A 286,338-nucleotide genomic window follows, 5' to 3' on the forward strand; every position below is an offset into this window, starting at 1 on the left:
CTTGCAACTTACTCTCAAAGGGCTCCCCAGAAAAATAAAGCAAATACATCAAAATATTAACAAGTGGCTATATTGATGAACATATCAACCTTCTTTCAACCTTTCCTTAGACCTGAGTATTTCATAAGTCTACCTCTTGCCAAAGGCCAATTCCTCCATGAACTCTTTTCCAGGATACATTTTTTAATCCAAACAGCACTTCATACTGGTCTACAGCATCTTATGTATACTCCGATAATTACACAGCAGTTACAGCTACTACAATACGTTGTCTCTTGTCCTCCTCCCTACCCACTAAGGAAGAGGGTTCCGTGTTACTCACTTTGTATCCTCTTTAGTAGTCATGTCATATTAAACACGTGAAGTAAGCACTACGTAAGATAAGCCTATTTTAATATTCTTACACAGATTATAGAGCTGAGACATTGGAGGCCTTCTCCAGAGCTGGACTTCATAACCATCAAATGGATTTCAAAATACTTATCTGAAAGCTGTAAAACCTCCAATTTCAAAGGTCAAGTGCCTTTCTCAGATAAGTTGTGCAAAAACACATTTTCAACAGCCTTTCGGCTGCCCCACAGCAGGGCCATTGGGCAGAGTTCTCACCCATCTGGTGAGAACAGCTGAGTGCCTTGCGAGGTCTCCCAACTTGCTAGTCTCTGAGTAATAAAAAATAAGATTTGAGGGGCACCCAGGTGGCTCAGTGGGTTGGGTCTCTGCCTTCAGCTTGGGTCATGACTTCGGGGTCCTGGGATCGAGCCCCACGTTGCTCTCTGCTTGGCAGGAAGCCTGCTTCTCTCTCTGTGTGCCTACTTGTGATCTCTGTCAAATAGATAGATAAAATCTAAGAAAAAAAAAATTCAATTTCAATGTTTCTCCTGGTTCACCGTTGTAATGACTATTTTGGGCTCCAGCTCAGCAAAACTGTTGGGGGCGCGGGGCTTTACTGATTTAGGGAAACTCGACATCTTTTAGCATGTTCCCCCCCCCCCCAAAAAAAACCACTGCCTCTTAATTTTTAATCTCTAAACCTAACATGCGCCTCAGACTCAAGACCCAAATATCAAATTGTATGTTCCACTGACTCACCCAGCCAGGCGCCTCTTCTACAATTCTTAATCTTGATGAATAAATGACTTCAAGGACTTAACAAATTACTACAGCTAATAAACAGTAGAAACTAAAATCCAGAGGACCATTCACAAAAATTCTTCTAGAGTATATTTGCTCTTAGACATTGTTTGTCCTGCTTTTATTAGACCAAATAAACCAGACCTACTTTAAAATATTTGATACAAAGACTCGACCAAGGCTCAGACAGGTGAAAATGAGCATTTCAGCTTCATCAGATCATAAAGAAGTCATACGAGCAGAATTTATCCCAAATCGTCATCTTCTCATATTGTGATGATATAGTTAAGAGAATTGTGGAATGTGTAGTATAGGTGCACACATGCAAAGTTCTTATCCGTTGGGTGAAATCAACAAATTACACATATAACATAAAAGGAAGTGGCGTAATTGCAATATGGAGCTGACGAAATAACTGAATAGAAATAAGCTGTTTTTGGAAGTAGGAAGAGTCTGGGGGTTAGGAAAGCAAAAGGGATTTCCATTTTTCGTACAGTCCTGTCTTGACTTTTTCTTTCTTTAAATTATATGCCTACTTAACAATTTAAAAAGGAAGAGCCCAGAAAGACCCAGGCACGTGACTTAAATGCCACACAGGTGTCATGGCAGGTTACATGGAGTTGTTTGATAAATGGAGTTAAAAAACCAGATATGAATACATAAAAGATTCCTAACCTCTACACAAAAAACGTTAACTCCAGATGGATTGGGACAATCTTGTTTTAAGCAAGCTCTACACCCAGTGCGGGGCTCAAACTCCCAACCCAAGATTAAATCTCTACAGACTGAGCCAGTCAGGGGCCCCAGTGACAGTCAATCTTCTAAACTATGGTATCCAGTTTTTGGTCAACCACCAGTCTAATTGCTGTGAAAGTATGTTTAGACATGACTAACACTTAAAATACTATGCATAAACTATTACTTTCCATAACATGGGTGGGTCTCATCCAGCTGTAGGCCTTTAGAGAACCTGAGGTCCACCAAGGAAGGAATTCCGCCTCCAGACACAACTCTTCACCCTGGTCTCCAGCCTGTCCACCTGCCTTTTGAAACTTGCCAGCCCTTACCATCTCTCTGTACACATCCTATTTGTTTTTTTTCTCTCAGAAACTCTAATACCTGGATTAAGCTCTTAGGTAACAAGAGCAAACCTTTAAAACTCTTAGTAGAAAATAGAGTTATCTTTGTATATTGTAAGGTGAAGGTTTCCCAAATAAGACCAAAAATACTAATCATAAAAACTGACCAGTTTGATTATAAACTGCTGCTTATAAAAGATATGTTAAAGAATACTGCACAGGGACGCCTGGGTGGCTCAGTTGGTTAAGCGGCTGCCTTTGGCTCAGGTCATGATCCTAGCGTCCTGGGATGGAGTCCCACACATCAGGCTCCTTGCTCGGCGGGGAGCCTGCTTCTCCCTCTGCCTCTGCCTACCACTCTGTCTTCCTGTGCTTGTGCTCTAACAAATAAATAAATAAATAAAATCTTTAAAAAAAAAAAAAAAAAGAATACTGAACAAGAGAAGATACTGATAAATATATTTCTATTATGTCCTTTCTCAATCTGTACCTTTCAGACTTCACTTAGCATTTTTTTTCATTTCCTTGATAATTTTAGTTGTCTTATTCTTTTCTTGCCTGCAGTACTTCTTTATATAGATCAGCCTTGGCAGAGAAGCCAGTGGGTCTCTTCAACATTACCAGGTGTAAACTCTTGCTACATATCCAGTTACCTAGTTCATGAATTCTTCTTCAGTCAATCACAAGGCATTCTAGAATCTTACGAAGAGCTCAGCCTTGAATCATCTAAAAAGCATGCTTATTAATTCCTCAAATTAATTTTAGCTCTTTTAAAAGAATTACTCAGACTACAGAAAACCACCAACTGATATGGAACCTTTATTTTTTTTAAGGTAATTTCTGTACACGTGAAGTATGGGAGTAATCCTTTTACAAATGGAACTGATTACCAGAATAAACAACAACAAAACCGAACTGGTATTTCACGTGAATCCACAGGAGTTTAAGCTTCAAATCCAGCCAAGAAGTTTGTTACGATTTCTTTCAGCTTAGCATCTGACTGCTCTGAGATCTTTCCATCAGTCCTATTTGAAATAAAAAGCAGTTCATCAGTACTGACCTAATCAAAAATTCAATGACTAGCTACAAAATTCAAAAGAACTAACAGGACTTTGTATCTTAAAATTTACAGAAAAGAGGCCATGAATTGTGTTCATACCTAATATTGCCCAACAGGGCCTGGTGCTGGCTGATAACATGAGCCAGGAAAGCGTGCTCAAACTTTGTGATCTTGCTGGGCTCCAATTTATCAAGATACCCTCTTACACCAGCATAAATAACAGCTACTTGTTCTTCAATTGCCATGGGAGCTGAAAACAAAAGAACGCCAAGTTGCTCAAATAAACGCCACGTTAACAAAGTCAGAAAAACTTACCTTTTCTTCTAATTATATCATGTCTCTACATATTACCTACTCTCACTTTCTCTGTGACAACTCCACATTAATATCTTTCCCACTTCTCTCCCCCAGGAAAGTGTTTTTTCCTTGTTAACTGCAAGCCTGAAAGCGTAATCTTCGGGGATATTCCATAACCACTATTTATCATCTGGCAGCATTTAAACTGTTTAAGATATAAATAATTTGCTGAGGGGCACCTGGGTGGCTCAGTCATTAAGCATCTACCTTCGGCTCAGATCACGATTCCAGGGTCCTGGGATCAAGCCCTGCATCTGTCTCCCTGCTCAGCGGGAAGCCTGCTTCTCCCTCTCCTACTCCCACTCCCCCTGCTTGTGTTCCCTCTCTTGCTCTGTCAAATAAATCTTTAAAATAAATAAATAAATAAATAAATTGCTGAAACTACAGCAAGAATAAATGTATACTAACATACTTTTTAAATCTGCCCAATGCCATTCTCTCAAGGCCAAGGTGGAAAGGGTAGGAGGAAGAGATCTAATAGGTTTTAAATCTCAAAAGAAAAGTAAAGTATATAGTAAGTTTTCCTGGTTATTCAAATGACTGCACTGGAAGTACAATTGGCATTAATCACATTCAAAACACTGTATCTTTAATGAAAGAACACCAGGTATTCTAGCTTGTAAGGAGCTATGGGATTCCCAGGCCCTTACACACAGTACACAGGCTGATGAAATGAGAGAACTCACAATACTGTCCTTGCTTCAGCAACTCAGTCAATCGCACACCGCGACTCAAGAGCTGCTGAGTGGCAGCATCAAGGTCAGAACCGAACTGGGCAAAAGCAGCAACCTCACGATACTGAGCCAATTCCAGCTTCATGGTACCTGCCACCTGAAATACAGAAACGGTCAGCTCATGAAACACAGAAATACTTAACCCACTCACTGACAAAGAGCACTATCCAAGTACACTATGATTTTAACCTAATGATACCCCTTCTCCTTGACAAAGTGATGCAAATTACCTGCTTCATGGCCCTGGTTTGGGCAGCAGATCCAACACGGGACACAGACAAACCAACGTTAATGGCAGGGCGGATACCTTTGTAGAACAATTCTGTTTCCAAGAAGATCTACAACATACAGAGAACACACACGTTAACAAGCTTTAAAAGAGAAAAAAAAAACTATTTTCAAAATTAAGTAAAAAACCTGAAGCCCAACATCTCCAAGGAAAAATGTTAAGTATCTTCTCATCATAAAGAGCCCCTCCAATCTTCCCCAGCACCTATCAACTTACATATTCTATTGCTAAGATTAAGAGAGGAGAAGAGAAAAAACAGGTGATGAGGGGCACCTGGGTGGCTCAGTGGGTTAAAGCCTCTGTCTTTGGCTCAGGTCATGATCCCAAGGTCCTAGGATCGAGCCCCGCATCGGGCTCTCTGCTTGGCAGGGAGCCTGCTTCCCTTCCTCTCTCTGCCTGCCTCTCTGCCTACTTGTAATCTCTGTCAAATAAAATAAATAAATAAATAAATAAATAAATCTTTTTTTAAAAAACGCAGAGGAAGTGATCTGACCTCTGAGATTTGCTTCAAAATAATCAGGGGTAGAGAACAGCAATGGCTATAAATGAAGCAAAAATGAAGTTCACTATACCACGAACTGAAATGGATGAGAGACATGTGGGGTTCGTTACACTGTTCTCCTTTTCTAAACATTTTAAATTCACTGCAATAAAGAGTGAAAGGCATTTAATGAATCAGTTCATCAACATTAGTTTCAACCAATGCCTTGGAATCATCCAAAGCTTTTATATTTATTTTAATCATAAAATAATACCTGTCCGTCAGTGATGGAAATGACATTTGTTGGAATGTAAGCAGACACATCACCAGCTTGTGTTTCTATGACTGGTAAAGCAGTCAAGGAGCCACCACCAAAAGAATCATTCATTTTGGCTGCTCTCTCTAGGAGACGGGAGTGTAGGTAGAACACATCACCAGGATAGGCCTCACGACCAGGAGGCCGGCGGAGCAGCAGAGACATCTGACGATAGGCAACAGCCTACAGTACAGAGAGAGGGTTATAAAGTTCAGTTACTAGAAGCTAAATTTGTCACCTTCAATTGTGGTGCAAACACAGAAACAGATTCTAAAAATATATTATCCTTTGACCTGTTTGGATAAGTCATCGTAGATGATCAAAGCATGTTTGCCGTTATCTCGAAAATATTCTCCCATAGAACAGCCAGAATAAGGAGCCAGGTACTGAAGTGGAGCAGCATCAGAAGCAGTAGCCGAAACCACAATGGTGTACCTCATGGCATCTGAGAAGAAAATAAGTTTTTTAAGTTTCACAAGGTTATCAACATTTTGGTTTTAAAGACTACTGTAATTTAAAAACTAAGTGCTTTAGTACATAATTTACCAAAGTCAGATTAACCAGAGTCAAACAGCACAGATTTTAAAGAAACTGACAAAAACCTTAACATTGTTTTATACTACTTTTACTTTTACTTATTCAATTGTATTAGAAGAAATTTCAGTTCATTAGGGAATAATTAAAACCAGCCTTCATTAAGTAGAAGCTATCCTAAGATTAGCAATATTAGGACTCCCAGAGAACAATGATAGTAAAGTTCTTTCCTTTCCTTTCAAGTAAACCCTACCCTCAAGGCGGGGCTTGAACTCGTGACTCGCAACACCAAGAGCTGCATGCTCTATCAATTGAGCCAGCCAGGCATCCCTGGACTGAAGCTCTTTAATACCTGCATCTGTGAGTCTCTTCACCAACTGGGCAACAGTGGATCTCTTCTGACCAATAGCAACGTAGATACAGTATAGCTTCTTCTTTTCATCAGTTCCATCATTGAAACGTTTCTGGTTAATGATGGTATCAATAGCAATTGATGTTTTACTTTAAAAAGAGAATGTAAATTTAAATTTTAGTAAATACTTCAAAGGATTTCTCAAATTTCAGTCTTCTAATTCTCATCAGATTCCACTCTCCCCATTATATCCAAAACATTTACCATTCCAACCCTAATAAGTAATCTTTCCACAATTAAATTTTAGTTAAAATGTTTAACAAGCTTTACCCAGTCTGTCGGTCACCAATAATCAGCTCACGCTGACCACGACCAATTGGCACCAAGCTATCCACAGCCTTAATGCCAGTCTGCATGGGTTCACGCACAGAGATTCGAGGAATGATCCCAGGGGCTTTCAGGCCAACTCGCCTACGGGTCTTGGAACCAATTGGACCCTGTTAAACAATAAAAAGGAGCCCCAGAACAATCAGTTTTGATGTCTATTAGAAGCTACAAACACATCTAATAACCGTTAAACGTACCTTTCCATCAATGGCATTACCAAGGGCATCCACAACACGGCCCAATAGCTCCTCGCCAACTGGAACGTCCACGATGGCTCCTGTTCTCTTCACAATATCTCCTTCCTTAATTAGTTTATCATTTCCAAACACGACAACACCAACGTTGTCAGGTTCCAAGTTCAGAGACATACCCTACAAAACACACAATTGAACCCCCATGAAGCCTGAGTAGTACTTCTTCCCAAATGTCAACACTACATGAAATGAAAATAGCTAGTTAAAAAAAAAAAGGCAGTATTTGGACTTTTGATCTGATTTACTCAAGTATTTTTATGACAAAAAACCTTCTTTTATCAAGACTTAAAACAGCAACACGTTCCCTTGAATCCTCTTAGGATAGCATTATAAGCCTAACATGCTCATTTATTTACTATATCGTCAAAGAACTAGAAGAAACAAAGAAACTAGGTCAAGCTTTTTTCAATGTACTTCTTTTGTCTATGGATTTTGAACCAGGTGATCAGTATGAAATAAAGTGATCAACTGGAAATTTTAAGACACAGTTGATTTACATCTTTTTATCTGTGAGTAGTGTCATAAACAGCTAAAAAAAATTACAGTGAGAACTCATCAGGTTAGTAGAAAAGCAAATTAAAACCTACCCAAACAAGGACAAAATGCTATAATGTAACAGTGCTGGGTCATCTCTCATCATTACAACTTTAATTCAAAATATAAGATTTTTAGGTCCCTATTCATTACTAAAGATAAAGGCTATTCATGAACTGAGTCTGGTCAGTTATTGAAGCTCTGCAGAAATACTCAGAACAAATAGAGTATCACTGCAGTTAATGTTCAATACAGTTGTCACTAACCACATGTGGCTATTTAAAATTAGAATAACACCATCTTACCCAAGTCAGAGAAACTCAATTTTCTCTCCAATTAACAAATCTCTACACATCACCCACTATCTCTGTGAGAAACTCCACATTGTACATTCTCAATAGCCTCACATGTAAAATAGTTACTATACTTAAACAGCGCAGACATAAAGTATTTCCATCATTGCAGGAAGTTCTATTAGACTATACTAGACTTTTACATCTTAAAAGCTAAAAAAGAAACTCAGAATTTATTTATATCAGCCTCACCTTTCTAAGTTATGTAATGGTATACGCTGAAGATATGAGAGGCTAAATTTTTAGCCAAGGTCTAACAGCTATGGAGAAAACTTTTGGCTGTGTAATTATTCTTCCATATCAAGGTTTTTTACCATACTGGTCAGTAGCCAGAGGACCAAGTCTGTCTTTACCCACACTGAGTGGGTAATCCTACTCCCCCTGGTCTACCCAGATATCATGCTCTGCTTTCCTCAGAAAACCCATAACTGCTACCATTTGTTTTCATCCCACTGGCCAACTAGGCTCAACCTAATAGAAAGAAGTAGACTTCTATCATCAGAGAGCTTCTGATAACTATACCGCTAGCTTAACAATAATAGGTCTACTCTTAGAAGATATACAAAGTCAATGACTTCCAACTTTCCACCAGAAATGAATTTAGTTGGAAGTTATCTAAGGCTCTTATATAAGACAATCTTAATAGGTATAAAGCAGACTTCTTAGAATTTGGCTGAAGGTTTTAGTCAATTTTTTATTTCAGCACTAGTGCCCACAATTTATATATTATCAGTCCCTAGAATAAAAACTTTGGTAACCAAAACCCTAAAGTTTACTTTTTTTCACAATCAATGATAATGATTAAATACTGAAAAAGTTGAGACTGAAAGTTAAAATAAAAAAAACACTAGCACAATCTCTAAACTATTAAGTGAGTAATTCAGAGACCAATCCTAAAACACCAAAATCTCATTTTTTGTAATTTACCTTTAAACCTGAAGAAAACTCTACCATTTCTTCTGCTTGAACATTTCTTAGCCCATGTACACGGGCAATACCATCACCAATGCTCAGGACACGTCCAGTCTCTTCAAGGTCAACAGAGGTATCGGCTCCAAGAATACGTTCTTCAAGGATAGAAGACACTTCAGCGGTACCTATTGAGAGAAAAAATCCATTGCAAAAATAGCCTAGTCTCAAGGTCTTTTTAAAACCCACTTCCCTAACAACATAAAAACTATAATTTTGTAATCACAATAACCAAATTATTTTTTTTAACATTTTATTTATTTGCTTGACAGAGATCACAAGGAGGCAGAGAGGCAGGCAGAGCAGAGACAGAGGAGGAAGCAGGCTCCCTACTGAGCAGAGCCCAATGCGGGGCTTGATCCCAGGACCCTGGGATCATGACCTAAGCCAAAGGCAGAGGCTTTAACCCACTAAGCCACCCAGGTGCCCCTAACCAAATTATTCTAAAATGTAATATGCATGGTTCTATTCAAAAAAGCTTGATATCCACCACTGCTATAAAAAAACAAATCCAAGGGGCTCCTGGGTGGCTCAGTTGTTAGGCATCTGCCTTCGGCTCAGGTCATGCTCCCAGGGTCCTTGGATTGAGCCCTACACTGGGCTCCCGCTCAGTGGGTAGCCTGCTTCTCCCTCCCCCACTCCCCCTGTTTGTTTCCCTATCTAGCTGTGTCTCTGTCAATAAAATAAAATCTTAAAAAAAAAAAAAAAAAACAAACAAAAACTACACAAATCCAAGTGATGGAGAGAAAATTTCACAAGACAAATGTAAACCAGATAAGCAGCTAATAAAATTAAGCAACATCATTATAATAAGAATTTTCATCTTTTACTCCTTTTATTTAATTTCTCAGGAATTTCTATGTTGAAACCTGACTTTTTTGCTAAACTTTGCAGGAAGCTTAAAAATGCAATCTAATTTTTTTTTTTTTTTTTTAAAGTAGGCTTTATGCCCAGCATGGAGCCCAATGCAGGGCTTAAACTCATGACTCTGACATGGAGACCGAGCTGAAATCAAGAGTGGGACACTTGGGCGACTGGGTGACTCAGTCGTTAAGTGTCTGCCTTCGGTTCAGGTCATGATCTCAGGGTCCTTTGATGGAGCACCACATCAGACTCCCTGCTTGGTGGAAAGCCTGCTTCTCCCTCTGCTTGTGTTCCCTCTCTCTCTCAAAGAAATAAATCAAATATTTAAAACAAAAACAAAACAAAACAAAACAAAACAAAAAAAAAACGAGTGGGACACTTAACCAACTTAGCCATCCAGGCACCCCAAAAATGCAATCCATTTTTAAAAGCAACTGTTAACAAAGTATAAATATCTTTCCCCTTAAAGACATGCAAATACTTAATATTCTTCATCTTAGCATGTGTTCACTTGTTTAATCTTTAGTTCAAAAGCCCCACTCACATATCCCCAAAAGAATTCCCTAACCTACGCATCTTCCCTGCTCACCTCCACCATTCTCTATTTGCAATGTGCAAATCTGTAGGTTGCCAAGTACAGATTAGCAGCTATTACCACCTAAAATCATAAAGGTAAAAGTTGTTTACTTTTTTCTAATTTGTTTTTGAAGATTTTTTACTTATTTTGACAGAGACACACAGCGAGAGAAGGAACACAAGCAAGAGGAATGGGAGATGGAGAACAGGCTTCCCGTGGGGCAGGGAGCCCCATGCAGGGATTGGGATCCATCCCAGGACCCTGGCATCATGACCAGACCACAAGGTAAACACTTAACAACTGAGCCACCCAGGCACCCCTCTAATTAAATGAAATCTTTTACAGTTCAGAAAGGATACCCACCACCTGATATGTGTACTTCCTATTTCCACCCAAAGATACTGTATCAGGGGGCGCCTGGGTGGCTCAGTGGATTAAGCCGCTGCCTTCGACTCAGGTCATGATCTCAGTGTCCTAGGATGGAGCCCCGCATCGGGCTCTCTGCTCAGCGGGGAGCCTGCTTCCCCTTCTCTCTCTGCCTGCCTCTCTGCCTACTTGTGATCTCTCTGTCAAATAAATAAAATCTTTAAAAAAAAAAAAGAAAAAAAGAAAAAGAAAGCTGCAGTATCATGAAAAAATATGTATTTCACTAGAACAAGAGAACCTACCAAGACAGGGCTAAATGGCACATTACAGGCAAAGAATCTGAGATTTGTAGTAACTAAAATTAAGAGGGAAAAACAATTAACAAATGAAAATTAAAAAGTTATGCAACCAATGTAACTTATTTTTTCCCTTACTGACAAGGCAGTAAGTGTGGTGTATATAGACTTAGAAATAATGACTTACCAGTCTTCTGAAGACGAGTGTTAGAGGCATGGAGGTTCCTTGCAGCAATGAAGGAGGATCCCAAAGCATTTTTGGAGACCTAGTGCATAAACATTTTTAAAAAGTTTGTTTAAAAAAAAAGACCTTATAGGGCGCCTGGGTGGCTCAGTGGGTTAAGCCTCTGCCTTCCGCTCAGGTCATGATCTCAGGGTTCTGGGATAGAGTCCCACATCGGGCTCTCTGCTCCACAGGGAGCCTGCTTCCTCCTCTCTCTCTCTGCCTACTTGTGATCTCTGTCAAATAAATAAATAAAATCTTTAAAAAAAAAAAGACCTTATAAAACTGGCAAGCTTGAACAAATGCAGGCTTAGTTTGATCAAATTGGTTTGATCAGTCTGACCAAGTTATCAGTAAAAATATTATTTATATTCAAAATATTCTGCTTAAAATTGGAAGGCTATTAATCACATGACAAAGCAGATTTTGATATATGCAAAAATGTATTAAGCAGCTCCTGGGAACATGGTTAAGTATTTTATAAAAAGCCTATTTTAGGGGTGCCTGGGTGGCTCAGTGGGTTAGGCCTCTGCCTTCAGCTCTGGTCATGATCTCAGGGTCCTGGGATCAAGCCCCGCATTGGACTGTCTCCCCAGCAGGCAGCCCGCTTCCCCCTTTCTCTCTCTGCCTGCTGCTCTGCTTACTTGTGACCTGTCAAATAAATAAAATCTTAAAAAAAAATAAATAATTTTTAAAGTGATTTTTAAAAACCAAGAGTTACCAAATTATCCTTTCCTTTAAGGGGATCAGGTACTATTATTTCATCTTCAAATACATTTGAGTTGAACTGTGGAAATTCTCAGTAAGGTAACTTCCTAAGAAGGGGAAATATCCATATATATCCTATTTTACTTAAAAAAAAAAACAAAACAAACCCAACAAAAAAAAAAACACATAAAAAATTCCTGGGCGCCTGGGTGGTTCAGTGGGTTGGGGGCTCAGGTTATGGTCTTAGGGTCCTGGGAATCTCTGCTCAGCGGGGAGCCTGCTCCCCCATCTCCCTTTTCTCTGCCTACTTGTGATCTGTCAAATAAATAAATAAAATCTTTTTTAAAAAATTAAATTCCTAAATGTTAAAGAGAGTTTGATTAGAAATAAAGAATGGCTGTGGTTCTTTCCTCCCCCCCCCCCCCCCCCGGCCATGGACAAAGCCTACAACAATCTGGACCGCCTCCTTCAAGTTGTAACGATGCTATTAGTCACTGTCAATTCTGAACCTATCTTCTACAGAACCGGTTGAAAACCACTAAAAATGTTTTTCTTGCAACTTAGTTGTATTAGAACAGTAAATTAGCCAGTGTTTATTTTACCTCTGAAACTGATACTACGTTTAACAAGAGTAAGTAAATGTAAGCCTTAAAGGGCGGTAAGTTACGAAGGGCATTGACCTTTACAGGCATTTTCCAACCTATGCTCTATCTTGAGCTCTCAATCACTGTCTAACTTTTCCTCAAGGACGAAATCTTAAAACACGTCAAAGTACCACGACACAAAGCAAACCCTTCTTTCTGCCTGAGACAATTTAGGTTTCACTGCTCTCACGGTATCGGCCGCAGGAAATGCACATTTACACTGTATGGCGTTTCACAGACACCTCAGTATTCAGCACTGAGATCGTCTACTTAAGTATTCAGAAAAGCACCTTCATTTATTGCTTTCCCCCGAACCGACCTCCGAGCACAGGTGAAATGCCGGGGCGTACTGACCTTCATACAATGTCAGGCTTACCCAGGTCGCTTCAACTAGAGCTACCAATAGTCCTCGGACCTTCGGCGGGGCAATCCCGGAGAACTGGCGGGCGACAAGCCTCGCCGTTTCAGAGCAGGTGTCGGAGAGCTAGCGACCCAGCCCTGACCTTCACCCAAAGCCCCCTCTCGGACAGCTCTCAATTGAAGTCCTGGACACCCCCTGAGGTCCCTCTCTAGACAACATCGAAGTCGCCACCTCCCCTGCAGCGCTTAACACCGTCCCGCACCGATGGCGAGCATCTGGGCCCTTGCGCCGTCGCCCAGCCCAAGGCCGAGCAGCCAGCGATGCAAGATGGCGGCGCCCGCCAGCCCCTCGCCCTCCAAGCAGCAAGAGCTCGCGAATCAGCACAGCACCAGCCACCCGCTGGGCCACCTCCCTCCCGCCGGTACCCCGCACTCACCAGCCCGGCCCGTCGAGGAAGGGCGCGGGCCACGGCCGCGGCGACGCGCACGGACAGCATCTTTGCAGGTTCTCCTCGGGTGGCTCCTCCGCAGCCGCAGCCTCCGGACTGACTGGGACAAAATGGCAGAGCGACGAGGAAGGTCAAGGCAGCCGACCCACCTGACCCGGAAGTACCGCCCCTCGTGCTCACCCCCGGACGCAAATCTGCCTTTTGCGGGAGGGTTGGGGGTGGAGTTACTTTTTTAAAGTATTGTTTTTAGAGTTAAACATAAAAATTAGCGATTATATCTTTGTTAACTTCGGCCCAGGCTTTCGTTACACATTTGTTTTGACCTACTGAGTTGACCTTGTGGTTGCCCCTGGCGACCATGTGGGTAGCGGAACCCCTTACGTTGCGGCTTTCAGGCCCAGTCCGGGCTGGGGACGTGTAGGCGTCACCCGGCGGTGGGACGCAGCTGGTTTGAAGGTGACGGGAGGTTGATGTTGTGGGGTCCGAGACTACAGCTTTAAAAGCGTAGTAGCAAAATAAACAGTTATCGCCAGGGGCGTGCGGAACTAAACTGTAGATCGCTGGCCCCACCCCCCAGACCTTCTTAAAGTTGAAAATTTGGAGTAATCTGAATTTTTGAGAGGCGCCCACACCATTCTAGGTGATCCGTTACGCACTCAAGTTCGAAAATCGCAGTTCTTTTATATTCTATCTAAATGAAATCTGTATATTAGAACAAATTGTTTAAAAATGGTAACAAGCGCAAGTTCAAAATGAGTGGTTGCCAATTCACTGAGGGTGGTGCGGAATCAGAAGTCTCATCCCAGACTGGACTAGGAGTCAAGGTTTCCTCTACCAACTAGTTTCAGGACAACAGGGACTATACTTTTACATTTGGAATAAAATTAGGGCGTCTGAGTGTCTCAGTCAGAGACAAGCCTCCGCCTTGGGCTCAGGTCATGATGGGGAGGTCCTGGGGTAGAGTCCCCGATTGGGCTCCCTGATCAGTGGGGAGTCTGCTTCTCCCTCTACCCTATGCCCCTGCTGGCCTGCTCTTGATTTCTCTCTCTCTCACTCTCTCTCAAATAAATAAATGAGACCTTTAAAAAAAAATAAATTTGGAATAAGATGGAAATGATAGGGATGCCTCGGTGGCTTAGTCGGTTAAGTATTTGCCTTCCGCTGAGGTCATGATCCCAGATTCCTAGAATCTAGTCCTGTGTCCCGCTCCGTGTTCAGCGGGAGCCTGCTTCTCCCTCTCCCTCTGCTGCTCCTCCTGCTTATGTTCTCTCTTCGTACCCACGCGCACGCTCTCTCTCTCTCTGCCAGTAAATAAAATCTTTAAAAAACAAAATAAAACGGAAAGGATGAAATAAAAAACACCTTCTATACCGACACACTAACATTGGAACAGAACTTCCCCACCCATACACACACAGACTTTTTGCCATACTGAGATTTTTATGATATGCACAGAATTGTTGTCAGGGGAGGGAATATTGGGTGTCTTATCTAGTTTACAGACAAAACCTTAATTTGGGTGGAGCATATGAATATCAGGATTAAAAGGATCATGTCCTAAAATACAGCTTGTGAATGTATGGTCAGCAATCCCTTTTCTAATATTCTATTCCATTTTTAAGGTGACTATCCTTCTCCTTATGGGTAAGAGGAGGCTAACAGAAAAAAATATTGGCTTCTAAAAACAGAAAGGTTGGAAGGGTATTTTGTGAAATTAGTAGTGATGAAAGTGGACAAAGGACATAAAGATAACTTTTCCCCCCATACTCAGAGGCTGTACCAACTTAATTGAAATTTGGTTACTGAGCAGAGACACATTTGACTAAAAAAAATAAGGAAGCCGTACAATATGGTATTGGCTAGTTAGTAAAATTCTTTTTTTTTTTTTTAGTAAAATTATTTTGAAAAAAAGTTTCATCATAAAGAAATTTCTGACTTAGAAGAAAGATATTTAGTGCTAAGAGTGATCCACAATTTGATATTAAACCACATATATCACACCATTGAGTACATGGGCTACCTTTCCTGATGTTTCACAGTATACTACAGGAGGCTGCAGGCAGCAGTGTGGTCTAACTGGCCTTCAAAGATAAAACAATCAGAGCCAGAACATTATGATCAGACTCTAGCTCTACTACTTAGTCTTGGTCAAGTCATTTAATCCGTGTGTGCATGGTTTTTAATGTGAAAATAGGTAGACTAATGTGTTCATCTATTTTTCTAGGGTACTTGTAAGAATGAAACTAAAACAGGAAAACAAAGAGAACTATACATTGCAGTCTACAGAGAACCTCTTGTAGTTAACACTACAGTGATGGAGGGAGAACTTTAGGGAAGGCAATGAATGAATGAAGAATGGTTGAGTGTCAGTGACAGGGCCAGCAGCTGGATGCCATCAACTGTTTTTTTTTTTTTCTTTAAGTTTTATTTATTTAAGTAATCTCTACACCCCAAGAGGGACTTGAACTCACAACCCAGATCATAAGTCCCACTCTTCTGATTGAGCTAGTCAGGCACGCCAACTGTCAACTATTTTAAAACAATCTCCAGCACATGTAGCTCTTTCATAGTGGAAACTAAAGGATAAGGTAAGACTGCTGCAGCTCATATTGCTAGGGTAAAATAAAAATTTTAAGTCAATGCACTCCTTGTGGAAGAAACAAATATCTGCTATCCAAAAAACAAGTTTTAGGTATTTTTTTAAGACAAGTGGTTCAAGTCAGAAATAAAAATATAAGAAAGAAAAAAAAAAACAGCCTGGTTCTGGACGGTTGTCCTTCTCATCTAGGAAAAGATACCAAGGAGAGCAGAGAGACCCGCGAGGCGGCAAGCTCGCGGTCTTGGAGCCTTGGACCAGCCTTGCCCAAGGACTCAGAGACCCACGGTCCTAGTAAAAACTACAACTCCCAGAAATCCCGGGCCCAGAAGGGGGAGGAACCAACGGTGTGTGGGCGGGGCCTTCAGGGCGAGCTGTGAATTTCTCCCGCGAGGAACTCCTCGAGAAGTGGCGGGAGCGGCGGCTATGGAAGCACAGGAAGAGAAAGAGGCGCAGGTGATGGGGTGGGATCGGGGATTTGTGGCCTTCTGGAGACGGCATCTTTAACACACTCTCCCCGTCCGCGGATTTCCTAGGCGCACCTTGTTTACTTTTTTCCTTCCCCTACTCTGCCGGTCTATCTTTTAGACCCAAGTTCACGATCTGCGAGCCCTACAATGCTTAGACCCACGGGAAAGGGCGTTTCTCTTCCTTTCCCGGGCTCTCCTTCCTTGGACTCAGACTTGGAGAGCGGTTGAGGAGCCCCTGGGTACGAGATGCCTCTCAGCAGACTGGAGTGGGACTTGCGAATCCAAACCCACTTTCCAGCCAAGCTTCACCGTTCACCGCTGCTTCCTAGCAGGATTTTCACACCTGACCTGCTTCCTTATTCTGCATCCCTACTCTCGGTGCCTCTGGATACCGCGGGGCTTTTGGCGTGTTGAGAGCAGCTCTTTTTTCAAACTTTGAGCGTATAATAGTGCTTTGGCACCTTCATACTGAGCTTAAAATCATCCGAGTGATGCAAATTAGTATCCTTATATTGCTTTGTAGCTTTAGGAAAGGGTGGATCGTTTTCTGATTTTGTTCATTGGGCTTGCTCACTTGTTTCCTGACATCTGGTATCTATCTCCGTAGAGACAATTATAATGCGAAGTCAATGCGTTGCCAGAATATTTCCAGAGAACGTTTTGTTTGCTACTCATCACTTCTTTCTCATACGTGCTTCATGCTAGTACAACAAACGAGGCTTATGATATTTATTTTTATTTTAATGGTTAGGTTGCTGCATGGTTGAAAAAAATATTTGGAGACCACCCCATTCCACAGTATGAGGTGAATGCTCGGACCACGGAGATTTTACATCACCTTTCAGAGCGCAACAGGGTTCGGGACAGGGATGTCTCTTTGGTAATAGAGGACTTGAAACAGAAAGCAAGTGAATATGAATCCGAAGGTGAGATTAATTACAGAATTTTGAATGAGATAACTCGAGGTAACTACATTTTATAACACTCAAGACTACAAAATTAATTTAGTGTAGACTGTTTTTTGTTTTGCTTTGGCTCCCACTCCGTTATTATAGCAACTTAATAAGCCATTATTTCATTATAATGTAAATTTTACTTGTACTCTGATACCAAATAGTAACCCCCAGAACATGTGTCTAAACTTAGGCTGACATACAGGCTTTTGGATTTTCACTTACATATCTTCTTGATCTGTTTCCCGTCTCCATGCTTTAGTTTAATTGAGCCATCAGGACATGCGAGGTGGCAGCCATGAACTCCGTGAACAAATCATGTCATCACTATGTGTTCATGGGATTGCACTAGAATTTTTTGCTGTGCATATGTGTCTTGAGAAAGTGCATTCAAGACACCTGTTCTTTTTGTAATGCAAACTACACACAAAAGAATTGACAAAAACCTTTCTATGTGTTGGAATATACAAAAGAGGAAAAAAGTGAGACCTACAGTTGCCCTGTATTAAATGTGTGTGGCCTGGGCTACATGCAATGTTTTGAATATAGTACAGTTTGTATTGTAATTCTACTGCATATGGGCTTTTTTTCCAATTTTCTTTTAAAAATTAATATACAGCAAAATTGACTTTTTGTTTTGGTTCACTACTTTTAGCATATAATATTTCTACGATGCAGCAATATTTTATTTACATGTTATTTTATGCAATTGCTTTTTTTTTTAAGTTTTGTTTATTTATTTGACAGAGATCACAAGTGGGCAGAGAGGCAGGCAGGGGGCGGGGGAAGCAGGCTCCCCGCTGAGCAGAGAGCCCGATGGATCCCAGGACCTGAGATCATGACCTGAGCCGAAGGCAGAGGCTTAACCCACTGAGCCACCCAGGCACCCCGTAATTGCTTTTTAAATCAGGAGAAAAAATATGCATGTATGCTCTTTACAATTCTGTAGCCACCTTTCTTGGTAGTCATTGTTTTTTGTGTGTACATTTGAATTATTGAATTATCACTTGCTTTTAGCCCACAGAACTCCTTTAGAATTTCTTCTAAGTCAGGACTGCTAACAACAAATTCTCTGCTTTTGTCTATCTGGGAGTCTTTCCTTTGCATTCACTTTTGAAAGATAGTTTTGCTAAATGTAGGATTCTTCATTGATAGTTTTTCTCTTGAACACTTTGAATATATTACCCGATTGCTTTCTGGCCTCCATTGTTTCTGCCGAGAAGTCAACTATTAATCTTATTGGGATTTTCTTGCAAATAACAAATCCTTTCTCTTTTGCTGTTCTCAAGATTGTCTCCTTATCTTTTCCTTCAACATTTTTATTTTGATATGTGTGTTTGTGGATCTCTTTGCATTTATTTCACTTGGGTTTGTTGAGTTGTTGAGTTTTTTTGTTGAGTTATTTCTTGGATGTATAGATTATTGTTTTTCAACAAATATGGTAAGTTTTCAGGCATTATTTCTTTGACTGTTCTTTTTCTGTTTCTTTCTTCTGGACTCCCATTGTACATATGCTGGTGTGCCTAATGGTGTTCCTCATTTTTCTGAGGTGCTCTCTCTCTCTCTTTTTTTTTTTTTTACTTTTTTCCTCTCTGTTCTTCAGCTTCCATAGTTTCTGTTGCTTTAATTTTTTTTTTATTTATTTGACAGACAGAGATCACAAGTAGGCAGAGAGGCAGACAGAGAGAGAGGGGGAAGCGGGCTCCCCACTGAGCAGAGAGCCCAATGCGGGGCTCAATCCCAGGACCCTGGGATCATGACCTGAGCCGAAGGCAGAGGCTATAACCCACTGAGCCACCCAGGTGCCCCTCTATTGCTTTAATTTTAAGTTCACTTATGTATTCTGCTACTTCAAATCTATTGTTCATTTTCTTTAGTCAACTTCTCAGTTTAGTCATTGTACTCTTCAACTCTAGAATTTCCTTTTAATTTTTTTTTTTTTAGAAATTTCTGTTTCTTCTTGATATTCTCTATTTGATGCAACATTGTCCTCATACCTTTTGTTACTTCTTTCCTCATGGTTTCCTTTGGTACTGTGAACTTGTTTGCATGGCTATTTTGAAGTCTTTTCTGATAAATCCAACATATGATCATTCTGACAGGCAATTTCTTTTGCTTGCTTTTTACCATGGGTCATGCTTTCTTGTTTTGCATTCCTATGTATTTTTTATGGAAACAGGACATTTCAGATAATGTATTGTAGCAACTCTGAGTACAAGTCTCCCAACACCCCAGCCCCTCAAAACTTGTTGTCGGTGTTTTCTTGTTTGCTTAATGACTGGCTAATTGTTTTTAATGAAGTTTGTTTACCCTTGATGGTGTTAAGCCTGTGGTGTTGGTCCTCAGGAAGGCACAGACTTAAGTACCCCACAGTCACTGTGGGGTGTCAGTGATTTTGGAAGGACTGTCTTCCTCTCTTTCATGGACCACGTCTAACTGCGAAGTTCTGCTAATTGACAGCTCATTATTGTGTCCAATAATGCTGTGGGACATAAGCCTCAAGCTATTCCAATCAAATTCTGGCACCCTTAAAGGTATCAGAAGGCAGTGTTTGATATTTGTTGTGACCTAGGGCCGGTTCCTCGAAAATGTCTTATTCTCTGCTTTTCCTGCGCAAACTAACTAGGCTACAGTTTAACCTGTGTCTTGACTCTTCTCCCATTGCTTTTTACTATAACTTCCACAGTTCCTGAAAGTCTCTTTAGGCTTGGACTTCTCCAGGCTCTGTTGCAAATGAATTCAGCTCCTTCGGGAAGATACTGGGAATTATGTCTTCTATGTTTTGCTTCTTCCTCTGCCCAAAAATCTCTGAGCCATGATCTGGAGTTGGAGGTAGAGACAATAGCAAGCTTTTCTCTGAGTGGCCCTGCCAGGGTAGATGCTGAGTGCTTGGTGGACAGGGAGTACAGCAGCCTTAGGTCCTCCTGACTTTCCTTTCCTGGTGTGGAATCACTACCTCATGAGCTGGTAAAAGGGCTTGTAGGGTAGGGGAAGATCACCCAAGGCAGAGCTTCCATTCCAAAAACAGTGGCTGGGTGGAGGAAGAGAGCCCACACCTTTGAGCCATATTCACCTAGGACTCAGTCTCAGCAAATAGCTGATGGCAGGATGAGGAACACTGAAAATCAGTTCCTCCTGGACAGAAAGCCCTCTGGCTGGGAGTAGGGGGCATGGAGATTCCTGTGTTCTTAACTACAATAGTCTGGAGTGGAGTCTCCACCTCACTGAACTGGGAGGGAGAAAGAGGGGGTGGTCTTGGTTTAAATACCACAACTCTCACCTTCCTCACGGAATTTTCACGGATTTTCTAGAATAGATGTTTCTTTATTTGCTGTTTGTCCTTAGAACCAGTTTCCCAGGCTTTAAATCATTGTGTTTTGCTTCTGGTTTTTGTTGTTGTTGTTGTTTTTACGTGGTTGGGTTTCTTATTTTGTTTTTTACAATTTTCACCTGTTTCACAGTGGGGGCTGGTATGTAGCTCTCATTGCCCTGTTAGGCTAGAAGTCTTAATCCTGGTCTCCTGATTTTTGACAAGGGTAACAAGAAAATAGGCTTTTCAATGACTAGTGCTGGGATAACTGGATAGTCACATGTATAAGAATGAAATTGGACCCTGCTTAATTAATTAATTAATTCTATGCAAGAATTAATTCCAAATGAATTAAAAATCTAAGGATGGGAGCTGAACCTAAAACTCAGAAGACAACATCAGTGTATATCTTTATGACCTTGAATTTAGCAATGGTTTCTTAACTATCATTCCCCTAAATAAAAGCAACAAAAGAAAAAGTAAATAAATTGGACATCATCAAAGTTAAAAACTTTTGTTCTCAAAGGACACCATCAAGTAAATGAAAAGACAGCCCACAGAATGGGAGAAAACATTTTCAAGTCATATCTGATAAGGGTTTGTGTTTATAACATATAAAGAACTCCTACAACTCAATAATAAAGAGATCAATAACCCAATAAAAAAATAGGAATGTGAATATACATTTCTCCCAAACAGTTATAAAAATGGCCAAGAAGCCAGCATTATTAGACATCAGGGAAATGCAAATGAAAACCACAATTCCATTTCACACCTACAAGGAGGTCTATAGTCAAAAAGATCTTGGGTTATCATTTTATTGATCATTACTAAGTTCTGCGAGTGACCTTGATACAAAATAATAATAATAAAAATAATCTTAATAATAACTGTTGGTGAAAATATGGAGAAATTGAAAGTGGGATTATAAAATCATATGGTTGCTTTGGAAAACAGTCTGGTAATTCCTCAAATAGTTAAACATAGTTACCATATGACTAGCAGTTCTAGTTCCAAACATTAAATGAGTAAAGACAGAATGTAAGTTAGTGGTTGCTAGGGCTTCATGGGTTAGGGAATTGGAATACGATGATTAAGAAATGTGGGGTATGTTTGGGGGTGATGAAAATGCTCTAAAATTGTATTGGTGGGTGTACAACACTGTGAATGTACTAAAAATCATCAATTGTATACTTTAGGTGGGTGGATTATATGATATGTGAAAAGATTTCAATAAAGCTATTAAAAATTAAAATAAAAGAAACATCTTAGTCACCATAGAACTCTCCTATCTTTTCAGCCAAGCATCTTCAGAGCCTTCTCATGGAGAGTGTGAATTTTTCCCCTGCCAATCTGTCTAGCACTGGTTCTAGGTACCTGAATGCTGTGGCTGACAGTGCAGTGGCCCTTGAAATAAAGGATACCTCACTAGCTAGGTAATTCTCATGACAATTTTAATTTCTGTAATCATATACTTTAATGTCTTGACCTAAGGATTTTTTCTGTTTCTCTGGGTAATTCTGTAGAGGAAATTAACAATAAATGCAAAAACATTGAATTTACTTAATACCTCCTTATCATTGCCAGTGAACATGTTTAATTAATTCAGATAAACTTGGTGTTGTTTAAATTTTCTTCTTCTAAGATTAAGTTTGTGAAGGTTGGTACACATATATATTTGGAAGAGGATTAGGTATCACTTACATTGCTCCCTGTGAAATAAGAAAAGCAATAGGCTAAATTATCTGATTGAGCATAGTGAATTTTGGTCATGTCCCCTATACTGGGTAGAGTAGGTTAAGGACCTTTATTCTTTGTGATAGGCATCCCACCTATATAATGATATTCTTTCCAACAACCCTAGTAGGAAGCTAAAGCCCAGGAGAGGTGTGTTAAATAACTTGTCCAAGCTGGTAAATGGCAGAACTGGGATTCCAACCCAGCTTGACACCAAAGTCTGTATGATTACCATTGGTGGCCATGTCTTAGCTAGGATGACCACTCAGTTGTAATCAGAGAGCTGTTTAGCTCTTCTACTTAATTGCCCATATGAGGACTTGGAATTAATATATATGCTCAGAGAGTAGTGTTTCAAGTATAAGAATATAAGACTGTATTACAGCAGAAATTTAAACTTGAATTGAGTCAATTCAGCAGACACCAAATACCAGTTATATGCTAGGCATATAAATATAGCGATACACACACACTCATATAGACAGATGGATAGATATAGATAGATGTGTATACACACACACACAGAGGCACTGGGGAAGCATAGGCTAATAACTGTCAGCAAGGACAGCCTCTGCTCATGGTCAAATAAGGGAGATGGGTATGTAAAACTATAGCATAGTTTGACATCTGTAACAATACAAGAATGTACCAGCTGTAGCTAAGTAGCACAGAGAAAGGAGTACTGAGTTCCAGAATGGGAGTAAATCTTGTTTGAGTTTTGAAAGACAAACGGAAATTCGCCTGAAGAAAGGCTTTTCAGGCAGTGGGAACAGCATGTTAAAAAAAATGCATAGAGAAAAAAAAATGCATGGAGGTATGAAAAAGTGTGATGACAGAAAAATCCACATAGAGATAAAGTCATCGTTAGAAATGAGGAATAATTGTCATCATTGTCCTTAATGTCCATTTATGTGATCAGATTCTTTTTTTTAGTTTTATCCCTGCAGTGAACGACTTGACCTCTGATCTTTTCCGTACCAAATCCAAAAATGAAGAAATCAAGCTTGAACTGGCAAAACTTGAAAAAAATCTAACTGCAACTTTAGTGTTAGAAAAATGTCTACGAGAGTAAGTAATTGGGTTGGAAGCTGTGACAATGTTTATTATAAAAGCCGTGACAGGGTATTATCAGATATAGTTTGGGCGGCAGATATGTTTTAAAACAACACATTAGGAACTGGGGTCCATAAATGGTTTTCTAAGTAAAAAATGACTTGGATGTAGATAGGAGTTGGTTGGATACAGACTTTGACCTTTTACTTCATACAATTTTTTACCTCTTTTACAAATGGCCTTGTTTTTGTTTGTTTGTTTTGAGATTTATTTACTTGAGAGTGAGAGAGTGTCTGCAAGAGTGGGACAGAGGGAGAGGGAGAAAGAATCTTAAGCAGACACCCCACTGAGCACGGAGCCCCATGCAGGACTCGAACCATCCATCCAGAGATCATGACCTGAGCGGAAGTGAAAAGTCGGATGCCTAACTGACTACACCCCCCAGATGCCCCAACAAATAGCCTAGTTTTTATAATTTGGGGAATTTTACATGAAATTTTTTTTTTTTTTTTTTTTTTTTTACTTATAAGCTATGGTGCAACGTAAAGTCACATTATAATTTGTTGCCCATTCTTATTAGACCTCTGGTATCCCTCCTTTTTTTTTTTTTTTAATATTTATTTATTTATTTATTTTAGAGAGAGAGAAAATGTGTGTGTGTGTGTGTGTGTGTGTGCAAGTAGGGGGTGGGGGCAGGGAGAGTTACAGAGAGAATCTCAAGCAGACTCCCCACTGAGCACAGAGCCTGTCTCAGGGCTTGATCTCAGAACCCTAAGATCATGACCCCAGCCAAAATCAAGAGTCAGACACCCCTAGAGCTCTGATATCCCTTTTGATGCTCTGGACCTTCTTTAGATCCCTGTTGCCCCAGAGATTACATGCTCTAGATCAGGAATGTGGATATGCACAAGTAATTTGGTGGTGTGTAAATTTCCTTAACAAATATTGAGTATGTAGGTGCAAGGCACTCTATCATGTCACATCTAGGAAAGAGGACTTTGGGACCTCCATAATTCAAGTTGGCTTGGATATATTAAATCATTTCTTCAAACAGCAGGTTTACTTTCTCCAAGAATAATTGGCCAGATTAATCTTTTTTTTTTTTTTTTTTGGCCAGATTAATCTTAAAATTACTTAGTATTCCTTGAGAAAAATTCCAGGTGGCAGCATGGCGGAGATGACCTGGAAGAAAAAATGGTAGCTAGTCTGCAATATAAAGTATATGGTAGAGGGGTGCCTGGGTGGTTCAGTATTAAGCGCCTGCATTCGGCTCAGGTTGTGATCCCAGAGTCCTTGGATCGAGCCCCACATCGGGCTCCGTGCTCAGCGGGAAGCCTACTTCTCCCTCTCTCATTCCGCCACTCCTCCTACTTGTGTTCCTTCTCTTACTCTCTCTCTGTCAAGTAAATAAATAAAATCTTTAAAAATAAAGTAAATAAAAATAAAGTATATAGTAGAAAATCTAGCAAGTGTATTACCAACTTTTGGCTAATCCAGAGTCAAATCCCAAAAGTAGTAGCTTCTTTTTTATAATTCCACTGAAGAGAAGAGAATGTTTTCAACCTTACTTTTTAAAGGGATCTAAAGAAGGCTGAGTTTCATCTGTCTACAGAAAGGGCCAAAGTTGACAATCGTCTTCAGAACATGGACTTCCTCAAAGCAAAGTCAGAGGAGTTCAGATTTGGAATCAGAACTGCAGAGGTTTGTACAAAGGACTAAATATATTTAGTTCTTTTTTTTTTTTTTTTTTTTTTTTTTAATTTTACTTAACCATTTGAGAGAGAGAGAGCATGAGAAGGGGGAAGGTCAGAGGGAGAAGCAGACTTCCTGCTGAGTTCGGAGCCCAATGGGAGGCTCAATCCTGGGACCCTGGGATCATGACCTGAGCTGAAGGCAGATGCTTAACCAACTGAGCCACCCAGGTGCCCCTATTTAATTCTTTTCAAACTTCTTGTTGACCTTCACCCTCACATCTAGGCAATATTATTCCTACCTTTTCCAGATAAGGGAACTATGGAGAAGATGGGTAACTTGCCCAAAGTCACGTAGCTGCTTAGCCGCGGATCCAGATTCAAGTGCAGGCAGCCAGGCCCCGGAGCCCAGACTCTTAGCAGTGCACCCATCTTGTGACAGCTCTGTGACTGTTTGAAAGGATCCACATGCTGCATAAAAGTGCTTAGATGCATGTGTGGTTTTCCATCTATGACTTGTAGCTTCTTGTTACTGTGTTGTATGTTGAAAGTATGTTCATGATGGTCACTTTCAAAATACTGTTTTTTTGGTTTGTTTGTTTGTTTTAAAGATTTTATTTATTTATTTGACAGACAGAGATCACAAGTAGGCAGAGAGAGAGGAAGGGAAGCAGGCTCCCTGCTCAGCAGAGAGCCCATTGTGGGGCTCGATCCCAGGACCCTGAGATCATGACCCGAGCCGAATGCAGAGGCCTAACCCACTGAGCCACCCAGTCACCCCTCAAAATACTGTTTTTAACCGAACTCCCTTTTTTGGAATTATAGGAGCAACTTTCATCCAGAGGCATGGATGCTTCTCTGTCTCATCAGTCCCTAGTAGCACTTTCAGAGGTGAGCTCATTGTAACCCAATTTAGCTCTCTTTAAAATCTTAGTGCACAGTCTGCTTTTTCATTTGTTTCTTGGTACAGAGCTTTGTTCACTATTGACCTGTTTTTCTTCACTTCTGTAGTTTACGTTCACCAGCATTTATACCTTTATTCCTTGGTTAGCTGTAACTATCCTCACATTTGTTTGGTTTCCTTTATATATTACTATATGCTAGAAACTCTTTGCTAGAGTTGGTTATATGTTATTGATTTGTTTATAAAATATATTTATTGAGGGATTATATACTAACCATCTAGGTCCTCTTCTTCTCTTTCCATTTACAGTAAAAGTAAAAATGCAGGCCTGAAAACTCCTATTGGATGCAATCCTAGGTTTTTAGGTTGTATAAGTGTCTCATTTATTTTTGTGGGAAGAGGGAGAAAGAGGAGGTTTTATTTTGTTATTATTCTTTTATTCTTTTTTTTAAGATTTATTTATTTATTTGTCAGGGGAGGGGGAAAGAGAGAGCATGAACAGAGGGAGTAGCAGGCAGAGGGAGAAGCAGCTTCCCTCTGAGCAAGGAGCCTGATGTGGGACTCGATCCCAGGACCCTGGGATCACGACCTGAGCCAAAGGCAGACGATTAACAGACTGAGCCACCCACGCATCCCAATTATTATTTTATTCTTATGATTTTTTACTCTTTGATTTTTGGAATCTAAGGTTGACAGTTCATCAGTTTAAGATCCTAACGGCTCCCTTACATTATGATTCCTGTTCTCCTAGACAGTATACTTAGATCCTATTCTCTTTTTTTAAAGATTGTATTTATTTATTTGAGGGAGAGAGAGGAGAGAGAGCGGGACCAGTACAGAGAGAGAAACAGAGAGAGAGAAGGACAAGCAGAGTGCACTGAGTGTGGAGCCTGGTGTGGGCTCCATCCCAGGACCCTGAGATCATGACCTGAGCCAAAACTAAGAGTTTACGCTTATCCAATTGAGCCACCCAGGTGCCCCTGTTCTCTTATTTTTTTTTTCCTATTCTCTCTCTCTCTCTCTTTTTTTTTTTAAGATTATTTATTTATTTATTTGGCAGACAGAGATCGCAGGCAGGCAGAGAGGCAGGCAGAGAGAGAGGAAGGGAAGCAGGCACCCCGCTGAGCAGAGAGCCCGACTCGGGGTTCTATCCCAGGACCCCGGGACCATGACCCAAGCCAAAGGCAGAGGCTTTAACCCACTGAGCCACCCAGGCACCCCTTCTATTCTCTTTTTTAAAAGATTCTATTTTTAAGTAGTCCCTACATCCAATGTAGGACTTGAACTTACAACCCTGAAATAAAGAGTCACGTGCTCCATGGACCAAGCCAGCCAGACACCCCACTTAAATCCTATTTTTAGTAAATGGGAGTATAACTTTTCTCTTTTAAGCATCTTATAAGGATTGATTCCATTGGAAGTAAGTTCGTTATTCATGTATCTTTGAACCTCATTTGGCCTATAGGTACAATTTGATACATTATTTAAAATAACTTAATGTTAATGCTTTATTATGTTTTATTTCAGAAATGAGTGGTGTTTAGTTGCATTATGAATATCTCTATCACTCTGTGACTCTTGTGTTTTTTCCACCCCCAGAAATTGGCAGAACTAAAACGACAGACTATACCTTTGAAGAAAAAATTAGAGTCCTATTTGGATTTAATGCCGGTAATTATTTTTATGAATTAAAAAAAAAGTAATCTCCAACTTTCCCCAAAGGTACTAAATGATCATGAAAATACTAGGTCCATGTTTAAGGATTTAAAGTCTGCTAAATTTCAATATCATATGTAAACTGGATACACTTCTGTAAGGTTTTTGCCTTTTGAAAAAGACTGTTGCACTTTTTCTCCTTGAGTTCTGGGTGATGCAATATAACGTCTTCTTGTTTTATTTTTCTTTAAAAGAACCCGTCCCTTGCTCAGGTGAAAATTGAAGAAGCAAAGCGGGAATTAGTAAGTAGTTCCATTTTTCTTCTTCTGATTTTTTAAAAAGAAAGAAAAAACTGCTGATAGAACTAAAGCTCCCTTCATCCTTCTTTTTTCCTTCCCACTCGTGGTAAACGACAGTTCCAAAGTTGCTATGTGTCATTACCATGCTTTTTTAATTTATTTTTTTAAAAGATTTTCTTAATTTATTTGATAGAGAAAGAGATCACAGTAGGCAGAGAGGCAGGCAGAGAGAGAGGGGGAAGTGGCTCCCCGCCGAGCAGAGAGCCCAATGCGGAACTCAATCCCAGGACCCTGAGATCATGACCTGAGCTGAAGGCAGAAGCTTAAACCACTGAGCCACCCAGGTGCCCCATTACCATGCTTTTTTAAAAAAAATTTTTTTGTTTTTTTTTTTTTTTGAGTCAGCTCAGCACCCAATATGGGCCTTGAACTCATGACCCCGAGATCAATAGTCACATACTCCCAAATGCGCCAGCCACATGGTCCATCATGTATTTTTTAAATACTTTTTTGGATATGTATATATATTTCTTTCCATAAAAAATACATAGTGATTTTTTATCTCTTTTAAATTTTTGCATAGATTTTCCTGGCTGGAAAAGGGGATGTCGAGAGACATAGAATATTCTAGGCAAAAGAATTAACAAAGGTATAAGAGCTAAAAAAAAAAAAATGGAGGACTTGTCTAAGCTTTGGCAAGTGATGCAGTCCAGATGCTTAGGGGTATACAAGGATGGTAGGGCTAAAGAAGATCAATTGGTTTATGATGTAAAAGATCATAAATATAAAGAGGATGAACTTGGAGGCTCTAGAGGACCACTGAACATTGCTATGTATTTCTTTATTTTCTAAGCTAAAGAGAAATGTGATCAAAGCTATGTGGGTTTTTTTTTTTTTTAAGATTTATTTATTTATTTATTTATTTGTCAGGGAGAGAGAGATAACAGTAAGAGAGGAAACACAAGCAGGGGGAGTTGGAGAGGGAGAAGGAGGCTTCTTGCTAAGCAGGGAGCCCGATGCAGGGCTTGATCCCAGGACCCTATGATTATGACTTGAGCGGAAGGCAGACGCTTAATGACTGAGCCATCCAGGTGCCCAAAGCCATGCTTTTTGATTAGGACAGTTCTTTAGAAAGATTATTCTGGGGAAAAAAAGAAAAATTATTCTGTAATCAGTGTATAAGTGTAGATTAGAGGAGAGAGAGAGAAAATTGCAGAAACTGGTTGGCCTATTTTGACTGGGGAGAAGTAATGAGAAAGTGGCAATGAGAGTAGGAAAGAGGTGATGTGAGAGAAGTTGTGGAAGTACTTTGTTCAAACAGTAGATGTCAGAAAAATGGGTCCATATATCTTTACACTGAGACAGCAACTCATCTCTCTCAAGAGTTTTTCCCCTCAAGATGTTTATTAGAATCAGGAGTCTGAAAACTTTCAGGGGTATGGAGGAGAAGACGAAGATATAAAAGCAAAAAATGTCTAAAAGCATATTTAATATTTATAATGGTATTTAAAAAAAAATTTTTTTTAAGATTTACTTATTTATGGGACGCCTGGGTGGCTCAGTTGGTTAAGCAGCTGCCTTCGGCTCAGGTCATGATCCCAGCGTCCTGGGATCGAGTCCCAAATCGGGCTCCTTGCTCAGCAGGGAGCCTGCTTCTCCCTCTGCCTCTGCCTGCCATTCTGTCTGCCTGTGCTTGCTCTCTCTCCCTCTCTCTCTCTCTCTGACAAATAAATAAATAAAATCTTTAAAAAAAAAAAAAAAGATTTACTTATTTATTTTAGAGAGAGAGCATGCCAGTTGGGAGAGGGAGAGGGAGTCTTATACAGACTCCATGCTGATCATGGAACCCAATGTGGGGCTTGATCCCACAAGCCTGATATCATGACCTGAGTCAAAATCAAGTGTCAGACAACATAACTGACTGTGCCACCCAGGCACCCTTGAAATTCTGTTTTAATGTTTTTCTTTTTTGCTTCCTTACTTTAAATTACACTAGGAATTCGAGCACCTGTTTTATGTTCTTATTTATAGAATTTATGGTGTTTCTTTCTTCCTGTAGGATACCATTGAAGCTGAACTTACAAAGAAAGTAGACATGATGGAACTGTGACTAGAGTCAAGTAAGCTTCGTCTTCCCTCACAGAATACATTGACTAGGACTTGAAAAAATGTTTTCTCTTGGCCTTCCTTAATAAGTCAACTCTTGTGTTCTTAGATGAGATAATAACGTCACTGTTGATGAACAGTGGTTTCTGGTTATATATTGCATTTCTGTACCCAAATACATAGTTTTCATATTAAAAAGCATTGTGGGTTCTCTATGTTGCTGGCAGTTAAGTGTCCCTCGCTGGGTCTCTTTGGTGAACATTACCACATTTGTCATGTCGTCACTCATGAGGTTAGTTAGTGAAGAGAAAAGTTCTGCAACTCAGTTATGTTTCTCCCACTCCTCCCTCCAGGGTTCTGCTGTCATTTCCTTCTGATCAGCTCACCTGCCTACCTCCAAATGTTAATATATGCAGGAATTTAGTTTATGAAAATGATGACCTTTTAAATCAATAGCGGAGAGATGGATAATTCAACACATGGTGCTAGATCCTTACTTCACACCTTATGTCAGGATAATCCCAAAGATCAAAGATTTAAATGTTAAAAAAAAAAAAAAAAAAGATAGTGAGAGGAACCATGAAGAAGCTTTAATGTTTTGACTCTTAAATAATCATAGAGTCAGTAAAATGGGTCCCCAACCCAGGAGCCATAAATGAAATGATAGAAATATTTGAAAATTTGGAAATATCTAAAATTCCTGTGTGGTAAAATCTTTAAGAAGTAAAAATCAAAGGACTTCACAAATGTGGTGTAGGGAAAATTCACTATCTTCACTGTGTTTCACCATGTTCACTATGTTCCTTTTTGTACTTTTTTTTCCTTTTTGTACTTTTAAAAATTTTGAACCATGTGATTAAGGAGCAATCAGTTAAAAAAAAGAAAAAAGAAGCTATTAGTTTTGCTTCGTTTTATTTTTTTTGCCATCCGTTTTTTAAAGATTATCTAAATGGCCTTAAAAATTTCCCTCTCCTTTCCCACAAATATATGGAGATACAAAATACAAGAGACATTTGTATTTCCCTTTTTGGAAATTGTCCATACCATTTAGCCATTTAGGTATTACAATTTGGTCTTTAGCTTAACAATATATAGAAGCTCCTTGTGTATTAGCTAAATTAATCTTTTGTGATTTGCACTGTAAATATTTTTTCAAGCTTGTCATTTGTCTTTGGACGTAATTCCAGTGTTTTTGGTAAGGAAGCTTCTTAGGCTGATTGTGGAAATGACCACAGTAATTCCTCTTGTCCCTGTATACTCATCCTTTATATTGTGATTTTGCCATTTCTCCTATCAAGAGACAAAGTCTGGGGGTGCCTGGGTGGCTCAGTGGGTTAAGCCTCTGCCTTCAGCTCAAGTCATGATCCCAGAGTCCTGGGATCGAGCCCCAAATTGGGCTCTCTGCTCAGCAGGGAGCCTTCTTCCCCCCTCTCTCTGCCTGCTTCTGCCTACTTGTGATCTCCCTCTCTGTCAAATAAATAAATAAAATCTTAAAAAAAGAGAGAGAGAGAGAGAGAGACGAAGTCTGTATCTCGATCTCTTCTTTCTGACTTGGCCTTATGATTTGTTTTGGCCAATGAGACAATAGCAAATGTAACAAAAGCAGAGGATTAAAAGCTGTGCATCAGAGCTTGCCCTGTCTTATTGCTCTGGAATTCTGAAACGTCTATGTATAGAAACTTGGACTGTTGAGGATGAGAAACTACATGGAGCAGAAACAAATAATTCCAGCTGAGCCCTGCCTCCAGCCAAGACCAAGAAGGCTGCCAATTGCCAGCAATGTGAACAAAGCCTTCTTAGATGATCCGGTCCTGGCCAAGCCACCAGCAACTGCAGAGATCAAACAAGCTGGCCGAGGCCAGAAGCCCACAAAGTCAACGCATAGTATCATGAGAAATAAGTGATTGTTTGAAGCTCATTTTAAGTTTAGGACTGGTTGTTAGCTGCAGTAGCTGATTGATAAAAGTAGCTTGTGAAATTAATGTCCAAAATAAGAGAGAGCAAAAAATGTGCACTGTAAGAACCAAAGAAACTTGGTACCAGCATAATTTTATAGAAAGTAATTATATTAAATGTAAGTGAGAAAATGTTTTAGTTAAAAGGTAAAGATAGAAAAAATAGGTTTTTTTAAAAAAAAAACCTCTAAGTGTATGCCATACATGGGAGAAATATCTTAAAAGTAAGGATAGATGGATCCACAAATATGATACATTACATACTTCTGTTAGTAATTGGTAGAACAGGCAGGAAAAAATTAGCAAGGATACGGAATATTGAAACAGCACAATTAGCAAACTTGATCCAATGGACATATAAAGAAGCTTATACCCAGCTGCCCCTGGATACATGTTCTTTTTAGGTGCATCCAGAACATTTACAAAAATTGCCCAGGGGTGCCTGGTTGACTCAGTCAGTAGAGCATGTGACTCCTTATCTCAGGGTGATGAGTTCAAGCCCCACACTGGGCATCGAGCTTACCTAGGGAAAAAAAAAATGTCCAAATAGTGGGCAGGAAAAGAAATCTGAACTACTACAAGAGCTCTCAAATCATATACAGCATATTCTCTCATCACAATGCAATTAGATAAAAATAAATAACTAAAAAGTTTTATGTTTGGTATTTAAGAAATATACTCTACATAGCCTATAAATCAAATAATAATATAAATTAGAAAATATTAGAAGCAGGCAGGGGCGCCTGGGTGGCTCAGTGGGTTGAAGCCTCTGCCTTCATCTCATGTCATGATCTCCAGGTCCTGGGATCAAGCCCCACATCTGGCTCCCAACTCAGTGGGGAGCCTGCTTCTCCCTTTCCCTCTGCCTCTCCCCCTGCTTGTGGTCTCTCTCTCTCTCAAATGAATTAAAAAAAAAAAAAAAACTTAAAGAAAAAGGAATCTATAGTCTTCAGACATTGAATAACAAAGAAGCACAGACATTAATTCATAAGAGAAAAAAACAAGGTGAGCCCTCTGTCTGCCCCAGCTTACTGCATGAAGACAGATAAACGGGACTTTATGAAAATGAAAAACTTGTGTTTCCAAAGACACCATTAAGGAAATGAATTAGGGGGTTCCCAGCTGGCTCAGTAGATGGAGCATGCAACTCTTGATCTCACAATTGTAGGTTCGAGCCCCACCTTGGGTGTAGAGATTACTTTAAAATAAAATCTTTAAAAAAAAATGAACAGACAATCCGCAGAATGGGGGGAAATACTTAAATCACATATCTGATAAGGGACTTATACCCAGAATCTGTAAAAATTCTTCCAACTTAATAAAAGGCAAACAACCCAATTAACAAATGAGTAAGTGATTTGAATAGACATTTCTCCAGTGAAAATGTACAGATGTCCAAATAAGCAATGAAAAGATGCTTGACATCATCAGTTATCAGGGAAATGAAAATCGAAACCACAATGAGATGCTGTCTCATCCTCACTAAGGTGGCTAAAATAAAAAAGAAATAGTAACAAGTGCTGGTGAAGATGTGGACAAATTGGAATCCTCATACACTAACGGTAGGAATACAATGGTACAGTTGTTTGAAAAACCAGTTTGTCAAGATCTCAAATAATTAATAGAAAGTTACTTTATGACCCAATAGTTCAACTCCCAGGTATGTACCCAAGAGAAATGAAAACACGCATCCACACAAGAACTTGCATGTGACTGTTTACATTAGGATTATTCAGATGCCCACCACCAGATGAGTAGACAAACAAAATGGGGTATATCCCTACAATGGAGTAGTACTCATCCATAAAAAGGAGGGAACTACTGATCCATGCTACACCATGGATGAACCCTGTAATCATTATGCTAAGTGAAAGAAGCCAGTGGAAAAGACCATATGTTATAGGATTCCATTCACATGAACTTCCAGAAATATACAGAGACAGAAAGCAAATTGATGTTGTTTAGGGCTGGGAGGTTGAGAGATATGGAGTGATAGCTAAATGGTACAGAGCTCCTCTTAAGGTAATGGTTGCACGTGTCTGAATATATCAAAAGCCAGTGAATTATATATATTTTTTTAAGTGGGCTCCACGCCCAGTGTGGAGGCATTCAGTGTGGGGCTTGAACTCATGACCCTGAGATCAAGACTGAGCTGTTATCAAAAAAAAAAAAAAAAAAAAAAAGACTGAGCTGTTATCAAGAGTAGGACGCTTAACCAACTGAGCCACCCAAGCACCCCAAATTATATACTTGAAATGGGTGAACTGTATGGTAAATAAAGCTGTTGGAAGGAAAGGTATGCAGATTAAAAAAGACATACAGCTGTTTCTATTTGCAGATGAAGTTAGTGACGTGAGCATCCATCCCTGGAAGTGGATGTGGGATGTGGGCAAGCAAATACAGAATTAAACCTTTTGTTCTAATTCTATTTCTAGGTCTCTAACCTGCATATTTTCTGGAAACATCAAATATACCCATATGGATGGGGCTTGGGGGGTAGTGTGTGAGAAGGAGCCTCTGGGTTTTTTTGTGTGTCTAATTCTGACTCCTGGACTGCATGTTTATCTGTAGAGAACCACTGCTTTACCCCAAAATTGTAGTGCATTGATTTCTTAAGTACGGAGACATTCTTAGGTAATCACAGCAAAATGGTCAAATTCAGGAAATTTAACATTGATAATATATTACTACCTAATATATAGTCCCTACTCAAATTTCTCCAGTTGTCTGAATAATGTGCTTCATGGGTGGGGGGATGGGTGAAGTAGATACAGGGAATTAAAGAGATACAAATTTCCAGTTATGAAATAAGTAAGCCGCAGAGGTGGAAAGTGCAGCATAAGGAATATAGTCAATAAGATTGTAAAAATGTTGGGATGCCTGGGTGGCTCAGTCGGTTAAATGTCTGCCTTCGGCTCAGGTCTTGCATGATTCCAGGGTCTCGGGATCAAGTCCCACATCAGGCTCCTTGCTCAGTGGGGAGTCTGCTTGTCCCTCTCCCTCTGCCTCTACCCTCTGCTCGCGCTCTCTCTCTTTCTCTCTCTCTCACTCTGTGCATCTCAAATAAATAAATAAAATCTTCTTAACAAAAAAAAAAAAAAAGATTGTAAAAATGTTGTTTGGTGACAAATGACTGACTGCACTTACCGTGGTGAGCACTGAGTAACGTATAGAATTGTTGAATCATTATGTTGTGCACCTGAAATTAATAGAACACCATATGTTTTTTTTTCTTTTTTAAAAATTATTTATTTTTTTAATTTCTTTTCAGTGTTCCAGAATTCATTGTTTATGCACCACACCCAGTGCTCCACGCAATACGTGCCCTCCATAACACCTACCACTAGGCTCCCCCAACCCTCCAAAACCCTCAGATTGTTTTTCAGAGTCCACAGTCTCTCGTGGTTCGTCTCCCCCTCTAATTTCCCCCAACTCCCTTCTCCACTATATGTTAACTATGCTTCAGTTTTTAAAAATGTGGGCTGCTCAGGGGCACCTGGCTGGCTCAGTTCATGGAGTATATGATTCTTGATCTCGGGGTTGTAAGTTTAAGCCCCATACTGGGTGTAAAAATGTGGGATGCCCAGGTGGATAAAAGGTTTATATATAAAAAAATAATAATGTTCTTCCTAACAATTGTTTTTCCAATCCAGGACCATATTGTGCATCGTTGTTTCTATCTGAAGTCAGCTTTTAATAACTGCTTTTGACCATTTTGCTTTTACTGTTTCATTAGACCCCCATTTCTAGACCAATGAAACATTGCCCCTCCACATCCAGCTGTCTGAGCGAGTCCAGCCAGGATGGCACAATCCCAGGGACCCTGCATGTTGAGATCCAAGCCCTGAAGAATCCCTGTGCTTTGCCCCATGTTCTGTCCTGTGGGAAGGGCAGATTTGCCTTGGCCTCTACTAAATTAAGAATTGTGACCTAGGCAGGGGCTTGAGTTTCCAGCAGAATGGGATTAGCTATTACAGCTTCCGCTACTTGGGAGACTTGCGAAGCTCGATATTGAGTGAGAAGTGTAGCATGAATGAAAAGATGTTCATCAAAATGTGTCTGAAGCTATTTTGGGAGTAGACTGAGGACTGTCTGTGTGCATGTCCTTGGAGCCTGTTTGGTTGCCAGGGGATCTTTTCCTTGTGATTGATCACGGGAACACGTGACAGCTGGCGCGCCACAGTCTGGCTAGGACCCCGTGCCTACATGTCCCAGCTTTGATGAGACACCACCCAAGGAGGCCACTCTGCCAGCTATATTTAGTACCATGATGCACGCATGTCCTTCTGACCTTAGCTTCCTCTCACATCGTACAGATGTATATTTTTAGGTTTATCTTACAGCACCCAGCTCTCACATTTACAGTTTTCTTTGGATTCTGCAGCAGCGGTCGTGGGCTGACAGCCTGCCTCCACTGCGTGGGGAAAAAGAATTGCTCTCTCTGCCTTCTCAGGATCCGGATTTCTACAGCATGTTCAGACGCTGAGCATGAAATCTCGTTCTTACGTGTCCTGGAAATGTGACCTTAAAGACGTCACGTAAACTCTCAGGTGTCCTAAGGGTATAATAGGTGCCTCCCTCACTCATTACTCATTCCATTCATTCACCTGTTCAGCAACTAGCTTTATTAAATACTGTGTGTTAGGTTTTGGGGCCTCAAAGATCAATAAGAACTTCCCCCCTCAGAGAGGCAGTTTATAAATTTCACAGATCATCAGACTGGAAGGGACGGGCCAGTCTAAATTTTAGTCTTATGGACCAGGAAACGGAGGCCCAAAGAAGTATAATAACCGCCCGGATGTCACACCCAATCACTGACCAAATTGGGATTAGAACCCAGATTGCTTAAAAAGAACAAAAAGAATGCAAATCACCTTATTCCCCAGCCCAAGGATCTTTGCTCTGTATCACCTACTTTTAGCTAAACTGTAGTGAGCTTCAATTTTCGTAACATTATAAAATTAATATCCAGTGATTGAGAAAATATACAGTAACTAAGACCTAACATGAAATCAGAAATCAGTACCATTTTGAGGGTGCCTGTGTGGCGCAGTCTGTTAAGCGTTCAACCCTTTGTTTCAGCTCAGGTCGTGATCTCAGGGCTGTGCAATAGAACCCCATGCGGGCTCCACACTCAGCATGGAATTTGCTTGAATTCTCTCTCCATCTCCCTGTGATCCTCCCCCCTTCTCTCACTCTCTCTCTAAAATAGATAAATGGTTTTTTTTAAAGAAACTAAAACCATTTATAAATCAATTGGAGTTTATTCATCAAATAAGCATGAACAGATATTTGAAAAATAGTTGTCATGTATGTGTGAGACGTGGTATATGTTCAGCCTACAGGTTTTCCTGTAAATTGTATTTAACTGCATATAACAGAAAACACAAAACCATGGCTCAAACAAAAGAGTGGTTTATCTTTCGTATGTAGCATACCAGAAGCAGGTAGTTCAGGGTGGAGATGGGGCTCTCTGGGGCCATCAGGGACGTCAGTTCCTCTGTGTGATTAACTATCTTTTAGCACCGGTTTCCATCCTTATGTCATAAAATGTCTGCTGCATTATGTCACCTCACAGTCATATAATGGCAGCTGCAGCATCAGCTTTCGTGTCCATGTCACTTTGGAAAACCCCAGCTGCAAGGGGGGCTAGAAAATGTAGTATGTTCATGGGCACATTGTTACATAGAATAAATTTGGGCTTCTTCACTTAAAGAAGAGTGAGAAGAATTAACAAGGGGTTGACTAGAAGTCCCTGCCACAGAAGAAACTATTTTACCTTCTCTTGTACCTTCACTCTGTGGAAATCAGATTTGCAGAGATTAGATTTCCTTTCTTTTTATTCAGTTTTGCCACTTCTCTTTCTGCCACTTTTTGTTCTAACAAAGTTTAGTTTTCTCTTCCAATTTGAGGTGTCAGACTCCCTCTGTTTGGATTTTAAAGCAGCTCTACTTAACATTTGCCTCATATTCTAGAGTTATGTCTCTGTCTCTAGGTTTATAAGTGTATATGGTTTTTTAAAAAGATTTATTTATTAGAGAGGGAGAGCACACACACAAGTAAGCATGAGTGGGGAGAAGGGGAGAAGGAGAGGATCTTCAAGCAGACTCTGCTGATCACAGAGCCCACCACCATCCCATGACCCATGAGACGGGACCTGAGCCAAAACCAACAGTCAGATGCTCAACCGACTGAGTCACCCAGGTTCCCCCCACAAATGTATAGTCTTAAGTAACTTTCTTTTTGAGGCAGAACATGTATGGCAAAATCATAAGTGTATAGTTTGATGAATTTTCACGAAGTCAATATACCCATGTGCACATCGCTCAGATTAGGCTCCATAGACTATCACCTAGAGACCACCTTCCATATGCACCTCCCAGTTTTCACTCTCACAAAAGTAATAAAAATCCCCATTTCTCCCACGTACGTTACTTTACTCTGTTTTAGAACTTTCTTTAAGTGAAATCATACAGCAGTTACCTATTTTGTGTCTAGCTGTTTTCATGCATTATATATTTGACAAATGTTGCATATAGCACAAAGGTGTTTATTTTGACTGCCTTAAAAGCAGTGATTCTCAATGGGTGGGGAGCAGGTGACATTTGGCAGTATCCGGAGACATTTTCGGTTGTCACAACCAAGGAGGTGCTACTGTCACCTGGGGGAAAGGCCTGGGGTGCTGTTAAATGGCTACAATGCACAGATCGGCCCCTCATGCTTGATTAGCATCTGGGTACCCTCTTTTGTGAGTTGCTTGTTGAGTCTTTTGCCCACTTTTCTACTAGGCTGTTTGCCTTTTTCTTATTGATTTGTAAGAGTTCTTTATATATTCTGGTTATGAGGTCTTTATCAGCTGTTAAGTATTGCAAATACCTCCTCTCATTTTGTGGCTTGCCATTTTACCTTTTTATTCTTTTTAATTTTTTAAAATTTTTTCTAAACCATAATATTTATTCTGCTACCAATTGTCGAAATCCTTAAGGTAAACTAATGCTGCCACGCTGCCCTCTAGGGTTTAGGTGTTGTGTCTCCATGGACTCATGCCTGCATCTGCCATATGCAATTTTCAGGTGCCTCATTTGACCCCACCCAGTGGTATTTCATCTTTTAGCCTCAGCACTCCAGTTACGCTCTTCAGCTTGGCAGGGCAGCCACATCTGCCACAGGTCGACTTCTCTACGTGGCAGTCCTGACAGCCACAGTGGCGGCACAAAATGTGCCTCTTCTTAAGACGTCACCTCGTCTCTGTAGCCAAGACTGGAGGAGAGGACCGCCATTTTGTTTGTTTAATGGCATCTTTTTGACAAACAGAATTAATGTTGATACCCACCTTATCAATCTTTTCCTCTTTCATGTGTGCACTTTGCCTTCATTTTTAAAGCTGTTTTCACTGGGTTTACACCCATAGGTTGTCAGTTTTTTTCTTTTAGCACTTTGAATATATAATTCAAATATTTTCTTCCTTCCCTATGGCTTAGTTATCTGGGGCCATTCAGTATTACCACAACTTAACATCTTAAAACAAAATACATTTATCATCTCACAGTTTCTGTGGGTCAGATGTCTGGACACAACTTATGTGGGTCCTGGACAAGGCTGCAGTGAAGGTGTTGGTCAGTCCTGGGTTCTCCTCTGGGGCTTGACTGGAAAAGACTCTCCTTCCATGTTCACTCAGTTTGTTGGCTGAATTCATTTCCTTGAAGTTGCAGGCATAAGGGCTTCAATTTCTTGCTAGCTATCAGCTGAGGTTGCTCTGAGTAGCTAGCTCCCCAAAATCCCTTGCCAAGCGAGATCCTCCAATACGGCCACTCACTTCTGGAAGCCAGCAAGGGAGGTGGGACTCCAGTGGACAGCAGCAGACAGGCTCCATGATGTGATCTTTTTTTTTTTCTTTTTAAGATTTATCAATTTGTTTATATGAGAGAGAGAGAGAAAGTGAGAAAGTGCAGCAGGAGGGGGCAGAGGGAGAGGGAGAGAGAATCTCAAGCAGACTCCTTACGGAGCAAGGAGCCCAATGCAGGGCTCAGTCCCACCACCTGAGATCATGACCTGAGCCAAAATCAACAGTTGGATGCTCAACCAACGCTCAACCAACTGAGTCACCCAGGTGCCCCACCATGATCTTATATAACATTGTCGTGTAATCTCATCATTCACATATTCACGTAATCATGTACTTCTCATTACCTTTGCTTATTCCCTTGATTAGAAGGAAGCCACAGGCCCTGTCCGTCCTCAAGGGCGATCATACAGGTCACGAGCACCGGGAGGCAGGAATCACAGGGTCCACCGCAAGAGTCTATCCACACAGCATTAGAAGCGGCTTATTCATCGTAACATTGTAAATGTGAAAGTAATGTATATTTTCTTCTGTGGCTGCTTTTAAAATTTTCTCTTTGGTTTTCAACAACCCCATGATACTCTAGGTGTGTTTTTCTTTGAATTTCTCTTAAGTTTCATAGAACTTCTTGTATTAGCGGCTTGATAGTTTTCATCTATTTGAGAAAATTCAGCCATCATGTCTTCAAATATTGCTTCTGCTTTATTCTCTCTTCCCTTCTGGTATTCCCAATTACCCACACATTAGACTTTGTCAGTGTATCTCATATGTTTCTTATACTCTTTGCTGTATTTTCCAACCTTTTTTTCTTTCAAAATTTTCTGTCTTTTTTCCTTTCTTGAGTCTGGATACTTGTACCCACCTATCTTCTAGATTACTAATCTTGTTAATCTGCTGCTGGTAGGCACTTCCTCCTCCCATCACCTCAAATCAAGACACAGGTTTTATCGTATCTTTAAAATATCACAGATAAGTCTGAGGAAGCATCTAGCACCTTGCTGTTTCCATAGCTGGGCAACTTAGCTCTTTATTCTCAGCCTGCTGAACTGCATTCCTTTCTCAGAAACATAGATACAATCCAAAAATTCTCTGATATCCTTGTTTGGAACTTTTGTGGCTTACTGAATCAAAGCAGCTGAATTCAGTACAAGTTCAATGTCGTTTCCTTCAAGAATTAACTCACCTTTCTGGGCTCAAGATACTGAATAAGCAAATGCTAGACCTCATCTGAGCCCCATGGGTGTATTTTTCGCCCCAGAAATTTTGGATTTCGATAAGAGAACCATTCTCCTGAATAACAACATTGACGGGGAGGTGAGCATACGCAGACCGCATCTTGTAACAGAAGCCCAGGGTAACACCCTTGATCATGTTCTCTAAGTGACTACACATAGTGAGAATGGTAGCCAATTCCTTTCTGTTTCTCTGCCATTTGTCAACTTGGAGCCTCTTCTTTTTCTTTCCAAGGAGACAGATCCACACTGGTGCATTTGAAAGTCCTCCACAGGGTTCCTCTAGGGCCCTTCACAGCAACAGTGCATCCCTTCAAAGTGATGTTCGCATTTTCTGGAATGTCAGCCATCCGATTGCGGAAAACAGTCCTCACTGTCACAGTAGATGCGGCAAAAAGAGAACCTTGTGGGACACATCTGTCGTATCACTGCCCAGCTTTTCGGCATTTCTCTCCCATGCCATTTATGATACAGCACATTTCTCAAAGGGGGAAAGATATGATCAGGTAGCAAGAATTTCCTGTCCCCTTGGAAAAGGAAGAATCAGCCAGACTAAGAGTCCAATTGATATGAGACAGATTAACGGGAGAAAATACAATTATCCTGCATCCGTGGAATCCACACAGGCATGGAAATTCCAAAGACAGGCAAAATGGGGTACATATGTCAATTTGAACCAAGGAAAAGGGGGGTTGGGGCCTGGGACTTCAAAGGGAAGGAATGCAATTTACAGGACAATGAAGAAAAGTAAATGTTTGGTGAATGTTTGCTGGGTCACTAGAAAACAAAGGCACATAGAGAGGAGTTAGATCAAACAGGCCTTGCTATGTTCCTCCCTGTTCTCCATAACTAGTTCATATCATAATGTAGTTACGGGGATAGCTTTTTTCCTGGAGAAGGTCCTCTATGAATTCTTTTTTTTTTTTTTCTTTAAGGTTTTATTTATTTATTTGACAGACAGAGATCACAAGTAGGCAGAGAGGCAGGGCAAAGAGAGAGAGAGGGGGAAGCGGGCTCCAGGACTCCGGGATCATGACCTGAGCCAAAGGCAGAGGCCTTAACCCACTGAACCACCCAGGCGCCCCTCCTCTATGAATTCTTTTAGGCAGTTGTGGGGGAGGTAAAGAGCTTTCCCTGATTTTTTTGGGTTTTGATTGCTTTTTAACTCAATAATTTTCATGCCAAAATGACCCATTTTGGTGGGGGGGGGGCTGCTCTTGGACCCTAAAACACTACATTCTTAGAATTTTCCTTCTCTCTGGAATCTTGGCTCCTTGAGTGCTGGCTGTCTGGGCAGCTCTCCGATGTCTTCAAACAGAATTTTCCTTTTCCATTTGTCTAGGCTTTCCAGTTGTTCTCAGCAAAAGGATTAATGTACCCACTTAGACCCACTTTTATACTTTAATGCAGATTTCTCTATACCACACCATCTGGTCTGAAATGTATACTTCAGTTCACATCTTTTTATAGGAAGCAACTATCTCACCAACCTGCTCTCAGTCAGACATAGGTTTATAACTGGCTTACAGACCTCTGAAACACTGTGGACATATGAAGTGTGAACATTATAGGGGTGCCTGGCTAGAGCATCATAGAGCAATGCAACTCTTGGTTTTGGGGTTGTGAGTTCAAGTCCCACCCTGGGTGTAGAGCTTACTTAAAATAAATAAATAAAATTTTTTTGAAAGTGCAAACATTATAATTCATGTTTCTTCTCTCCGTTTATTTATTTACATGGGACAGAAGTACCAACACACCCATTCAGTTCAACACCAGGTAGATGCAAATGTTGAGGGAAAAACTCTGAGCCCTTGGTTCATCTAATTAAGTCATTGACCAAGGAATAAATTTCAGAAGGAAGGTGTCTAGGCTTGCTCGTGGAGCAACACTATCTGCTCGGAATAAAATGGATTTCTTAGAAAAATGTATAAAGCCGATATGGTTTTCTTTGCTGTTTATCAGAAATTCAGACTTAACTGGGACTTGCATTTTTATTTGCTAAACTGGCCACCAGTGTGCATTCTTCCCTGATGGTGTCTCTAAAACAGAATTGATTCCAGTGTTATAGGAATCTCGACAATGGGAATCATAACTTTCATTGGTCATTAATGCAAGTAAAAAATGGAAATAAATTTCGTTTTGAACCCAGCTCCTGACCAAATTAGCTTATCGTTCTAATACTTTTTCTGTTGGTTTTCTTGGCCTTTCCAGTTGTGTAATTATTTCACAGCAAATAATGGTAAATTAACTTCCTCAACAATTTTGATTCTTCTCATTTTATCTCAGGAGGTACTCTCATGTATGGTAATACCAAAGTGGTGTTTGTGGTAATAGTGTTTTAGTCATTATTGCTGTGTAACAAATGATCCCACACTGACATAAAACAACCACGGATTCTGTAGATGGGGAATCTGGACAGGGCACTTTTTTTGAAAATTTTATTTGTTTATTTGACAGAGATCACAAGTAGGCAGAGAGGCAGGCAGAGAGAGAGAGGGGAAGGCAGGCTCCCTGCTAAGCAGAGAGCCTGGTGTGGGGCTCGATCCCAGGACCCCGGGATCATCACCTGAGCAGAAGGCAGAGGCTTTAACCCACTGAGCCACCCAGGCACCCCTAGACAGGGCATTTTTTAAGAGTGAACATCTTGAGACACCTAGATGGCTCAGTGTGTTAAGTATCTGCCTCTGGCTCAGGTCATGATTCCAGAATCCTGGGATCAAATCCCACATCGGGCTCCCTGCTCCGTGGGGAGCCTGCTTCTCCCTCTGCCTCTGCCTCTCCCCCTGCTTGTGTGCTCTGTCGCTCTCTCTTGCTCTCTCTGACAAATAAATAAATAAAATCTTAAAAAGAAAAAAGAGTGGGGGTGCCTATGTGGCCCAGTTGTTGGGCATCTGCCTTCAGCTCAGGTCATGATCCCAGAGTCCTGAGATCAAGCCCCACATTGGGCTCTTCTGCTCAGTGGAAAGCTGGCTTCTCCCTTCTCACTCCCCCTGCTCATGTTTCCTCTCTCACTGTGTCTCTGTCAAATAAATAAATAAAATCTTAAAAAAAAAAAAAAAGTGACTATCTCAACCGAGCAAGGCAGAAGTGTACTGCATTGTTATGATCTAACCTTAAAAGTCACAAAGCACTGGGAAGACTGGGTAGTTCAGTCAGTTAAACGGCAGTCTTCGACTCAGGTCACATCCCACCGCATGGAGCCCCACATCCAGCTCCTTTCTATTCGGGGAGTCTGCTTCTCCCTCTGCCTGCTGCTCCCCCTGCTTGTGCTTGCTCTCTGTCTCTCTCTTTCTCTCTGACAAATAAATAAATACAATCTTTAAAACAAAACAAACAAAGTCACAAAGCATCACTTACACTGTACTATATCCACTGAAGAAGATTCACAAAAGACTACCACAGAGTCAAGGACAAGGAGGAAACACAGACTCCCACCCAGTGGTTGGTTTGTTGGTCTTGCACTCTAAGAAAAGTATGGGATAAGATATCCTTGAGGCCAGCTTTGCAACATATAATCTACCAAAAGGAATGGCCTTACTGTGTTCCGGAGTTGAATAGCAATTCTTCTACTAAAGGTATTTCACCTTTAAGCCTCAGTTCCAATTTATTTATTTATCATGGCAAGGAAGTTTCCCTATTCTGATTTTATTAAGTTTTTAAAGAATAAATAATAGGGGCACCTGTTGGTAGAGTGTCTGACTCTTGATCCCAGGGTTGTGAGTCCAAACCCTGAGTTGGATGTGGCGTCTACTTTAAAAAATATATAAATTTAAAAGTAAAATAAATAAGTAAAAAGAGATGGTGAATTTTCTCAAATGCCTTTCTGCACCTATGAAGCATCTATCGAAGAGGCATTTAATAAGACAAGAATGAATGAGGTTGTTTTTGCCCTCTTTGAGCCAAGTCTGCAGCTGATCCCGTCATTCAGTGAGCATTTCTGAGCACTCGTGTGCCAGACCTCTGCTGGGTACTCAGACACAACACTGAACCAAAACAGAAGGGGTTCTAGCCCTCAGGAAGCTTACAGCCAAAATGATCCAGATCCAGTTCAGTGCCTGAAATCTGGCTTTTGTGCCCCCAAAAATGCAGGAAGGGGAGTAATTCCCACCCTCCCACCTAAATCCCAAACTCAGTAACTTGGTCCTGCAAAGTCTCTCCATTTCGGTGACATCCAATCACTAGTCTGGATGTCGTTTGAAGGCGAGGGGCATTTACATGTATAATTTTAGCCACCAGAGGGCAGTCACATTTAAAAAACATGTTCAAAGGGGAAGAAATGACAAACCCAATTCCTTGAAAGGCTATCCCCCCAGGTTCCTGGACTAGAGTCAATCCCCACGGTGGGATTCTCTCCAGTGGAGAAATGGCCCAGCACCCAAACCACTCTCCCACTTCAGGCCTGGGGATCTCACCAATTTATCACAAGGCTCTGGTCCCCTGACTGGAGGATGATATCATGGAAACTGACATGGACCATAATGAAGTAGATCAGAGGGTCTCCCAAACCAAACACTTTAGAAGAAGTTAACTGCATAAGAACCACCACAGGGAGGGGCCAGGGCACCCACACACCCACCTCCCTTCAAGTCCTCACTTAGGAGAGTCGGTCAGTGAGCATTTATTGAGCCGTATCTCCTCAACAACCAGCCCTGTATGGGCAGGGGTAAAATAGATTTGTTCTGGCTACGGAGAGGGGCCTTGCTTGCACAACCTTATGAGAAAGCAGTAAGGACAGCTCCAAGGCAAAAGAGCGTCCAGTTAAGGCGTCCCTTCCCTCTGTTCCAGGGGAAGCGCACAGGAGGCCACCCAAGACGACAGCTTCTTCAGATGCAGCTTGAAGCCCTGACCTTGGTACTGTCAGGGAAGGTGGTGCTTCCAGAAAGCTCAGTCCTTCTCTTTCTTAGCCTAGAATGAAGGATCTATTTCCAGTTTGGTTTGTTTTGCTTTCTGCTTGTCCAATGTGTTTTATCAGAGCCCCACATCCCCTTCCCCATCTGGGGCTTGAGTAGCACTGGGAACACATAAGCAACAGAGAATTTCAGGCTCTTTCTTACCCAGACTCCTTCCCCCTCTACATCAACAACTCCAGAACTCACCTGAATGAGAAGAGGGAAAGGGAAAAAAATGGTTCATATCCCAAAAATATTCTTCCACGGGGTTGTGACTGCATAAGACCTAGCCCAAGAGTGGCATAGGACAAGAACCGGATGAGTGTTAGTTATTCTATGTCCACAATCCCTTTCTGGAATTTCCCAAGCTCTCAAAACCCAAGGGTCTTTCAGAATTCATTTGGCAAAAGTAATCTGACCTGAATTCATCTGGCAGCAAAACCTCACCTGAACCGTGATGATGCTGATTTTGGTCCATGTGTACCCCTTGGTGAGAGTACTCATGGATTCCATCACAGAAATCCACAATGCTCCATCACAGGGCGTAGTGCCAGACTCCACTGCGTGCATCACGGAGTCTATGGTGTAAGCACCTGATTGTCTTTCTCAAACTGAATATTCTGAATTCTGAACCGTAACTGGCCTCTAGGACCTGTTTCCATATGAAATCTAGGTTCTATAGCTTATCTCTCCTATTATCTAGCTATGTGACTTTCAATAGGGTGGATAGACCCCAGGGTGGCCCTAAGATTCATGTTTCCTGCATTATGCAGGCCCCATATAATCCCTTTAAGTGTGGGCAGAACCTGTGACTTGCTTCTAAGTAATAAAATATGGCAAAGGTGAAGAAATTTTGAAGATATAATTAAAATCTCAAATCAATTGATTTTTATTTAGTCAAAGGGAAAATTATCCTGAGGGAGCCTGAGTTAATCAGGTAAAAACCTTTATTTTTTTTATTTTTATTTTTTTAAAGATTTTATTTATTTATTTGACAGACAGAGATCACAAGGAGGCAGAGAGGCAGGCAGAGAGAGAGGAGGAAGCAGGCTCCCTGCAGAGCAGAGAGGCTAATGCAGGGCTCGATCCCAGGACCCTGGGACCATGACCTGAACCCAAGGCAGAGGCATTAACCCACTGAGCCCTCCAGGCACCCCAGGTAAAAACCTTTAAAAGAGGGACTAAGTTAGGACATCTGGATGGCTCAGTGGGTTAAGTGTCTGGTTTGATTTTGGCCTCCGTCATAATCTCAGGGTCATGAGATCGAGCCCCAGTTTGAGCTCCCGGTTCAGTGCGGGGGGGGGGGGTGTGTGTCTGCTTGAGATTCTCTCCCTCTGTCCTGCCCTCTACACTCTCTCTAAAGTAAATAAATAAATAAATAATTTTTAAAGAAAGGGACTAGGCCCTCCCTGAGGTCAGACGGTCTCAGATGTTTGCTTTGAAGAAGCTGTCAAGCTCTAAGTGGGTCTCTGGAGAGGGCCATGGGGCAAGGAACTGCGGGCAGCCTTTAGTCATGGAAAGCATCCAGCTGACCACCAGCAAGAAACCAGGGACCTCAGTCCTGCAAACGTGAGAAGATGAATTCTGCCCTTGAGGAAATTCTGCCCACAGCCTGAGGGGGCCTGGAAACAGATCTCTCCCCACTTGAGACTCTGATGAGACAGCAACCCCAAACTGATACCTGGATTCCTGGATAGCAAAACTGGGAAGTGGTGGACCCAGCTAAGCCAAACCCAGAACCCTGATCCATGAAAACCGAGCTTATAAGTGTGTGTTGTTTTAGTCCACTCGGTTGTGGTCATTGGTTATGCAACACAGAGAACTAACACAATGGAGACATCCTTAACGTCCTTGGGCTGCGGTTGTTTATCTGCAAACTGGGGAAGTGTTTTGTCACACCCGGCAGCATTTCCAGCTCTAGCTTTGGAGACTTGATGTATGGGGTAGATGCTGGGGGCTTTAGTGTTGGGGGGAGGAAGAATGGTTTTCTTCGTGGGTGAGCAGATGTGGGGAAGGGGCTGTGGATGCCAAGGCAGTGTGCTGTTGAGGCTTCTGATGCACAAGCAGAGAAAAATACAGGCAGCTGAGGACTCAGCGAGTCCCCAGTGACCCGGCTGCCAGGCTGGACACTGACCACAGCTGGCATCGCTCCGGGCTGCAGGAGCGATCATCTTTCTGAAGCAAGAAAAACAAGCATCCTCTTTCCCCTGCTCTATAAGGAAAGCTTCACCACACTGGGCACCCGCCCCCATCTCTCTCAGTTTAAGAAGGGGCAGAAGATTCCCTCTCACCCTCTTCATCTCCAGGCACCTAAAGTTCTTGGGCTGGCAGCCTCAGGAGCTGACCTGGGGAGCTTATGGGGAGCTGAGTCAGGGAGGGCATCGGGTTTCCTGTGAGCTCTTGGCAAAGCCCAGATGGAGGTGAGGTTGTGCTTCTGAGCTCTCCCACCAGACCAGTCCATCATGTCTCCTTGCCTTCTATACTCCTGCTGCCTGTCACAGGGGCCCCAGACCACTAACAAGCCCCAGAGGTGGTGCATGAACCGTCTGTCTTGCCTCCCCCAAATCCTCCCTCAGACACAGCTGACAGGCTCCTTTGACTGGCTGAAGCAATTGTCCCTTATTAAATTCTTTAGGGGATGATCTCATTAAGCCTTGTTATGGGTCACTTCTATTTCAGGGAGAATAAATTTGCTGGACTCTTTCTGTGTGCAGCTAGTTAATTGAAACCTGAAGTAGGGGGTGAGGGGAGGGGGAGGGACAGGCAAGGTGGTGAGCTGACAGGGGGCGGCGGGGGGGTGGAGGGGAGCAGTGCGACTGTCTGGGTGAGGAGCTAGGAGCTGGTGGAAGGAAGAGGCAGGGGGTCCATGTGAGGGGGACCGATAAGACAGAAGACACAGGCCCTGGAGGGGGAGGGGAGATAAAAACAAGCGTGCTCTGCAGCCTGATCTGCAAGATAGCCTCCTAACTGCCTCCCAGGCCTCTGTGCTCAACCCTGCCTGACACAGGAGTCCAGACCAGCATGAAGCGATAAGGGTCTAGGCCAAGATGTGACAACAGAGATGGAAAAGAAGGAGATGTGAGAGGACTTGGAAACCAATTTAATATGAGGACAGAGGAGAGGAAAGTGCCCAAGATGACCTTGAAAGATCTCTGGAGAATGGGGAGGAGTGCCAGCAAACAAGACCAGCGGAGTCCTCAGATCAATACCATGCTCACGGCTCTATCGCGTGAAGAATCCCTCTTCACCCAGTCTGAAAAAATGACTGTGTCCAGTCTTCTGGCTCTTCTGCCATGATGCACGTGGGCAGGAAACATGAACTGAGTACCCACCGTGGACAGGACCCCTGCCGAGCACTGGGGAGGCAAATACAAACAAGCACACTGCCCAGGCCAAGAGACTCCAGCCCTTTCCAAGCAATTGGCCCTTCTCAGAGTGTTTTACTTCAATTCCCTTTTCAAACAGTTGTGCTGATCCTCAGCCTGGGCTCTTGGCAGGAGAGGGCATAAAGACAGAGGAGAGTTTTGTGTTGGGGACCTTAACATCAAGTGAACTTGGTATGGCTGAAAGATAGGTGGCTGCTGAAAGACAAGTGGCCCCAAGCTGGTGCCTTGAACTTGTGGACCTGGCTTCCTTCACCGGTAAAGGAGGGAGGGGGGTTAGGTGATTCCTGGAAACTCTCCTATCTTTCTTTCTTTTGCTTTGTTTCATGGATGGGCAAGTGCTGTGACTAGTCTGATTTCTACAGAAGTGTAGGGTCGTCCTTTATTCCAGAAAACAATAGTAATTTGAGCACCCACAGAGTGGGTGTGGGGTGTGACATGGAACCTCTATTCCCTACTCCTTGTGTTTCCATGTAGAGGTGGCTGCATTGAGTGTGTTCTTGGAGTCTCCCTGGTCTCTCTCTCTCTCTCTGGAAGAAAGACATCTGACTGGAAAACTCGAGGGAAGGAGCTGAGCATGCTGCACTAAGACCAGCTTCCCAAGTTCACATGTTGAAGCCCTAATCCCCCAGTACCTCAGAACGTGGCTGTATTTGGAGATCGGGCCCTTAAAGAGGGGATTAAGTTAAAATGGAGTCATTAGGGTGCATCCGGGTCCTCAACCGCCCGGGTCCTTAGGAGCTTAGGACACAGACCACACATACTGACGAGAGGCCATGTGAAGATACAGTAGGAGGGAGGTCATCTGCAAACCAAGGAGACCTTAGAAGAAACTAACCTTGCTGACGCCTTGATCTTGGCCTTCCAGCCTCTGGCACGTAAGGAAATAACTCCCCACTGGTTAAGCCCCCCGTGTGTGATACTCTACCATGGTAGCCCTTGTGAACTAATACAATATTCTCTTTAGGACTTGCCTGCCTACAGGGATGTATACTCAGAGCTGTTCATGACCAAACCTGCCTTCTGGGGGAGGGCTGAGTCTGTCCAGATCTGTCTGCTGCCAGGTGAATGTCTGCCTGCAGTGCCTGGGGCATATCAGAAAGCCCTTAGGGATGGCACGTGTGTACCGCGTCCTCCAATCTAGTTTGTATCTACCATAAAGTTTACCATAAAGTTGACATTTAAATGTTCCTCTGCTTCCCGTGTCTTATTTCCCAGTTGATCCCAAACTAGAGGAGAAGGGGCAAGGTTATTCATTGTGCCTACAGCCCCACCCCAGAAGGAGAAGGCAAAAGCACCATAGCCCATGTTACACATTAAAGTCCTCTCTCACTGGTGCCCTCACCACTCCCACATGGGCACTCTATATCCAGGCCCACTCGTTCCCAGCATGGCCTGGCTCTTAGATTCCATTAGGACACCCACCTATTACACCTTTCCTCTTCTCTGTGCTGCAGAATTCTCTTCATTCTTCCAGTCTTGGCTCAGAGGTCTCCTCCTAGCTGAGTCTTCCTTGGGGCCCAGGTCATGCCTTCATCTTTCTCATGTCAGTGCCTATGACCTGGTACATATTTCTATTATTTTGTCATACTGTCCTAATGTTAGGTGGCCACATGTCTGTGTTCTCCACTAGAACAGACTAGGCTGAGCACTGCACCTGGAAGGACTTCCTGGTCACACTTGTGTCCCCAGTGCTAGCTTGGTGCTTGGCTCCAGAGCAGGTGTCCATAAAGTGCTGGAGTATGAGTGAGTGGCAGGATGACATTTTGACATATTAGTCTGTATGTTTCTCATAGTTTTCCACCCCCCCTTCCATTTCAAGTGGACTGGCCTGTTGGTAATTCCTCCATTTGGGCTTGGTGTAAAGCAGAAGAGCCTGAGCTCAATAACTTCCTGTCCTTTGAAAAAAATCTAAACTCATTGGATTTCGTGTGTGTGTGTGTGTGTGTGTGTGTGTGCGCACGCATGCGCGCGTGCTGTGGGGGAAGTGTGAGGGGTAAAGTGGGGAGATGGCTTTTGAGAGAGAAGAAATCATGTAGGCCTAGAAGGGGAGAGAGGTGTGGGTGCCCTCACCCTTGCACAGCCCTCCATGATGGAGGCGGCCAGTCCTCCTTTAATGGCATGGGAGCAAAGATTTCTGCTCCCTGAAAGGACGTGAAAACAAAGCCAGCTGCCACCCATCACCAGGCTTTGGCAAATCCTGTATTTGCATGGGTGGACAACAAGACCTCACCCCACCTTGAGATCTAGAGTCCTAAGTGGGGAAGGGAAATGAAAATTCAGCAATGACTTGGGGCACCTGGGTGGTTCAGTCCATTATGCATCTGCCTTGGCTTGGGTCATGATCCTAGGGTCCTGAGATTGAGCCCCATGTTGGGCTCTCTGTTCAGTGGGGAGTCTGTTTCTCCCACTCATTCTCCGTCTGTGCTCTCCCTCTCTCAAATAAAGAAATAAAAGCTTAAGGAAAAAAAATTCAGCTATGACTGACATGGTCTTTCCTGCCATGTAGGGACCTTGGAGTAGAAATTAAATTGATCTCTAAGACATAAAGAAAGTGATGTTTCTTGCATATTTGAGTTGGGAGGACTAGATTATCATCCACCAGAAATGAATTCTGGATCCTCTAAGTCCTGAAATGCTTCTCCCTTTCCCCCTCTTCTGACCAAGAAATTTGCCAAGGCCTGAACTGGTCCAGAATTTAGCCCCTCGTTCCCTCAACTATTGTTTGGAGTGTGGTAATTTGGGAAGAGTTTTATCATTCTCAAGATTGTATGGTGATTCATCCTCTCAGCAGCCTGGGGAAGCCCCAGAAGGCGAATCCTTCAGCCATTGGATGTTCCCTTCCGGAGACTAAAGGTCCCAGTAAGGAAAATTGTATCCTTCCTTCAGTGAGGTTGGAGAGAAGAAGTGCTGCTCAAGGTCAAGTCCCATGCTTGGGAGGAAGAGGCACCTAGGGAGGCCAAGAAGAAACTCCACTGGGAAATGACCCCAAGTGGGTAGGGGCTGGGGGTGAGGCTGTATGGGACAGGAAGGATCCCTCTAGCCAGCACTGGGCCACTGGGAGCAAGGTGCCCAAGAATGCCATGAGATCAATAGAACTGTCTCTCTTGGGCCCAGCTAGTCACCTCTATTGCAGTTAAGACCTCTTAGAAACCACAAACATCTCTCTCCCATCTTTACCCCCTCTCTCGTCCCTGTTGCCCGCCCCCTACCTTGGTGCAGAGCCAAAGCTTCCATGGGATGGTGTGGGAAAGAACGTCTGACTTCCTCACCCACACTCGGTCCAAAGACATAGCATCTGTCTCTGAGGTGGACTGGGGAGGAGAATGTATGTTGAGAGGAGGAGAGCAGACCAGCAAAGAGAAGAGCGGAGGCCGAGTGGGAACTGAGTTGGACGGACAGAAGAGAGGAAGGAGAGCTTGGGTTTGGCTTTGGGATCCCCCCCAAAACAGAGTCTGAGACAAGAGCTGACATAGAGGTAGTTGATTGGGGAAGCTGCTTGGGAACAGAAAGAAGGGACTAGGAAGATTGGCATGAGGAAGAAGGGAGAGCCATTCTGGTGAATGCTCCCACACCCGTCTCGCTGGAGACTGAGTGTCTCCATGGTCCGGCTGGCTGTCTCGGAGGGGCACTGCAGAATGGACCACAGAATTGTCCACCTGAGGGAAGGAAGATGCGACATTTATCCATCAGCTCTGGCCTCTGCTGGCTGAGTGTCCCCCTCTGGGCTGCTGATTCCTTCTTCCAGATTCCTCTAGTGTCGACTATCTGCCCCAGGAGGGAAGGCCCAGGGCAGGAGACATTAGCACACAGGGAATGGGGGGCACAATGCAAGAGCAGAGGGTGAAAGCAGAAGATGCAGCCAAAGAATGGAGAGAGAGGAAGGGAAAGAGGGCTGGTGATGGGGACGGGAGGACAAGATGAACACAGACAGTCCCTGTTTCGGGGAGAGCTACATGCCCAACAGAGGCATCATGGGAGCAGCTGTGGACCCTCTGCAGAGCTCTGGAACTGGCTGGAGTGAGCCCTCATTGTCATCTCCTTATCTGCTATGGGACTTCAGCAGGTACAGGGGAGCCTTGGCAATGACTGGACATCCCCACCCCTGGCAGCCAGGAGCAACCTCTTTTGGGCCTTCCAGGAAGACAAACTGTCTCCTTAGTGTTTCTGGCTCTTCTGGTTCAACAACATCGACTCAGGTGTTCTGGCTGAAAACATACCTCTCCCAAGAGGCAGATTGATGGCATATGATTATATAAAAGGATCGTGACTTGCCAGAATGGAGCAAGCCTCCTGCAGTCCTTGTGGCAATGGGAAATCCAGTTTGGGGCATGGTGGTCACCCCTACTCCAAACCTTCAGTGTTGAGCAGATCTGAGAGAGGCTCTTGAAACTTCTGAAGTTTAGAAAGGCCTGGGACATTTCATATCTGTATTCTACCTACACTGTAGACCCAGGCTCTTCCCACCATACAGTAGGACTCTTTCTACACAGCACTGACCTTTCCTTCTCTGATGTATTATCATTCTACTAATAATCAATAGCCCAGATTGATCTCTTGCCTGTCTTTTTTTTCTTAAAGATTTTATTTATTAATTTATTTGACAGAGTGGGAGCACGAGAGTACAAGCAGGGGGAGCAGCAGAGGGAGAGGGAGAAGCAGGCTCCCTAAGCAGGGAGCCCGATGCAGGGCTCCATCCCAGGACCCCGGGATCATGACCTGAGCTGAAGGCAGACGCTTAACCAGCTGAGCCACCCAGGCACCCCTCTCAACTGTCTTCTTAATATTCTTTTCCTTTGAGTTATTCTTGTCTTCTTTACTTGTAAATTCTAGAGCTTCTTGGTTCCCAGTACCCTAGAACTACAAAACAGCTGGGGTTGGGGCCCAGTAAGAATGTATAGATGAATGAGTGTCAGACTGGTCCTCCTAGGCTGTCAGATTGCTATGATTTGAGAATTCTGAAAAAACTGACTAACCAAAAATATCTCCCTCCTCCCAGCTGACTTGTCTTGTTGTCTGAAATTCCTATCTTTTATGTCATTCCTTGATGGCTTCTAGAGAAGCACTTATGTTAGTTGGACAAAATGCCATCACCTGGGAGAGGTCATGAGTTAGTCAGCTATCACTCTAGTAAGAATTGGGTTCCTTAATTAATTGTTATTAAGACATGGAGATGAGAAGCCTTTGAGATCGAGTCCTAGGGCAGGATGTTTTGGTTGTCAAAGGTGGGGAAGACAGGCAAAGAAGGCTAAAGTCCTGGGGCCTTGAGTGGTGACGGCAACAACGCTGACTGGGTCAAGGAGGGTCCTAGCTGTAGTGAGCACAGACACACCAAAGAGATACTGATTTTATGGCTTGCCTTAGGTAAGGTCAACGTGTACAACCCACGAACAAGATCTTAGTTCTCTGCAGGCAGGGCCTGCCTAGACACCTCATACATCCACCAGACTGACCCACAGTACACACGTGTACTGAACAGAGCCAGCTTTGCACACACACATCACTCCGTGAGGCCTCCCCACCCACTGCTCTTTTGCCCTTCTGGTAACTTGAAGGACTTACAGCAAAAACCACAAGCAGGATGAAAATGCCAGAGCAGCTCTACTGAGTGCTTTAAGGGACACATTTCTCCAAACAAACAAAATTAGCCGAACAAAATCACATTTTTCTGCAAACTAAAAGGGTGATCTCTAAGGCCTCCCTCCCAGACCTGCTGGTTACTCATGGTTTTCAGTAAATGACAGTAACTCTAGAGGAGGGAGGCCTTTGGAAGTCGCCTAGTCCTTGCTGGCCTGGCTGGGGAGGGCCCTCCCAGTCTACTGCCCCCACACAGGTTCTGGAAATCTCTGCTTTGTCTTTTTCCCAGGGTCGGGGGGGGGGGGGGCATCCTGTTTCCCAAAGCCTGGTGCCTTTGCACTGATTCCTCAAGAGAGGGGTCACATGAGATACTCTGCTTCATTTCATTTTAGGTTATTGTTGCTGCTGTCAGTCTATTGAAGGACTTTAATGAAAGCTTGTATTGTTCTCGGGCTGGAGGCTTTTTCAAATGATCAGCACATTATAAAACACAATAATGAGTCTAATTCCCACCCCCCAGCACACACACGCACGCACCCGCAATGGCATTGCTAAGTCCCCCAGATATGTACGGTAGTAAGAGTCTGGGATTTAAGTGCCGCAGAGCTGGGTTTGGCTCTGACTTTCCTGTTCAGTGCTGGTGAGCTTGGGCAAATCCATTCATTCATTCATTTGTTTATCCAGTAAGCATTTATTCAGTACCTCCTTGTGTCAGTCATATAATCTCTGTAAAATGCTATTTTTTAAAAAAAGATTTTATTTATTTATTTGAGAAAGAAAGAGAGAGAGCACGTGAGCATGAACAGGGGGAGGGGCAGAGGGAGAAGCAGGCTCCTTGCTGGATCGCAGGACCCCAGGATCATGACCTGAGCCAAAGGCAGGTGCTTAACCAACTGAGCCACCCAGGCGTCCCCTCTCTGCAAAATGGTACCAATGCCTGCTCTTACTATCTTTCCCAGCTGTTTAGAAGAGCTAATGAAATCATACTTATGAAAGGTTCTTGGTAAGCTCTGAACACACTTGTGTTGTTGACATTCATCAGCAAAAAGTTTAAAACAAAACTGGAGGGGTGGGGTAGGAGGGCCCAAACCACAACACTCCATACATCACTTGTGCCAGAAATCCACCTGTTCCACGTTGTCTGGCGTGCCCTGTATGTTGGGAGCCTAGACTTTCCTCAAGCCAGACTTTGCCTGGCATACCTTTCTCTCCATCTCTGTCCTTGGAAACCCTGCTTTCTCCAAGGCTCTGGCTGAAAGCTTCCTCTTGGCACAAAGTCCTTCTTGCTCTTGTGAATTCATTTCTTCCTCCCACATGTCCGTCCTCTGCTTTGGGCATGTTGTGTCCCATCTGTGAACTACTGTAATTTGTTTCTAGATGGAGCCCTGTTACTGGACGGACAGCCGTGCTCTGGAAGGAGGTGAGAGGTTCTTTTCCAGGAATCCTGGCTCTGCCCTTTCAGCTCCTGTGAACTTGGTCAGGCACACTGTCTTCTCTGGGCCTCAGTTTCCTCTTCTGTAAAACCTACCTGTCCCTGCTGACGGGGGAGGATGAACAAGATACCACGTGTCAAGGTCCCAACACAGTGTGCCTTGCTTTCAGTGGGTGGGCTTTCAATGGATGACTTTTAAGTAAAACTGAAGGGCATTTGTACAGACTTCGGTGAGCTCTCCTGAGATACACATAGAAGAGGCATCCACTTAGTGCAAATGAAGAACATTGGGACCATCTCTACACAGGATTTGGTACCTGAAATATCCCCAGGAAAGGTGAATTCCTCCTCAGAGGCACTCCTTTATGTTTCAGTACCACTGGGAGAGGCAAACATCAAAGCGCTCTACTTCCATGGGTGCTGGGTGCTGGCAGCACTGACCGCCAGCGAAAGCATGGAGACTCTGCAGGGAAGGGAGGTGAGGAGTCTGAGGAGAGATTTGTTAGGACTGGTCTTTCTTAACATAACATGTATTTAAAACCAAGTATGTTAATTTTCAGTCAAAGATTTTTGGGGGTCTTAACAATTCACCTCAATTCTGACACGAACTTCCCTGAGTTCATAAAGACCCCACAAGCGCCCCCACCTCAGATGCCAGGAGCAACAGGAGTTCCCAGGCTACCCACACTTAAGCCTGGCAGACCCAGGATTTGGGGTTCCTGTGACTCTCCCAGTAGTTCACTAGAACACCTCACAGAACTCAGGAGAGTGCTTTACCTGTGATTACTGGCTTACTTCAAAGGCTACAACTCAGGAATAGCCAATGGAAAAGAAACATGGTGGAAGGGGGGATGGGGGTTGCGCACAGCTTCCATGCCCTCCCCGGGAGCGCCACCTTCCCAACATCTCAGTGTGCTCGCCTGCGTGCGCTCTCTGTGAACCCTACCATTCAGGGGTTTTTTTGGGTTTCATGAAGTAGGCACAATTAATTAAATCAGTGACCATGGGTGACTGAACTCAATCTCCCACCTTTCTCCCCAGCCCAGAGTGGGGGTAGGGCCGAACTTTCCAACACTCTCCTCAGGAGGGGAGGTTGGCCCACATCCTGAAGCTGCCTGCGGGCCCACCTGGAGAACCCTCATTAGCATAAACTCAGGTGAGGTTGAAAGGACTTTCCTAAGAATGACAAAAGGCACTCTTATCACTTAGGAAATTCCAAGGCTTTTAGGAGCTCTGTGCCAGGAACTGAGGACAAAGACCACACAGTTTTAATCATGCCACAGGTCCCCTGATGTTGTTCTTGCTTAAATAGCATAGTTTTCAGAGCTGGAAAGAGGAGGGTGAGGGACTCGGGACATTGTCCAGAAGGCTGGTGTTTCCACGGCCTCCCTGTGAGCTTCGACGTTGTCTCCAGTTTCCATCCCGAGGGTCGTTGTCCTCCCAACATCCCAGGGGCTTTTCCGCCTCTTACCGCTTTCCCCCCCAAGAGTCTTTTCTTTCCAATCCCAGTATGTCTTCGGAACTGTCCTACCCGCTCCCAACAAGGAAGATCCCTAGGGCTGTGGGCCCTTACCTTCTTTCTTAATGTTTTCCTTCCTTCTACTTCAACAGGAACCAGACTGAGTCTTTCTGGCTCTCGCTGCCCCGGGGCGCGGTCAGTGTGGGGTCGATTCCTTGCCAGGTTGTTCTTGGGCAGGGAGGATCTGCTGTCTGAGGTCTTGATAGTAACACTCAGCAGAGGGGGAGACACCTACTTCCCTGTTAGCACTGAAGGAATGCAACCCAGACTCAACTGCAGCCCCCCACCTCCCCTCTGACCATCCCTCTCCTCACTCCTCTGCTGTCCAGTCACTGGCAGCGTGGCGCTAGGGTCGTTGTCCTCCCAACATCCCAGGGGCTTTTCCACCTCTTACCCCTTTCCCCACCAAGATCAGCTTCTCCGCATATTTTCTCTCAGTCACAATTATTGGCTTGCTCTTTCTGCCATTCTCTGTGCTGGACACCAAGGGAGCTCAGAATAAGGAGGCCTGAGCTTTGCCCTCAAGGTACTGGTTCTCTTCTTCCTTTGTAGCAGTGGTCAGGCCTTCCCTCAGGCATCCCTCACCACCCTCAACTGCAGGCCTACCTCCTCCCAGCCTCTCACGCACTTGGCATCTGGCACCACTTCCTTGTCTTGACATCCCTTCAGGCTTTCATGTCTCCCTGGCTAGATGCTCCGTGGACTTCCTCCATTCACACCCACGGACTTGCATCTGCCACAGAAGAGGGCCCTGAGGCTCTCCCTGGTGAGTCAGGTGGGTGAGGAGGAAGAATGCGTACAACAGGTACACAGGAGGGCAGATGTTACGAAGGGAACAAACAGTTCCTGAGGTGGGCAGCGGTGTGCTGGTCTGATGGTGTGTCTGAGGAACCTCTTGCTCCTTGAACCCTGGAGGTTGCACAAGGTCAGGTCCTGAGTCATACAGAGCTCCTTACATTGAAAAATGAGAGGACAACACACACTAATTGAGAAATTTTAAACTGCCTGTTGCATTTATTTCCACTTTTTTTTTCCCCCTAAGGATTTTATTTATTTATTTGACAGAGGGAGAGAGATCACAAGTAGGCAAAGAGGCAGGGAGGGGGTGGGGAGGAAGCAGGCTCCCTGCTGAGCAGAGAGCCTGATGTGGGGCTTGATCCCAGCACCCTGAGATCATGACCTGAGCCGAAGGAGGAGGCTTAACCCACTGAGCCACCCAGGTGCCCTTATTTCCACATTTTAATACAAGCTATAGACTTTCCATATAGAAGGGGGTATCGCTGGTTGGAAAGAGGGTTGGGGAGCCCAAGACAGAGAAGCCTCACTCAGCCACCCTAGGGAGCGGGGGAGCTGAGGGAAGGCATCCCCTCCCAGCGACCCTTGGCCATGAATGGCTCCACTCTCATGGCCTCTTCTGCCCTGGTCCGTTCTGGTTCCACGTGAACTTGGGAGCTGAGTTGGCAGCATCACTGTACTTAACCAGTGAGTCTGGGTGCCTCTGGGAGGTGCCTGTCCGGAGCATTACCAGCAGAACAAGGGCCCCGTTTGTGGAGTGTTCTCTCTGAGTCAAGAATCCTGCTGACAGCTTTACTACAAAAGTCACCTCACTCTTAGCCCTGACAAAAGGCTGCAAGGTGGTGTCAGGAGTGTGATGCAGTAAACTGGTGAGGACCCTTGTGCTTGGCAGGGTTACTGAACTGCCCAGGGGGTCACTGCTAGAGGGAGGCAGAACTGTATCCAAATTCAGCTCTGTCATATTCCAGAGCCCCTAGGGCTGATAACCATGTGACCCTCTGCTACCTGGAATCCTTAGAATGTTCTGGATGGCCTTCCGCGTGGAGGACATAAGTTAATTCCGTGGAATAATGCTCTGAGGCCAAGCAGGTAGTGTTAATTCTGGAGGCAGTGACTTGTCTGAGGTTATGTGGACAGCTCAGGGCAGACTTTCAACAGTTCCCCTTACAGTGTATACTGGGAGATTGTAGTGAATGCTGGTCATGCTGGGGTTGGAGGGTAGAGGGCTGGGTGGTTACCCTGAGGGAGGGGTAGCCTGGCTCTTAGCGATCTAGAAGAAAGAGTGGAGCCCAGACCCACAGATAAGGGTTCTGTCTCTCCAATCTCCCATTTTCCTCATCTAAAGAATGGCTCTAATAGTAACGTCCACCTTACAGGAAGAAATGGCAGAAGTAACCAGCTTGGTCAGGAGGGAAGGGGCTATAGTCAAAGCAAGTCACAGGCCAGCCACACTCTGATGCTACTGTTCAGGTCACCATTTCTAACAGGCACCTGCTGCAGGCCCAGCCTCAGTGCTGGTGGTGCACCAGGTATAAGCAATGATCCCAGAAGAGTGATTCAGACAGGCCTGGCCTTGGCCTCCAAGACTTAGGACGGAAGTTGGGAGGAGAACTACAGCTCTGATTCAGTCATAACACTGCAGGTAGGCTAAAGGATGGAAATGTTTGTGGGACGGTGTCTCCGAACATAAGGATCAAGTTCAATTTCTGGTGGTGACAATGGGGCGGAGGGGGTTGCTAGTGATGTAGATGGAGGGGGAAGGGAGGCTGGGCCAGGCTTGTTGCATGGAGGTGGGATTTCAGGAGCTTAGAGAGCTGAGCACGCCCTGCATTTGAGATTCTGGGAGACCATTCCTATCTCTACAGCACTGATGAGATAATATTGTCAAGGAGTAGTTTTAAAACCCAAGGTATTAATCCACATTTACTCTTTCACTTCAAGACTGACAGGTGTGATCTTCACAGTGAAATTTTCTCTTTTTGTACTGAAAGAGCCTGGGCTCTTATCACTACCCAACTTCTCAAATTCCTTGAGGACTACAGTAGCACGGAAAAAAGTGAACAAAGGGATGAACAAGTGGGTGAAATATACATAGACAAAATGTGTATCCTGCACATGGTGTAATTTCAGTGAATTTCAAAGAGATGGGTGGTGGTAGAGGTTGGGAGAGCAAGGCTTAGAGATGAACTGTTTGTGCTGGAGTCCCATCCTGCCACTCCTGATGTGTGACCTTGGGTGGGTCACTTTAACCATTCCGGGCCTCAGTTTCCATTTTTGTCACCTGGGGCTGGTAATGGTACTGAGCTTATAGGGTTGTTGTGGCAATTAAATGAATAAATCCATTTAAACCCATGCTACAGTGCCTGGCACACAGTGGGCATTCAAAAAAAGTTGGCCAGTAATATAAAATTATTTTATCAATGTATTCGTTTAATCGTGGATGGAAAACTCCTATGCTTGTGGGCAGTTAGCATAAATGAGTGAACTGGGGGTTCACTGGAGTATGAAGGGGAGACTGACGTGAAGGTGGACATGGGGCCAGTGCTGTGACTTCCATAACCTCCTCTTGGGTAGTGTTACCACAGGTGCCAGCACGGCTCCTGAAAAAGTAAAGACCTCTTACATTTTCTCCTCAAGCTCTTATTTATTTATTCATTTACTTCTCAAAACCCTGACTTTGGGAGCTCCAGCTAGACCTCAAGTTGCATTTTTGTTCTCCGTGCCCTCTGAGCCCTGTACGGGCCAGGTGACCGGCGCCCACTTCACCTTTCCTCCAGGTCCCGCGTGCAGCACGTTCCTTTCCATCACAGACCTGAAGGAAGGGCCTCGCGAACTCAGAGCACCCGGGCGCGTCCCGCTTCTCACGGTGAAGTGCAAAAGAGAGGAGTGACTCTGCAGAGGTGGAATTTGGGGTGTCTGCAACGCGCGGAGGGGCGGAGCGGGCTCTCCCGGCGGACCCTGTCTCACCAGCAGGTGGCGGTCTATCGGCCAGGCCTGCAAGGTAACCGACCAGAAACTTGAACGGGATGCTGATGCCGCCGCAAGACAAGCACAGCGGAGTCTCCTCGAGCCGAGCTGTCGACATCCGCGAAAAAGTGGGGAGAGAAGAGAGCGGACTCCTTGCTGGAGTCACTCAAGGATTCGGACACTACGAGCTTCGTTCGGGAAGGGTTCAGAAGGGGTGAGTACTGAGAAGCGCGCGGAAAAGGAAGTATTGTCCTTCTCTTAGGCCATTGTCCTTGGCTTGCACTGACTGATTTCCAGTCCTCTGGGAAGGGTGTTTCTGGAAGGGAACTCCCTGATCAGATGGATGAGCGCGGGAAAGAAGCCCGGGAAGCTGGTGCCCGCGCGCCAGGCGCTCTGCAGCGGGAGGAGCGCGGATTCCTTTACGCTAGATGGCGCTCTCTGGCTTTCCCTTGGCTTCCCGCTCCAGTCCCTGGAGGCTGCCGCCGCAGCGGCCGCTCTAGCCGACCCGTGCGGGCTCTGTGGTTCCGGGCGGAAGTGAGGCCCCGAGCGGAACGGCCTCTGGTGACATTTTCTCCGGGCGGCGCGGACGAGTGAAGGGACTTGGTGGTGAAGGCTGTGGAGGTGGCGAAATTCGCTTTAGCTTCGGCGGGGCTTTGACCGCGACCCTCTGCTCGCCGCTGGGGCTTTTGCTGAAGAGGAGAAGGCGGCGGTGGCCGTCGCGTCCCGAGTCACCGCGGCCGGGGGAGTCCCGGCCGGGGGGTCGGTCCGTGCCCCGACGGGGCGCGCGGAGCGGGCGAGGAGGTGCAGAGCTGCCGCGGAGCTCAGGTTAGCCGGGAAGGTGCGCAGGGCTGGGGTCCGGCTGCGTCCTCGGGAGGGGTCGGGTTGGGTCGGAGGGGTACGGGCCGCGGGTGTAGGCTCTGCGGCCCCGGGGCTGCGGGGTCGTGACGGGCCCGGCCGGCGGGCGCAGAGTGTTCGCGCCCGGACTTGGCGGGAGGCACGGCCCGGGTGGGGGCCCCCGACAAGAGCGGAATCGCTGGACGCCTTGTTCGTCCGCCCGCCGGTGACCCTTAGGTCTTCCCGGCCCGGGCGAACTGGCGGGCCGAGCTCCCTCTCCCCTTCCCCGGGCCGCGGGTCCCTCTCTCTGGGGGCTGAGAGGAGGCTGGTGGTGCCGCTCCCCGCGGGCCGCGCGGGAGAGCGGCTTTTCGGCCCTGGAGTTGTCTTCATGCAACTTTCCGGCGCTCCAGCCCGCGGGAGAAGCGGCGGCAGCAGCCCTGCCAACTCTGCCAGCTCCGCGAGCCGGGATCTGGCGCCGACACCTGCCACTGCTCCCGGGAGCCCGGGCGGCCGCCCCAGTGCCGCGGTTGCCGGGGCCTAGGAGGAGGGAGAAAAGGCTTCCTTTGGCTGGCGCCGCCTGCCTCTCGGTGCTTCCACCACCTTCGGTCGGCAGACGCCGCCGGTCGATGGGAGGGATGTGTCAGCCTCCAAAATTGACCTCTTCTGGGAGAGTTTGTCAACTTTATGTAGAAAATAGGCGCAGATGTAAACTGACGGGACCCACGTTAAAGATCATTGTCTTCTTTGACTCTTCCCGGGGAGTTTTCACTTCTCCCCAGTAGCACTCCATGCTTTGTAACTTATTTCTTACAGCACCGACCTCAGCTTATTGTTGGGGCCGCAGCTCCCACGAGAAACCGCAGGTCATTCATTCTCTCTTTTAAGTCCTCCTCTCCACTGTCGCAGAATAGAGGCTCGCAGGTTGAACGAATGAGCCTCTCTCTCTACTTGTTCTTCCAGATCCAACCGCCTGAGCAGTTTATGCTTAGATGTGCTTTTCATTTCTTGACTGAGCTTTTGCTTTCTGAATCCATCCACCCAGTAGGATGAAAATCCCACTAATGATGCTTTGTCAAGGTTGGACCTCTTAATTACAAATACATCTGGCTAGTTTTGCTTAGGCTATTATTGTGTAGTGTCGTTGGGCACATGCTAACAGTTTGAATCACTTCCTTTCTTCTCCTGGGATATTTTAAGGATGGAGGCTATTAACTTTCTAATGTAGTTTTGCTGATGCAGGCAATCTGGATTCCTCCAGTAAGAGCATTGCCTTTTGGTTTAACAAGCATTTTTAGAGGCTTACAATTGATAGTTATTACCTGATGTCCTGAGGAGTCACAACGCTAACCGTTTGTTAGTGGGAAGTGTAATATTTTGGCTGTCTAATCTGGCCAATACGATGCTTCATTTAGTGCTTTATGCACAGTAGGTGCTCAGTAAATATAAAATTGAGTTAAGTTTTAATTTAGGAAACTAAGATGGAATTTACTGCAATGACCTAAGCTGCTTTAAAAAGAATCTTATTGAAATTTCATGCAGTTCCATTGAGAAATAAAAATATTTTTAGCCATTTTTTTTAAAAGATTTTATTTATTTGACAGAGATCACAAGTAGGCAGAGAGGCAGGCAGAGAGAGAGGAGGAAGCAGGCTCCCTGCTGAGCAGAGAGACCGATGCGGGGCTTGATCCCAGAACCCTGGGATCATGACCTGAGCTGAAGGCAGAGGCTTTAACTCACCGAGCCACCCAGGCACCCCATTTTTAGCCATTTTTAAATCAGAGTGCTTTTCAGTATCACTGTACTCTTAAAACTTCAAACCATGTTTATTTTTCATAATAACATTTTGTAGATACAAACTTCAAAATAAGTGAGGTGCCTGGGTGGCTCAGTTGTTAAGCGTCTGCCTTTGGCTCAGGTCCTGATGGATCGAGCCCCATATTGGGCTCCCTCTTCTGCGGGAAGCTTGCTTCTCCTTCTCCCACTCCCCCTGGTTGTGTTCCCTCTCTCGTGTCTTTCCCTGTCAAATGAATAAATTAAATCTTTAAAAAAAAGCTTCAGTATAGGTGTGTGCAATATGAAAGGCAGAGAGAAACTTCAAGGTAATTATACCTAAAGCGTCAGCTAAGTGATTTCTTTCTTTTTGTTTTTTTTTTTTAAATTTCTTTAAAGATTTTATTTATTTATTTGAGAGAGAGAGAGAGAGAGATCACAAGTAGGCAGAGAGGCAGGCAGAGAGAGAGGGGGAAGGAGGGTCCCCGCCGAGCAGAGAGCCTGATGTGGGGCTTGATCCCAGGATGCTGGGATCATGACCTGAGCCGAAGGCAGAGGCTTTAACCCACTGAGCCCACCCGGGCGCCCCCAGCTAAATGATTTCTTAACGAAAAAAATTTTTCTGACATTGTTTTGTGAAAAAGGAGTGGAGCTGGAGACTTTCCTCAGTGCTAGCTTCATATTAAGTTCACAGTGTAGTTGTTATATTACTCACTAATTTAGTTTATATTTACTCTTAAGTGCATTTATGAAAGTGTCCTAATACTCTTTGTCTTGTACTCTTTGTGATTAATCCAAGATCTGTATATTAAAAATAAATTCAGCTTAAATTTTAATTTAATGCAGTTCTTTTGGAACTGAGTGCTTAGTATATGTCCTTCAAAGATTTTATTTTGTAAGTGACATTGATTGGTACCTTAAGTCTCGTTACTATAGGACTAGTAACTTCTCCAGGCTTGTGTAACTTGTAAACTCATTATTCAAGGAGTTGTTTTACTGGGATCTTCAATCTTAAGAGTTTTGTACTGACATCTACATGAGTAAACTCGATGTATATGCAGTTAGAATGGTTTTGTTTTTGTTTTAAAGTTTGGTACTGGTATATATTAGAGACTCAAACCCTGTGTAATTTTGGTGAATCATCTTAGACCTTCCTGTAAAACATTAAAAATGTTCTACCTTTTAAAATTTATTTATTTGACAGAGAGAGGGAGAGAGAGAACGCGAGTGTGTGTGTGCCCACACTGCGAGCAGCAGGAGGGGCAGAGGGAGAAGCTGACTCCCAGCTGGGCAGGAAGCCCATGTCAGGCTGGATCCTAGGACCTGAGCTAAAGGCAGACACTTAACTGATTGAGCCACCCAGGCATCCCAAAAATGTGCTACTTAAATTTTTTTTTTTTTTTTTTTAAATTTGAGAGAAAGAGAGAGTGAGAGAGAGAATGAGAGGAGAGAAGGTCAGAGGGAGAAGCAGGCTCCCCATGGAGCTGGGAGCCCAGTGTGGGACTCGATCCCGGGACTCTGGGATCATGATCTGAACCGAAGGCAGTTGCTTAACCAACTGAGCCACCCAGGCAGCCCGCTACTTTTACAAAATTTTTTATTTTTTAAGTAAATACTACACCTAATGAGGGGTTCAGACGCACAATCCTGAGATCAAGAGTCGTATGCGCTATAGATTGAGCCAGCCAGATGCCCCTCAAAATGTGCTATTAATGTGTTTTCTTTTGAACCATACTGATTATGGTATTCTGTATTATTTTAGGAAAGAATCTGGGGCCAAATAAATTTTCTTAGCTGTAGTAAAAATGAAATAAACATATTAATGATTGGGGAAGAGCTACTGAAAACTTTGAGCAAACAGAGGACAACACATTCAGGTAGAACCTCTTTATTCTTACAACACTAATTTATTGATTGCCTACTGTGTGTCGCTAATGCTCTAGTTACTAGAGATATACTGGTGAAAGGACTGACAAGGTCCTGATGCTAAAAGAACTTAAACATTTAAACCTGAGTTTAAGATGAGTTTCCAGGTGGGCATTCCAGCCTAGGTAACTGCTTACCCAGAGTCACGAGTATCAGTCTTGACTGGTTAAGTATGGCCAGTGCCTTGAGTTCACAAAGGGATAGGTTGTGAAGGTACCTTAGTTTGCTAAAGTGTTTTTTTTCCTTTTAGGGGAAAAAAAGCTCAGGTGGAATATGAAGGATATGATAGGCATTCCTGTTGAAAAATTTTCTTCATCCTTATGTTCAATGAGTAGAAATGTTACTGGTTTAATTTTATTATTATTATTATTTAAAGATTTTATTCATTTATTTTGACACACAGAGAGAGAAATCACAAGTAGGCAGAGAGGCAGGCAGAGAGAGGGGGAAGCAGGCTCTCCGCCAAGCAGAGAGCCCGATTCAGGACTCGATCCCAGGACCCTGTGATCGTGACCTAAGCCGAAGGCGGAGGCCTAACCCACTGAGCCACCCAGGTGCCCCTATTATTATTCTTTTAGAGTGAGCAAGCGAGTGAGTGAGTGGAGAGGAGCAGAGGGAGAAGAGGAGAGAGAATTTTAAGCAGGTTCTATACTCAGTGTGGAGCCTTATGCTGAGCTCAGTCCCAGGACCCAGGACCCTGAGATCATGACCTGGGCTGAAATCAAGAGTTAGACACTCAGTCAACTGAGTCATCCAGGTGCTCCACTGGTTTTCTTTTTTATTTTGGGTTTGATTCTTATTTGTCAGACTAATTTGATAGTTTTCTTTAGGTTTTAAATTCCAGTTTTAAATATAAATTTGTTGTCATGAAACTTTTCTAAATCCTTTTAGGGTTTATCTTTTTTTTAGGGTTTATCTTTAAATTGTACCTACCTTTCTTACTCTTTCCGGGCTCATGGTAGGGGAAATAAACAGTGTTTTCTGCTTCTGTGTGGGCAGCCTCTCAGCACAAGTGGGATTGATGTTCAGTCAGTTTTCACACTCAGCCTACAAGTCCTTGTGGTAAAAGGAAGGAGCAGGGTGAAACTAAAAAGTATTTTATATTCCATCTGTATTTCTGGGCTAAGGAAGGAAATGTGTGTTGTATATATTAAACATACTTTTCATAACACATTAGTAACAGATGATAATACTAAACGTGGTTTAAAAATAACAGAAAACCAGTATGACTCAGATTTGATGATTGTCTTGTTTAGGATTTGTGGCTTTATAGTGTTCATTTTAAGTTTTGTTTCTGTTCTCTCTCATGTCTTCATTCAAAACAGGGACCTCCGATTCTGTCACTTAATAGCCAAAAGATAGATGGTATAAACCCTAAGTTACTAATTTGACTTGATTCAACTTTGAAACAACCTGGATGGGTATTTTCTAGTTAAGATTAGTTAAAAGTAGATACCTACCACATAACTGCCGTGTTTGTTTGTGTGGGTGTTTATACCTTTTTAAATCAGAAGCCCATTTACTGAGTACTTAGGTGCCAGTTGGGGATGGGTAGAAAGACGAAAGAAAATTTCTGCATAAGGTACTCAAATCTAGTGAGCCAGATGACCTTTAAGTTTCTTTCCTGTCCTAAAATGTGAAGAAAAGTAGGCTATAGCAGAAAAACGTATAGCGAAGTGTAGGATGGAGTTAGTCTTTTCTTTTATAAAATCATTTTAAATATGGTATTGGAGAATGACGTTTTTCCTAAATAGGTCTCTAAATGTGAAAGAAAATGACTGGAGACTTGAGTGTTCTTTTTTGTACTGCCAGTTCATTTACAAAATACTTTTTCCTCTGCCTGGAATTCAAGTCCATGTATTAGTAAATTAGTTTTGATTGTTCCAAGAGCAGCAAAATTAAATCTTTAAAAATTTATAGCATTCATTCCTAAGAATTCGGATAAACTAGGTTTGAGCTTAGATAATCTAGAATTTTAAGTTTTCATTAGCATGATAAACATTTGGGAAACAGGATACTGACTGAAGTGTCCAGAAGTTATTTTATACTGAGTTGTCTGGTTTAAAGAAAGAAACAAACAAACAAACAACTTTTATGATGTTCTGAGTCAGCATTTTGCTAGGTGCCTTATAATTAGAGAAAGGTATTGTTGGGGATAGGGAAATTGGGTGTGGACTAAAACTCTGGGAAAACAGGACTGTTTTCCTTTCTGTATTAAGAACAAAAACCTCATGTGGTTAAGATTTTAAGTGGTATTCTGTCTGCCCTAGTTTTAACCTAGCAGAAGCATCATTTATTCTTACATCAGCGCTTTATCAAGGGTTTCCCATTACTTTATTCCACTACAGTCCATCAAATAATTGCTATGTTAAGTTTTTGGCACCATTTATCTAGGGGACCTCAGGTCCTGGCATATGATGACCCATCTTTATCCCATCTTTATGTGTACTGTATTTTGAGGGAGATAGAAATTGCCAGAGCAGAGATCTTGGAGGAAATCTGGAACGTGTGTTTTAAAGTATTCTTGATTTACACTGATAGTGCTTTTGAGTACTTAGAGGGTCTCCTGTTAGCCATGGTGCATTCTTTGCATGTGGTAACTTCCTTGGCTCTTGATGCTGGTTTATTCACAGCCTGGGGCTGGGCCATTTGCATGTCAGTAGTGGTGGTATCTGCAACATGAAGTGATTTGAGCAGCCATTATCACTCTTGGCCTATTTATAGAGGTTGTATCAGTGGAGGAAGGTTGGCTGGCAAGCAAGCAGAGCTCCTTTCTTCCCATGGTTGCAGGCTCACAGTTTATATTTCAGTCTAGGTGGGCCAAATCCATTCAGCTGCATTAATTTCTAATGTTTCTTTTCTGTACTCCAGTTTTTTAGCACTTCACTTTCTTAGTCAACTTCACTCATGAAGGAAAAAACCCAAATAACTATTAGCACACTGAAGATAATTAGCAATAATTTCTTACTATCATATGATATTTAGTGTTCACATTGCTCCATTGTTTCATAAATGTATTTTTATACTTATTCAGACTGAGTAAAAAAGGTCTGTGTATTGTTTGGTAATCTAAAGGTTCTCCCTACATTTTTTCCCCTGGCAAATAACTTGAAGAAACAGTTTTCCCCATTTGAATTTGTCAGTTACATTCCTATGGTGGTTTTAAACATGTTCCTCTGTCCCTCGGTCTCTTGTTATTTGGTATTAGGTTTAGAGGCTTGATCAGATTCAGTTTTTATACTGTGTGTGTGTGTGTGTGTGTGTGTGTGTGTGTGTGTGTGTATTTTAAGATTTTATTTATTTGACAGAGAGTGCAAGAGCAGGAGCGTGCACACAAGCAGGGGGAGTGGGAGAGGGAGAAGCAGACTCCTCACTGAGCAGGGAAGCCAACGTGGGGCTCCATCACAGGACCTTGGGATCATGACCCAGCCCCAAGGCAGACACTTAACCAACTGAGCCACCCAAGCACCCCTGTAATGTATATTGTTTCTTTTCTTTTTCTTTGAAGGGTCAAAAATATACCTTGTTAGATCACGTTGAGTAGTTGTATCAGGAGGCACATAATGTTTGGTTCTCTGTGGTGTTAGCAGCTGTTGGCACTCATTGCTGAGCTGCACTTAATTACTCCTAAATCCTCACTCTGAATGCCTTTCATCATTCTCATTTCTGAGGCTTTTATACTGTACCTTGTTTATAGCCTCTTCAGCCTCTTCCTTTTGAGAGCTAAGGGAAGGGATGAGTTGCTGTGGAGAAGAGGGCTGTTTCTGTTACATCATTATATTGTGGTGGTTTTATTTCAGTCCTGATCTTTGGTTCCTGGACTGTACATATTATCCATGCTACCTACAACTTCTTAGTGAAAAAAACTAACCCCAGATACAACAAGTAATCAAAAGAAGTCCTTTGGGAGCAAAATTTGTTTTGAGATATTGAGATTTGAGATATTTGAGAGATTTGAGATATTGCTTACTAAGGTAAGAGTACTGTTATTAAAATAAAGTAGGTTATTGGGCGCCTGGGTGGCTCAGTCAGTTAAGCATCTGCAGTTGGCTCAGGTCATGATTCCAGGGTCCTGGGATGGAGTCCTGCATCGGGCTCCCTGCTCAGTGGGGAAGTCTGTTTCTCCCTCTGTCCCTCACTCCCAGTTGTGCTCATGTGCCCTATCTCAAAAGAAATAAAATCTTAAAAAAATTAAAAAAAAAATGAAGTGTGCGTATATAAAAATTAGAAAAAAGGTTGATTTTTCTATTTGAAAAGATTTGGCAACATCACTGTTAAAGACATAGTGGATTCTCTTCCTAGAACTGGGGGCTTTGTTTTGATTTTTAGTAAGATAATTCTACTTTTACCTTATTTGTGTTATGTTGCCTAAGAAATTTAGTTTAGTTGTATCTAGTTTTTGCATCTTTATGCATAAGTTCATAAACATTTATATATAGTATTCTAATTAAGGAAGAATACCAGGTTATTAGCAGTGGTGTCCGTTTTTGTGTTAGTTTTTTTTTTTTTTTTTAAGATTTTATTTATTTATTTGACAGAGACAGCAAGAGAGGGAACACAACCAGAGGAAATGGGAGAGGGAGAAACAGGTCTCCTGCTGAGTGGGGAGCCCGATGAGGGGCTGGATCCCAGGACTCTGGGATCGTCCCCTGAGCTGGAGGCAGACGCTTAATGACTGAGCCACCCAGGTGCCCTCTCTTAGGTTTTAGGTGGAAAGGAGAGTTACATTGTCAGAAGTCATGTTGACTTTATGTAATGGAAAATATTTTTATATACAAATTGATAGTTCTATTAAGCAAACAAGGGGTTTCATTAGTGGTCTTGGTGATTTTTAAAAATGATTCAGTTCAGTTTAACAAAGATTTAAATATTGTGTATAGGGGAAAAGACCATTAAGTATTAGGAACTATGAATGAACTGAAAACAACGTAATCCCTGTTTTCAGAGGAGATTGCAATATAATGGGGCTGGAGGGGTGAGTAAAAACATTTGCATAAGTGACTGGTTTCTTTTTATTACTTTCTTCATATTGTGCTGTTTCTCTCCTCCCCCATGTTTAAGGTTAACTCTTAATTTCTTGGGCTTAAATTTTCTGTCATTGCTGTGTGTGTGTTTGTTTGCTTTAAATAAATCACCCTCATAGCAGTGTATGTGTTGTGTGCTACAGTCAGAAAAATCAGGTAATTTATTAGGTGCTAATTTTTTTTTGGATGATTATTTATACTGTGATTCTCTCCCACCCTTAGCTTGTCATATTATCTGTATCCAACTTGTCTGACACTGTAGAGTCACTTCATAATCTTTGACAGTTGCCCACACCAGCAGGAAGTAGGCTTACAAAACTGTTGGAAAGCCCTGCTTCATTCTAGTTTTATCTTCTTGGGTTGCAATTTGTCTCTTGGTCTCTGTCTTCGGTTCGTGTTTGTATTTTAAAAAGTAAAACCATGCAAAACTTCAAAACACCTTAACTTGGGCCTTTTCTTTTAAGTTTTTGGGTATAGGGTAGGCAAAGTTAGGTAAAGAACTTAGAAAGTGGTTTTAAAGACCCATAATTGTCATGGAATTTTTTTTTTTTTAACCTTGGTCCCAATTATTAGGAAAGTTATTACTACTGCAAGCGAGTCAGTAGAAGATGCTAGCTATGCAAGAATTGCAAGCATATGCAAGAACATATGCAAATAACTCTTGGAGGCAGAAATTTCTACTCTCTCAGAGTTAAGCTACATTGTTGGCGGTGGTCTCATGATTTCTTTTGTTTTTAAGGTCCATTCATATAAGAAGTGTTTTTATAGTAGTGTAGAAGCAGTCCAGTTGCTTTTAATTTTATTGCTAGGAGAGTTCATCATTTTTGAATCATAGATTCAGTAATAAATGCATAGTTGAGAGGTGCCTGGCTGGCTCAGTCAGTAGAGCATGTGACTTGATCTCAGAACTCTGTAAGTTAGAGCCCCATGTTGGGTATAGAGATTATACTTGAAAAATTTTTTTTTAATAGAACAGCTTTTTTTTTTTTTTTTTTTAAAGGGGAGAAGGGACAGAGGGAGAGGGAGAGAGAAAACCTTAAGCAGGCTCCTTGCATGGTGTGGAACCCCATGTGGGTCTTGATCTCACAACCCTGAGATCATGACCTGAGCTGAAATCAAGAGTTTGATGCTTAACCAACTGAGCCACTTGTTTGTCCCCAAAAATAAAAAGTCCTAAAAAACCCTCAAACAAACAAAAACCTGAACAAACACATGTAACTGAATATTTAAACTATAAGCCAGCTAACAATTTTTGGATTTCAAAGCTAAACCAATTAAAAAAATAACTTAAAAAAATTTGCTTAGACTGCTGTGAGGCTATTTGGACTGCACTTCCCTTGCTTAATAACTCCTTCCCTCCTTTATATGGCATAGTTTTTACTTTTTGTTTTTTTTAAAGATTTTATTTTTATTTAATAGAGAGAGAGGGAGACCACAGAGGGAGAAGCAGACTCCCTGCTGAGCAAAGAGCTTGATGCAGGGCTTGATCCCAGGACCCTGAGATCATGACCTGAGCTGAAGGCAAAGGCTTAATCCACTGAGCCACTCAAGTACCCTGGCATAGTTTTTCCTTTTATTGATTAAATTGTATGGTATGCCTTGGGCATGGTTTTAAGTAAGTGCAGTATGGAAAAGTACACTGCTTTTTTCAGATATAAAGATATCAAAGAGGTGGTGGTTGTGTGGTTTCTATAAAGTGAATAAAAACAATGGATATTTGTTTTTAGGGAAAGTTATCAAAGGAGTATCCTTGTTTACCTTCTTAAGTGTAAAATGCAGATATATTTTGATTTATACAAAAGATTTTTTTTTTGGTTCAAGTTTTTTTTTTTTTTTTTTTTTTTTTTTTTTTTTTAAAGTAATCTCCACTGCCAATGTGGGACTTGAACCCATGATCCCAAGATCAAGAGTTGAACACTCGGGGCACCTGGGTGGCTCAGTTGGTTAAGCATCTGCCTTTGGCTCAGATCATGATCCAGGGATCTGGGATCGAGTGCTGCATTGGGTTCCTTGCTTAGTGGGGAGCCTGCTTCTCCTCCCTCTGCTTGCCGCTCCCCCTTTTTGAGTGCCCCCCTCTCTGTCAAAAAGTAATATCTTGAAAAGAAAGAAAAAAAGAGTTGCCCATTTTTCCAGCTGAACCAGCCAGGTGCCCCACAAAACATGTATTCTTGTACAATTGTGGGTGAAACTGAATAATGAAGTAGCTTAGAATTTAAACATTAATAGCTTATATTAATTGAGCCATAGATTGAAGCAAGGAAAAAATCTCATGTCATGGGCGCCTGGGTGGCTCAGTTGGTTGAGCGACTGCCTTCAGCTCAGATCGTGACCCTGGAGTCCCAGGATCGAGTCCCACATCGGGCTCCCAGCTCACGGGGAGTCTGCTTCTCCTTCTGACCTTCTCCTTGCTCATGCTCTCTCTCACTGTCTCTCTCTCAAATAAATAAATAAAAATATTAAAAAAAAATCGCATGTCATTTGTATTTCCTATAGCTACTATTGAAAAAAAATTGCCTTTTTCATTATTGTATATATCTGAAAGGCATGTGTTAAGCTAATATGTAGCTTATTTATAGATAAAGTTAGTGCTGAAGTAAAGGGTAACTGCACTTGTAGCAGAGTTTGTCCTTAAAATTTTTAAATGGTTGGGAAATTATTAAAAAAATAAGAGATTTTAAAAGCCAGTGTTTGAAATAGCAAAATGTCCTTAAGATTCTATTTAAATGAAACTTATTTTTAAAAAATGATATCCACAGGCCCTAGCAAAACATCTTTTGCTTCATAAATACTGTATAAATATGTGTTGTTCAACAAATATTAAGTGTCTGGCAGGTTTGGGTATTTTTCTAAATGCTGCAGATACAGTAATCAATGCGACAAATTCCCTGCCCTCTTATATCTTATATCCAATGAAGCAGACAGATAATAAACTGTAAACACAAATGAGCAAGGTAATTTTAGTCTCCTTTTAAAAAATAGAGAATAATGGGGATATGGGTGAGAGAGGAGGTGTTTTAGAGTATTTAAGGAAGGCCTTTTAAAGGTGGGTTTCAATTGAGATCTTAAATACAAGAGCAAGCCAGATTTCAAAATAGCGACTACCTTTCCTCGTAGTGGGAACAGCAAGGGCAAAATCTCCTGAATCAGAAAAGATCTTAGCATGTTGAAGAATTTGGAGCCTAATGAAGCAAAATGATGCTGAAGTGAGACTTGAGCAGTACATGCCTTGTAGCCTTTCTGAAGAAACTGTAGGTCTAAGCAAGGAGCAGTCTTGTTTACCTTTTTTGGTGTACAGTGTAGATGTGCCTTGATTCACACAGAGGAGTTATTCTTGTATATTCATGGGCAAAGCCTGAATTTTAAATCTCAAACCTCAAATACATTAGGAAAACTTATTTTAAAGGAGTCTGATGAAAGCCGTATCTTTAAAATGTATAACCTAAATGATCTTTTGTAAAGATCCAGATGTTCACAATTTTCATTTTGGTTAAAGGAGGCTACTTGTGTGTCTTAGGTTAAGAAACAGGTTGGAAATTCAGAAAGTGTTCTAAATATATCTATCTAAGTCTATCTAAATATATTTTGGCCATTGACCTACATATTCTTTTCTTAGAAATGAGGATTATATATTTCAGGTTAACTATGAGCAATAATTAATAAAAATAATTAAAATGTTCTGGAAACCTAAATGGAATTGTTTAGATAGTTGTCAGTGTGGACAGACCACTTACTGTGTGTATCTTTTTAAATTGTAGCTTTGTAAAAAGCCTGCAAATACGCAATAAAACAGTCATCAGTTTGTTTTTAAAAATAGCAACAGAAGCATTCTTTTAGTAGGCTTTTCAGTTGAAATCGCCTATATCTTTTTTTGCTTTTTAAAATATTCCTTGAGGGGTGCGTGGGAGGCTCTGTCAGTTGGGCATCCAACTCCTATAATTTCAGCTCAGGTCATGATCAAATCTCATTGGGTGGAGAGATCGCACATTGAGTTGGGCTTTCCGTTCAGCAGGAAGTCTGCTTGGGATTCTCTCCCTCTGTTCCTCCCCCACGTATGCATGTACTCTCACAAATTAATAAATCTTTATTTACTCATTTTAAATATTAAAATTTAATATTTAATTTAATTTAAAATTTAATATTAAAATTTAATTTAAAATTTAATATTAAAATTTAATATTTAAAATATTTGTATTAAATATTTAAATATTTTTTTTATTTGAGAAAGCCAGAGAGGGAGAGAGCACGAGTAGCGTGAGGGCAGGGGGAGAAGCTGATTCCCCACTGAGCAGGGAGCCCAATCAAGCAGGGAGTCCCAGGCTTGATCCTGGGACTCAGGGATCATGACCTGAGCTGAAGTAGACCTTTAACTAACTGAGCCACCCAGTTGCCCCAATAAATAAATTTTTGAAAATAAAATAACCCTTGAACGTTTTTAAAACATTGAGATCTTGGCTGATTCATGGTTGAGTTTTATGCTGTATCTAATAGTCCTCAGCAGTAGTGCTTACAGGCACTAGTTTTCTGATGCTGAGAAGCAAAGGCCAAGGCAATGCACATTGCTCTCATGTCAACTTTTCAGTGAAGTCTACAAGTAAATCCGTTAACTTTGATGGTTTTCTGTGAGCAGTGACTCTAGCTCTTATAAAAATGGTATGCAAAAGATGACTAACATGTATATTGTAGCATCATATGCACTTTTTAAAAAGCAAAAATGAGATTTAATAGGTTCCTTTAATTTTGATAAGTCCTGTGTGCAGCTGGCCTCTAACCTAGTTGGAGCTAGGAACTCACTCGACATCTGGGCACTATTTTTCCTGTTTGTTTACTGGCTCTCTACTGCTTTTCTTTGTGGGCTTCATTTTCAGTCAGGCTTTATTCTCATGAGGGCAAAGTTGGCTTCCCAGTAGCTCCAAGCTTACAATTTCCTCAGCATTTAAAAAAAAAATTAATAGACTTTATATTTTAGAGCAGTTTTAGGTTTGCTGAAAAATTGAGAGAAAGTACAGAGAGTTCCTCCTCTTCAGTTTCCCTGTTGTTGGTGCATTTGTTAACACTATGAGCTAATACTGATACGTTACAAAAGTCCAAGTTTATATTAGGTCTCACTTTTTGTGTTGAAGAATAGAGATACCATAACACGGAATAACAGTTCTGTGGATTTTGACAAATGCTGTCCGTCATTATGGTATCCAGCAGAATGGTTTCACTGCCCTGGAGATCTCCTTTGCTTCACCTGTTACTCCTCTCCCTTCTCCATTTCTCCTTGGCAACCATGGGGTTTTTTTTTTGATGGTGTATTTGTCTTAATAGGCTTTATTTTTCTTTTTTGGTAGTTTGTTTACAGCCAAATCGAGTGGAAGATACAGAGATTTTTCCATATACCTCTTGCTCCCACACATTATCAACGTGCCCCATCAGAGTGGTACATTTCTAACAACTGAGGGACCTGCATTGACACATCATCACCCAGAGTCCGTAGTTAACATTAGAGCTCATTCTTGGTGTTGTACAGTTTTTGGGTTTGGACAAATTTATAATGTATATCCACCACTGTAATACTATACAGAGTAGTTTCATGCCGTAAAAATCCTGTGTGCTCCACCTTCTCATTTTTCCCTCCTCCAAGCTTCTGGCAACCACTGAGCTTTTTAGTGTCTCTTCTCCATAGTCTTGCCTTTTCAAGAATGTCATATAGTTTGAATTATAGAGTATGTAGCCTTTCACATTGGCTTCTTTTACTTAGTAATATGCATTTAAGTTTTTTTTCCATGTCTTTTTATGGCTTAATGGCTCATTTTTTTTTTTAAAGATTTATTTATTTTAGAGCAGGAGAAAGCATGCACAGGCAGGGGGAGGGGCAGAGAGAAAGGGAGAGAATCTCAAGTAGATGCTCCGCTGAGCTGGGAGCTTGATAAGGCGCTCCATCTCACTATCCTGAGGTCACGATCTGAGCCAAAATCAAAAGTCAGACTGGACCCTTAACCGCCTGGGCCACATGGGTGCCCCATAGTTCATTTCTTTATAGCATTGAATAATATTCCATTGTCTGGATGTACCACAGTTTACTTGAATGGTCACCTGCTATAGGACATCTTGGTGGCTTCTAATTTTTGGCTGTATATCCTTTAGCACTTTTGACTGAAAATCACGATATTGAAGGCACTTTTTTTCTTGACTTTATTACTATTATCAATAGCAAATATTTATGTCCCCCCTGCCCCCCACACTGGTATAAGAATTATTAGTTTTTCAAAAGATGCCAAGTGATAGAAATTTTTCTCTTAGGCTAAGACAAGAGCAGGTCTGTTTTAAAAACTATAAAATGCAAATTAAATGTTTCTCCATGGTTAATCTAGCATTCAATGGTTTAAGAAATATTTTCTCACACACTAGTGAAATTAATACTCATAGTAACATTTTGCGGGGGGTGCCTGGGTGGCTCAGTCTGTTAAAAGTGTCTGACTCTTGGTTTTGGCTTAGGTCATGATCCTGGGTGGTGAGAATGAGCCCCATGCCTGGCTCTGTGCTCAGCAGGGGGTCTGCTTGAGACTCTCCCTTTCCCACTGAATAAATCTTAAAAAAAAAAAAAAAAGTTCTGAGGTTAGTACTGTAGTGTCATTTTGTAACTGAAAAATAGGCTCAGAGAAGTTACATAACTTGTCCAAAGTCATATATGTGCCAGATAAAAAATAGTCACTTTACTATAAGTCTTGTGGGTTTTGCTCTCCCTTTACTTTATCCTAACATTTTTTGTGGGGAGGAAGCACCAGGTACGGGTTGTATTTAAGTTTTTCAAAATCTGCAAATTTTCTATATAAACCCCTCCCTGTAATCTCGATTTCTCTTAACTCCAAAAGCCCTGTACATTGGCTTAACAAAACTACCACATAATTATGAAAAAATAGGATTGAGGATTATTAATAGCAGATATTTATTGAGCAGCTCCTTATTTTAAGGAATGGTGCTAGGTGGGATATACTGTGCAGTGATGAGTGATAAAGAACTTGGACTCTGGAATTGCTTATGTGAAAATCCTGACTCCAGTATTGACTTTGTGCAAATTCTTTTAACTTTGCCCCTATCTGTAAAATAGGGTGATGGTATTTGCCTTACAGAATTCGCCTTGTTGGGGGTGAGTTATACTTTTAAATGCTTAGCTGATTTTCTGGAGGTTAAAGATTGCTTTGTTTTATTTTTTGTTTTAAAGATTTTTACTTATTTATTTGACAAAGTGAGAGCACAAGCAGGGGGAGCAGCAGAGGGAGAAGGAGAAGCAGGCTCGCTGGTGAGCAGGGAGCCTGATGTGGGACTCCATCCCAGGACCCCAGGATCATGGCTTGAGCCACCCAGGCTACTCTATTTTATTTTACTTTTTAAAAAATACTATTTATTTGCCAGAGAGTAGGAGTGTGTGCATACAAGCAGGGGGAGGGGCAGAGAGATAAGCAGACTCCCGGCTGAGTCTGGGGCTTAACCCTAGGCCCCTGAGATCACGACCTGAGCTGGAGCCAGAAGCTTAACCAACTGAGACACTCAGACACCTTACGAGCACTTGATTTTAGTAACGTTATTATTTATATGTATATATACAGATGTAGTATATCCTTGGGCATCAAACAGTTCTATGCAGTCATCCCAAAGGGTGGATTATTTACAGTTATTTTTACTAAAATGAAAAATTAGCACTTTCATTAAAATAAAAGATTAGCACTAAAATACTACTGAAACAACTGCTTGTCTTTCCTACATACATGCTATATATTGAAATAGTGTCTTGAGCAATATGTGTTTATGATGCTTTTGACTTTTTAAAGTATTCTTACATTGTTCCATATATACACACGTTTTGTTTCTCTTAACTTGAAAAATCTGTATTTCCATTCCCTACTCAACTTTTTTTTTTAAAGATTTAAAAAAAAAATTATTCATTAGAGAGAGAGAAACAAGCAAGGGGAGAGGAGGGAGGGGGAGAAGCAGACTCCCCACTGAGCTGGGAGCCCGACACGGGGCTCAGTCCCAGGACCTGGAGATCATGACCTGAGCTGAAGGCAGAGGTTTAACCATCTGAGCCACCCAGGTGCCCCCTCTACTCAACTTTTTAAGTTTTACAGATAAGGAACTGAAGAAATAAGTTAGAGCCTCATGTTAGGTTACACAGTTAGCGGCAGAGCTAAGGTTAGAACCCAGGTTTCTGACTCCTACCTAAATTACTTTTTTCTTTCTCTATTTGTTGCTTTTCTTTTTCATGTTGTTACTTTTATAGAAAGTGAGAGTCAGGTGCAGACAAATAGAGACAATAGTAACTGATTCTCAAAGATTTAAATTTTTCTTTTTTTAAAAAAATATTTAGTTATCAGAGAGAATGAACAAGCAGGGAGAGTGGCAGGAAGAGGGAAAAGCAGGCATGGGGCTTTATCCCAGGACCCTGGGATCATGACCTGAGTCGAAGGCAGACGCTTAATCGACTGAGCCACGAGGTGCCCCCAAGATTTGAATTATCTTTCTGATTCATTGTTTTATTTGGTCTTAGGAATGCCAAGAATACTTTAATGTTATTGGCAGGAAAACCCAACCCCAGTCTCTGCTGAGTTTTAGACCTGAATATTAAATACTTAGTGCTTCTCTAACATTTCTTTGAATGTCTCAAAGGCACTTTAAAATCCCTAAGCCTAAAACCAAACTCTTGATGTCCTTTTCCCCTCCATTCACTACACAAATCCTTTCATGTTCCCTTAGTGATTGGTTCTACTGTCAGACTAGTTGCAGAATCCAGAAACCAAAGCCTTGTCCTCGACGCCTTTCTCACTCTACATATATACTCTGTAACCTCCTATCCATCCACATCTCTCTGTTGCCAGTACCATCAGTCTAGAGCTACTGTAATTTTTTGCCTTGCTTTAGAATTGTTCTGTTGACATTTATTTGTCTTCTTTTCCATCCCGTCTCTGCTGTGCTGCCAGAGTGCTCTTTTTGAAGTACAAACCCACTTAAATCTATGTCTCCTTCCCCTCTTTAAAACAATGGGTTCCTATTTACTTTTCAGGGAAGCCTTCCTATATCTTTTAGGCTATGTTACATTTCTCTTCCTTTTCTCTCTTTGTGGTGCCAATATATCTTCTCTCTGTAATACTTACCACGGTAGTAAATTTTGTATTTGTTTGTGTGATTATTCAATCATGTGATTATTCAGTTGTCTTCCCTTTTTTTTTTTTAAAGATTTTATTTATTTATTTGAGAGAGAGAATGAGAGAACATGAGAGGGGAGAGGTCAGAGGGAGAAGCAGACTCCCCGCTGAGCAGGGAGCCCGATATGGGCCTTGATCCCGGGACTCCAGGATCATGACCTGAGCCCAAGGCAGGTTGCTCAACCAACTGAGCCACCCAGGCGCCCACAGTTGTCTCTTCTTTAGACTGCAAGTACTGTTAGGAAGGTACTGTTTATTTCTTAGTGCCTGGCACAGTAGCTGACGCTGGGTACTCAGTAAATATGTGCTGAATGCATGAATTCTGCATACATGAATGAATGGAGAAGTGACGTGTTAGCTCTGTGAGGGGTTTGAAGTGAAGAGGAAGAAGAGAATAGAACGGCTAAAAAAATACAGTTTCTTGAAATTTGACTTTGTGGTTTTTACATATTAGGTACTTTGAATGTGTAACTCATTTCATCTTACTAGGGACTGAAGTTTTACAAACAAGGTAAGTAGGCTTAGAGAACATGAATAATTTGTCAGTGGACACCTAGCACTTCAAATTCCCTTTCTTTTCTAGTGTCAGGACTGATGTTTTTATGAACTTTTGTTTTCTTGTTTGAAATGTGTTAGGTCACCATATCTTATTGCTACCACTGTCTAGTGTTAGTGCTACTACATTTTTGTATGAGTGCTGAGAGTAACATTGATGAAAAGAGACTGAGAGCAGTTTTGGTTATGCAGGATTATTGTCTTTGCTAAAGTAGACCCCTCATCTTAATCTAATCAGTTCCAAGTTACCTCTTGTGAAACTTTGAAATCCCATCGTGGGGTTTTTTTTTGTTTTGTTTTGTTTTGTTTTTTTAAAAGATTTTATTTATTTGACAGACAGAAATCACAAGTAGGCAGAGAGAAGGGGAAGCAGGCTCCCCGCTGAGCAGAGAGCCCGATGCGGGGCTCCATCCCAGAACCCTGGGATCATGACCTGAGCCGAAGGCAAAGGCTTTAACCCACTGAGCACCCAGGCGCCCCTCATCGTGGGTTTTGAGTCCAGTGCCTCTGACCTTTCTTGTTGCTTTTGATTTTTCTTATGTCTCTTTTGTTACAGAGTTTTAAGATTCTATAGTAGCCCTTTTAACTCTTGCTTTTGTTTATTAAAATCATTCTTACCTTTCCAAGTGCAGTTAAATTAACCCCTTCGTGGATACTTTTTCTAGTTCTGAGCTTGTGAAGGTCTGGAGTTCCTTGTACTTCTTTTGTAGTACTTAGCTAATTTTGCCCTACTTGAATGGACTCACTCAGTTCATTTGTGCGAACTTCTTACTGTCTTTATCTGCTCTGAAACAAATATTAGATTTTCAACCTACAAATTTGTATTTGATCACACCTCAGTGTGAGTACTGGGATTTATTCATGTTTTTGTAATCCCAAACCTAGCATGTTACTTGACATAATAGGCATTTGATACATATTAGTTGAATTAAATATCTTCTGTCCTAGTTTTTCTTTTAAAAGTAGTTTTAGTATTATGAAGAATTTGACCAGAGGTATAATAAGATCAGATTTAAAATTTTTTTAAGAACAGATTTTACTTTTTTTTTGATATATATATATATATATATATTTTAAAGATTTTATTTACTTATTTGACAGAGATCGCAAGTAGGCAGAGAGGCAGGCAGAGGGAGAGGGAGAAGCAGGCTCCCCGCTGAGCGGAGAGCCTGATGCGGGGCTCAATCCCAGGACCCTGGGATCATGACCAGAGCCGAAGGCAGAGGCTTTAACCCACTGAGCCACCCAGGCGCCCCAGATTTTAATTTTTTGATGATTTATTTATTTGAGAGAGGACATGCTGGGGGGTGGGGGGGAGGGGAGGATTGAGGGAGAGGGAGAGAATTTGAAGCAGATGCCCTGCTGTGCTTGGAGCCCCACACAGGGCTCTATCTCACAACCCTGAGATCATGACCTGAACTGAAACCAGGAGTCAGATGCTTAACCAACTATGCCCCCCAGGTACCCCAGTTTTTAATTTTTAAACAAAAACAATTCTGACTGTACTTGTAATCAGGAGTGGGTGTGGGAAAACCACTATGATTATTATAATAGATCAGGCAGTGGGTCACGATAGCTTCAACGAGGCAGTAGAGATGTGAAAATGTTTGTGAAGATTGTATTGGATGGCTAAGTTGATAGGACTTGGTGATGGAATGAGATTTGGGGGTATGTTTTTGGGTTTGGTAATGAGACAGAGTTAATTGTACATTAGTTGCTTGCTAAAGGAGAGGCAAGTTTGGATATATTTTTCAACATTAAATTTGCAGTATCTTTGAGATTATTTTATTTTTTAAAAGATTTTATTTATTTATTTGACAGAGAGAAAGAGACATCGAGAGGGGAGATCAGGCAGGGGGGAGTGGGAGTGGGGAGAAGCAGGCTTCCTGCAGAGCAGCGACCCCATTGCAGGGCTTGATCTCAGGACACTGGGATCATGACCTAAGCTGAAGGCAGATGCTTAACAACTGAGCCACCCAGGTGCCTCTCTTTGAGATAATTTAAATTGAATGTCAAGGATGCAGTTAGTCATCAGGATTTGGGGTCTTTGGAAAAACCCTGCAGGCTAAAGGTGAGAATTTGGGAGTTAAGGGTGTGGATGATACCACCTAGAAGTGCAATAAGAGAAGGGCCTAAGATTGGGCCATGAAGAACTAAATTTGGACCTTCTGGGTTGTTGAACACTAGGAAGTTGGGGAAAGTGGTATGCCTGGGGAGGGTATGGAAGTTCTACATACTTTCCCTCTGTGTCTCTTCATCTGGTTGTTGATTCATATCCTTTAAAAACTGGAAAATGTCTGTTAGTCCATCAAGATGACCTGGTGGAAACACCTCAGACAGGGATTATTAAAGCAGCAACTTTGGACATGACATACTCAGGGCCCCTTCCAATAGATAATCCGTTGTTGAAGTTGAAGAACATTGCTCTGACACCTCACATTGGAAGTGTGCCTCATCAAGCCAGATGACAGATGATGGAATATTTGGTTGAACGCATCCTGGCTTCTCTCCATGGCCTTCCCATTTCTAATGAAGTGGTACTTAAATGATCTTACGTGGGCTGAGAATTCAGTGGGATGAAACATGGCAGATTAAATGGGGACAAAAATTCTTTAAAAACATAACTAAATTTAGAGAGATGAGAATAAGTCAATAAAGGATATATAAGTTGGTTGAGTTGGAGAGGAAGAAGGAAAAACCAGAGTAGTGTGATGGATAGAAGTCCATGGAAAGGGATTTTCAAGGAGGGAGTGGTTAACAGTGTCAGATACTGCTGAGAGGTAAGGAATGAAGACTAAAAATGTCTCCTGGATTAAAAAAAAAAAAGATTTAATTAATTAATTATATATATTTTTACATTTTTAAAAATTTTTTATTTTACTTTTATTTATGTATTTTTACGGATTTTATTTATTTATTTGACAGAGAGGCAGCAAGAAAGGGAACACAACCAAGGGGGAGTGGGAGAGGGAGAATCAGGCTTCCTGCTGAGCAGGGAGCCCCAATGCAGGGCTCAATTCTGGGACTGTGGGATCATGACCTGAGCCGAAGGTAGATGCTTAAAGACTGAACCACCCAGGTGCCCCAAAATGTCTCCTGGATTTAGTGACTTGAAATAAAGGTAGTTTTAGCAAGCTTTAAGTGGAATGATGGGAACAGAGATTAGATTACATTGGCTTAAACAGTAGAAGGTAAGGAATTAGAGACGCTGGTAGATCTTAAAGTTTGATAGCTGATGTGAAAGAATAAGAAAGACGTGTGCTTTTTGGAGTGCTTGGGTGGCTCAGTAAGTTAAGCATCCCTCTCTTGGTTTTGGCTCAGGTCATGATCTCATGGTTGTGAGATTGAGCCTTACATTGGGCTCCATGCTCAGTGAGGTGTCTACTTTAGGTTCTCTCTCTCTGTGCCTCACCATGCTCATTCTCTCTTTCAAAAATAAATAAAATCTTTAAAAAGAGAAGTTTTGTGTTTTTTTTTTAAAAGAGGTTCTCAACTAGGTTTTTTGTTTTTTTGTTTTTTTGTTTTTTTAAATACAGAGAGAGAGATCACAAGTAGGCAGAGAGGCAGGCAGAGAGAGAGGGAGAAGCAGGTTCCCTGCTGAGCAGAGAGCCCGATGCGGGGCTTGATCCCAGGACCCTGAGACCACGACCTGAGCCGAAGGCAGAGGCTCAACCCACTGAGCCACCCAGGCACCCCTGTTTTTGTTTTTTTTAAAGGTGAGACTTGGACATACGTTTTAAACTTCTTGTTTTGTTTTTTTTTCTTTTTTTTTACATTTTATTTGTTTATTTGACAGAGAGAGAGAGAGAGAGAGAGAGATTATAATCAGACAGAGAGGCAGGCAGAGAGAGAGGGAAAAGGAGGCTCCCTGCTGAGCAGAGAGCCCAATGCAGGGCTCGTTCCCAGGACCCCGAGATCACGAAATGAGCTGAAAGCAAAGGCTTAACGCACTGAGCCACACAGGCACCCCTCAAACTTTTTGTTTTCTTGGCAGTGTCTTTGCAGAGCAGAAATTTTTAATTATAATAAAGTCTTTTTTATGGGTTGTGTTTTTGGTATTATGTTTAACAATTCATTGCCCAACCTAAGTTCACCTTAATTTTCTCCAGGTTCCCACTATAAGTTTTTTAGTTTTGCATTTTACGTTTATGTCTCTCATCCATTTTGAGTTAATTTTTGTGAAAGGTGTAAGGTCTGTGTCTAGACAGTTGTTTTCCCTGAGAATGCCCAGTTGTTCCATTTGTTTAATAGACTTTATCCACTGAATTGTTTTTCTTGTTCTTTTGTCAGTGGTCAGTTAAATGTGTTTGCATGCATCTACATCTGGGCTCACTATATTCTGTTCCATTGATCTCTGTTACCCATTCTTTGGCTAATATTACACTGTCTTGATTACTTTAGCTTTTATAGTAAGTCTTGAAGTTGGGTAATGTCAGTCCTTCAATCTTTAGTATTGTGTTGACTATTCTGGATCTTCTGCCTTTCCATATAAACTTTAGGATCTATGTGTCAGTATAAGGTAGCTTGGGGTTTTGATTGGGAATACACTGAATCATTGGATCAGGTTGGGAAAAATTGACGTCTCAACAATAATGAGTCTTCCAATCCATGAATATAGACTATTTCCCCATTTGTTTATAACATCTTGAAGGTTAAGAATAGACAACGTTGATCTGTGGTGATAAAGTTTGAGAAATGGTTACTCTTGGGAGAGGGCAGGTAATGACTAGAGATGGCATGGGAGAGGTTTCTGGGATTTGGAAAATGTTCTGTATCTGTGTGGTTGTTACATGGGTATGTTCATTTTGTAAAAATAATGAACGATATGTGTACCTCTCTTTGGTAATATTTTCAATATTTCTTTAAAACAACAACAACAACAACAACAACAACAACAGAATCTATTTTGATTAAAGAGCAGAAAACATGGGGCACCTGAGTGGCTCAGTGGGTTAAGCCTCTGCCTTTGGCTCAAGTCATGATCCCAGGGTCCTGGGATAGAGCCCTGCATTGGGCTCTCTGCTCAGTAGGGAACCTGCTTCCCCCTCTCTCTCTGCCTGCCTCTCTGCCTACTTATGATCTCTGTCAAATAAATAAAATCTTCAAAAGAAAAAATTAAAAAGCAGAAAACTTGTATCCAAATTTGTGTTTTAGTGGCCTCTGATACCTACGTAGTATCTTTGAAATTTTGTGGGTATAGATTTTTTTGGGGAGGGAAGTAGGTAAGGAATTTAAGTATTGAGGATAAGAGCAAACTCACATTAAAGGTTTTAATGTTGCTTGTAGTTGTTTTTATATTAGGTAGTTTTTGGTCACAGATACAGGCAGAATTTTTTTTTTTAAAGTATCAATTTTAGACAAAATGAAAAACCAAGGTAGACTAAATCTTGAGAAAAAAACTATGTTATAAATTCTGTTTGAAACAGTGTTCTCCTGGGGTGGTTTGTGTAAGCCCTATCACTTGGTATTTGACACTAGATTAGATAAAACAGTAGAAGGTTTCCTGTTTGGAACAATCCCACTTTATTGCAAGGAAATAGGGTCACTTGTATGGATTTTTTTTTAACTTAAAGTTTTGTGACAGAGGAAATATATCTTCTGCTTTAGTGGTCGGAAGCCTTGTTATTTTGTTAAAACACTGGCCCTCTTTAAAGCTGCTTTTTTGTCTAAATAGAAAGCCATATTTAGTGCATTGTTTTGTATAAGAGCAATGTTGGAATTCATGAATAACTGTACATGTGGAGAAGCAGTGTAAGTTAATGGGTTCATATAGATTGTTTGAAGCATTAGCTGCTTATATTTCTTATACATCTAGGGTGGTGATACGAACTAAACAGATGTAGGAGTGCTATTAATTAGAACGCCCCATTTTACATGACTGTAGAGCAAGATCTTTCCTAGAAGCAGTTTCACTTAATGGGCTGTGCTTGTGTCAACTTGTGGTTTCAACGGAACAGTGCCTGTAGCAACAGTAAACTTGTAACAGTAAATGACTTGAGTTTGCATTTGTCACATTAGGAAGGACAATACAGTTTCAGTTTATTCATTCATTTTGTGTCATTATAATGGTGTTTAAAGCATGCTTAGTTGCTCATTAGGAGTAAAATTGAACAGTATAAAATAAGGCAAACCTTTCTTATGTTGAGTGCTTAATGATTTTATATACAGTGCTATGTCAAAACTCTCAGTAGGGTTTCCTATAGTGGTTGGCCTTAGATAAGACCCCATCATTCAGGGCACTTGGGTGGCTCAGTGGATTAAACCTCTTCTTCCAGCTCAGGTCATGATCTTGGGGTCCTGGGATTGAGCCCCGCATCGGGCTCTCTGCTCAGCAGGGAGCTTGCTTACCCCCTCTCTCTCTGCCTGCCTCTCTGCCTACTTGTGATCTCTCTCTCCCTGTCAAATAAATAAATAAAATCTTTAAAAAAAAGAAAAAAGGACCCCATCAATCATGGTCCATTCTCACAATTCTAAGTTCATAAGAAGTTGTTAATCATCTAAGAATATGTTGTGAGAAGGAAGACTTTCTTCTGTGTGTTTATTGATACTTTCATTTTTTTTCCTCCAAGGATAATTGTTTTACCTATTAGTTTATACACTAAAGCAACAGATACACATTTATTCATTTATTTATTATTATTATTTTTTTAAAGATTTTATTTATTTATTTGACACAGAGAAAGATCACAGAATCCTGGGATCATGACCTGAGCGGAAGGCAGACAGTGACTGAGCCACCCAGGCGCCCCTGTTATTTTATTTTTTATAATGTCTCATTTGTTGTTGTACCTCTGTACCTTCTTTAACGTCTTTTTTGCAGGGGTTAGTTTTTTAACTGTATTTTTCTATTTTTTTTTTAATTGTTGCTCTAGGGATTATACCTATATCTTCATTTATCACAATCTTCAAATTAATGTTTACTTAATTCCAGTAAAATATAGAAACATTGCACCAGTAGGGAAGAGCTCCATCTCCTCTCTCCTTTTTTTTTTTTTTTTAAAGATTTTTGTTTATTTATTTGACAGAGATCACAAGTAGGCAAAGAGGCAGGCAAAGAGAGAGCGCGCGCGAGAGAGAGAGGAGGAAGCAGGCTCCCCGCTGAGCAGAGAGCCCGATGTGGGGCTCGATCCTAGGACTCTGGGATCATGACCCGAGCCAAAGGCAGAGGCTTTAGCCCACTGAGCCACCCAGGCGCCCCACTCCTCTCTCCTTTTTAAAGTATTACTTTTACATATATGACATCTGTGTGTATTATAAATCTCACATTACAGTGTTATAATTACTGCTTTTTACAGCCACTTATTTTTTAAAAGAAGGTGAGAGAAGAAATAAGAATCATTTATAGGATCTTCTATGTTAACATACATATTTACCACTTTTTGTCTGCATTTCATTTTGTGGATTTGAGTCACAGATTCTTTCAGCCTAAGAATTTCCTTTATTATTTCTTTTAAAGCAGGTCTGCTACCAATGAAATTTCTTAGTCTGCTTATCTAGGAATTCTTTTCCTTTATATTTTCTTTATTTTTAGTATTTTTATTTTATTTTACTTTATTTTAATATGTCATATTATATTATATTATATTATATTATATTATATTATATTATTTTTTACAATCCCTCCACCCAGTGTTGGGCTCGGACCCATGACCCTGAGATCAAGAGGCACATGGTCTTCCCATTGAGCCAGCCAGGCACCCCCCAGTAAAAAAAAAAAAGTAATATCTGTGCCCAACATGGGGCTCAAACTTGCCACCTCAAGGTCAAGAGTCACATGCTCTTCTGACTAAGCCAATAAGGTTCCCCTTTTGTTTTTGTTTTGAAAGAATATTTTTGTTGGATATAGAATTCTTATTTTTTCCCCTCAGTACTTTGAATGTCATTCTCCCTTTGGGTCTCTAGTGTTTCAAAATGAGAAATCAACTGCTAATCTAATGTGGTTTTCTTGTATATGATGAATTTTCTTTTACTGCTTTCAGGATTTTTCTAATTGTCTTTCACTTGTTTGACTATGATGTATCTATGTGGCTTTTATTGAGGTCTCGTTTGAGATTTGTTGAACTTCTTGGATATGTGTGGATTGATGTTTTTCATCAGTTTAGAGGATGTTTGGGGCCATTATTTTTTCAAGTATTTGTTCTACCTCATTTTTTTCTAGGATTCATATTATATACATGTTGGTATTCTTGATAATTGTCCCTCGTGTGTCAGAGGCCCTATTCATGTTTCTTTAATCTTTTTCTCTCTATCCTTCAGATTGCACAGTTTTTGTTGACTTATTTTGTTCGCTGATTTCTTTATTTGCCATCTTGAATCTGTTGAGCCATTTTTGTGAAATTTCTTTTCAATTTTTATACTTTCTAACTGCAGAATGTCCGTTTGTTCCTCTGTTAAGAATTTGTTTCCTTATTGAGATTCTCTTCTTGTTGATTCATTTTATCATACTTTAATTTTTAAAATGTATTTGCCTTTAGTATTTGGAACATATTTAAAATAGCTCCTTTGGGACGCCTGGGTGGCTCGGTGGGTTAAGTCTCTGCCTTCAGCTCAGGTCATGATCTCAGGGTCCTGGGAACAAGCCCCATATTTGGCTCTTTGCTCAGCAGGGAGCCTCCTTCTCCCTCTGCCCCTCCCTCTGCCAGTGCTCGCGCATGCACGCCCTCTCTCTCTCTCTTTCTCTCTGACAAATAAATAAATAAATAAAATATTAAAAAAATAGCTCTTTTGATGTCTTTGTGAAGTCCATCATCTGAGGACATTGTTTTTCTAGTGACTGCTTTTTATCTCCTGTGTATGAGTCACGTTTCCTATTTCTTCAAAGGTCTCTTAATTTTTTATTGAAAACTGGACACTTTAGATAATATATTGCAGCAGCTTTAGATTCTCATTGTTTTTCCCTTTGAAAGGGTTGCTGTGTTTTTTGTGATCTGTATTTGTCAAATAAATAATAAAATCTTTAAAAAATAAAGATTTTGTTTATTTATTTGATAGATAGAGATCATAAATAGGCAGAGAGGCAAGTAGAGAGAGAAGGGGAAGCAGGCTCCCTGCCAAGCAGAGAACCTGATGTGGGGCTCAATCCCAGCACCCTGAGATCATGACCTGAGCCGAAGGCAGAGGCTTTAACCCACTGAACCACCCAGGTGCCCCCATTCCTGAGCTTTTTAAAGTAGTTTTAAAACACAACTGAGTATCCATATATATTATGTCATTTCATATTGTGTTGATTTGAACTTTATATACACTGAATGACACAGGGTTTTTTGTTTTTTGTTTTTGCAATTTGCTTTTTTTGTTTTGTTTTTACTTACCATTGTTTTTATTGTTTTATCCATGTTGATGTAGTTGTCTTTTGTGTCCACTGCTGTATGCTTCTTTATTGTAGCAGTGTACCACAACTTGTTTTTCCATTCCACTGTTTGTCAGTAGATGTTCTGTTTTTGTTTTGTCTATCACAGAAACAGTGCTGCTATGACACATGGTTTCTCTAGACAGTGTTTTTCAAGCTTTTAGGTCACCACCTATTGGGTTGTGAAATCAATTGACTGAGTCATGACTAACACTAAAATTTTTTAAATATATAGATGAAAAAATATCTGAGTGCTTTACATAAGTTTTTGTCTCACAAATGTAACCACAGGAAGCTCCAAACTCTTAAGTCACCCCTTATTTCTTGCATTTCAGAAAGCACTGCACATTCCCTGTTGTTTGCCCTCCCCTCCTTCTCCACCTCTTTTCTACTTTGGTTCATCATCAGCAAAATCACCAATATTCTTAACTTCATCTCTGAACTTCTCCTTTACCTTCTTGCACTAGTAACACTGTGGCTTTCCACTGAGGGTACAGCTTCATCTTGAAAGGGGTACCTTTGCTTTTTTTTTTCTCCTGCAGTTCTTACCAGCTCTGCCTGGATTTCCTTGTTCCTCACTGCCACTTTGCAGGTAATTTTCCTCTTCATTAATCCCCATATTGCTGTCCTCTTTTGACCACTGACAGTGGTGATTTTTGTTCCTTGCTTAGTGTGATTTTGTCCATTATTACTTTTGTCTTAATTCTTCCTGATTTTAGTATATACAGATGATCCTTCTGACAGTGCCCACTCAGTTCTGTGAACTCTCTCATAATGATTTTGTACTCTACCTCAGCCAGGTATTTCCACAGTCCTACTCTAACCAATGCTTCTCAAACTATTTGTTGTGATGAACTAGTATGTATATGTGCGTGTGTGTGTGTGTGTGTGTGTGTGTGTGTGTGTATGTATACATACATACACACACACACACACACACACACGCACGTATATATATTTTTAAAGATCTTATTTATTTGAGAGGGAGAGAACTTGTGTGTGCACGTGAGCCAGGGAGTGGGGGATGTGATGGGGAAGGGAGAGAGGGAGGAGCAGACTCTCCCCTGAGCAGGGATCCTGGCATGGGGCTCGATCCCAGGAACCTGAGATCATGACCTGAGCCAAAGGCAGGCACTTAACCTATTGAGACACACAGGTGCCCCAAGACCAGTATATTTTTACTTCCAATCCATCACTGGTGGATTTTTTGGGTAAAATACAATTAATAAGGTGCCTGGGTGGCTCAGTGGGTTAAGTATCTGCCTTTGGCTCAGGCCATGATACCGGGGTCCTGGGATCGAGCCTCCTTCTCCCTTTGTCTTTCATCAATAAATAAAATCTTTTAAAAAAAATACAGTAAATTACTAGGAAATTGAAATGCTGTTTGGTTGTCATGACAATATCAAATTGCTGTAAGTCTCTAGTCAGTTTTCTTAATTTCTGTACTTCTCTCACTGCAGACAGTCCTTTAAGAACACCACTTTGAGCGGCACTATTTTAGATCTCATCAGTTACCAATAAATGCAACCCTTCTGTAATCTGTTTCATTCACAGTACTCCTGGACTACCACCTTCTTTACGCAGTTCACTATAGTACCTTGACTCCACTGGGATGTTCATTCCATTGGATGTTTTCACTGCCCTCTCCTTTCTGACTGTGATCATTACAGTCATTTCCTTGTATACACTCTTTCTTGCACTGATCTACTTGCTTGGTAAAACTAGAATTCTGGTTAAACCAACTTCTTCCTCCTCTGTGCTTGGACTTACACAGCTGAATTTCAGAGGAGAAAAACATACCTGTGTGTGCCAGTCTCACTTGAAGTTCATGCTACAACCCTTAAAGTGGGCCCTTAATACTGTCTGAAAATAATATACTGTACTACTCTAGTGTCTTCACTTTCATAATAGTTTTTCACACCTTGTTTTCTGATCAGCTCACCACCACCTCATTCATCCTCACTCCTAATGATGACCTTGCTTTCCACTTCCTTGAAAAATTTGTAGTAAGAGGGAACTTCCATATATTCCCATTATGTTTATCATTCATTGGGCCTGAAAATTAGGATGACACTTTTTGTCTTGACAAATTCTGTCCTAAGGTCTGTTTTGCCTGTTAATCATAGAGATAAATAGATTGGGGGATTATGTGATTTTTTTCATTTATACAATTTCTTATTTCTCTAAACCTTTATAAGTCCCTGTGTATGGTAGATGGACAGTAAACAGTAACACAGTTAACTGTAATTATGCAAAGTGCTATGGAAGAAAATTGGTGTGTAATCTGTATATAACAGGGAACCTATTAGTAAGGTACCAAAGGCTACCCCAAGGAAATGATACGTATTCTGGTACCTGTGAAGAATAGCCAGCAAGGGGGAAGGCTCAAAATGAGTGTGAAAGCCAGAGATCTGGAAAAGCTGTTTATTCTTTGTATCCGGAAGGAGTTAGGGTGTGAGTGGCCTAAGATGAAACTGGGGATGTGGGCAGAGGTTTTGAGCAGGGAAGAGCAATCGCACACTACCTTCTCCCCTAAGTTTGTGTTAATGATCCCTACCTAGCGTGGAAATTTAGTATTGCAAATTATTTTTTTTGACGCTGTATAAATTATTGTGCTTAGCAGTTTTATTCTCCTCACATTATCTGTAGCGAGTGTTAGAATCCTTTTCCATTTTCACAAACATCCAAACTTGCTCTTTTCACCTTGTATTAAGTTTTGCTGACCAAGAATGAGGTCTGATATGAGAGAAACTCCCTCCAGATTTTCACATTTAGCCTTATACTTTGTACTTTCCACTTCGTTTCCCTTAATACTTTCCACTTCTCTGTCTCAGAAGGGCTGTGTATTGCTTTGTTTCCATGGTTTGGCTCTCCTACCTGTCCTCATCTTTTGTTATCTTAGTTTCTTAGTGAATACAGGACTAATAAATGCTGCATTTTGACTGTCCAGAACTGACAGCCTGTTTTCAATTTATTTATTTTCTTAAAGACTTCATTTATGTGAGAGAGTGTGTGTGTGTACACAAGTGGGGAGGTAGAGGGGTGGGGAGAGAGAGGGAGAAGTAAACTCCCCACTGAGCAGGGAGCCTGGTGCGGGCTCAATGCCAGGACACTGGGATCATGACCTGAGGTGAAGGCAGACGCTTTACTGATTGAGCCACTCGGGCACCCCTTTATTTTTATTTTTTATAAAAGATTTATTTATTTATTTTGGAGAAAGCAAAAGAGCGCAAGCCCTTGGGAGAGTGAGTAGGGGGAAGGACAGAGGGAAAGACCCTTCAAGCAGACTCCCATTTGGGCTCAGGGCTCAGTCTTACAACCTATGAGATCATGACCTGAGCCCAAACCAAAACAACGATGCTTAACTGACTGTGCCACCCAGGCACCACTGACAGCCTAATTTTTAAAATTACTGCATATAATCCTTTTTAAAGGGAAGAAGGAAACTCCTCAGAACTCAGGTTGCCTTGAACTACTCTCCTCTTGGTTATTCCCTTGCTCTTGTAAGACATTTATAAAATACTTTATGTGGAATCTACAAAAAACTCTTCTTATATACACGTTATATTTGCCTTGTGAAAATGTTGTTCTGTTCTTTATAGAGCAGGTTGGTGGGCAGGAGTAACACTGAACATAGAGAGGAGATGATGATTATTGATTGTTCCATTGACAAATAAATTATGGAGATTGTGTTTAGAGTGGTTGACAGTGGAGATGGAGAATACTAGGCTGGAAATATGAGGTAGGACTGATAGGAATTAGTGAATGATGGGATGTAATGAATAAAGGAGAAGGCATTGTCAAGGGTAACCCTCAGGTTTATGACATGAGCAACTGAAGTAATAGTGGTGTTATTTTTTTAAAAGATTTATTTGTTTATTTTATAGATAGGGAGAAAGCATATGTGCAAGCATGGACGCAGGGCGGAGGAGGCAGAGGGAAGAGACTCTTCAGCAGATCTTGCGCTCAGCAGGGAGCCTGATGTGGGGCTCAACCTCATAATCCTGAGTAGGACCTGACCTCACCAAGAGTCGGGTGTTCATCTGTGCCACCCCGGTGACCCTAGTGGTGCTGTTTTTATGAGCTAGGGAAAGTTAGAGAACGACCATAGTGGGGTAATTCAGAGATGACTAATTTGGTTTTGGACATGAAGAGGTTGTGATACTTTTGTGAAGTCTAAATGCAGATGTCGGTTGGCTGTTTGGGTAGACTGGATAGAGCTTGGAGAAAAGCTGAGATGGAGAGAATTACTAGTATAGGGATGGTATTGGAAACTGGATGTAGAAGAGGGTTACTTTGATGGGTGTGAAAAGGACCTAGTCCTAGGAGTAACACTGGAGGTTTGGGTAGAGTAAGTTAAGTCTGTTATAAAGTAGGCTGAGAAGGAGCAACCAGAAGAACGGAAACCTTGGAAACCAAAGAAAAACATTAGCTTAAGGAGAAGAGGGGAGTGGTTAAGCATAGAATGCTGCTTAGACGTTAAGATGAGGGCCAAGCTGTTTGTTGGCTTTAGATATACCAGGGTCATTAATGTTCTGCTGTTCTACAGGTTTAATAAAAGCAGATGTCAGATGGGATTGGGTTGGAAGAGTATGAGAGGTAAGGAAATAGAGGCTGGGAATTTAGACAACTCTCTTAATGAGGTGGTGAAAGAAGAGAATGGTTTCTGGAGGAGATGTGAGGTTGAGGTGGTAAGTAGAAGGAGAATTTTTTCAAATGAATAAGTGGATGGATGGATGGTCCATTTGAGTGTGAGAAGTTGATGAATGTATATCCATGTAGAAGGGGACTGCCGTTAGACTGGAGGGAAGAACAGCATGGTGGAAAATGCTGTTCTAAGGAAATAAATGCTGTATTTACTATTTCATTTACTTAAATGCTTATTTACTATTTCATTGTGAATTTACTATTATACCAGGTGGTTGAGAGCCTTTTATCCCAATTATAAGATGCAACTATTATTTGATAGTTTTATCTTTTTCTTTTTTTTCTTTTTTTTTTTTTTTAAAGATTTTATTTATTTATTCTACAGAGATCACAAGTAGGCGGAGAGACAGGCAGAAAGAGAGGGGGTGAGGGAAGCAGGCTCCCCACCGAGCAGAGAGCCCGATGCGGGGCTCGATCCCAGGACCCTGGGATCATGACCTGAGCTGAAGGCAGAGGCTTTAACCCACTGAGCCACCCAGGCGCCCCAGTTTTATCTTTTTCTATTGCCAGCTACTTTTAATTACCTCTACCAAGAATATCCATGTATTTTTCTGGACCAAAAACAATATATGCAGTAAATACTCTGGTTGTTGGGGAAGATTACTTTGTACACATGACATCTTTCCCCACTGTGTTTAGGGCACTTTATTTTTATTCTGCTGCAGAGAGTTTTGTCAGAGCTTGTATTTTCACTTCCTGTGACTTTTTCTTTCCTTTGTGTTTTATGAATTACGACAAAATTCCGCTACAGGGGGGAGACGCTAATAGACTTCACTGACTAAATTTGACCTGAACAGTGGTTGCTGTCATGAGCAGAAAGGAGCAACTCCCCTTTTATTCAGAAGACTTTTCAGTAGACTTTTATGTTTGAGTGGGGTTTTGAATAGGTAATACTTGCATACTTGCACGTGATAGTAGAATCAAGAGGTAAAAACAAAACAAAGGTCTTTTGACTCCTGTTTTCTCGTTTGCTTTCTTTCCTTGCCAAAGTAGCTGCTGTTATCTGTTTTCTTGAGTATCCTCCTAGAGATTCTGTACATATGCTGACAAACTCATAAGTATAATTCTGTTCTTTATTTACACAAATGGTATAATGTACCTTTTTTATTCATTTAACATTATGTATTGAAAATTGCTCCATATTAGTGTATTAAAGAGCCTTTTCATCCTTTATGGCCACATTGTATGGACATGTCACCGTTAGCTAACTGGTGTCCTGTTCATGGTTGATGCTAGTGTTTGTGATTAAAATTGCTTTTTTTAGGCAGCAGAAGTCATAAACTCTTGTCAATGAACTCTTAAATATAAGGATTTTGAAATGAAAGATAATTGAGTTGTCATATTGAAAGACAATGATAATTTGATGTTTTCTTACAAAGAAAAACAGTCTGGATTTATTTGTCCTACCCACACAATTTATTTACTGAACAAACAGGAGTTGTTTTTTTTTTTTTTTTAAGATTTTATTTATGTATTTGACAGAGAGAGAGACGGCAAGAGAGGGAACACAAGCAGGAGGAGTGGGAGAGGGAGAAGCCAGCTTTCTCATGAGCAGCGAGCCCGATGTGGGGCTTGATCCTAGGACCCCGAGATCATGACTTGAGCCAAAGGCAGACACTTAACAACTGAGCCACCCAGGCAATACATAGGAGTTTTATGGTCATATTAACATATTCACTTTTCCACCTGATGTTATATTATGTACTTCAAAAAGGTCCAGGGTCTCCTGCTTTCAAAAATTAATTTGAGACTTTTGATTCTTATGCTTTATTTATGTCTGACATTAATTTCATTTGAGTATATTTCTAAAATATTTCAGTTGTAAAAAATTTTTTTATTCTGGAATATATAACATCATTCTCTACAGAAGAGTCAACTCTCATTTTTATTTAGTTAGAAAATCTTGATCCATTCCTCATATTTGAGGTAGTTCATATCTGAATATTTTATTTCCTGTTTATACTGCCAACATGCTTTAGTTATGACACTGGCAGTTTCCTGGTTTAACTTTCACTCCCTCTGTTGGCTTTCAGAGGTGTTACATTCCTTTTGGAATTGTGTTAGGAATAACATTTATGCTCATTTTCATTTAATTCAAAAATTAGTAATGATGCAAATATGCTTATGAAATAGGCTACATAAGGGATTGTTTTACATTAATGAATGTTTCAGTGGCCGCAGATGTTCTGGTTTTCATGAATGTGTTGAGGAACCTTCATCAGAATGTCTGTTTCATCAGCAGCTGAGAACAAGGCAATGAAAAACAAAAAATAGGAACATAGAATATTCATGTTTATAGTAAGCAAAAAGTAGGCTTGGTATGTTAGATCAAGGAAAAGATATTCTGAGTATCTTCTGGTTGCTGTCTACCGTATATTAAACTGTTAGTAGAGTTGATAGAGCGAAATGAAGATGTCTTACGGCGCCTAATTAGCACACCATCTAGGTCAGTGTTTGTATCTGTCACCATTGGGACATCATAATTGCCTTCTGTAACATTACCTGTACAGAGTGAGATATTTACTTGTTTTGCACATTCTTAGCACCATCCTTTTAAAACCAGACCACCAGTTAATGAAGTTTGCTCTGTATAGGTTACAACTCTTGTGTTTAAAGATTGTGTCCTGTTTCTCCATGATTAAGTAGAGTTGTAGCACACTCAGTATGGGAAGGATGTTAGGTTCTCAAGTTAGCATATAGGGGCATCCAGGTGGCCCAGTCAGTTGAAATCCAACTCTTGGTTTCCACTCAGGTCATGATCTCAGGGTCTTGGGATCCAGCCCTGAGGTCAGGGAGGAGTCTGCTTGAGATTTTTTCCTTTTCCTTCTCCCTCCTCTGCCCCTCTTCCCACTCATGCTTTCTCTCTCAAATAAATAAAATATTACCCAAAAAAAAGTTAGCATATAAGGCGGAGAATGTATGTAGGGTGTTTTAAACTCCTTAAGTCATTCATAGACTAGAGTATACTAGGCTTTCTGGGTTCACAAAGTAGTTGGTCTGTACTTAATGGCTGCTGTTTATGAAACAAAACATGTTGAAACACTAGGCTCACATTCAGCCTGATGAGAGGTATGTGGGAACTAGGAAGGACTGTGAGGAAACAGCGTAGTGAGACCTGGCCTCTTCATACGCGTATAGAGCAGCTTCTTCTGAGAGGAATAGTACAGAGGTTTGATGCATACAGTTACTTTGGGTGCTCATTTGCCAAATGCATGTAATTGAAATTTTTTTTTTTTAAACATGTGTACATTTGATGTTACTCCACTATAACTTCCTCTCTTTGAGGATTTGAGTATAAAAGTAATCATTCTAGCTAACTTTTTCTGAGACTAGTTTTTTTTTTTTTTTAAAGATTTTATTTATTTATTTCACAGAGAGAGATCACAAGTAGGCAGAGAGGCCAGCAGAAAGAGAAGGGGAAGCAGGCTCCCTGCTGAGCAAAGAGCTAGATGCGGGGCTCAATCCCAGGACCCTGAGACCATGACCTGAGCCGAAGGCAGAGGCTTAACCCACTGAGCCACTTAGGCACCCCTGAGACTAGTTTTTTTGAAGCATTCTTTTTCATTGATGTTAAAGTCAGAATATACACATTTAACTGTATCAGAGTTTTGAGGATCCTTTCTTGAATATTTTAAGTAAAGTTTTAAAATGGAAAAGCCTTGTTTGGTTCCTTGCTGGGCTTGCAAGTTCAGTAATTGAGGATTAATATTATGCCATTTTTAGTAGTTGTGTATGCTAGTATTTTGATTGTACTAAGTCCTTCGGATTTGACTGTTAAGCAAATGACAGATTTTAAAGGTTTGGCTAAGGGTAACTTTTGCTACTCATTTAAGTAGGCATGTTGTATAGATAAATAATCTACCATTTCTGTTTATTGATTTTGTGTGTTTTTGTACAGGTTGCTTTCCTGTTGCATCTTTGACCTAGTTTCCTAGACTCTGCTCCATGATTTAACTTGAAAGTCTGAAATGAAGATGGAGGAGGCAGTGGGAAAAGTTGAAGAACTCATTGAGTCTGAAGTCCCGCCAAAAACATCTGAACAAGAGACAACTAAGGAAGAAGATGGATCTGTAGAACTGGAATCTCAAGTTCAGAAAGATGGGGTAGTGGATTCTACCGTTCTGTCTTCAATGCCCTGCTTATTGATGGAACTGAGAAGGGACTCTTCTGAGTCTCAGTTAGCATCCACAGAGAGTGACAAGCCGACCACTGGCCGAGTTTATGAGAGTGACTCCTCTAATCACTGCATGCTTTCTCCTTCCTCTAGTGGTCACCTGGCTGATTCAGACACTTTGTCTTCTGCAGAAGAGAATGAACCCTCTCAGGCAGAAACAGCGGTGGAAGGAGACCCTTCTGGAGTGTCTGGTGCCACAGTTGGGCGCAAGTCTCGGCGTTCCCGATCTGAAAGTGAAACATCTACCATGGCTGCCAAGAAAAACCGGCAATCCAGTGACAAACAGAATGGCCGAGTCGCCAAGGTTAAAGGTCATCGGAGCCAAAAGCACAAGGAGAGAATCAGGCTACTGAGGCAGAAAAGGGAGGCTGCTGCACGGAAGAAGTACAACCTGTTGCAGGACAGTAGTACCAGTGATAGTGACCTGACTTGTGACTCAAGCACGAGCTCATCAGATGATGATGAAGAGGTTTCAGGGAGCAGCAAGACAATCACTGCAGAGATACCAGGTAGAGGATGTTTTTTAAACTGACTGTAGAGCAACCGATGGCATTTCTAAGCTGTCAGGCTCAGTTAGATGAGTGACACTTAAAAAAATCCAGGACCTGCAGCTCTGTGTAAATTTGAAGACTGCAGTGTATTAACAAGACATGGCCAATTCAAAAAACCTGTTCTGAGGTTTCCAGTGCACTTTAGCACGTCAGCAAAAAATACTTAAATGGTTAATGATAGGGACAAGATTATTTTTAAGTAATGGAATTTCTCACAAGTCTCTTTCTCTGTAACACATTACCTGAACTCCCATTATTGCCTTTTTAGCACTGCTTAGATTTAATACTCACTGTTCAGCATTATTACTAAGTAAATTCTCCTCAGGAATAGGCACTTTGCTTTATTATATAGCTACTGTACTTGAGCTTATGGTGTCTGAAATGACATGTTCCATCTTCTGTTAAAGTTTTCTAGTAGCTGTTCCTCCTAAAACAGTAGTTTTATGAGCTTTTCCCCAGGTCAGTGCATGATGAGATATTTATCCTTGTTGCACATTTTTCCATTCTGAGTTGTCACTTGCATTGGAAAGAATGCTTTTTTGCAGTATTTTCTCTTTACTTTAAGAAGTTTGATAGAAATCTCCTTATTCTAGCTCTCACTGGTGTAAGGGTGTGTAATTTATTACATGTTTGACATATCTGCTTTTTCTATATTATCATGACTAGTACTGTGTACTACAGAGGCATTCTTGAGATTTCAGGGTACAAGAATGCTGAGGTCTGAATAGTTCTTAATTGGTGAATTCTCATTATTGAAGAGACTCTTATGATTAGAACATTTTGTAAAGTACATGGCATTTAATAGATAATGACAGCATTGTTTATTGCTACATTAAAGAAGGGGAGGTTTTGTTTTTTAAAATTTTATGGGTGACTGTTCTTTCCTCTTATTTTTCTGAAAAGTTTGTTTCTATACATGAAGACAGCACATTGCTGATATACAAAGAATATTTCAAGAAAAATCATATTGGTTAATTGAGACTATAGCCAACCAAACTTACATAAACTCAGTAACAAGAATGATCCTATAGGTGTTCATCTTACAATAATAAAAGTCTCATCCATATATTGCATTAAATAGGAGTTTTTAACAATAAGAAATGCTTACTGTTTTAGTATCTCTTGAACGCCTTTGGTAGTTCCTTGTGTTAAAATTGCTGGAGAGGGGGTTTATTTGAAGTTCATCAGTTGAATGCATGAGAGAAGCAGACTTTGTGGGGTCATTCTCAGACACATTCTAAGTATGTTTCAGTTTTTCATTTAATATTTTTTAGAAAGCTTGATTAGCACCTGTAAAATTGTTCATGCATTCTTATCCTGTGTTCTGATTTGTTAATCAAGATCATGATGATACAGTGCTTAATTTCACTCACTAAACAGAGTTTTAGGTAACCACTCCAATATTTTGCCTCCTTATGGAAAGGGAAAAGAAGGTGGGTGAACAGAATAGACCCTGTTATAGAGGTGGCATGAGAAATGTGTTCATGGGCACTGTCCTGTTTGGGTTACATAGGTTAGGTGTGCTTTGTTTGTATTATCCAAACTTCCTTGCTATTTGACTACTTTCACCAGTGTTTAAAACTTCTAAAACCCTGGTGGTCTGTTTCTTGTCTGTTCTGAATTGTATACAAACCAAAAGACCAAAGTAAGTTATCTGAGTCTGTGATTTAATTTCTCTTGCTCACAGCATTTAGTAAGGTTGTGGCTTTTGAAAGTTTGTAGGGTTTTCTAAGGTAATCCTGGAGAATCAAACGGTAGGTAAGGTGCTGGGCCACTTTATCTGACCGCCTAGACAGTGCGCACTGCACAGGTTCAGGAGGTGCTCTTCATGTGAGCGGGTATATAAAGCAGCAAAGATGAAGCAGCTGAAGTTTAAGTATTAGGAGGTTCCTTTCAAATGTCCATATTGCTACTCCTAAAAAATTATGACATTGTGCGTTTCTAATGTAATAATTATGTATATATCAGTTTCCTGAGTCACATTAGGAGTTCAGGGAAGGGGAGACACTCAACCTAATAGCAAGGGCAATTGCTGAAAAGTTGTATAAATTGTAAAGGTTGGATAAATTATGAACTGACTTGGATAAATTATGACTGACTTGAACGTAGACATTCAGGTGAACTTAAACTCAATGTGCCTGACAGAATCTCTTGGATGTTGACGTTTGAATCAAGCTGTTTACACAGAATGGATATCAAGAAGAAAAGTTAAAACAGATTCTTGCTATCCTTTTTCATCAAGGTACCACTGATTTAGTAATTCAGAAAATGCTTCATTTATAAACTTTACCAGCGGCATAAATGTTGAAGGAATTAGGCTTAAAGTTCTTTTACACCAAATTTACAATTAATGCATTTTCTTTTTTTTCTTTTTTCATTTTCATTTTTTTAATGCATTTTCTTTTAAAGAGTGAAAATGGTGGAGACTTCTGTATTTTATAGTGCACGATCATGTTTAATTGAGTTTGATATCTGGAAACAAATATTTATGAAGATTGTTTTTTAGTTAACAGTTAACTGACAGGCAGCTTATTATCCATGCTAAATCATTCTCTCCTTGAAGTTTTTGAGGCTGTATTGCAATTTTACGAAAGTGTTCGGAGAGATCATGTCAAGATAATTCTGACAGTTCTTGCACTTGGGGGACTTAGATGTGAGCAAAATAGAGTATTTTGTAGTGAATATTAATGTGAAAATACTTTGTAGTGGTCTTGAGTATTCAAGGTTTTTAATCAAATATCTCATTTATCTTTATAGATGATCTTTTTGTACTTTTAATCACTCTTTGCAGTTTTATAGTTGGATAGTTGGACATCATTTCTCTGTAAAATCACTTTGAGTTGAAACTAGTTCTGTCAAGTCTGCTCTTGCAGGGAATTTTGATTTTAGTGAATATGAATGATGGACATCGGACTTCATTCAGGTAAAGAAATTAGTTTTCCGAAGAGACTTACTTAGGTCCATCAGTGTACATGGGGAGCAGGGAAGAGTTTTTTCCAATAACTCTTTTTTTTTTTTAAGATTTTACTTATTTGAGACAGCGAGCGAGAGAGCAGGAGTGGGGGAGCAAAGGGAGATGCATACTCCCCACTGAGCAGGGAGCTTGACACGGCTTGATCCCGGGACCCCAAGACTCATGACCTGAGCCGAAGGTACATGCTTCACTGAATGAGGCACCCAGGCACCCAGGCACCCATAACTGTTGTTTTTGATAAATATTTAGCTTAGAGTAAACCTGAGGGTAGCTTCATCTTGTCTTGGCTGTGATGACCTGCTTTTGTGTGCTTTAAAAGTCCATCATACAAATGCCTCTTCAGACTGAGGTTCCAAAAATAGTACCCACCTTTGTTAGGTAAGGGTCAGTTTTCTTGGTGGGTTTGCATTTAGAAAATCTAATTTTGCATTTAGAAAATCTCTATTTCGGAGAATGTCAGGGAGGCTGTTGAGGACAGCTGTCCAAGATCATGTAATTCTCAGTCCATGTGGCCAGGTCAGTCCCGCTGAAGCCAGGATCTCGGTATCCTTATTCACCATACACATTTATGCCCTGAAATGCATCTTGATAAGCTATTATCTTAGCTCACAGTGTTTCTGAGGCAGAGACTTACTATGCTTCATCAACTAATTCTTGTTTGAAAATGAAAAAGAATTTTTTTAAGTGGTAAATGCTTTGTAGAAAAAATTTTTTTTAAAGATTTTATTTATTCATTTGACAGAGAGAGATCACAAGTAGACAGAGAGGCAGGCAGAGAGAGAGAGAGAGAGAGGGAAGCAGGCTCCCTGCTGAGCAGAGAGCCCGATGCGGGACTCAATCCCAGGACCCTGAGATCATGACCCGAGCCGAAGGCAGCGGCTTAACCCACTGAGCCACCCAGGCGCCCCTGTAGAAAATTTTGAAAACAGAAAAATGTGAAGTAGAAGATTAAAATCACCCACAATTCTGCTTTTGTTAACATTTGAATATGTTGCCTTTTATAATATGTAACAAAATTCAACACCCTATGTATACTTTTGTCTTCCTTTCCTCTTAACATTGCGTTTTAAACATCTTAACAAAACACAATATTCTCCCTAAAATGTGTGGATTTTGAATTATTTAGCTGACTGTAAGATAAATTCCCCAGTGTTGGGCCTTTGGGCTGTTTTTAGTTTTTGCTATTATGAGAAAAGGCTATGAATACTTTAAGGCTCTTGACACAAACTGCTTTTTAGAATATATTAAGTTTATTGCATCCAGGAGTTTGTGTTCGTCGCATTGTATTCTTACTGTTGAACATTTATATTTTTAAAAAGTCTTGCAGATTTGATGGAAGAATTGTATCTTAGTGTTAATTTGCATTTCTTTGATCACTGGTGAAGCTGAAAAATCATGTTTGGCCATTTGTTATTTTGGTAAACATTCTATTCACATTCTTTGCACATTTTCCTCCTGCCACATTTGTTTTTCTTACTCATTGGTGAGTGTTCTTAGCCTGTTGGGGATTGAATTACTTGAAAAATTTTTATATTAAGCAGTGGGAACTCAAGGGTGAAGACCCCAAGCCCCCATCAGCAGTCCTTACAAATTTTTTCCTGGATTGAATATCAAGTGGCTAAAAGCTCCACCTTCCCATTTTAAGCCTCTTGTATTCTTACTGTATTTTAGGAGACTCACTGATAACAAAACACTGAGACATAGTAATCAGGTGGAAACTGCCTATTTTCAGCTTAGTAAATGCAAACAAGGCAGGTAAAATCTGTGCAGTTTTCAATCTGACTGTAGGTTAGAATCACTTGGGAGCATTTAAAACTAATGATGCCCAGGCCCCACTCCAGACCAATTCAGCCAGGATCTCTGGGTCTCACCCAAGGCATCAGCATTTTTTCCCAGCTTTTTTGAGATACAGTTGAAACATAACATTATGTAAGTTGGAGGTGTACAATGTGGCAATTTGGTATATGTGTATATTGCAGAATGATTACTGCAGTAGGCTTAGTGCACGTATCTGTCACTTCACATAGGTGTGTTGAGAACATTTAAGATCTGCTCTCAGCAGCTTTCAGATATACAGTACATTGTTAATTGCAGTCACCATGCTGTACGTTATATCCCAAGAACTTATTCATCCTATAATTGGAAGTTTGTACCCTTTGATCACTTTTACCCATCTCCCCATTCATCCACAATATATACTGTATGAGTTCCCTTATTTTACATTTTACCTACATGTGAGATCATGCATTTTTAAAGCTCCCCAGGTGATTACCTTGAGCCGCCAGGGCTGAGAGCTACTAGTCAGTTGAGTGGTGATGTTTTAAGTCTTCCATAGCTAAAAATCATTGTGAAACTAGTAGTCTGATTCAGTTCTGTTACTGCTAATGGGCATCAAGTTATGAACAATGGAGCCCAGTTTTTAAAAATCATATTAGTTATAAAAACCACAGCACAGTTTTGTATTAATTAACAAGCATAAGCATTCTTTTCTTTTACTTCAGTTAAGGGATTATTTTCAAAGCATGCATTGTTTAAATGTGGTTTTCTTTGTGGTACAATGTCTGGATAATATTACTTCAAATTTGGAAGCTTCACAGTCTTACTGGTGGGTATTTTTTGGTCAATCTCTTATGTTAAAGCACTAAGGTATTATTTTCGGCCTGCTTTTCCTAACTTCCCAAAGTTGAGTGCCTGTATTAACTTTGTGTACAAGCAAAAGTGTAAGCTTTGCTTTCAATAAGTCTTTTTTGCAAAGTAGGATTATCTTAGTATTAATAAAAGGACATGCATGTGTTTAAGGTGAGAATATGTCCCCTGGTTTTGTTGTTTTGTTTTGTTTGAAGGTTTTATTTATTCATTTGACAGAGAGAGAGGGGGAAGTAGGCTCCCCGCCCAGCAGAGAGCCCCATGCGGGGCTTGATCCCAAGGACCGTGAGACCATGACCTGAGCCAAAGACAGAGGCTTAACCCACTGAGCTACCCAGGAGCCCCCCACTGGGTTTTTTTTTTTTTTTAATAGACTATTTTTTTTTTAAAGGAAAATTTTTTTTTTTAAAGATTTTATTTATTTATTTGTCAGAGAGAGAGAGAGGGAGAGAGAGCAAGCACAGGCAGACAGAATGGCAGGCAGAGGCAGAGGGAGAAGCAGGCTCCCTGCTGAGCAAGGAGCCCGTTGTGGGACTCGATCCCAGGACACTGGGATCATGACCTGAGCCGAAGGCAGCTGCTTAACCAACTGAGCCACCCAGGCGTCCCTTAATAGACTATTTTTTAGAGCAGCTTTAGGATTGAAACAAAATTGAGCAGAAGGTACAGAGACTTCCCAAATATTTTCTGCCCCAACATATGTACAAACTCCCCCACTATCAGCACCCCCACCAAAGATAGTGATGAACCTGCATTGACTATGTTATCACTCAGAGTCCGTAGATAATATTAGGGTTCACTCTTGGTGTACATTCTGTGGGTCTTGACAAATGTATAGTTAATTGGTCCTTGATTTTAATACTTTAAAATGTCTTATTGATCAGTGTTTATTACTACATAGAGATGTAGTCATCTCTGTGAGGCTGCAACTTATCTCAGTATCCCTAGCATAAGTATTCTTACAGCATTTTCTGAATTCAGCCATTTTTCAGTATTTGCTGAAAAAGAGTAGCACCAGAATCTGAAACAGATCAAAGTAGTCCTCTTAATTACCTATCCTATACACTTAAGTTTATCCAGCACTTGTAATGGGGATAAAGTGCTTAAAGAAAGTTTAATATTCTTTAAATTTCACTTAGTGTTTCCATAAGCCAAACACAAATTTTGGGGAAAGGTATGTTCTTGAGAAAATTTTTGTATGAACAAGATACATATATTTTTTTTAAACATGAGGACAAAGGATGGAGTAGTCAGAGGAAAAGTAATAATATCAAAGAATAATAAACTTACTCTATTTGCTAAGTAGAATTGGGCCAAAAATTTGTTTCATAGCCATTTAGGCATTGAAAAGAGGTGGCATGACTGATTAAACAATTCTCATTATCTAGGAGAAACACTGCTAGTCTTTTTTTTTTTTTTTTAAGATTTTATTTATTTATTTGACCCAGAGAGAGAGTACAAGCAGGGGGAGCGGCAGGCAGAAGGAGAGGGAGACGGAGAAGCAGGTTCCTTGTCGAGGCAGGGAGCCTGATGTGGGGATTAATCCCAGGACTCCAGGATCATAACCCAAGCCGAAGGCAGACGCTTAACTGACTGAGCCACCCAGGCACCCCAACACTACTATTCTTAAAACTGAGACCTGGGTGATTTTTCTTTTGCGTCTTCATAAAAAGCGACTATGAGATAAAGTAAACCGTATTTTCAGAAGTACCGTGGAATAAATACAATAGAGCATTTCATATGGCTGTTCTTTGTAAGACTTCTTTGTATAGGTAGAAGGGCTAAGGCCAGGGTTGATTGATTTCCATCACTCATTTATTCAGCAAATATTTGAGCACCTACTATGTAGCACGTGAGTGCAACAGTGAATGAAAAGTCTCTGCTGTCATGGAACTTACTCTTTTTTTGAGGAGATGGATGCTATCAGGAATATACATCATGGATAATAATAAAGCAGGATATAAGAGATAAAGATTGTCTAGGAATGGGGTAGAAAGGCTAGTTTAGAAAGTACTGGAGTCAGGAGTGGTCTGATGAGGTAACATTTTTTAAATAGTTTCCTAAAGAAAAGAGGTTGGCATTATTAGTTTTATTGGAGACCCAGTCCAATCCAAATCAAAGATAATCACCTAGTTCAAGGTTAAATCCTAATTCAAGGTTAAATCCTAGTTTAAGGATAAAACAGTGTTTAGAGGAACAGATCCTGAACTGGAATCCCATGAGATGACTTCCTACTGTGTATTAATAGCTGTACACTGTTCACACATTTGGAAAGTGCTGGACCATGTTGAAATAGGTTTCTTTACTGCAGGACAACTCAGAGCCGTTAATGTGCTCTGTAGAGGAAGAGGATATGATTTGTAGCATATTCTAAACTTAACCACAAAACCTTTTTTTTTTGTTTGTTTGTTTTAAATAAAGGCATACCTTTTAGCACTTGCATAGACCTGGGTTTGTAAAAAGCTGACCCAGAGGCATATACATGGATTGTATATATCCTTTACATAGTTTCCCATAAAGAATATTTTTAAACTTAATATAAGAGCTTTTGATATGAATCAGTCAGTTGAGAATTAATTGTATACTGATTTATTATGGATCAGCTGTGAAAACAGCTTTTAGAATTTTAAAGTTAAAGCAGTGAAAATATCACCTGGAGAGCTTAAAACAAAGTGACCTTCAGTGCCTAGGAGCCCTAGGTTTTGATATTTGTTAAACCACTCCAGGTTTTTATGTTCAGCAAAGGTTGAAAATCACTTACAGATTAATAATTAGTTGTATAGTAACACAATACGGGTTGCTGGGCGAATAATATTGAAGCTGTGAAAAATGGTAGTGTTATGTTACTTAATTTTTCTTGGAGTTACTTTACTTTTGTTAATTTAAGTGCTTGCTTATCAGTGCTTTACATGACTCTTTAGTAATGCTTAAGCCATTTTCCTAAATAGGCATGTCTTAATAAAAAATACAATTTTCTGAATAATGATGTTTTATCAGATGGCCTCAATGTCTTTAAAGCTGACTTCAGTCGTGCTGGGGGATCTGAAGGAGCGCCCAGGGAAATGCCAGGATTACTTGACAGGGGTGCTGTGAATGATAGGCACTGCATAGGCAGTGTCCTGGAAGAGGCCATGAGCTGTTTTTCCGAGATGCAGAGGCAGACAGAGGAGAAGTTTCACGTGTGGATGGAAAAGTTAACTCACCTTGACACTGGCGAAGAGAACAAGCAGCTATGGAACCCAGGGAACTTAAAATGCAACTAGTTGGCCAAAGAATTTCCCCTCTCACCCAGTCAGGTGCTTATATGCAGATGCCTGATTTCCAAGAACTACCACAGCAGCCCTTTGGTTTTTGTGTGACTTGTCGAAATGTTGACAGTACAGAATTCCCGAAGACTTTTAACAGTTTTCCAGTTAACTTTGCCAAAAATGGCAATATTACAGAACAGCCTTTGAATCTGTCACAAATTCAGTTGTGTTTACTATCTGGTTTTTAGATTGTATAAGAAGGAATATAGTTTTGCCTATTGTAAGTTTCTTTTGATGGTGTTTTAAAAATTATGATAGTAAACAGTTTCTTTTTAAAAAATTAGATATTCAAAACAGCAGAGTTGGATAAATTTTAGCTTGTGTTTCGTTACATTTCATTGGAACATAGAACCATATTTAGATGATAATAGGAGCAATCTTCATCTTTATGCTTTTTTGTGCCAAAAATATAAATAAGATATAAGATAGGGAATGTTAGTGAATCCAGATAGTTAAGTGATTAATTCCTTGAGAATCTCTTAGCATTTATTCTCTAAAAACACTGTTGACTCCCTTCTATTTTCAGCGGAGGAAATCATATAATTAATCCCACTCTGAAGATCATAAATGATGAATGTACTGCATGAACATTTTTATATCATTCTTCCGTATGTCATTTAATGAATGCATTTGTTGCTTGTCTTTAATAAATTATAACTTTCAGTAACATATATATGTAGGAAGAATGAATTAACTTTTGAGGAAATGTATACTCTACCTACTATGCAAGATATTGTAGAGAAAGCAGAATAGAATGGAATTTGATTATATGCATGAGAATTTTTCATTGCTACATAGATGAATTTTTATCTTCAGCATTAACTTAAAGCTCAGTGCCTGAGTAACCTGGCAGACAACATTTGGTGAAATTGTCTGGTACCCTGATGTAAAGGGTACTTCTAGAGGAAATGGATGAAATGTTCACTCTGTTAAGGGTGTATATTGAATGGGTTTTTTCAGTTACTAGTGATTAAGTATATTAGCTAATGTACTACCGATTTAATTTTGTTTTTAATCCCTAGACAGAAAATAAATGGTCCTTTGGCATGTTAAAGGGCCCATAGAGTATGTCAAAGGGGAGAAAACATCACAGGATTGAAAGTCTTACAACATGATAGCTGTTTTTATGTGTATCCTGGGATTGAGAAATATTGATATTTTATCTTTTCTGGGTTGGTAAGACTATTGTGAGAAACTGCTAAATTAGGATGAAATTTTTTAATAGGAATATGTAACCTTGCTAACACTTTTTTTAAGATTTTGCTTTATATTTGATTTACTTACAATAAAAATTTATTAGTCTTTCCCTTCAAATTTGTAACTTCTCAATATGAAAAAGGGTAATATTTTAACATTTAATGAAGTTGCAACTTTGGGAGAACTGTAATTCTCTGTTTTGTAAGAGAAGGATGGGTGGTTTACATAACAATGAAGACCTTTATTTTAATAATTTATCAGTAACTTTACTCAGAAAATTGTCAGTACATTTTCTGTTTAGTTCTTTATCCAAATATTTGTTACTTCTAAATTAACTGTAATAGAACAAGTCACTTTATTTCTTTTCTAGTTTTTATTATTTGAAAAATAAACTGGGTGATTTGTTTTTTTTTTTTTTCTTTTTAGAAACTGATGGATGAGAGTTGGGAGTTAACTTTGGGGGAGGCTTGTTAATATGTTCCATTCTTTTTGAAGAATGTGTGCTAGGAATTGATGAAAAAGACTGGAAGTCTCTTCTTTATTGTGTAATGACTGTCAGATTTCCTGAACTTGGTATTTGACAAACAGGGGTAGGGTTTGAACACCAGTGCAACTTGCAATAAATTTCTTAACATCAGCTAAGCTCTTACGTAATGTTAGTATGAATTTTTACCATAAACTGTATGAGTTTATTATAACAGATTTCTTTGAAATGATCATGCAACATTTGTAAATGACTTCAGCTAGTGTTTTTCTTTTTTTAGTTTAAGTTTTATATCAACAGAAAAACATACTAGTTTGGGATGACTGACTAGATTTTAAGTAATGTGTAATCTTTACTTGAATTTGAGATATTTTCAGGGAAGTTTGTTCTGTCTTCAGTTTCTTACTGGGATCACAGATTTTACTAGATATGGACTTTTAGGCATAAAAAATGTTAATTTAGGGGGCGCCTAGCTGGCTCTGGTAGAGCATGCAACTCTTGATCTGAGTCATGACTTCATACCCCACATTGGGCATGGAACCTACTTAAGAAAATGAGGTTAATTTCAGCATGTTAATGTGACTTTTTTTCTATGCATGTGTAAACTGCTTTAAGCTCTTAGCAGGTTTCTTTTTTTTGTTTCATGATTTAATATTTGATATATTAAGCATGTACTGCTGTTTTTTATTTTTAAAATAGAAAATATGAATTCATCTTTTAAGAATAACACAAATTATTCCTAGTACTGATTGGATATATTCTAGTTTTTGGTACTAGATAATTGAGCAAAAAGGCTACAGATATATTTTTGCATTTAAGAGAAAAATGAAAAAATTTCAGTGGAATAGAATTATCAAATATAGGTTTTAATTGACATTCTCGGTAGGACAAGGTTTTAGATATTTGGGAAGGTGTCAAACAGTAATTTTGGGAAGCCTTTCTACATAATTTTGGGTAAAGAGGTGAAAAAAGGTTTTGGTAGAAAGAAAAGGACCACCAAGATATATTGATTTCGTTCATAGAATATATTCCAAAATACTAAAATTTATTCTAAAGTAAAATTGGACACTTTGTGGTTTGGAGTGTTTAAGAATAATTTTGAAGCAGAAACATACATGCAAATTTTATCCTGATTTTCAGTTTCTCACAGTGCCTTGAAAATGTGTTGCTCTCTTAGGGAATATTGTTTTGAAAAACAGTAAGTTTTTATATGAGTTGTGCTTTAAAATGATTACACCTTGTCCAGATTGCACAATTTAAAAATACCTATTTTAAAAGAGTTTGATTTTATATTCTGTATATTTAAAGAAGTATCAAGTATTGAAGTAGTTTTAATACTTATTTTTATATGATTGCTGTTGTGGATTATTGAATTCTCCTTTAGCGAGTCAAAGTCTCCATCCCTAAATTTATACCCTCTCATCCATGGGGCTTATGTCCCAAGACCCACGTGGATGCCTGAAAGAAACCACGGGTAGTACCAACTCTACATACATTGTTTTTTCCTATACAGACATACCTATGGTAAAGTTTAATTTATTAACTAGGCACAGTAAGAGATTAACAACAGTAATGAAATAGAACAGTTCTAACAATATATTATAATAGAAGGTATGTAAATGTAATCTGAGAATCTCTCATTGTACTGTACTCCCCCTTCTTGTGATGATTTGAGGTGATAAAATGGGGTGATGAGAGGAAGTGAGGTGAGCGACACATGCGCTATGACGTAATGTTAGGCTGCTGTTGACCTTCTGACCATTTGTCAGAAGGCGGATCATCTGCTTCTGGACCACTGTTGACTAATTTAACTGAGACCATGGAAGTGAAACCACGGCTAAAGGGGACTGTTGTACTACAGGGACTACAAATAAGAAATGGGAAAGACTTTTGGATCATGTGTGGCATTTTATGTAGGTATTGTTTTAGAAGTGCCTAGTGGTCCTCCCTAACTTCTCTTGAATTCCCTTAATTTTCCTAGAATTTTACAAAGGGTAAGAGATGTATCCTGTTCCGACCTTTTTGTAGTACATAAAGGGCTAATGCTGGGAAGAAACTTCTTTCAACCTCTAAAACATAGACGTGGTTGAAATGCTTTTTATTAAAGAATAAAGTCCCATATTTGAGCATGTCATTTCTCTAATGTGTACATATGGAATTAGGTGATGATCTTTAAAAAGGGGCATATCCCCTCAGTAAAGGTAAATGTGTTTTCAGAAGCTCTGTCTACAGACTACTTCCTGCCTAGTTTTTACTAATTCAGTGTTCTAAAACATTAGATTTTTAATCATTTTAAGAATATTTAACCAGCAGATTAGAACGATCTGGTTATTCGAGCCATTTGTTAGATAATAACTCTCTTAATTGTATTGATGTGTATTTTGTACACATTATTAAAAATGAGTGTAATCAAAGCCCAAATAAAATTTTAATTTATAACACAACACAGTGAAATTAAAATCTTATGATGTAATGTTTTGCATGAAGTGTTCTTTTTAACTTAGAAGTAGAATAAAGGATTCTGTCATTTTGGGGCTCCAAATGAAAAAGCCTGTTTGTTACTGAATAAGAGGAATGAGAGTCATCTTAAGGATGTGTGTGTCTGTGCATGTGTGTGTACACATATGCCCATTCAGAATTCTGAAATAATTTCTGTTCTATTTGACAAGTTGTTGGAGACAGATAACTATGTAATAGTCTTACAGGGATTTTATTGGATTTACATCATTAATATCCATTCATTGCTTCTTACTTGTATGTAAGAAAAAGAGTTGCCCACATATAAGCTTAGTTAGCGTGATTAAATTGGAGAAAAGTGTTACTTTATGGATATTCTTTTCATTGTCAAGGTTTTTGGCCTCTTGTTTCACTAGCAGACTGAGTAAAAAAATAATTTTGCTTCATTGCTTTTGTCATTCTCTACTGTTACAGATTTACCAGCAGAGATCCAGGTCTCTGGGTCTAGGTATATCTCAATTTACCTGAGGTTTATTACTTAAAATTTGTATGCAAGTCAGAATATTAGAAATGAAATAATTTAAAATGAATTAAATCTGCTTGTTAATAAAAGAAGTGCCATAGTGGATCTTTTTCTTGAGCAATCACCCAAGTTGGTATTACTGATAATTTTCATTTTTAATGTCTAGCTGAATTTGCCTAATGGTACAGCTATGTGGAAGTCATAGGAAAGATGGCGAACAGATTTCTTGCTGTGTTTTGTTTAGAATAACAGATTATAAGCATCTTAAGGATGGTGACCTTTTAAAGTAAGTGTACCTGTTACCTTTCTTTAGTTTATACTGATTTCCCTCTCTCCTGTTTGTATTTAAATGATACAGTGATGGAGACAATGAAAAAGATCTTCTGGAATGTCACATGTTAGAAAATACAACATCAGAACTCTTTCAGCAAATTTATTAAACTTGAAATTCTTTTTCTGTTCAGTAAAAATTGTTCTTGAAGGAAAATTCTCAGATCCTTTCTAAAAATGGTTTGTGTCCATAATCATTGTACAGATGAGAAACTTGTCTTCTTAATTTGTCTAGCACGAATTCTTCACAACATGAATAACTTGAGTTTCTATACTTCTTTTTTTCTTGGTTTTTGTTTTTAATTTCTCTGAATTTTAGGAAAGTTAGTGGGATTGAAAACAATTAGTTTCTAGCATTGAATAGATCTTAACCTTATGTTAAATTTACCTCAACATGAAGTAGAAGACATCCTAAAAATTGAAGGAATAATAATCTATGAGGAAATATATTCTTTGGTAATGAAATCTTATAACTTTAAGATTTGGGGAGAATGTTATCAAATAACTGATTTTTATTTTATTGCATTTTCTTTATATCTTTTACCTAACTGCATTTGAAATGTAATAACTAATCTAGATAAATAAAAGTTTTAAAAAAGAAATGCTTCTTGTTGCTATGTTGAGGACAGCATCGGTTATATTAGTGATTCTCTACCAGTTAATTCACATTAGGTGTTTGGAAGTCAAGAAACTTGCTTTTCCATAATGTAATGATGGTATTAATTTGTAGTTAGAATAATGTTTTTGAGATAATTTTCAGGTTTTTTTGTAATTGGTGTATTGAGAAAGGTAATAACAAATTCCAATGTTAATACAAAAGTTGAGATTCTTTTCCTTTGCATGTCCTGTTAAGTTAGCCTCCTAAAAATTGAGGAATATTTGGAAAATAGCAGAATGTAGACTACTTTGAGAAGTAATCAGAAAGGAGTGAAGGTATCTTTAGCAGGGAGGATAGACATGGAGATGTGGCTAAAATCATACCTAATTTTTATGTCCTTCATGTACGTAGTACAGATATTTCAGTTTTGTTCCCTGTAGATCTGAATATTAAAGCAGTAGGTTGTTGTTTGTTTCTGAAATAGGCAGAAAAATTGAAAGATGGTGACCTCTTCGGGTGCCCTGTTTTCTGTATTTTTAGGGTCTTTTTTTGAATATCCAGATACATATTACCTGAGTTATCTCATGAATAACCTCATAATTTTCCCAGCTTTGTAATTAGGGGTGAAATGTTAAAATGAAATTTTCTTTCTTGCGATCAGCTTTCTAACAACTCTGATAATCTTCAATATTTGCTTTTATCTCTTTAGTCCTTTCAGAATTAACTTTTTTTTTTTAAAAGATTTTATTTATTCATTTGATAGAGATTACAAGTAGTCAGAGAGGCAGGCAGAGAGAGAGAAAGAGAGGAGGAAGCAGGCTCCCCGCTGAGCAGAGAGCCCGATGCGGGGCTCGATCCCAGGACCCTGAGATCACGACCTGAGCTGAAGGCAGAGGCCTCAACCCACTGAGCCACCCAGGCGCCCCCAGAGTTAACTCTTAATCAGTATCATAGGTAACTTTTCTGGGTGACAAAGTGACCTGTCATTGACCAGTATGATATAAGGACAGACATAATGTTTAAAACTTTATTCCCACCTTGCAAACTTTATAATCTCAAAAATTTTAATAATTGGGATGAGTATAGTGGAAAAAGCACAAAATAGACATTGATTCAGTTTTATTTGGAAAATGACTTAATGCCAGGTGCCTGGTGGCTCCATTGGTGGAACATGTGACTCTTGATCTTGGGGTTTAAGTTCGAGCCCCACTTTGGGTGTAGAGATTAGTTAAAAAACAAGTAAAAATTTAAAAAGTAGAAATTACTTACTGCCTAAACATAAATTTTCAGTGCATATTGCATATCTCATTTCCATTTAGCCCTGTTCTCTCTTTTTTCTTTTCACCGAAATAGCTTTTGATAGTATTCTGCAGAAAATATATACACACACGGTTTTTTGTATTTAAAGTTGTTTTTCTAGAGATAGCACTTTTCTATATAGATTTTTGTTTTTTTCTGATAGATGTAATTATTTGTCTTTTCCAAGAGCTGCTTTGAAAATGATTGCTTTCTGTTTCTTCAAATTGGGGTGTGTGTGTTTGTGTGTGTGTGTGTGTGTGTGTGTGTGTGTGTGTGTGTGTGAGAGAGAGAGAGAGAGAGAGATAGTAATAAAAATATAGCATAAGTATTCTCAAGTATTTTTTCTTATTTGCAAATATAAATTTTCACTTTGGTAAGTATTTTGGTATGTAATGAAAAAGCCTTTTTTCTTGAGTAGGTTTTGCTAACATGCAAATTTCCTTCTTGAGGTTTGCCCTTTCCCTCGATTCCTCTTATCCACACCTTATTCCCCCACACCTCATTCCCTCACCTGGCCACCACACATACATACTCTCCCTTCTTAGCCCCCTTGAGTAGGTAATTTCTAAGTCTTTCAGGTGTAACTGTTTTGAAACTGACTATCTGGTTTGAGGCCAAGTGTGATTGCCATCATTGTCTTGATGTTGTAGATAATGGCACTGGGCCTAGGCCCTTTAATGACTATGGCAGTAGAGCTTGTATGGGATCATTAGGCAGTAACAAGATAGATTTTTCCTCTCCTCATGAGGGGTTTCAGGAGATTGGCTATAATACGGACAACAGAAGGAATTTTCTCTGGGCTTTACTATATATTACTAATAGTCATAGAAATGGGAGTTGAAGGGGCAAAACATCTGTTGGGCCATTGCCCCACCTTTCCTTGGGCCTAACACTTAACCTCTAGAGAAGGAGAATTGGCATTCTAGGATGTCTGGGATACAAGAGGAATTCCTGTCTCCTAGATCTAATCAGACCTCATACTGGGAGACTGGCAACACTTGTGTTAGTGAGAGCTCTGTAGGCAAGGATGGTGCAAAATATAAAGTAATCCAAAAATGAACTGTTTGGCTTTGAAACACTTTCATATGAATACACCCAAGCTGACATGACACTTCAGATAAATATAAACGTACAAAAGCTCCATTTGTGGTGATCTCAGTAATCTTAGCAAAGCGTTTACTTCACAGGTTGGGTTAATTTTTCTTTTAAACATACAATGTATTATTTGCCCCAGGGGTACATGTCTGTGAATCATCAGGCTTACACATTTCACAGCACTCACCATAGCATATACTCTCTCCAATGTCCGTAACCCAGCAACCCTACCCTGTCTCCCTACCCCCCAGCAACCGTCAGTTTGTTCTGTGAGATTGAGTCCCTTATGGTTTGTCTCCCTCCCGATCCCATCTTGTTTCATTTTTTTCCCTTCCTACCCCCTACAACCCCTTCATATCAGAGAGAGCATATGATAATTGTCTTTCTCTGATTGACTTACTTCGCTTAGCATAAAACCCTCTAGTTCTATCCATGTCATTGCAAATGGCAAGATTTCATTCCTCTTGATGGCTGCATAGTAATTTCATTGTATATATATACAAGTCTTCTTTATCCATTCATCTGTTGATGGACATCTAGGTTCTTTCCATAGTTTGGCTATTGTGAACATTGCTGCTATAAACATTCGGGTGCACGTCCCCCTTTGGATCACTACATTTGTATCTTTAGGGTAAATACCCAGTAGTGTGATTGCTGGGTCATAGGGTAGCTCTATTTTCAACTTTTTGAGGAACCTCCATACTGTTTTCCAGAGTGGCTATACCAGCTTGCATTAGATTGGGTTAATCTTATGACCAGAACGAGGCACCAATCTAGGCAGTGATGTTTTCTCAAAGCTGCTTGTTTGCAGGCTCTGTAGGGCAGAATTTGCATGTAAAGATAAGCAAACAAATAATAAAGTAGGGCAGGTGCTAATTATAATGGAAGGATGGGGCAATGGACCAGTATTACGCTGTTATGTCATCTTTAACTCTTACCATAACCGTGTGAAGAAACTGAGTCTTATAGCTTAGTAGTAATAGGCAGGATTTTTAACCTATATATTTGCTTCTAAAGATCTATGTGTTTCCTGTGCCATTGTCAGTCTCCTGTATATTCCCAGTTCCCTTAACAATGAACAACTATAATATAATTGATTCTGGTCCCATCTAAGTAGGACTTAAGTCTGTCATCTGTAAAACAAGAATGGTAAATTATGTATTACCTTACATAATTTTAAAATTCTGTGCTTTTGGTTGTCAAATTTGAAAAGGGGTTTGTCAGGGATAAACATAGTAAAGGATGTTGGGTTTGCTTTGCCTCTATTTACTTATTTAATTTTTTAAAAAAGATTAATTTTATTTATTTAACAGAGAGAGCACAAGTAGGCAGAGAGGCAGGCAGAGAGAGAGGGGGAAGCAGGCTTCCTGCTGAGCAGAGAGCCTGATGTAGGGCTTGATCTCAGGACTCTGAGACCATGACCTGAGCCAAAGGCAGAGGTTTAACTCACTGAGCTACCCAGGCACTCCGCCTCTTTTTATTTTTGATTCAGATTCTTTCAGTGAGGTTTAAAAGAACATATTTTTTAAAAAGAACATATTTGAGAAAACAAATTCATGAAATTAAACACCCGATGGCAACAGTATGAAGGTTTAAGGTCCATAAAAGTGTAAACTTCATTGTATCAGGAATGTGTGATGACACAGACACATCTGTATTTTATTATTTGAAAAGTTAGAATGGTGTTTACAGCTAGGAGGTCAGTGAGAGGGTACAAACCTATTTCCAGCATAAAACGGATAAAACAATATTCTTAAAAAGGCAGTGGATTGCTTAACATTATTTTTTCTTGCCTTATAATTGTAATGACCAGCAAAAATTTCAAAATATTTCAGTCGGGAGAAACAGCACTTTAACCACAGACCAAATAGTTATTAGTTAATTGTATTAAATTTACCTTTTTGTGAGATATGCTTTTAATGATTATAGAAAAGCTAATAAGTTCTTATTATAAATTTATGTTTTAAGATTGTGACAAACTTCAAGGTAGCAGATGGGAGATTGTGCAGTTTGGCTAATCCTTAAATATTGTTAACATGGAATGTGCTTATATTAATGATTAAACTTTAAATTGGAACTGTTTCCCTGTGTAACTACTTGAAGGGACTATTTTGATACTTTTGAAAGGGAAAATAATCTTAGTAGCAGTGCATTTGTTTTACCAGCATATAAGAATAATCAAGTGGGAAGGAGGACAGTATCTCCTCCTTTATTCCATCCCGTAGTGAATTGTTAGAGTCAAATTGGGAGCATAGTTGTTGCTTCTGTTTTTAATATTCTGAATTTTCCTAGCTCCTCCTCAGTGGCTTTTTCCTACCTTTCTTTTAAAAGGTAGATAAAATTACCATAGGATCTTACCTGTCTCTTAATTCTGCTGTGTAGCAAGAATCACTTTTAAAAGAATATCACAAATTATCACTGTCAGTTAGCTAATACTTAAGGGTTCAAGTCCAAGCCCTGGTGCTAAGTGCTTTAACATGCCTTATTTAATCTTGATTTGCTAATGATAAGTGTAAGATGACCTTGGAACACAAGATTCTTAATTGTGGTTTGGTGTTGGAAGAAGGATAAAAAGGCAACCATTCCTTTCTTAAAGTTTGTATAGTATTGTCATCATTTTGGATACACTGGAAATGAGAAACGACACTGATAATTTATTTTAAGTGTAATTAAAATATGAAAATATTACTGTCTTTGTTTATGATGAATGCTAAATTTAAACTAAGCTATAAGGTGTGCTGTTTGGAAATACGGAAGATGCAAGAATGAAGCCAGATAACAAGTTTATGCTTGTATTTCCTACTGATGAAGACTTTCAGACAAGTTATTGCATTGGGTAGGTGATGTTAACTCTGCATGTACATATACAACTATACTCTTTGCATGATTCTACATGTAGGAGTGGTACAATTTTGACTTGACTGTTGACCTCATGCCTCAATTTGGTGGTTGTGGGAGGGGGGAATGTGTGAGCAGGAGGTTGTGAATGGTAGTGTTCAAATTTTAAAATAAAGCACTAATTTTTTTGTAAAAACAACACTTAACTAAAGCCCTTTTAAAAATAGAACATTTGGTCAAATAGTCAATATTGTACTTGACCCTCATATCTTCTGCACCCAAATATTTGGACATCCACAGTATCTTGATTCCATAATAATCATTTTGAACTCTGACGAGAACACCATAAATGATAGAGCTTTCTTTTCTTTTTTAGAAAAGAAAAATATCAAACTTCAACCAGTTTTTTGCTATTTGAGCTAAAATCTATTACCAACTAATACTGAGGCCACACTATTGAATTCTATGAACTTGATTTACCCTTTTGGGAGAATTGGAAATTATTTTTAAGTAGTCAACTGAAATTGTCATGATCGTCAGAATTTCATATTGTGACATGTCTGTTCTTTATACAGTGGCTCTTAACAACTCATTTGCTTTTATTTGGTCATTTTTTATTTTAAGAATGTTGCTACATAAACTTGTGATTTGATAGCTTTGCTTTAAGGGATAAATACCCCAAATGTGTTCCATCTTTTGTTCAGTGACTATTTACACAATGGATGTTTGTGTTAAAACTAATCCTTCATTGTGTTCTATTTTAATGATTCATTGGCATATGTTTCATAAAATAGGTGTGCTTAATGTTAAATAGTCTTGATCTTAAAAAATCTTAATAGACATACATAATTTGCCTGCACTTCATAAATAGCTGTTGGGGGAGAAATTGCATTCCTTTATTTATGCTGCTTCTAAAATGGAGATAGGAGTAAGGGATGTGTTTCATAATTGAATGAAATTTGTATTTTTGCTTTTTTGGGGTTGCATTAGAAAAAGGGTAGCATTAGCATTTTAAAGCATGTATCTGCTCTACAAGCATGAATATTGAGTTATTTTAGCATGAATCACTGCAGTTTAATTACTCTGGAACTCTGCTGCCTTTTTCAGCTTGTTAGGGTGATTTGGAGGTAGAAGGGATCTCTTATTAGCCAGTAAGAACTTTCATATCGTCTCTAAAATAACCCATAAGGTTGAATATCATTGCTTGGAGTGTGAGCTGGTTGTCTTTCTCAGGGAAATGAAAATTTAAATATCCCTAACAAGACATCCAAAGCAAAATCCTGAATGTGGATTTTGTGAGTATTGTCTTTTTTGTGGAATGTTGTAAAATGTGTAACATCCCTGATATTTGTAAAGGGCTTTACTGGACATAGTCAAGTAGAGCTCTTATTGTTAGCCTTATTTCTCTAGAATAGGAAAATACGTATTTGATTTTCTTCTCTGAATCTATTAGTGACTTTTAACTATCAGCTATTAAGAGAAAGAACTAGATTCATTCTCTTAAAAACTATAAATTGAGTTTAAATAGTTTGCATCAGTTTTTTTTTTCCTTTAAAAAAATCAATTTTACTCTGTGGAGTCTTCCCCTTTTTCATAATCTTTTGCTCTTTAGAATTAAGACAAGAACTCACTGTATTTTTCAGTATGCTGTTGTCCTCCGTTCTTCATAACGCTCCTTTTCTCCTTTTCAAACATGTCCCTCATCTTTATAAGCTTGGGTTATCTCTTCCACTTTCACCTCATGTACAAAATACTAGATATATGAAGTGCAGCTTTTCTGACCAGATAGAATAAGTAGATAAAGGCAACTGCATCTTAGTTGCAGAAGTATTTTTCACCCCGGAAGTTAGATACAAGTATACATTTTCTTTCCTCCCTAGATGGACCTCCAGTTGTAGCTCATTATGATATGTCTGACACCAACTCTGACCCAGAAGTGGTAAATGTGGACAATTTATTGGCGGCTGCAGTAGTTCAAGAGCACAGTAATTCTGTAGGAGGCCAGGACACAGGAGCTACCTGGAGGACCAGCGGGCTTCTAGAGGAGCTGAATGCGGAGGCAGGTTGGTCTCCCTCCCCTCCCCCTCGCTAATGGTGTACTGTGCATGTGTCCCAGCAGCTGTTTTCCTTGTAGAGACCCTGCCGCTGAGAGCAGGCCAACTAGACATCTGGCATTAGATGACTGTGACTGTCCAGGGTGCCATTTATAACTGAAAAGGAGATGTGGGTGGCATGTCATTCATCTTACCTAATGTGAAGGAAGCAAAAATGAGAAATAATGGTAGGCATAGGTAGATTGCAATAGACCTATTTCTTGGGATAAAAATGCTTCACATATGTTAAAAACCACCCAGAAGGCCTTCATACTCCGCCCCACTCCTCTTCTCCAGAGGCTTCCTTCACTTATTCTGTACCTGACCTTACCTTGCAGTTTGGGGAGGGAGCTGATTAATCTGCCCCTAGGGGCTGCTGCGCAGGGCTGTACTGTTTTTTTTCTGCTCTGGGTGTTCCTGTCCCTGTCACTTCCTATATGGTAGCTCTCAAGTTCATCTCTTCCAACCCTTTTCTTTCAGTTTCTGTTTCTGGTATCTCAGGAAAATCTCCCTCCTTGTCTTGCATAATTTATCTGGGCTCTCTGATGATTCTGAAGAGTGATACTTATTCACTAAAAAAAAAAAAAAGTATTTCTTTTGAAAACATTGCCCACTGCCTCCAAGTCTCCATAATTGTGTTCCTCAACACTTTTTCAGCATTCTTTCTCACTTAAACCTTTTTCTTAAAGTCCTAGTACTTAAGTTTGAGAAGAGAGGGGGAGGGGATTGAGAGACTACTTTTAGTGTGTATTTTCTTACATTAGTATTACAGAAGGGTTATAGTTTCCTAGTTAAATTATAAATTGCATTGGCTTTTATGAGCTACTCTTATAATTTAATCACTACCTAAAATACTATGTTTATGGGTTTTGTAAAAATAATAATGGGTTTAGAACTTTTTATATTGAAATTGCTAAGAAATAGAAAAGGAGACAGAGCTCCACAGATCATTGCCCTTAATTCTTCCACAATGTTTGATTGGAACAAAATAAAAGACTCTTACTTGTTGAGTTTCTGCTTAATTGATTGTAGTTAATTTTGGAGCAGGACCTGACTTTAGTTTTAAATATGTTTTGACTGCTAACTATTTGACCTTGGTCAAGGTGTTTCTCCTCTGGACTTCAATTTTTATATGTATAAGTACTTGCTTTGCCCAACAAGGATCTTTTTTTTTTTTTTTTTTAAGATTTTATTTATTTATTTGGCAGAGATCACAAGTAGGCAGAGAGGCAGGCAGAGAGAGGGGAGGAAGCAGGCTCCCTGCAGAGCAGGACCCTGGGATCATGACCTGAGCAGAAGACAGAGGCTTTAACCCACTGAGCCACCCAGGCGCCCCCTCAACAAGGATCTTTTAAGGATTTATTAATATGTATAAGTACTTTTAAAAATTAGGCAGTAATATTTTATATCAAAGGAGAGTAGTTTGACCACATTTTATGCAATGTGTATTTCTAAGTTACACGATTTGTTCTATACACTGGGTAGGTAGGTTATCTTCATTTTCTTCCTGTTGACTAGTGATGCATTCTACTTCCCTTTTATTTCCCTGTTTTTTAGTCTTGCTGTTAAATGTAGATCACTGTGTAGTAAAGTCTTGGGGGTAAACATGAATGATTACTTTTTGTTTTGTTTTTCATGTGAAGAATTTTAATATTAGTTTGAGCCATATGAAATTGTTAATATTTGACTTTTTGACCTATAACAAACCCAGCAGTTTCAGATAATTCAACCTAATAGTGCAAAGTTATGGGGTTTTAAAGTATCCTTAAAGTTACCAGTGTTGGGGATAGTATCACATTTTAAGACTCAAGTAATTGTTAGCTTGATTGTTTAAAACATCACTAGCCTTTGTGTACTTAATTCTATTTTTGATTTTTTTTTTAATTTCAGTCACACAAATTTTTAAAGAATATATTACTCAGGTACCTTCTTAAGAACCACCATTCTTAAGAAATGAAACATTACAAAATATGTAAGGAAAACACCCATGGCTTCAACTCTGTTCCCCTTTTCTCCTCTTCATTCCAAAGCTGTCTTGAATTGGGTATTTGATGTTTGGTATTCCTGTGTGTTTCTTTATATTTTTACTGCATTTGTTATGTACCTGTAAACAAGCATGTTTTAATACTAATTGATATTATATTGAAGGTAATGATTTGTAACTGCTTTTTTCAACACCTTGTGTTTTGTTCTTGTTAAGTGTAGCTCTAGTTCATTCATTTTTCACTGCTATTTAGTATTCACTGTATGACTATATCGCAGTTGATTTACTCATTCTCTTTATTGGACATTTAGGATGCTATTCCAGATGCTATTCCACCATTAACATTTATTGTACATGTCTCTTGGTACATGTATGTGATTAATTTCTCTAGGATATAATATAGAGAGAACATATGTGTGTATTGGGTTATGTATTGTGTGTAGATTTTCAGATATCATCACTGTTCAACATATCCTCAACACAGTTTCTTATGAAGCCATATATTGGCTTAAAGTCTTTTTTTCTAAATCTGACAGTGCAGGTATATGAGTAATAAAATTTAGTACACTCTGGTCTTGATTTAATTGTCTTAGTGGGAGCCCATCTCACAAATTTTGAATATACTTTCAGTGCCACAAAATGTTAACAGAATTCATGCTTGCTTGCCAGTTTATAGTTTAGATATTTGAACTATTAGCATCAATGAGATGGTCATTCTTACGGTTTGTGTTTAAGATAAATTTTTTAAAAGATTTATTTTATTTTTCAGATTTTATTTATTTCAGGGGGAGAGAGGAGGAGAGGAGGAGAGAATGAGTCGGGGGAGCTGCAGAGAGAGAAGGAGAGGCAGGCTCCCCACTGAGCAGGGAGTCTGATGTGTTTGGATTAGGACCTGAGCCAAAGGCAGATGTTTAACTGACTGAGCTACCCAAGCGCCCCTTAAGATAACTGTTCTAATGGTTAATCTTGAGTTGTTCTACTCTCTCTCCCAACAAAATAAGAACCCAATCACTGAACAGACTATTCAGGGGTTAATCAGGAGCAGTATCTCAGACCGGATGTGCAGCTCCACTCCATTTAGGGTACTGTAAGTATTCTTTGGAGATAGAGTACCTTGCCGAGTACCTTGCCTGTTTTTCCAGGCAATTAGACAATGAAATTTTTTTTTTTTTTTAAGATTTTATTTATTTGAGAGAGAAAGAGAGAATGAGCTGGGAAAACGGGAGTGGGAGAGAGAAAAGCAGACTCCTAGCTGAGCAGGGATCTTTTTTTTTTTTTTTAAAGATTTTATTTATTTATTTGACAGAGATCACAAGTAGGCAGAGAGGCAGGCAGAGAGAGAGAGGAGGAAGCAGGCTCCCTGCCGAGCAGAGAGCCCGATGCGAGGCTCGAGCCCAGGACCCTGGGACCATGACCTGACCTGAAGGCAGAGGCTTTAACCCACTGAGCCACCCAGGTGCCCCTGAGCAGGGATCTTGATGTGGGGCTCTATACCAGGATGCTGGGATCTTGACCTGAACCAAAGGCTGACGCTTAACCCACTAGCCACCCAGGTGCCCTAAATGATGTTTGTTTATGGAAAAGAGTTTTTACACTTCAGTTTTAGTTTTAACCAAGGAAAAGAATTGAAATTGGAAAGCGACTGGTCAGCAAAAGACTTAAGGTTTCCATTTTAACTCTTGCCATGTGTTTACTTCTCCCCCCTTTTTTTTAAAAAGTTTTTATTTATTTATTTAACAGAGAGGGAGACAGAGCATAAGCGGTGGGGGGGGGGTAGGGGGCGAGGGGCGGGGAGCAGCAGAGGGAGAGGGAGAAGCAGGCTTTCCACTAAGCAGGGAGCCTGATGCAGGCAGGGTTGATCCTAGGACCCTGGGATCCTGATCTGAAGGCAGATGCTTAACTGCTGAGCCATCCAGGTGCCTCTGCTTTTCCTTTCTTGATGCTAGGATTGAACAGTGTGGTAGATGGTAGCCTGCTGCCAACAAATCCTGGTTTGAGCCAGCAGCCACTTACATACTGTCTGAACTCTGTAAATTACATAAAGCCTCAGTTTTTCCTGTCTGCAAACCAGGGTAAAACTAGTATCCATCCCAAAAGGTTGTTCTTCCCGTTAGGTGAAATAATGTCTATACTGTACAGAATACAGCACAAAGTAAGACCTCAGGAATGCTGGCCAGCGTTATGTTAATGTATTTATGCTGAAGTGGGCTGAGTAAGGAAGTGATTAATGGACCTAATCAGTGAATTTCTGATTTACTGTTCTGTCCTGGAATGAGTTGCTCTCACCATAGGAATTTCCTATACTTGGCCTGAGCATAAGAATTACCTAGGGTGCTTATAAAAATTCGGAATCCTAAATTTCTCCTTGAGGTTTCTGTAAGTAGATGTGGCATGGGGTCTGAAAAATCTGTTTTTAGTAATCACCCCCGGGTAATTCTTGTGTTGGACATCTTGAGGAAACTGTATCAGTAAATAGGATTATGACTTAATTTTTACTTATTGCTAGTCGTAGCTCACTGTAAACATAAATGTGGATGAGGCTAAGACAAGCAGGAATCTGAAGTACTTTTGGTAAGGAAGGCTTATAATTGTGGTAAACTAAATTTATTTATAGTGTCTCTCCACCGCTCCAGGAAATTAAAACTTATGAGAAACACGTTTTTTCCATCAGTCTTCTTGTCAAGAAGGTAGCCTGTGAGCATGTTCCCATCCTTAAAATAGGGGTGCTGATCTTGATTTGTCTAGAACACTAGTTATAGGGCAGAGAAACAAATCTTGGTTTTCCTGTTCTTCGCCTAGGGCTTTTTATAATCAGACCAGAATGGCCATGTTTCTATTAATAGCACTTTGAAGTCTGTATCAGTTCTGTGAAGGAGATCGAATTTGGTCAGGTTTCGCTTGTTTTTACCGGATTCTTATGAACTATAAGATTTTTAGTTTTCTGACCTTCCCTTCCCCTCCTTTGTAAAGTTGTTTTTCATATTCTTACTGAAAAAACTAAATACAAGGTCATAATTCACTTGTTTTCAAGCTAAATGAATAATGAATTGAGATATTACACTTTTTTATACCTAAAACATTGCTGACATCCTATATGTAATAATTTCCTTTAATGTGGTACAAATCGGCTTTGGACTAGTTCTTACCCAGTAGATTTATGATTTAAAAAGTAGCTACATTATTTCTTTTGAAGACAAAAAGAAAATGTGCCATGATAATTTAGTTTACTTTTTTATGCTCTTTTCTTTCTGACTTGTGTATTGAAAAGGTGTTCAGTGGGAGGACAAAAATTTAGAATGTTCTTAGAGAGTGAAAGAAGTTATCTTTCCAAAGAGCTACACAGAGACAGCCAGCTGCCCCAATAGTTAAATATAAGTCCTCTGATTTATTTTCAGTTTACTATATGGTAATTGTGGTATTTACACTTTTTCTGCAGGGCTTATTCTTGCCCTGGAACAGGAAAGATTATTGCCACTAACAGTATTTGAAAACTCCAGAGCATCTTTGAGACTCAGTTTTGTATATGCTTTGGCCATTGCTGTGTCATTGGATTCCTGTGAGGTCATGGGTTGGAGGGATGACAGTGGAGGATGGCACAAAGGCCAGAGAATGTGAAGCTGTGCACAGGAGCTCCCGAAGGAATGTATGACATACTGAAAGGATTATCTTGAGAGAAAAGGACTAATTGCTCGGGCTCTGAAATAGACTGAAGAGGGAATATGTTCCTGGCTCATGGAGAAAGCCTTGGTGTCTCTTAGAGAACATGGCGTCCCATAAAATTGGTGGGGTTGTAGCTGACTTGTTATCTGAGTGGCACATTTTATCCGATGGCTCTGACAAGAAATGTGGCAAGACTCTCACAACCAATGGTCTAGAGTTAACATTTGCTGGGAAATTTGTCTTTAGTCCCCATCACTTAACCTCAGTGTCCCTTATTTCATTTTATACTGATTTTTAGACTAAAGAGTAAAGACACTGGCTACATGAGCAGACCCTGATTTTAAGTGAGCAGTTTTAGAACATCACACAAGTTCTGTAAATGCCAGCAGCGTGGGATTACAATTTTTATGGTCCAAATCGTGCTACCAAAATGGTTTGAATTGATGTAATAATGTGAAGGTGGTATGTAAATTATTAGTGTCTGGATCCATAATGGATGACTAAAGTTAGAAGAATCATAAATATTGATGGTAGTTACCTTATTTTTCTTAAGATACGATAGTAAAATTGTGAGCAAAAGTAGCATAGTAACTTTTTATTTCTTCCTCTTTATTATTTTTTTCTTCTTCCCCTTTCTTTAAACAAAGAAAGGCAAAGTGATATTTCCAGATCTGAAATGAGGTTCTGTAGGTGACAGGGTCAGGATAAGGGGCCTAATCAGTGAAGATTGGTTATTCAGAAATACTGTTGACTGAGAACATTTCATAAGTTGGAATTATGAATTAGAACTGCAGGCTGCCCTCAAAAAAATAAAAAAAATTAGAACTACGGAGATAGAATGGAGATAGAACTGGGCACAGAGATACTAAGAGCTAATGGTGTCATAGTCTTGTCATGTTTTCCTAATTACTGTTTAAAAGATACGAGAAATCAAGGAGGAATAGTTTAGTTATAGCAACCATGATTCCTACAATCTGCCTTTTTAGTTTGGTTTAATTCAGTTATCTTGTGTAGTTTTAGGATGGTAAGGGCTGAGTCCCTTGCTATGAGTCTACTACAGGGAGTGTTAAGTGCCTCTTGAGGCTCAGCTCCTTAGGGAGTATTTATGTCCCCATAAATAACGAGCACTCATAGAGTAATAAGGAATCATGGTAGCAGGACTTGAAGGAGAGAAACTAAGCCCAGTGCCAGGAATGTTCCATGGAGGGGTGAAACTGTCCCATAGTTAGTACTTGGAAGTGCTCTAGAAGGGGGGCGGCTGCTGCTGGTGTGCATGAGGATGGAGGGCCATATTTGTAAGTGATTCTGGTCCCCCAACTGAGGTTTAGGAGCAGCTTCCGAGGACTGCAGGGTAGATGGCATTTTCCGGAGATTCAGGTTTCCACAGGGAGGTGAAAAGTTCAGTGCAGTTTTCCGTGGATCTGACATTCCAGAGGGCAGTGGAAAAGTTGTAGGAAGGTAAGACGTGGGTGGCTAGAGCAGAGGAGAGTAACAGTGGAGCGGAGGACGAGACGGGAGAGCAGTGGCTGGGTCCCAGAGGCTTGTGTTTGTGGGTGGCCAGGAGGATGGAATTACAGTGTTTTACTTCTCATAATGATTGGTTTTCCTCCTACCTGTTCCTATTGCTTTCTCCTTTTCCACAGGAGCTCCTGTACACTCTCATGCTGTTACTTCCCTTATACTGTTCTTTTGCCTCACTGACCATCACCCAGCCCTTTGCCAGCCCCTTGCGGGTGTCTCTTCTTCCCTGCTCCAGCATGTTCAAGCCCAGCTCTCCTGGGCCATATCCCCAGCTCCTGTAGAGCGGGCTTTCCTGTTGGACCCAGCTGGCAAAGTCTGATCCCTGGGCGCACACTTGGAACCTGGATCACTCTGCTTAGCATAGCTGGAGAAAATCAAATTCTGCTAGGCAGAATTGAGGGTTGAGTTAGCCTCCTGATCTGCAGCCTCACCTGGCTCTCAGTGCTGCCCGGCAGATCCTCTCCTTCCTTAGGCAGTTCTGTCTTCATAGTGGCTACTTCACGTTTCTGAACCCCCACCCCGCTACCCACCCACACCTGTGCACTGCACGTGGCCTTGCCGCATTCTTCACAGATGAACATCGCCTCAGCCTTCTGCCATCGCGCCTGTTTCTTCTCTGCCTTTTTTCCAGATAATGGCTGGGTTTCTCCCATCTTTTAAAGTTCTTCATACACACACACCTCTCTCCCTCAAGCCCATTTTCCTTTCTCAGTACTGTCGTATTGCCTTTTTCTTCATAGCCAAACTGTTTAAAATGTGTCTGTACTTCGTTCCCTGCCCGTATTCTTCAGCTTGCTTTGCTGCGTTGGCTTTAGCCCTGTCACTCCTCTGAGGCTCTTCTTGCCAAGGCATCTGTGCGGTCATCTTACTGCTGATCCCAGTGAACTGTATCTAGTCCCGCTCCTCATCGGACCTCTCTGGTAGGCACTGATAAGCACCTCTTCCTAGAAATGCTCATTCCATGGTGTCCTGGCTTCGTATTTTAAGATTCTCTTCCTACCTCTTACTTGGTGAGCTCCCCTTCATCTGCCCATCCTTAATTACTGGCATTTGTCAGGCTTCTGTTCTAGGCCCCCTTCGCTCCTCTGCTGCCTTTTACCTTCCCACCTACTGCTGAGGACTCTATTTCCTCCCTAGACCTCTGACCTGAGCTTTAGAACAGTACCCCCAACTGCCTGTTGGACATCTGAGAGGCCCGCCATGGTCATGTCCTGAGCAACCACCCTCGTCTGTTCATTGGTGCTCTGAAGGGTGCTGTGACTCTATCCAGTTACCTAAAGCAGAAACCTAGCTATTTTTTTTTTTTTACTAAATTTGTTGATTTGCCTGATTCCCAGCATTACTAGCCCTTCTGTATATATACGTATACGGAGTATCCCCCCTCTTTTGTTCCTTTACTAGTTCAGCCGTAGTCATTTCTTACCTAGAAGACTATAGCAGTCTAACTGGTTTTCTTGCCTCTCATATTCCCTTCCCTGATAGTAGTTCCATTTGTATACTCCAAAAGGAAATTTTTTATAACGGAAAACCAGATCATGTCACTGCTTAACTTCTCCAAAGTCAAGTCCAGACTCTTTACCATCTGAGTTCTGCTGACTTTGCCAGTTTTATTACCCATTACTGTTTTTTACTACATTACGCCACATTTCGCTGAACTCTTATACCCTACAGGGCAACACAGTGTTCCTTATTGCTACTTCCCTCACCTGTGCCTACTCTTCCCTAAGACCTCTGCATCCTTAATTATTCCCAAGTCTGGGAAATTTCCCTTTTCTGTGTCTTTAAACACACACCTTCTATAACAGCAGTTTTTTTAAAAAAAGATTTTATTTATTCATTTGAGACAGAGAATGTGAAAAAGAGCATGAGCAGAGGGAGGGGCAGAGGGAAGGAGAGAGAGAGAAGCAGGCTCCCCACTGAGCAGGAAGTCCGATATGGGACTTGATCCCAGGACTCTCAGGATCATGACCTGAGCCAAAGGCAGCTGCCTAACCGACTGAGCCACCCAGGTGTCCCTATAACAGAGGAATTTTCAAGCCATAGTATAATGGACTGCTTTTTATAATCCCTGAATGTATCGTGAGCTCATTGAGGGTAGATACTATATATGTCCTGTCTTTGTTCTCTGTAATATTCCTAGCACCTAGTGCATAGCCTCTCATAAACAAGTACTTATTTATTTAGGAACAAATAGATGAGGTAAATTGTTATAGTTGCACAAAGCAAGGCTGCTCAAAGGATTGAATATGGGCAAGTTGAAGTTTGAAAAAAGACTATCAATTTATAGTCCTTCCTAGCACTGCAGTAGGAACAGTGTGTGTGATAATAGTTGTAACTTCAACATTGAACTAGAAATTGGACAAAGCACTTGGCCACAGGCAAAGTATTGGGGTCAGAGCAAGAACCTGAGTTTACCAAATCAAGACTTAACTATATATACTCCTCATTTAAGCAAGCACCCCAGATTTAACAAAACTAGGTTTTGTCTGGTGAATGCCTCCTTTCATATGTTTGTAGGATTCAAAGTTATTTACCCACTGCCAATTTTTAGAATCCTATTTCTGCTGTCTTTAATACAGAAAGTTAAGCCCTTGCAGACTGTAATATAATCTCGATCTCCAGTTATATCTGGAAGCCATTTTAAGCTTTGTGGTCTTCTGTTTTCTCGTATACATCATAGTCAACTAAAGAAAAAAAAGAATTGTTTAAAAAAAAAAAAGACCCACAGTTGTATTCAAGCTTGATTGCTTTTTACCAGCTTTCACCCAGCACCAAAGTATTTTGATAGTGTCCTGTGTGACACTTTGTGTGTTATCCATATACTTCTTCAAGTTTCTGTGGTAGTCACTGTCTTTGGACATCATTGCATTTTGCTTATTTAAAGTTTTTTCCCTTAGGCTAAATTCTCAGAGATGGGACTACAGGGTCATAGGGTATAAAAATTAGAAGTCTTTTGCTTTGGGACTGTCTGTAACTTTCCAAAAGGGTTATACTAAAAGTTCACAGGAATATGAAAGTACAAGGTTTCTGAGTGACAAACATTGGAGTGAGTGATGTGAAAGGGTGAGGGAGGGGGAAGGGAGAGTTGTATGTGTAAAATCTTACTGATTGTGGTTTAGTTTATATGAGGTGTCACCAAGGATTTTTTTTTTTAATGTGGAGACATAATGTATCAGATGACAATATATTTAAATAAAATACCCTCTAATTGAATAATTGAAAATTTGTACCTGTTGCAACTTCCTAGATATTCTAAATTTCATAAAAGCCAGAACAGTTAAGAGCTGGGTACATAGGCTGAATTATTTTAACTGTTGTTAGAATTGTTTATATTGCTGTGTACTTTGCTGCTGTGCTCTTAGCCTTTACTGAGAGAGAGTTCCTTGAAGCTCATGTTTTTGGTGAGTTGGAGAGTGTGTTTTACTGTACCATGTAATAGATGCTTTGTGAAGCCCCTGGTGAAAAAGTTCTTACATGCCCCAGTGCCACAAATTGTTGTGTTTTTCCCACAGTATGTGGTTTCTTTCTGTCTAATAAGAACTGTCGGCAACGTGCAGGTTCTGTTTCAGTTGCTCAAAGCAAAAACTGTGATCTGCCTCTAGTCTTTCCTTTTAGATGTGGTTTTGAGTTTAGATTTTGTCAACTCTACATTCCTTTTGAGAAAGACTGTTAAAATTTTGTTAAAAATTTAAAGAAAATTGTTAAATCCTTCATAAAGCATTCTAGTACAAATATGATATTAATGAGAATTTCTGTTATTTATTCCATTTATGCCTTCGAACATTTCTGGTTTAGAATTTTGTTCTATTAAAATTCACCGTTAAGCGGTAGAGAACCCCATTGCCCTCTAGGTGGTGACAGACCTGTTACACAGGTCATTTAAAAGCAGAAGTTAAATGCAAAAAGCATTGTGGAATAAAATATAATAGAGTATTATCATGGTTTATATATACCTATTTACTAAAGTACTTGAAGTTTTTTTTTTTTTTTTTTCCCCCCCTTCCTGAGGAATAGAGAGCAAGAGACTTGACAGTTTTGCTCTGGTGAGCTCTCTCATACAGCAATTCTGTTTCTGTGATTAAACCTTGATGGGAAATCTGTCAGTGAGTTGTTTATGCTGCTTGTGAGAAGTCAAACTGTAGAGCTTATTTTTCCCCCTTCTCTCTCAGGTCATTTGGATCCAGGATTCCTAGCAAGTGACAAGACATCAACTGGCAATGCACCTCTCAATGAAGAAATTAATATTGCCTCTTCAGATAGTGAAGTGGAGATTGTGGGAGTTCAGGAACATGCAAGGTAGGATATTAAGTGGAGCATTCTGATATTTTATTCATTTATTTATTTTTTAAAAAGATTTTATTTATTTATCTAACAGAGAGATAGCATGAGTAGGCAGAGGGAGAGAGAGAAGTAGGCTCTGCTGAGCAGGGAGCCTGATGTGGGGCTCAATCCCAGGACCCTGGGATCGTGACCTGAGCCGAAGGCAGACGCCTAACTGAGCCACCCAGGCACCCTGCATTCTGATTTTTTTTTTTTTTAAAGATTTTATTTATTTATTTGACAGAGAGATCCCAAGTAGGCAGAGAGGGAGGGGGAAGCAGGCTCCCTGCTGAGCAAAGACGACCCCCCCTCCCCCGATGCAGGGCTCAATCCGAGGACTCTGAGATCATGACCTGAGCCAAAGGCAGAGGCTTAACCCACTGAGCCACCCAGGCATCCCGCATTCTGATATTTTAAATGTGAATTTGATTTTAACCTGAAGCCAAGTGAGAAGAAAATGGTAGTCCTCATGGCATGGCTGGCATGAACGGTGGGAACTATCTCTCAGCTTCCTTTGGCTTAAAAAATGCCTTTTGATTAGACATGATATGAGCTTCAGTATGTGTTGCATATTGTTTCATCAAGAACTTCTCAACCATACAGGTATGTGAACTAGAACTAATTTTCCTCTTTATTTTTAGCAAATGTCTAGATAGCTTGACAGATTTTTCTCTTATGGCATAAGTATCACCCTACTTTCTCCCCTATCATTCATATTTTCTTGCTGTTCACTTTATCTGGAAACATATTGGGAGCAAGCAATTGGGAAATATACATCAGACATCATACCTCTATTGCTTGTTTCCTAAAGCAACTCTCCTTGTCTTTCTTTAAAACTTGAGTTACTTCAATTTGTTCCTAATGTAATAGATTTCTAGTGATGTTCATGTGACTCAAGCAGTCCTGTTTTAGTATTAAAAAAAGCCAGAAGACATCAATTTTGTGTAGCATTATGAAAATTTTTGAAATTTATCATTCTTCATGAGCAAACGGTAGCCCATAGGTTAAATCTGTTCCGCTGCCTGTTTTTATATGGACCTTGAGCTAAGACTGGTTTACATTTATAAATGGTTAAGGGTCAGAGGAGGGGGGATCAAAAGAAGAATAATGTTTTGTGACATGTGGAAATTATATGAAAAGAAATTCAAATAAAACACATTTATCCATAAATAAAATTTTGTAGGAGTGGAGCCATATTGTTCATGTGCATATTGTCTGTGGCTCCAGTGACAGTGTCGGTAAATTTCAGCAGCTGCCTTAGAGCCCTCAAAGCCCAAGATATTTACCATCTACTCCTTTGTAGGGAAAATGTACTGACACTTCCTTTAAGATACTGTTCCTGAGAATTAGTTATAGCTCTCTCAGAGGTACCCCTGAGGAACATTTAACACACATATGCATAAAGAACAAAAATTTAGACTTTAAAAAAATGTGTATTCTATATTAGCAAACAGTTTTTCTCCTGGGCCACAAGAGTTTATTATGATTTCCTGATTGTCCCAAGTAGGTATTGACAGAATATCTACGTTACCTGGCTTTTATTTTACTTATTTTTCTTTTTAAAGATTTTATTTATTTATTTGACAGAGATCACAAGTAGGCAGAGAGGCAGGCAGAAAGAGAGAGAGAGGAGGAAGCAGGCTACCGGCTGAGCAGGGAGCCCAATACAGGGCTTGATCCCAGGACCCTGGGACCATGACCTGAGCTGAAGGCAGAGGCTTTAACTCACTGAGCCACCCAGGTGCCCCATTACCTGGCTTTTAGATCTGATTTTACTCTTTGGTTAGAAATAAAACATTCGCCAGGATTTATTCTGTCATGTATATAAAAGGCCAGCTTAGGAGTGGAGAATGCAGGCAAAATACATACATATGTGTGTAAATTGAGGCTACATTTGTCTTCATGAGAACTAATCCTAATTTCCTTTCCTTTTTTTCTTTACTTTTTTTAAAGATTTTATCTATTTATCTGAGAATGAGAGATAGGGAGAGAGAGCAGGAGCAGGGTGGAGAGGAGAAGCAGACTCCTCACTGAGCAGGGACCCCGATGTGGGGCTCCATCCCAGGACCCTGGGATCACGACCTGAGCCAAAGGCGATGCTCGACTGGCTGAGCCACCCAGGCGCCCCGATCCTAGTTTCTGAGAGCATTTTTCAGGTCATACTTGTTGGGACGTTAAGGATGTAGAGTTAAGTCATTGTTTAGCATGTCTTCTCCCCCAAAATGGCCAGTTCTCAGATGTTATCAGACCTAAACACTTCCTCTTCTGTCCTGTGTTTATGCCGTAAGTATGTCTGCATGGCTGCTTCCTTTTTCCTTTCCTGTTTTTAATGGTTGTTTCCCATGTTCTGGTGGGAAAGAGTTTTCATTCTTCAGTCTTTCCTTAATCTCCTCCTTTTTCCTTTTTTCTTTGCCTCAATCAGAACTTTTTCCTGTTCTCTTTTTTCACCTGTTCCCTGCATGCTGACTTATCCCTCAGATGACAGGGTAGAGCTTTTGATTTTTTTCCTTTACTTTAGCATGTATTTGCCATTATTTATTTCACCGTTGTTCCTTAAAATACAGAAGATTATCCTTTTAAATCCCTACTATAAACCTTGTCTTGTCTATTAACAAATTGATAGAGGTAAATTATTTTCGGTTTTGCCGGGAACACATTATCTATTCACCAACTTCCTCTTGAGTTACATTTCATGTTTTAATTCACTGTTAGTCATGTGTTCCTACTGAAGTAGCAAAGAACAGGTAATAACCTGTGTTGCTTACCTGATCTCTTTGTCCCTGAGACATATTACTTGGCCCCGTTCTCTATTAACTTCTATCACATCTCCCTTCTTTACTGTTTACTTCTGCCTACAAGTGTTACAAAGTGAGCCACCTTTCTTCTTGGCTTCTTTGTTCAACTTTTCTTCCATCATAAACTCTTTAGCTTCTTTTTTTCTACCAGTATTTTGGTATTTGGAGTTAAAATTATCCTTATATTTCCGTTGAAACTTGGAAATTTAAATAGTAAGTTCTTACCCACCACACACACACACACACACACACACACACACTCACTCACCCCCACATGTTAGTACACTGGTCTCCATACTTAATAGGTCTTTTATCCATATTGTCATTTTACTCTATAGACTTGTCTGTTCCACCCTTGAGCTAAGTCAAGTGACTGCCTACATTGTAAATAACATGCCATAATGTTACTTTCAAGGAGTTTTTCCTTGCAGGTTCTGAATCATTCTGATCCTTTGGGTTGAATCCGGTGGAAATGCTCTCTTAAAAGTGACAAACTGATTATGAAATCTCGGTGATGGTGAATACTGCTCATCTGATAGAATGTACAGTTGGCAAGTTTTGTTGGAGTATTTTGAACTGACTCCTGTGTCATTCTGAGGGGTCCTTTATTTTGCTTTTTCTGCCTAGGACTGAATAGAGTCTCGCTGGCTCTTCTGTGTCTTTCTGAACATTTTTCCAGTACTTTTTTTTAGAGGAAGCCTGACAGTCTTTCAAACATTTGAAATTAAAAATCTGAGAAGCAGGTGTGGGGAGAAGCTTTCTTGTTGGCTGCTTCGGAGTTACCGCTTTGGTTCCTGTATCTCATCCGCAATTTATTTCTTTTTCAGGTCTAGGGTTGCAGTTATGAAGTATTGATGGGCTTCTGGCAGGGTTATCGCTTGGAAAAAAGGTTTTAGGTTTTGATCCACATCTTTTCTAATTTGATTTGCATGCATAGATGTTTTGTTTGGATTTAGTTGTCCCTTTCTTATTTTTTCTTTTGATATTCTACCTTGCTGTGGGCTTTCTGAGAGTTTTGAAAAACTCAGATTCGGTTCTTGAGTTATTCTCTTTGGGATTGTGGTTGCTCTGACTTGGGTTGCATTGCCATTTTTCCATATTGGAAGCATTTTGTTTCACATGGACTCAGTAGTTCTACTTACGATGTGTCTTTTTTTTTTTAAACAGTTTTTCTTTTCTTGCACGTTAATATCTTTCCCGGCTCTTTAAATGTAGATTTTGAAATGTTCTTTTAGTTTCTGTGTTTCTTCTAGTCATAGACTAGAAAGCATGCCTTCTGAACTAATGGTTTGAATGCATCTTTTATGGCTCTCTTGTGTTGCTGTGATTAACTCCTATTGTTACCTAAATGTTATCATTTCTAAATGTTAATTTTGGGACAGTCCATTTTTACAAGATGTTCTTTGCCAATGAGATAGAGACTTTTCCAGCACGCTAGTTCCTCTGGTCCTTTAATTTTGTCAGAAGTTTTAACTTCTGGCCCTCTGCTAGTATTTTTCTTTGTCCTTGGTCCTTTTTCCTTTTCTTCTACTAGCCTCATTGGTAATTGCCCTAAGAAGATGAGTGCATGTAGAACAGACCTTTCTGTTATGGAACTGTTGAACAGTTTCTTTGGTACCTGTCCTATGAAGCTTTGGGGAATAATCAAACCCTTAACTCATTTCACTGTAGTCTTTGGTCCTGTGGTCATTTGTCTTAATGTTGGTTCATCCCTCCCTCAACAGAAGAACTGATGCTAGAAGCCTTCTGCATTTAAGACTGCTTCCTAGAACCAGTTGCAAACATTAACCTTAAAAAAACAAGGGAGCTGTACAGATAGGCATTTCCCTGAAGCCAAGGATTCATTTCATCTTCAGTTAGGAAAAATAAGTAGGAATGTTATCTAAGAGGTCGCGTTCATGCTTTGTAAATGAGAGCAAAAATGATTAATGTTTAATGTTGTTTTCTTAGGATAGTAACTTAACTGTATCAAAAGCTGACCATCAGAGCCTGCCCTCTTTCTGTGTTTTTTCTTTTCCACTGTGAAGTCTCTCCTTTATTGGTTTCAGTATATGAAGAGCAGGAAATTATTCTGTCAAAACTTATTATTTATAAACTAGGTTTTTTTTTTGGGCGGGGGAGTCCTAAGCATTTTCTTGGATATAGTACTCAAAATATGACTTTAGGTTATGTTTTGTGCCTGTTTCCCATCATACACAGATCGAATGGCTTTGTGAAAGCATAGCCTGTATCCTCACTAGAATTGGATTGGAGCAGTTAAAAAACAGCTGTGTGTGTTTCCACGTCAGGTCTTTCATCATACAGAAAAGGGATTTGTGGTAATCCATGAAGCTGTATTTTATGTTTGTAGACTTACCAGAAATTTGAGCCTCTTACATCCTTCTCTATAGGGCATCTCTATAGGGCTGATAACAATTGTACTGGTGCCTTTTCCTCCTGAATTTTTTTCCCTCCCTATCTGGTATAAGTTGATCTATAACGTATACCATCTTATAAAACAGTGGAAAGGTTTTTCCAGCACTCTTTTGTTTATCAGCTTGAGTCTTTTTGCCCTGTACTTAAAAAGGATGTGGTAAAAGCCTTGTTCAGGCCTCATCCATCTCTTAGCTACCATTTTGTTCAAGATGATTGAGGTCATTAAATCACAGATTTCTTGAATGTTTTACTGGCTTATAATACACACAGGGAAGTCGTAAGTGTACACTTTAGTTTTTGCAAACTGCCTACACCGGTAACTAGTGCTCTGATCAAGAAACAGAAGTCCCTCCTGTGCCATCTTCCATTTACAACCTTCCCACCGTTGTGCCTCCCTGTGACCACTAGCCTGACTTCTAAAAGGAGAGTTTTGCCTATATTATTCAAAATCTTAAAGTCAACACTAACCTTAGAAGTTGTCTTAGAGTACTCTTTAATATTCCTGACAGATAGCCTAGCACTTGCTTGAACATTTAAAAGGCAGTTTATACCATTTGGTAACCGAAGCTGTACTTGTGGTGTAGTAATGATCATCTAAAACTTCTCTCCAGGGGCGCCTGGATGGCTCAGTGGTTTAAAGCCTCTGCCTTCAGCTCAGGTCATGATCTCAGGGTCCTGGGATTGAGCCCCGCATCGGGCTCTCTGCTCAGCGGGGAGCCCGTTTCCCTTCCTCTCTCTCTGCCTACTTGTGATCTCTGTCTGTCGAATAAAAAAAAAAAAAAAAAATCTAAAACTTCCCTCCATAAACTGATTAATGGTTGGTAGGTTGTTCTCAAGATCTCCGCACACGGTGGAGTAGCCACTTTCTCCCATGGTGATTCTCCATTCTTTGGGAATTGACCCTCCATTGCAGCTAAATAGGAGCCCAGAAAGCTTTTGACAGAAGATGGGATCATCACATAATCCAGAGAATCTAAAATTTTGAAATGAGAGAAACAGACTGAGAGGGTTGAGGCTTGAGTCAAATGAATGAGACTAGTTATTCCATCATCCTTAGGTTGTTTGAGGTGCTTGAGTGTCTTTCCATCAAATTTGCTTTTTTGCTTAAAGTAGTCTGAGTTGGAGCGCCTGGGTGGTTCAGTGGGTTAAAGCCTTTGCCTTCGGCTCAGGTCATGATCTCAGGGTCCTGGGATTGAGCCCCGAATCGGGCTCTCTGCTCAGCAGGGAGACTGCTTCCCCCTCTCCCTCTGCCTGCCTCTCCACCTACTTGTGATCTCTCTCTCTGTGTCAAATAAATACAAAAATTAAAAAATAAATAAAGTAGTCTGAGTTGGTTTCCAGTAACTGGAATCATTTGTAACATAACTACAGAAGCAATCTAATTCAGATAGTTGAAGAAGTGCCTCACCTCCTTATTCTCCTCTCTCTGTGTCCATCATTCCGCAGTGGTATATATTGTCTTTACACCTCTCACTCTCCTACTCTTTGAGTGTATTCTAGAATCTGCTTTGCTGTTTATTGAGTGATTCCCAGGGGCCATGCTCCTTACAATCAGACGGAGTATACTGCGTTAGGTGCAGTCTGAGGAAGGCGTACTTAGTGGAAAATGAACTCCCTGATGGAGACCTTTTTTTGGGGTTCGGTGCTTAACTTGCTTAAGACCCTGGGCAGTTGTCTTTTGTCTTTGGTTTTCTCTTCAGTAAAATGAACAGTATGGATCCAGTCCCTTTTATTTTATTTTTTAAGGATTCATTTATTTATTTTAGTGAGAGAATGCACTCAAGAGAACAAAAGTAAGCATGGGGTGGGAAAGGCAGAGGGAGAGAGAAACTCTCAAGCAGACTTCTCTCTGAAATCGGAGCCCGACCCTGGGCTCAGTTTCACAACCCTGAGATCATGCCCTGAGCTGAAACCAAGAGTCAGATGCTTAACCGACTGAGCCACCCCGGAGCCCCTGGATCAGATCCTTTTTAAGCTACTCCCTTGTACGATTACTTAGGGAGCAGTGCAGAGTAACAGTTGAGACTAAATAACTCTTTTATTTTGGAGATATTTCTGGGAATTCTGCCAAAGATTACACTGATTCTCTCTGTAGCCATTCATTCTCTGAATTCTGCTAAGTTCTAGCCTCCTTTAATTAGTACTTATACAGATGAGCTTTTGAATTTTTGAAGAACTTTTGTATTTTTAAATTGTTAATCTGGGCCTATTTTTGCACTTTGCTTTGTACTCACTGTGTTTGCCTTACCTAATTTAATACACACATTTGTAAAGCAATAACCCGATGTGAAAAGCCAGGACTCAGGATCAGACCTGGCTTGAAGCTCCGTGGCCCACCACTTTCAAGCACTGTGACCCTGGGCAAATCATGTAATCACTATAATCCTCAGTTTCCCTTTTGGTTGAGTGTGGATAGTAACTTCGACATTTGTTGGGATTGTCTAATGAGGTGAGACTGCTTAAGAAACTCAGTATGCTAGTGCCATCAGTCATCAGAACCATTTCTGTAAGCTGAATGGACTCCTTTGGCTGACATTTTCTGTGATTACAAGATCACTTCATCTGAGTATACTTAATGGATCGGACAGATCTGGATTAGCCTTTGGACTTTATGTCTCACATTTTAGTGCTTTTCACTCACTAAGCTTTGAAAACATAGTAGCCTCTGGGTTAATAACAACTTAGCCCGTTCTGTACAGATAATGGGCTTCTGGTATGGTAACAAATCTGCGTTCTGCCCCTTGCTCTGGCCCTGGGGGATCTGTTTTTTGGCACCGCTCTTGGTAAGGGAGTAATTTTCAGGCTGCCTTTGTAGGAGCAAGGAGTCTTTGCAGGATCTTAAGAGTCCTTCAGCAGTTTTGCAACTAAATCTTGCCCATTGTTACCCTAATGTTCTTTTGCGTCTGGTAGTGTAGGTAGCAGTGGGTCAAAGCTGGACTTCTCCAGTGATCCAGCACCACTCATTGTACGCAGCCTGTTAGAGCAGCTACTCAAGACCCACTATAATAGTTTATGTGACTAGAATCCTGCCAGCTGCCACTTTCACATAGGATCTGGTCAGTTATTTAGGAGTGAGGACAAAAGTAGCAGCGAAAGCCTGAGCGGCCTACCTTCCTCTCATCCGAATCCAGAATCACTCAGTGATTCATCGGGAGGCTCACAGTTCTATCATTTGATTGGAATGTGGAATTCATTATGTAAATGTTTCAGAATTAGTTTCCTTCCGTTGAACTCTTGGTGAGATTTATCACCAAGGCAGTTCTGTCCCTCTGATAAAATACTTTTAGAGGACCTTAACCGAGCACTTCAGCCTTGTTACTTTCCCTCAACTAAAACACATAGGCAGTTCAGATGCATGAGTCAGGTGTTCTGTTGTGACCTTCAGGATAAGGGAAATTGATCCTTTATGCATGACATAGTACTTACAGACTTCCAGAAATCCAGTCTGTAAAGGGGTATTACCGCTACTGTCTTGGAAGGTATTATTCCCAGTATGGCACAGAACTTATTTGGTAGAATAGCTTGTACCTGTATTTCCTACTGTTTTCATTTGGTTAGACTAAGGTTGTTTAGGTATTTTAATCTTGCTCTGGATTTATATTCTGCCCTGTCCTGAAGACCCCAGAAGTTTAATTGTGTTGAGAGAAACATTATGTTGTCTATCCATTTCAGTAACAAATCTAGACATAACTCAGGAGTTTCTGAGATAAGACTCTTGTCTGTTTTAAGGCTAAATTGAGAGAGGAGGGAGACACTAGAGGGAGGAAGAAGAGAGGGATATTGGCTGTGAGTTTCATGAGCTCATGCAGTAGGCTTATGTTTGTGAAAGTATCAATCAGTGCTGCTAGAGCCACATTCCCTTCTATTTTTCCTGTGGTGGGATTAACCATGCTTATGCTTTTCATCTCAATTGCAGGTGTGTTCATCCTCGAGGAGGTGTGATTCAGAGTGTCTCCTCATGGAAGCACGGTTCTGGCACGCAGTATGTCAGCACTCGGCAAACACAGTCATGGACTGCTGTGACTCCCCAGCAGACTTGGGCTTCACCTGCGGAAGTTGTTGATCTTACCTTGGATGAGGATAGCAGACGTAAATACCTACTGTAATACAATGTCACTGTGTTTCCTCTGCACTGTTCCCTTCTACTTCCTCCTCCTCCTCTTTGTGACATGGAAGTTCATTGTCATAGCTTCAGCCTCAGAAGCTGTTTGTGGCATTTGTATAATCGAAACTCATGGAAAATTGCCCCCCACACCTTTTTTTTTTTTTTTAAATTAAAAGAAGTCACTTAGGAAAATAACCTAGCACAGAGAAAAGAATTTCTTCTTTCCCTCAGTAGGAATATGAGAATGATGAATTTATTAGACAGCTTCATTTTACTTGGTGACTTTTGATCTTAGGAAACTCTTCCTCCTAGAATAATATTTTAATTACTAAGTGAAATGGATTTCAGTTTTTGAATCTTGTATTTATTTTTCTGTGTAATAAAATTAATATCTAGACTTGACCACTGTCAGCCCACCCATTGGCACTCCTACCTTAGGGCATTTGCACACATTTAGTCAGGTCCTTCTTGGCACCTAGTAGGGCATGTGCATTTGAAAACCTGTCCTTAAAAATAGAAGACAGAAGTATTACTTTTCTTTTAGCTTAAGTCTTCTGCCTTCTTTCCTGACTTTGCTCCTGGCTGACTTCCCACAACACAAATAATTGATATGGCCCTTTGTGTTTATAAATACTGCTAAGGTGACTTAGTTGGTCTCCTAGTTGCAATAATTCATAACTCTTTGAAAAATGTCTGCTTTTGGGGCAGAGGCATTTCAGATAGATACCCACCATGAGGTTTTCTGGGCATGTGAGGAGAGTATTGAGAGATCAGTAGGAAAATCTCTCTCCATCAGCTTTTTTCCCCTGGTTTGTTCAAATAATGGGAGAACACAGAAACCTACTACTTAGGTAGAATATGAAAAGTTGTGTTCACCTCTAAGACTGTGGGCACTTACAAGTCTGAGAAGACTGTGCCTTCTTTCACAGCTGGTCTCTCCAGAGAGGAGGTACAACAATTGTTTAACACTTGAGCTGAAATAGACCTGATGCTGTATTTGGGTATTTTTCTCCTCTACCATCTAAAAGTGGAAAAATCAAACTGCACCGTAAGAAACCAGATGCAAAGCACATAAATGACACTGTAGGTTTTACAGTCTCTAACTAAGCAAAGGGTAGTAGGAGCTTCAGGGAATTTAGGAAATGCCAGTGTTGGAGTTCTGTGGCATTAATTACTACCTTTTTTCCTATAACATGTTGTAGTTACTAGTGAATTCTTTTACAAGCAATACCTAGTTAGAACACTATGTACTGTGCACAGGGAGGAGTGAAGTACTTTTGGCTTAGAAGGCCTCATCTTTTGTTTTTCCGTGGTTTTTGTTTGCTTTTTTTGTTTGTTTGTTTCCATATTTGCCATATAACATTGCTGTAGCCCTTTGCTTCCCTCCACAAATGCCTTGGTGGCCCTTCCTTATAAGAGCATGAGAACTACCATTTTAGATGTCATTCAGTGGACACACATGTCCCAATGTCTGTCCTGCATAGGGCACTATGCAGGGTAGGTACGGTGGGGCCACCAAGACAAATGGGGACACCCCTGTGTGCGCATGCGTCAGAGTCTGCCTGGCTCCACCTGCCTGGCCTCCTCCTCCTCTTCTTCCTCTTCTTCTTCTTCTTTTAAAGACTCATTTAGTCCTTTATCCTTCTTCTGCTGCTTTAGTTCGTCCATGTACCTTTTCCATGGGAGTGGATGGAAACATGTGTTCTTTGATCTTCTCTGATAACATCTCATTTGATCTGGCCTCTGTTATTCATCAACTTTTTATTTTCCCGTCAATCTACTTTTAATAGACCAGGCTTTTAAAAGATCATGAACCTCCAGTTTTAGCACCTCATATATCAAGTCTCTCACGTGGCCGCAATTCTAGACAAAAACCAAAGATCCAGAGGCCAGAGCGAATAGGACCTTCTGCAGAGTCACTACTGGTGTATCCTTGGACCTTCATATTTTACTTTAGGATTAATTTATTGAATTTTGCTGTTACACATTGTTTTTGACTTGAATTAAAATGCTAGACAAAGCAGAAATGTACAATTTCTGGTCTGTGTTTTCCAGGAAAATCATTGGGAAAAGAATAGAGTGGATTATATGACTTGAAGTTTTTGCAGCTTACTTTTTCCCCAGCATCAGGGCAGAGCCCCATTTTAAAGAATGTTTTCGCATTACCTGTTCTTATGTTAATAGTGTGTTTTGTCCAGTTCCACACAGCAGGTGATTTCCCATGACAGACTTTCTTTAGCCCCTAAGAGTCATCTGCTAAAGGGAATTCTTCTGGTGTGCTGTGTGCACTGTGGATTGGGGGCAGAGAGCAGAGTCATAACCAGGCTCTTCTGTGGCCTTTCACTTTTATACCAGGTTGCACTGTTCCCACACCTGCCCCCGTTCCAGCATCCTGACTACCTGACTTGATGCACCAGAATAGGGATTTAGAAATCAATATGCAAAAGGGGGAGGGGAAGGGATGGTAGAGACAGTCAGCTGTTTTCCCCTACAGGGTTGGGATTTTTCCACCTACTAACTATAGAGAGACTCTGTTTCAACTCTTCTTTCATTGCCAGACCCAGAAGAGTTGGGGTGTGGTTTCTGGCAAGGTATTTTACTGATAAAATTCTGTGGGAAACAACTCCTGTGACATTTGAAATTTCTTTTAAAGTGATTGTTGTTAACCCAAGTGTTGCATTTGGTAGCATAAATACTTCTTTATGCTTCACAGAACATTGTTCATAATCTCTCTGCTAAAGTGGTGCACTTGGGTCACAGATTTGATTGTGGCACGAATTCAGTTAAGTCCCTCCCTGCCCTCCAGTTTGAAACCACAGAGCAGGAACTGGCTATCGCGTCAACGTGGCTGCCCTAGAACACATATGTGCTGCTCACTAGCAGCTGTTCTTTCATTCTGATGGAAGGGGCCAGACTGAATGGACTCTGGTAGTCATTACAGTTGAGCATTGCATAAACCCTGCTTTTATTATTCTCAATTGTGAATATGAACCGTCTGATTTGCTAAGTTAGTCAGTTGTTCACTGTTACTTTTAGCAGATTAGCACCATAGGTAACTTAAAAATGAATTTGTTGCCTGCTTTTTATACTGTGTCACAAGGTTTTTGAAAGAGCTGGGACACAATTTTGTCTTTTAGTTTAAACTTTTTTTTTTAAATGCAAGGAGCCCCTAATTTCTGTTTTCCAGTATGTGTATGATGTGACTTCCATGTATATATAAAAATGATTGCGCCCTAACCAAACTTCCTCAGATTGTGCACTGTTTGTTTAAAATAATCACGTATTTTAGTCCAATGCTGTTGTATTTTTCATTTTATTTAAAACACTACATACTTCTTATTCTTTTAACAAATGTTAAAGGGTAGTGATCTTAAAAGAAAAATCACTGGATAACTAGGAAATATTTTTGTTGTTGTTTTGTTTTGTTTTTTAAAGAGTACAAAGGTCCTATGAAGCCTTTTGCTCCTCTTACCATGAAAATGAAATGTTAGCCATTGTATGGCTAGGAACCAATGCACTTGGTGGTTAACAGGTCTGCTGTTGCTGGAGTGTGAGCGTGGACTTGATGCAGTGACGACAAATCATTGCTTAGAATTAATGTTTTAAAATGTGCAACTCTAGTTTTTAAAACAAAATTTGGTTCTTCTTTACATTCATTATTTAGTTTTTGTTTCCATTTAGTATTTAATGGTCTTTGGAGAAAAAAAATAATAAAACAGAGTGTTATATATATATTTTTTGGTGCAAGATAAGATTTTCTGTTTTTTGAAACAAGTCTGTAGCATAAAGGTTAAACTATTTTAAGACAAAATAAAATAGAGTGTATTTAAACAATGATAATTTCTGAGGATTTTTTTTCTATCTGCTTCAGTTAATTAGATGGTGCCTGGAGCAGCTTCTGAGTTAGCTTTTGGATGTGAAAGTGGATTATATTTTGTTAACAGATCTTACTGGTATGCCGACTTTTTCCAAGCAACAGCTGTATCCTCCTCCCAAGATGTTTTGCATGTGGCCGTTGGTGTGTTAGATCTGGGTAAAAGTAGCTCTGCACTGGCTTTCCTGTAGCCCTGCCTCCCTTCCCAGCTGGGACCAGTGAGGTTTCAGAGAGAACCCAGAGCTTCCTAGTGCTAGGTGCCTTTGCTCCTGGGCAGAAAACTCAGCGGACAGTTACTTCCCAGGAACCAGCACCAGATGCCCAACTGCATGCCCTTTGCACGTGGTTGAACATCAAATCAAATATAGAGGATTTCAAAGCAGTCTGAAGAACTTCTCCTTTAATTTGGTTCTATTTTCCGGGGTTTTATTTGGCTATAAAAATTATAGGAACTACTGTATTAACATCCCATGACCTTTTTCACTTACCTTCATGTAAAAGGGAACAAGGAACTGGGGAGAATGAGACTATCTTTACTAAAATTCCACTCCTGGATCTCCTCATGTTCCTCAGGAATTCTTAGTTCTACTTGCACTGTAAAGGGGTCTGTTAATGAGGAAGTACACCGTTAACAGTTGGGAAATGTTTTCAGCATTCTGAAACAGTTCTGTTGTACTACCTTGTATCTGAAACCTTGACATATTAGTGCCTGTGAGAGACTCTTCTTGGGATTCCAGGCCTTGCTTTTGATCCCTTTTGCCCTTGGCTGCTGCTTTTGTAGAATGAGTAAGTAAAATAATTTGTGGCTAGTTCTTAATCTCATTCTACCTTCCTCCTCCTGTGCTTGTATGCTTGGCTGGCTTTTGGCCTCACCTTTCCTTATTGGTGTGTTTTTCACGGTAGATGACAGCTATTTATAACTTTACTCCTGAGAAAAATTATAGATAAATCTTGACCAAATACATAAATAGCTCTTTGGCTCCAGTTTTGCATCTGAAGTACAGTGAATCTCTTTTAGGTTTGGTTGTGTGTGTGTGTGTGTGTGTGTGTGTGTGTTTGTGTTTAAAGATTTTATTTATTTAACAGGGAGAGTGTGCACAAATGTGGGGAGTGGCAGAGGGAGAAGCGGGCTCTTGGCAGGGAGCCCGATGCAAGACTCAATCCGAGGGCCCTGGGATAATGACCTGAGCAGAAGACAGACGCTTCACTGACTGAGCCACCCAGGTGCCCCTAAGTTTGGTTGTTTTAACTCTATTACTCATCTAGGAAGGAGTGAAGACGTCTTCCTAGTCATTGGTAGGTATGATTTTCTTTACTTCCTTGACTCCATGTTTGAGAGCACCGAGTCACAGAGGCTGGGAAGTTCCTGGGCTACAGTAGAGCTTTGGCTGGGAGAATCTGCTTGGAGCAGAAGAAAGCCGTAGAAAATACCGGAAGGAACAGTGAGCTTGGACAAAGATGCGGAGGATGATTGTGCGGATCCCAGAGCTGCAGAAAGAGCACCCATTTGCTCCAGAGGCTGTGGCACTGTTCGGCTCAGGGCTGCCATGGCACATCTCTGCACAGGTGCAGGCCTTGTAGACGGAGGTGGCTTTAGGCAGGGATCCGTTTGAATGATGAGGAGTCACTGTTTCTCTGTTTCAGCCTAGCCCTGAGATTCCCATTTGGTGGGATGGGTGAGTGAAGGGTCAGCGTGAGTGCTAACAGTGAAGTCAGACCTCAGAAGGGAGGTGTGGCAGCAGCAACCCATGTGACCTCAGAGAATCTGGCCTGCTGGTTGGGAATACTCGTTGCTTGTAAATTATATCCGTCTTGCTTCTTATTCTTTGGTGAAAAATCTATATGATACCAGCTTTTTCCTTCGTGCTTTGGTAAATGACACCTGAGAGGAGTCATTTCTGTTTCCTTTCCGTGATGACTCCATTCTAAGAGTGGAAGGGTGAAGTACTGTTAGCTTTTGAGCCCTCACACCTGTGATGGGGTCTGAAGCGAGCAAGTCTGACGTTAGCATGGACCTTGGATGGACCTGGAGCACCAGGGGTCTTATGCCAGAGGGGAGGGTATGGTGGCTAGTGTATACAAAGCTGGAACCAGAGACTAGGAGACCCTAGAAAGACCATCTGGCCACCTAAGGGAGTAAATTTCTATACTTGTAAAATGAAGAATTTCTTAGATCTCTTTCTTGACACTGAAAGGGCTGTGTTCTTTTAGCGGGTCATTTGTTGTTCTGCAAAGCCGTCGGGCTTTTTCAGGCAAGAATTCAGGAGAGCAACTCACTCCAGGAGAGCTGTTCAAAGGGCTACAGTTCTGTCCTCTTACTTAGGCTTTTGGAAGGCATTGGATGATTAACACTCACAGAACCTTGAATTTCGACAATCTCTTTATTTTCAAAGTTTTGAAAGAATGTTTATTTCAAAATGTCCACATGGGAGTAAGAAGTAGTACAGATTGTTATCCTAATTTTGCAGATTGGAAGACTGAGAACAGAAGAATAACAACTTTTCCAGATTTGCATGGCTAGACTTTGCAAGAACAGATTTTTTTCTGTGGTCCAAATTGGGACTTCTTAGCTTTAAGAAAAACAAAACCTCTTTTCTCCACCTGGTTTTCCTTCATTCCTTTTGCTGCTGATTCTGCTTTGCTCTGGCCTGAGAAGAATTGGAAGTCTTCCTGAGAAAGTAATGTTTGATTGGTTCCCTTTTCTCTTAGGTAAGTGGTCAAAGATTTAAACATCAGAGCCAGGCGCTTGAGTATGTGTCCCTGCAGGCTCTGGAGTGACTATGGAAACTTTTTCCATAGATAGATTCCCTGTCTCATAGTTTGTGGAACAGGAAACTACAGATGGCCAGTAAACATAGGAAAGATGCATGGTGGGGCTCACTACTAATTATGGAAACGCATACTTAACTTTACAGGATGCCATTTCACACACGCAGGATCGGGAATACATTTAAATCCAACCAGGACGCAGAACAGTGGCAACTTGCTTGTCTTTGTGTGAGGATAATTTGCTACAACTACTTTGGAAAACAGTGAAATTGTCTAGCAAAGCTGAATATGTGTATGCCTCATATATGGGCTGAATATTTGTGTCTCCCCACCACCCCCGCCCAACCCTACCCCCAGTTTATATGTTGCAGCCTTACTCCCCAGTCTGATGGTATTTGAAGGAGGGCCTTGGGCAGTAATTATGTTTAGATAACATGGGAGTCCCCGTGATAGGATCAGTGTTCTTTAAAGGTTTTATTGTGTATTTATTTGAGAGAGAGAATGAGAGAGAGAGCGAGAGAGCGAGCAAGCACACGTGAAGGGGAGGCTCAGAGGGAGAAGCAGACTCCCTGCCGAGCAGAGAGCCCAATGTGGGACTTGATTCCAGGACTCCAGGATCATGACCTGAGCTGAAGGCAGCCGCTTAACCAGGTGAGACACCCAGGCGCCTGGATTAGTGTTCTAAGAAGAGGAGGAGACCTGAGCTTCGCCTGTGAGGACAGAGTAAGAAGGAGGCTGTCTGTATCCCAGGAAGAGGGCTCTTAACCTGAATCCAGCCATGCTGGCACCCTGGTCTTGGATGTCCAGCCTCCAGAACTGTGAGAAAACGATCTCTGTTGTCTAAGAGCCACCCACTCTTTAATATTTTGCTGTGGTGTCCTGAGCGTCTCATGACCCACAAATTCCACACCTTGGGATAATACCCTTGAGCAGGTTTTAAACTTTGGGGATAGCCTATATAGGGAAGTCATGAACTCAGTTCAAGTGTCTGTAAACCATCTTTTCTTTATCTATTTAAGGGAATAGAACAACACAGCAGAAAACAGTATTGTTACGTGAAACTTGTTATATGCTGATACACACTGCACACAGATATGTGTGTGTGTGCAGAGGGTCAAGATACAAGCACGTTTTTTTTTTTTTACTATGGGTTGCCGTTAACAAGATATGGAAAGCCGTGGTTCTAGAGAAGCAGTTCATGTGCTCAGAAATAGTTGGTGTCATTTTCTCCAGTTCTTGTCTGTTTCAACATGGATGTTTATAGGATGGTTAGTGTATTTATACTGTGTTTAGCCACTGTGGAAATTAATGAACTAGATCTGTATTCATAGACTTAAAGCAGTTTTATCAACATAGATCAATCTCAGTGTAGAAAAAGAAAGCTTCAGATTATGTGTTACGTGATACAATTGATATGAAGCTTAAAAGAACAAAGCACTATATATTGATAAAGGTTACACACACATGTGTAGGAAGACTATAAAGAAGTTCGTGAGAATAATAAACACCAAGATCAGGGTAATGGTTGCCTCCAGAGGGGGATGTAGAGTGGGAGGGGACACAGAGACTTCAACTTTATGGGTGAAACTTCTTAAGTTGGGTAGTGGGGACACAGATGTATGTTGTTATTTGTACTTTTTTTTTTTTTTATTTTTTTTATTTTTTATGCCGAGTCACACCCGTCCCCCCACAGGGGTTCCCAAGGCCACCCCCCCACTGCCCTGCTTCACAGGGCTCAGTTGGGTCCCTCCCCCGCCCCCGCCTGACCAGACCTGCCTCCTGCACTGCCTGTCTCAAGGGTCCTCAAAGCAGGGGTGTCCGTGGGCACAGGGCCCAGAGCCCACGCAGGGAGCGATGGCAGACCCCAGGCCACTGGGAGCAGCTCTCAGCCAGGGACGCACGACTTCTGGAAAGCGCCCCAGAGGGACCATCTCAAGAAAGGAGACCCTCTCCTGGCCCATGCCGCTGTGTCCGCAGCCGGCCGCCCGCTCGTACCCGGCACGGCTCACAGACGGATGCGTCAGAAAACCCAGGCATTTGGGAGAAGCCCGAAGCCAGGGGCGCCTGGCACGCGCCCGTGGAACCCGCCACCCCCGCGGCGGCTCTGGGGCATGTCCGGCTACAAACCATTCTTAGCGCTCACTGTTCTGAGCACTGAGCGTAGAAATAGCCGCTTGCTCTTCGCCCCGACGTCCCAGGTGCAGCAGAGCAGCTGGACCCGGGTGCTGGCAGGTCCAGCACCTGTGGGGCCGCTTTGTACTTTTTTATATATCAAATATTTCATAATAAAATTTTAAAAAATTTTAAAGATTTTTTATTTACTTATTTGACAGATCACAAGTAGGCAGAGAGGCAGGCAGAGAGAGAGTGGGAAGCAAGCTCCCTGCTGAGCAGAGAGCCCCATGCGGGGCTCGATCCCAGGACCCTAAGATCATGACCTGAGCCAAAGGCAGAGGCTTAACCCACTGGGCCACCCCGGTGCCCCTAAAATTAAAATTTTTTTCTGTTTCAAATAGCAAAGAACAAAAAAGCTCCTTAATGACTTCCCAGATGATATTAGTAGGCATGGATAAGATCTGAAGCTGATTCTTTTTAGATGTCCTCAACATTTTTTTCCCCTCAGTAGTTGTTGTGCATGTCACCAAAACCACAAACCACAACAAAAAATAAAACTGGCAAGTTGGACTTCATCAGAATAAAGTTTGTGCTTCATAGGACACCATCAAGAAAGTGAAAAGACAGTTCACTGAGTGGGAGAGAATATTTGCAACCTTTGATGAGGGACTTGTATCTAGAATAAATAAGGAGCTCTTCCAAGCTGATAATAAAAAGGCAAAACAATTAATGGACAAGAGATCTGAATGGATGTATGTAAGGGAGATACACATTTAGTCAGTAACACATGAGAAGATGTTAAACATCATTGATCGTCAGGGAAATGCACCTCCAAGCCACAGTGAACTAGCGCTTCACCACTACTAGGATAGCTAGAAGCCAAAAGACAACGTGTCGGTGAGGAAGCAGAGAAGCCCGGAGCCTTGTAAGTTGATGGTAGGAATAGGAGGTGGTGCAGCCACTTTGGAAAACGGTTTGGCTGTTACCATACGACTCAGCCACTCCTATCCTAAGTATAATCCCGAAAGAAATGGAAACCTAGGTTCACACAAAAACTTGGACCCAACTGTTAATGGCAGCCTTAGTCATAGTAGCTGGAAGGTGGTGACAACGTGAGTGGCCATCAGCCAGTGAGGGGGTGAGCGGCGTGTGATCTAGCTGTAGTTGGGTATCCAGCTGGAGGTAGGAATGAGGTGCAGATACATGGCAGAGCATGGGTGAACCTGGAAGGCATACTAAATGAAAGAAGCCAGTTGCAAAAGCCCCACATACTCTTTCATCTATGGGAAATGTCCAGAACGGACAAATTACAGAAACAAAGTAGGTTAGTGGTTGTCAGGGGCTGGAGGGGAAGTGGAAATAGGGAGTGATTGCTAATGGGTAAGAAGTCTCTCTTTGGGTAGGTGAAGAAAATACTCTGAAACTCCAAAGTGGTGATGGCATGCCACTCTGAATATATTAAAAACCACTGAATTGTTACACTTTAAAAGGGTGAATTTTAGGGGCGCCTGGGTGGCTCAGTGGGTTAAGCCGCTGCCTTCGGCTCAGGTCATGAACTCAGAGTCCTGGGATCGAGCCCTACATCGGGCTCTCTGCTCAGCAGGGGGCCTGCTTCCTCCTCTCTCTCTGCCTGCCTCTCTGCCTGCTTGTGATCTCTGTCTGTCAAATAAATAAATAAAATCTTTAAAAAAAAAAAAGGGTGAATTTTATGGTATGTGTATTTCAATATGTCTGTTAATTGAAAAAATACCCAATCGTTTGGAATCGAGAGGACCACACTTTTTAAGCGGTTAATGTCTTTTTTTAAGCAGTGTGAATGGGTGCCACACATTCTGCAGAAACAGGGTTTAGGTCAGTTACAACCGAGCGATGAAAAGGGATGCAGGAGCCCAGTGTGACAGGAAGTGAAGGCAAGCAGGCCGACGCCCTTAGTACAGACCGCCCTGCCCGCCGAGATGAGCTTTAGGAGGGGATCCATCCTCTGAAGAGTTGGAAAGTGCGGAGGTTTCTGTGCAGATCAGATTTGCCACTGGGGGTGAAGGTTATTGTGACAGAAACCAACTCTTCCCCTCTGTGAGTGTGTGCCCCCAGCCCCTGGCCCGTAAAGTCTGCAGCCACCTTTGGGCACCATGACTGATAGCCGACGGCCTGCCAGAGGGACCCTCACCACATCTTTGGGCAGCGAGACGCAGTGGGCGGCCTCGGGGCGGTTTCTCACTCTGTGTACCTGCTGCTGCCCTGCGAGATTTTGCCAAAGCGGTCCCCATCCCACGTGGTTGTGACAGGCTCCAAGCCACTGTCACTGTTCCGGCTGCGAGTCTAGTGTTCCATAGAGGAGTTGAGGTGGAAAACGTGTTGGGACCTTGGCTTTTAGGCTGTGCTGGGTAGTACCTGTTCTCTTTCATCCATTTATAGGCTCCCACACCCCAAAGTGGATGACTAAAATTCTCCCGATCAGCTTTTTGGGCCCTTGACAGAGTACCTTAGTTTGTGACATTGCAGATGTGAACCTCCCCCTCTAATGAAATTGTCCAAATCTTGTCGGCATAGGCATGAGCCAGTCAGCACCAGAAGTAGGACTACCACAGGCTGCTGGCAGGTGTGGGACTCGCCCCGTCACAGGTAACCTGCAGATCCTGACAAAGTGCCCAGGGCAGTGGGGAAGACAGGTGGCTCAAGGAAGGGGCAGCCGGCCAGCTGCAGTTGAAGGATGTTGTCACTTTAACAACTGATAGAACTCATCTAAGATGATCTGTCTTGAATTCATCAGACCTCTCAGTGCCACACATAAAGTGGGGATAATGGTACTCCCCTTACGGGCTTGTCCTGAGGGGTGAGTGAGTGAAGGCCAAGCCGTGCCATCCCTGCTTCAGTCATTTGGCTAGCTCAACCAGGAAGCGTGTAGATCAAATAAAACTAGGCGGTGGGCTGTTAATAATTTCCTAGCAGCAACATTAGATCCTTACAATATTCTTGAAACAAGTCAAGTACTTTCGAGAAGGCAAGCAACAGTTTGTGTCTGTGTAACAGGCATGGGGTGGGGAAAAAAAAGTCCCAAGGTCTGGATTTGAGTCCTGCCTTCACTGCTCACAGGCTGTGTGACAGCCTACTGTCAGCCATCTCTCTGGATCCCAGCCTCTTCATCCATGAACGGAGGATACCCACAGCCTACCACGGGATGGGGGGAGTGGGGGGGGGCAATCAAAAAATATCGTAAAATAGCAGAGGATGATTCGAAGCCCTTTAGAAGTTACAGACTCAAATGGTAACAAAGCAGGGCTGGAAGCAGTCGGTGGGCCAGGCCGGTGGGGGTGTGGCCAAGCGCAGAGCGAAGTGTGCCTTGTCTAAGGGGGAGGCTGCATCGCTTGTCATGAGAGAGTGCAGGCTTGATGTTGCCAGGTCTGTGGATTTTTTTCAAGACAAAGGGAATCAGGATTTTAAAAATGCCAATTTCTGGTTTGTGTATGTTCTTCTTGTGTGGCCATGGTCAGACCTGCTGAAGACACAACCTGAGTAGATCTGTTGGTACAGGAAGAAATAAAAGTAAGGTGGACTCGTGCCACCCCCGCCTCTCCCACCACCCCTTACCCCCACCCGTCCTTCTGGGTGGGATAAAAAGCAGGGAGCCCGGGTACGTCTGGTGCTCCGATCCTTATTCTGTTCAGGTTGCTGAGCCTTTGAAGCTGCGGGCGAGCCTCTGCTGTAAGGGACAGCGCACCCAAGGGGGCTGTGGTCACTTGCGTTCTTGGTCTGGTGCAGTGCCGGAGGACCTGTCTGGCTGGCTAGGCGTCAGCCAAAGGGTACAGAGGCCAATTCCGTGTCATCAGCCCTGTAACCTGGATCCTTCCTAGTTGACCTCACTCAGCCAGGAAGTGTGTAGGCCGAGGAGAACTTGCCTGCAGGTCTGACTTAGCCTGTAAGCTGCTGGTTTGCTGCTCCCGTACCACGCCAATTTCACGGGTTCAGCAAACACTTAGTAAATGCTCGCTTTACGCTGGGCACTGTGCCAGTCCCCAGAGACACGAGGTGACTGGAAGCCAGTCCTCGTTCTCAAGTAGCTTTGCTCTGTCTGGTGTAACAAATCATTGTCACAAAGCCTGACAGGCGCTGAGACAGCTCTGTGCGGTGGGAACCGAAGGAAGGCTGCCTAGGCCAGCGCTGGGGCGGAATGAACAAATAGGGAAAGAGCGCCTGCAGAAGGTGGCGGCTGAGCTAAGTTCGCGGCAGGCTAGGGACTGTGGGGTCTGAGGAAGTAGAGAGTGGAGGGTGTGGTGGGTGTCGTGCCAGGCCCAAAGCTTAGGTGAAGCATGAAGGTGAGAAAGAGCAAGTTTGGCTCAGCAGAGTCGCTGCCAGTTGGGAGAAATGGGGTGAGTGGTGGGGAGGAAGCCAGAGATCTAGTTTGGAGCCTTGTGGGGAAGGACCTTGAATGCCTCGTTAACACCCCACAGACACTCTGGGGGCCGGCCTCCCTTAGTGAAACATGTGCCTCACCCTCAGCCTGCCTACAGTGAAAGGCAGTGCGATCTAGGTGTATCCCTGAAGCGATGGGAGCGTTAAGGTGTTGTGAGGAGGGGTGGAAAGAAAACAGCCCTCCCTTGTGGTAAAATGGGTGAATGAACTAGAAGAGCCTTGAGATTGGAAATGGGGGGTTGAATCAGGAAGCTTCTGTGGGAATTGAGCAGATAAATGAAGAAGGCTGCACCACGGTGGTGGGAAGGAGAACGGAGGAGAGTTCTGACTGAAGAAATCAACATAAGAGAGAATCTTCAGGACTTGGTGACAGAGGGTTCGGAGTGCAGAGCATGTGAGTGAGGAAGAAAGAGGAAGGGAGGGACTCCCAGGTTATTGTACCTACTGAGGAGGAAATGCAGGAAGGGGTCAAGTGTGGAGTATGTAGCAGAGGCTTTGGGGTGTCTCATGTCACCCTCCTCTAAGATGAGGACAAGTTACTGCCCTTTGTACCCTCTGCTATTACAAAGGAGACAGAGCACTTGGTGGACCTCTTTTGGCTTTGGGACACGAAAATAGCATATTTGGAAATATTAATCCAGTCCATTCATCAAGTGACTTGGAGCAAGGAAGGGCTTTGCAGCAAGCTTGGCTGCCAGGCCAGCTGCTTTCTGTGGACCCAGCAAGTGCTGGAGGTGTCCGTGGTGGGCAAGGAGGGAGCACGGAGTCTGGCAAGCCCCAGGAGAGGGGTATCATGGACTCTCCAGGTTCAGAAGGAGGACTGTGCTTTCTATTCCCCATTTGAAAAGCAGCTCCCAGCATGCTCTTGGGCCCTAACTACAGGACATCAGTTGGCCAAGACCTTGGAGTTCCCATCATGAGCAGAGTTTGTACCATTCTTCTTATAAATTAAGTCGACTCTAAGATGGAAGTGGCAACATCTAGAATCAGGTGTCAGCAGGGCCAGGGGGCCCATGTAAGCCACACAAACAGACTCGCCACAAAGCTTCTTCCCCAGACCTCCGAGGTGCACCCGCCCCTGCCCCCCACCCCCTGCCCCAGCACTGATGATTCTCTGTTCGTGCCAAGCATTTTCTTGTGATGAGCTGGTGGAGGAAGAAAGGTCCTAGGCCTGGTTCAGCGTGCTGGTGTTAGCCCAAAGCAGACTACAGTTTTCACTAAAGCCCAGGCAGGGTAGCCCTGAAAGACAGTGGTGAGTGGAGCCTACACCGGTCATTCAGTGCAGTTCAGAAGGAGAAGTGTGTGTTTTATAAGGACATGCATATTGTGCGGTGGCCAGTAGTTGGGTTGGTGGGTCAGGTGCCTGAAAAGAAAATGCTGAGAAGAGGGAGCAGGGAAGTCTGGGGTAGGGGCGTGTGTATTGTTCTGTGGGCGTGGACACAGAGCGTGTGGGTCTTTGTGGTCATGCTCATGCTGGGCAGAGCGCACCCACCACAGAGGACGCCCTCTCGACAATCAGCTGGACAGCATGGTGCCCCATGGGGGTCGGCTTTGTCTTCAGCCTTGCCCAGGCTTGTGTGATGAGCTCATGCACAGGGTGGCCATGGTGACGGACGGAGACTAGGCAGGGGCCCAACAGCCCCGGCTCCCTCTCAAAGGCCATCTGGACACTGCCACTGCTGCGTGATCTGTGGGCACAGAGGCCCCGAGCCCTTGACTGGCCAGCTGCTTGCCAGAAGTTGATTACCTTGCACCCCTCCCACCCCCCACGCACCCCCTCCTGGAAAGAGCGCTAATCCTTCTTCTGGGGATTGATGCTTACTCTGGTGTTAATCGGAGCATTTACAGACAGCCTGATTTATTTACATGTGGTAACTCATCACCTCAGATCCAGAGGCCCATTTTATGACAAAGGAAGTGCAGCCGTGGGCGCAGGACAGCGGGATCAGCCGGTCGGGTACAACCCAAATCACAGGACCGACTAGAGTGATGGGACGGTTTGCGAAACTCAACTGAGGTCCCAGCTCGAGGATGACACTGAGGTCAGGCACAGTCACCAGAATACAGCCAGTCGATGGTGCTGTGTCCCCACTTGCGGGAATACACGGGTCCAGGAGTCCCAGGTGGAGGGCAGGTTGGTCCCTCTCTCCGCCACTCTCTGTGCTCCACTCGCACCGGATGAGAGGGTCCTGGGGGACAGGGCTTCCAGGCTGGGTGATGTCAGAGAAGGGCCCCTTGCAACAGCCATGGCCAGATGAGGCCATTCCTGCTGAGGGCTCAGAGCACTCAGGGTTGTGGGTCTGAGTCATCCTGTCAGGCGACAACCTCGACTAGCTGACAGAAACATCTACAACAAGTGGTGCAGAAGGAAAGTAACCATCAGCAGTTTCAGCCTTGACTTACACACCAGTGAGTGGCTTGGGGCGCATCCCACTGACTCTCCCGTACACACTATTTTCACTAGATTATGGCTGCCCACCACCTTGATCCCATCGGGGATGGAATGGACTTCATGGGAGACACAGGTGGGTTGGAGTGGCGCTAGGCGAGGACTGGGGTAGATCATTTTGGGTGCCCTGCATCTTGGTCGCCCTCTGATTTCAGCTGCAGCCATGGTAGACATTGCTGGTGGCTTTCGCTCCTGTTGACAGCACCCCCCGTTGAAGCACAGAATGCGTCATTCTCAAGTCTATTCTAGCACCTTTCTCAAAACCATAGAGGTCTGTTTGGCTTGCATGGCTCAATGCAGCCCAGACATTCGGGGAGTTAATTCCCTGGGACAGCTCTCAACAACAATGTGAGAGCCACAGGCTAGATGTCCGTCCCCCCGCCTCCTGCCCCTTTCAGGTGCCCTGGCCAGGGGCTGAAAGCCCAGATTCCAGGGGAAGTGAGCCCTCACTGCTCACAGCTCTGACTTTGATGTTGGACCTTACATTGGCTTTTCCTCCTTTGCTCTTTCCTGTTTCCTGAGACCACCTCCCGATTAAACTGCCTGCACCCAGTCCTCATCTCAGGCTTGGCTTCTGGGAGAATCCAAACTAAGACAAGAAGACGGAGTCTGAGGTCACTCTACATCTAACAGGCTGAAGAGGCATCTGGGAAACAGAAGGCAGGCAGCCTGAGGACATTTTTGGTGGTCACAATGGAGGGCGGGGAGGGGTCGAGGGGGTGCGATGTTGCTCCTGGCGTCTGGTGCGTGGAAACCTCCTACAAGGCACAGGGCAGATCCCTATAACAAAGAATGACTCAGCCCCAAATGTCAACAGTGCCGAGGGTAAGAAACTGTCCTAAGAAGATTGCAAAGGAGCAGCCCAAGTGGCAAGGAAGAAAACCGGGAGACAGCGCTGCTGTGACAGCCAGAGTCTCACGGGGCCAGAGGGCCAGAGAGGTCCGTGCTGCTGGCAGTCCAGGGGAGAAGGAACCCATAACCACCTGCCTAGTTCATCAACAAAGACCTTCACCCAGGCAGTTCTGCCAGCCACGAAGGGCCAAAGTCAGTTTGGTATGGAGGGAGGCACGAGTGGAAGGCAGGTAGTGAGGACAAGAACAGAGCCTTCCCAGGAGCTCGGAGGCGAAGGACAGGAAGGGCTGCTGGGACTAGCGAGCAGGAACAGTACAGAGGAGGATGAGTTTGAAAAGATCCCAGAAAGACCAAACATCCTGTGTACGCGATGATCAAGGACCCGAGGGACCTAGGGACGGGGATGACTGCTGGAAGACAGGGCCTCTGGGCATCTGTGCTACCAAACTCCAGAGTGCAGGGGCTGTAGCGTGCATCCGGCGTGAGCGTCTCCCCTGAGACGCCAGCTGACGCTCTCCTCTGCGGAATGCCTGTGGAGATCCAGAGTTCTCTCGTGAGAGGTTCACGGACTTGGGTTTGGGTTTTGGGGTCCCCTCTGCCTCCTGGTTCCTGGGTCTGCCTGTGTTCTCTGTTCTGCCACAGAGTCAAACTCGGAGGTGAAACCTTTCTGTCCTTTTGCAGAACCCCCTCACACCAAACGCTCCGTTTGTGACCGGTCTGGGCCCACCCTCGAGCCCTTGTGTGAACACCTTGCTTTTCCTCTTCCCATCCTTCTCCCCCGATTTGCTCAGCCCTGAGTTCCTCAGCCCTGTGGCTTCGCCCAAACTGTCGAGGTGCAGAGTAGACAAGAGAGCTTCCTCTTAGGTTCATGGTTAAAACACATGGAAGTGCGCCTTCTGGAAGACAACAGCTTCATCCTCCCGGGTGTGACGATTCATGCCCAAACCCACCGCAGCTGCTCGGCTGCTCGGTCTAACTCCCCCTCCCCCCTGCCCCCACTCTCTGCGATCTCCTCTCTCCTTGCAGGGTATCAGCTCTTCCAGGAACCGTGTAGAGAGAAGTGAAGGGCAGAGCAAGGCTAGAGGTGAACAAACAAGAGGCCCCAGTGGGAAAAGGATCACAATCCACCCAACCCCCTCCTGTCTCCAGAGGGCGGGCTTAGAGGTCAGGAGGCCTGGCTGCCAGAAGGTGTTCCCCTGCCTGTCAGCCTTGTGAGCTTCGGCCTCTGTGTTCCCACCTGTACGGTGAGGACAGTGAAGTCCCCCTGCTTCTGCAACCAGGAAAAAAATGCGAGTCTTAACAATTCTCGTCTGGGTCCTCGGAATGATTAGCGAAACGTTTGGTGGCCCTCCACCACTTCCTTCTGGGGTGCTGGTCAATCCGTCAAACCACACCGTCCCTTGCCACGAGGTCTGTGTTTATTTTGGAATAAAATGAGTTCGTATTTCATCAAAAAATTATTTTGTATTTTGACGGGTCATGAGGAATTTGCTACTGCCTTCCCCCCACCCCACACACCCAGGCAGGGCCAGACACCCTCTTACCAAGGGGCAGTTTTCCGGCTCCTGGTGCAATTCCTGAATATACCAGCAGGGGGCAGCCTAGCTCTTCTCTGTCTCCAGCTCAGTGGAGAACTGCCGGCTTCCCAGAGATCCGGTGGAGGCTCTTTAAGGGAGGGCTTGGCATACTGTTTTGACCATGACCCACAGCTGGACATACATTTTTACATCTGTACTGGTTTGCACATGTTTATCTTGCTAAGCAATACTTAAAATCCTTACTGCATGGGTGCACTCTGATCTATTTCTAGGTTGTTCAGTTCTGTCCGAGATTTGGTCATTTAAAAAATACTGCTCACACCCACCAATAGATGGAGACCTGTACTCTGAAACCCACTGGGAATCTAAGCCTGGGGAGTGGGGCTGGGGGGGTTAGATTTGGGGTCACCTAGGATAGGATCTCGAAGTACAGTGGTTAAAGGCGTGGGCCTGGGAGTCAGGCTGCCTCATGGAATCGCAGCTCTGCCCTTTCTCCCTCTGTGGCCTGGACTCCACCCTCCGTGCTCAGTAAAAGGACAGCTTGGCTTACAGTCACAGCTCCTTTTCCATATAGAGACAAGGATTGCTGCAGAGTGCGATCGCCATACTAAGCCTGCCTGGTGTCTCATGGACTCCCTCGTCCAACATGTGTTGGCCCAGGTTACCGAAGATAATCGAGCAGAAAGCTCTAGGCCTGGCAGAGGTGGCCGAGAAGCACACAGACGATTACAACAGATGTGACAAGGGCGTGGGCGGTGATTAGCGCTGTGCCCTCTGGGAGCGCATGGGTACCCGGAGGACTCCTTAGCTCAGCAGCTCTCCAATTATGGTCCCCAGGCCGGCAGCAGCAGCAGAAGCTGAAAACTTGTTAGAGAGGCAGTCTCAGCTGGGGTGCCTGTGTGGCTCAGCCATTAAGCATCTGCCTTTGGCTTGGGTCATGATCTCAAGGTCTCTGGATCAAGCCCTGCGTCAGGCTCCCTGCTAAGCGGAAAGCCTGCTTCTCCGTCTTCCACTCCCCCTGCTTGTGCTCCCTCTCTCGCTGTGTCTCTCTCTGTCAAATAAATAAATAAAATCTTCAATTAAAAAAAAAAAAAGGCAGTCTCGGGGCCTTAGCCCAGGCATATAAAATCAGAAATCCAGAGTCAGTGCTGGTGCACCCCCAATTGGGGAAGGATTGCCAGCGGGTACCAGACTTCTATGCATTTCAGAGTCATCTGGGGGCACCCCTGCCAATTAACCACAATGTCTGGGAGAGGGAGCCAGGAAGAATAAGTTTTTGAAAAGATCCCCAGGTGTTTCCAATGTGCAGCAAAGTAGAGGAACCACTGCCCTAACCAGAACCTGGGCACACGGGGGTGGGGGTGGGCATTTGAGAGAGCTTCCTGGAGGTGGTGTCATGTAGGCAGAAACCTTCAGTGCAGTGGTGGCCTGTGAGCACACATGAGTTGCAAGGGAACATGGAGGGTGAGGGGGTGGCTAGTGCCACAGAAGGTTCTAAAGGGACTGTGATCCAGCGCTGAGGAAGCTGGGCTCTGGACACCAGCCATCTGGCTGTGAGTCCTGCTGTGTCCTGACTAGCTAGTGGGTCTGCAGACAAAAGTCATTTAACCTCTCTGCTCCTTACGCACGTGGTCTTCCTGTGAGGGTCAAGTGCATGTAAGAAATGTGCCTTATTACTGTTGGGATAGGGCTATAATTTTAAGTTGAGCGATTGAGTGAAATGCCCAGACAGGAGCCAGATTATCTCAGGAGATGACACTGGAGAGAAGGGACAAAGCCATGGAAGGCTTTACCACCACAGTCTGGACCCACAGGCTCTGGGGAGCTTCGGGGAGGTTCAGGTGCCAGGGAAGCCCCGGGGAGAGGTGTGTGGAGAATGTACTAGAGAACAGCGTAACACGGGAGTGTGGGCAGGGCGGGGTGCCGCCCCCCGGGGCAGGTCGGAGTGATGGCAGCCAGCATGGCAGAGAGGGCTGCTAGAAGGCCTACGAAGATGGTGAAATAGAACCGGGAGATGAGGCCATGTCCCGTCTGGGGCCAGACAATGCGGCCTTTCGACCATCCCCTCCCCTGCCCCTTCCGCACACACTGTTCCCTGGCACTGCTGAGCGCTTTGCATTCTGGAGCCGGTCCTTGGGTGAGGACAGTGAAGGCCTGTCCGGGCAGGTGCACTTCTTGTCCCTCGAACGTGTCACGCATGTTCCCAACTCCAGACCTTAACCATGCTTCCACCTCTCTCCTGGCTCTCAGAATCCTGCTTTCATTCCATGCCCGCCCTCCTCCACACACCCCTCCCCGGCTCAACCTCCTTGAAGCCTCCCGACCACATGGACTCTCCTGGGGGGTCACTGACATGCCAACACTCCAGTGTTGTACCGGTGGCAACTGCAGTAGAAGCCCTTGGGAGCCAAAGTGGGTCTCAGGATGTCTGATGGGTGTTTTGGTGAGCAAATGTGGGGGGTAAGCCCCCTGATTGGTTTGGGAGAAAAACCCAGAATTCAGCGACCAGCCAGGAGGGCCTTGTTGAGAATGAGATGATCAGAAGTGGCAGTGAGGGCCTTGGCTCCGAGGGGCTCAGTGGGAGGGAACAGAGGATAGAAACTTCTCAGTGTCCACCTCCCTGGCTTCTCCGGGGGGTTATAGGCACATCCCTCTTGTTTCTGTGATGTGGTCCTTCTTTCATCCTGCATCGAGGGGTGGCTGCAGCTGGGCCCCCTCTGCACCCTTGCTGGGTGCCTCTAAGACAGCTTCTTCCAGCACCTGGAGGTGGGGCTGAGGGGTGTGGCCAGCACCCCGCGAGGGGTGGGACCAGGGGCAGCTCAAGCAAGACCACTCAGCCTCTGAGGAGGCCAACTGTGTGCCTGCAGCCCTGTTAGGTGCTCCCAAGAGGCACCAGAACTATTAAGATGAGAGCCCCAGAAACAATAGGAGAGAGGACCACCGAATTGTGTAACACAGATGCTAATGCCTGGGGGAGGGAAGTGAGAGTTCGGACCCAGACAAACCTGGGTTTGTTCACCAGCCAAGGGACGGTGAGCAATGCAGGAGCCCGAACCTCTCCAATGCTCAGATTCCTCCCCTGCTAAATGGGGGTCACAATAGCACTTGTTATTCAAGTGAATAAAACTTCAATTATATTGATTCAAATATACAATACAGTGATGAACTAAGTATACATGTGCTAACGGATGTAAAGTCCTTCAGCGAAGCATCTGGCACAGAGCGAGCTCTGCTAGGTGGTAGCTGGTACTGTTGCTGCTGTTTCACTTGGTCGTGAATGGTTATGGTTCAGGAAAGGGGGAATCCACTGAATGAAGGCAAATGGCCCGAGACAGGACTTGTAGGCTGGGTTCCAGAAGAGAGGAAGGACTAGCCAGCCAGAGGGAGCAAAATGTCCTGATTTTCTAAAATAAAGGAATATGATGGCTGGGATGTAAGTTTCATGTCACTCAACAGCTCTGTAGAATTATCAAACAGATGGGTTTTGAGCGCTTTACAGAGAACCATGCTTTTCTGGAATTAATTCATTAAATCATGTCAAACCAAACTTGCAGTGACTTCCATTACGAAATGATTGTTTTTTTCATTCACTCAGCATATTTATTGTCATGTTAGGAAAAGTAGAGCTTATCTTGGCAAGGCACTCAATGAAGTTTTCCATGCTCTCCCTGTGAACACGAGAGAGAAATGTAAGCAGGGTGGTGGATGGTTAGGAGAGGTCTGCAACAACATGAACGGTTTCCCCCCAGGAGCTGGAGGGATGGATAGACATCCGTTCAAGATCTTCTATGGCAGGTCCCCGGGCTAGAGTCCTGTCATTGAGGCATTGGAGGAACACATGATGGGGAGGATGGCTCAACAGGGCACATAGTTGGCACTTAAGGATTCAGCTAAGTAAGAGCAAAACGTAATTCAGAGCAGAATAGCAAAGAAGTCTATTATTTTTTTTCTATTAATGGCAGTCATATAAGCTCATGGTAGAAAATTTGGAAAACAGATAAGACCATAAAGAAGTACCTAAGAGACACCTGTAATTGTCCTCGATTGGCACAGTTTGATAGCGTGAGCTACTAGAAGGGTGAGAATGGAGTTTGGGTGATGTTTAAGACGGTGAGGAATTCAGGACTGTCCAAACCAGGAAAGGGCTGGTGCAGTTTACGCGGAGAGGACGGGCTATCGGGAGACTGGAGGCTCCCCTGCACGGTTCCAGAGCGCATTTAGCGCTCAGGGGCTGGTGGGGGGTGGGAGGGAGGAAGGCGGCGGTTGCTGGGGGGAGAGGGGTGGTGCCCGCTGTCTGCGCAATGACAAACAAGGCGGCTTCCCGCAAGTAGCTCCGCCCACCGACGGGAGAGGCGCTCAGGCGTGCGTGCAGGGTTCTAGCAGGAGCTAGTGCTTCCCCTCCCTCTGCTCCGAATGTTACCGGAGACTCCCTGTCCTGCTGTGGTTCCTTTCCACTCCAAGACTCGTGTTATCTAGAGCTGAAAACGGGGAGGCAGAAAGAAATGCGTTTCAGTTATTGCCAAGGGAAACGAGCATGGTACAAACGGCAGGCTCTCAATTTTGTTGGAAGTATACAGTTAAACTTAAATTCATTGAAAAGTAATAACAAGAAAATTTTAATGCTTCTGTGGGAGATGCTTTTCACCTTTTGGGCCCTTTTGATTTTTCCAAGTTTTCTACATCTGACTTATTCTAAAATCCAATAAATGTCATATTAAAGCAAAGTAAATGTGTCTCCAGCGTGTGTGAGGATACTTTAATGACCAAAACAATAGAGTAGGGAGTTAGGAGGGAGTGTAGTCCAGGCCGATGTGTAGGGGTGGGGCTTGATTGTGGAGGACCCTGACATCCAGGCAGAATTGTTTAGGTTGATTTGGTCATTGCAATGGCCATGGTAATGACCTTATTTGCTGACCCAAACTCAGGATGTATAATCTGATAGATAACCGCGTATTTTGGGGATGAGAGGACACAACACAATGATTAAATTTGCAGAACTCCTAGAAAATCAGTGATACAGTAGATTCTCCAGGGCTAGACACTCATTTGCTTATTCATTCATTCAGTTGCATCGGGTTTCTTAAGCTCCAGCTGTATGCCAGACAGGTGTGCACCCTGATGGGAGCAGGTCTCTGGGGAGCTGAGCTCAGGACACACCAGAAGATGAAGACAAAACAGGCAGTTAGTGGGTCCCTACACACCCAGGCAAGAGGCTCTGACTCTCAGGAGTTGGAGTGGTAAGAATGGAACTTTCAGTGATATTTCAGGATAGTATTTGGTTGCTTCGCAGTTGCCCTGGGGGTCCTTCTTCAGCACCCTCCCCCCGGCCTCTGGGGAGGCAGAGCGCACAGGAGGCACTCAGCAAACATTTGGCAAGTAATGGGAATGTTACTATGGCAGGAGGAGGGCTGGAACTGAACCCCAGTTGATCATCAGGGATTCACTTATTTACGAAGCGAACCCGTCATTGCAATAAGTATATCCTGAGTGTTTACTACGTGCCCGCCGCCAGCTCCAGGCTGAATCTGCCAAGATGAGACAGAGTTTCACCCTAGAGGAATTCACAAGAGGACAGTCCGGCTGGGGAAAGAGATACAGCTATAAACAGTGAAAGTGCTTATAGGAGACTGTTACAAGATGAATCTAGATAAAGGTATAATTAATACCTTCAGGCACAACTAGGAACTAATTAGTCACAAGCACCCCCAGAGAGGAGATTGTCCAGGGTGGGAGTGGAGTAGAAGGAAAGCCCAGCATATGGAAAATTAGTAAGGTACAAAGTACAAATCTGGGAATGGCAGGTCCTTCTCAGTCGGCTTTGTGGTGTCTTTACTTCTGTCTCTTCCTCCAGGATGACTCCACTTCTGCAGGCCCGTACCTCTGTTGGGCTGTAGGCGAACCCCTCTTACCCTTCTCTGAAAACTACTCCACCCCCATCTAACACAGTCACAGCATAAGATGTGTCACGAGGACACACAAATCTGTCCATCAGGCCAGAGTTGACTGGTCCAGGGACGGGGCTGTGACCAAAGTGGACCACTCAGGGTCCTCCCTGGGAATTTGGAGTCAGGACACTAGCTCCCAGGGCCAGTCTCATTGGTCTCTTGTGGTCAATGTAAATTTGGGCGTCACGGGGTCCTGGGGGAGGCCCTAGCAATGTGTGCACATGGCCATATGTTTTTATAGAATTTTCAAAAGTAAGATAATTTTCAATGTAGTTGGTAAAGTCCACTGTCTCTTTTCCTTTTCTTCCCTCTGTCACCTCCTCTATGATGGATGGTGTTGGAGTGACTGGGTAGCCAGGGATCTAGCTAAGGGGAAGTGGGGTTGAAGGTTCATTTAGTTAGGGTGAGGTAGGAGCCCTTTGTGTGGTTTGCAGCCACTTAGAGCCATAGTCAGTGTAGCAGTGGCTTTGGGAACATTCCTGAGGCTCGCTGTGATCCTCGGGACGCCCAGATGCAATGCCAGCCTGTCATCAGACCAGGCTAGGGAACGAGTGCGTAGTGCAGGAGAAAAAGGTTTGAAATGATGGGTTCTTCTGGTTATCGGATTCATAAAATCAGAAACTTTGGGGTTTTGTTTGTTTGTCTTTCAAAGATTTTATTTATTTATTTGACAGAGAGAGAGAGCACAAGCAGGGGGAGCAGCAGGCAGAGGGAGAAGGAGGAGCAGACTCCCCGCTGAGCAGCACCCGGGGATCATGACCTGAGCCAAAGGCAGCCACTAAACGAACTGAGCCACCCAGGCCCCCCCAGGAACTTTGGTTTTATCGATCCTATAACTGACAAAGTCCTCTCCTTGCCTAAACTCTACTCAGCCTTAGCTGGGCCCTGACTGTCGGGCTTCCACGTTCACATTTGCATGGTCCAGTTTTAGCAAGATTACTGCCAAGTGAATTGAGCCTGAGTGCCCCCGCCTCCAGATCTGCTCTCCATCGTCCTCCACCAGCACTACGGGGATAAACTGAACACCCAGGCCTGCCCTCGGCAAGAGCCCTGCGAGGTCAGCCTAGCCAGGCTCCGTTCTCACCTTTGGTGGGTCCTCTGAATGACCTTCTACCCGCTGACCCTCCCCCTGCTCCTTGGCTCGAAATTCCCATGTTTCTTCCTTATGGTCCAGGTGGACCCTGATCTGTTTCTGCTACAAAACCCGTCTCTAGGGTGCCTGGATGGCCTAGTTGGTTAAGCCAACTGCCTTCAGCTCAGCATGATCCTGGAGTCCTCAGATCGAGTCCCGCATTGGGCTCCCTGCTCGACAGGGAGTCTGCTTCTCCCTCTGACCCTCTCCCCTCTCATGCTCTCTCTCTTTCTCTCAAATAAATAATATATGATAAATAATGAATAAAATAACAATAAATAATAAATAAGCAAAATTTTAAAAAAGAAGAAAAAACCCCGCTCTAGTAGCCTGCTTGAATAAAGCCTTTTATACCCTCTTTTTTGCAAGTGTTGTGAATACTTTTTTTTAACATAATACACACCATACTTTCTTTTAAAGTGGGAATCACGTGCAATTGGATATATCATATTTTTTTGTGTTTAAATTTCTGGTTAATTGGAACAAGAAAACTCAAAATGCCCTGAATTCCATAGCTCACATACAAAGGAAATGGATAGGAATTTTGAGTTTTTGTGACAATCCTAAGCATTTACATGACAATAGTAATAATTTGGGACCAGGAACCTTTTTTAAACTATCCAGAATAGAAAAACAAAATTGGGATCAACCACGCTAAAGGAAAGACTGGAAAGTTTTTTGCATTTTCTCTGTGGAGAACCATTACAGAATAGTCCCAAGCAGAGGTCATCAAACGGGATGCAGCCAAAAATCATAATAATGATCACAATAATAATCATAAAATAAAAAGTAGGAGTAACATACAGTGTAGGAGGATTCGGCTGCAAATTCATTAAACTTTTTTTCCCCTGGATTTTGTGATTTTTTTTGGTGTTTCTTAGCCTTTTAACTTTTTTAAAAAAAGATTTTATTTATTTATTTGACAGAGAGAGACACAGTGAGAACGGGAACACAAACAGAGGGAGCCGGAGAGGGAGAAGCAGGCTTCCCACTCGAGCAGGAAGCCTGATGCTGGCCTCCACCCCAGGACCCTGGGACCATGACCTGAGCCAAAGGCAGACACTTACCAACTGAGCCGCCCAGGTGCCTGCGTTTGACACTTGTAAATTCTCATTCTAGATACATTTTCAGGTTTGAACTCATTTGGTATCCGTCATTTTGTATTCTTCTCCTTCCAGAGTCTCTACCCACCCCCCAAGCCCAGAAACGCAGTGGAAGCTTTGCCCTGCCCCCCCCCCTTTCCTGTCCTCCCTTTCTATGATGTGGTCACTCTCTTTGGGCCTCTCTCTGTGTCCTTCCTCCCAGTCAGGGTTCGTGGCCTGACCTTCCACCTGAGGAAGCATTAGAGACGAGCTGGTTAATCCTGCCGGCATCCCTCCTGCCCTCAGAGAGTCAGAGCACGTGGTATCCATTATTACATTTGGTCCTTATTGCAAACCATTAGGGGAAAAAAGCCCCGCTCTTTTTGTTACGGGAATGGTCAGATTTCTAGGAAAGGAGGAGGAACAACCACAGCCCGTGCCACAGGGTCAGGCTTGGTGAGGTCCCGTGGCACTGGGCTAACGAGTGGAGGAGCCAGAAGGTAAATCTCTGTGGTCCGCATCCTCTCTCCTCGCCGTGCCCATGCTTCACGACGCTGGCACCTATGGTTAGGTGGTCCCATCCGTGTCTTCTGCCAGGTGGGGAGACAGGCAGAACCTCTGGCCCACGGGTCCCCGCCAGGAAGCCAGCTGTAGCCCCGAGGCCTCCTTGGGAACATGAAATGGGACCTAGGCTACCTCTCCTGGACCCTCTCCCTCCTGGACCGCAGGTTCAGGGGCTGGTGGGGGCAGCCTCAGAATCACTGGGGGCGTTTTTCCCACTTACGTTCTGTGCACCCCAGCCAGCAGACGGGACAGGAGCCTTTTGGAAACTTCCAGGCAAATCTGATACCCACCCACTTTCAGGATGAGCACCAGGCCAGAGGGGCTCCTGAGCGTAACCAGGAGACCGTGGAGGCCCTGATGTGCTCACCACCAAATGGAGCCACCTGCTCCCAGAGGAACACAAAGCCAGACTGCCTGGGGGGAGTCCCTGACCTGCCCCCTCACTAGCCCTTGGGTCCTGGCAAGTCACTTGACCCTAGAATCCGCCTGCTTCTCTGTAATACGGAAATCACTAGAGCACCGTACCCGAAATGTAATGAGGCACAGAAAGTATCGAGCACAGAATTTGATGCGTACGGCTCAAAAATGTGAACCAATGCCCTTCCTTCCTCCATGGACATCAGCCAAGCGTGAAGGGAAAGGTAGACACCGTTCCCCTCCCTGAGGCCCAAGCTAGCGATGGGCTTCCCTCCCTCCTTCCCACGGAGGAGGCAAGAGGCCAGCCGCTGAGGGCCAGGGACTTATCCTGAAATCCAGACTAGCCAGGATCTTCTTTCAGCTCAGAGCGGTTGGGAACCCCCTCTTTTGTCTGGGGCTGGGGAGACCGGTTTGGGGCAATCATCTCTGGTGTCACCGGTTCCCTGTCCCTTGTGCAGACAGCTGGGGGTGTCCTGGGGGGCCGGGGAAGCCGGCAGACAGTCTTTCCTTTTCAACAGGAACAGGTGGACAGCCAAGTCAGAGAGGGAAGAGGGAGGGCTGGGAGGCTGCTGCTGGAGGCTGTTCATCTCAGGCTCCCCAGCCTCCCCTTTCCCTCCTCTCCAGCTGCTCTGATCTCCCGGGGTGCTCAGGCCCTCGCTCTAAGGCCGTTCAGGAGGATAGAGGTTTAACAAACTCATTTTCATGAAGGCATTGAGGACTGAATGCACTTCATTTCAGACTGGGCAATGCCCCATAGTGATCTTCTTTAAATGTTCTTACTTGAGGGGCGCCTGGGTGACTCAGTGGGTTAGAGCCTCTGCCTTCGGCTCAGGTCATGATCTTGGGGTACTGGGATAGAGTCCTGCGGTGGGCTCTCTGCTCGGTGGGGGGCCTGCTTCCTCCTCTCTCTCTGCCTGCCTCTCTGCCTACTTGTGATCTCTGTCTGTCAAATAAATAAAATCTAAAAAAAAAAAGAAAATGTTCTTACTTGAGGGCTCAGGCTCAGACTGGGGAGAGACCGGGTCTTGGCCTCTTACCCCAGGTAGGTGTCCCTGTGGGCCGCCAGGGCCAAGAGCGTTGGAGAAGCCCAGCCATTCTACAAGCCAGAAGGCCCCTTCCACGGCCTTCTACTCCTCTCCTGAAGCCAGTCAGAACAGGGGGTCCCCAGTCAGGCTTCTGGCCTGGGGGGATCCTCCTAGATGGTGGGGTGAGGGCTCGGGGCCAGGCCTCTCTGTCCCCAACCCCAGGGTCCACAGTCTTTCTCCGGGTGGTTCTGTTCCCCAGTCCTGGGAGTTGGGGGAAAGGGAACAAAAATGAAATTCTGACCCCAACACTCATTCCTCCCCTGTCCAGGGACCAGGGATAGACAGGGAGTGTGGTCAGGCAGTTTCCAGAGCCCCACTGAGCTGCTGAGGGAAGCTGATGAGCTGTGATACCACCGCATCCCTTCTGCCCCCACCTTCATGCCCTCTGTGCCCCGGGAATGCCCACTACACTTGCCCCACACCACCCCCCACCCCCAACAGAGGCCAGCACCTCGGGCATTTATCCGAGCCTCACTAGATGGACGAGAACACAGTGCAGCCACTGGCCCCCCTGGAGATTAGATCCGACAAATCCCATGTTTGAGGGCCAGGCTGGGCCCTTTCCCATCAGCCATTGGACCCGAACAGTCCTGTGCGCTGTATCCTCCCGCGCTACGCTCGAGGCCCGTCTCACTCTGCCCTGCACACGGCAGCCAGAGGAAACAGACTTGATGTACATACGGCCAAATGGAGACGCTTAAAACAGAGCCAAGAGAAAAAAGTCAGAGTGAGATCCATAACACAACCCAGTTACATTAATTAAAATTACATGTGGCCCAAACAAGGATGTACGTGTGTCAAAAATAGGAAACCTGTTAGGAAGGTGCCTTCTGGAGGGAGAGGGAGAGCTGAGGGAGTGGGGTCCTAAGGAAATGGGAGAACAGAGGGGAGGAGGGAGGGAGAAAAAAGGAAGGGGAGGGAGGGAAAGAGGGAGAGAAGGAGAAGGAGGCAGAGGGAACACGAGGGAGGGAGAGGAAAGGAGGCAGAAGGAGGGAGGCAGGCAGAGAGGGAGAGGAAGGGAGAAAGAGGAGAGGGAGGGAGAATACTCTTTACGAATCACCTCTGGAAGTTTCTTCTGGGAATAAAGCTTGGATTTACTTAACATGTATATTTTTTCATGTAAAAACATAAGGCCTATACAATTTTCAAAAATGGGAAATGTATTGATTTCTAATATCTTACCCCACTGAGCCACCCAGGCGCCCTGATTTCTAATATCTTAAGAACATACTCCCCACCCCTTTTGGCCAAAAGCCATGCCAAGACTTACAGAACAAAAAACAGCTATAATGTTGCCTTAACCTGTAGTTTAAAGCAGAAGCAGCTGTGAGTCTCTGTGGAAGGGAAGGGAAGGGCTCACTGAGGCACCTGTCACAGATGAGCAGCCACAGGCTCGCTCTCCTGGTGTCAGAATGCTACTAACAAGGGTTAGACGTGGAACATGTGAAGATGCAGAGTAGAGTGGGACCCGACCCAGAGCCAGGTGGAAAAGAGAAGAAACGAGAATGGAGAGCTGTGGCCACCTGCTCTGGAGAGCTCTGAGGAGAGGATTCTCGTAGTCTAGATGACTCTGATCACAGATCAGATCAAATATCACCAAATACAAGAACCCTCACGGAGGCTTTGCATGGTAGGCTGTGGTCAGGGGTGTTCGTCCAGGAGGCTCCCTGGAGGAGGTGAGCTCTAGAAGCCAGAGGCTCATCTGGCTGGACAGGAGATATCATCTTGGAAAGCAAGGGTAGCTGATTTGGACCCCTGGAGCTGCAGGGAGACAAGTGAGACCTGCTCCCCAGGCACACTCCGTTAGTCAGCCTTTCTCAGCACCTTTGAAAGGGGATGAGGCCAAGGGCTGGGGCTGAACGTGGAGCGTGTCATTCTTCATGCCCTGTGGGGGTCAGATCCCCTTCGGACCTCCCCCAGGGACAAGTGTTGAGGGCAGCCTGGGGCTCTCTGTTGAGCCAGGCCACATGCACGAACAGGCATGCACACTCACGTGTGAGCGTGTGTGTGTGTGTTTGTGTGGTCAGCGAATCCCAGGACAGGGACATAGGAGAGCAGACCCAGGTTAGGTCAGTGGGGGTGGGGGGGTGGGGGTGGGGAGGGCTGAGCTCTCTCTCTCCAGCTGGGCACATGAAAGGAAATGGGCTCAGGGTCCCAAGTACCTGGGAGGAGTGTGGCCACCCCTCAGAGTGTGAGTGGAAATGACGAGTATCCGTTCTGGGCTGGGGCTTTGAGGGGTGGGCATGCCCCCTCCAAGGTCTCTTTGCACCTGGTAGCTGCAGACAGAAAGACCACAAGTCTGGGATGCTGGAAGCACAGAAGGGAATGGGCCTGGATACCCAAGTGAGGGAGGACGGTCCCCTGACGAGGCTTGGACTGTGCCTTGGCCTGGAACCTGAGAAATGGATTTCGGTTGTGTTCTAGGCTTTCTAGGTCACAGCGCTTTCCTCTGCTCTGCCCTCCCCATATTATCAGGCTTGCACACGACCCGTCTCTACCCGTTGGGTCCGTCTTACCTCACATCTCCGTGGCCACCACGGAACTCCCTGGATGTGTGCGCTGGGCCGGGTGCCTGACCGATGTCTTTTCTTCGGCTTGTTCACACTCCCCACTCTCCTGCAGCTTCTTGAAATCCCCCCCAATGTTCATGGTCTAGTTCAGACCCCGAGTCTGCTGGAGGCCCCCCGTGAGCATTGGAGGCCAGGGCTCTGAGAGCCCTGTCCCTCCCTTTCCTGACAGCCGGGGTGGCAGAGTTGCAGGTGGCCCCGGGAAAGTGCGTGCTGATTTCAACTACAGACCCACAGGTTGCAGGCATATGTTGGAAACATGGCCTCTCGCTAATGGATTATATTTCTCTTGGGTGTTCCTGGGCATGTGCCACATACAGTGTGCATACTCTCTCTCTCTCTCTCTCTCTCTCACACACACACACACACACACAGAGTACACGTTTGCAGACCTTCAAGACCACAAGGCCAGTTGTGCCTGAAACAGCTGAGCAGTTGGGTCCACAGTAGGAAAGAACTCGCTGCCCCCTTATGGCTTGAACGAACTAGGATAAGCATAGCACGACAGCTGGCAGGTCTTAGCTGACCGAAGGTCAGGCAGAACCATGACTCCGCAGAAGGATGCTGGGATGGGAACAGGGCTGAGTAGAAGGGGTCAGAGCTCCACCTCCAAGTCTAGGGGTCAGAAGGCTCTGGAAAAGGCCCTGGAGCACAAGCCACACCCTCCTTTCTCCCAGCCTTTCCCCATGAGCATCTGTTTGCTTTTCTATGTTTTGGTTTTGATAGATTTCTAAAAGTCACCTCCTGTGTGAAGCCTTCCTGGATTGTAACAAGGACAGAAGTTCCTCCCACCTTTTTCATGTCTCTGTGAACCCCTCAGGACATCGTGTGGAATTCTTCCCTCATTCTAAACCATGGCAACCACAGGGATCTGATCCCTAGTGGCCAGTATGGCACCTGGCGCAGAGGAGGTAGATTGCCATACAGTAATAATACAGTGAGATAGCCCTAATAAAAAAAGAATATTTAAAAATTGAAGGAACAAAAGATATTTATAACTCTATAGAATGGACGAACATTAGGAACAGACGATTCACACGTAAAGCACAACATAAAAATAGCCCTTTGGCATAAAAATATTAAGAAAAATGCTAATTTCAGCAACACTGAGATACCATTTCTCACTCATCTGATGGGGAGAGAGTCAGTGGCTCCACAATCCAGACTGTTAGCGTGGCTGTGGGGAGATGGGCCATGTCTTACTCAGTGCTGGTGTGGAGGCAACTGGCCACATCCACGGAGAAGACTCTGGCAAGACCTAAGGAATGTAAGCGTGTGTACGTTTGCCATTTACCCCTGTGACCTCCGCAGCGCGGAGAGAGCTCACTCAGTACACACAACTCAGAGCTGCGGGATTGGCAAGTTTAAGACGGAGGCAGCTGTCTAAATATCACAGCAGGGAGGCAGGTTGAGTACAGTGGGTACTGTGCTGCTCACAGCAGCTCGGGCGCGAAGAGAGGACACGTGCACGCCAGGCAGAAGCCTTTAACCTGAACTTCGTGGACAGACCTCATGGAGCCCAAGAACCTCCTGCCAGATCACATAAGATTTGCCTCCGTGTGTATTTTTTGTTTTTGTTTTTATTTGTATTTATTTGTTTGTATTTATTTTTGAGACAGACACGTGGCTTCCAACCGAAAGATCGGTGGCTCTCAGACAGTTAAACATCACTGCCCCAGACGCTTCCAGCATGAAAGGTTTCTCACTGATGTTATTATGTCAGCTGGAAAGAGCCTTCTGGACTTTAGGGGTAGGGGGATGAACACAGAAAAATCAGGGTTTTAGTACCTGAAAAAAAAATTTAATGTTTTGAAAAGTGGAAAGCGCGCGCACGCGCACACACACACACACATCTCAAAAATCAAACTCCCCCATAATTATTCCACGAGATTAGCGTTATAGTAGCTTCTTAATTTTTGGCACAGATGATGGCAAGCCCGCTTTTAGACAACAGATTGAGTGATGGAAGCTTGACCAAGTCACGAGGACACATAGCCACCCCCTGCTGAAGGCTGAATTCACACGGGGTGTCAGGAGACCCACCTCGAAATAGCCACAGGCCCTAACAGACCAATGGGCTACTCCCAACCAGGCACAGTTATCAAGAAAGGGAAAATTCTATGCTTCCCCACACCTCCTCACCTTCTCCCTTTAAATACAGCCCCTACCCTCTGCCTCCTTGTAGCCAGTCTCTCCTCCGTGGCTCCCTTGCTGGCATTCGATGAACTTCTATCTCCTGCATTCTGCCTCAGCCAAATCTTTTAAACCCCCACCCCCGCCAATGTCTCGGGCTTCCACCCAATCATCACCGCACATCTGGGGGGCCCCCTTCCGATCCGATGGACACCACGGATAGGATATGAAGCGTTTTTGTCTGACATTCATTTTCATGGCTGCAGAATGTCACACATGTGGATTTCTTTCCTTTTTTCTTTTTGCTAGAGAAGCAAATCCTTTTAAGGATGGGTATGATGATGAGGGCACCAGGTTAGTAAGGATCCGACACCATGTGAAGCCCCAGGAGGCCTTGACTGAGGATTGTAAACCCATTCACTAGATGAGGAAACCAAGCTCCCAAATGGGGGTGGGGGGCTCTTTTCCAGTAACTGACAGAGGAGACTGGAACCCCAGGGTTTCCAGACTTCACCACGTGTGTGAGGGGTCATCTCTGGGAGGTAGCTTCCCCAGGGGGGTGTCCTTTCATCATAGGGAGGTAGGAACTAGGCTCCCAGTCCTGGCCTCCCAGCCCTGGCCTCCCAGCGGGTGGGGGTGGTGGGTGATGGAGGTAGTGGGGTAGGGGTAGGAGGGGAAGGAGAATCCTGGTGGCGGGGAGGCCCAAAGGCTCTGGGTGGGAATGCCTCCCTGCAGTGAGCCTGGGCTAGAGATTTGCTGCTCGCCCAGCAGAAAGGCCGATGGGGAGTCTTGGGCCTAGCCGGCCTCTCCTCCCCCGCCTGGGGCCTCCTCACCATGAAGGGCGGGCTCTGGCTTCCAGGGCACAGCTGCTCTGCGGGGGTGACAGGTGGCGGACTGAGGCACCCTGGGAGGGACTGGGAGGACCCCTCCTAGCCTCTAGCCTGGAGTTTTCATGCTCCCCCACCTCTCCGTGCCCTGAACAGAAGGGAGCTGGGACTGCTTTCTGAAGAAGGCTGAAAGCCTAGGGGCCACCTGCACTGTCCGGGCTGGGCAGCAGGGTCCCGCAGTTTCTCAAAGCTGGCTCCACAGCCCAAGTCTGGCCTTGGATCTCAGCTCCACCCCATTCTGGTTCTGTGGCCTTGGGCGAGGGACAGCCTGGGCGCCTCCATGTGCCCGTCTGTAATCTACAGCAGAATAAAAGACCCCAGTCAGAGCCTGAAAGAAGGTGGAGTTAACAGTGTCAAGTTCTCAGAACAATGCTGGCACGTCCTCAGTGCCCAGTAAATGTGAGCTCTAATTAGAGCTTGCCTCTTTCTTGCACAGTGCCCGAGGCCTCAGCTGCGCGGCCCCCACGGCGACAGTCCCCGTGGGCAACACAGCGGGCATCTGCCCACAGGCAACACTTCACCTCTCTTAAGCTTGTCCAGGAGCAGGTAGGTCATGCCCCAGTCAGAAAGACTTCTGTTCCCATTAGGTCTCCAGCAGGAGAAAGGGTGGCCTGGAGCATTCCTTTTCAACCCCTTTGGTGTCCTGTGACCCCAGAGACACATGAGTGAGTGTGGGGCAGGGGGACCGGTCTGGTCTTCTGCCTCAGTGAGATGGAGTTCAGTGTGTCGCCGAGCACGGGCAGCTGGCTGGGAATTGTGTATTAGCTGAGAGCAGGCCTGGAGTGTGTGTGTGTGTGTGTGTGTGTGTGTGTGTGTGTGTGTGTGAGAGAGAGAGAGAGAGAGAGAGAGAGAGACAGATATAGATGTCCATCTTCGTACTTCTGCTTCTTTGGTCTATAGCTGTCGCTAGAAACACCTGTCTACCTATAGGTGACGTCTCCAGGCCTCTGCTCTGTCTTCATCTGGGTGGGGCCATGGCCTTGTTCTTGCCAGGGGCACTGAGCAGAGGGATGGCTGTTAAAGAGCAGCCACCCTCCTTCCTAGCTGCCGATGGGACCGTAAATGACCAGGTGGGAAACGCTTGCCACCCAGGAGAGCCCATTGTTGTGAACTGAACGTTTGGCCATCCTCCCCCACCCCACCCCCCCGCCCCACAAATTCATGTATTGACGCCCTAATCTGCGACATGATGGTATTTGGAGGTGGGTCTTTGGGGAGGTAAGTAGGTGATGAGGGTGAGCCTCTCATGAATGGGATTAGTGCCTTTATAAAAGGAGCCCGAGAAAGGCCATCTCTGCCTGCCATGTGAGCACACAGCGAGAAGATGGCTATCCGTGAACCAGAAAGCGAGTCCTCACCAGATGCCGAATCTGCTGGCACTTGTAGATCATGGGACTTTACTGCCCCAGGACTGGGAGAAATATGTTTGTTGTTTAAGTTGCCCAGCCTATGGTCTTTTGTTTCAGCAGCCTGAGCTGATAAGACACTCACTATTTGACAAGGAGTGATATAGTCTGAAATGTTCAAGGTTTATTTGTTACAACAGCTAGGATGACCCTAACTAGTGTGTAGGAAGATGGGGGGTTAGGGAAGGCTTCCCGGAGGTGTCCAAGCCTGAGCAAGCTTTGAAGGATGAGCAGAAATTGCAGTGGTGGAATCAGGATGGGAGGGCAGATTTCAGCTCAGTAGAAGAAAAAATTGTTGGCCAGTGACAGTCGGCCCTAGAAAATCTCTGTGACGTGGGGAGCATGCCAGCAGAGACTGTCAGGAATGTTACCCTGGGTAGCAGGTAGGAAGCCCCTTGATGCCCTTCTACCTTCGTAAGGACAGGGCCGGGTACCCCTCAGGTTGCAGAGAGTATCCCACATATCACCCAGGGCTCTCCAGGCCTAGAGCAAGGACCCCACTACTAACTGCCCGCAATGACCATGCTAACTGGGTATGCTGAGAAGCCACCTACAGTTCCCAATGCGGTGAGCAGGCTGTGTTCCAGAAATCTCCGTGTGAGCCAGTCGTTTGAAGCCCAGAATGCGCTTCCCCATAGAAACCAAGTTATAAATGGTGGTTGGTTTTTCAGGCCAGTCCACAAATCTCTACTTAACTCATCGTGTTCCTGAAGTTTATCATTAACAGTGCAAGGTGCCCTGTTCACCTTTTACAGTGTGGTTTGTTTGAGAAAATGCATTTCAGCTTCCAGTGGGAGAATGCAGGCATAATGTCTTGCTCCTAAGTGATATCCAGGGACTGGTGGCTCCTCGGGGAGATGGAGGGATGGGGCAAGTATTTCGGGCACCAGGAACTCCTTAGTTCTGCCCCACTGTAGACAGAGGGCTCCATGTCCCCGAGGTCCCAAACTGAGGAATAATGGGCCATGTCCCAGCTGTGGGATGGGGCAGCACCAGGAATTCAGACACCAGTGGCTGTCCCCACCTTGTTGGAGCAGATCAGTCATATCTGCACATACCCTACGGCCTTGCTCAGGAAAGGAGCTGAACCCTGACTGGCCCGAGCAGGCCCCCGATTACAGGCTGCCCATGTGTGGGTCACTCGGTGACCATCTGGCTGGAGCGAGAAGCTCTGCCCGTGACGGGCCATGGAGGTGTGCAGAGCCAATCCACGCGGCTGCCTCTGGCCCGTGGATTAGAGACAGGCCGGGTCAGTGGGTAGGCAGGAAGGACTGGAGCAGAGACACACATTCATCAGTCAGGGTTCCAGGAGGCAAGCCCCAGGCACGGACTCTCGCCAATTAAACCGAAAAGAAGTTTCTGAAAACCACACTGGGATACACACTCTAGCAGGCCCTGTAAGTGCTCTACCCAGAGCCCCCTGCATTCGTGGCCGTGGGCCCAGTCTGCTTATGGCGACAGTGTAGGGATCTCTGACCACACGGAGTGCGCTGGGCCGGTGGCAGGGTGAACTGGAAGTGCTGGTGAGGTCATGCCCCTTGAAGCAGCTTCGAGCCAATGACGGATAGGGAGGTCAAAAAAGACCCCCTCCCTCAATGGAGCCAACTCTGAGGCCTGTGCCACCCTCTCCCCCAGAGCTCCCCCCCGCAGGACCGAGCTCCAGGTGCCCGGAGCGGTAACCAGCCCGATCTAACAGTTCTCTGTTGCCGTGGAGCAAACCATCCAAAAACTCTGTGCTGTAAAACAATAGCGATGAATTATTTCTCAGGATTCTGGGGGTTGGATGGTGACTCTTACTGCTAGTGTCCTCTCGTGCAGCTGCGGTCCGTAGGAGAGAAGGTCCAAGAGAGCCTCGTCTGTCTGGCGGTTGGCTGGGTGCCTCAGTTTCCCTCCACGTGACCCCCTCATCCTCCACTAGGACTAGACCGGCTTCCTGGTGAGGTGGTCTCAGGGCAGTGACTCTGACTCAGGCAGAAGCTGCAGGGCTCCGTTAAGCTCCCGGACTCACTTAGCGCTTCTTCTGCCTCTGTTCTATGGGTCGAAACAAAGCCCGAGGCTGGCCAGATCCGCGGGGTGAAGAAATACGCTCCACCCCCACCCCCACCCCCGCCCCCGCCGTGCGGAGCAAGCTGGATACTGGATGGGACAAGGGGGCGGGGCATGAAACAACCCAGCACATACCCACTAACGCGTACTTTATTGACTTCCTTCTCCAGCTCTCTTCCTCTCTTCTACCATTATTTCTGGGGAGAAACCGTTACTGGCTGCACGTGAATATTTGAATCACTGTCTGCTCTGGGGGAACCTAACCCAGGATCCATGCAGAATCATCTGGAGAGCTGGCAATCAGGCTTGAGGCTCTGCTCCCAGGAAAGGGGGCCCCTGCCTAGAGGCAGCTAGTGCCACTAGTGCCCCAAGCTAGATGCCTGTGCCACCTGGTGCTTCTTTCTTCAGGTGCTCACGTCTGGTCAGAGCCCGGTGTGAGTGATACTAAATGATGGAGTCTATGGCACTTGCCTGAAGCCTTACTGGCAAGGAGGCAGCAGAAGCCAGGGTTCGGGGCTCAGCAGTGGGGAGGAGGGCTTGTGAGGATAGAAATGGTCCCAAACCTAGCAAGGATGTGCACCAATGTCCACTCCCCCGAGAATCAGAGGCACCCGGAGAGAAGAAGGTGGGGGAAGGAGTGGTACCAGAGAAGAGCAAGCAGGTGCCCAGAGCTGCCCCTTGGGGTTTTCCCTGTTCCATTTCAGTCCTCACACTTTCTGACCATTATGTCTTCCTTTCTTAAGGTGATGTAGGTGAGTCTTGATTTCTTTCTACCAAAGTAGTCCTACTAACAAAGCCCAAGCTCCTGTGGACACAGGAACCCGGGCCATGGGTTTAGTAGTCCCATGTGGACCTGGGATTGGGACCACCAGACCTCCTATGGAGATTTGAGGTTTCCAGGAAACCTCTCTCACCGAGAGGCCGCCTGGTCACATGCAATTGTCTGCCATGATCCCCCAAAGATGTCTACGTGACATCAGCATCTTACGGGTATGCGTTCTTTTTTTAAAAAAGATTAATTAATTTATTTGAGAGAGAGAGAGAGAGAGAGAGGGCTGCTCATGTGATCAGGGGAGGAGCAGAGGAAGAGGGAGAGAGGGAATCTCTAGCAGACTTCCCACTGAGTGCGGAGCCCACATGGGGCTCCATGTCACGACCCCGAGATCACAACCTGAGCCAAAAATCAGCAGTCAGACGCTCAACCGACTGAGCCACCCAGCCACCCCCATGAGTACAAATTCTTGTGAGTATGTTATGCTTTAACTTCTGGAGGCTATCTGGCTTGTTAGTTCCTCTGCGGGTCCTTTTGTTCACCCCACAAATGCTTATTGTAGATCTTAGAAATATTCACCCTCTTGGGAAGAAGTTCAGATGTAAAGCTATTAAGAAAGAACAAATGCACGAGTCTTCGTATAGTGTTTACAGATCAGACATTGGAACGATTTCCAAGTCATAGCCTTCCAATATTGCTGTACTTTTATTTGTTTAATTAATTTGAAAAGCCAATGTGATGCATACACACACAGTTGGAAAGTCACACAGTGCTAGAAGTCTTTTGACAGTGTGGCAGTTCCCTGTTCCACTTTTCCCCACGTTTCCAGTTCTCCTCCTTAAAGGTAACCACCAAAATCTGCTACCTGTTGCTTCTGGAGTTTACCCATTTCTTTATGTCTGAAGAATATGCCTATGCTACTTAATTATAGGCATTATCTTGATTAGTTAATTACAGGCATTATTGATTGATTTCTTCTTATAATAGATGAAGTTCAATGCTCTTGCACTAATGTCCTCTCTTCTTCCCCTCCCCATCCTTCCAGTATGTTTTTTGGGGTTTGCTTGTTCGTTTGTTTGTTTTTTAGAAAGGGTGAGGGGAGGAGAGGAGCCAATGGAGAGGAGGAGAGAGAATCCTAAGCGGACACAGGGCTGGATCTTACAACTCTGAAATCATGACCTGAGCAGAAATCAAGAGTCGAACGCTTAACCGACTGAGCCAGCCAGGCGCCCCTCCAATATGGTTCTGTTACAATTTTTGCTTAAGTCAACGTGGAGAGTCCACAGTGTCATGCCTATGTAAAAATAATTCTCAGCTGAACTTTGTAACTCGTGCTGTTGTTTCCTTTCTGGGTGTTTTTGGCTTTTGTTTTCCCCGAAGTTAGTAATTGCTTTGTCATTTTCATTTGTTTAACTTTTTATTTATTTATTTATTTATTTATTTATTTATTTATTTATTTGAGAGAGAGTGCATATACCAGTCGGGGGAGGGCAAAAGGAAGGGGCAGAGGGAGAAACTGACTCTCCGCCTTGTGGGGCTCAATCCCAGGACTGTGAGCTCATGACCTGAGCTGAAGACAGATGCTTTAACCTACTGAGCCACCCAGGCGCCCCTGCTTAACCTTCTTTACAGCCACTGCATATCCTTTCCACACTACACTTTTCCGTAGGGTCAATCATGGGAGGTAATCCAGCATTTCCAATTTTCTCCCTGGAGCTTTCCTTCCTGGAGACCTTTGTTTTCCTTCAGCCTGGACTTGGCGTTCTCTAGGCCACCCTCCCAGTTATTGTCTCGGAATTTCCTTTTGCTGTCATCCTTAAAATTCCCTTCACCTCTCTCTGGAGTTGGGAGTCTGTGTGTCCTCATAGCTTTCTCATAGCTTTCTCTTCCTTGGTTTTCTCCCCTTGCTCTGGTAACACATCTTGTCGGCAAACAATGTATAGCAGCCAAGGAATGATGACGACTGCTCCAGTCTAGTCTGTCTGCCCTCCAGAGTCTCCCTCCATGGTCCTCCAGAAAATGCCTTTGACTTTTCTTTTGGTTGGATCTCTTGTTTCCTGCATCCATCCTTCTTGATTTTAGTGAACAACTTCTAGTAGCTTCCTGAGAAGGGGTTTGCACTAGTGACTTCTGGAGACTTTGTATGGCTGAAAAGTACACCTCCCCTACCTGATTAAAAATTAGTCTGAACATAGAATTCTGGGACAGAAATCATGTTCCTTTAGAATACTGAGGGCCTTGCTTTATTGTCTTCTTTGCCAGTATGACTACTGAGAGGCTCCAGTCCATTAGAAGCACTGACCCCACTTTTCTCCCTGGAAGTTTACGAGATTTTTCTCCTGTCCTCATATTCTGGAAACTGCCAGTGATGTACATTGGCATGGAACTGTTTTCAGCCACTATGCTGGAAGCTTAGTGGGCTATTCAGTCTTTACAGTGCAGAATTATTATTTTTAAAAAAGTTTTTATTTATTTAAATAATCCCTACACTCAATGTGGGGCCTGAACTCAAAACCCTGAGCTCAAGAGTCACATGTTCCTCTGACTAAGCCAGCCTGATGCCCCCGTGGTGCAGAATTATCATTATTACTTTTTAAAGATTTTGTTTATATATGTATGTATGTATTTAGAGCATGAGCAGGGGGAGGGACAGACAAAGAGGGAGAGAGAGGATATCAAGCAGACTCCGTGCTGAGTGCCCAGACTTGAGGCTCGATCCCATGACCCTCAGATCATGACCTGAGCCGGAATCAAGAGTGGGATGCTGGGACGCCTGGGTGGCTCAGTTGGTTGGACGACTGCCTTCGGCTCAGGTCATGATCCCGGGGTCCCGGGATCGAGTCCCACATCAGGCTCCCAGCTCCATGGGGAGTCTGCTTCTCCCTCTGACCTTCTCCTCGCTCATGTTCTCTCTCACTGTCTCTCTCTCAAATAAATAAATAAAATCTTTAAAAAAAAAAAAAAGAGTGGGATGCTTAACCCATGGAATAACCCAGGCATCCCCCATGGGGCAAAATTATTAAGAAGATCCTGACAACCTACTGTGGGTTGCCTAGACCTGAGCCGGGGCCCCCATCTCCTGGTAAGAGGAGCCACACCTGAATTTAGCTTCTTATTGGACCCACAACAGCTTTCTCTCCAATTTGCCCCCAGTGGGGGTCTGGGAGTAGATCTGGGGGTCTCCAGATGCCAAGCAGCTGGCCTTCCCCAGCAACAGCAAACATTAGGTACCCAGAATCCAGGCTGTCTGGTGCCCAACAGCCCACGATTACCCCCTTGATGAAGCTGCTTTCCACTGTCGCCTATGAGAGGGAGACTCCCCACGAGGAGGAGGTCCCTCGCCTGGAACCAGACGCACGCTGCATCCCAGCTGCACCCGGCCCCAGCACGTGTCTCTGTGGAATCATGGGAGAGTCAGGTGCTCCCGCTGAGTTTCCCATGCTTGTTCACATGTTTAGGAATTCCAATCATTCTTTTTTTGTTGTTCTCTAAATGGTCTTTTTAAACAACCTTCCATTCTCAGTACGCAATGCCTCTTATTTCTCTGGGGATATTAATGATCTTTTAAAAATCTTTTTTATCTTTCCTGCTGCCTCAGGTCATTTGGTCTCTAGATTCCTTATTAAAGGTCTTTCTAAGAAGTCTGGTAACCTTTGGTTGTCTCCTTGTAATTAAGTATAGTTGTGAATGGAGAGGAAACGAAGGGCCCGTTGGAAAATGAGTAGTGACTGGGGCACTTTGACTTTGAGCTTCACTGTAGGGTGATCTTGGTGGACCTTTTGGTGCAGATCCTCTGGGTCAATGTCTTTATTTAGGTTTTCCCTTTGGGTGGTCAAATGCCCAGAGAGTTGTCTTCTGATCTCCTGCCTGGAGGGCAAAGCCTGGTGCCAGTGCTGTGGGGGCTGGGTTGGGAACGAGAAATGGAGGGTGGGGGGGCCAAGACGGAATCCCTCCCAAAGCCTGTCTTCTCTGCTTTATCTTCTGCAGAGAATAAAGCTCCAGTGCCTGCCCTGAGGGAGAAGGAAAGGTGCCCAGCACTGTGGAGTCTGGGTGGGGTATGGAGGACCCATGGCCTCCCAGGTCTCCCCATCTTCACCAGCCCCCTTACTTCCTGCTCCTCCCAGGGCTGCGATCAGCACTTGAGCACACCGAGAACTCTGCCTTGGAATTGGAGCCTGTCTGAGTTTCTCTCCCACTGGTTTAGGATTTCGCTCCCTGGGGGATGCCCATGTCCAGTTACCACTTGTCCATTTCCAGCCACCCCGCCCCCCGCCTAAATTTATCACTGCAAACTTCTGCCTTGTCTCTTCTGTCCTTGTACATTTATATCTTAAAGAAAAATATTTTCATTAGTTGTAGGAATTTTGAAAGGGAGCAAGCCTAGGTGCCCATGTTCAGTCAGCCAATTTGCTGCCCCCTTGCTATGTTCCAACTAGTCTACCAAGTGATGAGCAGCTTGTGGAGGCTTGGTCCTGCTGATGTCTCTCTGCCACAAGGCAGTTCAGCCAGGTCCCCAGGGGCTCAAATGGCTGCAGCTGGGAGGCGGAGACAGGTTCCCTCCAGACGGACCCCCACAGCCCCAACCTCTCAGGGTCTCTTAGAGCCCCCACACCTACAGCGCCTTCACAGGGAGCTCAAAAGGAGGGAGGCATGGGCAAGCGGGTACTACTTGGGTGAGAAAGAATGATGCCCAGCCAGGCGTGTCCAAGGACAACCCAACCCACTGGCCTTGGGGAGGGGGGCAGCGCCCTCTGCATCCACGTGGCTGGGAGCTGCGGAGAGCAGGGAGGTTGGACCACACACTGGAAAGATGCTGACTTTATTCTTTCTGGGCTTCTTTCAAATGCTGCCTCTGAAGCCTGATCATCCTGGGGGCTTAGGGCCCTTCTTTTCAGAACTGGGGCTGATTCTTTGTCAGGTTAACTACTCTCTGGTGATGATGTCCTCCCATATGTTGGTGGATTCTTCTGGTTCCTGGAAAAAAAAAAAAAAGGCTGTCTTAGTTTGGTTCTTTGGTATAACAAAATACCACAGACTGGGTGGCTTCTCAACAACCAGAAATTTATTTCTCTCAGGCCTGAAGGCTGGAAGTCTGAGATCAGGGTGCCAGCATGGTCCAGTTCTGGTGGGGACCCTCTTCTGGGTTGTAGAAAGGCCAATTTCTTACTGTGTCCCCATAGGACAGAGAGCAGAGGGGAAGCAAGCTCTCTTAGGACTCTTGTTCTTTTCTTAATTTAAATTTTGTTAGTTAACATGTAGAGCAATATTGGTTTTTGGAGTAGAATTCAGTGATTCAACCCTTTCGTACAACACCCAGTGCTCATCCCAACAAGTACTCTCCTTAATACCAATCACCCAGCTAGCCCGCCGCCCCACCCACCTCCCTCCATCAACCTTCAGTTTGTTCTCTGTCATTAAGAATCATTTGTGGCTTGTTTCTCTCTCTCTTTTTTTTCTTTTACTCCTTCCCTTATGTTCATCTGTTTTCTTTCTTATATTCGACATATGAGTGAGATCATATGGTATTTGTCTTACTCTGACTGATTTATTTTACTTAGCATAATACTCCCTAGTTCCGTTCACATCATTCATTGCAAATGGCAAGATTTCATTATTTTTGATGGCTGAGTAATATTCCATGTAGATATATACCACATCTTCTTTATCCCTCATCAGTTGATGGACATTTGGGCTCGCTCCATAGTTTGGTTATTGTTGATAATGCTGCTATAAATATCGGAGTGAATGTACCCCTTCAAATCTGTATTTTTGTATCCTTTGGGTAAACACCTAGTAGTGTTGGTAATTAATTCTATGTTCCACTTTTTAAGAAACTGCCATGCTGTTTTCCTGAGCCTTACTTCGAAATGCACTAAATGTGCCCTCCATTGTGAAGCTTCTGTCCTCAGCTCTCTGCCCATCTCCTAGTTCAAGATCTCCTCTGTGATCAGAGGCACACAGCCCTTGTCAGGTTGTCTTCCAGTCATATGTTCTAAGTGCCCTGAGGGCAGGAACAGGGTCTTCCCCCAAGTCTCACATCCCAGAGCATCGTGTGCTCTTGACTCAGGGTGAGCCAATGATGACATGAATCTGGTTGTTTGACTGACTGGGTGACCAGCTGCTCACCCGCCACTGACCAGCTGTCCGTTGACTGACAGATCAGTGGAGCATTCTCCCTCTTCTCTCTGCCAAATCAGATCCTTTTATTTTGGGCTGGAAAAGAAATAGTCTTTACCTCTCTACCTGTGAGGTGATTAAGTGTGGGTTCAGGGATCCAAGGCTTACTAGTTAGGTCACTATGGAAAAATTTTTGAAGCTCTCAAGCCTCAGTTCCTTTGGCTGTATAATGGGAGTAATACCGCTACCTACCACAAGTGGCCGCTGTGCAGCTAGGACACAGGATGTTTACACAGTGTGGGGCCCCAGCCCGCCTCCGCCGCCCTGTGGGTCCTGGGGCTACCACGTCCTGGCTGCCAGGAAATGCTGCTGTCCCCTGTACTCTCACCTCTGCTAGTTTCCACGTGTCTCACGGTCCCCTGTCCTCCTGAGCCATGCAGGAACCTGGGACTCACTCTTGCAGCCTTGGAGGGAGGTAGCTAGGGTGAACCTGCTGCGGGCCCCTGGCGACACACTTGAGACTCCCGTCAGCCATTACTGCTGTGACCTCAGGCACAAGTCCTCTGGGTCAGATGTCCAAAAGGGTTTAAGAGTCTAAGGGTCAGGGAGCGTTAGCTCAGTCAGGGACTCTGAAGAGCACCTGGATGAACCCCTCGATGTACAGACATGGATGGATGGGCCCCAGAAGGACAGACACATGAGGTAGGAGCCCCTGGTCCCAGGAAGTATTCCTGCTGAGTGACACTCGTCGGTGATCCCCTTCCTGAGTTGGGGGATGGACTGGATTTTGTAAACTCTCTCTTCTGGGTCTGAGACTTCCTGAGCCAAGGCCTCCCGTGCAGCCCTTGTCCCTGCGGATGGCAGCTCATTTCCTTTTTCATTCAATTTGAACACTCCCCATCTGGCATTGCTTTGGAGCAGTTATTATTTGTAATCAACGTCAATTCAACCCTAATGATGTAACCTGAACACATTGTGGGATGAAGCCTGGACCGCAGCTGCTTCGTAGGGGGACATCCCCAGGTCTGGCTGGCCTTTGACCTCTTCCTACCTCCCTCTGGGCCCATTAGAGGGTAGGGGCTAGTCCTCTGCCCTAATCCCCTCCCCGTCTTGAGGACCAGCCTGTCAGATCCACCCCTCTGCCGGGCCCAAATGTGCAACTCTTATCTTTGGAGCCCGACCTGGGGCACCCATGCTATCCAGAGAAGCAGGGACAGGGGACCAGGAGAAGGGAGAGGGAGACAAAAGGCTCTGTAGGTCGATTCAGAGGTTGTGGTAAATATGCCCTGGGCAAGCACTTCCTGAGCCATGGGAAGACTCAGCTACTAGAGGGCTGACAGGTTAGAGAGCGGCTCTTACATGAATTTACTAGAACATTTATAGCTTTTCCCCAAGGCCACATGTTGAAGCCATTAAACCCAAAGGAGTGAGGGGCGGGGTGTTTTAAGGCACTGTGCCTGATTTGGGGACAAATGCAGAGGGGATGGGCTGGGAAGTCTGGGTCCCTGAAGTTCCGCTTGAAAGTGAAGCCAATGCCTCCAACAGGGTGAGGGGCCAGCCTGGCCTCTGGGGTTTGGGATGTAGAGTGACTGATGCCAGCAACGCGTGGTGTCCTGTGGTGGGGTGACCAGGCCTAGATGGCACACCTGGGTAGAAATTTTGTGCCCTGACTTGGGTCTAGTGATCTAATTTCTTGGAGCCTCGCTTTCCCCTCTGTGTTTGTTGCAGGGAGAGACGAGGAGCACTGTGAGGGGGAGGTGGGATGATGCCCCTGGGAAGCTCTGCCCCTGGGAGGCTTCAGGCCCCAAAATGCCTCATGGCCACACCCTGTCTCTTCCCTCAGCACCGTCCCCAGGCCCCATCTCTCAAAGTATAGATCACGTAATACTAACACAGGGTTCCCTGCGGGCCAGTCAGACACGGGCTGCAAAGTCAGAAAGTAGGTTGAGGATCAAAATATTGGCCTGAGAATCTGATTTTTGTAAAAAGAAAAGCCTCAGTTCCTGTTGGATTAGAAATTCTTTTGTTCTCCCTCAGCAGGTCCAGAGCAGCAGAGCCAGAAGTGGGAGTGTTTTTAAAGTCACTTTCTTGCTCAAGATGGCCCAGCAGCTCCCCATTGGCAAGAGGTAGACACTGAAGACCGAGCTGCAGTCTGTTGTGGGCTGTGCCAAGCAGACACGGCAGAAGCTGCCCTTGGGGCTGACCGTCTAGCCATCACAGTTGGGCTTTTCCCGGCTGGCCCCTCCCCATCTGCATGAGTTTCACCAGGGAAGAGGTAGGGCTTGCTAAAATGCAGACTCCTGGGTCCTGCTCTGGGGCCTCCTGGTCAGACTCTTGGGGACTGGGAACTTTTAAGCACATTCTCCATAGGATTCTTATGCACACTGAAGTGTGAGAACCATCCCCTCTTCCCTAGCCAATCTAGGACTGCCCTTCTGCCTGCAACATGGATTTCCACCCCTCATGCAACCCCACCGACCAAGAAGGAAGAATGAGGGAACTGAGGAATGAGATAAAGTCGTCATGTCCCCCTCGCCTGCAAGGGCAGGCTAAGCCATTCATCTTGTCACGCCCAATTTGTTCCAGCCGTCCTTAACATTTGCTGATTACATTCGGGTACATTCCCCCCGCTCTTCTTTTCCTCGTGGCTTCCTGATGGGCATGAAAGTAGAGTCTCTCTTTAGGAACTCAGAACTTACACATTTTCAGAAGCCTGAACAAAGCCTTGCATGCCACCTCTGTCTACTACCCACATAGGCAGGAATCAGTGGTGATTTTATATCTGCCTGCACGTGGGAGGAGAGAAGTGAGAGAAGGCTACAAAGTAACAATGGCTTCAATGAGATAGACATTGAATTCTTTTCTATTTTAAAGTCACTGAGAGGCCATCTGGGGCTTGCAGAGTGGCTTAATGCAATCATCCTGTGTTCAGACTCTTTCAGACTTGCTTCTCCACCAGCTGCATGAGATTCATAATGTACTGTCGGTTTCATGGTCCTAAATGGCTGCTCTAGCTCCAGCCCTTACAGCCATCTTCCAGTTAGTATGAATGATAAAGAGGAGAAGAAAGGCACATCTCTTTGCCTTAAAGAATACTTCCTGGGAGTAGCACACAGACTCTTGCTTTCAGTCCATCAGTCAGAACTTAGTTACACAGCTAAAAAGGAATCTGGGAAATGTAGTCCTTATTCCAGGTGGCCATATGTCCAATGAGAAGTCAGACATTGTATGGTTAAGGAAAAAGGGGAAAACATAAAATGGGGGCTGCTAGCATTCTGCAACACCGTTGTAGTCTTCCTTAGCCTGGGACGTGTTTGCTATGGTGACCCTTACATTTGAATTGATTTATGAATGCATATAATTGCCTCATGTCTAATAAGAATACAATCAGAGAAAATGTGGAAAAGATAGTAAAAGAATGAGATAATTACAAAGGTAATGAGACTAAAGCATACCTTTTCAGAGATAGGTATATGTAATCGCCTTGGATTTGGGAATAATGGGGCTTGGGAACCACCTTTAGAATCCGACATCCTCATAGGGGGAGGAGTACTCACAGAACATTCTTTCCCTGGTTAAAAATGTCAGGGGTGTCCTCTATTCCTTCTTTATACTCCTGCACTTTGGATCAATGTGCTATTCCTAAGTCTGACTTTCAATCTCACCTCATTATTTATCCCCTTGATTTCCTAGACCCTAGAATCTGCTCCCATGCCCATTTGTTCTGTGCATAGATGGATTTCTCTTCCCGATCAGCTCAGCCCTCTGCTCCAAAACCTCTAGGGTTCCCCAAAGCTTACCAAATATATTCTTACTTTCTTCACCGGGCACACACACACACACACACACACACACGCACACTCTATTCTCATCAAATGAAACCACTCGCTGTTTCCCTGATTCACCATGTGTCTTGGCTTCTTTGGGCTTCTGCCTAAGCCAGTCCCCACTGGCCTTCCATATGAGGCTTTGCCTGGTTCCACTGGCTCCTGCCAGAGAAAAACGTGTCTGGGCTTGCTAAGGGAGGATGAGAGACATGTGGAGCAGGGATACCTCGCAACTCAGAGACTGGCCGTTGTGAGAAGCAGAGCCAGCCCGGATGCCTCAGAGCAGAGCAGGGCCCGCCTGCCCGCAGATCTGTGAGAATCAATGCTTACATGCTTCTTGAGTGCCTCTGTGATTTTATGACTATTTCTTATGTAATATTTTTTTAAAAAGATTTTATTTCTTTATTTGTCAGAGAGAGAGAGGGAGAGAGAGCAAGCACAGGCAGACAGAATGGCAGGCAGAGGCAGAGGGAGAAGCAGGCTCCCTGATGAGCAAGGAGCCCGATGTGGGACTCGATCCCAGGACGCTGGGATCATGACCTGAGCCGAAGGCAGCTGCTCAACCAACTGAGCCACCCAGGCGTCCCTCTTATGTAATATTTTTGCAGCAGTTCCTAACTCATCCACTGGACGGTAGACATTCAATTTGAATACACGCAGTATTGTCGGTGTGTCTTTCAGAGTACTGGTCCCTTCTCCCTTCAGTTAGGATCAGGTGTGGCTATGAACACAGAGACCCATAGAAACAGTGTCTTAAATAAGTTCAGAGTTTATTTCTCTCCCATATGAAGACTGAGAAGCAGGGAACCCGTGGTGGTGAACCGGCTGGTAAGCTGGAGAAGTCCGTGTTGCCAAGAGCTGGATCCAGCTCACCCAGACGGTCTGAGGTCATGCCTGGGGACTGACAGTCGGCTGAGCTTCTGGCCTAGGCCGTATCCAGTATGAGGAACAAGCACCATTTCCTAACTTGCCCAGCCAGAAGAAACATCTTTTCGTGTGCCAGCAGAGTATAAGGATGTGTGCTGTTTCATGTGTGTTTTATTTTTTACTTTTATTTTTGAAAAATTTCAAATATACACTGTATTGATCAGGGTTCTCCAGAGAAACCAAACCAACAGAATAGATAGAGAGCAGGAGATTTATTATAAGGGTTGAGCTCATGTGGTTATGGAGACTCAGATGTCCCACTGTCTGCCCTCTGGAAGCTGGAGACCCAGGAAAGCCGCTGGTGAAGTTCTGATCTAAACCGGAAGGACTGAGAACCAGGGGAGCCAATGGCATGGGTTCCAAGAACTAGCAGCCCTGATGTCTGAGGATGGGAGAAGCTGGATGTCTCAGCTCAAGCAGGAGAGCAAATTTGCCCTTCCTCCACCTCTGTCTTCTACTGGGGCCCTCTGGGGATTGGAGGATGTCCAACCACACTGGGGAGAGTATCACCTTTACTCTGTGTACCAGATCAAATACTTACCTCTTCCAGAATCACCCTCACAGCCATGCCCAGAAATAGTGTTTCACCAGCTCATGTTGACACACAAAAGTAGAGAGAATAATATAACGAATCCCCACATCTGTCATTCAACTTCAATAATTATCATCTAAGTGTCCACTTGGTTTCAGCTATACTCCTCCCCCCAGGAGATGTAAGAACCTTCCAGACTTTATAATTTTTAAGTAATCTCTACACCCAACGTGGAGCTCGAACTCACAACCCCAAGATTGAGAGTTGCACACTCCACCAACTAAGCCAGTCAGGTGCCCTCCCAAACGTCATTTAATATTTTCTGCAAAACATCTAACTACAAGGATGCTTTGTGTAAATATAACCACAAAACCATTATCCCATCTGAAAAAGCCCAATTCCTTAATATCCTAATATCCAATGTCTGCATCGGCCCAATTATTTTATAGCTTATTTGTTCTAATCATGTTGCTCAAAAGTCTAAATGCTGCATTGGTTGATGTATCCCCTTTGTCTCTATAGGTTGCCCCACTGTCTCCTTTTTTCTGCCCTGTAATTCATTTTGTGAAGAAAATGGTTGGTTTGTCCTGTAGTATTTCTGTGATTTAGATTCTGCTCATTGCATCCAATGGTATCTTTTATTTTTTATTTTTATTTATTTATTAAAGAGAGAGCAAGTATGAGTGAGGGGTAGGGCAGAGGGAAAGGGAGAGGCAGACTCCCCACTGAGCAGGGAGCCAGGACCCTGAGTTCATGACCTGAGCTGAAGGCAGACGCTTAACCCGGCTGAGCCACCTGGTCACCCTCAATGGTAACCTTTTTATATGTATCTCATTTTCTTGTGCTTCCTATCAATTGGGAATTAAGATCTAGAAGTCTGATTAGGTTCAAGTTCCATTTTCTGGAAAGACAACTTCATAGGGAGTGGAATGTTCTTCTATTAGGAGACTTGTCACCTCCCACTGTCTCTCTTTTGGTGACATTAACAGCTGTCAATGGCCGTTGCCTAGAACTACTACTTCATTATGATGATATTCTCATTATATCATTTCTTCTTCACTTATTAGCCAAAACTTCTATAGAGGAACTTCCTCTCATCAAATATTTCATTAACCTGAAACAGAGCCCATAGAGGAAAGGCAGATGCATGCTTGATTCTATTTATCAGTTGCTTGTCTGTTTGCCTGTTTTTTTTTTTTTTAAGATTTTTTATTTATTTATTTGACAGACAAAGATCACAAGTAGACAAGAGAGGCAGGCAGAGAGAAGTGGAAGTGGGGAGAAGCAGGCTCCCTGCTGAGCAGAGAGCCCGATGCGGGGCTCGATCCCAGGACCCCGAGATCATGACCCGAGCCGGAGGCAGAGGCTTTAATCCACTGAGCCACCCAGGCGCCCCTGTTTGCCTGTTTTAAATGATTTCCTGGCATCCTTCAAAACAGCTCTATTTTCTAAGAAAGCCATCCCATAAAATTCTTGCTTCCATCCCTTTCCCCAGGATGTAGTCATAGGACTCCCCTCACTGCCAGGGGTTCTGGAACCTTCAGCCCTTAACCTGGGCAGCCAGAGGGCTCAGATAATTTCCCTATTACAGTGTTTCTTGTTGGCTCACACAACAAGGGCTGAGGGAAGCTCCAGTCTGGTCAGCGTGTGCTTCTGCAACACATGTGTCCCCAGTCCTGTCCCAACTGCTCCCTCCACCCCATGTCACAGCATGAGCAGGGAGCTTTCTCCTGTGGCCTCACTCTTCCTGGGCTGCTGCTATGGCTCCCTTTCCTTCCCTTCCCTCTTCTCCTCCTCCTCCCTCCCTCTATCTCCTCACTTCTCCCCCACTTCCTTCTCTTCCCCCGCAACCCCAGCTCCTTCTCCTCCTCCTCCTATGTTTACTTCTGGTTTCATGATTTGTATCTCTCATCTTCTCAGCCTGTTGCAAATGGACCCACCCTTTAGGTGCCTCTCAATTCTGCTCTGTCCTGAAGGATTTCTCAAGTACTCAAGCCCAGCTTGGCTTCTGCCCAACTCACGGTCATCCCTGGTAATGGGCAGCTTCTCTGGGATCCCTCTTTATTTTCTCAAGGGTATGCCCTGACTCCCCAGTCCTCATCAGTGCCCCACTGTGCCTCTTTCCATGGGAGGAGGCTGCATCTAGAACTCCTGCCCTGTTGAGCACAGAAGATGTTGTGACTCCCATCACAGAGGGATATTTACCGAAGTCCAGCTGTTTTGCACAGATTTCCAAAGCTGGGTCTACCTGATGCCAGCCTAAGCTGGAGAGGAGCAGATTTTCTGTTGTCTGCCTTGGACAACTGTTCATGTCTATGAGGCGGATGTGCTGGGTTTGCTTCAATTTGTCGAGTAAAGGGCAACGGTGGTCATCACTTAGATCTAATGTTGGGCTCCAGAGGAGTAGTTCTTAAAACAGATGCACCTGGGCCCCAGAAACATGAAGATCTGTAGACCCTCCCCTCTGCGGGTGGCCCAGGTGGAGGCAAAAGAGAGTGAGGAATCCCGGTGTGGGTCAAGGTCCAAGGTGTTGGTGCTATCTCTATCTTAGTGGGCCATGTTTCTCCAGTTTGGATCAGGAATTACAGACTGACCTTCACCTTCCAGTTTTTAAATACATCTTCCCGCTAAGCCTGCAGACTTGCTCTTGGTCTTGACTTGGCAGGGGCGGAAGCACACATAAAGAGAAAGCCACAATGAATGAAATATTTCTACAAATCTATTTATTCTCAGGAATCTGCATCATTGTACTTCTGTGGACATTAACTAATGGGAAGGAGAGTGGAAAACAGTCATCCTGGCGTGATGGAGAACCAGTGGAAAGTAGCAGCAATGCCAGGCAACAGGGATTCCCGTTCTAACTCAGCCAGGAATGGCAGCACCCTTGTTCATGACCCCAATTCTGAGCTTCGGTTTCCTTATCCATAAGATAAGGAGATGGGCAAAACAATAGTCATATTTCTTTCTTGGGGATTCCACTAAATTTATGTTTCTAGAATTTTCTGTACTCTTTACAGACTCCACAGCTATCTTCTCATTGGATCCTCACAATACACCTTTGAGGTAGTCTGACAGGGATCATTATTACTCCCATTACACAGCTGGATGCATGGTAATGGAATGGTAAATACCACTGGGTAAATACCCAAGGTTTCGTTGGTAATGAAACTCCTCCTCTTAATCCAGAATAGTTCCTTCTCAGCAGGAGGCTCATGCCTGTGTGTGAATACTGGTGAATGTGGGCATCTGTCTGTTATGTTTCTCTGATGTGTAAGAAGGGTGCAGTTAGTAACTGGACTCATGATTTCCCTGGGTTTACAGGGAACTCGTTGATATTTGCTTTTGTTGGATGGATGGTCCATATATGGTACAATTTACACTAAGTGCTTTAACTAGGCAATCATAAATAGTAGGAGGAGGGCGAGGGTTAGTGGGCAAGGAGAGATGGACCAGTAAAGGGGCAAGAACTTAAGAGCGGAACTGCTGGCACTATTGTATGTATTCTGTAAGTACTTACTTCACTTGGTCTTCACATTAATCCTATGAGGGAGGTTGCTATGATCACGCCCATTCTACAGATATTGAAACCAAAGCCTGGAGACGTTAAGTAACTTATCCAACCTAGGAAGTGGCAGAGCCAGCATGTGAAGCCAGGCAGTCTGGTTTCAGAGTTTACAGTCTAACCACTCTGCTATCAAGATCAGATTAGGTAGTGATATAAGCCTTTGTGAGTATAAAGTCAGATAAGAGAGAGAGAGAGAGAGAGAGAGAGAGAGAGAATGAATTCCCTACTCAAAGCTAGCAAGGTTGCAGAGAAATTGGCACACCACATATCCCAGTAGTACAGACAGTGAGTTTAATGTTCTCATGAGCAATATGTAGCAAGACCCATACAGTTTCTCCATATTTGTCAATTTAAGAATGCCACCCCTAAGGGCTCCTGGGGGGTCTCAGTTTGTTAAGCAGCCTACTCCTGATTTCTGCTCAGGTCATGATCTCAGGGTCCTGGGATGGAGCCCCGCCTGGTGGGTTCAACAGGGAGTCTACCTTAGGATTCTCTCTTTTCCTCTCCTTGTGCCCCTCCCCCTGCTTGTGTGCATACTCTCTCTCAAATAAATGAATAAATAAATCTTAAAAAAAAAACAAAAAGAGTGCCAGCCCTAGAAGTTTGTTCTAAGCTTACAGTTCAACCAAAGCAGCAAGCTATAGGCATGAAGCTTATTGTGTGGTCTCTAGTAATGCAGCAAGTGTAATGCCCAAGAATAGAGCATGATTAAGTGATTTCACGGAAACTTCACTAGTTGGAATGCTATGAAAACATTTAAAATGAAAATTATGAAGATAATTGTATAGAAGGATGGGGAAATGTCTCTGATAAAATGTTCATATTAAAACACAGAATAAAAAATATGTAGATTTCAATGACAAATCTGGTCTCTATGCATGTTGGCAAAGCCTGAAATAGACCAGGAAAACCTTCTAGTAGTTAGGTGTTTGTTAAGGTCTTCTCATTTTTAAGATTTTTACTAATGGCGGCATTATGTTTATTTGACAGATCATGAAAGCAGGAAAGAGATGGTGGCAGAAGCTTGTTGAAATGACCCTCAAGAACGGGGCTTAGGTCTGGTGGGAGGTTCCCCCCCACTTCATCTCTGAGTTCTCTGGGGGCAGCCGCAGGCGTTTGGGGGCAAGAGGTCTGAGGTTTATGTATGCTTGGGAGGGAGTGAATGGTGTGCCCTGGGTCTGCCTCATCTCACGTCTGCCGTTCTTCATTCTTTGTCTCAGCTTAGAAGTCACTTTTCCGAAGTAAACCCAATTGCCACCCATACCCCCAAATGGGCTAGCTGCCCCCACTAGGTGTCCCCTTTCCCAGTGCCCTATGCTAAGCTCCACGTCTGCACCTAGCAGGCTTTCTGGTGATGGCGTTTACAGTGCAGAGGCCCCTCTGTGCTACAAGGGTTGGGATGTTGGGGGGGGGGCCCTGCATGGCCCCCCAATGCCTTGACACAAATACATCACGTATTCAATGAATGATCCAGGAGCCTGGGTTGTATTGGGTTCCTTTTAGCTTCACATACTGTGATTTTACCATCTAATTTTTACCATTTACCTATTTTTACCGTTAAATAAAGGAGCCATTGGGTTTTGGAGAGAAGTCCCAACGTCGGAAGTGTCCTCCATCCATCCACCTGTGGATGGGCTACCCAGGTGGATTCTGGCCTGGGTGTGGACTGTGAGCCTGGTCTGGGGTTGTGCTGGGAATTTTCATAGCACGTGGGTTGAGCGTGCATGGACACAGTCTCAGCAGTCCACCTGACAATGCCGCTGTGAGGGGGAAGCCTCTTCCCTTTTGTCGTGCCTGTACCTGGCAGGCCAGCCACGGGCCACATGTGACACTGTGACTGTGCCTCCACTGTGAATGCCAGGGAGCCTGCTAGCCCTGATGTCATGCATGCCCTCCGGGCCCAGGAAGTGGGCGTGTCAGAGCAGGGCGGAGGGTGACCAAGTGGTCCGGGTTTTCTGGGTGAGTGTGTCTCTGTATGGAATCCACGCACATACTTCAGTGTATGAGTGGATTTCAATTCAGCGAATAATTATTGTGAGCTTTGTGCTCTGCAAAAGCAACAAAGCGTTGCCACGGGCAGGGAGCCTGGGACTGTACATATCTGCATTGTGTGTCCCCTCTGTGTGTCTTTGGGAATGTGTTCTTGGCACGTGTCCTGCCTTAACAAGGCTTTTGGTGTGTGCATGTCTGTGTGTCAGTGCCTGGGTCCTGTGTGCGGCTGCTCGCTCGCTTTCCACCTTCACTTGTGCCTGCAGTCAGGCTCTGCACGTGCGCCAGCCCCCATGCGCACGTCCCCGAGTGACCTGTGCGCGGTGTGCAAGGACCTCCGGGTCGTGTGCATTTGGTGCGCTCGTGCCAGTCTCTCCGCACGCACGAACGCACCTCCACATGGCTGGGTGCACGTCCCCCTCGGTGTGTGCACGTTCCGTGCGCATGCCGCCCGGGTGTGTGTGCGGGGCGCTGCACGGGCGCGCGCCGGCCTGCGGGCGGCCAGGGACCCGCGCCAGTCTCCACGCGCCCCGCGGGGCTGACCTCCCCCCACCCCCTCCCCGCGCCCGGCCGCGGGCTTCGGCTATTGGCCGCCCGCGCCCTCGCAGCCGTCACCCCTCCCTCCCCCGCCCCGCCACCCGCGCGCCCGCGGTCCCCGCTGTCCCCCGCGGTTCCGGCGAGGCCGCGCCGCGCTGCGCTCCGCTCCCATTGGCTGCGCGCGCCTTTGTGTGGCGGCAGCTGCGGCCCCAGCGCCTTTGAATGTCGAGAGGGGCCGGGAAGGGAGCCTTTCCATGGGCCATCTGTCTCCCCGCCAGCCGCCGCCCCACCGCCGCCCGCGCCCCGCGCTCCGCCTCCCGCCCCGGCGGCTCCCGCAGCCCCGCCGCCGCCCGCGCCCGCGCCCCGGAGCCGCGCCACAAAGGGCCCGCGCGCAGCCGCCGCCGCCGCCGCCGCCGCCGCCGCGCGAGGAGCCAGGATGGTCCTGGTCCACGTCGGCTATCTCGTGCTTCCAGTGTTTGGCTCTGTGCGAAACAGAGGTATCGCTTTTTCCTTTCGGGGTCCGCTTCGGAGCGTGGATCGGCGCAGGCACCGGGGCGGGGGCGGGCGCCGCGGGCGGCGGGGGGCTTAGGGCACACCCGCGGGGACGCAGGGCGAGCGGTGGCTTCTCCCCTCTCCCTTTTGGGGGACCCCCAGTGTGGGGGTGGCCGCCCTCGTGGGAGCTTTTGTAGTGAAGTTAGGGTTTGGCGAATTTGGGTCCCTCCCAACCCCAGCCCCATTTTTTATTCTTTGCGGTGGACGCGGTTCTCCCAGATCACAGCCCCTTCCCCTAATACCTAGCCCTGTATGATCGAAAGGAGGAGAGAGATACATGACTGTATGCGTGCGCGCGCGCGTGTGTATGTGTGTGCAAGCGTACTTGGCTTTCTGTTACTTGGTTTTTTTGAGGCATATGTATGTTTTTGTGTTTTTTGTGTTTGTATGCCTTCATCTTTTGGTTATCGCTACCGCTGGCTGGTTAGCTGGGATCTGGTTATCTGCCCTATCCCGTGCCCCAGCCCCCACCCTCCGGTGGGCACTTACACGATTTCCCGTCCGGTCCCATCCTTTTCTGCCCTTTAACCCTTTTTTTGTGTCGCCCTTTTTACACCCCCCCCCCATTGTCTTTGTATGACAGTTGCATTTATGGATTCAAAATGCTTGGGTGTGTGTGTATGTGAGCGCGTGTGTAAGTGTGTGTGCGCCTCGGAGTCAGACGTGCACTGCTGTGCACCCCTGGTCCCGGCCGGAGCGGGGTGCCCGGCCCTCGGGTGTTCCGCTGTGTGCGGATGAAGTGGGAAGCCGCCCCCCACGCCAGGCCTTTGCCCTGGGCAGGCGTTGACAAAGCAGCAGGCCGGCGCCGGCTTTGTTTTTAACTGTGATATATGGGGTGTGTTTGCACGGTCCCCTTCCCCACATCCCCTTTCCCTTACATTCTGCTCCAACAATAGCTTGGTTTCCCCCTCTTCTCCCCACCCCCCCTCCACATTTCTTCCATTTTCTTTTAATCAAAAATTCCCACCTCCCAGAGCGAATTCGAGATGCATTTAGATTCATTTTTTTTTTCTTTTTTTCTTTTTGTATTCTGCCTCTGGACTCACATTTCTCTTCTTGGAAATGTTTCTGCTACCCTCTCCCACTCCAAGTCTGCTTAAATCCCTGCTGGCTAAGGCCCTCCCCCACTCCCCCCTCCCTCCCGCCCAGAATGATGTCTTCCCTTTGCGACCAGGGCTGCTCCACCGAGTCAGAGCAGGGGGTGGGGTCGCGGGGCCAGCGCTGTAGTGCGCCCCAGGGGCCCGATTGGGCAAGCAAATGAAAGCCCGGCCCTCTTTCTTCCAGCCCAGCTGTCCCCAGCCCCACGCCTCTCCCCAGAACCTAAAAGGCAAGGTTGGCCCCCTTAGGCCTGTTTGAACCGCAGTTTTTTTTGTGTTGATGATAGAATGATGACATTCTGCATTTATCAAATCTTTTTTTTTCTTCATTGTGTAGCTCAGTGAATGGTCAACTCGCTGCTGTGTGCGCTGTGACCCTTCTGCCTCCGCATTTAGCTGTATTGTGACACCCCTCTTAACCATCTCCTGTCTCCATCTGAGGAAAGCATTGCTATTTAAGCGGCAGTATCCCTATCTCAGGCCGGCCTAGCGGTGGAGGGGGTGTGGAGGGGGTGTGTGAGGAGTAGGACGGGGGCGTGGGCCGGGTGAGCGCTCCCTGGAAATGCCAGCCCCCTCCCCAACACACAATTATTATGTCTTCTTACTTGGCATTTCCTCTCAAAACGGGTGGGGAACATTACACTAGGCAGAAATTCAAAAATGATTAAGAAGGATGTTGAGCCTGAAAGTATAATTATCCTGATTAAATCATTATCATCCTCATTAATACCACAGATCTCTAAATACCATTGCAGGATACCGATTTTACGGTTTGAAATTCAAATTGCTCCGCTGCCTTTAAATTTTATTTTTGATATGTTCTCCTCCCCCCAAACCCCCCCCCCCCCGCCACCCCCCAATAAATTCTGCCCCAGTCAGTCAAAGTTTACTTTCATGGCAAACACGCCCACAGGAAATTCAAGGGTGGAGGGTGAGTCGGGCTGTGGGTAAAATTTAGCACAATGAGATAAGAATTCATGACCTTTCGATAGAGGATACTAATGCTTAACCCAACAAGGTCCTACACCACAATCTTCTTGTAAAACTGTTAGATAGCTTGCCAGCTTAAGTCTGTTCTTTTTAGTTTCCATTGTAGTAGTATAGGATGTAGGCCATTTCAGAATAGATGTAGAGAAATAACCATTTTTGTATCTTCATCTTGTTTAGCTGAGTACATTGCACTGTAAATCCCTGTTAAGTGGATTCCTTTTGCCTTGGCTTGGAGGCTCCGGCACCCCATTTCCCACTTACCTGGGTGGCCATCAGCTGGTTTCTTGGCAAACACCCAGGCATAAGTGAAGAGAGTACATTTAGTCGGAGGCAAAAAATACTAAGTATATATATATATATGAAAATCTCTGATGAAATGACAGTTGCCGCTACTCCGTAGCCTCTGAAAATTTGGTGCAGCAAGGTCCCTGGCTGAAGGGGGAGCCACGGCCATGGCATCTTAATTATTTAAGGGTACGATGTCAAGAGCATCTCTGGACATCCGCCCCGGCCCTCAGAACTGCCCCTTTAACAGCCGGCTCCCTTCTGCTGCCTCACCGGCCTGGACCTGCTTGTAAACTGAAACAAAACGACGGCAGTGATGTAAGAATAAGGTCCCTACTTCGAGGGCCCTTCCGAAATAAAGTCCCAAGTGGCTGCCCCAGATTGCCACTTGGCAATCTAAAAAGGAAGAGCAAAAAAAAAAAAAAAAAAAAAAAAAAGAAGAAAGAAAAACGAATCCCCAGCAAAATGGTTTTCCATTAAACAGGGATAGCGTGTTCTGCTGTGCTGAATTACTTCCTGTTCTTATTTTGTGGGTAATTTTTTCTGTATCAAATATCCTTTTGGTTGTGTATCTTTTTCACCTTTTCTTGTACTAAAACTAAAGCATGATCTGTATTTTTTGACATCCCCCAGTTGACAATGTACAGCGCTCGGTTAGAGGTGTCACCCTGCTGAAACGTACTGTGGTCGTGTAGCCCGGGCCATCTGCTCATTGTACGCTGCTTTTGTTCTGTTGCTCCCTCCGAAGCATGGTGGGCCCAGCCTTTTTTTTTTTTGTATCGTGTGCATGATGACATTGTTACACACAGAATCCACTAATACTAATATACAATCTCTCAATAAAGAACTAGTTTTCCTATATTAACCTAGTGTGCTTTTTCTCTTGCTGTTTTCCCATTTATTGTCGTATCCTGCTGTTTAGATTCCCCCCCCTTGCTTTTCTATCCCCACCCACCCACCACTCCCACCTCCCATTGTAAGATTCGAGTGAATGCCTTTTTTTTCACTTTTTTTTTTCCTTTTCCTTTCTTTCCTTGCTTTTCTTTTTCTTGTCTTCTTTTCTTTTCTTTTTCTTTCTTCCTTTCCTTCTTTTTCTTTCTTTCTTTTTTTTTTTTTTTTTTGGTGGTACAGATATGGTGACTTTAATACCAACTAGTCCATATCTTTTTACAGTAGACATCTGGGGCCATGGGAAAGGTCAGTTGCCCTGACACACCGAAACAGCTCAGCTGTTTAGAGACAACCCCTATCTTTGGTCACCTGTGCAGCCTGCGCATTTCACCATAGTTTCAAAGTTACAGGGCACTCAGCTTGTGATGCTGGGGAAGAGGTGGGGATGTAACACTTAGGTTGAGAAAAGGGATACTGTTCTTAACTAGCAATCTGTAGCATTTCAGACTCGCCTGCAAAACCCATTTTTAGTTGTGTTTTAACTTTTCCTTTTACTGTCTCATTGATTTACTGTCCTTACAAATCATGCCAGGGGTAATATGTTACATGTAGTTGAAGCCATGGTCTAGAATTTTAAAGCATCTTCTTATATGTGCCTCTTTAAGTTCTTGGGACCTGCAGTGTAAGTTTTGCATTGAGATCCTGCATAAGGAAGATGTTGAGAACAGAAACCAACTCAGACCACCGCCACATTTATCCCAGGGTCAGCAGCCTGACCTGTTACTGTAGAAATAAGAGGGTCTGTGTCCTCTGTAGGCTGTAAGCCAGTCAAAGCTGATTATAGCCTAGTTCCCGGACAGCTGCCTCATCTGTGGTCCTAGTGCCTCACTTGAGAAAGAAAGCCAGATCTCTGCCATTGTGTGTGTGTGTGTGTGTGTGTGTGTGTGTGTGTGTGTGTGTGTGTGTAAGGAGGTGGGGTGGGGATCAGGAGGGAAATCGGGACCTACCCCCAAATTAAATTGGAAGAAGAGCCCTTAACGTGTATCTGTTTTCCGTAATTACATTTGAGAAGCCAGTGGAGAGGTATTTTTTCCCCCAGAGTGGAACCCAAATTCAAGCATTTGTCAATTACACCTATTCAGTTTCAGCCCAGAACAAGTCTTGTTAAATGAGGCATTTTAGACACCGAGGGAGCGGGTTGATTAAAGAAATTCATGGTTCCCCCAAAGGGTCATCATTTTGGAGCTGCTCTTCCTTGGGCCCTACCTCCTCCTCTCTCCCTGGGCCTGTGTCCTAGGGTTCCTCTGCCCCTCTGCTGGCATTGCTTCCCCACATAGGTGCACCCTGCCTGGCCAGTGCTGCCTTGCCTTCTTTGTGGCTTGGTAGGACTCTCCTCTCCTCCCATTACTGCCCTTTCTGCTCTGGCCCTTTGTTCTGGTGCTCTCCCCAGCCTGGGTGGGAGAACTGAGCTGATTTACTGTGACACATGGACACACATGGACGTTCCCAGAGGAGGCTCCTGCTGTAGTTGGTGCGAGAAGAGCTATGCAGGCCTTCAAGGATTTTTTGTTTTTGTTATTTGCTTCTCCTCCTCCTCCTCCTTCTTTTATTTCGATTGACATGAAACTTTTAATTTTGTTCCTATTTGTGAAAGCAAAAGCAACCATTCTCCCTCCCATCCTCAACAGTGGTAAAACTACCCTCCAAATCAGGTGATGACCCTCGTTTTTGTCCTAGAGAGCAGTGGCTTTTATTACATTGATGTTAACCGGCTCTAAGATTCTCTTTTTCTCGATTAGTGTGATGTATGTCAGAATTGCAAGGATGGGCTTGTAACCTAGTAATAATATAGAAAGCTAGTGGGGTTAATGGGAAGTCATGTTTCAGCAATTTATCAAATCATGCTCTATTTTCACCCAGATTGTCAGAAGAAACACATTCAGATGAAGAAGCCCTTTCCCCCTTGACTGGATGATCCAATCGTTACAAAGCCATTGTACTTTGTGTCTACTCTCTCAACCATCTGACACATATCCGTTTTAATAACTTTTGACTCCAGGATTTTGGAAAAGCCATCTGTTACTTAGATCCTACACCACAGACCTTGTAGAGAGATGAAGCACAGCTCTCGTTTGCCAGTCGTCTTTTCAAACAAAAGGACTCTTGAAACTAGCAGCAGATAAGGACCACTTAAATGATGAGTTTTCTGAAATAATAGTTATCCATAAACCAGCCAAGATTAGGGGGAAAGACCATCAAGGGCCCCGATGCTCTAAGAGGCAGGTGACACAGAGTGGGTCACCTCTCTTTGTCTTACAGTTTGCTCACCTCCTGCCCCACCCCAGCCTTGCCCCCCCCATCCTTCCCATCTTTAAATAAACAGCCCCAAGGTGCCCCCCTGAACAGCGTACTGGTTTCCTTAGCTAGGAAAGCAACAAGTCCGTGTGGATCCAGGTGCGTTGTGAGGGCCCTTCCCTGGCCAGTAGACTCAGGCCCCTGGACTCCCTGTCAGGGTGTGACTCTGGACCTCAGTCCTACCTGACTACTGTTTGCACAAGTGTGCAAGACATTTGTGCCTTAGTTTTTCTGTGGGTCTAAATAGCTCTTTAAAAATTCCTGGCTAAATGTAGTATGAATGGGAATCAGTATTTATTAGCTTCCATTATGGCTTAGCCACAGAGGAGCCGATCTATTTCCAGGAGAGTTGGGGGAGAAGGGTGGGGAGGGCTTGCCTTGCACAGGTGCTGAGGATTTTCTGGATGACTTAAGAACTAAAGGCAGACCTCTGTAACCTTGCAGCGGAACCCGCTCGCAATGCCTGGGACTTCGTGTGCTCAGTCATTCATCCATCTGCTCACTCACTCACTTGTTTGTTCATGTGGTTAATGGGTGTTTACTGAGTACCTCCTTGGGGATCAGTTAAGGGGGATACAAAAGGATCGGGGTGCCTGCCCTCCCAAGGGCGGCTTATGCCGAGACTGGGAGATAAATGCTTCGGAAACCGGATGCGAAGATGTTTTATGCCAAAGCACTGAAACAGACAGCAGAACATCCGGACCAGGTGAGGGAGAGAGAGCCTGGGGCCGTCCAGGGGTTAAGTCCCAGCCCCGTCTTGGCCTTGAAGGGTGAACTTAGACCACTGTTCTGAGCATCACCTGAACAGTGACCATCCTGATACCTGATAGGGTGTGTCTAGACTATTCAAAGTTACTTGGTATGTAGCAGGTGCCTAGGGCCTGCGAGGGGGCTGGCCTGTGAGGTGGCTGCCCTCCGTCCCCCATAACTGTAGGAATTAATTCGTGAGGGATCAGATAAAGTCTCAGAGACGACCTTGCTGAGGAGGTGGGGTTAAGATGAGCCGCAAAGGGTAGTGTGCTTCAGCAGGGAGGAGGAGGGAGAAGGGCTCTGGGTGGGGGTGGGGAAGGAGTGAGACTTTGGCTAAGGCCAAGGGGCTCCGCTGATGTGGTGAGGGTAGGAAGTGCCTACGGGGAGGGCTGTGTATGTGCGGTGTGTGTGTGTGTGTGTGTGTGTGTGTGTTTGTAGGGGTATGTGTGCAGGTCTGCTGCCTTGCGTGGCCTCAGGAGGCACCGGGACCATTGTCTGTCCTTGAATGGTTCTCTCCAAAGCATAGCTCTAGGAGTTAAGCAGCACAAGGTCTAGAGAATGTGGGAGAAAGGGCCGGAAGGTACTTGGAAGCCAGTTTTGGAAGGCCTTGAGAAGCTCTGGGAGAGTTTGAACTTGTCCCTTTAGCCATTGGGAGCTTTCTGGGGAGAGTGGGATTTCAACAGCTCATGGTGGCGCTGATGACAGAGTGGGGGGCCTAGGGGCTCAGGCCAGGGAGGAGGCCACGACATGCTTCCAGGGGTGATGGAAGCCTACAGCAGAGGTCTGGGTGATGGCAAGGGCTGTTCTCATGAGGGGCTTTACCATAAGAAGTGAGCAGAACCAAGTCTGGCGGAGAGGCTGAAGGGCAGGGAGGTCTCAGGGTGTGGGGGAGTGTGTAAGACCATGAAGACAAACCGGGAAGATGGGAGCACCAGTCAGTTTCAGGGAGAGATGAGTTCAGTGAGTTTGAGATGCCAAGAGCGACAGAAGGAAGGAGACCATGGCCCTGTCTTAGGATTAAAGACTTCTACTAAGTAGCCGGTGGGGTTAGGAAATTCACTTCAGTAAAAATTCTTCATGTTTCCATGACAACTCCTCAAAAACCTCTCTCTCCAGTCTTGGAAACCCCTTATCCGGTTGTACACATGCCATCTTTAGTCAGGAGGCCGTTCTCTCCATAGCCTCTCTTGTGACGTGGACATCCGGGGTGCTGCGCCCTGCTGTGCCCTGATATCTCAGTCTGAATGATTTTCATCCAGTCTCACCCTTCTAGAGAAGACAGACTCCAAGGCAGGCAAGTGTCAGGGTCACGGCCTCATGGGTTTGCAGAAAAGGTGAAAAGGTTGGCCCTGCGCATGTGAGGGAGAGGAGCTTGGGTGCTCAACAACTTCCATCTAGGTTCCCTCATGGAAGGACTAGAAGGACATTTTGGAAGATTTAGAAAATAGACCAAAGGGGGGGGAAATATCTCTGAGGTGTCCCCCTGTCTGAGATCATGCCAGTGAAGTTCCTCCCACATTTCTGTGCATACATGTGTATATTTTTCGTCAAGCTGCAAACACAGTAATGTCCAACCCTGTAGTCTCCTTTTTTTTTTTTTTTAAATGTAACGTGTCACAGCCTTTCCATGCCTCCCTATGTTGTTTTGACAAGCATCCCTGTTACTGGCTGCACCGTATTCCCCGTGAGCCATGGCTCTCCAGGCTCGGTGGCATGGGAGGCATTCCCGTGGCCCTGGCTTACAGGGGTGCTGGGGGCCACCAGGGAGGAGAGGTCTGGGGCTGGAGCTGACAGCTCTGAAGTCTTTCTGCCCCCCCTCAGCCCCTCCCATCAATAGGCCCGAACAGCTGGAAGGGGGGGCAGGTCAGAGGGGGATTGGGGAAGGAAGAAGGTTTGCAGAAACTATTGAGAGCTGGGTGCTGGTCTTTGTTCTGCCACAGACTTCTGTGATCTTGGGCAAGTCAATGTTCTCCCCTGGGTCTCAGTTGGCCCAACAGTCAAGTGGGGAGGATAGACCCATGGTGTCTGTCTTATAGGACTTGTTCCATGAGGCGATGGGTAGGAAACAGAGAGAGAAGCCAGCCTAAGGCAGTGGTAGCAATAGTGAGTGGCATTTCTCAGAAAGGCCATGTGGCGGGTGTGCTGGGTGGGGTGGGAACAGCTGGGGCTCACAGTCCTGCCCTGCCCCAGTGACCGGCCACCGGCTCTGCGCACTCACTTGCTATCTGCCAAGGGAGCTAATGGCCTCGTGGCCCCTTCCTGCTTGAAAACACTGGGGTTTCCCCTAGATGAGAGGCACCTTCCATTGCTTCTTTGACTTTCCACAGGGGCAGCAGCCGTGTGCTCTTTAACGCCCAGAAGCAACTCTGGGCAGCAGGTCGCACTGTGGGAGGCAGGGAGTCTGGCCTGGCCCAGGGCCTGAGCTCAGGGGGCGCCTGCTCTGCTGCCTGGGTTTGCCCTCCAAGTGAGAAGTTCCCCTTGTTCCCTACTGCATCCTTTCCCTGGAACATCCCACTGGGGCATGCCAGCCCAGACAGGGGGGCTGGTGCTCTGGGAAGCCACCCATCAGTTGGCCTGTCCCATCAGGGCTCAGCCACTGCCCCAGGTAGCGGGGTGCAGCTGGGAGAGGAAGCCTGACTGCTGACTCAGCACCGGTCTGCCACGTGGAGAGGGGGTGGAGGAGCCCTCCGCTGGGAGGAAGTGAGAATTTGGCCAACACCTGTCTCAAGGAAGGGCAGGAAGCTTTGCAACAGCTGCTGCTCCCAGTCTGGGGCCGGGAGTGGGAGGGAAGCGTGTGGGGGTGGGGTGGAGGCAGGGGGAGGCGCTCTCGAGTGTCCCCCTTCCCCCCACAGCCAGCTTTGCTGGGGCTCTGCTCCCCCAGAAGCCGGGGCCTCCATGCCTCCCCTCCCTAGTGCATAGGGCCTTACTGTCTCCTGGGACCACCCCCTCTCCTAGAGCAATTCTCCTGCTCCTGAACTCTGTGATGGTAATGGATTAATGCCCTCTCCTCCGCTGCCCCCCGCCCTCAGGGTTGGAGATACCAGGAGTCTTCCTTAAGCCAAAGGATGATCCTCCCAATAAGGCCCTCAGCCTCCAGGATATTCCCTGGAGGTGGAGAGGGAACGGACTGGCCAGGAAAGGGCCCTGCTGAGCAGAGTTGAGAAATCTGGCTCTAGGGAAGGTGAGGCATGACAGGGAGAACATCGGAGTGCGCAGACCTTTCTTCAAGGCTCCCCGCACGGCCAGTCACCCTTGGCTCAGCAGCCTGCGTGTCCAACTTGGTGCTGAGGCAGCCGGACAGAGCCTTGGCCTCAATTTAGTCAGAGCTCACCAGAGCTCCTCCTGAGCCCCGGGTTAGGTGGCCTGTGGCCCTGGCCTCCCCTTTGGCGGGCCCATGTCTCTCCAGACGTAGGTAGAAGTCAGGCCCAAAGAGGGAGCTTGGTCCGCTGCTCTGGAGGGAAGCTGGGCCTGGGAAGCGGCACCTCTGGACTTTCTTCGGCTGAGGGGATGGATGCTGAGGCTGCCCCCCTCCTCCTGGGAGGCAAAGCTGGAGCCAGGCCAAGAGGGAAGGGCAGCAAGAGGCTGTGGGAGGGAGCTTGGGCCCTGCCAGAGCCAGAGGAGCCGAAAGCCTTCTCCCTGCCAGGAGGAGGGGGCTTGCGAGAGCGGGGAGGGGAAGAGAGGTCACAGGTGGTGAAGGGAAAAACAGCCAGGCGGCCCTCCCTGGCCAGGTGAGCTGGGAGTGTGATGGAGAAAGTGGGTGAGGAGCCCAGACAGGAACCTGGGGGGCATTTTCCCATTCTGTCCTCACCACATCCTGAAGGGTCCAAGCTTCTCCCAGGAGACAGGCAGAGGAGAGGAGCGTGGAGGATGGGAAGATGGGAGGAAGAAGTTAGAGACATGCCCTGTTGTCACTGTCCCCACTCCTCAGCAGGGGCTGCGCTTCATAAGTACACACGAAATCTGTGTCCGTACCTACAGAGTCCTTCTTTGCGCTCACCATGGCGGGGTGGTCCTGGCCTGCCTTCTGGGAGCATCCCTGACTCCAGGCAAAAAGGGCCTTGCCTTGCCCCAGCGTAAACATAGCATGATTTCCAGTTTTACTACTAGATCTGGGGGAAAAGGGGGTTTTATATTAGACTAGACAAAGAACTCTTAAGTCACCAGTTACAAACGTGACATGAACTTTTGAGTGAAAATGTAGGACTCCGAGGACGTATTTCATGCGGGCAGGCCAGACTGTACCCCTGTGGCTGGGGGCTGGTTGCTTCACACCCCTCTGTCTTTCGGGTGCTGCCCTGGAAGATACGAAGCATGCCCCGTGAGGCAAGATCTCTTCACAGAGCTGGAAACCCAAGCCAGTCCAGTGGCTAGAGTTGCAAAGCCAGCTCCCGAGCACTGCAGTCAGGATTGGGACCTGGGTCTCTTGACTCTGAGGGGCCAGTGGTCTTCTTGGGTCTTGACCCAAGGCTAGTGGGAAGCGGCCCGAGCTCTAGCAGCTCCGACAGGGGTGGTCGAGGGATGCTTTGTTGAAGGCACAACTGGGTGAGGCTGAAGACCATGTGGGGTTTGACTGGGTGGAGAAAAGCATAGTATTTCAATATGGCTGCCAATCTGCCATATTGTTTCCCTTGCCTGGAGAGCCAGGACTGGGAGCAAGGGTCCGAGTGGGGAGGTGGACATGAATCCCATGAGAAAGCATGTGAGGGAGGTTTTCCTGTGGCGGATACCCAGCCGGGCTCCCCTCAGGACTCTAAAAAGACTCTCACTGTTACTGTAGTAAATTGTACACAGCGGCTCACCCTTCTCTGAGGTTTTCAGTTCAGGGTTTCAGTTACCCACTGTCAGCTATAGTCCAGAAACAGATGATCCTCCCTCTGGCGTATGGTCAGAAGGTCAGTGACAGCCTAACCCTACATCTTAGGGCCCCGTGTCCTTCATCTCACTTCCTGTCCTCACGCAGGCCTGGTACCACCTCACATCATCACAGGAAGAAGGGTGAGTACAGCACAGTGAGATATTTTGAGACACAGACCACATTCGCGTAACTTTTATTAGAGTGCATTAGTACCACTGTTGTAATTTATTATTAGCTATTGTTAATGTCTTACTCTGCTTTATTTATAAATTCAGTTTATTCCAGGTATGTGTGTGTGTAGGAAAAAAACACAGTTATATATAGGGCTTGGTGCTATCTGTGGTTTCAGACATCGACTGGGGGTCTTGGAACATATTTCCTGCAGATAAGGGGGAGCTAGAGTAGAGCATGAAATTTGCTGTTTGAACCATTGTAAACCAAACAATTCATGGGCGCTGAGTATATTCACAACACTGTGTCACTATCACCACTTTTTCCTTTGAAAACCTTTTCATCGCCCCAAACAGAGGTCTTCCTTGACTTTGAGGCCTGCTCCCGGGCAGGACAAGGCTCTGCTCGCTGGCCCTTGAGGACAACCGGGGACAGTAAGTGGTAGCAAGAAGTGCACAGATGTCGACATCCAGAAATCCTGGGTTCAGTTCTGGCTTAGCCAGGTGACTCTGGGCCTCCCTGAGCCTCATCCCTTCATCATTACAACTGGAGATGATGGTTGTGGGTGTCAGCACAGGGGGGAGGTGAGGGGAGACGTACAAATGAAGTACGAGGCACCTGGAACCCGGTGCTTAGCCAGCGGTGGTGGTTCCCAGCTCCTGCTGTCCCCTCTGAACACACACCCTGTTTGTTCGGGCCTGGAACCCTGGAACAGTCTAGGGGGTCCTAAGGGCCAGGCAAGAGAGGGCCAGGGATGTTTCAGCATCACTACGGAAGCAGTTAATGAGAACTGAGATGGGCACCCAAAGCACAGAGAGCTTGGCTCCTGGCCTCGCTGGAGAGACCCCTGAGCACACCTGAAGTGGGTGGAGAATGCAGACTGGGCTCCACGGAGGGCCAAGCTGATGGTCATGCTGGCTAGAAAGCATGGTCCAGCCTGGAGGCAACTGGTCAGGGCTGGCGCACGGGATGGGGAGAGGTCACGGAGGCCTGAAAAAACCAGTCCTGGAAGAGGCAGACCTGGAGCTTCTCCCCAGGAGGGAGATGGGACCTCCGCGGCCTGGAGGAGCTATCAGGTCGGCCTGCCTTCCCTCCCCCCACGTGCCCCCCGACACAAACCCCGATCTGATCCAAGAGGTGAATGTTCAGAGTCCTGTGGCTGTCATCCTCGTCTTTTTTTTTTTTTTTTCTTTTTCTTTTCTGGACCATTGGGTTCTCTCATTTCACTGTCACGCCACCCATTCCAGTCCCTTCCTCCCTGCTATCTCCCCTGGCCCTGGCCATTTCCCCGGCAATTCTCTGCCCCCTCTCCCACCCCTGTGTGGCAGGGCTGCCGGAGGGCCTCAGCGGGTGCACATGCCATCCCTCGGGTGCACCTGCAGAGGGTGAGGCCACCCGAGGGGAGCTGGGGGCTTGGCGGCCCCTTCTGAAGTGGGCAGCCCTTTCAGGGCACTAGTTCTGTTCTCTGCAGAATGGCTGCTCATCTGACCCGCTGGGCTGAGTGAGAATGGAATGAGGGGGATGGACGGTGTCCACCCTGACGCCTGGCACGGAGTATGGGGCTACTCTTGTCATATGTGGCTGTCTACTAGGAAGTTGCCACATGCAGAACCCTCTGCCTGCTTCCAAAAGGCTCTTTGAATTTGGTAAGGGGAACAAAGGGGAGGAGGAAAAACTTCTTTGAGCCAAAGTGTTCTCATCTGTAAAATGGGAATAGTGCTGATCACCCTCCCCGCCCCCGCACTGGCCCCCAACGGGGTTATGATGAGGCTGAGAGATCTGATGGTGGGTTTGTTCAGCTCGTCTGACAGCTGTGCACGGAGCATGTGCCCTGGGCACTGGAGACACACACAAGAACAGAGACAACAAAAGCACCAGCAAATGCTCCCATAGCACTCACCTGTGCCAGCCACTTTCCTGAGCTCCTTCCCTACCCAAAACAGACCCAGTATGCAGGAAGGTCCCAGGTGGGTACTGGGCGCTCTCTGCCTGGGGGAGGTGACCCCGAGCTGAGTCTTAAGGGGTGCCTGCAGTCGCCCAGGAGAAGGGGTGGGGGCAGCGTGTTGGGGGCACAGGGTGGGCTGAGGAGCAGAGAGCCACCCACCCCACAGGTCTGGGAATGAGGACCACGTCCTGCGGGGGGAGCTGGGGCTTTGTCACTCCTGGGTGTTAGCATAGCAGTGTTGCCCATGGATCAGCATGGAGGCTGTCTGGCTGGATTCGTTGGGAAGGAGGGGCACCCACTCTCCCCAGAGGTGTATGTCCTGAGCTTAGGGCTGAGGGCGAGCCCAGGGCCCTGCCCTTGAAGGCCTAGGAAACATGGTTGATAGCCCCCTCCCTGGGAAACCATGAGGGGGCAGAATAGCCTCCCCCACCTTCTGACCTCCTGCTGGGAGGGCAGGAGGGGTTCAGAGGAGGACAAGGTGAGGGGGATGTGGTGAGTGTGGGGGGTGGGGCTGGAGCCCACCCTTGCAGTAGGGCCCGGGGCTAGCGGTTGCCACACTATCCACACAGACCCTGGGACCCCCTGAGCTGTTCAGAAGAGTCCATATTCCACCAATGAGCAAACTACTCAGCGCGTCACCCCTGTGGTGGAGAGCACCAATGCGTGTGAGCATGCTGAAGGCACTGTACAGGAGCCCTTTGGTTCTGCCTCCGGAGCATGTCCCCACGCTCTGTGACCATGGACCTCTGTGTGTGTGCACGTGCGAGTCCTAAAACGGCCCTTGAACTTGGTGCATGGAGACTGTTTGGGAGATGCCGGCCCAGGCACTGGGGTCATGGAGCTCAAGGCTAGCCCCCAGCAACTCCTTATACAGAAGGGAAATGGCGGCTAAGAAAGGCCGTGGAAGGTGGCCCATCCGCCGGTGACTGCCCATCTCCAAGTCCTCCCCTGCCCTGAGGCTTCCTCGTAGGAGGGCTGTCTTTATCTGCTGAAGAGATCTCTGAGATCAGGAGGTCAGGGGTGAGCTGGTCACTCCCTCTAGCAACACCCTTGCTGGCCAGCCCCGGGGGCAGCTCTGCCAGTGGCCAGGGAGTGAAGGGGGCCCTGGAGGGACTGGCCTTTCACCAAAGCCTTACTCTGCCTAAGACTTCCCTCCTACCTTTTTTGTATTTATGACCTTGTGCCAATGCTGCAGGGTGGGCTTTCTCCCTGCCTGGCTGTGAGCCCCCTTGCCCCTTGGCCGTCAGCTGCGTTTGACATACGATCCACATCACACTTGCTGTTCACATAATAGTGCCTCCAGATGCTCAAACCCAGCACACTCAGCCCCGCACAGTCCCCGCGTAATGCACAATCCCTACACCCTTAGGACACAGCACACACACTCAGTCACACTCACTAACATCCGTACTGGATCAGAGCATACAGCACTCTCCCCCCCCATAGATGTAAATAAATGCACACATAACCATGAGCGCCCCCACACACGCACACACACAGGTACACCCGTGACACCTGCTCGCATTCTCTGACAAAAGGCAAGCTTGAATGTCTCCAGATGAGATCTCTTCTCCTTCCTGTCCCTGACATGCCACCTGGGCCCGAGGAGGCCCCCATCCCACTGTCACTGAGTTCGCACAGTTAATAGTCCAAAAAAGGAGGTGGAGACCTTCAGTCGGGATAAAGCCGCAAGTCCTGGGTATCTCCATATGCCCTGGTCAGTCTGGCCAAGTTAAGGGACCCAGACCTGCCTCAGAGCTGGGCCTTGCGACACCTAGTTGTCCCTATCCTCGGGGCTCTGCTTTCTCCACGGGGCCTTGCTGAGGCCCAGGACGGGCTGAGTCTGTGTGGGCTAATGCGGGAGGCACAGCTGAGTTGACGCGTTGTCCACTATAGCCATCTGGTGATGGATAAAGCAAACCTGAGCCCGTTTTGGATGTCAAGTGGCCTGGAGGGCTTCCTGGAGGAGGCGGGGCTCGAGCTGGGATGAAGGCTGAGGACCATGCCATCAGGAAGCTAGAGAGGGGGGACAGGGAGGTGGGAAGGCCACGTGAAGAGCATGGAGAAGAGTGAGCGTGGCTGGCAGTTCCCTCCAACCCAGAGAACCCCAGTGGCGATTATGGGAACAGTTTGAGCAGAGATGGGAGAAGAAGCAATGAGGCCAGGAAGTGGCCAGTAGCCCTACTCTGCTGAGGTTATCTCCTGCCACTGCGGGAAGACCCTTCATTTAGTGCTCAGTTTCCGCACCCCAGTGGCTGGGGGAATTAAAGAGACCATGCAGTACTAATGTTACTGCCTTGTTTTATGAAGTGTCCTAACAAGCCGGGAAGCCAGGCATACTCAGCCTTATTTACAACTGCTATTATTTCTCTGACATGGAGATTAATTTGATGATAGCTGTTTATAAGCTCTTCTATCATCAGATGGGCCCATTACCTGGGAGGAGAGGAGGGCTGGATTTAATTTGTGAACAGTGCACTGGGTTTTCCTGCTCCGAAGTGTGTGTGGGAGTCACAGTCATAAATCATGGAAGGCAACAGCAGCGCTGAGACCGGAGGCCCAGGAGTTCCCCGAGCTGGCGCTGTGTGGGTGAGGGATGTCCCGGGAGGTGGGCCTGTCTGTAGGCCCAGGGAGCAAGGTGGGGAAGCATGACCACTTGGGCAGGGAGAGAGACACTGGGGGAGGAGGGCCGGGGGTTCACCCAGCCAAGGAGCTTCAAACTCACCTATGCCAAGTAAGAATCATCTGGGAGCTTATAAAAATGCAGATTCCCCCAGCCAGGGGGTAGGGCTTGGGAATGCCAGAGTCTGGAATGTACACTCCTGCCTAGATGAGTATTGGTCTGTGGGTCGGCCAAGGTGGTTCCCTCAAGGTTCCCCCTGCTCCAAGCAAAGGCTTTCCTTCCCTGGATTTCTGGAGAGAAAAGGACAGGAGAAAGGCCAGCAAAGAATGAAGTTGGGTCTTGAGCAAAATGGAAGAGTTTGCAAAGGCTGTCTCTCTGCACCCCTGGGACCCCCCAGCATTGTGAGACCCTCCTGCCGAGTAGGAGAGAGGCATTAGTTCGTGAATGTTTTCCCTCGGAGGGCTGCATGGGCTTTACCTCTCAGGCATCTTACGTGGATCTGTGGGTTATATTTTATTAAAGCCAATTGAAAGATAAGAAAACCGCGGTGTTGCAAGAAGTGGTTTTAGATTTCATGGCCTTGAAACTGAGGCCTGGGTTTAAATGCGGCTTGGACATGGCTGTCCTTTCTATGACCTGAGGCAGTATTCCCAACCTGGAGGCAGGCTGGAGGCACACGGACACTGCAGCCCTCCGCAGAGAGTAAGGCTACTGCATATGTTGGGGTAGGGATCTGTAAGACCTTGAGGTGCTCAAGGAGCCCTCATGCTCCATGGACCTAAGCAGCATTCCTCCAAGGGCTGGCTCTATTTTCTGGCGTGGGGGAGACTCTGGAACAGAATACAACAGATCTTTCTCCACCGGTAGCCTGGAAGACCCTGTCCCTGCAGGTCAGCGGAGGAGATGTGTTGTGGAGGATGAGGGCCTATCTGACTCACACAAGGAACCCTCATCTTGCTCTGATGGGTGGCAGTGGCCCATGGGCGGTGACCTTGCCCCTTGCCTTTCCCCTTGCATTTCGTGGGCCTGTCCCAGGATGGCTGCTTTATGGCCTCTGCCTCCCAGGCCTGGGCCTTCCCTTCTCCACCATCGGCTCTTGGCAGCTTTGGCAGGGCTCTGCTGGGGAGACTTCTGAGCCAAACCTCCTCATTTCTTTGGGCCAAACACCTTCATTTCCTTCTCCTCAGGGGCTGTAGGCCCCATCCAGGGCACTTGCTTTGATGAACTCATAAAAGCTCACAAAATGGGAAGGAAGCCAGCATGGACTCCATCGGAAGCCCTCCCCAGTCGAGAATCCACACTTGTGTTAATGCAGTCTACGTTTGTATTAGCTGTTTGGAGCGCACAACCCCCTTTTATGGAGCTTAGTTCAGGTGGACCAGGTCTCTCAAATCTGCCAACACCTGCTATGGAGACGTTTCTGTCTTAGCCGAGTGGAGCTGGTTTATTCGCTAGGGTGTAAGTTTGGCTCTGGAGGCAGCGATGCAAAATAAAGGGGGTTTAAAGGAGGTAGCAACTCTCTAGAACAGCCTGGAGTTAGTGGTCCTGGGCAGGCATGGTCCGTGGGTACTCGATGTCAAGCATCAGTTACCTCCTCTCTTATTGCTCCACCCCTCCCTAGGGTGCGGCCCTTTTCTGCAGGTCCAGGATGGTGCACCCCCACGTCCACTTTCCAAGCAGTGGATGGAGGAAGAAAGCAGGAAGCACATGAGGCCAGGCTGCCCAGCACCCACTCTCATCCCATTGGCCAGAACAGACCCACATGACCATGTGTGGCTGCAAAGGAGGCTGGGAAATGTAGTCTTCATTCTGGAAGGCCATGTGCCAGCAAATTTGGGGCTTCTGTTACCATAGAAGGAGAGAATAGATATTGGGAGACAAGTCGCCTTTGCCTCAATTGGTTCTTAGACCTGTACATTAGGCCTTGCTGTGATCCTCATTAAAGATTGTCCGGTGTGTGCACTTCTCCACTGAGTGTGGTGGGTGGGCTAGCACGCCCCCCACCTTGGCTTCACAGAGCCTCAAGGTGGGAAGGGAGAAGACACCCTCCACGCTGGCATCAAACCCCTGTGCCATATTGATGGGATGTATTCATTCATTTAATGACAGATTCTTGTGGTCCTGGTGACTAGCTCTCATTTTGTCTCTTGTCCACGAGAATGTAGTGAGGTGTTAGAGCAGAGGCTGAGATGGTGACTGGAAGTGCCCAGTCCAGAGGGTGGTGTTCAGTAGACTCCCAACAAGCGCTGTGCATCCTTGGTCAAGGTACTTAACCTCTCTGTGCTTCAATTTTCTCATCTGAGAAATGGCAGTGTAATCATGGCTGGCCCCTGGGGTTGTTGGGAGATTCAGTGAGAGCCCTCAGGCAGCACTGAGCTGTGGCAGGGGCAGGGCATGGTGGCGGCCCCAGAGGCAGGCTGGCCTGGGGGTCAAGAGCGCCACCTCCACATCAGGCTGCTGGGAGAGAGTGAGGCTCTAACCTCTGGAGAAATTTCATGAGAGACAGGGGATCCCTAGAGCTTTCCGCACAGGTGCCTGGTAAATAGTGGGTACTTGGTGAATGCCAGCTTGCTCCCATGCCCCAGCCCACTGCCCCTGGTAAGGGTTGTCACATACCAATCCCTAAGTCCCTCCCCCTCCCTAGGCAGGTGGTTGGGGGGGGGGGACAAGGGGAAGGACTCTGAGAATCAGAGTGGAGATGATGGGGCCTAGGAGCTGCTTGTGGGGGCTGTGTAGAGGACAGGTTCCCCTTCCTGCCTCAGACTCTGCTGGGGGAAGTGGGGTGTGCCTCAGAAGCGGTAACTAGACACAGACTTCCCACGTTGAGGGCTGGGAACATGGTTCCCGGGGCTCCTGGTGGGTGGCCTGTCTGTACCCCAGGTGATTCTGTCTTCCTGTCCGTCAAGACTTAGCTTCCTGGTTTTCACTGGAAGCCTGGAATGGCAGGGCTGGAAGGGACCCAGAGATACCTGGCTCATCACCCCACCCCCCATCTTAGAGGAAACAGCCCAGGGAGAGGCAGGTGCTTGGCCAAGGGCCAAGGGCCAGGGTGAAGACCTGGACCCGCCTCTCGGTCTCTGTTCTTGCTCCTGAATCAGGAGGGCAGGAGCCACAAGCCTCTGGGTTCCCCAATTCTCTTTTCTCTCCTCTGCCTTCTATCCCCAATGATGAATTATTCTGTCTCTTTCCATGTTGTGGTCACCCGTCTGGGGAAGACCCAGGGAGAGGCACACCCATTAGCAGAGACCCCTGTGGAGCGGTGTTTGGAGGACAATGTCTTGGGGGAGCAGCCACGATGGGGAGGGGGCATTGCAGGGTCAGGGATTGGGGGTTTGGGCTCGGCTACTAGCTCTGAGGCTCACGGGTGTGTGCCGAAGGACGAGAGGGGGCACCATGGGACCTGCCTCCCAGGGTCCCAACACAGTTTGTGACCAGTGAGGGGCTATTCAGGTTCGAGGGCTTCTGTCCATCGAGACAGTAAAGATGAAGTTTCTTGGGGGCACAAGGCACAGGATGGGAAGAAGAAGAAGCGTGGTCAGAATGCGTTGGCACCGAGATCTAACCGTGTTATTCACAAACAGGAGAAACAGGAGAAATCTTGACAAGAGTCTCCATCATTGGTTAGACTCTTCCTGGGGTCTCCGCCCCAAACTTTAGGCTGTTCACACAATGTACTGCCTTTGTCAGCGTCAGTAGGCTTCTGAGCGGCACGCACACTTGTGCATTTCACATCTCTGACACTGGAGTGCAGCTGATCAATGCCCACGTGTGCTAGTTTAATTGCCTTTTAAAAATCTTTTCATGGTTGATAAAGGGATGATTCACCAAGTTGATGGTCTCCTAGAACTGACGAAATTTGGCAGCTTTTCCACGCAGCTTTGGGGGCTACAGATCAGTCTGTGGAACCCTCAGGGGCAAACATCAGTGTCCAGTTTTGTGATTAATAGCATCTACGTTCCTTTCTCAACATAGACATCCTCCTTCATTTTGTTTTTAACATTTCATGATCCCTCTCACCCCAGGACTGAGGGGGATGAGCACATTGGGGAGGGCCAAAAGTCAGCAAGTTGGGAGACAAAATTCCTGGGACCCCTTGGATGAGGACCAGCCTTGGTAACAATTCTGGGTCCTTGGGTTCTTTGCTGGTCTGATGGGAGGTGCATTATCTTCTGCTGTACTCTTCAGGGGCTGGTGAGGACCACGGGGCATACTTGTTGTCTAAAAGGCTCTGGAAAGGACAGACCTGTCCAGAGCTAATATTCTAGGAAAAATGTGAACTTCCTTGATATTCCCTCTCTCTCCAAACCAGCTGTCCAAGCCCCCTTCCTGTGCCCATCAGAGGACTGCCAATCTTCTGGATAGTAAGACGAGCCTTCAAGGATGCTGATGCCTCCCATTCCTCCCCCAGCCACTGTCTCCCAGTGCCTGGGAGGTCCCTTGCCTGGCCTCGCCATCCCTGAATTCAATGTCTGCCTGGGCTCCTGGCAGCTCCCCTCCTTGTCTCTACTCCTTGTGAACTCACCTGCCCCCTCAGGACCTTCCCTAATCCCAGCTGCACGCATGTGAGCCAAAGCCTTGCATGGCCCCATGATGCTTTTGGGACCCCAGCACCAAAGTACCCAGGATGGCCCTGCCACGTGGGGGATCTGATTGGATGTTGATGATGATGATGGTGAGGATGATGATGATAAAGTTGATGGTGAAGGGCCTCCGTGGTGGGCAGCACCGTGGAGGTATGGCCATGCGATGGGGCTGTCGGGCCAGGGCCATGCGCCATTCCTTGGCAGGGTTCCTATGGCGCTTGGCCCTAGACCAGGATGAGTTTGGCTCAGGAAGATCTAAGCTTCTGCCATTCCACCCTCATTGCCCCCTTGATTTATTACTGAAATATTTATTAAGCCCCTACTCTGTGCCAGGAACTTGTAGAGGCTTGTCCTATCAAAGACCAAAGAGATGGCGTTATCTCCGTTCCTTTCATTCATTCATTCACTCACTCATTCCCACATGTTGACTGAGCAGCTGACCCCGTCCCAGGCGTGTTCTAGGCACCGAGGGTGCAGCAGTGAGCCAGAACCCTCCAGCCCGGCTTCACTGAGCTGACGCTCTAGCGGGGGCTCCCCAACGGCGAATAAGTAAGCAGGTCAGCAGCGTGCGAAGGTGACTCCGGGCTAGGGGGCAGAATAGCTCAGGACATGGTGGGGGGGAGTGGTCAGGGGTGCTGGGGCAGCGGTGCCGGGAGAGGCAGGGGTGCTTGCTTTAGGTCTACACCGGGGAAAAGCTCTGTGGTCAGTGTGATACTACCAAGCCCGGCACGGAGGGCAGCGAGAGAGCTCCGGAGGCTGTTAGAGGCTGAATCTTGTCTCCCTTGTGAGCACAGCTGAGTCTGGCCGCTTCCTGCCTCCTGGACAGGCTGGAGGGTCCCCCTTACTGGGCACTCTGAGCACGGCCTTACTCCGTCCTCCTACCATCCCTGGGAGGTAAATCCCGTCATTATCCCTGGTTTACAGATGGGGAAGCTGAGGCACAGAGAGGTCACCAAAGCCCACACAGCTTGTAGAGGCTGAGCTGGACTCAGATGCAGGCAGGGAACCGCAGAGTCTGAGCTGTCACCACTCTGCTATGCTGCCCTCTATGTCAAGGTCACATCCCTGAGTCCAGGGGGTTCTCGAGCCCTGAGCCAGACGGCTGCCTCTCCTGCCCTCACCCCTCAGGGCAGGGGTGCTGACTGGCCAGGGTGGCACCCAGCATGGTATTCAAGGTCTTTCTCGGTGCTGGGCTCACTGTCCCCTTCTACCTGTGAGGAAGCTGAGGCCCAGAGAGGCAAACAGACTTGCTCAGAGCCACATACTAATTAATGACCAAATAGGTTCAGGGAGTCTCCTCTCCCTCCTCCTCTGCCTTCTGTCTGGTATTTTTTTGCCCGAGAACTTCAGGACTGGTGGCAAGGCTGTGGGAGGGGGAGGCAGGGAGGAGGTGGGGGCACCATGGGTCTGTCCATCTGCTCAGGACAGGCCAGGTGTGTGCCTGCACACGTGTGTGCACATAAGGGAGGACTCACATACCGCCAAGGATGCCCATGAATCAAGCCCAAGACAGAGGCGGTTGAGAGAAGAGTGGGTGCCCGGAGTCTTGGTGCCCCTTCCTGGACCCCGCGTCCCCAGGCCGCTCCCCATGGCAGTAGTGCTCCCCTCCCCTACTGCTCCCCTAATGGCGCCACCTCTTGTCCTCGTAACTCCCGTAACTCCCGGCCTCCATTTGAGATCTTGGTCAAATCTGCTTGTGGTGTGGTGACCTAGGCTTTACACTCAGGGGAGCCCGAGACCCCAAAGACTGGGGAGGCTTCCTCCGGAGCCCGGTGGAGCCCTGGCTGGGGGTGGAGGGCAATGTCCTGAGCTGCAGTTGTGGCTTCGGGTAGGGACAACGGGCTCTGTTACCCTATTAGGGTTACCTGGGGAGCTGGCCCCAATCCATATTCCCAGGCCCAACCGCACAGATACCTTTCTGAGGTAGGAATCTGTATTTTTAACGGATCTGTGACTTTTACATGCAAATGAGTTGTTTTGTCATTAAAGAAGAGAGACACACACTTGCACTTGGGAAAATGTGAGCAGTAGGGAAGACTTGTTGCTGAGAGCAGGCTCCTTTCCTGCCCCGCAGCCCTCTCCCCAGGGCTGACGGTTTTTAATTCTCCTTCTGGGTTAGGCAACAAGGGTGTCCCTTGACAGAGCACGCTGTGTTGAACAGAACCCTCTGTCGTACCTTCTGGGAGCACAGGGTCTAGTTGAGTGACAGGGAGAAACAGATGACCCACAAATATGCACATCATCGTGAGAAGGGACAAGGGCCAGGATGACCCGACGGGGTGTCGGGAGGGAGCACGGCAGGGATGACCTCATTTGGCGGGGCTGTGCTGGAGGACATGGTGGCTGATGAGCAAGGATTTCCTGGTGTCCCGTCCAGGACGCCAGGGGCTTTTCCTGCAACCCTCAGGGCTCCACTCACCTCTTTCCCTACGTCTGGGTATAGAGGGGAACAAGACTCCTCCTGATGTTTCAGAGTCACCTTCTGCTTAGGGACACAGGGCATCAGTCTTGATAAGGATTGTACTGGCTGCCTTAGGCTTGTCCTAAGGCTAAGTGAGTGGCTTAAAACCATAGAGATCCCTTTTGTCACAGTTCTGGAAGCTAAGAGTCTGGAATGAAGTTGTTGACAGGCTGTGCTCCCTCTGAAGGCTCTGAAAACGACCCTTCTGTGCTGCTTCTCTCTTCTGTTGGTGGCCGGCTGTCCTTGGCTTGTAGGCACCTCCCTCTAATCTCTGCCTCTGTCATCACGAGGTCTTCTCCCTGTGTGTATCTATGGCTACACATGGCCTTCTTATACGGACACCAGTCTCTGGGTGAGGGACGGCTCTCTATCTGTGTGACTGCATTTGAGCTTGGTCATGTCAGCAAAGACCCTATATCCGAATAAGGCATAGGCGCGGGGGTGGGGGGGGTTTCAACGTCAATATATCTTTTTGGCAGGACACAACTCAACCCACAACAAGGATAAAACATGCAGGCCCCGGAGTGACCCAGCCCAAGAGGGCGGTGAGGATTACAGGAAGGGGGCCTGGGTGGGGTGGACGGGGCAGGGCAGGCTTCAGGAAGGGGAAGGGTGGGATGGTGGGGGAGGCTCCAGGTATGTGGGGAGGAAGGTGGAGCATGAGCAAGTGGACGAGTGAAAGACAGCCCAGAGACGGGAATGCACAGAGCACACACAGCCACAGGAGAGAGGCGCCAAGGACCTCCTCAGAGCCGCCTTCTAGAACTGTGAGTCCCGGAAAATGAGGCCATGGTAGTTACGAAGCCTGCGGTATATCCTGTGGGTCACCCGTTTGCTCCCCCCTTGAAGGCAGTGAGGGGGGTTCCGGGGGTGTCCTCTGTGACCTTTCCCAACTGCTGGCTCTGGCCTTGAGATATGGTGTCTGCAGACAGAGGAGAAGTGAGTGTCCCTTGGGCTCCTGGGATGAGCTAGCAGCTAGCACGTTTCCCCAAAGCCCAGAGCCTCTGGCCCTTGGTGACAGGCTCCAAACACCCCGGACCATCCCTTCCTCGCCTTATGCCCACACAACCAGCTCCTTTTTCCATCTTTTCCCTTTTCACGCGCTCAGGGAGAAAAGTGCAGGTGGGATGACACCCACCTTGTTCCCCGGTGTCTAGAAAAGGATTCGCTCGGAGGATGTACTCAAGAAATATTCTTTTGATTAAAAAAAGACCACAGCGAGAAGAGAGACTCCTGACAGTGGCATCTCAGATCTTGTCCCTGCAGAGACGCAGATGACCCCCAAGCCCCCACCCCCAAAAGCCCTTTATGCAACCAGTGTGTCAGGAGGACCGGGCTCCCGTCCCACCACTGCTGCTGAGCAGCGGTGAAGCTTGGGTGAGGTGCCTCCCCTGCCCAGGCCTCAGTGGTCCTCCCTGGAAGGCGGAGAGAGCAGTGTTCACTTCACAAAGCTAACATGAGAATGCAGTGTGACCAGCTGTCCCAAAGCTAGAATCGGGCACTTTGATTCCGTCTGACAACCTGAGCCCTTTCCCAGGCCCAGGGGGTTCGGGATGGGCAAGGCAGGCTACTCGCTGCCTGCAGGAGGTATGGACAGTCTGCTGGGATGGATTTCAGCTGGTGCTGGGGTCAGGTAAACCCCTTCCCAGGAGGTGGCACATAAGAGGGGAGTGGACCGATGAGGAGGAGTCAGTCAGACAAAGAATGGGAGGAGAGGTCTCAGCAAAGGGAATGGCATCTTGGAGATTAGAGCTTATGGCCTTTCCTAGACGCGGTCTAATATGGTTGGAGCGTAGAGAGCAAAGGGGATGCCAGAACTGAGGCCAGAGGCCCCATGGACTCCACCTGAAATATCGTTGTATTGGTTGGCATTTTCTTTGGTTTAAAATCCAGATTATTTCTCTCATCTGTATAGAAGTCTGGAGGGAGCAATCCAAGGCTGGTGTGGTGCTCCAAACTGTCAGGGAATCAGGCTCCTTCTGCTAATTGCTCTGCCATTCGTGACTTCCATTCCCAAAGTCACTTGTGACCCAAAATGACTGCCAAAGCTCCAGCCCTTGTGTTTTCATTCCAGCAAATACGAAGGAGGAAGAGGTGAGGCTGCCTTATCAAAATTAAGGCATTTCCTAGAAATCCCATGTACCATTTCCATATAAATCCTGTTGGGGAGCTTGTAGTCGCTGAATTATATTTAGCTTCAAGGGAGGTTGGGAAACAGTCTTTATTCCACATAGCCATGGCCAGCTGAAAATGGGGCGTTCTGTTACTGTTGAAGGAGAAAGATGGATATTGGGAGATCAGTCATGGCCTCCACCGAAGTCGGTTGATGAGGGCACTCTGGACCCGGAATAAGACGACATCCATCACGATTCTGGGCATGGGCTTCACTGGGAGGCTTCCACTTCACTCCCCCAAACAGAGCTACCTCGTCCCGCCAGTGTGGTCCATTGAAGGTCTGTGCTCCCCTCCTCCTTGGAGCCCTCATTCTGCTGGGATGCTGAGGGTGCTGGAGGTCTTCACTCCTGCGGCTAGGTTGGGAGGAGGGATAATGAATTTGTGGCCGGCCAGGGAGGACCACAGGGAGTTCTGTCAGACAGCAGACTCCAATGGGTAGTCAGACCCAACTGGCATAGCTGCCCTACTGCTTCTGTGGGCTAACCTGGGAGACCAGCGTTCCTAAGAAAACGCATTTGACATTCTATCACCTCGTTTACAAACAAACCTGGAAACCCAGATTGCCTGTGTCCTATTCTCAAACGTTTCCATAGCAAATCCCTGCTTTCCAGCCTTGCCCTGCTTTCTTCTCTTTGTGGGCCAAAGTGCCAGGTAGCACCAGGCAAAGGACCCCAAACTGAGGAAGTTATCAGTGCTTCCCTGGGGGCTAGGAGATGGGGGCTTCGGGAGAACCCCTCCCAGGCCCTAGGACTGCCCTTGGCAGGCACGTGAGTTGGGATGAAGAAATCTGTCTGGGCTGCTGCCAGCATTCAGGCACTGGAGGGTCAGGCTGCTCTCAGGACCCTGCGCCGGAGGGAGAGGAGGGCCGTCCAGCCTGGGGGGTATTCAAGCTGCTCTCGGGGACCCATGGGGACTGCAGTGCTGTGGAAGGGGGAGGAACCCAGGGGCTGGACTCAGCACCCCAGCCAGAGACTTCCTACTGCCTTTCAAAGGGCGCTTTCATGGGACTGGCATTTAAAGGAAGGTCTCGGTGAACAGAAAAATTTGAAGACTCCAGCTAGCCCCTCAGTGAGCAGCTGATGGGAGACGGGAGATGGGCCGTGCAGGGAACAGCGATTTGCCGGAGAACCACACTGCGGGCTGGCAAAGCCGGGGTGTGAGCACCTTTTCCCCACACCCATTGTAAAGTGTCGCCACTGTTACCAGCCCACTGCCTGCAGTCCAGCTGGATTAGGTGCTCGATTCTTGACCTTCTGAGAGCCCCGGCTCCAGGCGGGAGATATTTTATTTTTTGATTTATCTATATTTAATTGAAGTGGAGTTGACAACAATGTTTCAGGTGTACACCATAGTTCCAAGGCAAAAATTTACCTCAATCTTTATAAACTTGCCCTTCTAAAACACAAAAAATAGTAATTACACATTATGATATGGAAATCATTATTACATATATATATAATATATATATGCATATATGCTTATTAATATTTGACTGGGCATCACAGGCACATGACATAATACCCAAAAGGCAGTGAAAGTGGGGCTCCCTCCCCTGTGTCCAGCCAGTGGCCCTCCAGCTTTTCCTCTGGACCCTGTCAAGGTCTGTCATGCCCGTTTTGGTCAGCCCTGTTGATCCCTGTTGATGTTATGTTCCATGTGGTTATTAAGTAGACACGATTATGGAAGGAGAGGGGCAGTGGGGCCGACTCTCCAGGAAAGGGCCTGCCTCAGTTAGCATGGGGTAGTGGTCTTGGTGTGAAGGCCTGTCCCCCACCCACACATAAGCTAGCAGACCCTGAAGGCCTCCAGCCCCACCTCTGCGGGCTCCTGGGAGAACGCCCTCTTGACTATCCTTGGACCCTAGTCTCCTGGGCTTGCAAGCAGTGGTTGGGGGCAGGGGACAGATCTCCAAGATGTTTTTCAGCTCAAATTTCCCTGAGTCTCTTATCTGCTTCATGGCCCATTTCCCCACTTAAAGACATGAAGAAATAGGGCAGCATTGAAGATAATAGCTCACTTACGTCCCAGAAGGATTTCAGAGCATTTACAGAGCACGAGCAAAATGGAACTCAGATCCAGCTGTGGTTGGCCTGCCAAAGGCATTCCCCTCCTGCCCCATCCCTAATCAGAAATGGTGGGGGTTCGGGGGGAGGCCCCAGGCCCTGGGTTTGGGAACAGGTCCATGGTGACAAGGGATTGGAGGCAGTAGCTTCCCTCCGAGGCCAGTCTTTTCTCCACCAGGCCATGAAGTGGGCCCCAGTAGGCCCACAGGATGGATGCTTGAGGACACCATGATTCCCTTCAAGGCATTTCGAGAAAGTTGATTTCTACCCCAGATTCCTTAAACCTGAGTTTGTTGTCTTAGAGTCGGCTGGGAGAGTCCCTCAGGTTGCTCCTAAAAGGGATAACAGACTTTTGACAAGATGCTGGGCATATAGGCGGGTCGCCTGGGGGGAGGGGTGGGAGGCGGGTGGGGATGCATTGTTGGGAGAGGTCCCACCGGCCCCAGGACTTTGGTCCCCTCATTAGCCATGCCTGCAATTCCATCCTGGGTATCCTCCTCGTGACTCACATCCTCGTCTTCAGAACTCTGAGGAGCACCACAGAAGCCCCCCAAGCAGACGGGGGCACAGCCATACCTCCCTCACTTGAACCTGTGAAGGCCTCGGAGCTCTGTGACTTACAGACTCAGGCGAACTCAGCCTTGGCCAACAGGGCTCTGGGAACTTGTTCTGGTGAACAGACAAGAGGGAGCTCTGCTCACCGTCCTAAGGTTGGGGTGTTTTAAGTGGGGGTGTTTGAAGTGCATGACAAGGTTTTCTTCCCGGCAGTCCCCCTCTGGCCCTTTCCTTCAAATGACAGTAACCCAGCGTCCTCATGCTGAAAGGCTCTTGGAGGTGTCTTCGCCCAGCCCTCCACTTGGCACAGGTGGAGGCCGAGCCTCGGTGGGGGGGGGGGGGGGGCTAAGGCCGAGGTGGTGGCGAGGAGCCAGCCAGACCCCAGGGCTCTCGTGTGGAATGGGCCCAGGCCGCCAGCGTGGAAGCTCACGAGGACATAGGCTTTGTCTGATTCCTTCCCTGCTGGATCCCCAGGGCCCTGTCCAGGCCTGACACACAGTAAATGCTCAGTAAATACGAGCTGAGCCAAGCAAGGGGAAGCATAACTCATGCTAAGTCAGAGGGGTCTGAACAAATGTGGCTTTGAAGTGCTGTCAGCCAAGAAAATCCCTCCTTCTCGGGGCTTCGAACCTGGCTCTGAAGCTGCGTGCTCTTCATTCGTCCGTGTCCAGCCGGGGCTGAGGTGGTTTGCAAAGCTCGGCTTGCGCGGGGCTATGCTGGCCCCGAAGTGGAGTCTGTCCCTGCTTCTCAGCTTGGTGCACCCTCGAGTCAGGACTCACCCTTTGGTCGCTGGGTCCCCTCCTCACCCCAGCACACCCCCATCCCCACCCCTGTGCTGGTCAATACCTACTCTGAGTGCAGCCCTGTCGTGGGTGCAGGGGAGGGGACGAGAGCAGGTGGTCAAGCCACAGCCCAGAGTGGGGGGCTTATGGGAAGATGGAGGACTGTCACGGCCCTAGGGAGCTGGTCGTGTCTCTCCATCCAGGCTGCGAGCTCCTTGAGGACAGGGAACTTGCCTCTTTGTCTTGGGTGACACCCAAGACTGTGGCGGGTGCCACCAGTGAGAGCATGACCTCCATACTCACCTCTCAGAGGCCCTGAGGCCTGGGCTCTGCTCCCTGGAACCTCTTTCCTAAAGACAAAAGGTCTTCTGGGCTCTTTTCTCCCCACCTCCTACCCACGTGCTTCCTTCCCAACCAGAAGTTTGCTTGGACCAAAACATCCTCAAGAGTTACCCCAGGTGGGTTTCAGTGCGTTCTAACAAACATCGGAGTAAGAGCTGCGAGGACATGGAGCACGCTCTCTGAGGTGACCAGAGTGCCTCATTTTGTGGGGCCTTCCAGGACCCTTAGCGGTGCCTGCCTCACGGAGAGGTGAGCTGACCTCCTGGGCATGTGATCTCGGGTCATCCTCACCCCGCATCGCAAGCAGCCCTCCTCCATCTGGATTTTAGGACCGGTTTGCAAGTGGATTTTGTTTTCTTCAGAAGCGCCCAAAACCGGGGCTGGAGACACTGTGGAGTCTTCTTTTACAAGGTTGTCCTTAGGCTCCTTCCGACCACCTGTCCCTATGTGTTGGTTGGGGTGGACTTTGCTGAGAACCACACAGCCCTGGGAGTTAGAAACTGGGGGAACCAGGTCCTGTGGATTCATCTGAGCTCCTCCCCTCCAGGCTGCAAGCCGGAGGCTGCGGCAGGCAGCTGATGGATGGACCATGTTTCCTGGAACTTCAGGGCGGTTTAGGTGCTGGAAAAGAGCTGTGTCCCAGATTCAGGAATGCTGGGCCCTTTGGTCCCAGCTGTGTCCCTGCCAGGCTCTCAGGTATCTCTTTCTGTCTCTGTCCCAAGAGAAGGGCCAGTGAGTTGGCGGTCTCTGGGACCCCCCCTTGCGTCCAGCACTCTGTGAGTCTCTGGTTCTCCCAGATAGCCCTATGTTATCACCTTCCCCTGCTTCTCCTGCCGTGTCCTCTCCAGGAAGCTTTCTGCCTTCTTGTAAGAGGACAGGAGGAGAGTTGCTCTTTGGAACCAGCCCTGGGGCAGAGGAGAGGGGCTTGGACAGCAGGAGCCTAGATGACAGGTGACCTCAGCCCTGGCCTTGAGGCTCCCAGGTGAGCTCTTCAGAAAGTCTAGTCCCCTGTCTGCATTACGCACCCCACACCCCTGACTCAAGGTCACATAGGGTCAACGGTCCAGGGGTTCTGTTCTGCGGGGATCGATGTCTGTCTCAAAAAGTCTCGAGACTTTTCTCTGCTAAGTAAACACATGGAGTTATTTCTTCACAAGAATGCTGGCTTTTGCCTTGAGTGTCCTGGCTTTGAAATCTGGCCAGGTACCTTCCCACGTCATGACCTTGGGCATCTCACTTCACTTCTGGGCTTCCACATCCTCATCCAGTAATGGGAGCTCTAACTTCTTGGCTAGATTGTCCCGAGAGTGTAGGGTGTGAGCAAGGAACAGGAATGACTGCAGGCAAGGGGTAAAGCAAGGTGGTCAGCCCGAGGGAGGTTGCAATCATTTGCAAAGGAAATGTCACACCCTGTGAACAAACAATGGGGGAAGAGCCCAAATTGGGGTCTAATTAAGAGATAATGCTTGGGATTCCGGCATTAGTCCTCTGGGAGATTAGGGGAAGTCAGCTGGGAAGGCCTGACAGTATTCTTTTCTCCCCGATTTTCCCCAAGCCCAGCCCAGCCCAGCCCCAAATCTGTTCTTCCCAAATGTCCCCTTAGATGCTGTAGTTCATTTTATGATAAGCCCCTGAGAACTTGGTGAGGGGTCATGGAGAATTGCTCCCAGCTTTCCCATGCTCTTAGTACACGAGCAATGCCTTCCGGGGGGATTCTAGAAGAACTGCTTGGTACCCTAGTGGTCATGAAATGCAGGAGTCAGGACAGAGGAATAGTAGGATTTCCGAAAAGCTTCTAGACTAGAAGCAAGACGGATCTTTCTGGAATGGCTCAAGTAAAGCTGCACCTTGAGATTTTTCTCTACTCTTCCTTGTCCTGGAATTAGGTTGAAGCCATTCATTCATTCACTCATTCATTCATTCATTTACTTAGCACACACATAGGGATGGGCCACTATATGTCAGGCGTGGAACTGGAGCCTAGGGAAATGAGGGCAGACAAAACAGTCCTGGAGAGTGAAATGCAAGTCTAGCAAAAAGCCTTCTGTGTCCTGCTGGAGGGAATGGATTTTCTGCAACTGGCTTGGGGCCCAGTCCTCCTATTGAGCTTCTGGGATTCACAACAAAAGGAAACTCATCATATACTTAATTTCTAAGAAAAAGGAAATAAATCACCAGGCAAAACAACACTGGGGACCTTATAAAGCAAACAAAACAGGAAGACACCGCGGTTGGGTGGATGAAAGTTTCCTCCCAGGCTGCCCATCTGTGGGGGGCTGTGGGATCTCTTCTTACAGATGCAGGGTTTTGGGGGCTTTTCCAAGGACCTTTTGGGATTTAGCCTTGTAGTCCGCGGGTTCAACCCTCTCCAGATGTTGGGTAGACCAGATGACCCCTGAGGTCTCCATCTGCTTTAAAATCAACAGTCCAGGGATTTTCAGGATCTAAGCCCAAACCGGAAGAATAGTATTGATGTTCAGCCTGCCCAACAGGGAGTCATTTGTCCATAGCAATGACCCAGAAAGTGAGCAGCTCCCGCTTGGAAGAAAAGTGGCTCTCCGTTCCGTGCATTCGTGCTGAAGTCTCGTGCTGATGCTCTTTGAGGCAGGGTTGAATTGGTTCGTGAGTGACAGATCTGTCAGTTGGCCCTCTAGCCTGGTATCTTCGTAATCAGGCAGTGTCTTCGTAGTGAAAGAGTAGCCCTCCACCTGCGCCTGAAAACCCCCATCGTCTAAAGCCTTCAGCTTGATGGAGCAGGTTGTGTTCGAATGACCTCTGGCAAGAGACCCCACCAAACCGACCTTGGCTTTTCCCCCTCAGACCCCAGCTCCCCTGCATATCAGGTTAGAGGTAGGCCACTCAAGACTTCCTGAGTGTCAGAATCTCCTGGGTACTTGAAATGATTCGGAGAGTCTGTGTATTTATTCCTGCTGCTCGGCTTCCTTGGATCCCCATAACCCCTGGCGCTCCCACAAAGTAACCCTTCCTGGGTGAGGCTTGTTGGAAGTTCACTAAGGGGGTTCCCCCTAGAGACAGAGATTGGATCTGGCTGATGTTGGCTGAGATAGGGTTGGGGTCCTGAACAGAGAATAAAATATGTTGGTTACATCATTTGCTCTTGCCCCCATCTTCCCCCTTTCCTATCCCCACTCTTTGCCCTCATCACCACCCTAATCCCCCAGGGCTGTTGTGTGGGAAACCAGGACTTCAGGAAGGGCCAAGTCAAGGGATAGAGGAGCAGGAGGAAGCCCCACGAGTGCCCTGGCTTCCTTATGTTCCAGGGGGACCCAGGTCAACTTGGTCTGGATTTGTCATGGGCTTTGTCCCCGGCCTTGTCCCCTGTCTAGCCGGAGGGCAGCCAGACCTCCCCGTGCAGTGATTCTGTTCTCTTCGGGACAGCTCCAGGAGGCGGGTCTTTTCCATTGCTTGGAGGGTCTCGAGGCACTCACGGTGTACCAAGGCCTGGCTGCGAATGAAGATGGGGGCGGGCTGCACGGAGCGTTGGCATGGTGCTGGGGTGGAAGCCCCTCTCTGCCGTTCACCAGCTTGTGACTGTGGGCAAGTCACTTAGCCTCTTTGAACCTCAGTGACCTCATGTTTGCTCATCCATTCAACCAGTAGCTATTTATGAAGTAAGCGGGACTTGGCCACACGGCGTTTCTGAGAGCTGGCTACAGTGCCCCGGACGGACCATGTCAGGAGGCATCCGAGGATGAGGCAGATTTCCTTTAGGGTAGAACAAAGGGACTGGTGTCTACACAGGAGTGTGCCGTGAGGGCTGGGTTGCTGGGCTGCGGGGTGGCTGCAGGTCCAGCAATGCCAAGGTCAGCGTCCCTCAAAAAACCCGAGTCCTGCGTGGGACCTTGCAGAGGGTGCTGATCAGAGCAGTAGCATAATCTGGAGAGAGCTTGGTTGAAGAATGTTGGAGCTTAGAGTGCATCCTGAGGCAGGACCCTTGGCTTCTTCCTTCCTCAGTGCTGGGAACCATAAATATGCCGCTGTCCTTCCCAGAGGCCCTTGGGGACTCAGTGAAGGAGTGCACAGGACAGTCTGGTAACAGTGCTCTGGAAGGTCAGGGCGTCACCATCCCCTTCACCAGCCCAGTGTGGGGCACCCGTGATCTCTCCCAGCTCACCGCACAGTCTAGTTTGCTTGGGTCCTGGAAGAGAGGGCCACTGTCTGTATCCCTATGTTTCCATGGCAACAGGCGGGCAGGGGTCTGTGGAGATCTCGGGGGTCTCGGGTTCTCCTGTGCGGGCTTGGTGGAGGGCAGACAGGGCTCCTGAGCCATGCCTGTTCTTGCTCTGACCCCAGGAATGAAAGGTTCTGTTGCCTCTGGCCAGGCTGTTTTATCCGCATGTGTTCAATCTTGTGCATTTTGCAAGGGACAAAAATCCGTGTTTCCTTTATTCTAACCACACTGCAGTGGTGTTATATAAGGGCTGCGTGGTGTCCAGGAGGCCTCCTGGGGCAGAGGGAAAATAAGATTCCTCACCTCTGTGGCCTCCACTCTCTCTTCTCTCCCCGAAGCCTTTTGGGGGTGTCACCAACTACGCTCTGAAGACAGGAAGTACACATGCACGTGCGTGCATGTGTGTGTGCACACGTGTGTGGAGGATGTACTAAGGGGTGGGCTTCCAACTCCAAAGGGAGCGAGTGCACAGAGGGCAGGGACTCCTTGGGTGCCTCGGAGCTGTGAACTTGATGCCTTGATGCTGTGGTTCTGGGTCTAGCATGGCTAATGCTCAGCCTTGGGGACTGGTGATGCCAGCCAAAGGCTCGGGAGAGTAACAACGCACATTTCCACAGAGCTTTGTGCGGCCTTGCTAAGGTTGCATTACTCCTCCATCCTGACGATCGACTTGGAAGCCCCTGGTCCCCCTGAAAAAATGAGGAAAGGGAGCACAGGGATGCTGAGCGGCTGGGCTGGGGTGGCCAGGGAGGGGTGAGCTCTGTCCAGGCCTCCTGACTCCCCGGCGGCCCACGGGGTCCTGGCTGGGAGGACGGGCCTAGTTGGCTGCATCCCAGAGAGCTTGTCAATGTGATGGTGTCTCTTGCCATTGATGACCCAATTCCATGGGATGTGGCAACAAGACAGCACATGCTGGGGACCCAGGGGGCTTCATAAAACCCTGGTGACTCCAAGAAGGGGGCTGAGCTCCCCAGTAGGAGCTCCACGGGCTCCAAGGACAGCCTGCCACTAACCACTAGAGTAGACCCGTGGGTGAACAGCCCTGTGTGGCTCCTTCCCAGGATCTGAGCGGGAGGACGGAGCCGTTGTCTGCATTGTGAGCGAGTGCAGGCAGTGGGGCTCAGAGCCACTGTGCCTGGGCAGGCCTCCCAGGCCTCCGACCCAGCCCCACACCCCAAGCGCTCCAGCAGCTGCCTGTGGTCCCCAAGCAGATGGGCAGTTGCTCCCACAAAGGGGATGTGTGGCGCACGGGCTGCGGTTCCCATGGCAAACTTAGGCCCCTCGTGTTTGTAATTACCCCTGGTGTTCTTTTCTTCCCTCCGCGTGAGTGAGGCCAGGCGGGGTCATTCTTGTCATCCTGGTCCCCCAGCTTCCCTCCCTACCAAGTGTCCCTGCATGGAGCCCTTCCCACAAACAGGAAAACTGGGCCCAGGCAGCTGCCGCATCAGCCAGGTGGGGCAGCTTTTGTTTTCTTAGAAAATCATTCTATTTGAGGGCCTCCGGCTGGCTCAGTCCAGGGAGCATGTGACTCCTGATCTCAAGGTCCTGAGTTCAAGCCCCACGTTGGGCATAGAATTTACTTTAAAAAAAATTGTTCTATTTTAATTGATTAGTTATTGTTTATGGTGGCAAAATAGACATAACATGAAACTGTAACCATTTTAGCTGATTTAAGTGCAGGGGTCCATGGCATTACGTACATTCGCATTGTTGGGCAAATATCACCCCCGTCCATCTCCAGAACTTTGTCATCTTCCCCAGTTGAAATTGTTCCCCAGAAACACTAATACCCCATCCGTCTCTCTTCAGTCCCTGGCGATCTCTACTTTACTTTCTGTCTCTGTGGGTTTGACTACTCTTGGAACCTTGTAGAAATGGAAATAGACAGTATCTGTTCTTCTGTGACAGGCTTCTTTCACTCACAGTAATGTCCAACAGCCTTATCCATGTTTTCCTGGGTGTCAGAGTTTCCTTCCTCAGCCAGGGGGCTTTTTAAATGCCTTCTCTTTTGCTCTACTTCTTTGGTTTTTAAACTTTAAAAAAAAGGCTCAGCTGTTTTCTTTCCTACATAAACTCTTGCCTGGAGGCCCCTGAATAAGGCCCATGAGAGCAGAGGTTCTCTGGCTGAACTGCGGGGAGAACCCACACGCTGAGTGTGGGGGCCCTGGAGACCCTCCCTGGGAGCTCCTGGGTCCCGGGCAGGGCTTCTGCCTTGGGGGGCCCTGCATGTCTTTGAGAGGGAGCAAGCTTTGGTCCTGGGTCGCTGAGGGCCCTGGCCTCCCTCCGTCATACCATTCCATTCCTGCCTCCTCGGCTTTCCTTCCAAACGCCCTATCCCCAGCTCTGGACCCCGGCCAGGCCCTCGGAGTCTTCTAACCCAAGCTGGGGTCCAGAAAAGTTAAAATATGTGCTCTGCTGGGGCTTGGGGGTTCCTTCTTGCCAATCTCCCCCCGCCTGGGCTTATCAGCATCTGTCTCTACAAGGTTCTTCTGGGACGCGGTGGAAACCACCTGCCTCTCCTCCCCACCGGCCCGCTCACCTCTTCTACTTGCTAGCTCTCCTGCCGCCAGAGTCTTCCCACTCCTTCCAGGCTGCCCAAGCCCCATTCTGCTCTGCTCCCTCTGGCCTCATCCATATATTGGCTCTAGATCATTCCTTTCCCTTTCATCAAAAATTTCTTGTCCTGAGCTCCCCTTCCATAGCACGGGTGAGTCTTCATTGTCGGATTACTTGCTTCTTGAGTTTGTGTACCTCGGGGAACTCTAGGATCATCAGAGACTCTCAGTTCCCGGCAGTTTTCAGTTTCAGTTTCAGGGAAGGTCCAGAGCCCACAGGGAACTTCAGACCCCACAGCAGGAGGCTTTGGTGGGGGCGATCTTTGGGGATGGGAGCAACACACAGACTGGAGTCCTTTTTGGGTGTCCTGTAAATCCATCGAGGCAGCCCCCGCTTTGCTTACACCACACAGCTGTGACCTGCTGGGGGAAACCACAAGGCAGGCTGAGACCCCCCACCCCCACCCCTTTCACGCGAGACTGTGAGTCTGGGCACTTTACTTCAGCTCCTGCTGCTTCCATTTCCTTCTCTATAAAATGGGACCTCGAGGTCTGCAGGGTTATCCAGGGACAAAATGAGATAGAGCCTGAGTGCTGGGGCCAGGCTGGCACAATCAGGCCCAGCAAGTGCTGGCCACCCCAGGTAGTGCTGTCGCCGGTGGCTGGGGGCCACCAGACACCTCTCTGCACCTGCTGTCTGCTCTGAGCCTCCTTTCTCCAGCCTCGGCTTTTACACAGCAAAGCTGTCACCTGTCCTTTCTAAAATCAAGGCACGACAGGGAGGGGACTGACATGCATTGGCTACCTTCTCTGTGTCAGGAATCTCTGTGAGGCAAGTGTTAGTGTGCTCACTTTACAGACAAGGAAACTGAGGTTCAGGGTGGTGAAGGAGTGTGACCAGGACCCTGTGGTCAGGACGTGGTAGAGGACGCAGCAAGGCCCTCGCCTGCCGTGCATTCAACTTTGTTCCTGTCTGGTGAAGGCACAGCCATAAAGGAAACAGAAGATGCAGCAACTTAGGGGGATACTTTTGTCCGGGGTCCTTTGAAGCCTCCCAGATGGGACCCCAGATCCCACCTGTGCATTGGAACAGTGGGCTAGAACCCGTGGGATGTTGTAAAATCATGGGCCAGTGACTTGCACAGGAATTTCCTTTTTTTGGAAAGGAACTTCTTTGGGGGCCTCAATTCAGCTCATTTGAAATTAGTTCAACAAACACACGGGGTGAGGATATTTTAGGGGGGTGGGATGAGGGGATGGCAGAGGCTCAAAGAGGCAACATCCAGCCCCTGCCCCAGAGGGCGCCCTGGCCGCTGGGAGGAGGCGGCTGCCTTGGGTGTGCAGGCCAAGAGGTTCAAGTATGGCTCCTCACCTTGAACTCCGAGTCAGCACGCAGTCTGATAACGGGCTGTTTTCTACTGTGCATACGTGTATAGGAAAGGTCTTAGGAAGATGTAAATTTGATCACATTTTATTATATCCTTAGTAAGTAGCCTTTAATGAAAAGAATAATGTTTCATAAAAGTGAGACTGGATATTTGAGACGAGATGTCATCCCTCTCTCCTTCTTTCCTCCCTCCTTTCTTCTTTCGCTTTCCCTCCCCTCCGCCCCGGTCTTCAACAGCTATTTTCTGGAACCTGCTTCATGCTAGACACACGAGCTCATTCTAGCTACAGGCTGGAGTAAGGAGCTTATGGCGAGGTGAGGGAGACAGACAAAAGGCAATAGCAAAACCATAACTGCTCTAAAAAGATCTACTTAAAGAAAAAGGCTGGGACACCAGGGTGGCTCAGTCAGTTGAGTGTGTCTCAGTTTCAGCTCAGGTCAGGATCTCAGGGTCATGAGACTGAGCCCCGTGTTGGGCTCTGCACTCAGCACAGTCTGCTTGAAAGATTCTCTCCCTCCTCTCACCCCCACCCCTCTCTCAAATCAATCAATCAATCAATCAATCAATCATAAAAAAAAAAAGGCAGTATCAGCATTGCTCCAAAATGGCTACGCAGTGACGCAGGTGACGTGGAAGAGATGACTAGAAGGACAGCAGTATTTTGTCAGGGGAAGGGGTGGAGGATGAGGTAGGGAGCTGGAGAGAAGGTATCAGGGAGAGAGAAAAGCGTGTATAAAGGCTCTAAGAGCCAAATATATGGGAAGTCGAGGGAGGGTGTAATTAAATTTGCTGGAGGGCAGAGGCAGGGGAGCTGGACAAAAGCTTCGGGGGGGGGCGCTGGTGTTTGGGGCATTGTGGGATGAGTAGGAGTTTGATAAGCAAAGGTTGAGAGCACTTTAAGCAGAGGGGGAAGCGTGTGCTAATATATGCGTGTTGTATTTAGAGGGTGATGTTCAGGCCGTTATGCCTGGGAGAAAGAGCACAAGGAGGTGGGACTTGGCATGAATGGGCATCTCCAAGAAAGATCTGGGGAGTAGGACAGCTAGTAGGAGATGGTGCGCTACAAGAGGGAGGTGGTACAGGAATGGGGAGGCAGGGCCATTTCAAGGGGCACTTGGAAATCAGGTGGCGGGTCTCGGCTGCTGATAAGCCACAGTTGTTGAGATGAGGCCCGTGGCAGTGTCCGTGGGCTTTGCATCTTCAGCTAACTTCTCTGCCAGATCCTAGTGTGGACTGCGTTAATGCTCCAAGGGACCCCCAGCCATTTATCAATTTGTCTTGAGGGAGCAAGACTGAGGGTAGGGTTCGGAAGCAAGGTGAGGCCTAGCTCTAGTCCGCAGGGTGATACGCTGTAGTTCCTCCTCTTTGCCCATGCCACAGGGGAGAAAACAGGCTGTGGGCTGAGTGGCTGCTGAAGGCACAGAGCCACCAGCATCAGTGTCAGGGCTAGAAGCCAGGTACCTGGGGGCATGTCTTCTAGAACATTCCTCCCTCTGAACACAGTCTGGGGGAGGGCCAGAGGGAGAAGGGGTGACCTTTTGTAGCCTTTCTCTATAACTCACCACCAAGATTAGGAAATCTTCAGGGTGCTTGAGGGGAAGCTCTGAGGGGTCTTCACCACCGGATGTCAACCCCGCCCTCCCCCAGCATGGCTCAGATGAGGAAGCCGTTGAAAATAACCATCCATCAGGGGGAGGGACCCCAGTGTCCTGAATGGGGCTCACCCGCTCCTAGTTAGGGGAGCGCTGAAGGCCGGCAGCTGGCATCTGGTCCCCAGGATGCATGGACGCGGGCAAGGTGGGGAAGGAAAGGGACAGCTTTAGGGCCTCATTGTCCCTACTGGGAGCCCCCAGGCTCCCTGCCCTGCCCCCCACTCTCCTCCGACATAAGAAGAGCTGGAAAAAATACAGTCCTGTTGAGTCACTCAGTCAAGGAAAACTCCCCTATCTCTCTTTCGGGGGCATCTAGTCCAGAAGATGTCTCCACTTTGACAAACACAACATCCTCTCCTTTAAGTTTAACTTGAAATTTAAGAGAACAAATCAGTCTCATTGGGCAAAGTGCTGGTTTCTTCTCATCCCTCCAGATTCTTCTCTTCCCTCTCTCCTTCCCTCCCACTAGTCTCCTACCCTCTATCCATTTTACAGATGAGGGGAATAAGCCCAGAGAAGTTGAGCAAGCTGCCTAAGGTCACACAGTGCTTTGGCCTGGGCCAGCTGTCCTTTTCTCCTGACCACAAAGGAAACTGAGTCACTGCAAGTGTATGCGCCTTTGGGCAAGGACCCCTATGGGAGGGGCTGCATCTCAATTGGCCAGTCTGGCCCTGTCCAGGCTGGAGGCTAGAGGGGGTGCCCGGGAGGAGCGGGTGCCCTCGGCTGCCTTCAGGGTGTGCTGGGGGTGTCTGTCAGCCTGAAGGAGCCCCAAGGAACTTGCTTATGTTTTCACTGAGAGGAATAAAGTAAAGTAATAATGATGTCAAGCACAAGGTCAACAGCAGGGATAGCAGTATTAGTAATACCGGGCTCCTGCGAGCTGCTCCTGTGGGCCAGATGTGGCTCTCAGTGCTCTACCTGCATGGACTCTGCCCCACCCCTCCCTGGCCCGTCAGTCCTTCGATCCCCGAGCTTCTGAATCTGCAGCCTTTGGGAGATACTGCACTCCCTGCTGGGGGCTAGAGAAGCTCGGGCGGGTGCGGGCTGGGAGCTGGTGGCTTCGGAGGTCCCCCCACTCCCAGTCTCTGGGGTCCAGGAGCTCTGAATGCAGCCTGCATTCTTGTGCTAGCTGCCCCCCCGGTGGCCCCCCACTAGTTAGGGGGAAAGAGAGGCCTGAAGGCATGGGGGTGTCCTCCTGGGTCACATCCCCATCATCACACTCTCCCCAGCCCCCGCTCCCCCAACCCCAGAGCCAGCCCCATGATGCAGAAGGAAGGAAAAGGACAGAGGGGATTCTTATACAGAACGCAACCCCAGCCTGGGTTGGTGTTTTTCCCCTCAGAAACAAATCTTTCATAGAGAACATCCTTGATTCTTTTATTTTTTTTAAAGATTTTATTTATTTGAGAGAAAGGGCATGAGTGGGGGGGGCAGAGGGAGAGGGACAAGCAGACTCCTTGCTAAACGTGGAGCCCAAGGTGGGGTTCAATCCCAGGACCCTGAGATCATGACCTGAGCCAAAAGCAGATGCTTAACCAACTGAGCCACCCAGACGCCCCAAACATCCTTGATTCTTGCCTCTGGCCATGTGTGGGAGTGTGGCAAAGCCTTGGGCTCGACCCTTAATGGGATGTCAGTCTCCCCGTCTGTAAAATGGGGACAGGGCTATCCCTCTGACCCACGGAATGAGAGAAGGGAAGCAGAACTATTGTGAAGTGAGGAGGGATTGCCGCTGTTGCTGCCTGGCTAGGAGATGAGGCCGAGCATGTCCTCTATGGTCCGCAGCTGAAGCCAGGGTCTGTCCCGACTCGCTGATCCAGCTCTGGGCCCTGATGAACGAGGCTCCCCCAACTCAGGCCACCAGGGCAGGCCTGGCCCCTGGCAGTGCTGTGCTTCTCCGCCCCTTCCCTCCCTGCAGTCCCGGGGTGCAGGCTGTCCCTTGCTCCGAGCTCCTGGGGCTGTCAACTGCATCGATGTCTGGCTCCCTTCAGCATCCTCCTCTTTCCACAGAGTCCTCCTGGAGGGAAAGAGAACATCTTTTAAGACTCTCAGGAACACACCTTGAGTGGTGAGATTTCAGGGACCACCCCCTCCCCCAGGGAGAAGGTATTTTTGGAGAGATGCACTTTTCCCTGGCTCTTGGCTTCAGATTCAGTGCAGAGCTCAGAGCCCCTGGCTGGGCCCCCACTGCATCTGGGTTTCTGCAAACCTGTGACATTCAGAGATGAGATTTTTTATTTTTATGATGTATGTCATTTAACATTTTAGTATTAATACATTCATCTACTGTCAGTCTATTTTCCCATTGCTTATTTTACGTACTGCTAAAGGTAAACTCCCACCCACTCCGAGACCCCTTCAGGCTCTGGGGACACTTGCCTTGCATGAGTTTCCAGTTCTTCCAGCCATCATGGTCTCTGGTCCATCTTGCCACAACCCTGGGAGGCGTGGTCTCCTCCGTGTGCAGGGAAAGAAAGAGGCTGGTGCTCTGGGAACATCAGGGTTAGCCTGAGGCTTCTCTCCTGTGAAGAGGCAGCAGAACTGGGCTGAGATGAGCAGAGCTGAGATGTCTGCCTCTCACGGTCCCAGGTCTGGAACCTCACGCACACTCCAGCCTGCCCCACCAGCATGCCAGATCACAGGATCCGCTCCCCCCACCACCCAATCTCCTCTCACATGCAAGGCCAAGGTCAGGCCAAGGGCCTGGTGCAGGGCGGGGGAGGGGCCAGGCTGGGGGGCAGGGGAGATGGCTGCCTGAGAGGGGGTCGTGGTCAGACCCCCTCCAGCTGTGAGAAGCCCTTGGTGTTAGGGCTAAAGACAGAGGGTCAGGCCAAGATGGTGTCGTGTGGAAGTCAGCTTTTCAAAATGTTAAAAACATAATTGTCTTACAAATATATGATGAGCACGAGTCAAAGATTCATTTAAGTTGTTAATGAGGGAATCAGCAGGATGTGTATACAAACCCACACATGTTAATGGAAAAAAAGAACGTTGGAGTAAAATTGCTAAATTGGATAGAAAACTGGTATTTTCCATGGAGCAAAAATCATTTGCACCTTACCAGGTTCATGAGGATAATGTCTGACTTTACAGAGACTGGGTTCCATCAACAGTAAACAGTAAGTCAGATGAAGTTATCTTGCCTGAGAAAGCCAGATGACTCTTAGGCTGGACTGTTTGTGTTCTAGTATGCCTTAAAAACATGCATTCTCTTTTTTTTTTTTTTTTTTTGGCTCATTTTAAGGTTTTGAGTATTTTTTTCTTAATTGCAGGCAGAAACAGCCAGGAGGTAATAGTGAGGGATTCCAGCTAAAGAGAGCCCAAGAAAGAGGGCTTTTTTACCATCCAGGGCCACTACCCACCTTCTTCTGGCCCTGGCCCTACTTGGTTAACTCCTGCCTTCATCTAGAACATTCCATTCTGGTTACTAGAACAACCTGGACTGGATGGTTTATGATGGACATGAATCCAAGGCTGGAGATGCCTGAGTGCTCATTTAGGACTCCCTGTAGGTGCCCAGTCTTTTTGTGGCCCTGGTGTGTACGTGTGTGCGCATGTGTGCGCACATGCTCGCACGCGTGCACGCGTGTGTGTGTGTGTGATTCCACTCTCTTCTTACACATAGGGACTTTCTCCTTTAGGGCTTTGCCAAGAACTGGCTTTGAGGGCCTTTTCTTTCCTGAAAGAACCCTGGCCCTTATTGTCTACTCTTCCAAATCCATTGCTCTTTCCTTGACTTTTCCCCACGGACATAATGTCCCCTATTCCTGCCCACCACAGAGACCCACACGTAGCACCTTCCATGAAAGCCACCCGCCACGTCAGGGGCACTGAAGGAGCATGGCTTCCTGACAACAACGGGGTCCGTCTCTACTTTCCACTTCTTCCCACTTGGGACTAAGGCCAGTCCCTTCTGCACCTTTGCATGAATTAGAAAATGGCTTCCCCCCCCCCCCCCACACTCCCGGCCAACACCACCAGAGCCAGGGCACAAACATGACTGTCAAGTCCTGCTCACTCCTTTGCAGGACCTCTTTGTGCCTGGCACAGACAGCACACCCACATATAATGGCCCCATTCCCTCCCCTTCAGAGATTTCCAGAGTAGTCTCCAGGGCCCCCTTCAACCTCCTGGTTGGCAAACCTTTCGAAGTCTCAATGGGAGATAGGCCAACCAACGCTGGCGTATGTTCTCTGAGATGCTGCTCCCCACACTTGTGCCAGATCTTGTCTCTTGAGCTGGAGACCATGGTTGCCCAGGCGATGTGAGGTCAGGGACCAGAAGAAGCCCCTCCTACCCCAGCAAGTATAGGGGTTCCTCCTGGGTCCTAAATCAAATGGTACAGAAAGGAGAGTTACTTTGTACATTCTTTTGGGAATGAGAGTGGTGCCACATCTTCCCAGTTGGGTGTAAATGACTGAGAACAGATTTTCCTGTCTGGAGGGGCTCTGGGAACTAGGAAGATGTGTGTGTGTGTGTGTGTGTGTGTGTGTGCGTGTGTGTGTGCGCGCGCACGTGCGCGTGTGCACACGTATGCACTCATGCACAGAGGAAGGTGATGTACAAGGGTGTTGAGACCAAGCTAGGAGCTTTCCGTGCTGGCTCTGATGACCCTACTGGACAGAGAACCACTCTTGGAGTTTCCAAATCTCCCGGGGTTTGCTCCCCTCCGCTGATGGGTGGAAGGAGGAATAAGCCTTGTTTGAAATGCACAGAAGGAAATTCTAAGTCTAAATACAAGCCTCACAGTCCCTCGTCTGAACATGTCAGCTCTCACCCTCTGGAGTATGAGCTGAACATCCCCACCCCCTCCTGGAGCTTCTTTGCCCCTCCTCCACCCCAGCCTCTTGCTCTTCTCCTATGGATTTGGCAGGACCCCCTGGAGGTAATTAATTAATAAATCTGTGTTTGCCTTTGGCTTGGAAACATGATTTTTCTCCCCTCTGTAAGTGACAAGTGTTTCAGCTGAGCCCAGCGAGGTGTCTGGGGCTGGAGGAGTTGCTTTTATTAATATGTGCCAAGAAGACTGTAATATCATCACCATTAAAATGAGGGGAGAGGGCTAGATGACGTCATGGTGGTGTCTGTCAGTCTGACACTCTGGCGACACGGACCCCATGTCTCCAGGAGGAAGCTTGCAGGCCATCTGGGCCTTCCGCTCAGTTGTTTTGCCAAAAGGAGGTACTGGGGTCCACCCACAGCCTCACAGGGCTTGGCAGCAAATGCCGGCCCATCAGTTCAGGGGGGAATGTTCCCCCCGGGTGAGAAGGGGATGGGTACCCACGGTTCCACCGTTTATTCTCTTTCTCCTGCCTGCCTCAGTGCCCACTCTGGAGAGGCCAGCTCAAGAAAAGGCTCCTTATCCATGTACAAGGGTCTGTGGATCGGACAACTTGGCTACTGTCTAATCACCGCCACTGCCACCGTCATCGCCATCACCTCTGGCATCTGTACAATCTGGTGGTTTACCAAATAGCCACCGTATACGTAGTTGTCCTGTTTGAGGCACAAATTCCTGCTTTGATGGAGTTGGGACAGATTTAGCTATTAAGTACTGGGGTTGGAACTGGAATCCAGTTCTCCTTCCATGGTATCTTGTGACTTGACTCCAGATCCGTCCATCCGTCCATCCATCCATCCATTCATCCAACCTTCCATCCATCCTTCCATCCATCCAATAGGTAATTACTAAGAGCCAAGCATGTGAGTGGGGTTACAACAGTAAACAAAAATAAAGCAGTTCCCTGTCCCTAGCTGCTGTAGGTTAAGTGGAGATTCTCTTTTCTGTAGATAGAAAGATCCAGCGTGTAGAGTGAAAGCCTGGGCCTGAAGCTCTCAGAAAAAGGTTTTGTTTTCCCTTCCTACCACTTCCTCTTTTCCTTCTGCCCACAGCAGACCAGTTTTAAGTCCTTTTGATTTCTAGAAACTTTGGCATGGTGAGCGGGATTTGGGTAGCAGCAGAACAGCTAAACCCTAGCCAAGGTGAGCAAGGACACTGATGTTTATGGGCCCTGCTGGGTGTTGGTGCTGACCATGCATTTTGCAAACGCATCTCGTCTAATTCATTTCCCACAACATCCCTGAGGGAGAGTGGGTCAGGTTCAGAGGAACAGTGGTTTCTGGGGCCTCAGTGCAGTGATGTCCTGATGTGCCTTTTTAGCACAGGGCTCTGTTCTGGCCAGCTCAGCAGACAAGTTTCTTGATGACTTACGGTTCTCAACTTCAGCGGCCAGCCAAGGCACGTGCAAACAAGACAGATAACCAGAACCCATCTCTGGAGAGTCCCACAGTGGGCGTGGGAGGTTAAAATAAGCTCCTGCAGTAAACCACGTTGCTCCCTCTGACCCCAGCGCCGTGAGTCCAGTGCTCTAGGGGCTCCTCTGAAGTTGGGAAAGCAGCTTTCCTTGAGACAGGGAAGGCCTTTGGGAATGAAACCAGTATGAAAACAGCGCTTAGCTCTGGAACAGGGCATTTGTATATAACTTGGAGGATTCAGCGCTGATAGGGGAGAAACTTGTCCAAACTTGGGTGCCAAAGTCCCCTTGAGGCTGTGAGAAACCTGGGAAGTCCTGGGCTTCCAACTCTACCTGACCTCAGGTCTAGAAGGTGGGAAGTGAGGACAGTAGAACCGGAAGAGGTCTGGAACTGAGCGGGCAGGTTGACTGAGGGGTACAAGGGCCGGCCGAATGGAACACATACATGCCCCAAGCGGCTTCCGTGGCAGAAGCAAGGGGAGAGGTTTCCCAGGTCTGCCATTAAGGACTTCTGAAATCCCAAGTTCGGGGATGCTTAAAGCATACTCTTGAAGCAGAAGGTGACTTTAGGGGTTACCTAGTTACGGGGACAGCCAATATGGGGTATGCAGGCTGCCAGCCCCGTTCCCAGGGGGCGGGGGTGGGGACAGACATCCTCAGCGGCCACAGCAGTCTTCCGCCAAGCCTGGAGGCAGCTTCCCGCCAAGCCTGGAGGCAGCTTCAGAGATCACACAGCACTGCAGGTGGGATGTTCCGGGCTTCGCACTGGCACAGGGGTTCCATGCTTGCCTCTTTGCCATTCCCAGTCTAGATGAACTCCTCCACTTGAGCCATGAAGCACAGGAGGCTGAGAGAGGCTTGCTCAATGGTTATTTGGAATTCCCACCAGGAGGTGAGAGACGGTAGCTGAGTAATAAGATGCCCTCGTCAAGGGGGGCTGGGTCCTGCTGGAGAAGATCGACTCACCAAACCCTAGTCCACAGCTCTTCCGGAAGGTGGTTTTAGGATAAATTAAAGAAAATTCCATCTCCCCAGAGTGAGGAGTAAACCTAGAGAACCAAGAGACATGTTTGTGTGGAGAGGTGGGTGTGAGTGGAAATTTAACATGCCACTTAGGGGCGGTCAAAAACAGAGCTAAGAACATAGAGGTAGAAAAAGGAAAAAGGAAAAAAAAGATCTAAAACACTGAAACAGCTATCATGGCGCTCATGTGCTTAACTCTGGGGCATACGTTCTTGGATTTCTTTCAGTTTATTGACTCAATTTACAAAGAGTTCTATCAGTCTCCGAGCTCCATCCACAACAGATTGAACACAACCAGCTGGAAGGGGAAGGACAGGCTCAGGGACAAAAGCCCTTTTAATGGAGACACCTGGGTACATAATCATCCTGTATCGTAACTCACCATTGGGTAATTCGGACCATGAAGAAATGGGGAGGATACATTGTATCTAGTCACTATAAGGATCTAGGAAATGAAGGGACCCTTTAGGATAGATTTCCATACTAAATGATGGAGGTAAGTGGGTAAGTTTGCATCATGGGGAAAATTCATGTATGTGAATCTTTCTCAGTAAGGCTGATAAATGCAACCTCGCTGTAAATTCTGAATGCTCTAGATACATTTCCCTGTGACAGACGCATACCATGTGTAGGAAGCAGGGCATGGCAGCGCCCTTTGGCTCAAGGCCTTCGTTCTGTGGGCACAGAAGGGGAAGCGGGGTGGACAGGAGCCACCCAGTCAGAGACCCACAGCTGATGGAGGGAGGGACAGTCTAGCTCTCCCCTTTCTCTGCTAGGATTAAGCCCCACAGTCTTCCCTAACATCACTAGACCCTGTGACTATCCCCTCATCCTGCCTGCCCATGTTCCCCCCCAAGGTGTAATTGGCCTGGGAATGGGGCGTTGTGGGAGATTCAGCCACGATGGGGGTCTCTGAGGAAACTGACTCCATCAGCCATCACTGGTCTGACAGCAAGTGACAGTGGTTGGAGATGGGTCACTGCCTCCGTGTCCTCAGGTGGCGTGGCTGGTTTCACAAAGCTCTGGCATATAGATTCTATTTTCAGTGGAGCTCGATTTTCAAGCTTGTGGACTTGCGGCTTCCTGTGAAACGGAACACTAAGCCTTCTCCGAGTGATGGAAATAGGCCAGTTTTTTCTATTTTTCTCACTCCAGGACAGCGAACCCATCCCCGCCACCCCCTAGCACTTCCGGTACAAACGAAGGGGACATGAGGGGAGCGTGGGAGCACGGGCCTCGGAATCCGGGGTGGCCTGGGCTCAGGCTCCCTTTGCAGCTCTGGTGAGCCGGGCCCCCTTGCTCTGTGTACTTGATTGGCCTCATCTGTAGAATGGGGCTCTGATGCCTCATAGCGGGGCGAGGCCCAGGCCTGCTGCTGGGTATGAGTCATTTAGGAAGCACTCGGCGGATGGCGGTGATTATTCTATTAAAGGGGGTTCTTACTGACTTGCCATTTAGGAGAGCGGTCACTGGAATTCTTGAAAGCAATATGCACCATGGAAACACTTCTCATTTCATAATGGTCTGGAAGTGTGACAGGCTGGGTTTGAATCGGGCTCTGCTTTGGCCAGCAGGGACGCGGCGGGTGAGAGCTGCCCCATCACGGGGCCGAGGGCAAAATGGTGCCAGGCCGTGGCTCCCTCAGCGGGGGCCATGGCTTCTTGCTCTGACATCTCCAGCTCCCCGCTCACTAGCGCTTCCGCGTGGGCCATGTTCCACAGGAATTAGGGTGTTTAGTCTTGAGATGGGCGATTGGGGTTCTAGACTCAGCGCCTTCCCAGAGGCATGGAAGTCCTTCACACCCTCTTTCTGTCGGGTGGGAAGGACATTCCCGGTCCATGGCTGTGAAGAGAATCAGAGCCGAGGCTCGGGGAGCCTGGCATTGGTTCCTGGTTCACTGCGTGCTTGTGTGCTCAGAAATGACAATGCTGATGTTCCTGCCAGGGCTCCAGCCCCAGGGTCCTCACTCATGACGTGGGTCCGACCCACTCCGTGCTTCCCCCCCCTGTGGCCTGGGGAGACCTGGGGCTCCTGGGAGCCTCCCGGGCAGACCTTGGAGGGGGCAGGGGCATCCGGCACAGCCAGGTTCTCCCACCTCCCCTTCGACCTAAGCCACCCTGCTTGGTCTGTTGACATTTAAAATACGTTTGTGCCACACTGACCGGTGGTCACTTGGGTGCTTTCCAGGCTGTGTTGTGTGAAGAGCTTTGGACGTGTCTCTTCCCAAGCCTGGCCCCCACCACACTCATAGCCACCCCAATCCAAACACATAAACTATACTACATGGACCACACCCCACAACACACCCAATACACCACATAGCCACCACATGCACTGCACATGGCTTACACACCGTACATACCACACACCCAACGCCACCGCATAACATACACAACATATCCTACGACACACGCAACAAGGTCATCTCACAACACGACACGCACAATACACACATAGAACACAAGCAACACACATATACACACAAACACCACACCCACACGTACACACATCCCTCCTTTCATTCCTGCCTCTGTGCCATTCTCCCCTCAGTCCCTCCGCTTGCCTGGCCTTCATCTTCAGCCTGCCTTTTCCCCAGAGACGCTTGGCTTACCTGGGCTCCCCTTCCTCACTGCTTAGTGGGGCATTTGACTGGATTCAGCTGGGGGCTCCTTGCTGCCTGTAACGGCCCCCTGTGTCTACCCCATAAGCTCCTCCCAGCTACGGCCCTCAGTGTCCACCTGCGGTCACTTGTTGGCCACACTTGGTGGGAATGGACAGTGCTCAGTATTGTACCATTTGCCAGGTCTTGAGAGGCACTCTTGGAACCAGTGAAGCTCTCTGTGGCAGTTCCCCTGTCCCACGGGCCCACCTGAGGGAGCCCATGCATGGAGTGATGGGTCAGTACACAGGGGAGGACCCCTGGAATGAGGTCAAGGCTGGCAGGGGCAGGGGATGCAGCAGCCTCAGGGCTGTTGGAGATGCTGTCCCTGGCCCCTGCCAGATACCCAGCTTGGGACTGGGCCTATGGGAGCAACAGCCACCCAGCGCCCCCACACCTGCATGCAGGGGGCAGGGAGGCTCCGTGGAGCTGAGGGGCAGTGAGATGCGCGGTCCTGTCCTGTAGGCAGTGTCTCCTGGCCCTGTTCCCCTCTGGGTCCAGCCCTAGGAGCGTAAGAACCGCCATGTAAGAGCCTAGAGGGAAACCAGAGTCCCCGAGGCAGTCTCCCTGCATCATTGGCACAGAGACCCGGGGCCCCCAAGATCACACCCCACTGCACAGCCCCTTGGTGCAGGATGGGCCCTTTCCAACAGGGGAGGTTAATGTCCTGCTCCACGGGCCTCACACATTTAGATTTTTCATGGGTCAAGTTTGCTTCAGTTGTGGCTCTGTATTTAAAAGCAGAAGCATAAAGGGGCATTGTGTTATGAATTCTAGTATTTGTCAAGAGGATATGCCCTCTGGTTTCATTTCGACAACATCTAGTTAAGTTTGAGGAGAGCATCATGGTATGAGTCTTCCCAGCCCATCTGGGAAGGTGTGAGGCCGGCCTGGGGCCCTGGGCCATGACAGGCTGCATCTGACCAGGCGACCTTTCCTCCTTCCCAACCGTTCTCTGCAGGAGGCAGGCCGCCTAACCAGAGTCTCCCAGGGGGCTGCCCCCAGTGTGCACTGTTCTCCCTCCTCCCCGGGGTTTTAGAAACACGGTCCTCAGTGCTGGGAGGTTCTCTCTTCCTTTCTCCATGGCCCTGCGTCCTGCCTGGGCCATGGCCCCCTCCTCTGCCCTCCAGACCAGAGCCGCTCGGATCCTGGTGACCTCACCAGAGGGTGAATTCTCAGACCTGTTGTCACCCCACTCCAAATACTTGTACCTGTGTGCCCTCCAGCTTCTAAGCCTCCCATGCAGGGAAGCTATTTTACAATTCCTAGGAGTGTCCTCTGAAGAGGTCCACGGAGCAATGGACCAGCAAGTAGAAAAGAGAGTGGATTCACAGTTTGGAGCCTGGAAGTCAAGAGAGCTCATCTTGGGCTCTGGAGTCTGACAGACCTGGGTTCAAAGCCTCTCTCTGCCACATAATAGCTGTGGACTTACTTAAGCCTCTGAATCTCAGTGGATGTGAGGCTTATAAAAAATAAGGTGCCCACTGCCTGGGCGCGTTGTGGATGGCCCTGGGGCACAGGCTCCTGCCACTATGGGAAGCAGGGACAGTAGCTTTAGGTGCCCCGACCTTTCCCTTTAGCTTTCTGCTGCCCGTGAGCATCCCCAGGGCATGGGGAGGGCACACTGTGCTACCAACCAGACTCTCACTAATTTCCTTCCTCCAGAACCTTCTTCTCTCTTAGGTGCAAATGACTAGGGATGGTGAGATGATGAGGGGAGTCCTATAGACAGACAGACTCGAAACAGGGTGAGGACATGAACCTCAAGAGCATGCCCTGATATCACCACGGGAGGCCATCTTTCTGGAGCATAAGCACGAGCCCTGGCCTGGGCATCCCGCATGTGTCCCAGCCCCTGCACCTGCCTGCTGCCCAACGCGGAGGCAGCTCCCTTCCTCTAGGCTGCCGGGTGGCCCTGACATTCGGTTGGGTCCTGCTGGAAGACCTCTTCCTCTCCCTCCCAGTCTGGTGGTCGACACCCAAATGGCTCTTTCAGACTTCTGCTGCTGTGGGTCCTGAGTCCCCAGGCTTCCCTGCCCCCGTCTCCTCACCCCATTTGGCTCCTGTCTCATCTTCTCACATGGCTACAGTGGAGGAGGCTTCTGCCGAGACCCAGACTGATCAAATAGAATGCCGTCTCGAGTGAAGTATGTCCATAACTAACTATCCTGGTGGAGTTTTCCTACTTCCGTCTGTCTGGGGTTTAACAGAGCCCGCCACACCCCACCCCAAATCAGAACAAGCAGGAACAGGGAGACAGAGCTTCCCCTTCACATCCCTGACGCCGCGGATCCTGATAAATGGTCCCATGATTATTCCTGCAGGGGCCAAAGTCTTTCTCACTTAACAAAGGAAGCTTCCAGTGTATTTCATGATAAGCTAGTTCTTTAAAAACAGATGCCCTAGCGGAGGGTACAGGGTATCTCTGGGAACCTGCAACATTTGGTTAACATGAACTGTTAGGTGGAACTTTGGCTCCGAGTGTGCTACAAATCCCATGAAAGCCTCTCTTAGCTTGTGGAGATGGCTTCCTTTGGGCCACAGACTGCCAGAAACTCTGAAACGTCCTCCCGTTGTTGGGACTCCAGCTGGACCCTAAAATCCATCCAGGCTAGCTGAGGTCCCATTTTACAGATGTGTGGGGAGGATGGACTCAAAGGTGGAAGGTGGGCAGGCTTCTGTCACACCAAAGGCATGACGGCTGCTCTACTGGGGACCTCCCAGAAAGTAGGCAGGTGACCCGGAGCCCCATCTTTCCGGGCGCTGTGTGACTGTCTCCCTTTGCTGTGTGCTACGGACTGGGGCTGGAGACCTCGGGGTTTCACTGCTGACAGTTTGGGTGGCAGAATTCTTTACAGTGGGGGAGAGCCCCCACTGTAAAGAATTCTGCCACCCAGAATTCTGCCACCCAGGCTCTCCTGTGTCTCGCAGGATGTTCAGCAGCATCCTGGCCCCTCCCCTGCGATGCTAGCAGCAGCTCTTGTCCCCTCAACTTCGTGGCAGTGTCTCCACATATTGTCAAGTGCCCTCTGAGGGGCGAGATCGCTGCCACTTGAGAACTGTGGTTTTACATGTTGTCGCACTTACTCCTAGCAGCCCCTTGAGGGACCAGCCTGGACTATCACCTCCACTTTCCAGATAAATTCGCCAAGGCTGAGAGACTGAGGCAGCATCTCCACGCTTAGGCAATGGCAGAGCCAGGACCTCAACCTGAGCCTGCTGTCTGCCACCGAAGTCAATGGTTTTAACCATGATTCTAACCATGATTCCGGCTGCGGGGTTGTCTGCTGTTGCTCACCTGGGAAAAAGCCCCAGCTTGGGTTTGGGAAAAGCGAGCTAATAGGTTCAATGCAAGGGTCCCAACTATAAATTCTCTTCCAGGGCCAGGCAGGGATGGGAAGAAGTAGCTGAGTGGTAAAGCTGCTTGCCTTCTGCGGTGGGACTGGTGGGCTTTGGATCCTGTGTCCGTATATAGAGCCACAGTCACGCTGTGTCCTGAGCCCCCCAACACCCAGTGGCTGAGCACCGTATCATCTACTGGGGCTCACGATTCCCCAGGAGACCCCGGGAGTGCCCCTGGTCTCATGGAGGCTCAGCGGGTGCAGTCATGTGCGTGTGGTCTGCTGCTCTGGGCTGGGCTCTCTCAAGCATCCGTGCTTCTGCCCAGACCCTGGGGCTGTCCCGACTTTGTCCTACGTGGGCTCATTGGCCAGCAGCTTCGCTTTGGCTTGCTTGCGTGGTGAAGCAGGAAGCAGGAGTCCGAGAGAGAGAGATGGAGAGAGGAAATGGGCAAGGCCCTCTGAGGCCGAGGCTCGGAACTGGAACAGGCGCATCTGCCTTACTCTATTGGCCAAAACGAGTCACGGAGCCAGCCCAGATTCTCTGGCGCAGAAATAGACTCTGCCTCTAATGGGAGGGGCTGCCGAGTCACAGTGCGAGCGAGTGGAGACAGGGAGAGGGCATCCGAGGCCATTTCTGTATTCCTGCTCTCAGGCGCTTCATTCTGGAAGGCCACTGGGGGCTCAGGCGCTGTTAGTGAGAGAGGGAAGGGAAATGTCAGCAGGTTCCGGCTTCTGCAGATTAATTCCAGCTGCCTGGATGCGGAGCAGGTCTCCCGTCACCTCCCAGGGAGCTGAGCTCCTTGAGCATATGGCCTTTGGTCACCCCTGAGTTCAAAGAATCTAGCACACACCCGACACGCAGTAGGTTCTCAGTTGTTAAGTTTGAAATTAATTTAGTGAGTTCACCTGAACTTAATTCAATGTAGCATGATTTCAGTGGTCTTTGTTAAGTACCTACTGTCCAGTGAGCTGAGCCCTACTTATTCCAGGAGACTCAGAAGGCCGTCCAGTCCTCCACCTGGCTCTCTGGACCAGGAACTAAACGTTGGGCATGACTGGTAGGGGACGTGATGGAGAAGGCATCCGGACAGCCTTGGAAGCGCTGGCCTTGCAGACCACACCCACATTGTGACAGCCTGGGCCCTCCGAGGAAGGGCGTGAAGAGGCCCAGGTCTCTGGAAACTCTTCCCAGGTTCTTGGCACCATGTGGGTTGGGTGGATTTTCTGCTGATTTTCCAAGTGGTTCACTTTAGCCAAATCCAGCGGGTGTCTCGGCAGCCTGCTGGCTTCCCTTTTCCTTTGAAAGCCTGAGAGCTTTGGAAGGGAAATCTGAGACCGTGCTTGAGACTCACCACAATGCTGTCTGTGTAAGGGCAGCCGGGATGGGAGAGCCTTTCAAAGCCCCAGATTCTTAGAAACAGGAAGCTGCCTTCTGCCAGAAGTCATCGAGGTTAGCCTGCCCCGGCCAGGCCTGGAGTCCGGGCTTTGTGTTGGCCAAGCGGGCCCGTGCCCTAGGCATCCCCTCTTCCTGCTCTCCAGTGTGAAGAGGAAGGAAGGAGCCTTAATGAGATATCATTCCTCTCTCTCATTTCCACCTTCAGCCTTTCCCAGAGTCAGGAATGGGATGGGAGTAAAGTGGGATTCCTTCCAGATCAGTAAATAATCAGACTGGTGTGCAGGGTTTCTTAGTGGTGATTGACAGTGGAGAGCACTGTGTTGGGCACTAGGCCTGGGTGTGTGGAATGTGTGTGTGTGCTGGGGCATGGTCATGGGGAGATGGCAGGGTGTGTGTGTGTGTGCATGTGGTCATGGGGAGATGGCAGGGCGGAAGGAAGGAGACAGGTAGAAGAGCTAATACTAGGAGACCAGATATTATAGGTTGAGCGTGCATCTAGTGGCCTGCGCTTTTGCCAGAAGCTGTGGATGGTCCAGGAGAAGAAATGGAGCCCCTTGCCTCCACAGTCTAAGTGGAGGACAAGAATCTGGCACAGGTGAGACCATTAACCAGCAGGGTTGGACAGTGTCCCGTGAAGCATCACATGGTGCGGCCGGGACTTCAGGGCTGGAGGGACAGAGTGGGGAGGTGAGGGAAGCTTGGAGAAGAGAAGAGTGTAAGCCACGGTGACACAGTGGGGTTGGCGGATCTGGAATGGCCGGGAGCCCAGCGTGGATGCCTGTGGTAGAACTGAGAGCATGCGGTCCAGCCCTGGGGCTCTGTGGAGCCTAATGGCTGCCATCAAGGGGTCTGGTCCCCGGTCCGGAAGAGGCCACATACCCCCAGGGCAGTGACTCCGCCTTCCTCTGCCTGGTGTTCTTGGGCAGAACAGCTGTTTCCTGTGCATTTTCCCTCCTTCCCCCTTGGATCCCCATCTCACATGAGACACGTTACCAATACGTAGTCATCGCGTCAACCTCGGGGAGGGCAGTGGCTCGGAAAAGGTGGCGTGCTCAAGACTGTGCTGGGACTGCTTGGTGGGCCTCTGTCTGACATAACGGTGCAGCGGACCTGCCTAGTGGCATGGGAATCTGGATCTGAACAAAGTCCCCAGGAGCACCTGGAAAGTCCTTGTGTGTATCATGATTGCAAAATACCTTCAACTCCAGGGTTTTCCTCAGAACTCCCTCTGCCTGTGATGTGGGCTGAGCAGGGACAGCTATGCCCATTTCCCAGATGGGGACAGTGGAACCCACGAGGAGAAGCAGGGGGTGGAGGGTAGAACTGGGACGCCCTTTTCCATCAAATATTCTCACTAGACTGGGTCAGGCAGTGAGGCCTCCTGGGACTGTGTGCACTTGAACTGGGCACAGGCCTGTGACTCCCCGTGAAGAGCCCGGCTGTATCTGGTTAGCTAATGTGCTGTGGGTGCAGAGAACAGAGTCCTGGGGGCTTGGGACATAGGATGGACAGGCTTTGCCAGACACAGAAGGGGAGGCGATGAAAGGAAGGGTCAGCAGGCTATGACAGGGTCCAGTGCCGCCAGAGACCAGTCTTGGTGGCGATAACGGGCTGCCCTTCCCCTTCCCACCACTAGGAGGACCCCCGGAGCGTCTGGGCGTGATGGACTGTTACAAAACGGAAGGCTTTACAGCCTTCTTCACAGGTGAGGAGACAGAGATGCAAAGACAGGAGACGACTCACACGTGATGAATCCGCAGACTGGGGCGCATGCGTAGACTGTTTCAACTTCAGTAGGCTCCCATCCAGGGTCTGAGCGCCTTCCTCCTTTCTGGTCCGGGACCTGCCCTTGTTCTTCTGTCCCATTTGGGACTGTGTCTCTGGTTTTCTCTCCAATTCCCTGATATTGAGCCCTCATATTTGACCTTGTGGTTGGCTTTTCCAAAGCACTTTTGTGTACACCGTCCTGAAAGGTGGTTGGGGCAAGTGACTCACTTTACAGATGAAGAAACTGAGCCTCAGGGTTAGTGGCTCAGCCATGGGACCAGACCCTGGCTCTTTTCTGATCTTCAGGCCCTTGGTGTTGGGCATTCTGACTCTCAGAGCGGGCGCCCCAAGCTCACACCGGGACCCTCACCCTACCTCTTAGTCCTCCCCTTGTTTCATTTCCCAGGACTTGGATGTCCTGACATTCCTCTCTAGCTCCAACTCTGACTTCGAGGAGTGGGCTGGGCCTTTCTGACCCTTGTTTACCACCCCACATGTCACCTCCTCTTCTCTGAATCTTTCACCCAGACCACATGAGGGCTGTCTTTGTACTTGGCCAGTTTCTGCATCCAGGGCAGGGACCTGACTCCTCACTTCTCTGTGTTCCCCCAGGAGGGACTGGACACCCAGCAGGCTCCCAGTGAATAAATGTTTATTAAGGGCTCTGATGTTTATTAAAGCCAGGCTTTCTCCTGGCCTGTTAGAAGACTGCTTTCATGGCCCCGTCCCCTCTCTGACAGACTCAGATCAAACGGGGAGCCTCCGTCTGTTGATGGGCAGTTTGTAAGATTGTGTGACCTGAGGAAATGGGGGAAAACATCGCCTATATAATGTCATTTCTAGGCAGTCAACGCCCCCCTGTTCTCACAAGTCCCCAGCTGTTCAGAACATTCCCTAATGCGTCAATGTGCCTCTTAATGTGGTGGGCCGAGTCAGACAGTCTGCCGGGGGTGGTCTGTCGTCTTCCTCGCTCTGAACACAGCCTGAATGCCAGCTTTTCCGCAGCCCTGGCACCGTGCTCCTGAGGGCCAAATCCTGTTTCTCTGTTTGCCTTTCTCCCTCCTTGGTCTTCGGTTAGACCGAAATGTGCCTCTAAGGGCTCAGGGTCAGTGCTCAGGGAGGCATGTACAACCCAGGTCATCTGGGTCTTCTGGGGGAATGCACGTTCTGCACAGGCAGGTGGAAGGGATGGGGATGGGCTCCAGGGAGGCCAAAGGTGCTAGAAGCAGAGGTTGCCACCATCAAAGCTAAACCTCATATGGAAATGCTGGGAGGCCTGACCCTCCTGTAAGGATTGAGAGACTTACTGTGTAGGCTGAGCGCCCCAGCGCCGTGTACATGGGAGAGGAGGACACAGGCAGCCTAGACCCAGGTCCCCAGGGCCCTGCTTGGACCGGTTGGGAGGGAAGGGCAAAGCTTGCTCCTGCAGCTGTGTGAGGGGGCGGTCCTGGGGCCGTGGGTCCATTACCTAGGAAGCCGCTTCACCTGCCACACCAGCCCAGGCAGTGCCCAGGGCCTCCCAGCAGCCAGCTGGTGGGACAGGACACTCTGAACGCAGCAGGTCAGCAGACCAAATTCCAGCCAAGTTCAGAGGGCGGCGTGCAGCATCGTACCCCACCTCCAACCAACTCTGTCCCTCAAGGACACTTCTTCCTTATTGTGAAGTTTTTCTGACCTCTCCGTGTCATTCCATTAAGAGGGAAGCCTCCGTGTATTTAAATTCTATAATGGATCCAAGAGCAAGAAGGCACAAAAGGAACTCAGCAAAACCCTTGTCTTCTTTTGGTCAGGTAAAGTGACTTGCCCACGTTCACCCAGTGACTCAGGGCCTTGTTCCTCCTGGACCACACCCGGGTCAGAGGATGAAGCAAAGGAAGGCATGAAGGGCGCTCCCCCTATCCTGCCATCTTCCCACTAGACCATCTATAAGAGATGCCCACCACCTCCAGGACTACCCTCTAAGCAGTAGCCCTGGTGGCTCAAGGCCCTGCTGGGTGTCTTCCAGGTGTTACGGGACTTTGAGTAGAGGAGGCCTTGGAAGTGTCTCCTCCTCTACTCCTCGAATAGCTCGGGAAGACCCAACCCGGTCCAGGAGCCCGGCTGACAACACACATCCCCAGCCAGAGTGGGGCTTTTGCCCCGAGGGAGGGGCCACCAGATTTCAGCTTTCACCTGCTCTATGGGGGGTGGCGGGGGGAATCTCAGTGACACTAATTTACATAGAGAAGACCTGGAAGGTACAGATCTGATGCAGACTCACAAAATCCCTCCTTAATAGCCAGCGGGAGGCCTTGGACTTGGCTTGCCCTGTGGGAGGCAACGCATTCTTTCCTCCTCTGTCACAGAAAGGCTTATTGAGAACAGGGGACGCTCCACAGAATGCACACATTTAAAGTGTAAAGTCTGATAAGTTTGGACACATGTATATGCCTATTCCCTGCTGGTTGGCTCTTCTGGATGGGTTCATTTATTAGATCAGCTACTTACTGAGAACATCCTACATGCCACGGGCTTTTCCAACCTTCTACTATCTCTAATTCCACTCTCTAATCCCAGTTTCACTAGGTGGCCAGTTAAAATACAGGATGCTCAGTTAAATTAGAATCACAGATAGACAATGAATAGGGCTTTTTGTTGGGGGGGAGTATAAATATGTCCCAAATATTGCATATGACATATTTATACTAAAAATCATTTGTTGCCTATCTCAAATTCTTTTTTTTTAAAAGATTTTATTTATTTAGTTGAGAGAGAGAGAGAGAGAGAGAGAACAAGCAGGGGGAGGGGCAGAAGCATGCTGTCCACTGAACAGGGAGCCTGACACGGGGCAGGAGCCCGATGCGGGGCTTGACCCCAAGACCCTAGGATCATAACCTGAGCCAAAGGCAGACACCTAACCGACTGAGCCACCCAGGTGCCCCTGCTTATCTGAAATTCTAACTTAACTGGGCATCCTGCATTTTTATTTGCTAACTGGCAACCGTAAGCTCTACCCTCCTGTGTCATGTAGAATTCACATGTTCCCTCTGCCAAGTAATGGCTCTTCTGGTGTTTGAAGACTGATCTCAGCACTCCTGTGTGTTCTGAACCTTCCTTGTGTTTCAGAGTGCTGGACAGCTCCCCTCTGGTCTCCTCGTCATGCGTTTAATTAACTATGTTAAGACAGTTAGCCTTTCTCAAGTCATGTTGCGTGGCCTCTGCTGACCTCCCATTCACTTGGGTGCCATCGGTGTCTTGAACTGTCTTGGCTCCTTCGTCTATGCCAGTGTTACATCATCTTGTTGGTTTGGCCATGCCTCTAGCCCACTGCCATTTGGCATGTCGTGGAAGCTAGAGTGTGTCACCTAAGCAACAAGTCCCTCCCTCCCAGATCAGAGGAGATTCAAGCCTGATACGGCTGACTGGTAGATCCGAAGTCAAGTAATGGACAAACAGGTGGACCTGGCCAAGGCTAGGCACCAATGCCTTTGGTGTGCCCCTGCAGAGATCCCTCCCTTCCCCCACTTCCTGTGGATTGACATTAACCAACACTCCCTGGGCCAGCTTACCTAAGCAGAGTATCTATTACCCAGACTACATTTCTCATTTAATCTACAAACATTTCATAACACTTTTCTTCAATTTTCTGATTCATTCATTTCGGGGAGTATTTATAGAATGTTTCCTTGTGCGGTATGCCAGATGCCTGGTGGAAATCAGATCCATTCCGCTCTGGTGTTCTTCATCTCCCAACTGAGGTAACCCCGCTGCCAAGGCCCATTCGTTGGGGAACTCGACGGGCCCCTACTCATTATCAGACTCCTCTTGCTCTCCCTTCCCTTCTTAAAACCTCTTGAAATCCATTAAAAATTTGTCAAGGTGTTCTATATTCCAATTTAAAGTTTCTTGATTTCGTCTCTTTTCCTTGCAGGAAAATTGAAACACACTGCCCCTCCCCCACATTCTCGAGTTCCCCAGATTGCTCAGTAGCTCTGGCCTCATCTGGAAGCCCTTCCCCTGTGCCACACTATAATTTAATAGAGCTGAAAGACGTGTGTCCAGCAAATGTGCCAAACGGCTGTCTGCCTTACTCTTCTTAACTCCTGATTCTAATGAATTCTAAGGAATTTGATGGATGTAGGTCAAGGACAGGAAAAAGGGTGACAGAAAGAAGCTGATAGATAGTAAATCCTTCTTTGGCATCAGATACGTAATGCATTCGGAATTCAGGATAGCATTCCCTTCCTTCTCGAACTCGAGGCAGCAGGGACTATTAGTCCCATTTTTGAGCTGGAAAAAGTGAGGCAGAGAGGCTCAGAGAAGCGAAGTCAGGCAGCTGGTGTGATTGTAGAATATTTGCAGAATTCACATCCAGCTCCGTTCAGCTTCGAAGTCTGGGTTCTCTGCACGGTATGACTGAGCAGCGCTGAACTTGGAGCAAGTATCATATGGCAAAACTCAGTTTTTAGAGAGATGAAGTTCATCATATAATTTATTATTATTATTATCATTATTTTTTACAAAGCATCTGCTCCATAAAGTGAGTGGACCGTTTTGCACACATCTGTTGCGCAGAGTATGTCGGACTGGGCTGGTGCTCTCTGGGACACACGGAGGTTCAGTGACTCATTGAATGTCCCAGCAGAGAATTTCTAGCTATGGGGCCAGCTGAGAAGCCAGGTTTCTTCAGCTCTGAGGGCTCCCCAGGAGTAGCGGTGCCTGAGGGAGGTGCCTGTGGCTGGGGTAGGGGGCCCACAGCAGCCGGCTCTGGAGTCCTGCAGGCTGTGGGCTGGAGTGTGCAGGGCGGGGCGCCCCGACGGGAGGTGGGGCCATCGAGGGGTCCAGCAGTGGCCCAGGAAAGGGATGATGAGGGCCATAGCCACAGCTGAGGAGGGGGCTGGGGCAGTGGGGGGAGGTGGCAGAAATGACACAAGTGGGCGGAGGATTGGAGAGAAAGGGTGTAGGAGAGAGAGAGAGAGGACCCGGGAAAGGTTTGCGGGCCCACGCCCTGGCCATGGGTCCAGATGGGATCTGTAACCCCCAAGGGGTAAGACAGGTGGGGGTGTGGGGGGAGGGTAAATAACCTTGATTGGGATGGGTGGTGTCAGAATTCCGTGGGGCACCCTGGCTGGCGTCTTAGGGTCTGGAGCTGGCCTCCGAGATTTGGTGTTACTTCCGGGAGGGTAGTGGTTTTCTAGACTTTCCCCCAAAACAAAACTTCCTGCAATACCATCATTCCCTTTCTCCCACCCAGTGAGATTCCACTGGGATTTGAGCATGTGTGTGCCCTCACACACTCATCCGCACACATCATACAGTCCCCTCACTCATCCACACTCATGCGTACGTACTCACACACTCACCCCACGATGTGCACACTCTCACACACTTAACCACATACACACACTTATACATATCCACATACCTTCGTGTGTACATCTTTACACACTCACCCAACACACACTCCCATTGAGCACACTCACGTGCTAGAACACATTTACACACACATTGTGTATCCCTTACACGTTCATCCACATCCATGTCCACAGTCCCGTTACACGTCCACACTCCCTCCATATACACTGACACACCTGTACATATTTGCACACTGACGTACACATGTCTGTACCTTCACACACTCATCCACGCACACACTCCCCTCATACACACATCCGCACGCTAGTACCCACTCTCACATGTGGTGTGCACCCTCCTCCCCCCACATACTCATGCAACCTGTTCACACGCTCCCCTCATCCCCACATGCTCACGCCCACTCCCACACTGGCACACATTCGCACACTCACTCATTAGACACGCAGCCTCATACCCACGTGCAGCCTTTCTCATCTCCTTCCCACTCAGAAACGGCTCTTGCTGCGGGCCCTGCCCTTCCCAGCCTCCTCAGGGAGGGGCCGCCCTCTGGGGACCGCATGCCCTGGACAGAGGAACAGCTCTGCTCTAAGGTGGCCTGTACCTGGGAGAGCTCCCTGCTCCCCGTCACTGTGAGCTGGGGGGTGCTGGCTGGGGCAGGCCAACCGCAGCCCAACCTCTAGAGGATGGGCAGCCCTTCCGTCCCTGGTTCAAGGCCCCCAGGAAGCAGGAGACTGGAGTGTCCCTGGGGTGGGGAACAAGGTGTTGGAATTCTAGGAATTCGTAGAGAGCCTCTCATTCTGGCTTGTTGTACAGATAAAAACCTGGCCTGCCCAGGGTCACCCTGCCAGGTGGTGGCAGGTCGGGAACTAGAATGCCAACATGTGGGGCAAGGAGAGATCTCTGTGCCCAGGTGACACGTCAGATCCACAGAGAGGTCAGGGGTGGGCCTGTCTTGAAGTTTGGGCACAGAGCCTACCCACACTGAGTCCGGATGCTGGGCTGTGCAGCCCCTTCTGGCCCTGTCCCCCGGAGCTGCTGTCGCTGGGGCAGGGTGTGGCGGGCACCGGGGAGGAGGCAGTGAGGGCAGGTGTCAGGGGCAGCTCCAGGCCCTCGCCCATCTTGCCCCGAATCCTGGTGCTGACGAGGACACCCAGGGACAGGGCAGGCAAAGCGTGCTTGTCTTTCCTGGTATCACCCTCCTTCTGTCCCTGAACAGCCTAGTTTCCCTTTAAAAATCACTATTTATGGAGCCCTTATTTAAGAGTTATCTAAAACCTTCTCAAACCTGACTCTTGCCCCTGCCTCTACCAGCTCTTGGGGGAAAGGAGGACTATAAATTGCATCCTACCGCATACAGTCGGGCTTCCTTTGATCTGCCTTGAATTCCCCTGTGTTTGAGATCTATTTGAAGTACTGGGATCAGTGAACGACAGCTACTGCCTCCTTTTCCAGGGAGCATGTGGACTTTACCCCACAGGGTGGGAGACCAGCTCTGGCCTGGGCATCCTCTTTGGGCCCCCCAGGCCTGGGGAGGTAGCAGGTATCCCCTCCAAGCCAGTCTCCCGACTCTTCTGATTCGTCCCCTGCCCCCGAGTGTCACCACTGCTGGCTGCCCTGGGTGACAGCTCTGTCTTGCTTGCTCACATGTGCTTTCTCTCTTTGGTACACTATTACCTTTATTATTAGTCTGTGGCTTTCTTTCTTCCCCCATTATAAAATCATGTAACAAGAACTTCAGAAAATATCATTCTTAATCCCATCACCCAACAAGACCATGGTAACCTGCTGGTGTCCTTCCTTCTAGATTTTCTCCCTAGGTTTAGTTTGTTTTTTGTCTGGTTTAGTTTGTTTTTTGTCTTTTGTTTTTGTTTCGAAGTTGAAGGTTAATCCCCTGTAATGCAGAGGCTGTTTCCAGATCTGTGGCTCCAGCAGTGGCTTGCATGGGAGAAATAAATGAATCACAGCTGCTATTCATAGCTGGATTTTTTAAATTAAGGGCAGGGAAGCACTGGCTGGGAGCTGGCACTGGGCTTGACGCCTTGAGGCATGTCAGGGAACTCCTAGGCGCATGCGCTCTAGGTAGGGTGACAAGATCCACCCCGGTAAAAAGTTGGGTGACATCACAGGGATTGCATCATCACAAATGTCACAAGGCTGCCTGGGGGGACCTTGCCGACTGAAAAACACAGGGATAGATGGCACCTTCAGCAATCCAGGGAGGGAAAGATCTGGCAAGGGGGTCAGAGAAGACTTCCTGGGGGAGGTGGGATGATGGCTGAACATTGAATACTTTGAAGAGGGACGCTGGGGAAGGGGGCTGTATTTTGGATTGGGGAAACCTCCTGGGGAGACGGTGGGAGGCAGGAAAGCTCCAGTATGGTAGCCTGGAAGTAGCTTGGTGCGTCTGAGGGGGAGGGGGCTGGAGTCTGATGTGAGGGGTGACATCTGTCTTGGAAGGAGGCAGGATCCATGGAGGTAGCTGAACCAGGCATTGTGACAGAGGTCGCTGATTCAGTGGAAGGGGAGCAGGAGGAATCTCAGGTCTGCCTCAGGGAGCGCTGAACAGGCCACTAGGACCTGGAAGGGGGAAATCTGGCAAGGGCTAGCATTTGCCCGGCCGTCTCTTGGCCCTACCGTCCACCTGCCCAGCCAGAGCTGGTCTCAGGCTGATCTGACGGCTGCGGCTTGCTTCCCGGCATCTCTAACGACAGCTTGGAGGCAGCAGAATGTCTAGAGAGGTGAAACACTCAACACACAGGGCCAGACTTCCTGGATTCAAATTCCAGGTCTTTCCCATGACAGTCCAGTAGCCAAGACCGCCAGGAACACACCTGCAGCTAAACCCAGTTAGGGGTACCAGCCCGCTGCAGGAGGGCAGGGCGGGCATCCTGGGAAACTGCAGGGCGCCTCCAAATTGGGCCTTAAAGAAGGGGCGCTTGTGGAGTTCGGGGGCTGGAATGAATCCCCGCACGGTCTTGATCGGAGTTTGTAAGCGAGCGGGTTGCTGGAACAGTCAGAAGTCATATCTTAAGAACACACGAGTCTGTTCAGAATTGCTATCAAATCAGCTTGTCTGTGGTCTTATCTTGGAACATATGGGTGTGAAAGAGCTGGTGTCAAAGCATTGGAGCTTAGCTAGTCTGCGCTGTGCCGTTTATCTGTTTTATGAGTCACTGCACGGGCCTTTTTGCAAGTTGTGGGTTCTGTTTCCAGGCTCAGTTCCCTAGTCACTGCCTACCTGCCCACAGGGCCATTTCCTCCTTCATGTTGGTCCTCGGGCTAGTTACTTGCTCTCAGTGGGACTTGGTTTTCTCGTTGTTTAAGAGGGAGTCATAACAGCAGCCACGACAGGGAGACGGGAGCATTGCGTGAGTTAACACGCGTGAAGCACCTAACGGGGCCGGGTACACAGTGGGCGCCGTGTACGTGTCCACCGTCATAACCCCCGCATACCTTTGAGACTGAGAAAAAGAACGTTGCTATCCTTACTGCCTCCAAAGAAAGGATAGTCTGCCAGTTTATGTTCCACTTATGGACAAAACAGACACAGTGCTATGAGAGACCTGGCCCATGACAGGACAGTGTCCAGGGCAGCAGCCACCGTGATCTAGAACACGCAAGTCCTGTTCGGCTGGTGTCATCTTCCGAGGAGTGAAAGAAGGGGATGGAAGGGTGCTTTGACGTTTGAGGCACAGGCGTGTGCAAATGCGGGTGGTGACACACTCGTCCTCAGGGTGGCCAAGGACAGTGCCACATGGCCGAGCCATGATGCTCTGGGGTGTGGATTTGATAGGGAAAGAATTGTCTGACTCTGGGTTGTTAAGTCCTGGGGTGGGAGCGGGAGTGGCCGTGGGCTGCTGGCCACATCTGCCCAGGGTGGACGTTGCGGTGCCCTGGAGAGGACCCCGCAATGGGGTGTCAGGTGCCTTTGAGTGGTGCGGCCACGGCTTTCTGCCTCTCATTCTTCTCTCTTGGTCTTAGCCAAGATAAGACAAAGCATTCAGGGACCTTTCAGACTCCCTGCTTTCTTCTCCCCCAGGCATTCTGGAGATCATGTTCATCCTTTCTCATGACTGCACAATATTCGCTGAGTACATGTTCTCCACGGACGCTTGGTTGTTCCCAGCCTTGTGGGCTGACAAGCTGCTGAGCACACTTTGTGCATCTGTCTCTACGGGCTTGACCACACGTAGCTGTGGGACTCCAGGGGGCGCTGCCAGGGACAGGGGTTGTGCGTTTGTGACTTTCATGGCCATCCCCAGACCCCTTTCTATAGCAGCTGCTCCAGTTGTAATCCCGCTGCCAGGCCGGGGTCCCTGCTCTCTTCCTCACGTGGCCGGGCTGCTGGGTGGGATTTCCTGACCATCTCTCAGGGAACCTGCCTCCTCTGAGGCTGCGTGATGCCGGAGTCCTGCTCTGCGACTGCTCACGATTCTTTAGGCTGCAAATGCTTAGCTGGGCTTGGCTTCTCGTCCAGCTCCTTTCCTTGCACTTGCTTTCTGCCTCCCACCCGCATTTCAGAAAGAAAAGAGAGGAGAGAGAGAGAGGGAATGAGAGAGTCCCAGGTGTTCAGTGTGTCACAGTGAAATGCCGGTCACCATTCCCACTTCTGCGAACACACACCTTGCTTCCCACGGCCGGGGTGGAGGAGGAGGAGACCAGCAGGCTGTGTGTGTGTCCTGGGGCAGGTCAGAGCCCGCGGGCTGTGGGACTGAAGAGCCAACTCACCGTCCAGGTGTTCGGGGAGGGATCATCATTCTTAGCTTACCAGGGCTCACGAAACTTACTGGTAATTTCACGGCAGGAAGGAGCTTGCGGGGCAGAGATCTTGGTTGTGACCTGGAGCGATGCCCGGAAGCCCTCCACACTATCACCAACAACCATCCCGGGGCTTAGCTGAGGGGGAGGGCCTCTCCGACAGACAAATGGAAATCTGTCACAAAGGAAGTGTAAACACCTTGGTGGGGGGGACTCTTGTCCCTCCCACTCTTGTCGTTGGCACCGTGCATGGTGAACTCACTTTTATGCATCATTTCCTCGATGGTCCAGGCTGATGCAAGAGGTCCACGAGTCACTCCTGCTTCCTGCACGTGTGCCTGTGTAATGTTTACCGGGTCCCTCCCTGTCTCTTTCTCTCTCATACGCATCCACACACTCACACTTACTCTTTAATCAAACATCTCTGCGGCTTCGGTGTGTGCCAGGTGCTGGCTGCGCACGAGTGACAGGTGACCAAGACCCTGCCTCCACCCAGGGAAAGAGTTGCTTAGACAAGGCCTCTTGTGATAAAGGACAGGATGCAAAGTGACAAACGTCTTAGACAAGACAGGCAAATTGCATCCTACAGATCTCTCCTCCCTCCTAGTGACAGCTCTCTTAGTTTGCATTCCCTGGGCATCTGGTGATTTCAAGGGAGAAAAGCAGAGTACATAGGAGAGGACAGCTCCACGGAGCAGGGGTGGGTGAGGCTCGCCGGCGAGAGCTTCGGGTCTAGCGTCTGCTGGCTGCCAGGATCACTGGCAAGCTGCTTCGGGTCGGGCCAGTTTGCAGAAAGATGAGAATGACAGTGGCATTGGCTGGGTGAGGGAAAGAGACAATATTTCCTAGGGGCCTCTACACTTGGCCTTGGGTGGTGACATAATGCCATCTGGCTATCGTAAGAGGCCACGTGCTTCTGGATCAGTAGATCATTTCTCATCCGGGCCTTTGAGAGGGAGTCCCCAGAGCCATTTGCATTCTCTTGCCAAAAGCCCTTTACTACTGATCCATTCATCTCAACGCATGTTTGTGAAGTGCCTACTGTGTGCCGGCAGCCAGCCAGACAGCGGAGGTCCTGCCTCATGGAGTTGACATTCTCTATGTGTCCTTGACCGCGAGGACCCACCATCCCAGGGAGGCTAACTTGGCTCCTCATGGGGGACTCTTGAAAAAGTCTTCACCTTCCAGAGGGCTGAGGTTACACTGATGGAATCCCAGGCACGGGCCGGTGTTTGGGCAGTTCACCCAACGTGAACAAGAAGGGGCATTTTAAAAAATGAGCTCCTGCCCTTCGGGGCAACGTGGATGGACCTTGGGAGTATTATGCAAAGTGACGTAAGTCAGACAGAGCAAGACAAGTCATACCATATTATTTCACTTATAGGTGGAATCTGAAAAGCCAAACAAGTAAACGGACCAAACCAAACAAAAAGAAACAGACTTAGAGAAACAGAGAACAGCTGTGTTTGCAGAGGGGATGAGGGTTGGGGGGGATGAGCGAAATAGGTGAAGGGGAGTAAGAGGTACAAACTTCCAGGGAAGTCAGTCTGTCCCAGGGATGCACAGCGTAGTTTAGGGAATATAGGTAGCAGTATCTTACTAACTTTGTATGGTGACAGATGGTAACTACCCTTAACGTAGTGATCATTTCATCTTGTAAATGTTGTACCCTTGAAACTAGTCACAATATTGTATGTGATACATACTTCAATTGAAAAAACAAAAGGGGATATTGTTCAGGGAAACCATATTCAGCCAAGTAGCTTGATGTGCCTGAATAATGGCCGGGGGCTGAGCTGTGTGTGTCCGTGATCTTCACATCCCCTTGGTCCCTTTCTCCCAGACTTCTGGTTGCCCACTGAGGGGAGGAGGGGCTGGGGAACCATGGCGTCCAGCCCCCTGGAGTGGTATCAAAGATGCCAAGCTCCCTGGGCTAAAAGCCTCTTGTCAGCAGAGTAATTGGATCTGACTTGCACCAGGCGGGGAGCAGAGGTATTCAAGCCCTCCGTGCTATTTTTAAACGCCCTCTCTTCCCCAAGTGCAGATCTCAAGCTCAGCGGGAGAGAATGGCTCATCTCGAGGCTTGGGAATCAAAGCACAACTCCCCACCTCCCCCCACCCCAAGTTTAACCAAAGTTTAAGTCTCACCACTCTCGTCCTGCAAAATCACATCTCCTATTGGATCCTGCCACGACCACAGTTCCTGGTGTGGGCAGCGGGTGGACTCCACGGGCCATGGGGTGCATGGGATGTACCCTGCTTTGGGCTGACTGCCCAGCTGGCCGGAGGCAGGTCAACAACCCTGGTCTCTTGGTTGCCTGGCAGCCCTAGAGGCTCAGCACTAAGCCAGCCGGCAAACATGTCCCTGCCGGTCTGGTGTCTGCCACTGTCTTTGACTCTTGGTAGCAGCTTGCAGCTGCCTGTCAGGCTCTGAAGACAGCGGGAGTCAGAGCAGAGAGCAGGCGCCCTCCTGTCAAGTGTCGCTCCGGGAGCTGAGCCCCATACTGCATGCAGCCCAGGGTGGTGGAGACGGTCCAAGGAGGCCGGCCTCTCCATCATGGCGCTGCAGAAGCCCCGTCCCTTGTCTGATTCTTCTGACTTGCCACACTTCTGCTCCCCAGCATCCCCTCCACAACCCCATCCCACCTCTAGCATCTCCGGCATGGGTTGGTAGTGAAGTGCTCCCCAACCAGGGGATGCCGGGAAGACAGCAAGGGACTAGCTGGTGGTCCCGTCAGCCCCCCACTCTTGGAGAAGGACAAGGCCACTTCAGGCAGGAGCTGTGAGGGATACAGAGCTGCCGCTAGCGGCCATCAGGGAGTGAATGCTTCTAGAAGTCACAACCGCAGGGCAGGTACCACTGTGCCCAGTAATAGCTGAGACACAGAGGCCCAAAGGGGAGACCCTGGCCAAGGTCCCTGGCAGATCCTTCCTGTCTTCCTGACAAAGAGCTTCCATCCCCGGCCAGAATCCCCGAGGCCTTGAATGTTTGAGAATTAGTGAGTCTTGGGCTTCAGACCGCAGAGCGCTCTCAGAGGCCTGAGGCGTCCCAAGCCTCTTCCTGCCTTAGCAGTGGGTGGTAGGGTGGGTGGGTGGCCCAGCTAAGTGGCCCTTGGTGAAAGTTTGTTGCTTTGGGTGACAGGTCTTGAACTCAGTTTTCAAAAATCGTTTGATGGAAACACTGCAAGCTGGGAAGCCTGCCAGGACCTCTTCTCAGAGGGAGGGATTTGAGTAAGGTGGGCCTTCCATTGGCTTTCTCAGTTCTGAGTTCTGAGTCGTAGGTTCTGACTGGGGTCAGAGGACCCTCCCTGGCTATGAAATCCCCCGGAGCCCCTGGGAATGGACCCCCAGTGCTCCTGGTGTTAGCCCTGCCACCTGGGGTGATGTGACGACCTGTTGTTTAATTACTTTGTGCCTCAGTCGGCTTATCTTTAAACTGGGGAGACAGCAAAAGCTGCAACTGGGGGAGAGGAATGGGACACACTGTGGGCCACCCTGGGAACTGGGGTGAGGAGGTGGGAGGAGAGAAAGGGGGGGCAGGACAATACCAAAGCCTGACCAGCTGGCCCATTTTGTTGTACTTCACCGACATTATTATTTTTTAAAAACTGCTTTGTGTATTTTGGAAACCACACAACATATACACACAGTATGAAAGGCTGTATAGAGACAGAGAAAACCACGTCCCCCTCCCTCCCCTGCCCTCAGCCACCCGCGTTCCCTCCGCATGGGAACCATGGCTGACAGAGCACATGCCACCTCCTGAAATCGTCCGTTGCACAGACACTATAACCGCAGACTTTACCTAATGCTACTGTAGGACCCTCAGGCTCTTCCTCTGTGAACGTTTGTTCTAACACCCTTCCTACCAGGCCTCCCTGGTGTGAGTCGTTGTAACCTTTTCAAAGCACTTTCCCCCGGCCTGTCTCCTCTGAACACATGACCATCCTGGACGCCCAGATGGCAGCCTCCTTCTGCCTGTCTTGCAGGTTGGGAAGCTGGAATTCAGAGAGGGCAGGCTTCTTGCCTGAGGCCACGCCACGAGTAAGACTGGACTTGAATGCAACTAGCCTGGGTCCCAGGGCAGAGGTACCCCACTGTTTCCTTGCAAGAAAATATTCCACTCCCTCTTCTTGTGTTGGGTATAGAGCAGATATTTAAACAACAAATGATCGACCCAGCAAGACAGGGCAATGTGTACCCATGGCCAACAGGCAGGCCTAATTCCAGCAGGCCAGGGGGCAGGCTGTGGATCAAGGCTTCGGCTGCCCAGGTGTGTGCGTGCACGCACACACACACACACACACACACACTCAGACTCCCAAAGGGCAAATGCAGCATGTGGAAGCCTGTGCTCCTCATGGCTTCCCTTGCCTTAGTGGAGAGCGAGGGGTGTAATGGTGGCTGGGAAGGGTCATGTGAGAGGATACATTAGGTTCGCTGGGGGCCACTTTGTACCCAATAAACCTCTTCACTCTGTGCCGTGATGGCATTGCAGATGGGACGCATTTGTGACTCAAAGACCTACCCCTAGCTTCAGGTGACACCTGGAACCCAGGATGTGGTGGCAGGTGACAGTTTCAGAGCCTGGGAGAACCCTGCATCTCTTAAAAGTGTCCCCTTCCCTAGGCCTAGAAGTCTTTGGCCAGAGTTTAACTGACATCACTTCATGCCCACAGGGGACCTAAGGCCTTACCAGTGATTTGCTGAGGGAGTCCCCCTTGTCAACCTTCTCGGTCCCATATTTTGATGGTGTAGACAATGAAAGAAAGAGAGGCTGGGCATGAGAAAACTAGGTTCCAAATCCCCGGGCCAAGGGTTGTTGGTAAGACTCTGTAACCCTCTGAGCCTCAGTTTCTTCATCTCTAAAATGGGACCAATCTCCACAATTCACTGTACTGGGTGGTTGTGGGGCTGAATTTGGGAAATGCTTTCTAAGAGGGGACATGAGGCCGATTACTGTCAGTATCATAGAGGCACTGAAATAGGGTTCTGGAGGGACTCTCAAGCACCTGGCATGGAGGAAAGAGAATCAGGGAGGCGGAAAATAGTGCCCGAAGCCCTGGAGGTGGGTGCCAACCTCGGATGCAAGAGTCAGGACAGCCAGAGCTGCACCAGCTGGCTACTCAGGGCTGGGGACTGTCCCTCAGCCTTTTTGACTTTGCTGTTGGCATTTTCCCTGCTAATTAACATGTCATGGGGGTGGAGAGCAGGAAAAACACGAAACAATTGATTTGTCTCTTTGCCAGCACATCTGGGAAAAGGCCGGGTGTGGGAGGTCAAAAAACAGGCTAAAAATCAGTGTTTCATATTCTCAAGGAAGCACACGGCTCTGCGGGTTTCAGCTCTCTGCTGCTGTTGCTGAGGAAAGCACGAGGAATTCAAGTTCAACTGCAGACTCTGGAGGCAGAGAGAAGAGGCACTAAAAGCTCTTTTGGCTTTGTCATGGGAAGGGTGATGCGGGGACCTGGCTGGTGCTTAGAGGGTCAAATAGTAAGTCACCCATCCATCCATCCATGCATCTATCCGTCTGTCCTTCTATCTCTCTATCCACCCAGTATGTGTTCAATGTGCACCTGGAGGCCGTCCAGCCCTCTCCGAGGTGCTCTGGGTGTCTCAGAGGGATGAGGGTTTTGCTCTCTAAACATCAAGACTCACATTCAAAACAGAGCATCACTCAGAATCGAGTCCCTACATCAATGAATGGCAACATCATCTGTATCAGCTAGCTTTTTTCTGTATAATAGCCACTCTAAAGCATGGTTTCAGATCAACAACCATTTATTCAGCTCACAGTTCAGTGGGTTGATAATTTGGGTTGAACTCAGTTGGGACCTTTGGTCTTACCTGGGCTCAGTCACGTATCTCCAGTCAGCTGGGACAGACTGGTATAGGATGGCTTCAGCTAGGAGAGTTCGCCCAGCTTCACATGTCTCTCATCCTCCAATGGGTTAGCCTGGGCTTGTTTATGTGGGAGAAGCAAGGGTCCAAGAGCGTGCAAACGGGCAAGGTCTCTTAAAGCCCCATCACAGAATGCGCATGAGGTCACTTTCACTACATTCTATTGGCCAAAGCCAGTCACATGGCCAAGTCCAGAATCAAGGATAGAGAAATAGATTGTCCCTCTGGATGGGAGGAGCCACAAATCACCTTGCAAGGATTGCGTTTACCACGAGAGGAAGAATTGGGGCCACTGCTTTGAGCTGTGAGCCACACAATCTTTGTTGCTCAGGACTGAGGATCTGGAGTTCTCCTTATCTTCTGTCTCACATACCATGTCCAATCCATCAGCAAATCTGGTTACTTCTACCCTTGAGATATATTTTGAATCCAACCACCCCTTCTTCCCTCTGCCCCATTCCCACCCAGGCCCAAGAAACCATCATCTCTTTCTTGGTTCCCACTTCTTCCCTTTTATCCCTGTAGCCTCTTCTCAACACAGCAGCCACAGCAAGACAAATCTTATCACTTCTCTGCTCAGACACCCCTTTTGGCTCCTAACCCCTCTTGGAGTTAAAGCCAACATCATATAATGGCCAACAAGGGCCTGTACAAGCTGTTCCCTGAGTTTCCGATATCTATCTCGCCTACTCTTACCACTCTCCTCTACCTCATTCTGTTCTACCCATACTGGCCTCCAGATGGTCCTCGAAATGCCGGGCTTCTGTCACCACAGGGCCTTTGCACTATGGACCTGTCCACATGGAAATCTCTTCTGGATATCTTCATGCTCGATCCTCAGCCCCCTTCAGCTCTTTATAAAAACATTGCCTTCTCACTGAAGGCCCTCCTGGCCATCCTATCTAAAATCAAAACATTCCCCCGACTCATCCTCCTTCCCTGCTTCAGTTTTCTCCACAGATCCTATCAGCATCATCACTAAATGAAATATTTTCTTATCTATTTTGTGTCTAGACCAACACTGTCCAACAGAAATAAAATGTAAGACACATATATAATTTAATTTTTTTCCTAACAGCCACATTAAAAAAGTAAAAAGAAACCGGTGACATTTATTTTAATAATATACATGATCTAATCCAACATATCTAAAATTAATGATTTCAGCATCTAATTAATTCAAAAGTTGTTAGTGTTTTGTTTTGGTTTTTACATTATTTTGTTTGTACTAAATCTTTGAAGTCTGGTGCATATTTATGCTGGCAGCCTGTATCAATTTAGACTAGCCACATTTCAGGGCGCCTGGGTGGCTCAGTGGGTTAAAGCCTCTGCCTTCAGCTCAGGTCATGATCCCAGGGTCCTGGGATCGAGCCCCGCATCGGGCTCTCTGTTCAGCAGGGAGCCTGCTTCCCTTCCTCTCTCTCTGCCTGCCTCTCTGCCTACTTGTGATCTCTGTCTGTCAAATAAATAAATAAAATCTTTAAGAAAAAAAAAAAAGACTAGCCACATTTCACATACAGAACCGTCCCCTGTGGTGAGCACATGGGATAGTACAGAATGAGACCACCGTCCCATGAAGGCAAGGATTTCCAGCTGTTTTATTCACGGCTGCATCCCCGGCACCTAGAACATTGCCTGACCTGTAAGAGGCGCGCGGTCAATACTGGGTGAATGAATAAGTCAAGTCTGGAATCAAATGCAAGTATGTGGCCAGAGAGTTTCAGACCCAGCAAAGGGCTACCACGCATCTAGCTGGCTTCATCCTCAGGGCTGTCAGGTAGAGCTGTGAAGGGGATAAAGATAGACTTTCTCTCCCAGCGTGGCTCCCTCATTCAGCACCTCCGTGCTTTTCCATCCTCTCTGGACTGACGGAATACTCTGTACGCTCATCCCTGCTGACCACCAGGGACTTAATGTCTTGCAGGAGCGTGAGAGAGCCTCTCTTAACCCAAGGCAGTGTCCACCCGCCCCCCGACCCCGCCCCGGGAATTTTTGGCTTTGGCAGAAATGTTGTTACTGGGCCATGAGTCTCTTTGTCGTTCCTGGGTTCACCCTGAGATTAGGAAGCCAGCTGCGGTGCTGGCCTGAGAGCCCTGGGCGGGGTGGGGGGGGGGGCTCGGTGCTGGGTGCCCTAGCACGCTCCCCTACCCGCCATCTCACTCACAAGACCATGCTTGCAGCTTGATGGGGAGCGAGGGGACTTAGGAGGAGTGGGTGTTCCCTGCACCCAGGCCCAGCGGAAGGCGAGTGGCAGCTGTTCTCTGGGAGGCTCTTGCCCCAGTGGGGTCTCAGTGTTCACTCTGTAGGCCGGAAGGCTGCAAGCCCAGAGCTGTGATGCTGAGCACTTGTGTGGGCTCCCCCCGTGGGAGCGGGCATCGTCTGGGCTTGCGGGGAGGGCTCTGAGGCCAGCCGGGGTGACCTGATGGAAGGGACACTGGCCTAAAATGAGTACCCAGGATGCCAAGTGGTCAGCTGAGTGCACAGTTGGCCTGGGCCTGCCTGGGGAAGGCCAGTCGGGTGGAGGGAGGCCGGCACTATCATATGCCAAGCCAGGGGCAGCCAAGGGGCAGACAGAGTCACTGGGGTGACCTGAGAAGGACTTTGCTGCTGGTGAGGCATCCGGGATCTGCCAGTTGTGAGATCTCTGTAGCTCTGCTTCTCCCAGGCATCTCCTCCCTTCCCTTGTTGTATCCCCCCTCTGTCCTCCCAGCCTTCCCTCTCTCCTGCGTTCCCTTCTCCCAACTCAGCTGGTTCAACCAAGGTCCTCCGGGCCTCCCTCCTTTGTCTCTGTCTCTGTGTCTCTCACACCCCATGCCCAGGGTGCTGGCCGAGGTGCCCATGAGCAGTGATGACTGGGGATTGAATTTAAGTGTGCCTGGCTCCTTCTGAAAGCACTCGGTTGCCTGCCCACCAATGTGATCTGATTTCAGGGGCCTTGGGGAGGCCAAGGACTCCCCCGTTGCCTGGACTCCCTGGCTTCTCTCTGAAACCCCACCCTTAGAACTTCATAATGGGATCCTGCCAAAATGCACCCGCTTCTGAGCGAGGCCCCGGTCTGAACTCCTCTACATGCTTCTGCGGAGGAGCGTGCAGGAGAACTTAGTGTCAGGACAGACAGAAATGTCCTGGTGGGGAACGGTGTCACCCGCAGCACAGTCCTGGGTGCTCGCGGGGCTGGGGCTCACCTCTGCGTGGGTGGAACCTGTGCTCCGCGGACCTTCGGAGAAAGTGTCCATCACGGCACCCTGCCGGACTCGTTCTGCCCACTGGGCACCAGGTCGTGCTAGGGGGACCAGGTCCAGGTCACGACCTTGCACTTCTTGAAAGTCACTGGGGTTTGGTTGCTGTTGGTTTTTTTTTTTAATTTACTGGAGTATCAAGAATACGAACGGAATACTTGAACTCATGACTGGGAGTCGCTGCACGTGGTTTACGAAAGCTAACCAATGACATCAACAGTGGGGACCCTCCTTCCCCGGCCAGGGATGCGAGACGAGGGCTTCTGTTCTGGGTCTGAAGCCGTTGCTTCTCCTGAGTGAGCTGGTTGTGATTCACAGCGACCACCTCCCAGGCTCAGCGCCCCCATCCCTGCTGGATTTGCAGCTGGGCCCTGTTACTCACTGGAAGAATCTGTCAGTCTTTCTGTTTGTGATGTTCCCCAGGTTAGTCTTTCTGCCTTACGCTTCATTCCTGGGCTGCCATGCAAGCCCACTGGGGCGAACGCCCGGGGGCGGGCAGCTGTTTCACACACTGCCAAGGCTGTTAGTGAGATGCTACTTTCTACATGTTCAACTGTTCGTTTTCATTCATTCATTCATTCATTCAGCAAGTTCTTATAGTGTATTAGGATCTGTGCCAGGCCCTAGGAATATAGGTGAATGAGACAGACCCAGGTCCTGCGCTCATGTAGTAAGGTCTCCTAACCATAGATGCCCTCCACAAAGTGCCCTTTTATGAGTGTGCTGGGAATTTTTTTTTTTTTTTAAGATTTTATTTGAGAGAGAGAGAGAGAGAGAGAGAGCATGCATGAGTGGGGGATGGGGGGGCAGTGAGGGTCAGGGGGAGAAGCTGACTCTCCCCTGAGCAGGGAGCCTGATGCAGGGCTCGATCCTAGGACCCTGAGATCATGACCTGAGCTGAAGGCAGATGCTAAATGACTGAGCCCCCCAGGCGCCTGCTGGGGATGTTTTCATAGACCTCTTTGACATTGGATGGAGAAAAGGTGTCTTCTGAGATGGATGCTGCCTGGAAGATGGTCCCGTTTTTGTCTGCAGTTGCAGACGGTCCCTAGCTGGCCACTCCCTCCGGCTCCCTGCCCCTACTCCTGTCCCCAAGGCTATTGGAGTTAACATTGGCCTTTAGCAGCTTGCCGGAAGGATGCAGTTTACTGTCTCAGGTCCAGAGCAAGTAGGCTTTCTTGGGATGGAAATTCCCCTCCCAGCAGTGGTTTGAGAGCCTGGAATTCAGTTCCTTGGAAGAAGCTGAGCTTTTCATTAGAGATCAAAGACTGACCCTGGGGAGAATTCACAGAGCTGTTCTGGGCTGGAAAGGCCCCCTTTGGGCATATCACTTCCTTTCCTGGCTCTGTTGGTCAGGGAACCAAACCATGGAGAGGGAGGAAAGGAGATGTTGGGCAGCCCAAGGAGCCACGCTGCTGGGGAACAGGCCTCTCCTGGGGTAGATCATACAGGAGCAAAAGAGGTTAAACCGATTTACCTGGAGGAGATCAGGGAGTGGGAGGCGCAGCAGAGGGAGCTGGGTTCTGGGCCCGAGGCTCACTTGCTCTCTTCGTCTCTGATTTGCCTGGTCCGACAAGTGCTCAGTTCATGAGGTATACACTGGACTCCTGGTCTCGTGGTTCAAGACTCCCCACAGCTTCCCCCCAACCCCCCATCTTTCCTTTATTACCTCCCCAAGCGTCATGTCCTGCATCTGACTGGATCACAAAGCATGCATTTCTTGTCACAGGGAACTCGGATGTGACCCAGGCTAGAGAAGTCAGTGTGGGCCATTGGGAGACTCAGCCAATGTGAGAAACTGGAATCAGCAGAGGAAAGAGGAGGCCTGTGGGGGGTCCTGTGGAGTAGAACAGGGAATCTGACTTGGGGCTCACATCTCATTGCACCTGGGCTCAGGCCTCCAGGCTTGGGCGCCGAGGACTCAGGCTTGCCTTCTCCTTGCTGCTGTGCCCTGTCCTCCCTTCCCCCAGTGCCAGGACCGCTTCCTGGGCTGCCGCAGACCAGTCTGGCACGGGGAGATGTGGCAGTGAGTTTGCGTCATGTCATGGTGGACCCCGGGAAGGGGTCCTGCGGGCACTCTGGACCCTCTCCTGCTCCGGGGTCCACACTCTGCGGCTAGGCCGTTTGTGGGTCTCTGCATGGGTATCCCCAGTGATGAGGAACTTTGGGGGACATAGTGACATTCTAGGAGACATCTTCCTTGTGTTGACCCACCTCGGCCAGAAAGAGCTTCATCCCTTTTTGGGCAGCTGTTACCTGCCCCAGACTGTCCTCCTCCCAGCTCGCACCCAGCTTTATCAGCTCTTCCTCGTGTCAGACTGCCCAAGGGCTGAGACCCCCCCGACCCCATCCTCGGGGTCTAGTTTACCCACATGCATGTTCGTACGAGGCTCCCCAAATTGGTGCCTGTACCCAGGGGTTTCCTTCATCCTTCATCAGTCAAACCCCATGAGGCATAGGATTTCCCAGGGCCTCATAGATTTGCCCAGCTATGGAAGCCCCCAGTGGGCTAGAAACATGAGCCAAGACCTTGACCTTTACTCAGGCCAGCAGGGAGACCTGAGGCTGAAGCCCCAGGGAGACAGGGCTGGGCCTAAGGCATCCCAATCAGCTTGCATATTCCTCAGCCCGTCCTGCACTCCAGGGGCACAGCAGCTGGGCCCTTGTCATATCGTGGGTACCTCCTTAGGCAGGAGCACACTTTCTCCTGGGAACATTTGGGGAGACGGATGGGGGTAAGGCGGGGGGAGTGGGACCACTGGGGCCATGACTCGTCTTTTCCACCTGGACAGGTGGGTTCCTCTCTGGGAGAACCGTGTGGGGACATGCATGGGCACATGGGGACCCAGGTGCTGGCAGAGCAGAGAGGTGAGCCCTGAGCCCTGGCCCCCAGCTCAGCCGTCACTACCCAGGAGCCCTTGGACAGGCCACCCCACATTTCCCTCTTTGGGGTTCTCCTCTGTTCAATAGAGCTATCCACTCCCCAAGTATCATTTAGCTTGAATAGTCGATGATTCCATGAAGAACTCTATTTCCTTACTAGCTAATAATGGAATTTTTATCTTTTCTGAGATAATGAGTGACTTTCTTCCTTTTCCTTCTTTCCTTCCTTCCTTCCTTCCCCCTTTCTTCCCTGTCTTCCTTCTCCTTCCCCTATCTTTCTCTTTTTCTCTCCCCTTCATTCTCCCATCCCCCCACCCCTTGCCGGAAGATTCCTAAGCCCCTTCTAAGAACAAAGGACGTCTACTGCATCGTATTTGCCCTGAAAGCCCTCTTGTCACAGCTTATTTTTGGAGATAAAATTTGCCCTCGAACGAAATGCCAAGTATAAGAAGTGAGTGCTGCAGTGAAATGGGGAGGGGCGTCCCTGTGGCTGGGAAGGCCCTGGATCGCTCCAAGGGGGACGGGCATCTGCCCTGGGGAGTCTGGGCTGCACGGGGCATGACAGTCTGGGTAGAAAGGAGAGCAGTGCTGGGGTAGGGAGTGGCTGTCAAGGGCTGGAGGCAGGCAAGGCCCCTGGGGGTCCGGGAGAGGTAAGAGGGAAGATCACCTAGGGCAGAGAGGGAGAGAGAGGTCAGGAGGGGAATCTGGGCAGGGAATACTGAGAATTGGGCTTCAGGGCAACGTGGTAGTTCCTTGGAAGGTGAGTTTTGACGGTCAGTGCTGGTCTGCTCTGCATCTCACCACTTTTAGCCCACTTCGGATTCTGGGCATCACACAGATCTCAGCAGAGGCTGGGGCAGGAGACGGGCTGGGTTTCTGGGTCTGGGCCCCTGGGGACAGCACAGCAGTCGGTTCAGAAACACCTTCCAGGGCTTTCTACATGGCTTTCCAGTGAGCAAGATGAGAAGACTGGCGGGAAGATGTTTGTGGCCTCAGACAGCTGAGATTTTTTAGCAGGTATACAGGGTCAGGTGTCGTCATTATGGGTCACAAGTCTAGTAGGAAACTAAGGCCCAGAGAAGTCCTACGTCCTGTCCAGGTCTGACTGAGAGGGGAGGCATGCTGGCCGCTAGGACAGGCTCTGGTGCCAGATAACTCTGCCTGGCTTTGAAACCCTCTTTGGTGGCAGAGGCCTTCTTCACTGGCCTCTTGTAAGCAATCTGCTTTTCAAAAGACTGGTTTTCTTTACTGTGCTTTTTAGAAAGGAGTGAACTCTAACCCCAGCCCTAGCTTCTGGGAAAGGGCTCAGCAGGGACCAGACTTCAACCATTTCCTGTGCTCTGTTTCCTCACACTGTCCTGGGGCCCTTGGGAGGGAGTCTGGGGGCACCCCCTCCCTTCTGACTCTGTGGGCCCTGCCCCACATCCCTCCCCTCCCCACCGCCTTTTCTGGCCCCAGCTCTGAGGGAGGGTGCCGCTGGGCCAGCGAGCAGGAACCTGACACCCTGAGAACGGACCTGGGGAGGGTGGGACACGCCAGGCCAGTGTCCCTGGAGACCTGGAAGCTTCGGGTCTGCTCTACTCACCCAGGGTCCCATAGCCCTGGGAGGAGCTGGAGAGCTTTGGCCCTGGCCTGATGGTAGGCTCTGCAGCAGGGACCTGGGCAGTCCTTGTGCCCGAGCCTTGTGCCCCAGCAGGTGACAGTCTGTGGGGGCCGTCCGCATGGGCAGCAGGCCAGGCTGAAGGGATATCAGGTTCTCCTTCCCTTTTTGTCTGAGGGCTTGAAGGTAGTGCCTCTGCACCCCAGAGTCTTGGGGATGAAAGCCCCTGTACTTCAGGGTGACCGTGTTGGTGCAGATTAGAATACAGCTAGAATATGCCTCCAGCTCAGGAGGTCACCTGCTCTGAAGAAGACTCCGTTAGACCTCATGGCTCCACTGTCTCAGTCGCCATCCCAAGCGTGCTGACTTGTTGGCCTGGATCCCCTCTGCTTCCACCTAGGCCCGGCCCTAAGGCTCCCCCGGTCCCCTTGACTCTGTCCCCAGGCCAGAAATCACAGACTGTCCCCGTGTGTCCTCTGGGCATACTGGCCCCGTTTCTGCACCTTCCTCCTCCTTGAGAGGTCCTCTCACTGCCACCCCTGCTTTATCAAGCTTCCTAGTTCCCTGGGCCCTGGCTCCACCTTCCATCCACAGTTGGCTTTCAGGAAAAACCTCGGTTCAAACCTCTGCTCTGTCCTTTACCAGATGCATGTCAATGAACCTTTCAGAGACTCAGGACCTGGGTCACCGTTATCCCCACCCACCTTGGCCCCAGCCCTCAGCCGCAGAGTCCTCGGCTTCTCCTTACCTTTGCCTCCACTGTGGGGTTTCTGTCCTCTGATCCACCCACTTCCAGCTGCCAGCCTGTTCAGGATCCCTGCCCACGAGGCATAAATCAGTCCCCGATCCCCAGGCATTGGGGGAGCACCTGCTGAGTCCCATGTGGACCAGGTGGGCATCCTGTGTGCTTCCCCTCCCCCGCCGTGCAGGGCTAGACGGGGCCTCCCTCTGCAACCCTGTACACCGCTGCCTGCACCCACCCCGTCCCTGACCCTGCGCACGGGCAGGGCCCCTGTGCACGGGCAGGGCCCCTGTTTGAAGGTGCTGCCCCCAGCCCCAGCTCTCTGGGCGACGCTGTGAGCACTGATTGTCTGAATTCAAAGACGCGAAGATGTTTTTGTGTCTTACACTTGATGGGTTCTTTAGGAGGGTGCTTTGTTTCTGGGTGCTCCTTCGTTCTCTTCACTCCCTCAAAACGCTATTTAGCTCCTGATGAAGCTTGTAGTCGATGGCATTTCAGCCCCAAGGAAGTATGATAAATGGATAGTGTAATCAGGGACATCTGGAGATTGTTTTTTAACCCAAGGGAGTCACTGTAATGGGAAAAATTGTGGGTTGTCTCTTGATGGGGGCATTTGGGGATGTAAGTGCTGTTCAGACGTCACTGATCGTTGGCTTGTCACGGGCCCAGATATTCTATGCTGAGAACTTCACTGCTCTGGTCTTAGAGACCAAATAGAATACTATTTCTGCTGCTGTCACAGACCCTCCACGCCATAGGATTGAGGCAAGCCTGGGGTCTAGAGACCAAATAGAATACTATTTCTGCTGCTGTCACAGACCCTCCACGCCATAGGATTGAGGCAAGCCTGGGGTCCCTGAATGTCTGTCTCCTGGCTTCAATTCCCTTTCTGAGCGGGGATGCTGAGACAGAATCGTCCGGGGATGGAGATGAGGGGAGAGGGACCCAAAGTCCCAGAGTGGGAAGTCAAAGGGTCTTTGCAGGTAAAAACTACCCAAAACAGGGCAGACACTTTGGATCCCCTTTCTCTTGCTGCCCGTCCCGGAGAGAGGGTGCTACTCTCACTGCCAAGTGCACCAACCGGGGGTTCCGGATGGCAGGGGAGCATAGCCTCTCCGGGCTGGGACAGTCCGTGGGTCCTCTTCCTAATGGGCCGCCATGGAAACCCAAAGGCTCGCCTCGCAGGGTGGGTGCTCTGGTGGCAGGATGCTGGCCAGCCCGGCCTGAGCGGTCCCTGGCCAAGCCGCGGCTTTCAAACCCAGAGCTCACCCGGGTCCTTCCTGCCATTCTCGTTCCCTCTGGATTTCAAGCCTGTCTGCCCTCCGCCGTCTCGGTGCAGCCAGTGCCACAAGCTGCTGTTTCTCCCCGAGACCCCCCAGCGGTCAGCAGCTCTCCCCTGAACGCCGGCTCCCAGAGAGGTGCGTGGGGATCCAGAAACAGTAAGGCACGAAGCTCTGCCAGCTGGGGGTGGTGAGTGTGAAGAAAGAGCCCGAGGTAGCCCCTGCCAGGTGCCAAAGGAGTGGTACAGACAGGGCTTTCTCCGGGAACTCAGAGGAGGGTGGTGGGCAGGGGAGGCATTTTTGGAAGAGCGGAGAAGTGACCTTTAAAGACGGGGAAGGCAGTCGGTGAGGTGTGAGCAAAGGGCCCAACGGGGGGATATGTGTGGTGTGTCTGGAACGTTGAAGCTTCAGGCAAAGGGGTGTGCATCTCACCTGTAAGCCACGGGGAGCTCCCTGAGGGAAGACAGGCCAGGTAGGAAACCTGGCTAAAAACTCCGCTCTGGGGATGCAGTTGGCGGTCTTTAAGGCTGTGCTCTCCCAGAGCCAAGCCACCAGCCACGGACGGCAGCTGAGATCTTGGCAGGTGGGGCTAGTTGGGACTGAGATGCACTTTGAATTCAGAAGCTACACTGGGTTCTGAAGGCTTCGTCCAGATAGAAAACAATGTTAAATACCTCCGTCATTTTTTTTCTCTCTCAAGTACACGTTGAAATAATAACACATTGGATGTATGGCCCATGTAACGTAAATTATTAAAATTAGGTCCACCTGTGTTTTTTTACTTCTTTGAAGGGTGGCCGGCAGAAAATGTTAAGTTCCAACCAGTGGCTCACCTCATCATCCTTTTGGACAAGGCTGGATTAGAGTCTTTATAATATACTCTTTTTTTTTTTTTTAACACAATTCCCTTTCTCTGTAGTCATGACTGTCTTTCACTTCTTTTTAAGATTTTATTTATTTATTTATTTATTTATTTGCAAGAGGGTGAGCAGGGGGAGGAGTACAGGGAAGGGGACCAGCAGACTCTGTGCTGAGCCGGGAGACCAAGATGCGGGGCTCGATCACATGACCTGAGTCGAAACCAGGAGTCCAACGCTGAACCAACTGAGCCACCCAGGCGTCCTCACTTCTTCTCATTCTCTCTCAATAGCCGTCCTTCCCTCTTCTTGCCCCTGTCTTCCTGTCACCTTGGCCTTCTTCTCTCTTGATGGTCAGGTGTGACGACAGGAGGTCCTGCTCCCCTCTGAAATGATGGCTGGAGCCCCTGCAGAGCTTGGGGGAGCCCATCTCTCTCAGGTGCTATCCCCTATTTTTGGCTCCTCTTTCTTGGTTTGTGTCTGAGAAAGGGTGCGGTGAAGGTTGGCATTTTTGAGACCCTGCATGCTTGAAAGTGTCTTTATTCTATCCCCACACCTGATCAATCAATCCTTCTGCTGGGTGTAGCATCCTAAATTAGGATCCGTCCCCCAACCCCGTCCCTCCCCCCCATTCCCCCAGTGTCCTGAAGGCAGTTTCTCTCCTGTTTTCATGCTTCCAATGTTGCTCTTGACAAATCCCATGCTATTTTGCCCTCCACACCCTTCGTGTGGCCCCTGTTTGCTTTCTTTCTGGAAGGTGTCAGGATGATCTTGGCTCCTACAATTTGGACATTTCACCAGTGCTTTAATGTGGGGTTCTGCCCCCGTCCATTCTGCAGAGCACTCCGGGAGCCTTCTATCCAGAAGCACAGACCGTCAGTTCTGGGAAACACAATATTTTCCATAATCTCCTCCCCGTTGTTTCCTGCAGCTTTTCTCTCTCACTAGTCACGTATGGAACTTCCGACCCATCTTTCTATGTTTGTATCTGTTTTCTCTTACTTACCATCTCTTGGTTTTCTCGTTCTGCTTCCTGGGAAAGTTCCCCAGCTTTATCTTCTGACCGTCCTCTTTTTGGCTTCTCTTGTTTTCCTTTAGCTCCTTTAAAAAAATCTTCTTATTTCATGAATCCAACATTTTATTTCTCAGAGGATATTAACTGTAGTGTTTTTGGAGTTTATTTTTTCCTGGTCCTTCCATTACCTCTGTTCCTCTGAGTTCCTTTTCTTTTCTCCTTTTTAAAATTTGATACACTCTCTGTTTTCACCCTGTAGTCTTTCTCAGAGACTGGTTACCTTTGGGTTATCTGTTCATAGTGAAGAGTAGGTCACTAAAAGCTTTCCAGAAACTGTACGTGAGTGTGTTTGTGTGGAATTTTTAATTTATGGGCTTCATTACAGAGTGGCCAATTGGAGACCCAGACATTTTACTGGGGACTCCCAAATAGAAGTTTCTGTAAAGCTCTTTCTGCGACCAGTTCCCAGCACTCTGGATGACAGTGCTTTCAGAACCAAGTGGCAGAAGGGGGTGTCCTCTGCTTGCCCCCAACTGCTGTGCACCTGCCCTCCTCTATGGGAGCTTGTCTGGCCCACTTTTCCTACAAAATGTCAGGGTGAGGGAGGGGTAGGTTGTCAGTGCCTTCATGGGAAAGGGGAGAAGCCCCAGGCAGACTCGGTCCTCATACAGACTTGTAATTGGTGTCCTCTCTCCTGCCTTCCAAAGTAGCCAGCACCTCCAATTCCTGATCTTTCCAGCACGGGTGGCAAGATCTGTCCACCTCTTGCTGACCGCCCCTTCGGTAGGCACTGGGTTTCCAGTTCCTCAGTTCTGCTTATTCCTCCATCTGCTTTCGATCTTCCAAAAATCTGTTGACATCTGTTGCCTGTGAGTGTCGCTTCTACTGTTCTCTCTGTCCTTATCTATCATCTTCTCTTTATTCCTTTGCTCTCATTTCAGTGGGGGTTGGAAGGAGCAGATGTGTGGTGAGCTTACCACATATAGCAGGAAGCCCCTGTGAATGCTTCTAAAGTTTGCCCAGTCCCTTCCCTTACTTAGTAAAGGATGCCCCTGGGTCATTCCTCATGGAGAATTTGTAAAGGCTTTCCTGTCGTCAAGGTCAATTTTATTTAGAAAAGTGGAGGAGACTAGATTAAACATACCCTGAACCCAGCCTAATGTTGCTTTTAAATTAATTATAACATCATAACAAATTATTTAATTTTTATTTAAATAAAAATGACTTTTTTGCATTAGTCCTTTTCACAGAACTGCATGGAAAACAATGTCTGGTTGTTTTGTCTCTGGAAATTAGGGTTCCCTATGGGCTGGGTCCTCCGCGAGGCTGGACAGCCTTTTCTCTAGGTGGCATTTATTAAAACAGGAAGTAGGGCCAATGAGATTGCATGGGAGGAGTCTAATTCAGGAAAGCCAAACTGCCTTCAGGGGTCTTAACTCCTTTAACAAGTGTGTTGGTTTTTTTAAAGGATGCTGGCTTCTCTATTCACTGCCCAGAACACGCCTCCCCCTTCCAGCACACACAGTCCTGAGCCTCTCACTGGCAGCGGCCTGACGGCCAGGTGGACCTGAAAGCAATGACCTCGCGGGCTTCCAAGGAAGGTCACCTGCCCCACCAGCCGCAAGGGCGTCCCCTCGGCAGGGGCGGGGCGCAGGGCGGGTCGTCACGGAGTCTTCTCTGTCCTTGCCTCTCCAGGTGCCCCTTTTCAAAGGTCTCAGCATCCTCACGCTACCTCCTGCCGTCACTTCCACCTGGGCCCCCCGCAGCCGCAGCAGCTGGCGCCCGACTTCCCCCTGGCCCACCCCGTGCAGTCGCAGCCGGGCCTCAGCGCCCACATGGCCCCGGCCCACCAGCACAGCGGCACCCTGCACCAGTCGCTGACTCCGCTGCCCACCCTGCAGTTCCAGGACGTCACAGGTCCCTCCTTCCTACCTCAGGCCCTGCACCAGCAATACCTCCTGCAGCAGCAGCTCCTGGAAGCCCAGCACCGCAGGCTCGTCTCGCACCCGAGGTGGGCGGGGCCGGGGCGGGGCCGGGGGCGGGGCCTCGAGCAGGACTCTGGGCTTCCGGCTGCCACCCCGCCAGCTGGGCGGGCAGTCACCACGTTGGGGTTCTGTGCGGGAGACAGCTTTTACTCCAGTTTCAGGCGGTGAACGCCCCCTGGACCCGACACGGGTTCCCTCGGTAGCCAGTGTGTGTCCTTGTCACATCACCCAGGTGCAGGGGCAGGGCCGGATAACTGGTGGTTTACAGTGCTCACGGTGGAAGATGGGAGTCCTCACGTCCCCTGGAGCTTCATGATCACCTGATTCTAACACCTAAGGTCCCTAAGGGACACCGAAGGACACAGCTCTTCGCCCTGCCCTCGGAGAGCCCATGGTCTGGTTGGGGCGACCAGCTATGAAACAAATGAAGAGTAAAATTAGATAATACTGGGCAAGTCAGTTCACCTCTCCGAGCCTCAGCTGTTAAGAGAAAGAGAGTACATCAGGGGTTCGCAAACATTTGTGCCTTAGGACCCTTCACACTCTTAAAAATTATTGAGGATTCCACAAGCTTCTGTTTACACGGGTTATAACTATTGATATTTACCATGTTGGAAATTAAAACTGAGCTGTTTAAACCATATTTATTAATTCATTTAAAAATACAAGAACAAATCCATAGAAACAAAAAAGACCAATTGTGTCTTTTTTGTGAAAAGAAGGTATATATACATGTAGTGAGAAGAGGGATTTTTTCTTTTTTTTAACATATTTGCAAATCTTTAATGCCTGGCTTAATAGAAGACAGCTGTGTTCTCATGTCTTCTTCTGCAGTCTGTTCCAGAATCACATGTAGTTTCTAGAAAATTCACCATTCACCTGTGAGATAATGAGAGTAGAAAAGCAAATAACATCCTAGTACTATTATGAAAATAGATTTGACCTCACAAACCCCATGAAGGAGTCTCAGGGACTCCCAGGGGTGCCTGGACCACACTGAGGACCGCTAGACCTGATGATTTCTAAGGCTCTAAGAGTCTGTGACTGTGGGGGTTGGGGTGTGGGGTGCACAGGTGACTGTTGTAGCAGGTCAGAGGGAGGAGAGGTCATCATGCCTGCGGTGTGCAGGGAGACCTTCCTGTAGGTGGTGTCTTTGACTGGGGCCATCAAAGCTGGGAAGAGTGTGGAGAAGGGTGGAGGAGAGGAGAAGGGTGTGGTAGGAGCAGAGGGGTGCACAGGTGTGGGAAAGCCTACAGGAGGCACGTCTGTGTCCCCTGAAGACAGCCCACGAAATTCAGAGGGAGGAAGTAGGAGAAATAGCAGAGGAGGCTGGGGAGTTTGGGTAGGACAGGTGGCCGGCAGGAGACACACCGACAGAGAGGACTCAGCATAGTGGGCAGCCCCCAGACAGCAGGAATGTTTGAATTATTGACAGCCACCAGCTGGGAAATGTCCTTGGAATTTGGGAACAGGGACAAAACTCACTGCTCTGTAGGCTGTAGGCTCAGGCTGGCCAGGGCTGCTCAGTGCTCCTAAGGGCTTTGCTGGCCCCGGGGCAGCCTTGATGCCATGGGCCCTCCTTCCCTTCCCGTGCAGGCGGAGTCAGGAGCGTGTATCTGTCCATCCCCACCGCCTCCACCCCAGCTTCGACTTCGGCCACCAACTCCAGACGCCTCAGCCCAGGTATTTGGCTGAGGGCACTGACTGGTGAGTGTTTGGGGGCCCTAAGCAAGGGAGGGGTGGGGAGGGTCTTGCCTGATCCATGCAGTTCCTGTTTCCTTCACGTTGAATGATGCAGGAGGCCTATCTTCAAGCTCCAGGCTTTGCCTGTGCCCCCAGTCACCCTCAAGGCCACATGACCCCCACTGGGCTTGGTTAAGGCAGTTAGCTCAGGATGTGCCTGGACAGCACCATGTGCCCAGCCTGGGGCTCTGTGCTCATGGTCCTGCAGGGGAGGAGGGGACAGAGACAGGAATGACGCCTGGAAACCAGTGGTTTTTGGGAGGCAGGCAGAAAGGAGAGTCTCAGGAGCTAGCTAATCAGGGAAGGCTTCCTGGAGAGGGTGGACCTTGAGGGATCCACAGAGAGGAGCCAGGGCAACCCAGCAAGACCAAACACCGGCTTGTGGAGGCAGAGCAGGGTTGGAGGTAAGGACTGAGGACAGAAGCTGGGGAGAGAGATTGAGGGCTTTGCTGTGATATCTTTGTAGGCACTGAAATCCTGTGTCTTACAATTTCTTACACTCAGAGCAGAGGGATAGAGGTCTTTGTTGCCCTGCGATGTAGTGTTGCTTGGTTTGGGGTCCTCTGTCCCACCTGCCTCTCTGGTTCTAGCTCTGGACTTGGTTGACCTACACTAGGGTGTGATGCAGATGTCCAAACACTTGAAAAAGGCGTGTAGTTCCCTGAGGCATTTGGGTTTAGAGAGCATCACGCCTGCAACTTATTTTCAAAGAGTTCAGGGAAAAACCCCACGGAGAAGTGTTGTGTAGCTGTTGTAAGTATATGCGGAGAGAGAGAGAAGGAACTAAAAATGCGGCAAAATAGTAAAACATTAACGCTTGGGGAACCTGGGTGAAGGGGGTCTGGGAATTCTTCGGGCTGGTCTTGTAACTTTGGGGTCAACATGTTGCTGTTTGAAAGACTATAAATGCAAACAAACAAAAACTTCTATGGAGAAGCAGGGACTATATTTAAAAAAAAAAAAAAAGACAGATGTGCTCTGTGTCATTTTCCAGCCGTCAGTCAGGCAGACAGGGCTTCCAGGAATGATTCAAAAGCGGGCGAGTTCCGGTTGACTGCGTGCAAAAGGTGCTTCCAGGCGCAGGAAATAGTTGTTCTAAGGCGTTCCCATGTCTCCCAGCCCTCTGCTCGTTCTGGGGGACGCTCTGTGAAATTGAACACTTCCTCAAAGGAGAGGCTACGCGGCGGCCAACTTCAGCCCAGGCTTTTTCTAATTAGCAGATTCAAATCAGGAAGGTTTAATTGCAGTTTGGATTGAATTCTGTCCTTCAGCAGTCAAGTCCATCCAATTTAATTCAATTCAGTACACACTGGGTGATTTGAACAAACATGGGGGAGCCA

The 286,338-nt window shown here is 46.4% G+C and overlaps 4 protein-coding genes and 1 pseudogene across 8 annotated transcripts in view; 3 read left to right on the forward strand and 2 right to left on the reverse strand.

Moving 5' to 3' along the window:
• Nucleotides 1-3,006: 3,006 nt before the first annotated feature.
• LOC111142536 (ATP synthase, H+ transporting, mitochondrial F1 complex, alpha subunit 1, cardiac muscle) lies at nucleotides 3,007-13,462 on the reverse strand. Of its 2 annotated transcripts, none has more exons than XM_022495794.1 (12): nucleotides 13,306-13,462; nucleotides 11,121-11,199; nucleotides 8,789-8,958; nucleotides 6,918-7,091; nucleotides 6,664-6,830; nucleotides 6,334-6,482; nucleotides 5,741-5,892; nucleotides 5,406-5,630; nucleotides 4,592-4,699; nucleotides 4,314-4,458; nucleotides 3,370-3,520; nucleotides 3,007-3,235 (listed from the first exon to the last, which is right to left on the reverse strand). In XM_022495794.1, the coding sequence occupies exons 1-12, from the start codon at nucleotides 13,363-13,365 to the stop codon at nucleotides 3,154-3,156; spliced, it is 1,662 nt and encodes a 553-aa protein (XP_022351502.1). In that variant the 5' UTR covers nucleotides 13,366-13,462; the 3' UTR covers nucleotides 3,007-3,153. The 2 variants fall into 2 exon arrangements, with proteins under 2 accessions (XP_022351502.1, XP_022351503.1); XM_022495795.1 differs by having other exon boundaries at nucleotides 6,984-7,091; nucleotides 13,306-13,427.
• A 2,814-nt stretch (nucleotides 13,463-16,276) lies between these two features.
• Nucleotides 16,277-35,336, forward strand: LOC111142603 (HAUS augmin like complex subunit 1). Of its 2 annotated transcripts, XM_022495903.1 has the most exons (10): nucleotides 16,277-16,369; nucleotides 17,135-17,309; nucleotides 21,947-22,082; nucleotides 23,317-23,451; nucleotides 25,014-25,137; nucleotides 25,953-26,018; nucleotides 27,631-27,702; nucleotides 27,942-27,989; nucleotides 30,046-30,106; nucleotides 35,319-35,336. In XM_022495903.1, exons 1-9 carry the CDS (start codon nucleotides 16,340-16,342, stop codon nucleotides 30,094-30,096), a joined length of 837 nt encoding a protein of 278 aa, XP_022351611.1. In that variant the 5' UTR covers nucleotides 16,277-16,339; the 3' UTR covers nucleotides 30,097-30,106; nucleotides 35,319-35,336. The 2 variants fall into 2 exon arrangements, with proteins under 2 accessions (XP_022351611.1, XP_022351610.1); XM_022495902.1 differs by lacking the exon at nucleotides 35,319-35,336 and having other exon boundaries at nucleotides 30,046-30,538.
• Nucleotides 35,337-40,909: 5,573 nt separating this feature from the next.
• On the reverse strand, nucleotides 40,910-61,802 carry LOC111142417 (annotated as a pseudogene).
• Nucleotides 61,803-61,845: 43 nt separating this feature from the next.
• On the forward strand, nucleotides 61,846-146,232 carry LOC111142739 (chromosome unknown C18orf25 homolog). 3 transcript variants are annotated; one of them, XM_022496031.1, is made up of 5 exons: nucleotides 62,395-62,509; nucleotides 98,933-99,717; nucleotides 121,389-121,571; nucleotides 132,936-133,062; nucleotides 142,213-146,232. In XM_022496031.1, the coding sequence occupies exons 2-5, from the start codon at nucleotides 99,003-99,005 to the stop codon at nucleotides 142,400-142,402; spliced, it is 1,215 nt and encodes a 404-aa protein (XP_022351739.1). In that variant the 5' UTR covers nucleotides 62,395-62,509; nucleotides 98,933-99,002; the 3' UTR covers nucleotides 142,403-146,232. The 3 variants fall into 3 exon arrangements, with proteins under 3 accessions (XP_022351741.1, XP_022351739.1, XP_022351740.1); XM_022496033.1 differs by lacking the exons at nucleotides 62,395-62,509; nucleotides 121,389-121,571 and adding an exon at nucleotides 61,846-61,898; XM_022496032.1 differs by lacking the exon at nucleotides 121,389-121,571.
• Nucleotides 146,233-198,374: 52,142 nt separating this feature from the next.
• Nucleotides 198,375-286,338, forward strand: part of LOC111142641 (ring finger protein 165) — a 98,379-nt gene continuing 10,415 nt past the window's right edge. Inside the window, exons 1-3 of the mRNA XM_022495954.1 lie at nucleotides 198,375-198,435; nucleotides 282,966-283,281; nucleotides 284,852-284,962. Coding sequence (XP_022351662.1) covers nucleotides 198,375-198,435; nucleotides 282,966-283,281; nucleotides 284,852-284,962 — 488 coding nt within the window. The remainder of the gene's footprint in view (nucleotides 198,436-282,965; nucleotides 283,282-284,851; nucleotides 284,963-286,338) is intronic.

The sequence above is a fragment of the Enhydra lutris genome, unplaced genomic scaffold (assembly GCF_002288905.1).
Source record: "Enhydra lutris kenyoni isolate GAN:26980312 unplaced genomic scaffold, ASM228890v2 scaffoldscaffold8, whole genome shotgun sequence".
In the NCBI taxonomy this organism is placed as follows: Eukaryota; Metazoa; Chordata; class Mammalia; order Carnivora; family Mustelidae; genus Enhydra; species Enhydra lutris.

Excerpts from the sequence above, each read along its gene's own strand:
- LOC111142536 (XM_022495794.1), bottom strand. The coding sequence starts at position 13,365 with ATGCTGTCCGTGCGCGTCGCCGCGGCCGTGGCCCGCGCCCTTCCTCGA. Across the intron at positions 6,831-6,917 it reads GTAATGCCATTGATGGAAAG|GGTCCAATTGGTTCCAAGAC; the intron begins GTACGTTTAACG and ends ATTGTTTAACAG. Across the intron at positions 6,483-6,663 it reads ATTGGTGACCGACAGACTGG|TAAAACATCAATTGCTATTG; the intron begins GTAAAGCTTGTT and ends CTCTTTTTAAAG.
- LOC111142603 (XM_022495903.1), top strand. The coding sequence starts at position 16,340 with ATGGAAGCACAGGAAGAGAAAGAGGCGCAG. Across the intron at positions 16,370-17,134 it reads AGGAAGAGAAAGAGGCGCAG|GTTGCTGCATGGTTGAAAAA; the intron begins GTGATGGGGTGG and ends TTTAATGGTTAG. Across the intron at positions 26,019-27,630 it reads CCCTAGTAGCACTTTCAGAG|AAATTGGCAGAACTAAAACG; the intron begins GTGAGCTCATTG and ends TTCCACCCCCAG.
- LOC111142739 (XM_022496031.1), top strand. The coding sequence starts at position 99,003 with ATGAAGATGGAGGAGGCAGTGGGAAAAGTTGAAGAACTCATTGAGTCT. Across the intron at positions 121,572-132,935 it reads GGAGCTGAATGCGGAGGCAG|GTCATTTGGATCCAGGATTC; the intron begins GTTGGTCTCCCT and ends CTTCTCTCTCAG. Across the intron at positions 133,063-142,212 it reads GGAGTTCAGGAACATGCAAG|GTGTGTTCATCCTCGAGGAG; the intron begins GTAGGATATTAA and ends TCTCAATTGCAG.